The sequence below is a fragment of the Choloepus didactylus genome, chromosome 4 (assembly GCF_015220235.1).
Source record: "Choloepus didactylus isolate mChoDid1 chromosome 4, mChoDid1.pri, whole genome shotgun sequence".
Lineage (NCBI taxonomy): Eukaryota > Metazoa > Chordata > Mammalia > Pilosa > Megalonychidae > Choloepus > Choloepus didactylus.
The window spans coordinates 186,935,954-187,224,311 of NC_051310.1; the positions used below are offsets into that span (position 1 = coordinate 186,935,954).

Consider the following 288,358-nt stretch of genomic DNA (forward strand, 5'->3'; position numbering starts at 1 on the left):
ACCAATATTGAGAACCAACTGAAAAAACAATATTGACACTTCCAGTGTTATCTTCCAAACCAAGAGCCAGAAAGACAGTTCAGATGTAAAGTTATGAGACTTTCATAGTCTTATACACTGTGAAGGTCACAGCACAAAAGTTGATAGCACACAATTGGATACTGAGAAGTGAGGAATGAATATTATTTGGCCTATGCAACTTCCACTCTTTGCTCCCCAAATTTCTACCTCTCCTAATAACAGGGAATCCTGTTTTAAACCAAGTTCTGTAAGTTGAAGGTTAAGATCAGATTTCCTGCTACCTCCTACTATATGGCTACCTCAAGACCATAACTTTTTGAAGCAGCACAGCATATTAAGTCAAATAACAGTGTCAGTTTTGCGCACCATAGGTAATATGTAGATTTTTGGTTTCTCAGAACCCAAACGAGAGTGTGTATCTGGATGGGGTAGATTCAACTTTCAATATTCAAAACAATTTAAAAACAGAGGCTCCTAACCCAATCAAGATGGTGGAATGAGACACTTCAGGACTCTATCTCCCCATAGAAGCCATGAACAAACAGCTACAATTGGCAAAACATCCTTCTCGAGGCTCTAGAAAATAGCTAAAGGACTGCAGAAACAGGGCAAATGCCAAATCAAGAAACAGGCTACTTAAAAGTGGCAGGGTCTTGTGGTGCCCTGGCTGTCCTCTCCCTCACCCTTCACAAGCTCGGCGCAGAGCTTGCCCACACTCCTAGTGAGGATTCCTGGTTCCAGTCTGGATGGAGCTGATGACCCCTGTGCACATACTGGGAAATGTATGTCTGACTCAATCTGTTTGGTGGTGGCCTGAAGGACTTGGCATCCCAGAACCTGCCCTGTGTGTAAAAGGCAGTTCACAGGGTTATCTTATAGAATCCTAAGGGAGAGCAGTCAAGTCATGCTGCCTGTAGGACATGCAGTGTAGTGCCTGGACTGTGAAGAAACTGTTTCCTAGGGAAGAGGGAACATTTGTAACTGAGTAAATGGAGTAATTACCAGGGCCACACATACACCACAGAAAGGAGCAGGGAGGCCCCTACACTTTGGCCTGGAGGTATTCTCTAAACTTGTTGTATAGAGAAGCCCTGAAGGAGAGCACTCACCCAGGTTAGACTGGGAAAGGTTTTATTTTCCTTCTATTTTTTGTTTTGTTTTGTTTTTTGGTTAGCTCTTGGCAATCAAGAAAAACTCTGTCATAACACTAGCTGGATACAAGCATAAGGCCCAGTCAACTGAGAGTCTAAATTCTAGTGATAACACCCTAAAATATAAAAATATCCAAGCTTCAACAAAAATTATAAAACATACAAAGAAATAGGAAGAAATGGTCCAAGCAAAGAAGAAGACCAAAGCATTAGAAACCATCAAAGAGGAGGACCAGACCTGGAACATATCAGACAAAGACTTTTTTTTAAAATGGCTCTAAATATACTTAAAGAGCTAAAGGAAAACATGGACAAAGAACTAAAGGAAATCAAGAAAATGACAGATGAACACAAAAAAGAATATCAATAGAGTGATGGAAATTATGAAAGGAACCAAACAGAACTGAGATCACAGCAACAAAAATAAAAAGTTTCTTAAACGGGTTTGACAGAAGATGGGAACGAGCAGAAGAAAGAATCAGTGAACTTGATTATAACAATTGAAATCATTCAGTCTGAGGAGCAGAAAGAAAAATGAAGAAAAGTGAACAGAGCCTGAGGAACCTGTAGGGCACTATAAAGTGCATCAGTTAATGCACTGTGGTAATCCCAGAAGGAGAAGAATGACAGAAAGGGCAGAGAGAATATTCAAAGAAATAATGATTGGGAAAGCTTTCCAAATTTAATGAAAGGAATGAATATACACATCCAAGACACTCAATGGACACCAACCTTCAAACAGGATAAACCCAAATAGATCCATGCCACAGCAAATTTGAATCACAACGCGAAAGATAAAGATAATTCTGAAAGCCCTAAGACAGCAGCAACATGTCATACATGAGCAAGGCTATTCAAGATTAAGTGTTGATTTCTAACTGGAAACCATGGAAGCAAGAAGGCAGTGGTATGACATTTTTAAAGTGCTGAAAGAAAAAAAAAAATGCCAAACAAGAATTCCATGTTTGGCATAACTGTCTTTAAAAAGTGAGAGAGATTTTCCTGTGAGACCCACTGGAGGAGGCACCCACATTTTTGGGACGACTTGGGCCATGTCCACATTATACTGGTGGGATCCCCTGCAAGATGATTCAAGTGAGGCCCCATTGCTTTTCTGGTTGTGATTGAAAACACAGAGGAAGACAATTGTCAGCTGAGCTTTTGACAATACAGCCAATGGACATCAGGTCTGCAAGTCAGATGTATCTTCCAAATTGGATCAAGGAGAGAAACTGTGGAAAGAAGGAATTGGATTTTTCCAAAGCCATAATTCAGGCAGGGAAAGTGGTCTTAAAAAACAAGAAATGTTATCCATGCAACATGTCTGCAGGAAAGCACATCTACAATCATGTAATAGAAGCAGAATTCTCATACTCAAAACAATGGCATTGTATGTAGTGAATTTCCAGAAGATTTTACTCACAGTTCCAGAGTGGCTCAACATACGTTACACAATAGAAAGAAATCATACTATCGGAATCTCTTTGGAAAAGCCCTCAGTGACCAGCCATCTTTTAATCAACCAAAGCATTTTCACACTAGAAGTGAATATGTGAATGTCATCTATTGGTAAACCCTTTGTACAATGCTCTGGCCTTACACATTACAATGGAACTCACATTGGAGAGAAACTGTATGAATATCATTTATGTGGGAAAGCCTCTACTCAATATGCTGTCCTCAGAGAACATGAGAGAACTCACACTGGAGAGAAATCTTATTAATATCAGCTATGTGGGAAAGTCTTCAGTCATTACTCTAACCTTAGAAGACATGAGAGGACTCACACTGGAGAGAAATATAATTTTTAGCCTTAGTGTACATGAGAGAACTCACAATGTTTAGTAATCCTATGAATGCCATTAATGTGGGAAAGTACTCACCCATTATTCAAAACATTTTGAATATAGAAGAGAATCCAGCCCTTGAATGATCCTTTAAGGATACTAGAGAACTCACACACTGAAGAAACACTGATTCTAATCAATCTGATAGAGCTTTTAGTCATCCTGACTACTTCTTCAAGTAAGCCAATTCATACAGGAGAGAATCAATATCAACATCACTTTCATAGCAAAGCCTTTAGTAAGATCTGTTGATATACAATGTGAGAGAACTCATGAAACAAATTTAATGAAAGTGACAGGCCTTTACCAGAGGATGAAGCCCCTTGAGGAAGTGCCAGATAATTCAGGCTGGAGATGTTATTCATAAAAAATCACATAAAATCCTTTATTCATACAGCAAGACTTGTAGGGCAAGTGAGAATTCACACTGTATAAAACTTATAGGTGTCATGAATGAAGGCATGTCTTCAGTGACCACTCATTCCTTTAGCATTAATATTCTTATGCTGAGAAAACAGCAATCTTAAAATCAATTTAGAAGCATCTGCAGCTTGATTTCTCGTCAGAAAACTCATAATGGGAAATGAAATACTTTATATGGACACTTTAGCACAAAATTCAGCAGAGTCAAGATTTTGAACAAGACTATTGAAATTATGCAGAATAACAATGTAGAAGTGTGAAGTGACATTAGTATACTGGATAATGAATTTTATAAGAAGTAATATGAAGTGAGATTAATTCAATAGATCAATATTGCACATATGTAAGCAACAAATGTTGCTGAAAATCTAATATGTTGGACAAATTCTAGTTTTCTTTTTATGTAGTTCTAAACACAAAGATTTGAATCAATCAGAAAATAACTTTGAATGATAGTACAAACATTTAGATCACAAAATTATAATTCCTAACTATTATTATTATAATATATGTTCATGACAAGGATGAACACAAACATGGATAGATAAAAGCACTTTAGAAGTAGGGTCTTATGATACATAAATAATCTTCTTTTAAATTACCATTAATGTGGTCATCAAAATTTAGAAAGGAATTAAAAACAAAACTATTTAAATAACACAAATCATGCCATGGAGACTTATGGGTTCATTGGCCAGAAAATTCCACAGAATCCAGAATCTGTCTGTGTGTGTTATTCCATACATTAGTATTTTATTGCAAAAAGGCTTTTGCCAACAGTAACAACAAAAAGAAAGTACATTGTAGGCACAGAGAATGTTCAATTTTCTGAATACCAATGTTCAGTGTCCAATTTTCAGGAGTAAGTCATCTGGACCACTTACAATTTGGAATTGCGGCCTTTCTGTTAATCTCACTGCAGCCCACCCATGGTGAATGCACTCCAGTGACAAAATAGAACAGTACAGTATATTGAGCTGGAATTTTGCATTTGTGGCCTAAATGAGAATCTCCCTGATCCTCCACACCCCCAAAGTTCAATATTTCCCAACAGACATTCCAGTGCCTCATTTTCCTTACACTGCACTTTTCAGTGCCCAAATACCTTTAGGTGAAATTACCACCCAGTAAGTTGTTCTTCCTGATGGCCTTTCTGTAGATTTTATTTGAGTTGTCTATTCCAGTATCCTCCCATCCCATCACTGTAGGGTGGGTGTGTTGGTTTGGATATATTATGTCCCCCAAAATGCCATAATCTTTGATGCAGTCTTGTATGGGCAGGAAATGTATTGGTGTTGATTGGGTTGGAGACTTTTGATTGGATGTTTCCGTGGAGATGTGAACACCTAACTGTGGGCAAGATCTTTCACTGGATAATTTCCATAGAGTTGTGGCCCCGCCCATTCATTATGGGCCTTGATTAGATTACTGGAACACTATATAAGCTCAGACAGAAGGAGCAAGCTTGGTACAGCCAAGAGGGACACTTTGAAGAATGAACAGAACCTGAGAGAGGAGCTGCAGATGAGAGACAGTTTGAAGACGGCCTTTTGCTCCAGAGAAGCTAAGAGAGGACAAACACCCCAAGAGCAACTGAGAGTGACATTTTGGAAAGAAGCTGAAGCCTAGTGAGGAATGTCCTGGGAGAAAGCCAGTTTGAAACCAGAACTCCAGAGCAGATGCCAGCCATGTGCATTTCCAGCTAACAGAGGTCTTCCGGACACCATTGGCCATCCTCCAGAGGAGGTACCCGATTGTTGATGCATTACCTTGGACACTTTACGGCCTTAAGACTGTAACTATGTAACCAAATAAACCTCCTTTATAAAAGCCAATCCAATTCTGGTGTTTTGCAAAAAGGCAGCATTAGCAAACTGGAACATTGGGAGTGTGCTTATTGTTGGGTCACTTGTGCTTTAGATGAGGTAGCTAAAATTTTTTTTTTCTGTCTACAAGAGACTCTATTTATTTTTATTAGGGTATTGGCAAGGATATCTTTATTATTTAATATAAAATATATTTCAAATGTATTTGATGATTAAGTGATGATATGACCTTCAATAAAACAGACATCAGGGCTGTTTTTTCCCTCCAATACTTAAGTTAATGTATGATAATCTGTTTTTGTCTTAAAGTAAGATTACCTTTCAAGTAGTATAATACTTGTCTTCCTGGGATCTTTGGCAGTATAGTAAATGTAGTTATCAGCTAGTATAATTGTTTCCTTTTGTATTTAAATTATTTGAGGTAGAGGATTCTATCTGGACTTTCAGTCTCTTCAACTTAGTTTTGACCAGTGTGGTTACCCAGTGGTTTTTTTTTTTTTTTAACTTTAGTTATTGAAAAATTAAAAAAAAACAAGCAAACAAACAAAAAAAACACACATAACATTTCAAACAAAGCAAAGCAAAGGATTAAGAAAAACAAATAACGTAAGATAACTACTTTGCTTCCAATATGTTCCTACCGTACCCCAAGAAAATTAACAAACCATAACCAAACAATGGAATAAGAAAAACAAATAATCTAAAATAACTACATAGGCACCTAGATTTGATTGGGGTCTAGTTGAATATTTGAACACAGCTACAACAGTGGTTCCCACAGCCACATTATGCTTGAAAATTGCTGCCCCATATCCATAGTGTCTACAAAGTTTTTTTGTCTATGACCAAACTCATCTCCTTTGAGTTTTGAGGTTTCCTCCATGAAAAAAGCCATACCATCAGTAGGAATATCTTTTGTTATCCATTGTATTGATTTCTCTACAGAGACCTGGGATTTGTGCCACTTGAGCAACTGTATCTAAGAAAGCTATGGAGGTTTTTATCTCCCCTTACCCCATCCACCTTAATGGGGACATAGGACTTCTGATCCCTTGTGGGGACCCAGAGTCCTTAACTCCATCCTTATACATTTTTTTTCAGATTTAACAAATGATTATGGCTACTGTACAGTGTACAACAGAGTAAAAGACAAACAAAGAAACAGGAAATGATGGTCCATTCACAGGAAGAGGATAAAAATCCAGAAAACAACAACAAAGAAGACCAGAATGTGGAATACTGAAGAAAGACTTTTAAAAAATGCTCTTCAAAATGCTCAAGAAGATGAAGGAAAATACATGGAAAGAGCTAAAGGATACCAGGAAGACAATAGATGAGCACTATGAGAGTCTTAGTAAAGAGACAGAAATTTTAAAAAGGGACCAAACAGAACTACTGGAATTGAAGGTCACAAGAACTGAAGTGAAAAATTCCCAGGAGAGCTTCAAGAGCAGATTGGAACAGGCAGAAGAAAGAATCAGTGATCAAGAAGACAAGACACTTAAAATTAGCCAAGCTGAGGAACAGAAAGAAAAAAGTATTATAAAAAGCAGAAATATCCTAATACACCTCTGAGAGGACATCAAGCTTACCAGTATATGCATTATGGGAGTTTCAGAAAGAGAAGAAAGAGAGAAAGGGGCAGAAGGAATATTCAAAGAAATAATGACAGAAAACATCCCAAACTTAGCAGAAGTTGTGAATATGCACATCCAAGAAGCCCAGAGAACATCAAAAGGATAAACACAAAGAAAAATACATCCTGTCATATATTGATCAAGCTACCAAGGAAAGAGTTCTAAAAGCTGCAAGAGAAAAGCAACGTGTTATTGTTAGGGAGTTCCACTTAGATTGAGTGCCAGTTTCTCATCAGAAACCATGGGGGCAAGAAGGAAGTTCATTGAAATACTTAAAGTGCTGAAAGAAATCAAAGCCAACCAAGACTTTAATATGCGGTGAGACACATTTTCAAAAATGAGGGAGATGAAGACATTCCCAGATAAACAAAGCCTAAGGGAATCATTACCATTGAACCTGCCCTACAAGCAATGCTAAACGGAGTTCTTCAGACTGAAAGGAAGTGACACCTGTATTCGGAACACTAGACAGTGGTTCAAAGGAGAATAAAGAAGTAAAGACTTCTGGTAAAATTAAGAATATGGGTAATTATAAATGCCAGTATTATATTATATTCTTTGTATGTAACTCCACTTCTTACTTCCTACAGGTGCTAAAATGCAAATGCATAAAAAGTAATGAAAGATCTATGGCTTTGGACACACAATATACAAAGATGTAAGTAATAACAAGTACAAAAAAAGGTGGAGAAATGGAGGGGTGTAGGAAAGGAGTATGTGTATGCTATTGAAGTCAAGTTGGTCTCAAACCAAATATGACTGTTCTATATTTAGGATGTTAAATTTTAACCTATGGTAAACACAAGGGAAATATAGGAAAAATATATCCAGATAGAAAAAAGGCACTCAATGTTATACAAATAAATCAAATAAATATAAAAGTAAGGATTAACAGAAGAATTGAGGGACAAAAAAAGGTATAAATAGTAAAATGGCAGAAGACAGTCCTCCATAATCAGTAGTGACTTTAAATGTAAATGGTTTAAACTCTCCAGTCAAAAGGCAGAGTTTGGCAAAATGGATAAAAAGCATGACCCAACTATACGCTTTCTGCAAGAGACTCACGTTAAATTCACAGACACAAGTAGGTTGAAAGTGAAATGGAAAAAAAAAATAATACATATCATGCAAGTAGTAACAAAAAGAGAACTGGGGTCACTATACTGATAACAGATAAAATAGACTTTAAGTCAAAAACAGTTTTGAGAGAAAAAGTCATTATGAACTGATAAAAGGATCAATTCAACAAGAAGATATAACACATACATATATATGCACTAACAGCAGAGCAATAAAATATATGAAGCATATACTTTACAGAGTTGAAGGGATAAACTGATGACTCTACATTAATAGCAGGAGAATTTAATACACCATTTTCACTAATGGATACAACATCTAGTCAGAAAATGAAAAAGGAAATTCAAGACTAGAACAATACTTTAAACTAACTAGACCTAACAAACATATATAGAACACTTCAAGTTCACCCAGCAACAACAGTATACACATTCTTCTCAAGTGCACATGGATCATTCTCCAGGATAGACTATAAGTTAGGTCACAAAACAATCTAAAAAATTTCAAAACTGTTGAAATCATTCAATGTATCTTCTCCAACCACAATGGAATGAAGCTAGAAATCAATAACACAGGGAGAAATGGAAAATACACAAATACATGGAAAATAAACAACATTCTTAACCAATGAGTTAAAAGAGGAAATCACAAGGAAAATTAGGAAATATCTTGCAGTGACTGAAAATGAAAGTACAACATACCAGAATTTATGGAATGCAGCAAAGGCCAGTTCAGAGGGAAATTTATAGCTGTAAATGCACACATTAAAAAAAAAAAAAAGAAAGACTTCAAATCAGAGACCTAACCTCAAAACTGGAAGAACTAGAAAAAGAAGAGTAAACTAAACCCAAAGAGAGCAGAAGGAAGGAAATAACAAAACTAGAGCAGAGATAAATGAAATAGAGAACAAAGAAAACAATAGTGAGAATCAATAGAACTAAGAGTTGGTTCTTTGAAAAGATCAATAAGATTGACAGACCTTTAGATAGACCGATGAAATAAAAGATAGAACATACAAATAACAAAAGTAAGAAATGAAAAGAGGGACATTACAATGATCCCACAGATATAAAGAAGATCATAAGAGGATACTATGATCATCTGTACACCAATAAATTAAGACAACCTAGATTAAATCAACAAATTCCTAGAAACACATGAATAACCTACAATTTCTTGAAATAGAAGACTTCAACGAGCCAATCACAAGAAAAGAGATTGAATTAATCATCAAAAACCTTCCAACAAAGAAAAGCCCAGGACCAGATGGCTTCACAGGGGAATTATACAAATCATTCCAGGAAGAATTAATACCAACCCTGCTCAAACTCTTCCAAAAAAATTGAAGAGGAGGGAACACTACCTAATGCATTCTATGAAGTTAACATCACTGTAATACCAATGCAAGATAAAGATACTAAAAGAAAAGAAAATTACAGACCAATCTCTCTAATGAATATAGATGCAAAAATCCTCAGGAAAATACTTGCAAATTGAATCCAACAGCACATAAAAGAATTATACATCATGATCAAATGGGTTTTATTCCAGGTATGCAAGGTTGGTTCAACATAAGAAAATCAATTAATGTAATACACCACATTAACAAAGAGAAAAAACACATGATCACTGTGGTGTATACATACAACAGAATATTGAACTGCTACAAGAAGGAATGAAGCTGTGAGGTGAATGGACATTGAGGACAGTATGTTGAGTGAAATAAATTAGGAATGGAATGAAAAACATTATAATGCCTCACTAATATGGACTAACTATGATGTGCAAACTCTGAGAAATGAATCTGACAGCAAGGGTTATCAGGGGAAGGCTTATTGTAAAGGTTCCTAGATTGTAAGCTCTTACAGCAGTTACATCTATTCCTGAGTTGTAATCAATGGCTGTTTCTAAATTCTGAGATGCTGAGCTCTTTGTGTACCATCTGGTCAGTCCCTGAAACTTTGGATATCTGTGTGACACCTAAGACTCAGAGCCAGAGTCTAGCGGCTATGAATGTCAGCATTACCCCATACAGCAAATGTTAAAAAGTCTGAAAAAGAAATCAGACTTCAGTTAGAGACATGAGTGAAATAGACTTGGTTAGGACTAAGGTAAATCAGACTAAAGCGTAAAGGATGATATTGACAGTGTTTTAAAACTTCAACTTCTGTGTGAGACCAAAGGAAGAGATGTTTATTAGGTGCAAAATCTATATTTTTATTTTTTGTAACACACTATTTAATTTAACTTGTATGATTGGTTTACTCAAACAACATAATTACATGGAAACTTGAACAGGGAATGAAATCTGGTTGGTTTGTAAAGGTTAGTGTGAAGACTTGATATATTCCAGAGTAATCTGGCCAGAGAATAAAAATGTATTTGCAAAGCCCCCTTGAGGGACTGGCAGAGAATGTGGAAATATTAATCTTCCTCACCTGGGGAATTACTGATATCCCACAAGCTTTGAGGACTACCAATTTAGAAGGCCAAGACCTCAATCTTGGGGCTTGCCCTTATGATGTTTATTACTGCCAAGGAGAGGCTAAGCCTACTTAAAATTGTGCCTAAGTCACCCCCAGAGAACCTCTTTTGTTGCTCAGATGTGGCCTCTCTCTCTAAGCCAACTCTGCCCTCCCCTCTACGTGGGACATGACTCCCAGGGGTGTAAATCTCCTTGGAAATGTGGACATGATTGATGGGAATGAGTTTGGCCCTGGCATCATAGGATTGCAAGAGCCTTCTTGGACCAAAGGGAGGAAGAGAAATAAAACAAAAATTTCAGTGGCTGAGAGATTTCAAAGAGTCAAGATGTCATTCTGGAGGCTATACTTATGCATTATATAGATATCTCATTTTAGTTTTTAGTGTATTGGAATAGCTAGAAGGAAATACTGAAACTGTTGAACTGCAACCCAGTAGCCTTGATTCTTGAAGATGATTGTATAACTACATAGTTTACACTATGTCCAAACCAAGGCATATACATGAGTATACCTTCACTGGAGAAAGGTCATTGTCATCTGGAAAACCTCTGTCAATTTGGAAGGCACATGGCTGGTATCTGCTTGCTCCCAGGTTGCATTTCAAAATGGTACTCTCCAAAATGTCTCTGCATCAGCTTCTTGGGGCAAACTCTGGGCTAGTATCTCCAAAGCAACAGCAAAATTCTGCTTTCAATGGCCATCTCCAAAATGTTTGTCTCAGCTGCAGCAGAACTGAGGCTCCTTCTGTCTGAGCTTTTATAGGTCTCTGGTAAACTAATCAGACCCATGCTGAATGGGTGGGGCCACATCTCCATGGAAATAATCTAATCAAAGGTATTACCCACAGTTAGGTGGGTCACATCTCCATGGAAATAACCTAATCCAAAGATACCAACCTAATCAACACTAACACGTCTGCCCCCACAAGAATGCATTAAAGAACATGGTGTTTTGGGGGACATAATACATTCAAACTGGCACAGAGAGTATGGGATGTTTTGGGTGTTCTTTTTTACTTTAATTTTTATTATTCTTTGTGTGTGTGTGGCAATGAAAATGTTCAAAAATTCATTGTGGTGATGAATGCACAACTATATAATGGTACTGTGAACAACTGATTGTATACTGTGATGACTGTATGGTTTATGAATATATATCAATAAAATTGAATTAAAAAACCACAAGATCATATCAGCTGATGCACATAAAGCATTAAACCAGATCCAGCATCCTTTTGAATAAAAGCACTTTGAAAGATAGGAATAGAAGAAAACTTTCTCAACATGATAATGGGCATATATGAAAAACCCAGAGCTAACATTGTACTCAATAGTGAAAGACTGAAAGCTTTCCCTTTAAGATCAGGAACAAGACAAGGATGACCACTGTCACCACTCTTATTCAACATCATGCTGGAAGTTCTAGCTAGAGCAATTAGGCAAGAAAAAGAAATAAAAGTCATCCAAATAGGAGAGTAAAAGTAAAACTTTCACTATTTGTGGATGACATGATCCTCTATTTAGAAAGTCCAAAAAAATCTATGAGAAAACTATGAGGACTAATACACAAGTTCAGTGAAGTGTCAGGTTTTCTCAACACACAAAAATCTTTAGTATTTTTGTATGCTAATAATGGGCAATCTCAGGAGGAAATCAGAATAAAATTCAATTTATAATAGCAATTAGAAAAATCAAATACCTAGGAATGAATTTACCCAAAGATGTAAAGGACCTGTATTCAGAAAACTACAAAGCATTGTTAACAGAAATCAAAGAAGACATAAATAAGTGGAAACACATTCTGTGCTCATGGACTGGAAGATTACATATAGTTGTCAATTCCACCCAAATTGATTTACAGATTCAATGTAATTCCAATCACAATTCCAATGGCCTACTTTGAAGAAATGGAAAAGCAAATCATCAAATTTATTTGGAAGGGTAAGAGGCCCCAAATAGCCAAAAACATCTTGAAAAAGAACAATGTTGGAGGACTCACACTGCCTGACTTTAAAGCATATTGCAAAGTGACAGTGGATAAAACGGCATGGTACTGGCATAAAGACAGGCACATTGATCAATGGAACCAAACTGAGAGTTCATAAATAGACCCACACATTTATGGCCAATTGATTTCTGACAAGGCTGCCAAGTACACACAACTGGAACAGAAGAGTTTCTTCAACAAATGTTGCTGGGAGAACTGGATATCCATACTCAAAAGAATGAAAGAGGGCCTCATTTCACACCTTATACAAAAATTAACTCAAAATGGATCAAAGACCTAAAATAAGTGACAGGACCATAAAAATCCTAGAAGAAAACGTAGAGAAGCATCTTCAAGAACTTGTGGTAGGCAAAGGTTTCTTAGAATTTACACCCAAAGCACTAGTAACAAAAGAAAAAATAGATAAATGGGACTGCCTCAAAATTGAATACTTTCGTGTATCAAAGGCATTTGTCAACAAGGTGAAAAGGCAGCCTATTCAATGGGAGAAAATATTTGGAAATCACATATACAATAAAGGTGTAATATCAAGAATATATAAAATATCTTATAACTCAACAACAAAGACAAACACAATTTAAAAATGGGCAAAACTAGCAGGAAGAGGCAGCATGATGAACCACAGAGCTTCTTTACCTGATTTAGTGACTATTCTGATGCAGGTACAAATGAGTTAGGAGAGGTCATCAAAGATGACATTTGGCCAAATCCATTACAGTACTCTTTGGTTCCTGATATGGATAACGAAGAAAGGGAAGGAGAGGAAGATGAAGATGATGATTATGATAAAGATTAGAAGATATTGAAGAAGGGGATGAGGATGAGTGGGAAGAAGATGAAGATGATGATGAGGGAAAGGAAGGAGAGGGGGTTGAAGGAGAAGATGACTAATAGAACACTGATGTATTCCAACCTTCCCTTTTAAATTTTCTGCAGTCCCTGGAAGCAAGTTGCAGTCTTTTTTCCCCCTTTTGTGTTCAGTTGCCCTGTTTTTGAGGTCTCTTTCCTCTCCTTTACACCATGGTTCTCAACTTATTTTGGGGGCAAGACTTTGTGCAGAATATAGTGGGAAAAGAACCTTTACCCATCTCTGTTCCAAATTCATTTTTATTCCTTCCTGTCTCAAAAAAAAAAAAAACAAAAAAAAAAAACTTTATGGAATTAACACACCACCATGCTCTATGGGAAAAAAGAAAAACCTTCTGTTCCCTTTGCTCTGCTGAAAGCTGGAGGGTGCTAGGCCCCTGTGTAGTAGTGCATAGATTTCTAGTTTTTTTCCTCCTTTCTCTGCATATTGGCTCAGAGATTAGACTATGTCTCTATGTGAATATGGACAGCTAGCATTTACCAACTAGCATCTGTCTACTTTCTCTTGTTTAAAAGAAGAAAAATAAACTTTAAAATTGACATAGAAGGTCAGCAAAGGGTGGGTTTGAGATGTTTGAGTGCGTTAAGTGGGCATTTTGACAATAAGGCTTCTCTTTTGGCATGTTTAATTGTGATGTTTAATGGACATCTTTGCAGTTTAAGATGACACTTTTAAAGTAAAATTCTCTCCTAATGATGACTTGAGCCCTGCCTGCCACTGGATGGGAGAATCAGCAGAACCTGTAGGATCTTACTTGGAATTTACATTCTCTATTGTAATTTTGTTCCTGTTTATTTTAAAATTTTCCTTTTGTTTCACTGGAAAGATGATGCTCAGATTTAAACATTAACAGTGTAAAAGTTGTTTTGTTTCAGTAATGTGTACAAAAAAAAGGGGGCAAAAGACTTGAATAGACATTTTCCAAAGAGGAAATGCAAATGGCTAAAAAGCACTTGAAAAGATACTCATCATCACTAGCTGTTCCGGTTTGCTAATGCTGTCTTTTTGTAAAACACCAGAAATGGATTGGCTTTTATAAAAGGGGGTTTACTCAGTTGCACAGTTACAGTCTTAAGGTCATAAAGTGTCCAAGGTAATGCATCAACAATTGGGTACCTTCACTGGAGGATGGCCAAGGTGTCCAGAAAACCTCTGTTAGCTGGGAAGGCACATGGCTGGTGTCTGCTTGCTCCCAGGTTGTATTTCAAAATGGTGTCCTCCAAAATGTCTGCATCAGCTTCCAACAGCCGTCTTCAAAATGTCTGTCTCAGCTATAGCTCCTCTCTCAGCTCCTGTGCATTCTTCAAAGTGTCCCTCTTGGTTGTAGCAAGCTTGCTCCCTGTGTCTGAGCTTATATAGTGCTCTAATAAACTAATCAAGGCCCACACTGAATGGGTGGGGTCACACCTCCATGGAAATTATACAACCAGAGCTATCACCCACAGTTGAGTGGTGCGCACCTCCATGAAAACAACTTAATCCAAAGGTTCCAACTTAATCAACATTAATATGTCTGCCCCCACAAGACTGCATCAAAGACATGGCTTTTTCTGGGGGATATAATATATACAAACTGGTATATTCCACCTCCTGGACCCCAGAAAAACATGATCTTTCCATGTACAAAATATATTCATCCCATCACAGTATCACAGAAACTTAAATCATTTCAGTAACAATAGTTAAGTACAGGGTCCCATCAAAATCAATTAAGGCATGGTCGGTCCTAAGGCATAATTCTCCTTTGGCTGTGGATCTGTGAAACTTAGAACAAGTTATGTGCTTCCAATATACAAAGGAGGGACAGCCATAGGATAAACATTCCCATTGCCATAAGGAGAAACTGAAAGGAAAACAGGGTTAATAGGAGCAAAACAGTTCCTAAAACCCACAGGGCAAACTCCATTAGATTTCAAAGTTTGAGAGTCATTTACAGAATGACATTGCATCCTTGGGGCTTGAGAGAGTGGCTTTCCCACACTTTCCAAGGGCCTATGTGTCAGCTCTTTTCTCTCCAAATGCTGGGGTGAGTGCTCCAACACATCCACACAATGGGGAGACCACCTTCTTGGCCCCACCCTCCTCGAACATCGGGGTGCCACCCAGACTCTGCCTCTCCGGGGCAAAGGCTCTCCCCTCTCCGAACAGTGGGGTGATGGCCAGGCTTTCCCCCAACACCCCCTGGGAATGTGCTCCACCCTCTCTGGGGCCTGGGGTGAGAGCACCTTCCTGAACATCAAGGTGGAAGGCCCACCCTAAACCTCCAGGGCAAACTCACCCTTTCCATGCATGTGGGCTACTCCACTCTCCCAGCATGAGACCTCTTGACTCCACCAGACCTCAACCTTCATGGCTCTGTCTTTGAAGAAATTTTTCCTTCAATATGTTCCTCGTCTGTCTCCTCCAGTCCAGACCAGCAAAAGCACTGTCTGTAATGATCTCGCAAAAATTTTGTTGGCTTTGCATGAAGCACACAGGGGTCTAAGCTGTCAGACAATAGGAGTTTCCACAAATCCTTTCTGGATTACTCTACCTCCAATGCTGGCTTGTATTGAAATGGCAGCTGGGTTCCATATTTGGTTAAATCCTCATGTTGGGCTGTAGCTTCTGGGGTTCCACCCCCTGGACCCAGAATTTTCCAAACCATCAGTTTCTGGTTTCTTTGAACCCAAGAGTTCAGTTATAAGTTTATCTCCCTCCACTCACATTTTACTATAAGTTTCAAGGAGAAGCCATGCTATATCCACAACTTTTAATTTCAAAATCTAATCAGGCAAGTATGCCAGCTCGTCGCTCTCAAATTTTTCCTTCCGCCTCACACCGGGACTCAATTTTCCCAAATTCTCTGCCACTTTAAAACAAGGATCACCTTTCTTGCAGTTCACAACAACACATTCATCATTTCTGCTCAAGACCTCATCAGAAGTATCTTTAGAGTCCATATTTCTACCAACAATCTCTTCAAAGCAATCTAGGCCTTTTCTATCAAGCTCCTAACAATTCTTCCAGAATCTTCCCCTTATCCATTTAAAAAGCTGCTCTAACATGTTTGGTATTTGCAAACTCAGCAGCACCCCACTTCTGGTACCAAAATCTGTTCCGATTTGCTAATGCTGCCTTTTTGCAAAACACCTGAAATGATTGGCTTTTATAAAAGGGGGGTTATTTGGTTACACAGTTACAGTTTTAAGGCCATAAAGTTTCCAAGGTAATGATCAACAATCGGGTACCTTCAGTGGAGGATGGCCAACGGTGTCTGAAAAACCTCTGTTAGCTGGGAAGGCATGTGACTGGTGTCTGCTTGCTCCCAGGTTGCATTTCAAAATGGTGTTCTCCAAAATGTCTGCATCAGCTTCCAACGGCCATCTTCAAAATTTCTGTCTCAGCTATAGTTCCTCTCTCAGCTCCTGTGCGTTCTTCGAAGTGTCCCTCTTGGTTGTAGCAAGCTTGTTCCTTCTGTCTGGGCTTGTATAGTGCTCTAGTAAACTAATCAAGGGCCACGCTGAATGGGCGGGGTCACACCTCCATAGAAATTATACAACCAGAGTTATCACCCACAGTTGGGTGGGGTGCACCTCCATAGAAACAACCTAATCCAAATGTTCCAACTTAATCAACACTAATATGTCTGCCCCCACAAGATTGCATCAATGAACATAGCTTTTTCTGGGGGACATAATATAAACAAATCAGTAGACTAGCTATGAGAGAAATGTGACTCAAAAGAGATATTATTTCATACCTACTAGAATGGCCACTATTAAACAAACAGAAAACTACAAGTCTTGTTATGGATGTGGAGAAATAGGACCAATTATTTACTGTTGGTGGGAATATAAAAGTGCAGCCACCATGGGGGACAGTTTGGCAGTTCCTCAGGAAGCTAAGTATAGAACTGCCATATGACCTGGTGATCATGCTACCACATATATACTCAGAAAAACTGAAAGCAGAGATGCATATATTTGCATACAATGTTTATAGCAGCATTATTCACAATTGCCAAAAGATGGAAACAATCCAAGTGTCCATCAACCAATGAAAGGATAAACAAAATGGGGTATATACATGTTATTATTATTATTATTATATTATTCAGCAGTAAGAAGGACTGACATCCTGAAGCACGCGACAACATGTATGAACCACGAGGGCATTATGTTGAGTGAAATAAGTCAGACACTAAAGGACAAATATTGTATGATTTCACTAATATGAACTAAAAATAATAAGTAAACTCATAGAGTTAAAATCTAGAATTATGAGGAGAGAATGAGGGTAGAGAATGGGGAGTGGAAACAATGTGTGCAGAATTTTTAAATAGGTTGAATTTAAATGTTTGGAAATGGATAACGCTGATGATAGCGTATTATAGTGAGTGTAGTTAACAGCACTGAATTATGTGTGTGATTGTGGTTGAAAGGGGAAGTTAAGAGTTGTGTAGTCACTAGAAGGAAAGCCAGAGGATAAAACATGGGACTGTATAACACAGTGAAACCTGGGGTGGACAATGACTGAGATTAATAGTACAAATATAAAAATGTCCTTTCATGAACCAAAGGAAATATACATTACTATTACAAGGAGTTAGTAATAGAGTGGTATTTGGGGGAAAATGCATCTAATGCAAACTATGGACTATAGTTAACACTAATATTTTAATATATTTTCATCAACAGTAAGAAATGCACCATACCAATGCTAAGGGCCAATAATGGGGGTTAGAGGAGGATGAGGGGTATGGGAATTTTCTTTTTGAGAAATGAAAATGTTCTAAAATTGAATTGTGATGATGGATGCACAACTCTGTGGTTATATTGTGAACCACTGATTGTATACTTTGAATGGATTGCATGGTGTGTGAATACGTCTCAATAAAACTGCTTTAAAAATTATATAGAATAGTAAGGGGCCCTGGATAGCCAAAATCATCTTGAAAATGAAGAATGAAGTTAGAGGACTCACGGTAATCAAAACAGCATGTTACTGGCAAAAGGACAGACATATAGACAAATGGAATAGAATTCAGAGCTCAGAAATTAACTCACATTTATGGTCAACTGATTTTTGACAATGTAGCAAAGAGCACTCAGTTGGGAAAGAATAGTCTCTCTAACACATAGTGCTAGGAAAACTGGATCTACAATTGCTAAAGAAATAAGGAGGCCCCCACCTCACATCTTATATAAAAATCAACTCAAAATGGATCAAAGACCTAAATATAAGAGTCAGAACTATCAAACTCCTAGAAGAAAATGTAGGGAAGCAGCTTCAAGACCTCATATTATGCAATGGTTTAAGACTTTTGCCCAAAGCACAACCAAAAAAGAAAAAAAAAAAAAAATTAGATAAATGCTACTTCATGAAAATTTAAAATTTTGTGCCTCAAAGGACTTGGTCATGAAAGTAAATGACAACCTACAAAATGGGAAAAATATTTGGAAACCAAATATCTCATAAGGTTTAATATCCAGAATAAAGAAATCCTTCAACTCAGCAATAAAAATACAAACAACCCAGTTAAAAAATGGGTCAAAAACTTGAATAGACATTTCTCCAAAGAAGATATACAAACATCCAAAAAGCACAGGAAAAGATGCTTAATGCATTAGCCACCAGGGAAATGCAAATCAAAACCACAATGAGATACCATTTCACACTCACTACTATGACTATAAATAAAACAATGGAAAATTACAAGTGTTGGAGAGGATGCACAGAAATGGTAGCAATGTAAAATGATGCCACCACTATGGAATACAATTTGGCAGTTTCTCAGAAAGTAAAGCCTAGAATTACAGTATCACCCAGCAATCCCCCTATTAGCTATTTGCCCCAAAGAATTGAAAGCAGGGACTCGGACAGATATTTGGACACCAATGTTCATAGCAACATTATTCACAATTGCCAAAAGATGGAAGCAACCCAAGTGTCCATCAACCTATGAACACATGAACAAAATGTGGTATATCCATACAATAGAATATTTCTCAGCCATAAATAGCAATGAAGTTCTGAAACATGTCAGCATAGATGAACCCTGAAGGCATCATTTTGAGTGAAATAAGCCAGACACAAAAGCACAAGTATTGTATGTTCTCACTGATGTGAAATAATTAGAATAAACAAACTCATAGAGTCAGAATCTAGAATATAGGTTAACAGGGGACAGGGTGGGATAGGGAACGGGAAGTTAATCCTTAAGATATACCAAGTTCCTATTTGGAACAATGGAAATGTTTTGATAATGGACAGTGGTGACGGTAGCACAACATTGTGAAAGAAAATATTGGCACTGAAATGTATATTTGAATGTGGTTAAAAGGGGGAAATGTTAGGTTGCATATACGGTAGTAGAATAAATTTTTAAAAAATCCATGGAACTACACTGCACAGTGAAACCTAAAACATGGACTATAGTTAATAAAACATTTATAGAAATGTACTTTTATTAATTGTAAGAAATGAAACACACCAAGGCAAGGTGGTAATAATAGGGTGATTATTTGGGAATCCTATATTTTATGCACTATTGTACTGTAAATTCACAACTTCTCTAATAAAAATCTTTAAAAATTCTTAGGCCTACTCTAAGTTGCCAGCATAATCTCAATTCAGTTATTAAAAGGGTCCAGTGTATGTAAAAAATATATAAGGAGAAATCAGTGGTTTTAGACTCATAATTTATAAACAAGTTAATTTGTGGAAAGAACTACATAAAGGTGGGGGGAGGGAGGGAAGAACAGTTTGCATATATTATTGAAGTTAAACTGGTGTCAAATCAAACGAGATTGTTATAAATTTAGGATGTTAAATTTAAACTACTTGGTAACTACAAAGAAAATATTGAAGAACACACAAGCTCATAGGGGCAAGGGCCAGAGGAAATGCGAACTTAATGCATAATGAGTGTAGGTTTCTGTCTGGGAAGATGGGAAAGTTCTAGTAATGGAAAGTGGTGAGGGTACTTCTATATTGGAATGTGATTAATCCAATTGAATTGTATGCTTGGGAGTAGTTGGAATGGGAAAGTTTATCTTGTATATATGTTCCCATAAACAAAACAAAACAAAACAAAACAAAACAAAACGACTAAAGAGACAATGACAATTAAATGCACTATATGATCCTGGATAGGATCTATCAACAAAGGAGAAAAAAGGTACATGATTGAGACATATGAAAAAAACTGAATATGGACTGTAAGCTTTCTATCAAATGTTAAATTTCTTACTTGTGACAACTGCACTTAAGGTGGTTACATAAACGAACATCCTTGTTATTAGGAAATGTACATGGCAGTATTAAGTTTTTAGGGACATGATGTATACAATCTACACTCAAATATTCAGAAAATGGATTGATCAATGGATGGATGGACAGGAAGGAAGGGAGAGAGGGAAGGGGAGGGAGTGAAGAAGGAAACAGCTAATGTGGCAAAATGTTAAAATTCATGGATCTGGGAATCAGGCGGCAGGGGATGGGGTATGCTGGAGTTCTATGCATGTGGTTTATATTATTTTTGTAACTATCTGGAAGTTTGAAAGTATTTTAAAGCAAAAAGTTTAAAAAAAAAAAAAAACAACAAAATAGAGGGGCTCTTCTAAGAGCCTGGGAAGGTATTAACATAATCCAAAAGCCATTTAAAAAAACTGTTCATTCCACTCCATGTCATCTATCACTATCCGATTTGGCTTTGGTATATTTTTGCATTAAATGTAAAGTGTCAATACTTAAGTTCAAAGTAATAAAATAATTACTTCTAAAATGTGTTATTACATTTGAGATTCATTTCCTAAATCTGTTACTAAGCCTAAAAACAGTACCAAAAAATGAGAACTTACCCTGAAATACTTTTTGCACAGTCAACTCGAAAGACTAGTTTACACTGACAAAACTAGGGAAATAGTAATTACATATAGTTTGTATAATAAACAAAATGTAAACACAAAATATTTCAATACATGAATTCAACATTAGGCACCCAAAATATATCCATTGCACATTTCTAGAAAATATATCTCTAAAATTTAATGAGAAACTATGACTATAATTTTCATTCTAAATTATAAATATTTCAACATAGAAATGTATTTTTGTCCAACATTTTAATTTCAGAGATAATTTGCAGGCTGATATTGTAGAGAACAATTTTATATATTGGACTTTTTGGTAATTCAATGGAAGGGTATGACGGTAATAATATGAAAGAAAAAATTGTTAATATGGCAGAAGTATAAGTTTGAGGAATATAGAGATAAATATAATGTGCAATTTCTGTATAAGCAGTAATACTGAAAATAAGAGCAAAGATACCAGATTTTCAACAATTTTGCATCTTGAGACCAACTCTGAAGAATGGAGTGAGTCAAATTGAGGGGTGTCTATAAGTCAAATTACCAGGTTACCATCCCATTTTATTACTTATGAAAATAACTTCAGAAGCACTCTTACATGGTAAAATGTAACATGTCCTAAAAGTTAATATACTGCTTTTCAATATTCTAAAATCTGTATTATAAATAAACCTCCATTTTAAACACTTTAAAATGTGGGGTGTGTGTGTGCACGTGTGTGTATACAAATTGGACAAACTAACTTAGGGATTGCAAAGAGGCAGTAGAAGGCCTTTTATTCTTTTCAAATAAAGCTGAGAAAAGGTTACAATGATGCCTAACAATACCAGGTAAAGGGCAGGAGTTAAATGTTTAATACCATATCAGAGTTTGCCTATTTTATAATTTTTGACCAGGTGTGCTGGCCACTGAATTATTTAAGGAGAAGCTTAAGAGTTTTAAAATGACTTGAGAAAATATTATTCTTTTTGAAAGTTGATGTGTAGGGTGTGTGTGTGTGTGTGTGTGTGTGTGTGTGTAAAGAGAGAGAGAAAAGAGACAGCTAGAGAGAGAGATGATTTGAAATTTGTATAATCTTTCCAGTAAAGAGTACACACTGTGATAAAATCTTTTATAATTGTATTCATTTTCAGAAAGAATATCTGTTCTGCATCTTATAAAGAAATTGGCTTAAAAATATAAATTTAATCTACCCTTGTTAATATCTAATTTCCATATATCCCATGCCAAATAATCACTCTAAAAAAGTATTTGTTTCAAATTTTATCTTCAAAATAAAGCCTCAAATTTGGGGTAGGGGGGTGTAAAACTCATAACTGGATTAAAATGTTTAAATACATTAAATACATAGAGCATATAACAACTTAATTGCTACTGATCCACTGATGTTTATCTTCTGTTTCTTCTGTTTGAACTCTTTGTTCCTCTCGGTGATTAGCTGCAGTCCAAAATGTTATTTTTTTGAGTACTTGTTGTAGAAGTTTAGGAGGTAATAAAGATATCTGACTTTCTAAAATGATAGCATTTTTACCAATGCAGTCAAGGCATGACCTATAAAGGAAACATAACAATTATTAGTTTTGAATGACATGCTCTATTTATAAATTAATATTCTTTAAAATGAAAATAAAATCTTTATAAATATTTTCTATGATAATGTACCTCCTTTGTATCATTTGTAACATGATAGGATTTTTTTTTCAGAGCAGCACAATAATTGTTTATTTTTATAGCGTAAGAGACTGTATTGACCAAAATGAGATGGAAATAGAAAATTCAACTTACTATTTACAATGTTCTTTAAGTAAAAAAGATTCAAACTTAATTTCAAAGGAGATTAGTCTGTAGCAGACCCTTTTTCAAGTATCTTTCTAGTCCAATAACCATTTACCCTTCTCTGGGAACATTCTTCTCTATCGCCCCGATGAAGCCCCAGACAACCATTTTTTTATATCACGTGACTGGTCCTCTCCATCTTCCTGTATAAACGAAGGCACTGGGGTGCACATGGGATTTAAGCTTACCCAGAGGGAGCAAGTCTGAAGACAGAAATCGAGCAGTAGTTCAGAGGAAACCACAGGAGACCCCTTGGGTTCCTACCCTCTGGGGGCCTTGGTGTTTACTTTTTTCATTCCACTAGCAGGCAGTATGTTTCAAAATAAAATCCTAGCACTGCGCAGCGCGTTTCACTCCAGCAGCGGGCCCCACGTCTCTCCCGCCCTTCCGAGAGCTCGCCCCGAGCCCTGGGGACTGAGTCCTCGAGGAAGCAGCGAGCGCTATGCTTGCGCGCCTGGCGACCTTGGCAGGACCCCCAGATGTTCACACCATCCGCGCAGTCGGTATGTTGAGGACAGCCTGCTGCAGGCCTTCCTGAGTTGGTGCGGAAAGGCCAAGGACCGTCCCTTGAAAACCTCCCACACAAGAGCCTTGATATTAACACACATTTGCTGACTGCATATTGACTCCTTGAATGACCTGGGGCTTCAGCTGTTGAAGATGGTAGACTTGGTAACCTCGGCCCCTGAATGACCATGTGGAGCATCCCCCCATCTCCAGCTGGATTTTATATTAATTGAAAGAAAGGAAGATCACCATGGAGAACTGAATTAGCATCCTGGAAAATCAAAGGGAAGAAATATCTTGACGCATAGAGCAAAACTAAAGAGATGGTAAGTGGAAAAGGATAAGTAGCAAAGAGGACAGATCCTAAAACCCTGACGTGAATAGCAGGAGCAGCAGAAAGAGTAAGTTGAACCAATGGAGGATGGACAGCTATTGTACTAACAATAGGAATAAAATTTCCCCGGACTGAAGAAAACCTGAGTCTGAAGTTTAAAAAGAATTAACCACGTTTTAGTCTTTTTTGATAGGGAAAAGTATATGCCTTGGCATGTCATAGTACAATTAAAGAACTCTAAGGACAAAGAAAAATCATAAAAGCGTCTAGGCAGAAAGAATTACGAAAGAGTCAAACTTGCCCTGGACTTCTCATTTGACATAGCTGATCATTGAAATCTCCTTGAAAATTCGTTCACTTGGCTCTTGGTCACTGTTCTATCTTGGTGTCCCTCTTTATCAATTTTTAACGGATCTTTATGTACTCTGGATGTAAATACACATATATACATTTGATCTTCTAATAATCTAATCCATAGAAATAAAAGCACCAGAATATAATGATGTGTGTATAAGGATGTTTATATTGACAAAAACATATGGTAAATGACTGCAGTACTTGTTATCAGGGAAATGGTCAAACAAATTATGGGATATAGTGACGTATTATACAAATCATTAAAAAGGACAAGTAAGAGCTAAACAAGTTGATTTGATAATACTATGGGAAAAAATCAAGATTCAGAGAATTGTCTAACATGTTCACAGCTGAATATACCTCTTTATATATATTAGGTTGGTATATATGTAAAACTAGAAGATAAACTCAAATAGCCCAGGGACTTTACCTATTGTTCATCACTCTTCTGCTAATGTTGTGAAGAGTTCTATAACCATGGAGAAAAAATTCAGAAAGGGAGATACTAGATTGATGGTTTTCTATGTGTGTAGGGTTACATGTGAAGGGGCCAAGAGAAAAAAAGACCAACCCAAGAAGCACATATATCATCCCATTCATATATTTGTTTAGAAATATGTGTATGTATGGTTAAAAGAATTTTTCAAAGGTTATCAATTCAAAACTTTCATGAAAATTTTGCACTCTACTTCATTATGTAGTTATGGTTTTACATATTTCTGTTGATTTTAATTCACAAGAATTTTTCAGTAAAATATTTTAAAATAATAAAAAAATAAAATTCCAGTTTTATCTTAAATTAGCATGAAGAAAAAAGTTTTATAACTTAAAACCAAAAGACACTTAAGAATCACATAGGAAGAATAACCAAGGCAACATTAGTAAGCCAGGGGAAACTCTCCAGATGGAGGACCAAAGGGAGTACTTGAGGGCCTCAACAAATTAAATAACAAAAATATTACAGATAAAGGAACCACACCTACAAAGCCCTAGAAGTAACAAATAAGATTACAGAAACTGCAATTCAGTGGTTCAAGTATGGCCGGAAGGTAGAGTGTGAGAGTGGTGCATGGGAAGAAATGAGCTAGAGAGATACGAAGAAGTCTTGAACATCATGTTAAGGAATCTGGATTTTGTCTAAGGGCAGTGGGAGTCAGCAAGAAATGATTAGATCTGTATTTTAAAAAGATCACTCTGCTTTAACATATGACTAATTCACCTCAAGAGAAGAAAACAGAAACAGAAACATCTAATAAGTATACGAAAAGACCTTTACTCTTTCCAGTAAAGAAAAGTACATTAAGGCAAGATGCCACTATTTATTTATAAGAGCCACAATGATTAAAAAAAAGATGATGCCCAGTATTAGCCAAGGTTTACAGAAAGGGTCACTCTCATACACACTACTGTAGGGAGTGTAAATTTGTGCAACAGCACTAGATGGCAAAATGATAATATGTATCAAAATACAGTATATGCATATGCTTTTTCTTTAGGTGAAATTCACATACATAAATTAACCATTTTAAAACAACTGAGTGGCATTTAATGCATTGACAATTCTGTGCAAACACTACCTGTATATAGTTCCAAAACATTTTAATCACACCAAAAGGAAGTTCTGTACCCATTAAGCAGTTGCTGCCACTCTTCTTCCCCAACCCAAGGCAAACATCAATCTGTATTCTGTTTCTATGGATTTATCTATTCTGAATATTTCATGTAAATAGCATCATACAATATGTGATCTTTTGTGTCTGGCTGCTTTTTCTTGGCATAATATTTTTGAGGTTCATCCATGTTGTAGCATGTATTGGTACTTCATTAATTTTATGGCTGAATAATATTCCATTGTATGTTGTTCCAGTTTGCTAATGCTGCCATTAAGCAAGATACCAGAAATGGATTGGCTTTTATAAAGGGGGTTTATTTGGTTAAAAAGTTACAGTCTTAAGGCCATAAAGTGTTCAAGGAAAGGGGGTACCTTCACTGAAGGATGGACAATGGTGTCTGGAAAGCTTCTGTTAGATGGGAAGGCATGTGGCTGGTGTCTGCTCCGGAGTTCTGGTTTCAAAATGGCTTTCTCTTGGGATGTTCCTCTCTAGACTTCAGCTTCTCCCTAAAATGTCACGCTCACTTGTTCTTGGGGTGTTAGTTCTCTCTTAGCATCTCTGGAGCAAAAGTCTGCTTTCAAAGGCTGTCTCAAAAATGTCTCTGTAAGCTGCAGCTCCTCTTTCAGCTTCCATGCATTCTTCAAAGTGTCCCTTTTGGCTGTAGCAAGCTAGCTCCTTCTGTCTGAGCTTATATAGTGCCCCCGTAAACTAATCAAGGCCCATGCTGAATGGGCGGGGCCACACTCCATGGAAATTATCCAGTGAAAGACCTCATCCACAGTTGAGCAATCACATCTCCATGGAAACATCCAATCAAAAGTCTCCAACCCAATCAACACCAATAAGTTTCCTGCCCACACAAGACTGCATCAAAGATAATGGCATTTTGGGGGACATAGTACATCCAAACCAGCACATATGGATATATGATATTTAGTTTATCCATTTACCTGTTGATGGACACTAATACCGCTTCTACCTTTTGACTATTTAAATAATGGTGCTATGAACATTGTTGTAAAAGAATCTGTTTGAACTCTGCTATCAGGTCTTTTGGTTATATACCTAGAAGTGGGACTGCTAAGCCATATGGTAATTCTATGTTTAACTTTTTGAGGAACCACCAAACTGTTCTCTACAGTGACTGTACCATTTTGCATTCCCACCAACAATATATGAGGGTTCCCATTTCTCTGCAGCTGTGTCAACACTTGTTATTTTCCATTTTAAAAATAATAGCCATTCCATGCTAGTGAGTATGAAATTGTACCTCATTGTGGCTTTGATTTGCATTCCTCTAATGATTAATGATGTTGAGCATCTTTTCATGCACTTATTGGCTATTTCTGTATCTTTCTGGAGAAATGTCTGTTCAAGTTCTTTGTGCAAATGCCATCCATTACGGCTGAATAATATTCCATTCTATGTATATACCATGTTTTGCTTGTCCATTCATCAGTTGATGGATACTTGGGTTGCTTCTGTCTTTTGGCTACTGTGAATAACACCACTATGAACATCGATGTGCAAATATCTGTTCAAGTCCCTGCTTTCAACTCTTTTGAGTATATTCTTAGAAGTGGGATTGCTTGGTCATAAGGTAATTCTATATTTAACTTTTTGAGGAACCACTAAACTGTCTACCATAGTAGCTGCACCATTTTACGTTCCAACCAATATGAATGAATGTTCCCATTTCTCCCTTCTCCACATCCTATCCAACACTTTTTACTTTGTTTTGTTTTTTATAATAGTAGTCAATATAGAGGGTATGAAATGGTATTTCACTGTGGTTTTGTTGTTATTTTTTTGTTCTTGGTTTTTAAAAAAAATTTGTTTTCCATTGTGGTTTCGATTTCAATTTCCTTAATGGCTAACAATGTTGAGCATCTTTTCATTTGCTTTTTGATCATTTGTGTTTCTTCCTTGGAGAAATGTCTATTCAGGTCCTTTGGCCATTTTTAACAGGGTTGTTTGTATTCTTGTTGTTGCGCTGTAGGATTTCTTTAAATATCCTGGATGCCCTTTTTAAAAGTTAGGTTGTTTGTCTTTTTGGTGTTGAGTTGTAAGGGTTCTTTTTATTTTTATTTTTATTTTTTTTGAAATAAATTCAAAGTTACAGGAACACTTGCAAAAACAATACTAACCCCATATGCAGAATTCCATCATACCCTGACCCCCCTCCCCCGATAGCTCAATCCACCAACTTTATTTTTTTTCTTTATCTTCATTTTATTGAGATATATTCACATACCACGCAGTCATACAAAACAAATCATACATTCGATTGTTCACAGTACCATTACATAGTTGTACATTCATCACCTAAATAAATCCCTGACACCTTCATTAGCACACACACACAAATAACAATAGTAATAATTAAAGTGAAAAAGAGCAATTGAAGTAAAAAAGAACCCTGCGTACCTTTGTCTGTTTGTTTGTTTGTTTCCTTCCTCTATTTTTTTACTCATCCATTCATAAACTAGACAAAGTGGAGTGTGGTCCTTGTGGCTTTCCCAATCCCATTGTCACCCCTCATAAGCTACATTATTATACAATTGTCTTCAAGATTCATGGGTTCTGGTTTGTAGTCTGATAGTTTCAGGTATCCACCACCAGCTACCCCAATTCTTTAGAACCTAAAAAGGGTTGTCTAAATTGTGTGTAAGAGTGCCCACCAGAGTGACCTCTCGGCTCCTTTTGGAATCTCTCTGCCACTGAAGCTTATTTCATTTCCTTTCACATCCCACTTTTGGTCAAGAAGATGTTCTCCGTCCCACGATGCCAGGTCTATATTCCTCCCCGGGATCATATTCCACGTTGCCAGGGAGATTCACTCCCCTGGGTGTCTGATCCCATGTAGGGGGGAGGGCAGTGATTTCACCTTTCAAGTTGGCTTAGCTAGAGAGGGCCACATCTGAGCAACAAAGAGGCATTCAGGAGGAGGCTCTTAGGCACAATTATAGGGAGGCCTAGCCTCTCCTTTGCAGCAACCGTCTTCCCAAGGGTAAAACCTATGGTAGAGGGCTCAACCCATCAAACCACCAGTCCCCTATGTCTGTGGTCATGTTAGCAACCATCGAGGTGGGGTAGGCCAATACCCCTGCATTCTCCACAGGCTCCTCAAGGGGGCACTACATATTTTTTTCCTTGTTTTTTCTTTTTTTTTTTTTTTTTTTTAACTTTTTTAAATCAACGGTATGGAAAAAAAAAATTATAAAAAAAGAAAAAAAAAAAACATACAATAAAAGAACATTTCAAAGAGACCATAACAAGGGAGTAAGAAAAAGACAACTAACCTAAGATAACAGCTTTACTTCCAACCTGTTCCTACTTTACCCCAAGAAAGTTACCTAATATAGCAACATTTCTGTGAACTTGTTCCTACTATATCCATCAGAAATTAACAGACCATAGTCATTCCTGGGCATCCCCAGAACATTAAATAGCTTATCTGTTCTTCTTGGATTATTGTTCCACCTTCCTTAATTGCTCTCTATTGCTAGTTCCCCTGCATTCTACATTATAAACCATTTGTTTTACATTTTTCAAAGTTCACATTAGTGGTAGCATATAATATTTCTCTTTTTGTGCCTGGCTTATTTCGCTCAGCATTATGTCTTCAAGGTTCATCCATGTTGTCATATGTTTCACGAGATCGTTCCTTCTTCCTGCCGTGTAGTATTCCATCGTGTGTAAATACCACATTTTATTTATCCGCTCATCTGTTGAAGGACATTTGGGTTGTTTCCATCTCTTGGCAATTGTGAATAATGCTGCTATGAACATTGCCGTGCAGATATCTGTTCGTGTCACTGCTTTCCGATCTTCCGGGTATATACCGAGAAGTGCAATCGCTGGATCGAATGGTAACTCTATATCTAGTTTTCTAAGGAACTGCCAGACTGACTTCCAGAGTGGCTGAACCATTATACAGTCCCACCAACAATGAATAAGAGTTCCAATTTCTCCACATCCCCTCAAGCATTTGTAGTTTCCTGTTTGTTTAATGGCAGCCATTCTAATCGGTGTTAGATGGTATCTCACTGTGGTCTTAATTTGCATCTCTCTAATAGATAGTGAAGCTGAACACTTTTTCATGTGTTTCTTGGCCATTTGTATTTCCTCTTCAGAGAACTGTCTTTTCATATCTTTTGCCCATTTTATAATTGGGCTGTCTGTACTATTGTCATTGAGTTGTAGGATTTCTTTATATATGCAAGATATCAGTCTTTTGTCAGATACATGGTTTCCAAAAATTTTTTCCCATTGAGTTGGCTGCCTCTTTACCTTTTTGAGAAATTCCTTTGAGGTGCAGAAACTTCTAAGCTTGAGGAGTTCCCATTCATCTATTTTTTCTTTTGTTCCTTGTGCTTTGGGTGTAAAGTCTAGGAAGTGGCCGCCTAACACAAGGTCTTGAAAATGTTTTCCTACATTATCTTCTAGGAGTTTTATGGTACTTTCTTTTACATTGAGATCTTTGATCCATTTTGAGTTAATTTTTGTGTACGGTGTGAGGTAGGGGTGCTCTTTCATTCTTTTGGATATGGATATCCAACTCTCCCAGCCCCATTTGTTGAAAAGACCATTATGACTCAGTTCAGTGACTTTGGGGGCGTTATCAAAGATCAGTTGACCATAGATCTGAGGGTCTATCTCCGAATTCTCAATTCGATTCCATTGATCTATATGTCTATCTTTGTGCCAGTACCATGCTGTTTTGACAACTGTGACTTTATAATAAGCTTCAAAGTCAGGGAGTGTAAGTCCTCCCACTTCATTTTTCTTTTTTAGAGTGTCTTTAGCAATTCGAGGCATCTTCCCTTTCCAAATAAATTTGATAACTAGCTTTTCCAAGTCTGCAAAGTAGGTTGTTGGAATTTTGATTGGGATTGCATTGAATCTGTAGATGAGTTTGGGTAGAATTGACATCTTAATGATGTTTAGCCTTCCTATCCAAGAACATGGAATATTTTTCCATCTTTTAAGGTCCCCTTCTATTTCTTTTAGTAGAGTTATGTAGTTTTCTTTGTATAGGTCTTTTACATCTTTGGTTAAGTTTATTCCTAGGTACTTGATTTTTTTAGTTGCTATTGAAAATGGTATCTTTTTCTTGAGTGTCTCTTCAGTTTGTTCATTTCTAGCATATAGAAACATTACTGACTTATGTGCATTAATCTTGTATCCCGCTACTTTGCCAAAATTGGTTATTAGCTCTAGTAGCTGTATCGTCGATTCCTCAGGGTTTTCCAGATATAAGATCATATCATCTGCGAACAATGACAGTTTTACTTCTTCTTTTCCAATTTGGATGCCTTTTATTTCTTTGTCTTGTCGGATTGCCCTGGCTAGCACTTCCAGCACAATGTTGAATAACAGTGGTGACAGTGGGCATCCTTGTCTTGTTCCTGATCTTAGAGGGAAGGCATTCATTTCAGTCTCTCACCATTGAGTACTATGCTGGCTGTGGGTTTTTCATATATGCTCTTTATCATATTGAGGAAGTTTCCCTCAATTCCTACCTTTTCAAGTGTTTTTATCAAAAACGGATGTTGGATTTTGTCAAATGTTTTTTCAGCATCTATTGAGATGATCATTTGATTTTTCCGTTTCGAATTTTTAATGTGTTGTAATACATTGATTGATTTTCTTATGTCGAACTATCCTTGCATGCCTGGAATGAACCCCACTTGGTCATGGTGTATGATTTTCTTAATGTGTCTTTGGATTCGATTTGCAAGTATTTTGTTGAGGATTTTTGCATCTATATTCATTAGGGAGATTGGCCGGTAGTTTTCCTTTTTTGTAGCATCTTTGCCTGGTTTTGGTATTAGATTGATGTTAGCTTCATAAAATGAGTTAGGTAGTGTTCCATTTTCTTCAATGTTTTGAAAGAGTTTGAGTAAGATTGGTGTCAGTTCTTTCTGGAAAGTTTGGTAGAATTCCCCTGTGAAGCCATCTGGCCCTGGGCATTTATTTGTGGGAAGATTTTTGATGACTGATTGGATCTCTTTGCTTGTGATGGGTTGATTGAGGTCTTCTATTTCTTCTCTGGTCAGTCTAGGTTGTTCATATGTTTTCAGGAAATTGTCCATTTCCTCTACATTATCCAGTTTGTTGCCATACAGTTGTTGATAATATCCTCTTATAATTTTTTTAATTTCTTCAGGATCTGCAGTTATGTCACCTTTTTCATTCATTATTTTCTTTATATGGGTCTTCTCTCTTTTCGATTTTGTCAGTCTAGCTAGGGGCTTGTCAATCTTGTTGATCTTCTCAAAGAACCAACTTTTGGTGATATTTATCCTCTATTGTTTTTTTTGTTCTCTATGTCATTTATTTCTGCTTTAATCCTTGTTATTTCTTTTCTTCTACTTGGTTTAGGATTGGTTTGCTGTTCATTTCCTAGCTTCTTCAGTTGATCCATTAGTTCTTTGATTTTGGCTCTTTCTTCCTTTTTAATATATGCATTTAGTGCTATAAATTTCCCCCTCAGTACTGGTTTTGCTGCATCCCATAGGTTTTGGTATGTTGTGTTCTCATTTTCATTCATCTCTATATATTTAGCAATTTCTCTTGCTATTTCTTCTTTAACTCACTGATTGTTTAAGAGTGTGTTGTTTAACCTCCAGGTCTTTGTGAATTTTCTAAGTCTCTGATGGTTATTGACTTCTAATTGTATGCCATTGTGGTCAGAGAATGTGCTTTGAATAATTTCAATCTTTTTAAATTTATTGAGGCTTGTTTTATGTCCCAGCATATGATCTATTCTGGAGAAACTTCCGTGAGCACTAGAAAAGTGTGTATATCCTGGTGATTTGGGATGTAATGTTCTGTATATGTCTGTTAAATCTAATTCATTTATCAGATTGTTTAGGTTTTCAATTTCCTCATTGGTCTTCTGTCTGGTTGATCTATCTATAGGAGAGAGTGATGTGGTGAAGTCTCTCACAATTATTGTGGAAACATCAATTGCTTCCTTTAGTTTTGCCAGTGTTTCTCCCATGTATTTTGTGGCACCTTGATTGGGTGCATAGACATTTATGATTGTTATTTCTTCTTGTTGAATTGCCCCTTTTATTAGTACGTAGTGGCCTTCTTTGTCTCTCAAAACATCCCTGCATTTAAAGTCTATTTTATCTGAGATTAATATTGCTACACCTGCTTTCTTTTGGCTGTAGCTTGCATGAAATATTTTTTTCCATCCTTTCAATTTCTTTGTGTCCCTGTGTCTAAGATGAGTCTCTTGTATGCAACATATTGATGGTTCATTTTTTTGATCCATTCTGTGAATCTATATCTTTTAATTGGGGAGTTTAATCCATTTACATTCAATGTTATAACCGTGAAGGCATTTCTTGAATCAGCCATCTTATCCTTTGGTTTATGTTTGTCATATATATTTTCCCCCTCTATTAATATCCTTTATTGTACCCATACCGAATCTCTTTAGTACTGAACCTTTCTCCAAGTCTCTCTGTCCTGTCTTTGTTTCTCTGTCTGTAGGGCTCCCTTTAGTATCTCCAGTAGGGCAGGTCTCTTGTTAGCAAATTCTCTCAGCATTTGTTTGTCTGGGAAAAAATTAAGCTCTCCCTCAAATTTGAAATAAAGTATTCTTGGTTGGAAATTTTTCTCACTCAGAATTGTAAATATATTGTGCCACTGCCTTCTTGCCTCCATGGTGGCTGCTGAGTAGTCACTACTTAGTCTTATGCTGTTTCCTTTGCATGTGGTGAATTGCTTTTCTCTTGCTGCTTTCAGAACTTGCTCCTTCTCTTCTGTGTTTGACAGTGTGATCAGAATATGTCTCGGAGTGAGTTTATTTGGATTTATTCTATTTGGAGTTCGCTGAGCCATTATGATTTGTGTATTTATGTTGTTTAGAAGATTTGGGAAGTTTTCCCCAACAATTTCTTTGAATAGTCTTCCTAGACCTTTACCCTTTTCTTCCCCTTCTGGAACACCAATGAGTCTTATATTCGGACGTTTTATATTATCTATCATATTCCTGATAGATTTTTTCAATTTTTTTCCCCATTCATTCTTTTATGCTTTCATTTTCCATTCTGTCATCTTCCAGGTCACTGATTCGTTGTTCAACTTTCTCTAGTCTTGTACTATGAATGTCCAGAATCTTTTTAATTTGGTCAACAGTTTCTTTAATTTCCATAAGATCATCTATTTTTTTATTTAGTCTTGCAATGTCTTCTTTATGCTCTTCTAGGGTCTTCTTGATATCCTTTGTATCCCGTACTATGGTCTCATTGTTCATCTTTAGTTCTTTGAGTAGCTGCTCTAGGTGCTGTGTCTCCTCTGATCTTTTGATTTGGGTGCTTGGGCTTGGGTTATCCATATCGTCTGGTTTTTTCATATGCTTTATAATTTTCTGTTGTTTTTGGCCTCTTGGCATTTGCTGAACTTGATAGGGTTCTTTTAGGATTTGTAGACCAACTGAAGTCCTTATCTCTAATTTATCAGATCTACAGCTTCGTGGAGTACACTTTCTCTAACTAACCAGCAGGTGGTGTCCACGAGCCACCTGTTCTCCACAAAACCAGTTCTCCCCTGCTTTGCCTTTGTGGTGAGTCGGGGAGTGAGTCCTGTGGGGTCCAATTGGTGTACCAAGCTTGCGTGTGCAGTTGGTGTTGCCCGCCCTGTATATGGGCGTGTTTCTGGGCAGTCAGGGAGATGGGGTGGCTCTAACAATCAAATCTCCCTGGTGATCCTGGAGTATTAAAGCTGCTGCAATAGTCTAATCCTTCAGTTCAGTCCTGCCACAGTTCGTCTCTGCCACTGACCCACAAGTCCTTGGTATTGGTGTATGGCTCCAGAGACTTGCGAGTGGGTCCCTCTTCCAGGCCGTGCACCCCCTGGTCCTCTGTTGAGGGATGACTGTGCTATGTCACAGGTGAGTGCTGTCCCTCCAGGGTGGTTCTGGGCTGCTGGGCTCTGTAGGGAGGCTCCCAGTCTGCTGAAATGATGGCTGAATGGGGCTTTGTTAATTCACACTGCTCCACCTTCCCAACTCTGGGACAATCAACTGAGGTTGCAGGGAAGGCTAATGTCCACGCCCACTTTTGTGGTGTGTGCCTGTTATTTGCAGCACTTCCGTCACACTGGGTTGTCTGGGGCAGCTGTGCGCTATGGGGCTGGCGATGGGCAAGAGTGTTTCCTGTCCACCAGGATGATGGCTGTGAGCAGACACCCCCCTTTCCTTGGGAAGTTGTGGTATTTAGTGAATTTTCTCAGCCACTGGATTATTGCCTTTTGTCTCAGAGCTCTCTTAGTTCTGCTCTTGTCTTGACCTGCCCAAACTGCAAGTCTTTGAAGCTTTCTGTATTGGGCTTCTTAGAGTAATTGTTTTAGAAAAAGAAAAAAGGATTAAAAAAAAAAGGGGGGGGGCCCTCCTCACAGATCTAAAGGGTTATTGAAATGCTAAGAGACAAAGCAATTAGGGCCATTAAGGATAGGTCCACAGGGCAGAAAGATCAGCTTTTCTTCGGGATTTGCATATGAGCCTCAGGGCCTGAGCTCTGCCCTTCCCCTTTCTATGTTCACCAGAACTCCAAAAATCCTCCGCTTTTATTTTGGAGTTTTTCGTGTTGTTTTTTTTCTATGCCTGTCTCCTCTCTGCTGGGCTGGCTGCTCTCAAATTCTCTGGTGTCTGGTCTCAGTCTATCTATTGGTGGAGTTTGGATCAGTAGAATGAGTTTCCAATAAGGGCTGCCACTGCAGTTCTCCTTTCTCCTTCCCGGAGCTGACAGCCCCTCCTCCCACGGGACTGAGCCTGGCAGGGAGAGGTGCGGGTCCCCTGGCCACAAAAACTTACAGATTTCGCTGATCTCAGCATTTCCACGTTTACATGAGTGTTGTATGAAGTATGCCCAAAGTCAGATTGCTCTGTGGTGTCCAGTCTACGCAGTTCCTGGCTTTCTACCTGCTTTCCTGGAGGAGTAACTAAAATATACAGCTGACCAGTCCGCCATCTTGCCCCGCCTCCTCAATCCACCAACTTTAACATGCTGTCACATCGCTATTTCTTTCCTTCCCTATCTATCATCCATCATCTATTGCTCTGTCTTCTGAACATATGAGAGTTAGCTGCACACATCCTTGAACATACACTGTAATCCACGTATACACTTCCCATGAACAAGAACATTCTTTTATGCAATCCCATTAAGTGCAGCTAAGAAGTACAAGAGATTCAACTATGATACAAAGCTTACATTCTATATTTCCTTTACCTTATGTCTGAAGTGTGTCCCATTGAGCCACCTGTTGTCTATCCTCCAATCCCATCCAAGTTCATCCTTGGCATTCAATTGTCATCTATTTAGACTGTCTTTTTTTTTTTTTCAGTTGTGGGAACATATATACAGCCTAAATCTTCCCATTCCACCCCCTCCCTAGCATTCCATTAGTGGGATTAATCACATTTAGAATGTTGTAATGCTCTTTCCCACCACCCATTACTAGAAATTTCCCTTCACCTCAAACACTAATTTCTTAACTCCCCATTGCCCCTTCCCCCATTTCTCTTAACCAAAACTCTGCATTTCATCTCTATGGTTATATTCTCTGATAATTTCTTTGTGTTTACTGTGGGGCTTAAAATTAACCTCTTAAATCCATATCAATCTTGTTTTTCTTTGATACCAACTTAACTTCAATAGGACACATAAACTATGTTCCTATACTCCTTCATTCCCCCACCTTTATATAGTTGTCTAAAATTACATATTTTACATTTGCGTTCAAAACCACTGATTTGTCATTAGAGTTTGTGTATTTTATATCATGCAGGAAGTAAATAGTGGAGTTACAGCTCAAAAATTATTGACTTTTATTTGTATTCCATTGTGGTTGGAGAATGTGCTTTGAGTATATTCGATTTTTTTTTTTTAAATTTCTTGAGGCTTGTTTTATGTCCCAGCTTATGGTCCCTGCTGGAGAAAGATCCATGATCACTAGAGAAAAATGAGTGTCCTGGTGATCTGGGATGTAAGGTACTATATATGTCTGTTAAAATTCTCTATATCTCTTTCTCCTTTGTTTCTCTGTTGGTAGGGGTCCCTTTAGAATCTGAAGTAGGGCAGGTCTTTTATTGGCAAAGTCTCTCAACATTTATTTGCCTGTGAAAAATTTAAGCTCTCCCTCAAATTTGAAGGAGAGTTTTGCTGGATAAAGTATTCTTGGTTGGAAATTTTTCTCTCTCAGAATTTTAAATATGTCATGCCACTGCTTTCTCGCCTCCATGGTGGCTGCTGAGTAGTCACTACTTAGTCTTATGTTGTTTCCTTTTATGTGGTGAATTGCTTTTCTCTTGCTGCTTTCAGAACTTGCTCCTTCTCTTCAGTATTTGAGAGTCTGATCAGAATATGTCTCGGAGTGGGTTTATTTGGATTTATTCTATTTGAAGTTCGCTGGGCATTTATGCTTTGTGTATTTATATTGTGTAGTAGGTTGGGGAAGTTTTCCCCAACAATTTCTTTGAATACTCTTTCTAGACCTTTACTCTTCTCTTCCCCTTCTGGGACACCAATGAGTCTTAAGTTTGGACATTTTATTTTATCTATCGTATCCCTGCAATCCATTTCGATTTTTTTGATTTTTTTCTCCATTCTTTCTTTTGTTCTTTCATTTTCTGTTATGTGGCCTTCTAGGACACTGAGATGTTGTTCAGCTTCCTCTAGGCTTGTATTGTGAATATCCAGAGTCTTTTTAATTTGGCCAACAGTTTCTTTCATTTCCATAAGATCTTCTATTTTTTTATTTACTCTTGCAATGTCTTCTTTATGCTCTTCTAGGGTCTTATGTCGCTTATATCCTGGGCCATGGTCTTCTTGATGTCCTTTAAATCCTTTGCTATGTTTTCGTTCCTCGATTGTAGTTCTTTGATTAATTGTGCGAGGTACTGTGTCTCTTCTGATATCTTCATTTGTGTGTCTGGAGTTGGATTCTCCATATCGTCTGGTTTTATCATATGCATTAAGATTTTCTGTTGTTTTTGGCCTCTTGTGATTTGCTTTGCTTGATAGGGTTCTTTCAAGTTGTAAAAAAAAATACCTATCTAATTTTTCAGAAATACAGTTTGGTGGCGTACACTTCCTCTAACTAACCAGCAGATGGTGTCTGTGAGTCACCTATACCCCTCAAGTCCGTTCTCCACCTTGTCCCTGCGGTGTGTGGGGAAATGATTCTTGTGGGGTTCACTTGGAGAACTCAGTTTGGGTGTGTTGCTGGAGCTGTCCGCCCTGAATGTGGGGCGTGTGTACGGGAGGCCAGGGAGGAAGGACAGCTTTAATATTCAAATCCCCCAGGTTCCTGGAGATTCAAGGCCACCGCAAGAGTCTAAGCCTTCATTTCATTTCCACCCCAGACCCTCTCTCTCGCTGTCCCACAAACCACTGGACTTGGCGTAGTGTCCCTGGGTTCTCTGAGCAGGTCCCCCCACCCAGCTGCGATCCTCCAGGACCTCTGCTGAGGGAATGCCATGCTACATCACCAGTGTGGGCCGTCCCTCAAGGGAAGCCCCGGGCTGCCGGGCCATGCCAGGGCGCTTTCAGCCTGATGCAAAAATGGCTAAACTGGGCATCTCAACACCCCCCTCCTTGCACAGTTCCTCCTTCCCAGCTCCGGGACAACTGGCGGGGCTCTGGGCTGTGGGCACGGCCCCTGGCAGGAGTTTATCCAGCCCTCCGGGGAGCCAGCTGCTAGCCGTAGGGTTTCTTTCTGCTTCCAGCTCTCCCCTCCATTCCCCCCAGCCCTGAGGGTATCTGCAGCGGGCTATCTTCCAGGCCAGACACTGAGAGGCCAGCCCAGCACCCTCTTGGTGTGTTTTACTGCGTGGTTCCCACTATCGCAGCTGTAGCCGCTCCTGGGTTTTTCCCTTTTTTTTTTTTTAAAAAGAGCCAGTCGGTCTCCAAATGCCAAACCCTGGCTTCCCCAGACCACCGCATGGCTGTGGGTCTTCCAGCCAGCTTACTCACTCATTTCAGAATGCAGACTCCCGGTTTCACCAAGTATACGGCCCCTGGGAACTAGCAGACCTCGTTCAGCTGGCGCTTCTCTGTAACTGATATTCTGGGTCACTTTCTGGTTTTTATCTAGTGTTTTTCGTGGAGGTGTTTTTTTTCCCTGTCTCACCTAGCCGACATCTTCCCAGCCTGTAAGAGTTCTTTATATACTCTAGATACTAGACTCTTGTCAAATACATGATTTGCAAATATTTTCTCCAAATGTAGGTTGTTTTTTCATTTTTTAAATAATTTTCTTTGAAGCACAAAAGTTTTTAATTTTTATGAAATCCAATTTATCTATTTTTTCTTTTGTTGCTCGAGCTTTTAGATTCATATCTAAGACTCAACTGCCAAATACAAGGTCCTTAAGATTTTCCCCCATGTTTTCTTCTAAGAATTTTATAGTTTTAGCTCTTCTATTTTGGTCTTTGATCTATTTTGAGTTAATTTTTATATATGGTGTGATGCACAGACCCAACTTCTTTTTGCATTTGGATGTCTAGTTTTCCCAGCAACATTTGTTGAAGAGACTACTCTTTCCCCATTGAGTTGCATCTTGGCCACAGATGTATGGGTTTATTTCTGGACTCTTAATTCTATTCCATTGGTCTATATGTCTATCCTTAGGCCAGTACCATACACTTTTTTTCCCACCTCTTTTATTCCTTTAACATCTTAACAAAACAAAACAAAAAGATTTCCTAAAGTTTAAATAAAACCTTTGAAAAAATATTCAGTTTCACATTTACATTATCACTTGAGTATAGGTTCCAGTATCACACAAACATTGCTATGTTATAAACACAGTGGAGAGAGGCATGATGTAAATCACTGTCTCTTTGAAGCAAAGGGTAAGGGACATGTCCTCTTATTCCAACTATCTTTGTTACTTGTTATTCTAACACATAAACTGTTAGGCACCTGAGAGGTTTCAAGACTTTACAGAACATGAACTCCAACACCTTCTATTTTGTTTGATCTTATTATTTCTACAACACACTGCATTTTAAATCTCTTTACAACTTCATAAACAATTAAGCTACTTCTGTCATTATTCTAAATTATCAAAATATTAACCTCATGAACTGTCAATGTGTACACAGATCTAAAAACCATAAAACTGTTTAGTTAACTTGTACAGGATATATATTTAAAGCCAGGAAATTCCCTATTGCTTCCAGAGCTACCTAAATTCTATTTAAAGAGAGGTGACAATACTTCCATTTTCATGCTCTGGACTTTTTTCTTTTTTCTTTTTTTTTAGTGTATTAAAAATGACTGACAATAATTAGTATTTTATCAATTAATCAAGAAACCTAAGATGCAAAATTCTAAATTACGGTTTTATTTGTATTTTTAAATACATAGGAAAAAGAAAAAAAATACACAGGAATTTCCGCATAGGCCCATGATCAACCTTATTTTCAATGCACATCGCTTCAATTTTGATGATGTGGTTTTTCTGACAAGTTCTTTTACAAGCTGAACACCAAAACGGGGAAACTCTTGTGTATTTCCAACTGGCTCTGATACCAGTGATGTATACTGCTTACTTTCTAATGATGATGGATAACTTTTATCTGCCTTTTATCAGTTGAACAGTTTTCTGACCATAATGATAGTAACTGTAAGCTGATGCAGCTGTGGTGAAAGCTGTAAAACACCAAAGTATCTGAAGATTAATGCTGTCAGCGTAATTGAAAACTGGAGCAGCATTAACTGGACTGCTGTGTTTACCTTGCTGATGAATACTGGTTTTTAACCTAGTGATGGCATAGCAAGAATTGAAATATTTAGCAAGTGTTCCCGGTGTTAGAGGAGTTCTACATCTGATATAAACAAACAAACAAACAAACAAAAAACCGGCAGCAATCAACATTACATCTCTTGAAATGATCAAGAGATGAAACTGGAATAAGATCTGCATAGGTCAAGCTAACATACAGATACTGGAAACATTTTAAGAGCAAGTGGATCAAGAGAGCTTCTCAAAGCTGATTTCTGATTGGCCCAGTTTTGAGCAATAAATCCATCCAACAAATCAGTTAGTACAGCTAAAGCAAACACTCTTAGTGCAATGCTAAAATCTTCAACAATCAAATAGCTCCAAACTGCGTCCAACCCAATTCTCGTCATAGACAACATATTTGGGATTGGCCATGGGTTTCCATACATGCTGGCAGTGCTCGATTGGCCCCCACCTGTTGCTTGAGGCGCCCCTTATGGTAGCGGGCCCGGGCCGCCTTCCTGGCCCGAAAGCAGTGCCCTCGCAAGCCAGCCCCAAGCAACCGCAGGCCGAGGGCAGGCGAGCGCGGACAAGTGCAGCCATCAGCTATCCCCGAGAAAATCCAAGCTGCCCAGGCAGCAGGGCACAGACAGGTCCTGCAGCTGAGCAACGAAGGTGTGCCTCTCGCCTGGCCGCGTCCCTAGTGCCCGGCAGCGCCCCGGGATGCAGGCACGGAGAATTCAGCAGCCCTTGTTCCAGCAATCGCTTCTCCATCAAGTTCCGGCAATTCGAGGGAACCTCGGCCACCGCCACCTCCATACTCCCACGCTCTTGATTACTGTCACTTGGTAGTAAGTTTTGAAATTGGGAGTGTGAGTCTTCCAACTTGCTCCTTCTGGATTGTTTGGCTATTTGGGGCTCCCTGCAATTCTATATGAATTTGAGGCTTGGCTTTTCCATTTCTGCAAAAGGCCACTGGAATCTTGATGGGGACTAAATTGAATCTGTAGATTGCTTTGGGTAGTGTATTAGAATTCTCCAGAGAAACAGAACTGATAGGAATATATATATATGTGTGTGTGTGTAAACATTAAGAGATTTATTATAGGAATTGGCTCACATGACCATGGAAATTTGCAAGTCTGAATTCTATAGGGCACACTGCAAACTGGAAACTCCAGTGAAGGAGATCTATTCTCTAGGAGAAGCTGGCTAGCTGAATACAAGACAGAAATTCTTTCTAACTTCTGAAATCCTCAGTTCCTCACTTTAAGACCTCCAACTGACTGGATGAAGAGACTCCCCTCATTGCCAAAGATAACTTCCTTTGTTGATCATAGATGCAATTAGACAAAGATACAATCAACTGGCAAATGATGTAAATCCATCTACGAAATACCCTCAGAGCAACAATCAGGCTAATGCTGGCTTGATCAAACAAGTGGATACATAACCTTGACAAGCTGATACATGAATTAACCATCACAAGTTAAAATATTAGAACTTCCAATCAAAGAGCACGGGATGGCTTTCCATTTATTTAGTCTCTTTGATCTCTTTCACCAATGCTTTATAGTTTTCAGTGGATACATCTTTCACCTCCTTGGTTAAATTTACTCCTAGGTATTTTATTCTTTTAGATGGAGTATATGTTTGATGCATCAATATCCCCTGTAGGAATTTATCATGAGGAGAAATGAAGTTTTCCTAAGGTATATACAAGAATATTTTGTACATAATATTATAATAGCCCAAAATTATAGATATCCTAAATATCTATCAATACAGTAGTAAACAAATTGTATGTACATAAGATGGGACACAATATAACTATTACAAAAATAAGCATAGCTCTATTACACTGAAAGAGTATATATTTATGCTGAAAGATATCTATAATATGAGTTTTTAAAAGCAGATTATAAAACAGCATGCATAATTTGATGTACAATTACTGAATCATTATATAGATATTCCTTTTTACTTTCTGGTATATTAGAGAAAACAGGGGAATACCTGAAACCTGAATTGTAATCCAGCTGCCTTCATCTCTGATATGATAGTATAGCCTTTATCTTGTGCCCTTGTGATTGTAAAAACCTTGTGACTAACTTTCACTTGCACACATTTATCCAATTTTTCAACTTCCAAGTCTTATGATTACTAAAGACAGCCCCTGGTGTTTATTAATGAAGGGTCTTGGGTCAGCCCAGAACTAACTCACCCCAAGTCCAAAGTTATCTTGATAACCGAAGCTGGATCTAACCAAAATGGGCCTGCCTATCATGCATGGTACCTTAGACTTTAACTTACAAGTTACCTATACCTCATTATAATACTAAAAATCACGCCCATCATATTAAGGCCGCCATTTTCTTACATATGTTCTGTGACTAAGCATGTAATCAATCTGTGCATGCTCAATAATTAGGTCACTTCTAATTACATTATCTGGGGCCACTGTACTCATTATCCTAAAACCTGCCCATCTTTTGATGCCATAAAACTATCGTAATTACTGCAGATTGGGGAGCCAAATTTGGAACCTATAGGCACCTTAAAAAGCTAAAAAGAAAAAGTTTCCAGTTCCAAGTCCGAACATCTGACTGAGTGAGGGGGTCATCAAGGTAACAGTGGATTGGGAAGTCAGTATGGTGGTTTGAGTCCCCTGGTCCTTGGTTTGAGGCCCTGGGTCCTGCTTCAGAATGACCCCACTTGCTCTGACCTCTACACCTTTCTGTTTCCTGGGTACCATTCTGTATTGAGGTTCAAGGCCTTGACCTGTGTTTGTCTTTATGGGCTAGAAGGCCATGAACTATGTTTCTCTGTACAGGGTTCAAGGCCCCACTCTGAGTTTGTTGGGTATACTCCTGGAAATAAGTAATACAATAATTCATTGGTATTTAATGAAATTAAGTATGCCTGTTTGTTAACTGGTGTGTTATTTAGGTATAGTAAGTGTTTAATGCCTGTTTAATGGTTAATCAGTGTGTTCAGTCTAGTTATTAACTGGTGTGTTACTTAAATATATAGTATTAAGTGTTTAAATTTGTTAGTTGGTGTGTTACTACATTTATATTGTTCAAGTGTTCCTAATTGGTTACTGATTATGGAAATTCCTTAAAATGGGAAACTTTGGACTGTATTTTGAAAAATTGGAAAGATTTTAGTTATATGCCTATGAAAAAAAATTTTGTTTCTGTAATACAATCTGGCTTCCATATGATTTAAATCAGGAGGGAAATCATCTGAGAATGGCTCTATGGAAAAGAACACTGTGTTACAGTTACAGTTCTGCAAGGGCAGAAATGGGGTAAGATGATGTATGTTCAATCCTTTATTTATCTCTCCCAGCAATCAATGTAGATGACAAAATGTAAAATTTTACCTGAAAAGATTAGTGGAGAAATGAAAAATGTCCTCCCTGACTCAAATCTGGAGGATCTAATAGAACCTTTATTAACTCCTTCATCTGTTCCACCTGCACCCTGTAACCAAGAGGCCAATAGATCAGGAAAGGAGGAAGCTTCCCTCCTTCCTTTCCCTCCTCCTCTATATCCTTTTTTATCAGAGGTAAAAGACCCTGAGGTATAAATGGTCTCCCCCTCTCATACCAGCCAGTGTACTCAGTTTGGCCAGGGCTGCTCTTTAAAACCAGCAGCAGAGCCACTGGCATAACTTCTATCCCTCCTGCAAGTGCCTAGATGAGTAGACAAACAAGGAAGCCAAAGAGGATTTATAATATTCAAGCACACCAGAAAAAGATGAAAAAGTAGGGTTCAATTGAGTTTTATATCTCTATGTTTGGTTTTTTTGGTCTAACTTTCTATTTGTGTCTGTGAAATGTATATTTTCCTACCTCTGTATGGTAATACCAAATTGGCCAACAAAAATTCTTAAAACATCTCTATTCGAATTGCTTAAAAATAAATAAGTGCTTTTATAAGATAAATTAGTACCTCTGGAGTCCAGAGGGGAGAAAAAGAAAAAAATTCTATGTACCAAAGTACAAGGCCTTAGTTTTTATAATTACTGTAAACAAACATTGACATTAGAAAGAAACCACCCTATGAAATTTTCTGAAGGCAAAGACACAGCTTTACATGAAATAGATATAATAACTGGAAACAATTAAAAGAAGGGCATAGGAAGTCTTATCAACACTAAGCCCTCCTTAGGGATCTTAAATCCCACCACCCTCATTTAAAACTTTTAAAACAAGGCCTCATTCTTTCTGTCTCACCTTTCCCTGCCCCCAGAGCCTAACCAGCTAGGGCAGCTATGGAGGAAGGATTGGATGTGGAAAGATGGGGGAAGGTGGGCTTGGTTTAGAATTCTTTCTACAGGGCCTAGAGATTAGGAATGGTAGGCCCAGAGGAAATGTTGTGGAATAGGACATGTTCTGAGAGAATTCCCCAATAAAATTTTTTTTTTCCAATAATACCTTTGCAACGGTAACCATAGTAAAATCATTATTAAAATATAAACAGCCTTGGGATAGGAGTAATTGAATAAGATCTAACTGCTGAGTTTCAGTAAGTAAAATAAAATGTCCTTGAGAGCTATGAAAAAGTTTCCCTGGATTTTTGCTTGGGGCAATTAAAACAATTGCAGCATATTTTCCAGAGCTTGATTATCAATGTGCTTTTAAGGTTGTTCATAATTTTAGGATATTATGAAAACAAAGAGATTTTTTTAAACTCCAATAGAAAGAATAAAAAAGCAAATACAGCTAAAAAAATGCAGTGGCAAAATCTAGTCCTATTCCTCTTTTTATGGTGACTTTTTGAATCACACAAACACAATTTTGCTCTACTTAGGTGTATTCTCCCTGAATTTATATAGGCTTACTACTAGAATGGGTTAGCATTATATCTATGAGATCTTTATCATGGTAAAAAAAAAAAAAAAGTAAGTTTTGTGTTTAATGAAATTGAATTATTATTTTGACAAACTTAATTTTAAAAATAATTATGTCCAAAGATATTTAAAGACAGTGTCAAAGATCTTTTTGGTAACTTAAAGTATGCAGGTATGTAAAATATACAAGATGTGCTTTGTTAAAGAAGTGTATAGTTTTATCCTCGAAAATGTATAGGACAAAGCCTGAATGAATATAGAAAGTTGTAGAAGGTTTATGAAGGTGAATTTTATTGTACTCAATGCTGACTAAAACTTGATATGCCTGTCTAAGGGAGTATGGTTTGTCCTAAAGTAAAATGGCTAATCTGAATATGTAAGACAAGACCTGAATGAATATGGAAAGTTGTAGGTTTATGAAAGAGAATACTGTCTGTCATGGTCAATGCTGACCAAAAATTTGATAGGCCCGTTTATAATATTTTTTTAAAAGAGGCTTTTGTCAAACCATGTATTCATACAAAACTGGAGCTTAGTTTTCTCTCTGTTAAAATAATGCAGATTATTGGTATGTTCTTAATGAAAGGTTATAAAGTTTTTCATAACCATCTGAGTATTTCATCTAGACATGAAGATTCTATGTCATATCAGAATAATATCCTTGTTGATGTTTATGTTGACCTTATCATCCTTTATTTCAGAAGACAAGTCTTCTCACTTTTAAAGGAAAACTCTGGCAAAAGACTTTTCTTTTACCTTGTAACAGCGAGGTGCTAAAATAGTTTAACATATTACATAGGAAGTGTTTTGGAAGTATTATAATAATTAAAAGTGATTTTTTATCCTTTTGTTAGCTAAATTTTTATAGGAGAAATGTTATTCATATATTTAGATATTGTATAAAATTCCTAAAGACTTGATGTTCTCACTGTCCATGTTGTATCCTGACACTGATCTGCCTGACGTTAGACAACAGTATGATGTTGTTAGTCATGGTTTTAGTTATCCTTAGACAAGGGTTACAGACCATGGTAACAACCAAATTTACTTGTCAGTTACACTACTTTGCTCTAATGCTTCTGTAAAAGTGCACACAGTCAGCTAAAAGTCAAACAAAAAGGGATTTTAAAAGAGAAGCAAGGCAAGTATATAAATTATGCTCATCCTGTTAGTTAACATAACCTTGGTAAATGTATAAAGTTGAGTCAGGAAAAAATTTTTCTATGGGTTGTGGTTGATAACCCCAATATAAGTCAACTGTCAAATGTTTTTATTTCTGAAAATAGCTTTATTTAGAAAATGCTTATAAGAAAATTAGGGTCTAGACTGTAAGCTCTTACAGCAGTCATATTTATTCCTGAGCTTTAACTGTTACTTCTAAATTTTAAGATGTTTTGCCCTTTGTGTATAATTTTGTAGTTTCCTAGAACATTGGGTATCTGTGTGACAACTGAGACTCAGAGTTATGAGTTCTTCAGCTCTGAAAGCCAGCAATACTCCATGTAGAAGCTGTTAAAGAAGCTGAAAAAGAGCTCAGACTTCAAATAGAGATGTGAATGAAGCTGATCTGCTTAAGACTAAGGTAAATCAGAATACAGGGTAAAAGATGATACCGTCTGTATTTTAAAACTTTAACTTGTATATGAGACCAAAAGGAGGGATGTTTATTTTGTCCAAAATTTAAATTTTCTGTAGCACACTATCTAATGTAGTCTTTCTGGTCAGTTTATTTAAACAACCTCACTCAGCTTTATTTGACATGGAACCTAATAAAATTTAGATATTCTCTACAGGTTAATGTAATACTCTGATGCATTTCAGAGTATTTGGGGCAGAAAATGAAAAAGTATTTGCAAAGTCCCTTGAGGGACTGGAGAAAAAAACAAGGAACTATTAAACTTCCCCACCTAGAGAATTTCTGCTATTCTCTTAAGCAATAGGAGCTCCCAATTTAATAAGCCAAGCCCTCAATCTTGAGCCTTGCCCTTATGAAACTTATTTCTGTAATGGCAACATTAAACCTACTAAGAGTCACCCCCAGAAAACCTCTGTTGTTACTCAGATGTGGTCTCTCTCTAAGCCAAACTCTGCAAATAAACTCACTACCTTCCCTGCTACATAGGGCATAACTTCCAGGGGTGTAAGTCTCCCTGGCAACATGGGACATGACTCCCAACGATGAGATGGCCCTGGCATCATGGGACTGGTTGACCAAAAGGGCAAAATAAATAAAACAAAGTAAAGTTTCAGTGGCTAAGGAATTTTAAATAGAATTGAGAGGTTATTCTGGAGGTTACTCTTATGAAAGTTTCAGCTAGATAATACAAAATGCCACCCCAAACAACAGTGTTCCTGAAAACCCTAAAGAATACCCTGGGTTCTACCTAAGACTCTATAAAAGTTTTACTTAGTATGTTTATTTTTCAGAGACTTATAGGCTCCAGACTATTCCTACATTATTTAAGTCCTGAAACCCAGAGGTACTGGGCTCTCTGAGAACAATTAGTTTCATTCCTCTACCCCATAATGATGACACCCCTTTTCTCAGCTTGAAGAAGTCAGGATGGTTGTCACCCAGATATCCCTCAAGATTGAGGAATGGACAAAAATAAATGGGAGGAAATGTAACTGAGAAATTAAAAATTAACAAATGACTATGATTACTGAATCATATAGATGTTTTTCTTTCTATATTGTAGAATAGGCAGAAGTTAATACTTGTTACTGAAACTCAACTAGTCTCACCCTGTTTATACTGAAGAATTGTAATGGTTGTTGTGGACTGGTCTCAGCCCTGTTTACAGTTGCTATTGTAATGGTTATTCTAGCCTAGTGTCAGTCCTGTTTATACTTTTCTAATGCTTATTCTAGCCTAATCTTAGCCCTTTATATACTTATTCTTGTAATGGTTATTATACCCTAGTCTCAGCCTTGTGTATACTTACTATTGTAATGGTAACAACTCCATCCCCCCTTGTTTGTATCCATAAAAACCCTAAACTCCTTAGACTCAGAGAGACAGACTTTTGGTCCAGTAGGCCATCTGCTCTCCTGCTTTGCAAGTAGCATTAAATGCTTTCTGTCTTTGAAACTCAAGTGTCATGGATTGGATATTGTATGTATCGGGCAGACAACCCAGTGCTTTTATCTGGTATCATTACCATTTTATAATAAAAGGATACACATAAGATTCCAAAGGAAGAGATGCATAGGGCAAGGTCTAGGAGGGTCTCAAATGAAAGCTTCCACGTCCTCTCCACGTGGGGTCAGAACGCATCAACCTCCTGGCACAATGTGGTCATTATCAATCATGGAAGGTCATCAGGGGTTCCTGTTCTGAGTTTATATTGGGTCTCATTACAGGAGTATGATTTAAAAAATCAGTGGTCACATGGTTAAATTCAATCTTCAGCCACCCTCTCTTCCAGAGGTCTGGGAAGTGGGATGACATGAAATGGCTTAAAGCTCCAAACCCCCTAATCACATGGTTGGTCTTTCTGGTGTAGCCACCCCCCACCCTAAGGCTACAGTGTGGCTGTCCCTCCCTGTAACTATCCAGTATGCTTCTGTGCCCACCATGAAGACCAAAAGACCCTCCTATCACAGAAAATTCCAAAGATTTAGATGTTGCTTCCCCTGGAGCTGGGGACAAAGACTAGCCTTGTTTTTCATTATACCATAGATGGTCAGGATCCCTCAAGTTCATTAAACCATAAAAGGTCTTTGAGAAGAGGAACTGTGCTCTATTCATCTTTGTTTTCTCCGCTGTCTCAACATGGTAAATGCTAAATATCTTCTGAATTAAAATTTATAAATAAAATATAATTTTATAATAAAATATAATAAAACTAGCTGCAATTTGGGCAATTTGGGCAACTGGTTGTGGGGAACATATCTCACACAATAAATGCTATTAAAGTCCTGCAGTATTCAAGTTTTGATATATCAAAACTTAGTCAGCATCAAAACAGAATGCACCCAACAATGGTTCATAGAAAGAAGCCCCTAGTCGCAGCCCCTTCCTGTCATTTGTCCTTTCACTTCCTCTCATTTCTGTATGAATTCATTTTTTTATAATCTCTATTTTGTGCTAATTGTATTTTTCCCCCAATACCACCCTATTTTTAACACCTTGCAAGAATGACATTCATTTGTTCTCCCCCATGTAAAAACATTTGTACATTTTACCACAATTGTTGAGCACTCTAGGTTTCACTGAGTTATACAGTCTGAGTCTTCATGTTTCCTCTTTCCATCTGGTGCCCCACATGCTCCTAACCTTTCTCTTTCAACTATACTCACAGTCATCTTTGTTTAGTGTATTTACATTGCTGTGCTACCATCACCTAAAACTGTGTTCCAAGCTTTTCATTCCTGTCTTTTCCTATCTGTCTGTAGTGCTCCCTTTAGCATTTCCTGGAGAGCAGGTATCTTGTTCAAAAACTCTCTCATTGTCTGTTTGTCAGAGAATATTTTAAACTCTCCCTCGTATTTGAAGGAAAGTCTTGCCGGATATAGGATTCTTGGTTGGTGGTTTTTCTCTTTCAGTATCTTAAATATATCACACCACTTCCTTCTTGCCTCCATGGTTTCTACTGAGAAATCCGCACATAGTCTTATCAAGCTTCCTTTGTATGTGATGGATCAGTTTTCTCTTGCTGCTTTCAGGATTCTCTCTGTGTTTGATGTTTGACAATCTGATTATTAAGTGTCTTGGCATAGGCCTATTTGGATCTATTCTGTTTGAGGTATGCTGCCCTTCTTGGATTCGTAATTTTATGTCTTTCATAAGAGATGGGAAATTTTCATTATTTCCTCTATTATTGCTTCTGCCCCTTTTCTCTTCTCTTCTCCTTCTGGAACACCCATGACATGTACATTCATGCATTTCATGTTGTCAATCAAATCCCTGAGCTGTTGCTCATATTTTTCCATTCTTTTCCCGACCTGTTCTTTTGTGTGTAGGATTTCATGTGTCTTGTTCTCCAGTTCCTGAGTGTTTTCTTCTGCCTCTTGAGATCTGCTATTTTATGTCTCTATTGTGTCTTTCATCTCTTGTGTTGTGCCGTTCATTTCCATAGATTCTGCCAGTTGTTTTTTCAAACTTTCAATTTCTACCTTATGTTTGTCCAGTGTTTTCATTATATACTTCATCTCTTTTGCCATATCTTCCCTAAACTTTTTAAATTGATATAACATTTGTTGTTTCAATTCCTGCATCTCAGTTGAAGTGTAAGTTTGTTCCCTTGACTGGGCCATAACTTCATTTTTCTTGGTGTAGATTGTAGTTTTCTGTTGTCTAGGCATCTGATTTCCTTGGTTACCCCAATCAGGTTTTTCCAGACCAGAATGGGCTCAGATCTCAGAAGGGGGAAATATTCAATATCAGGTTTCCCTGAGGGTGTGTCTTAGAAGATTGACACACCTCATGAGGCCTCAAGGCTTTTCCTAACCTGCCTAGTAGGTAGCATATGTCAGCCTGTCGCTCCTGACTGGTGTAAGGAGGTGTGGCCCACTTAGTTTCTGTTTTGTCTGTTTTACCCCAGGTTCTGGGGTCTGGTTCTGAATGGGAGGCAGGTAGAATGGCTGGGCACCACCTCCTTCCTCTTAAGGAAGATACACCCCTCGGGAGTGATCATCAGCATTTAAATTGGATTTTTGTCTCTCTGACTCTGCTATCTCCACCCTTGTCTGGGTCAGAGTGCTAGGAACTGAAAATGGCTGCAGCTTTCTCCACTGAGTTGCCCAGCTTGAGAGAGAGAAAAAGGAACAGAAAGCCCCACTTCAGGGCCAGTCCATGGCCCCCCCTCCCAGCTTCATCCACCAGCCAGAGATAGTACCTGGTCCTCTGGGTTCCACCTCCTGGGACAGCGAAGTCCTCCAGCTCTTTAAGGCCAGTTATCATTAAAAGCCTCTGCCTGCTTATTGGGGATTTGTAGTTTGTATTGAGCAGTCCACATTTGTTAATTAAAACCTCAGGTGGAGCTGGACTGAGGTATATTCACTTGTTCAGAGAGTACTGCTTTCTACTACAGCAAGGTTTTGCAGTTCGGGCTGCTGTGGGGGAAGGGGGCTTCTGGCTCATTTCTGTGGTTTTTACCTACAGATTTTATACTGCAATCTCAGGCATTCCTTCCAATTTAGGTTGGTGCATGATGTGTGGACAGTCATGTTTGTCCCCCAGTAATCACTCCAGGTCATTTACTATTTGTTCCTGGCTGTTTATTAGTTTTTCCAGAGGGACTAACTTCCACTCCTCTCTATGCCGCCATCTTCTTCCATCTCTCTGAGACTAATTTTAATTCCACCCTTGCCCAGGACAGTGCTGAAGCAGGAGCTTTGATAGGTTACTGAAAACCAAAAATATAAACAGTCGGAGAAAGAAAAGAAGAAGAAAAAACCCTTTTCAGCACTGGATCCCAGCTCCCTGGAATGTTCCCATTTCCCCACATCCTCTCTAACATTTGTAATTTTCCATTTTTTAATAGTAGTCATTCTAGTGAGTATAAAATGGTAACTAATTGCAGTTTTGATTTGCATTTCCCTAATAGCTAGTGATGTTGAACATCTTCTCCTGTGATTTTTGGCTAGTTGTATATCTTCTTTGGAGAAATGTCTATTCAAGTCTTTTGCTCATTTTAAAAATGAGTTGTTGCAGGGGTATTCGCCTACCCCACCTCCATGGTTGCTAACATGACCACAGACATAGGGGACTGGTGGTTTGATGGGTTGAGCCCTCTACCATAAGTTTTACCCTTGGGAAGACGGTTGCTGCAAAGGAGAGGCTAGGCCTCCCTATATTTGTGCCTAAGAGTCTCCTCCTGAATGCCTCTTTGTTGCTCAGATGTGGCCCTCTCTCTCTGGCTAAGCCAACTTGAATGAAATCACTGCCCTCCCCCCTATGTGGGATCAGACACCCAGGGGAGTGAATCTCCCTGGCAACGTGGAATATGACTCCCGGGGAGGAATGTAGACCTGGCATCGTGGGACGGAGAACATCTTCTTGACCAAAAGGGGGATGTGAAAGGAAATGAAATAAGCTTCAGTGGCAGAGAGATTCCAAAACGAGCCGAGAGGTCACTCTGGTGGGCACTCTTACGCACACTTTAGACAACCCTTTTTAGGTTCTAAAGAATTGGGGTAGCTGGTGGTGGATACCTGAAACTATCAAACTACAACCCAGAACCCATGAATCTCGAAGACAGTTGTATAAAAATGTAGCTTATGAGGGGTGTCAATGGGATTGGGAAAGCCATAAGGACCACACTCCACTTTGTCTAGTTTATGGATGGATGAGTAGAAAAATAGGGGAAGGAAACAAACAGACAAAGGTACCCAGTGTTCTTTTTTACTTCAATTGCTCTTTTTCACTCTAATTATTATTCTTGTTATTTTTGTGTGTGTGCTAATGAAGGTGTCAGGGATTGATTTAGGTGATGAATGTACAACTATGTAATGGTACTGTGAACAATCGAAAGTACGATTTGTTTTGTATGACTGCGTGGTATGTGAATGTATCTCAATTTAAAAAAAAATTTCAATTAAAAAAAAAAAATAACCATCTAACCAAAAAAAAAAAAAAAATGAGTTGTTGGTCTTTTTATTGTTGAGTTGTGGGATTTATTTATATATTATGGATATTAAACTTGAATCAGATACGTTGCTTCCAAATATTTTCTTCCATCGAATAGGTTGCCTTTTACTTTCATGATAAAGTCCTTTGATGGCAAAAATTTTTATTTTGATGAGGTTACATTTATCTATTTTTTTCTTGTTGTTTGTGCTTTGGGTGTAAGGTCTAAAAAAATCATTGCCTAATACAAGATCCTGAAGACGATTCCCTAAATTTTCTTCTAGGAGTTTTATAATTCTGGCTGTTATATTTAAGTATTTGAAAATTTTTAAATTAATTTTTGTATTATGGTGTGAGATAGGGGTCTGCTATCATTATTCTGCATATGGATATCCAGTTCTGCTGGCAACATTTGTTGAAGAGTATTCTTTCTCCATGGAGTGGATGTGGTATCCTTGTCAAAAACCAATTGGCCATTTGTTTATATTTTTCTAGGAAGTTATCTGTTTCATGCAAGTTGTCTAGTTTATTAGCATATAGTTGCTCACAGTATCTTCTCATTATCTCCTTTTTTTCCGCAGGGTCAGTAGTTATGTCTCCTTTCCCATTTCTGATTGCATTTATTTGCATTCTCTCTCTTTCTCTCTTTCTCTTTCTCTCTCTCTCTCTCTCTCTCTCTCTCTCTCTCTCTCTCTCTCTCTCTCTCTCTCTCTCTCTCTCTCTCTCTCTCTCTCTCTCTCTCATTAGCCTTGCTAGGGATCCATCAATTTTGTTGATTTTCTCAAAAAAACAGCTTCTGGTTTTATTGATTCTCTCTATTGTTTCCTGTTCTCAGTTTCATTTATTTCCTTCTTTCTGTTTGCTTTGAGGTTAGTTTGCTGTTCTTTCTCTAGTTCTTCCAGTGGACAGTTAATTCCTCAGTTTTTGCTCTCACTTCTCTTTTAATATAGGCATTTAGGGTAATAAATTTCCCTCTCAGCATTGCCTTTGCTGCATCCCATAGGTTTTGACATGTTGTGTTTTCACTGTCATTTGCCTCGAGGTATTTACTAATTTCTCTTGCAATTTCTTCCTTTACCCACTGGTTTTCTAAGAGTGTGTTGTTTAGTCTCCATATATTTGTGAATTTTACAATCTTCTGCCTGTTATTTATTTACAACTTCATTCCATTATGATCTGAGAAAGTGTTTTTTATAATATCAGTATTTTTAAATTTCTTGAGACTTGCTTTGTGACCCAACATGTGGTCTATCCTAGAGAATGTTCCATGAGCACTTCAGAAAAATGTGTATCCTGCTGTTGTGGGGTGTAGTGTTCTATAAATGTCTGTCAAGTCTAGTTCATTTATCGTACAATTCAACATCTCTGTTTCCTTATTGATCCTCTGTCTAGATGTTCTATCCATTGATGAGAGTGTTGTATTGAAGTCTCCAACTATTATTGTAGAGTTATCTACTTCTCCTTTCAGTGTTCTCAGTGTTTGCCTCATGAATTTGGGGGTACTCTGGCTTGGTGCATAAATATTTATGATTCTTATGTTTCCTTGATAAATTGACCCTTTTATTAATACATAGTGTCTTTCTTTGTCTCTTTTAATGGTTTTACTTTTGAAGTCCGATTTGATATTAACATAGAGTTTTTCTGGTTGCTGTCTGCATGAAATATCTTTTTCCAACTTTTCACTTTCAGCCTATTTTTGTCCTTGTGTCTAAAGTGAGTTTCTTGTAGACAGCAATATAGATGGGTCCTGTTTTTTTAATCCATGCTGCCAGTCTGTGTCTGTTTACTGGGGAGTTTAATCCATTAACATTTAGTGTTATTACTGTAAGGGCAGTACTTTCTTCTATCATTTTGTCTTTTGGATTTTATATGTCATGTATTATTTTTTCCTCTCTCTCTTTTTACCCTTCCTGATAATCTTCATTTCTACACTCTTCTCCAACATTTGTTGAGATGGCCTCAACAAACCAATCAAAGTAAAGAGATTGAGTCAGACATCAGAAAGCTCCCAAAAAAGAAAAGCCCAGGACCAGATGGCTTCACATGTGAATTCTACCAAGCATTCAAGAAAGAATTAATACTAATCCTGCTCAAATTCTTCAAAAACATTGAAGAGGAAGGAAAGCTACTCAACTCATTCTGTGAAGCCAACATCACCATTACACCAAAATCAGACAAAGATACTACAAAAAAAGAAAACTATGACCAATCTCTTTAATGAATATAGATGTAAAAATCCTCAACAAAATACTCGCAATTCAAATCCAGCACATAATTAAAAGAATTATACACCACGACCAGGTGGGGTTTATTCCAGGTATGCAAGACTGGTTCAACACAAGAAAATCAATTCATGTAATATGCCACATCAATAAATCAAAGCAGAAGAATGACATGATCTTCTTGATCAATGCAGAAAAGGCATTTGAAAAAATTCAAGATCCTTTCTTGATGAAAACACTTCAAAGGATAGGAATAGAAGGGAATTTTCTCAATATGATAAAGGCAATATATGAAAAACCCACAGCTAATATCATACTTAATGGGGAGAGGCTGAAAACTTTCCCTCTAAGATCAGGAACAAGACAGGGATGCCCACTGTCACCACTGTTTTTCAACATTGTGCTGGAAGTTCTAGCTAGAGCAATTAGGAAGGGAAAAGAAATAAAAGGCATCCAAATTGGAGAGGAAGAAGTAAAGCTTACACTGTTTGCAGATGACATGATTCTATATGTAGAAAATCCAGAAAAATTTACAGCAAAGATTTTAGAGCTTATTAATGAATACAGCAAAGTGGCAGGCTATAAGATCAACATGAAAAAATCTGTAGTGTTCTTATACACAAGTAATGTGCAACAAGAGGAAGAAATAAAAAAAAATTCCATTTACAATAGCAACCAAAAGAATCAAGTATTTAGGAATAAACTTAACGAAGGCCACAAAAGACCTATACAAACAAAACTACAAGCAACTCTGAAAGAAATCAAACAGGACCTGAAAAAATGGAGGAACATACCATGTGCATGGATTGGAAGACTAAATATAATTAAGATGTCAACTCCACCTAAACTGATTTATAGATTCAATGTAATACCAATTAAAATCCCAACAAGTTACTTTGCAGAAATAGAAAAGTCAATAACCAGATTTATTTGGAAGGGCAAGGTACCCCAAATAGCCAAAAATATCTTGAGACAGAGGAATGAAGTGGGAGGTCTCACACTACCTGACTTTGAAGCATATTACAAAGTTACAGTGCATAAGGATAGAGATACCGACCAATGGAATCAAATTGAGTGTTCAGAAATACTCTCGCATCTACAGACAACTCATCTTTGATGAGGCAGTCAAGCCAGAGCAACTGGGACAGAGCAGCCTCTTCAATAAATGGTGTTTGAAGAACTGGCTATCCATTTCCAAAAGAATTAAAGAGGACCCCCCATCTCACACTTCATACAAAAATTAACTCAAAATGGATCAAAGACCTAAACATGAGCACTAAGAACATAAGACTCTTAGAAGAAAATGTAGAGCAATTTCTTAAAGATCTTGTTAACAGGAGGTGGTTTCCTAGACCTTACAGCCAAAGTGTAGGCAACCAAAGAATAAATAGACAAATGGTATCTCCTCAAAATCACTTTTGTAAATCAAAGGACTCCATTAGAAAAGTAAAAAGGCAGCCTACACAATGGGAGACAATATTTGGAAACCATGTATCAGATAAGGGTTTAATATCTGGAATATGTAAAGCAACCCTACAACTCAACAGAAATACAAACAACCCAATTTAAAAATGGGCAAAAGATGGACAGACAATTTTCTGAAGAGGAAGTACAAATGGCTCAAAAACATATGAAAAAATGCTCAACTTCACTGGCTATTAGGGAAATGCACATCAAAACCACAATGAAATATTATCTCACACCCACCACAATGGCTTTTACTCCCCTCCCCCCAAAATAAAACAGAAAATTACAAGTGCTGGAGAGGTTGTGGAGAAAGAGGCACACTTATTCATTGGTGGGAATGTAGAATGGTGCAACCACTCTGGAAGGCAGTGTGAAGGTTCCTTAGGAAGCTAAGTATAGATTTGCCATATGACCCAGCTATCCCATTGCTAAGTATATACTCAAAGGAACTGAAAGTTAAGACACAAATGGACATTTGTAACCCAATGCTTATTATGGCATTATTCACCATTGCCAAGAGATAGACACAGCCCAAATGTCCATCAATGGACGAGTGGATAAACAAACTGGGGTATATACACATGATGGAATATTATGCAGCTGTAAGACAGAACAAAGACATGGAACATATAGTAATGTGGATGAACCTTGAGAACATTATGTTGAGCAAAGTTAGCCAGAAACAAAAGGACAAATACTGTGCTGTCTCACTAATATGAACTAATATTAATGAGCAAACTTTGAGAGTTAAAAGCTGATAACATAGACTAACAAGAGATAGAAGAGGGTAAAGATTGGGCATTTGATGCTGAAGGACTACAGCATGTTCAGCAGGATTGACTGTATAGATTCAGAAATAGATAGCATAATCCTGTATGATGGTGGCACAATATTGTAAGTACACTGAACAAAGATGTCTGTGAGTAAAGCTGAAAGAGGTGGGATAGGGGAATGTATGACACCAGAGGTAAAGATAAATAATAAAGACTGGGACTGTATAACTTGGCAAAAACTGGATTGGCCAACGACTGTTACTAACTGTACAAATATAAAAACGTTTTACATGAGGGACAACGAATGTCAACCATGTAGAGTGTTGAAAAAAGGATAGTATTTGGGAAATAACATAACCAAAGCAAACTGGAGTCTATGGTCAACAGTAACATTGTAATATGCTTCCATTAAATGTAACAAAGGCAAAAAACCAAAGCTAAATGTGTGAGAGGGAGATGTAAGGGAGGGATATGGGATTCTTAGTAGTGGTGTTTCCTGTCCTTACTATTATATTGTATGACATTTTCTTTCTATTATCTTTTTTATTATTCGTTAAAAAAAAACACACCACCACCTTTTTGTAGTACTCAGTATGTTCAAGTGCTCACTGTGGTGATAAATGTACAACTATATGATGATAGCATGAACAACTGACTGTACACTGTGGATAATTGCATGGTATATGAATATATATAAAGTTGTAGGAAAAAATATAAATAGGGGTAAACATGCTGGAGAAAACATGCAGAGAGGGTTGAACATATTTACTGTTGGTTATGAGGCAGAATGTATAGCCTTTCTGGAAGACAGTGGGGTGGTTCCACAAGAAACTAAGTATGTGGGTGCCGTAAGGTCCTGCAACCTCATTAGGGGGCATTTACTTGGAGGATCTGAGAGCAGGGACATGAATGGACATTTGCACAATGATGTTTATGGAGAGAGTGTATATGATCTGCAATGGGTGGAGGTGGCCTAAGGGTACATTGACTGAGGAACAGAATGGTGAACTGTTGTGTATGCATACAAGAAAATATTGAGCAAGTACAAGGAGGAGTGAAGCTGTGAGACATGCAACGAGGTGAATGGAACCTGTAGACAGCATTTTGAGTGAAGTATGCCAGAAACAAAGGCAAACACTATAATGCCTCACCAATATAGACTAACTACAATGTGTAAACTCAGAATTGAATCTTAGAGCACAGCCTAACAGGGAAACAATTATTGTAATGGTCCCTAGATTTTAACCTCTACAGAAGTCAACACTATTCCTGAACTGTAATGGCTATCTCCAAACTCTGGGATGCTGATCCCTTTATGTATAACCTGACTGGTCTCTGGAACACTGGGTATCTGTGTGACACCTGAAACTCAGAGCTAGAGCTTGGCAGATATGAATGTCAGTATCAACGCATTACAGCAACTGTAAAAAAAAAAAAAAAAAAAAAAAAAGCTGACAAAGAGCCCAGACTTCAATTAGCGATATGAATGAATGATTCAGACCTGGTTAACACTAGGGCAAACAGGGCCAAAGGATAAAGGCTGAAACTGACTGTGTGTTAAAAACTTCACCTTCCATGTGAGACCAAGGGAAGAGATGTTTATTTGGTGCAGGATCTATATTTTTTAAACAATTAGCACTTTTATAGTCAGTTTATTTGAACACCACAATTGCATGGAACTTTGAATAGGAAGTGAGATGTGGTGGGTTTGTATACATTAGATTAATATAGCAACATATCCCAAAGCAATCTGAGCAGAAAATAAAAATATACATGCAAGGCTCCCCTGAGGAGCTGGGGGAAAATGTGGAAGTGTTGGACTTCCTCACCTGGATTGTTGCTGATGTTCTCACAAACATTGAAGACTGACGGCTTGGTATGCTGAGCCCTCTATCTTGGGGCCTGCCTTTACGAAGCTAGATACTGCAAAGGAGAGGCTAAACCTGATTATAATTGTGCCTAAGAGTCTCCCCCTGAGGGCCTCTTAGTTGCTCAGATATGGCCCTCTCTCTCTCTAGCTAAGCCACCTTGGCAGGTGAACACACTGGCCTCCCCCCTACAAGGGACCTGACTCCCAGGGGTGGAAATCTCCCTGGCAATGCAGGATACGACTCCCCGGGATGAGTATGAACCCAGCATTGTGGGATTGAGAACATCTTCTTGACCAAAAGGGGGATACAAGATGAAATGAAGGGAAGCTTCAGTGGCTGAGAGATTTCAAATGCAGTTGAGAGGTCACTCTAGTGGACATTCTTATGCATTATATAGATAACCCCCTTTAGTCTTTAATGTATTGGAATAGCTAGAAGTAAATACCTGAAACTATCAAACTTCAACCCAGTAGCCTTGACTCTTGAAGACAATTGTATAACAATGTAGCTTACAAGGGGTGACAGTGTGACTGTGAAAACCTTGTGGATTGCATCCCTTTATCCAGTGTATGGATGGATGAGTAGAAAAATGAGGACAAAAACTAAATGAAAAATAGGGTGTGATGGGGGGTGATTTGGGAGTTTTTACTTTTATTTTTTATTCTTATTCTGATTTTTTCTGGTATAAGGAAAATGTGCAAAAGTAAATTGGGGTGATGAATGCATAACTATATGATGGAACTGTGAACAACTGATTGTACACCATGGATGATTGTATGGTATGTGAATATATCTCAATAAAACTGAATTTAATTAAAAAAATCAATTGGCCATAAATGTAAGGGCTGATTTCTGATCTCTCAATTCAGTTCCATTGGTCTATATGTCCGCCTTGTGCCAGTACCATGATGTTTTGATTTCTATGGCTTTGCAATAAGTTTTAAGATCAGGAAGTATGAGTCCCTCAACTTCTTCTTTTTTAAGATGCCTTTGGCTATTGGGCACCTTAACTTCCATATAAATTTGGTGATTGGCATTTGCATGTCTGCAAAGAAGGCTGTTCAAATTTTGATTTGGGATTATGTTGAGTCTGTAAATCACTTTAGGTAGTGTGCTAGTTTGAATCTATTATGTACTCCCTAAAAAGCCATGTTCTTTCATGCAATCTTGTGAAAGCAGACCTATTGTGGGTTGGACCTTTTGATTAGATTATTTCCAGGGAGATGTGACCCCGCCCATTCAGGATGGGTCTTGATTAGTTTACTGGAGTCCTTAAAAGAGCAGAGAGCTGACAGAAACCCACATGCTTGGAGATGCAGACAGAAAGAGGTTTGGAGATGCTAAGCTAAGAGATGAATCCCACAGTTTGCCTCAGAGAAGCTAAGAGAGGACACCCAGATGCTTAGAGAGAAACACCTTGGAAGAATTCTCTATTCAGTAAGACCAAAGTCTGGTCGCCCTTGTTGCTGGTTTCTGGATTTCTGTTACTTTGTATGGGCCGTCATTTCCTGTTTTTTTGTTTGTTTGTTTGTCTTATAATCTTTTGTTGCACACTGTACATTTTAAAGTGTTAAGTCTGAGATTTAGTCCCTGGGCTGTCCGTTAAGTTTTTAACAAGCTAGTGATATGAAAAAAAATTTTTTTGAATGCCAGGAGATAATCAAAACAAACAAACCAAAGCAAAAAGCACCTTTCACTCTCTTTGCAAATTGGCTCCTGCTTTAGCTGGTAGTTTCTTTCAGAGCTTAGTCCTCCAATCAAGCCATCAGCCTAAAGCAAATATGCAGGGCCTCACTAGAGGCCCCAGGAATTACAGTCCACAGGAATTTAAGTGGTGCCCCCTCTATTCCTTTTGGATGTTTTTTTTTTTTTTTTTTTTTTTTGAGTGACTTGCTATAGTCCTTTGCCCCAGGCCATTTCAACTTAATTGTTTCTCAGGATGACCCAGCTCTCTGCAAAGTATTTCTCTGCCCTCAGGACAAATTCTGGGAAGGCAAGTCGGAGACATGTTCCCCAGCTCAGTCTCTCAGACTCCACCTGACAGATTGGTACTGACATACATGCATCCCAGTATGCACACAGAAGCCACTCTGCTCCCTCTGGAACAGGAAGAAGGAACCACATGGGAGTGCAAGGTGGCCTCTCACTGTTGTGGAGGGGATGGGAAAAGAGCCAGCAAGGGTGCCAGGACTTTCTTCTGTGGCTTTTGAAGCTGCAGTTTTCTTAATTCAGTACTTGCCTAGTTAATGCAGCCCATAAACTTGTTTTGAGGAAGATTATTGTGTTTAAGATTCCTCTGCTGCCTTTGCCCCAAAGGGGTCAGAACAATGGTTGCCCTGGGGTGGGGGCAGGGGCCTGAGGTAGCAGCAGTCTTTAGTAGCTGATTAAAGGTAGAGATCTGTGATAAGACCTGGCTTCCCCACATCCCTGCATCCCTGGAGTTTGGAGGTCTAGTCATTTATGTCCCACCCTGATGGAGCAAGCTGAGTCAGGAGCCAGGGCTCCAGAACCCACTGCTGCTGGCCACGAGGCTGGGGGAAGGGGAAAGGTAGCCACTGCAGGGAGGGTGAAACTCACCGGTCTTTATTGCAATTTACCAGCCTCTTCCTCTCACCCTTTCCTAGATGCTGCACAGTGTTCACCCAGTCTTCAGGAGATTCAAAGAGGTTGGTTCAGATAGTTCCTGCCAGTTTAATAGTTGTTTTGATATAGGGTCTGATTCCTGGAGCTTCGTACTCTGCCTCTTCTTTTTCACACTTTTTCTCATAACAGACTCCACATCCTTTTAAATCTGGCATTTCCTTACTCCTTCGACTCGTCCTGGTTTTCTGGGAAAATCCACCTCCACTAATTTTTCCTTCATTTTCTTGAGTACCCAACAGCTTCTTCCCTTTAACCTAAAAACAGACTCACTCCTCCCTTGTTCTTGGGGTTCCTCTTCAGTTGTCATCCCAGCTTCCATCTTCACCTTACTAACAACTTCCTAGTATTGCCGAACTCTATAGCACTTTTCAATTATTGATATTCTGTGAATTCTCTGCAGTAGTATCTCTGTTTTCAGTTCTCATCTCTTAGTTTTGTGTTACAATTACTCCTGGTTCACCTTCAAATTCTCTGGTCACTTCCTTGTTGGCTCCTTTTCTTCTATCTCCACCTCAAATATTAGCTTCCTCCCCACTCTTGAAATTTCCTGGGCAGAGTTAACCCATACTTATTCCCCAGTGTTTCTTAAATCTTCATGTCTAGCCCAGATCTCTCTCCAAATATTTAACCATTTAATGGATAGCTCCACTAGAAGATCCATAAGCCCTTCATGCTCAACATATCCAAAACAAAACTAAATTCACCATTTCTATCCCATCTCGCCTTCAAACCTGCTGCCTTCTCCATATCTCCCCCCAATCATTAATTCTTCACTATCCTTTCTCTTGGTGTCCATTTAACTATCAAATCCATTCTACCTCATAAATAGCTCCAACTCCCTCCCTTCTCTGGCCCCACCAGCACTTTCTATAGATCAGACCTTCACTTCTTGACTGACCATTGCAATAGTCTCCTTACCAACTTTCCTGTGCTTAGTCACATATCCCTCCCATCTCTCAATACTGTTACCATAGGAATTTTCAAACTTGCAATCTGATCTCATTCCCCTGCTCCAAATTTCAATGACTTCTGATCTCCTAAAAGAAAATGTAAACTTCTTCACATGGATACAAAGAATCTAGACGAAAAGACTTCTCATTTCTTGTACAACCTCATCTCTTGCAACTCCTCACCTCATAAATGTTTCAGGAATACTCAAGAAGTTACAGTTTCTAGAACACACCATGCTCTTCTATATGTCTTTTTACTAACACCCTTGCCTTCTATGTTTCCAGCAAATTCTTGGCTTAACGCTTCCTCTTCTGTAAAGGCTTTCCTAATCTTTGCTACCTTAACCACGTGAACTGAAGGTCTTCTTCTCCAGTATTCTCATGAACTTTGTATATGCTCCCCTTAAAGCAATTTTCTTTCTCCATTATAGTTGCTTGAAAACCTACCTCCTATATCATAGCAATTTAAAGGGAAAGCAATCAGCTGGATTAACCCAATCAGCTGAAGACTTCTAAGCAAGACAGAGGACCCTCATTTCTTCTTCAGCTAGCCAGTGAAGCATTTCCTGAGGAGTTCGTTGAACACTTTCTTTGGAATTGCCAGTTCGCTGCCTGAGGAGTTCATCAAACACTTTCACTGGAGTTGCCAGTTTGCTGCCTGCCGTATGGAATTTGGACCCATGCATCCCCACAGTTGCATGAGACACTTTTATAAAATCTTATATTTAGATACCTCTTGTTGATTCTGTTTCCCTAGAAAATCCTAATACAACTTGGTACTGGGAGTGGTTTTTGAGAAACAGAATCTTAAAATGGGCTTTTACAATTGGTTTTCTACTCTGATTAGATTCAAAGGCACTAAAGACTCCATTTCCAATAATCAAGATGACACTGGCAACCCATGGTGTAAGTTGGCAATGGAGATACACAAAATACCAGTTTGATTTTCCTAATCATACTCTTCTACGAAGCAAGGCTCTGGGTGATGGTGTTTCTGACACCTTAACAGAGTTTTGCAGAGTTAAGAGGTATAATGATGTTGGCTGGTTGCTCTTAGATAAAGTTATAAGAGAAAGGGACAAGCTACAGGCTTCAAATTTGAAACTTAAGTGCTGTATGACAAATGTAAAGATTGCTATGTGTGCCCTGAAAGAAAATCATATTTCCTGTGGCCACAGACTTGAGATTTCTGAAAACCAGACCCAGAGTCTCACTGTGCACGTAGCAGATTTACAACATAAACTAAAATCTCAACCTCTCAGGGTGTCTGCTGTTAAAGTAAAGGCATTGATTGGAAAAGAATGGGATCCTGAAAGTCGGGATGGGGACATATGGATTGATAATAATGGCAGTGAAGACACTGGAACCCTGGATTCTGCTGAGTCTTTGTTAGATATACCTGTAGTGGTCTGTGCTGAGGAGACAGCCACCCCACCTCCAGACTGCATGAGGAGACAGCTACCCAACCTCCAACCTCCTTTGAGAAAACAGCTTCCCGACCTCCAGTCTGCCCTGAGGAGCATGCCATCCAACCACCACCTAAAGAGATTAACCCTTCAGTGCCTGCTAAACCTGTAATCAGCTCCCCTCAAGAAGCAGCCCTGACTCTTCTGTCTGGAGAGATTAATCTTGTTTCATGAGATGAAACTTCCATGGAATGTCCTGAGGTATATGGCTTAAGGGATACTTCTAATTCTTTTCATGACCCACCCCCACCACTAGTCTTTGCTTCAAGACCTATAACTAGACTAAAGTCCCAACAGGCCCTGTAGGCTGAGGTACAAAGTGTAACCCATGAGGAAGTACACTACACTCCAAAAGAAATGTATGAGTTTTCTAACTTATAGAGACAAAAATCAGGGGAATATGCATGGGAATAGAAATTAAGGGTGTGTGATAATGGAATGAATATCAAGTTGGATTAAGCTGAATTTATTGATATGGGCACATGAAGCAGAGATTCTGCATCAATGTTGTAGCTCAAGGGGTTACAAAGGGTATTAATAGTTTCCGTGGTTTGCTGAAACATGGATCTAAAGGTGGCCGACATTACCTGAAGTTGAAATGCCAGAACTGCCCTCATATAATGCAGAGGAGGGGATTCAAAAGCTTAGAGAGATTGGAATGTTAGAGTGGATTTATCATGGAAGACCTGCTCTCACACCCTTGGAATGTCCAGAGGACACACCTTTTACTAGGACTGTGAGGAATAAATTTGTGAGACTAGCTCCATCATCCCTGAAGAGCTCTGTAGTTGCCGTTCTCTGTAGGTCAGATATTACTGCGGGAACTGCTGTCATTGAGCTGGAATCCATAAACACAATGGGGATAATTGGATACTGAGTCAGCAAAAGCCACATGGCAGAAGTTAATCATCAAAGACAAGGTGGGCATGGTTACCATAATGGAAAACAGGCTCAAGGCAGCAAAATAATCTGACTCACAGAGACTTATGGCATTGGCTAGTAGATTACAGAGTACCTAGCAGTAAAATAGATGGGCAGTCTACTAAATTCTTATTTGAGCTGTATAAGCAGAAGAATTCTAAATCAAGTGAGCAAAAGTCAACCTTGAATTAAAAAAACAGAGAGTCACGGCCCTTTAATCAATTCCCAGACTTGAGACAGTTTACAGATCCAGAGCCCCTACGAGGGGAAGTCTGGGTACCCTTGGGGAAGGAACTTATTACACTGCCAAAAATTTATACTCTTAATCTTCCTCCCAGCCTTCCCCAGGGGGACCTATGGCCTTTTACCAGGTTAACTGTGCATTGGGGAAAAGGAAATGATCAGATATTTTGGGGATTAGACACTGGTTAAGAAGGGTCATTAATTCCAGGAAACTCAGAGTTGGGGCTTATGGAGGTCAGGTGATCAATAAAGTTTTAGCTTAGGTCCATGTCACAGTGGGGCCAGTGGGTCCCCAGACCCATTCTGTGGTTAGTTCTCCAGTTCCAGAATGCCTAATTGGAATAGACATACTCAGCAACTGGCAGAATCCTCATACTGGTTCCCTGATTTGTGGAGTAAGGGCTATTATGGTGGGAAAGGCCAAGTGGAAGCTGCTAGAATTGCCCCTGCCCAGAAAAATAGCAAACCAGAAGCATTACTGGATTCCTGGAGGGACTGCAGAGATTAATGCCATTCTTAAGAACTTGAAGGATGCAGGGGTGGTGGTTCCCACCACATAGGCATTCAACTCTCCTATTTGGCCTGTGCAAAGAACAGATGGGTCTTGGAGGATGACAGTGGATTATCATAAGCTTAACCAGGTGATGACTGCAATTGCAGCTGCTGTTCCAGATGTGGGATCATTGTTTGAGCAAATCAACACATTCCCTGGTACCTGGTATGCAGCTATTGATCTGGCAAGTGCTTTTCTCTCAATTGCTGTTAGTAAGGACCACCAGAAACAGTTTGCACTCAGCTAGCATGGCCAGCAGTATACATTCACTGTGCTACCTCAGGAATATATCAATTCTCCAGCCCTATGTCATAACATTGTCCACAGGGATCTTGATCATTTCTCCCTCCCACAAGACATCACACTGTTCCATTATATTGATGATATCACGTTGACGGGACCTAGGGAGCAAGAAATCTACTCTAGATTTGTTGGTAAGGTATTTGTGTGTCAGAGGACAGGAGATAAATCCAATAAAAATACAGGGGCCTTCCACCTCAGTAAAATTTCTAGGTGTCCAGTGGTGTAGGGCATGTCAAGATATCCCTTCCACAGTGAAGGATAAGCTGTTGCATCCGGCCCCTCCTACAACCAAAAAAGAGGCATAATGCTTAGTTGACCTCTTTGGATTTTGGAGACAACATATTCTTCATTTGGGTGTGCTACTCTGGCCCATTTACCAAGTGACCAGAAAAGCTTCTAGTTTTGAATGAGGACTGGAAGAAGATGAGGCTCTGCAACAGGCCCAGGCTGCTGTGCAAGCTGCTCTGCCACTTGTACTATATGATCCAGCTGACCCAATAGTGCTGGAAGTGTCAGTGGCAAATAGAGATACTGTTTGGAGCCACTGGCAGGCTCCTACAGGAGAATCACAACACAGGCTGTTTGGATTTTGAAGCAAAGCCTTACTATCCTTTGCAGATAACTACTCTCCATTTAAGAAACAGCTTTTGACCTGCTATCGGGCCTTAGTAGAGACAGAACGCTTAACCATGGGCCACCAAGTTACCATGAAACCTGGGTTACCTATCATGAGCTTGGTGTTGTCCGACCTGCCAAGCCATAAAGTTGGGCATGCACAGCAGCACTCTGTCATAAAATGGAAATGGTATATATGAGATAGAGCTTGAGCAGGTCCTGAAGGCACAAGTAAATTACATGAGGAAGTGGTCCAAATGCCCATGGCCCCCTCTCTTGCCACAGTACCTTCTCTTTCCCAGCCCACAGCTATGGCATCTTGGGGAATTCCTTACAATCAGTTGAATGAAGAAGAGAAAACTCGGGCCTGGTTTACAGATGGTTCTGCACAATATGCATGCACCATCTGAAAGTGGACAGCTGCAGCACTGCAGCCCCTTTCTGGGATGTCCCTGAAGGACAGTGGTGAGAGGAAATCCTCCCAGTGGGTGGAACTTTGAGTAGTGCATCTGGTTGTTCACTTTGCTTGGAAGGAGAACTGGCCAGAGGTGTGTCTGTATACTGATTCAGGGTCTGTTGCTAATGGTTTGGCTGGATGATCAGGGACTTGGAAGGAAAATAATTGGAAAATTGGTGACAAAGAAATCTGGGGAACAGGTATGTGGATAGACCTTTCTGAGTGGAAAAAAACATTAAGATATTTGTGTCTCATGTGAATTCTCACCAGAGGGTGACTTCAGCAGAAGATTTTAATCAAGTGGATAAGATGACCTGTTCACTGGATACCAATCAGCCTCTTTCCCTTGCCACTCCTGTCCTTGCCCAATGGGCTCATGAACAAAGCGGTCATGGTGGTAGGGATGGAGGTTATGCATGGGCTCAGCAACACCGATTTCCACTCACCAAGGCCAACCAGGTCACAGCCACGGCTGATTGCCCAATCTGCCAGCAGCAGAGACCCACACTCAGTCCCCGATATGGCACCATTCTCTGAGGTGATCAGCCTGCTACCTGGTGGCAGGTTGATTACATTGGACCACTTCTATCATGGAAGGGGCAGTGATTTGTTCCTACTGGAATAGACACACACTCCAGATATGGGTTTGCCTTCCCTGCATGAAATGCTTCTGCCAAAACTACCATCTGTGGATTTACAGAATGCCTTACCCACTGGCATGGTATTCCACACAGCACTGCTTCTGACCAAGGAACCCACTTCATTGCAAATTAACTGAGGGAATGGGCACATGCTCATAGAAGTCTCTGGTCTTACCATGTTTCCCATCATCAAGAGGCAGCTGGTTTGACAGAATGGTGGAATGGCCTATTGAACATTTAATTACGGTGCCAACTAGGTGGCATATACCTTGCAGGGCTGGGGCAGTGTTCTCCAGGAGGCTGTGTATGCTCTAAATCAGTATCCACTCTGTGATGCTGTTTCTCCCATAGCCAGGATTCACAGGTCCAGGAATCAAGGGGTGGATACAGGAGTGGCACCACTCACTATCACTTCTAGTGATCCACTTGGAAAATTTTTGCTTCCTGTCCTTGCAAGCTTAAGCTCTGCTGGCCTACAAGTCTTTGTTCCAAAAGAAGGCGTGCTTCCACCAGGAAATATAATAATTCCAGTGAACTGAAAGTTAAGACTGCCACCTGGCCACTTTGGGCTTCATATGCCTCTGAATCAACAGGCAAGGAAGGGAATTACTGTACTGGCTGGGGTGACTGATCCTATCAACAGGAAATAGCACTGCAACTACACAATGGAGGTAAAGAAGAGTTTTCCTGGAATACAGGAGATCCCCTAGGGTGTCTCTTAGTACTATCAAGCCCTGTGATTAAAGTCAATGGAAAACTGCAACAACCCAATCCAGGTAGGACTACCAATGGGCAAGAAACTTCAGGAATGAAGGTTTGGGTCACCCCACCAGGCAGCTGAAGTGATTTCTGGGGGTAAAAGGAACATGGAATTGGTATTGGAAGAAGGTAGTGATAAATATGAACTACAGCCACATGACCAGTTACAGAAACGAGGACAACGATGGCATGAATATTTCCTCCTTGTTTTGTTATGAGTATGTTTGTATCTGTCTTTAAAGCAAATATCTTTGTTTTCTTTTCTATCTTGTCTCCTTATCATATAACATTAGCTGTATTGTTCATTTTTCAGTATTTAACTTAAAGAAAATCAATTTTAAGAGTTAACGTCACCCAAGAACTTGCACCCTATTCTGGAGAGATTTGGTGCAGTTCCGGGTGTATGTAGGACAGCAGAGTATTGTTAGATGAAATATATACCCGTTCTTGTTCTCTACTTAGAGATAAAGTATGGTTTAAGGCAATGTATATAACTGCCAAGTTGACAAGGGGTGGACTGTGATGGTTAGGTTCATGTGTCAACTTGGCCAGGTAATAGTACCCAGGTGTCTGGTCAAGCAAGCACTGGCCTAACCGTTACTGCAAGGACATTTGTGGCTGGTTAATAAACCAGAAGGCTGGTTATTAAATCATCAGTCAATTGGCTGCAGCTGTGACTGATTACATCCATGAAGGGCATATCTTCCACAATGAGAGAATGCAATCAGCTGTATTTAATCCAATCAGTTGAAGACTTTTAAGCAAGACAGATAGAAGACCTTCACTTCTTCTTTGGCTAGCCAGTGAAGCATTTCCTGAGGAGTTCATCAAACATGTTCATTGGAATTGCCAGTTCGCTGCCTGAGGAGTTCATCAAACACCTTCATTGGAGTTGCCAGTTTGCTGCCTGCCCTATGGAATTTGGACTCATGTATCCCCACAGTTGCATGAGACACTTTTAGAAAATCTTATATTTAGATAACTCTTGTTGATTCTGTTTCCCTAAAGAACCCTAACTAATACAAGGGTTGAGGCACAGGCATCAATATGCTTTGAAGCTCCTCATGGGATTCTACTGTCCAGACAAGTTTGGGGACCAATGCACTATGAGAAGGAACACTTAAGAAAAACCTCAAGAAGGTCCATCTGGGAGAACCTAAGATGGTGGCTAGGTGAGACAGGGCAAAAAAATACCGCTGTGAAAAATATTAGATAAAAACCAGAAAGTGACCCAGAACGCTAGTTTCAGTGATGCACCAGCTGGACAAGGTCTGCTAAAACCACAGGGACCGTGCACTTGGTGAAACTGGGAGTCTGCATTCTGAAATGAGTGAATAAGCCGGCTGAAAGTCCTGCAGCCACGCTGCAGTGTGGGGAAACCAGGGGTTGGCGTTTGGAGACAGACTAGTTCTTTTTAAAAAAAAAAACAAAACACCCAGGAGTGGCTGCAGTTATGACGGTGAGAACTGCGCAGTGAAGCACGGCAGGAGCGGGCTGTGCCAACCTCTCGGTGTCTGGCATGGAGGATAGACTGCTGCTGATTCCCTCAGGGCCAGGGGGGCAGAGGGGAGCCAAAACAAGAAACCACACTGCTTATAGCTGGCTCCCCGGTGGGCTGGAGACACTCCTGACCGGGGCCATACCCACAGCTCAGAGCCGTGCCAGGAAACCCAATGTGACGGGGAGTGTATTCCACGCCACTGCGCACATGCCACAATACTGGCCATGGACAGTGGCCTTGGGTGCATACACAGCTAGTTGACCTGGAGCTGGGAAGGTGGAGCCGTGCGAAAATGGGGGGGGGTCGAGATGCCCCATTCAGCCATTTTTGCATCAGGCTGGGAGCGCCCCTGCACGGCCCAGTGGCCCGGGGCTTCCCTTGAGGGACAGCGCACACTTGTGACGTAGCACAGCCTTCCCTCAGAAGAGGTCCTGAAAGATCACTGCTGAGAAGGGGTGCCTGCTCAGAAAACCCAGGGATGCTACGTCAATGCCGGGGACTTGTGGGTCAGCAGCAGAGAAAATCTGGGGCAAAACTGAAATGAAGGCTTAGACTCTTACAACAGCCTTGAATCTCTGGGAACACCTGGGAGGTTTGATTATTAAAGCTGCCCTGCCTCCTTAACCACCCAGACACATGCCTCACATTCAGGGCGGACAGCAACAACAATACACCCAAACTGAGTTCACCAATTGAACCCCACAAGAATCATTTCCCCACACACCACAAAGACAAAGTTGAGGAGAACTGACTTGAGTGTAATAGGTGACTTGCAGACGCCATCTGCTGGTTAGTTAGAGAAAGTGTACGCCACCAGTTGTAAATCTGAAAAATTAGATTGGTATTTTTTTACAACTTGAAAGAACTCTTTCAAGCAAAGCAAATGCCAAGATGCCAAAAACAACAGAAAATCTTAAAGCATATGATAAAACCAGATGATATGGAGAACTCAATCCCAAACACCCAAATCAAAACACCAGAAGAGACACAGTACTTGGCACAATTAATCAAAGACTACAATCAAAGAATAAGAGCATGACACAGGATATAAAGGACATGAAGAAGAACATGGCATAGGATATAAAGGACACAAAGAAGACCCTAAAAGAGCATAAAGAAGACATTGCAAGAGTAAATAAAAAAATAGAAGATCTTATGGAAATAAAAGAAACTGTTGACCAAATTAAACAGACTCTGGATACTCATAATACAAGATTAGAGGAAGTTGAACAACGACTCAGTGTCCTAAAGGACCACAGAACAGAAAATGAAAGAACAAAAGAAAGAATGGAGAAAAAAATCGAAAAAATCAAAATGGATCTCAGGGATATGACAGATAAAATAAAACATCCAAATTTAAGACTCATTGGTGTCCCAGAAGGGGAAGAGAAGGGTAAAGGTCTAGAAAGTGTATTCAAAGAAATTGTTGGGGAAAACTTCCCCAACCTTCTACACAATATAAATACACAAAGCATAAATGTCCAGCGAACTCCAAATAGAATAAATCCAAATAAACCCACTCCGAGACATATTATGATCAGACTGTCAAATACTGAAGGGAAGGAGCAAGTTCTGAAAGCAGCAAGAGAAAAGCAATTCACCACATACAAAGGAGACAACATAAGATTAAGTAGTGACTACTCAGCAGACACCATGGAGGTGAGAAAGCAGTGGCATGACATATTTAAAATTCTGAGAGAGAAAAATTTCCAACCAAGAATACTTTATCCAGCAAAACTCTCCTTCAAATTTGAGGGAGAGCTTAAATTTTTCACAGACAAACAAATGCTGAGAGAGTTTGCCAATAAAAGACCTGCCCTACTTCAGATACTAAAGGGAGCCCTACCGACAGAGAAACAAAGAAAGGAGAGAGAGAGATAGAGAATTTTAACAGACATATACAGAACCTTACATCCCAAATCACCAGGACACCCATCTTTCTCTAGTGATCACAGATCTTTCTCTACAACAGACCATATGCTGGGACATAAAACAAGCCTCTATAAATTAAAAAAAAAAAAAAAACAATTGAATATATTCAAAGCACATTCTCTGATCACAATGGAATACAAACAGAAGTCAGTAATTTTTTATTTGTAACTCCACTATTTACTTCCTACATGATATAAAATACACAGACTCTAATGACAAATCAGTGGTTATGGACTCAATGTAAAATATGTAATTTTTGACAAGAACCATGTAAGGGTGGGGGAAGGGAGGAGTATAGGAACATAGTTTATGGGTCCTACTGAAGCTAAATTGGTAATAAAGAAAAACAAGATTGTTATGGATTTAAGAGGTTAATTTTAAGCCCCACAGTAAACACAAAGAAATTATCAGAGAATATTACCATAGAGATGAAAAGTAGAGTATGGGTTACGAGAAGTGGGGGAAGGGGCAATGGGGAATTAAGAAATGAGTGTAGGGTTGCTGTTTGAGGCGAAGGGAAATTTCTAGTAATGGATGGTGCAAAGGTGATAGCATTACAACATTCTAAATGTGATTAATCCCACTAATGGAATGCTAGGGAGGGGGTGGAATGGAAGACTTAGGCTGTATATATGTTTCCAAAATTGGGAAAAAAAAAAAAGTCTAAATGGATGACAATTGAATGCCAAGGATGATCCTGGATGGGATCTGAGGATGGAGGATAGGAGGCTCAAAGGGACACAGTTGAGACATAAGGGAAAAAAAAAAGGAAATATAGAATGTAAGCTTTCTATCAGTGTTGAATTTCTTGAACTTCTTAGCTGCGCTTAATGGGATTGCATAAAACTTGTTCATGGGAATTGTATAAGTGAATTATAGTGTTTGTTCAAGGATGTATGCAGCTTGCTCTCATATGTTCAGAAGACAGAGCAATAGATGACAGATGATAGATAGGGAGGGAGGGATGGAGGGAGGGAAAGAGAAATGGCAGTGTGACAGCACGTTAAAGTTGGCGGATCGGGGTATCAGGGGAGGGGGGTCAGGGTATGCTGGAGTTCTGATTATGGGGTTTGTATTGTTTTTGCAACTGTTCATATAACTTTGAATTTATTTCAAAATAAAATTTAAAAAAAGAAGGTCCAGTTTGAGCACCTCCAGTGGTTTTCAAGTGGTGCAAAAATGTAGAACATCTGGAAGTTACAGTATAGTCCTTGAAATACAGCATGTCATACCTCCTCCCCCAACTTGTCCTCATCAATGTTATTCTCACTGCATGGAATACTCCTACTTGTTCACTGCCAACTTCTACTTGGTTCAAATAGTTCCTCCCAATTATCACAGGCAGAAAATAGAGGGTTCTTCCACAATCCTCCCATTAAGCACTGTATAAAATATATTTCTTTTAGAGCAAGAATATTTGAGCTAAGACACTATAAGTTACACCACCAAGAAATTCTACCACATTCAATGCATATATATGTATGTCTATTATTAGATTCATTCTGATTTCAGAAAATTTAAAATGTGAAAAAAGCAAGGCTTAGAATCAAGGAAACACAGTATGTTCAGTATTATTATATGAACCAAATGCAATTTTATTAATAAAAATGTGACTTTTTTAATTTTAAAAAAATCATACTGATGTATGGTTCGCCATTATAAATATTATATTCTTAGGAAGATGTAAATATTTTCTGGAATTCAAGTAATAAACTACATGGAAAATATTATAATTCTTCCCCCAAAAATAAAGGAAGAAATTATTACACATTAATTGCATAGATATGTAGACATATGAATTTGCTTACCTGAGTAGTGAATAAGGCTGTGTTTTAAAGATCAATAGATCATTACAGTGACCCTAATGAACATAAAAAAAGATAGAATATGAAAGACTTATTCAGGATTTTTGATAAAATGACAATACATTAATAATTGAATGTTTTTTATTTTATAAATTTAAAAGAAATTATGTAAAGCAGCAAATAAATCTCTTAACTATTCATACACACACAAACATACAAGAAACACACATAAGTGCTTTGGCTAAACTTTGGGTACTTGGTGACCAAATGTTTAGTCAACTGTAGACCAAATAACTACAAATTTAAAAATCAGAAATATGTTTTTTTCTTAGAACAATGAGTTCAAAAAGATGGCAGTAGTGGCTTTCAAACTTTTTTGTTTTTTAAGCAGCATTTTTTCTTTCACATATCTCTAATTTTTAAATCTCTCCTTTATCCTGCCTTCCTTTTCCAGGTGCTCCCTGTATTCCCTCGGAACTTTTAATTTGAAAATCACAGATTTTTTTTTCATGCCTTTGCTTGGCAGCTGACAAGTCTCTTAAAACATTAATTATATGCACTTTGATTTCCAATAAATTGAAATTTAAAAAATATGTAACTTAGAAATACAGGAAATGTAATCTATAATGTGATCCTCACAGTTCTTCCCAATATCTGGTCTGAAAGATTTTTTGAATAATGATTCCCTTATCTAAAAGTTCATGCTGTAGTAGAGTCAGCAGAAAATTTCCCTAATCCTTTCAAACAGTTCTTCAGAATTTCATAATTTCTTACTTTAATAATAAACTTTGTATCCTGAACAAAAATTTATAGTCTCAAGAAAGAGAAGCCAACCCAAAAAATTTGCAGTTAATTAAATGCAAACTTGCTGTTTTAAGCTTTTCTTGATACACTGAATACACAGTCAAATACAGTCCTAAAACTTCTGATATACATAACTGATAATGTTTCCATTGGAGGCCCCAAAACTACAAAATAGACCAAATTCTTTAGAGAGAAGCCACCTTATTTCAGGGTTTGCCACACTGGAGATAAGTGTGCCTGAAGAGATGAATGGGAGATGGTGTCTCTTGGTCAGACTATAGTTCATTATCTCCCAGCCCTATCATCTTAGAGTCTTTCCTGCTCTTCCAAGTGTCCTATGAAAACCAGTGCAAATAAACCTGAACACTTGTCCCCTTGTATACAGGGTATGCGGGTTGTTACCTTGCTCTGAATTTCCCAAGCTGCTAGGAGTAAAAGAACACTACTCTCCAAATGCTACTCATTCATCCCTTTAAATTTATTTTTATTGGATTTTAAAGTTAGAATGCTTTAAACTCAAGTGTAAAATAACTAGGTGATATAGTGGCAAAAGAGGTTTAAAATCAAAAGAAAATATACTTTTAAAATGTCAACAAAATAGTTTCCTTTAGAGGGGAGAAGCTAGTGGGTGAGATTCAGAAGGAATACACAGGTAGCTTCAACAGTATTGGTGGTGTTCTAGTTCTTAAATTGGGCAGCAAGTTTCATGGGTATTTGTTTAATTATTATGCTTAGTAATTTATATAAAATATTTTTATGTATCAAGTATTGTGTATAAATATTTTAATTCAATAAAATTATAAACACCCATACTATGGATAGGTTTAAAGAGAAAAGGAAAAGAAGAAAAGAGGAGTGAATTCTTTAAAAGCTCTTAATAATTTGGCTAATGGAATTAATAGACTTATTTTGATTTGTAAATCCAAAATATGCTAAAATGCTTCATAAAAGTCACATTTTCTGAATGTTAATCTTCATGCTCATCCATACTTTACAATTTAGAATCACAACAGTCTTGTTGAATAGTCATTTAGTTTAAATAACACAATTACTCGAATGAAATATTTAGATATAATATATTCTTACTGTATCCAAAGAAAGTAAATCATCTTTGCTCCCACCAAATACCATTATTTCATTTTCTTTTCCCAAACAGGCTGTGTGCCATAACCTATGATTGACAATTATAAACAGAGTGAAATACTTCAAAGAAAAAATGTACATTACATTTAAATCAATTCTAAATAGTACACTCTAAAATTTAATCTATTTCAAAGAGGCATTATTCAACTTGAACCTTTGGCATATCCTTAAACAGTTAGATTTTAAAAATTCCTCTAGGGTTCACTGAATTATATTGCTTCAGTTAAGATGATACCCAAAAGCTCTTTCTATTACAACCCCTCTCAACCTTCTTCTAATCTCATAGATATTATTACTGCAATATTTCTGTTTAAAAAGGAACTAATAAGCTTACTGCTGAAACAGGCCCCTTTCCTAATTTTATACTACTATCTGCAACGTGACAGATCTCATGATTTTTTATTCTTTTCTTTCCTACTCTCTGTTCCCCATCACCTGACAAATCCAATATGGCACTCCTTTTACATTTTTATGGTCACACTACTCACGACCCTGGGTACAGAATACCATCATAAATTCCTACTTTTTCTATCTCTAATTTCTCCCAGCTACTTACAGCCAACACATAATATTTTTCAAATATTGTTTTTGACCATGAAATTTCCCGATCAGAAAGCATCTGTGCTACCATGAACCTCCTTTCCTAATATAATATTCATGATCAACAGCTATTCTTTTTTCTCACAAATCTTAATTCTTGCCTCTTCACAAATGAACATTCAACTTTAGTCAAGTTTACTTGCTTCCCCTAAGAGGAAAGCTTGTATCTATCTGTAGGTTTCTGCTCACCCTGTTTCTTAAGTTTAGAATGATAATTCTTTCAGGTCCTTAAAAAGAAGCTCAACCCCCTGCGCCCCACCCCAGGAAGTGTTCCAATACCCAGTCAAACTGGCTTTGATAGAGCATCTCTGCTCAGCACCCCTTTACCATTTATGTATTCAATTTACACTCTCCTAATTTACATTTGAAGATAAACTACTCCCTATAATACTTTAATTGTTTGATGTGTGTGTCTTCTAGCTCCCTTGAGGTCAGAAATTGCCAAAGTGGTAAGCTGGAACAAGCTTACTAGCTAGCTGAAGCCGATATATTTTATCTCTTCCCAACTCTATGTTCAGTGATACCACATTGATAATTGGCAATTTGAAATTGGCCGTGGTAGGAAAATTAACACCTTGGAAATAAAAAACGCTACAAATTAGGGCTTTTTTTTTTTTTTTGAAAGCAGGTTGTTAACTGTTTACCAACACACCATGGAACCACTGGAACTTAAGTAATAACATTTTATGCTTCCCTTTAAAAATGTCTAAAATGGTGTTCTGTACCCAGTAGGCCCTCAAAAGTTTTGAGTAACAAAAGCAAACATAAAATACCAACATAATTTATTTAGTGATTAAATATACAAATTCTTTCATAAAAGAGTAGAGCATCTAATGTTCTTTTAGAAATGGTCTGATAACTCATATCCACCTCCAATTTCACATTATTTACCAAGAATAGTTTTATGCTTTTAAAAATCTCAATATTTCAGGAGGCTCTTACTCTTAGAAAAAAAGTACATGCAGAATTTCTCAATATTAGAGGATAAATTAAGAGTTTTACAAAGTCATTGCTTTGACTCTGAGAGTACTTTGATAACTTTTCTTAATAGACCAAATTTCTGAAGCAACAGATGTCCAAAACAATTATACATATCACTTATTTTATCACCACATGACGTTTTTTAGTACATTAATCCTTTTTATTTAATTTTCACAAGTGCAAACAGTGAGTGGGATTATTTACCATTTATTAAACCAAATTTACTTTCTTCAAACAATCATGTACACATTCAATGGCAAACACACTTGGGACCCAGGATAGAACTGAGTCATTAGAGATTTTGTTTGGGAAATACTCTGCCCAATTCTCCAACTCATATGTTAGAATATAAATTGTTACACATGTTCAGTGAGAACCCAGATTATGTTGTAAGGTTGGGGATAGGGATTGGAAGAGGGATTGGGAAAAGGAGATAGAATGAAAAGAATGCTGTCATTTATGGGAAGGATTAGCTCAACTTCCTGGAGAGAAGGCTATGTGTAATTTGGCAATACTCAGGATTCAAGAGTATGTAAGGCTCTATATACTAATATTTTATCAGACATCTTTTACAGACACATAAAAAAAGGTCCTTGCTGACAACCATCTGTACGGGTTGTCAGATATGGCTTTAGATGGCTTTTCAACCAATAATAGATTTTAAGATGAGTTCTGGAAAAGAAAGTGCTACACTAAAACAGTGGTTCACAACCAGAGATAATTTTGCATCCAATGGGGCATTTGACAATATCTGAGCCATTTTTGGTTGTCACAAGTTGGGGGAGAGGTGTTACTAGCATCTAATGGGTAAAGGCTACAGATGCTGTTAAACATCCAACAATGCACAGGATACCCCCAACAACAAAGAATTATTTGGTCCAAAAATGTCAACAGTGCTGACATTGAGAAAATATGCTGTAGAGTTATGAGAATTGGGCAGGTTATATTTCAAATGATAACTTGGAAAAGTTTACACAAAATGCATTTAGATGTTAACTAAATTCTCACTTTCATTTAAAAAATTAGTATATATAACACATATGTTCTCCTTACACTAAACTGTATCCCACCTGTTCTCCTCCTCACCTCATACCTGAAGATAGATCTGCCTCTGTTTTATCTGTCTTAGGGAAACTCTTGCCTGGACTTCATCTTCGAAGAACACTGGAAAGCCTTTCCTGCCTCGATTTTGGTGACATCTAGCTTGCAACCTGATGTTTTTTCTATAGACTGACAGTTTATGTCCTCTCACAGCTGCTCTAAACTTATCACCTAAACATTCTAATAAAGCATATTATTTACATGACATATCAGGTGAATTAAAAGAAATCTCTTTACATAAATCTTCTAACCAGTAAATTATTGATAATAATTATGTTGCTATAATTACACATTAAGGGTTGAAATACAGAATAGGAACAATTTAAAAATAAAACATTTTTACAACCACTATCATCTATAATTAATGCATTTATACAATCAAAGAATTGGAAGAGAACTAAGAGCTTATCTAGTCCAACTCATTAATTTTACAAATGAAGAACTTGACGCTCAGCTTCTTTAAGTGACTTTCCCAGAGTCACAAAGCTACGTAGTAGGAGAACAAGGACTAGAACTCTGGGCTCTCATATCTTAGAATAAAAGTCTTTAAATTAAAAACATATATATGTATTTCAGAAAATCCAGAACTGTTAAAATAATACATTCTGACAAACTTTTACACATGAAAATGTAATAATCATATATGTAATTATCAAGACTCAATGTGTTTTTCATATTAATATACATATTAACATAGCTATTAATATAGATATATAGCCTAAATATTTTCAACCTGTTTTTTCAAGTAAGCTACTTAATGGCTATTTATTAAATAACAAAAATACATATCTTAAATCAACTTTACACTAGTATAAAGAAACTGCAATTAAAAAAATCTGAAATACATGGCCCAAAAAAGAACAAAATCTATTACTGACTATAATGATTATAATGATTTGAATTTCCTAAGCAGGTATCTTTATTATACTATTCAATCAAATTCAGAAAAGTAAGAATTACAGTACTAATATGGCTTTCTTCATAGTCTAATAATATATTGTTTCTATAATTTTTATCCTATAATATACCACAAAAGGCTAATACTTTCTTTAAAAAATACACACATTAATGAATAGATTATGTTAAAAAAATAATTTGCCATCTACCGAATCATCATGAAAGCAAATTTCCTCAATAAATTGCCTGAAATGATTCCAATTAATTACTTGAAGTGCTTGAAATAACTACAACTAAAGCCAACCCCACTCTTGTCTAATTATTGAAAATACTAACATTATACTAAACTTTAAATTATTTTAGCCTTTTAAAATTTATCAGAAAATCATGCATTTATCTAAAATAATAACATTGTCAAATATGCACATATGTGTGAAAAATGGATTGATCATTTCTAAAAATCATATAATTAAAATAATAACTAAATCTACTTTTATGTAATATCCAGCTTATTTGTAAGATATCCTTCTTGATGGTTTATGGTTTTAATGGCAAACACTATAAATTTAAATTTTAAATATAAATAAAATATTCTTTATTAAAAATTCTTAACTATTTTACTATTTGTCAACTTCTAGACCTACCTGGGTCTTGTCTTAGGTAAATGTGTAAGTTGTTTCCAACAATTTGTTATGACATTGTGAATCCAACCATCACCTGCAATATTATGACAGTTCAGAAATTAAGATTAGGTCTTTAGGATCAAAGTTTAACTTTTTCTAAATTTACCATGCTACATCTATACTACTAACTTTTGTATGTGTGCATATTTCATCATAAAAATTTTCAAATATAAACAAAAGTAGAGTGAACAAGAAAATTAACTCTCACATATCCCAGATTCAACAACTATCAAGATTTTGCCACACATTCTCCATTTTATCGCCTATGTTAATCTTGTTGTGGAATTATCCAAAAGCAAATTTTAGATCTCTTATCATTTCTCCCATACATATTTCATTATGCAGTGTTAAAAAAAAAACTGGACTTTTTTTTTTTTAACATGACCACAGTTGCCATTATCACAGTCAACAAAATTACAAATAATTCCTTTTTATCATCTAATACCCATACAAATACATGTTAAGTTGAATATATAAGGGAGGAAACTGATCAGACTAAGAGTTAGGAAATGTAATTTACCATAGGTCAATGACCAAACAGCCAATAAGAATTAAAGGCTAGACCCTCATAAAGATATGATGTTAAGCAACCCTTGATGAAATGTACTTATTCTGATTTTTGGTAAGTCTTCAAGTATCTTTTAATTAAAATATCACACAAATTGGAGAAGTATCTGTAAGAATAGCTAATTTTTTCCCCTACTAGGAACTGCTGTTTTCTCCAGTCAGAAGAACCTCTGGAGTTTGGTTGGTTGTTTGGCGGCCAGCAGACTGCCAGATGCAGTTGATGCGCAATAAATTTTCTTCAAAAATAAACAATTGTTTAAGATGTTATATTCAAAATTACATAAACGTAATTAATTGCATAAAAGGTTTCATAGTGAAAACATCTCTAGTCATAAAAAACTTCTGAGTTAAGATAATACAAAACATTCAACAGGTCAAACAAAGAAGTCGATATTCTTGGTCATTTGTCTATCTTGATGCCACAGTTTCACTGCTGGAAGAAAAACTGCAGTACAAAACTCCAGTCATTGGGATCAGCAGTGGCAACAGTTTAAACATTCTAGCTAAGCACTTTCCCTTTATAGTTTTGGAGCAAAAAAAAGAAGCAACTGGCCTTCCCACCTTATGTTTCCAGAGCTTTCTGGAAAAGGCTGCTCTTCTAAGCCCCATCTCAGCCTACAAGTATAAGTATCTGGATAAAAAAAATCAAGAGGACACAGAATCACAGAATATGAAAGCTGAAAGGGACTTTAATTCACCTAGGTTCAATCACCCTTCCTTTTCTCTATAACCAGGAAACAGAAAAACACAGAGAGCCAAGGGTACAAAAGCAAAGACATCTTCTACTTCTAATTCTTAATGTGAGCATGTATTTGGAGAGAAATGCAAACAATAAGATCAGAAAAAAAAGGAAGACACTTTACATACCAAATATAAGCAAGAAAAAAGAATGATATAACTATAGGCTAAACTTTAACTGACTTACTTAATGGAATATTTTCTGCACTTAGTCCACCAAATAGGAAAAGCTTATCATCAGCTATTGGGGTTAAAGTATGCCATGACCGATGTTTTGGGTTTTCTCCATTAACAGGAATCCTATGGCAAGGTAAAAAATAGAAAAATCAAGACACTGTGTTAGTCAAAATAAAACGTGTTTGATCATCTCAGATTATAAAGGGAAAAAATGCCCTCAGCACTTTAAAAAACGTTGATTTCATCAATCCCTTTTAAATTCAAATATGAAAAAATTCTTAAATACTTAGAAGAATTTAAACAATTTCTTTCCCCCCTGTATGACCCCAGATTACAGAATGAAAATAAAAATGTCAAACTCCCAGTTAATTCACAATGCATCTTCAGCAACATTCTTGTTGATTAGTCAACATCCTTCCTCTGGTTTTTCAACATAATTATTTTCAGGACTATAACTTTTTACTGTTCTTTCATGATTAATTTTGTGTTTTCAGCCAATTTTCCCAAAGTAATTATGTTCTTTTTTTTTAACTTTGGTCTACTTGTAGAATTTCTCACAGCATTATCTTCCCCTGAAGATGTTATCTACCCAAACTTCAAAAAAAGTGTGCAAGCCATTCCAGATCCAGTATAAACCTCTAAAGGTTTCAAAGAAGTACTATCCTGTTCTTAAAACATAAAAAAGAAATACAAACATTAGCACGTTAGAAGCATAAAAGTTTAATTCAGGAGGTGGGAAGACACATGGACCATTTGTGGAAGAGGTAATTTATTTTTTCCAAAATGGAAACACGTTTATGGTTTTGGTTGATTATGGGAGACAGTTTAGTTAGAAACACATTAACAACCACAAAAATATTTTTAAAAAGGAGATTTCTCCTATAATCCTATCCCCAAGCAATAAGAAATAATAATTTGGTATATCTTTCCAGATTTTACTGCATATATAAACATTTTATGAAAAATACATAAATGAGATCATATATTCTGTTCTGTAACTTTTTTCACACAACTGGTATGTTCTAGAATATTTCCATGGAGTATAGTTTCCTTTAACAATGGAAGCATGGCAGCCCGTTACGCAAATGTACCATGATTAAAACAGTCCCCACTGATGGACATGAGAGTTAGTCTCAATTGTTTGTTTTTATAAATAATGTTGCAATAAACATCTGTGTTTGTGTGTGCATATACATGTGCGGACACATGCACACAAACACGTTTGTCCAATTATTGTCTTAGGAGAAATTCTGAATTAAAGTAGCAGTTCCCCTTTGAATTTTAAGCATATTGCTAGACTAACTTCCAGAAAATTGCACCAATTTACACTCTCACTAAAAGTGCTCTGACATCCTAGCACACCCTGGTCATTATCATTAATTTATCTAAGTGAAAACTATTACTTTTATTTCCACTTCTTTGATAATGTGTGATGTTGGCATCTTTTTTTAAAATTTTTTTGCCTATTTGCATTTCTTCCATGAATTGCCTGTTCATATTCTTTGTCTACTTTTCTACTGAATTACTTATCTTTTTCGTAATGATTTTCAGAGTTCTTGTGGATTTTAACCCTCTCTGTCAAAAATTGTAGAATTGTAGAACTACTACTTCCAGTTTGCTTTTTGTTTGTATTTTCCAGTTTTCTTTTTAAATATTACTTGTATATTTAATTTTTAAGTGGTCTTATCAATCTGTCTTGTCACTTACGAATTTTGGAAATATATCATGTTTAGAAAAGATTTTTCTATGCCAAAATTTTAAAGATAGTCTGCTACATTTTCTTCTGGCACTTCCATGGTTTTATTTTAATAGTATCTATACTCTAGAATAATATATAACCTTTGCTTCCTTCTCAATACATGAATAGCTGAATTGATAACTCAACATGTTTATTCTATTGTCAAATATACACTATGAGCCACAAATAAAATCTTTTACCTGCTCCATTATCTCATTCAACCTCTCCTTCATTTTTTCTACTGACCAGTCCTTAAAGAATATTTAGAACTTTTTCATAATCAGTGAATACCAGTACTTTTATCTAATCAATTTTCAACTACTACTAGAACTCTTATGTTTCATAGTTTGGTTTAAAAACAGGCTCTGTACTTAAATCTGTATATTCTCTGCTAAGACATATAATCTGGGAGAAAAAAAATTACCATTTCAATTTCAGAGAGTTAAATTTGGATCATGGCCTAAAACACACATACACAGAGAAACGCCTATAGCTTAAAATATACTTAGATTTCAAACTTACCTTCCAGACCAAGTCCAGGTATCTAAGTTTAGATAGTGCAAATCATTCATCCTAGTTTGCTAAAATAGAAGGGTGTTAAATAGGTCAGTGTTTTACATCTTTCATGAGCTAAAATTTTGGTTTAAAAATAAGTTCAGATTTAAAATGGACTATCTACCTAACATCAGAGGTTTATATATTGAGAAACAAAATTAAGCATTAATAAAATTAACATAAAGCCACTAAATTCACGTGTGAAAGGGAAAAGGAAGAAAGGATTTTTAACCTAACAGGTCTTAGATGATAAGAAATTAAGCTTTTCTGATAATGCACAGAAGTGAAGGCTTAGCCTCCTTAAAATATAATTTATAATAATCTGTGGTTGCTCCTGTCTGTCTGTTTGGGGAGGAGATAAATAAAAGTTACCATTGAATGCTACTTCTATCTCTAGCTTTTTGAATGTTCAATTGGTCCACAATATCAGATGATACATTTTTATAAGTACCAGATATAAAAATACCTTTTCCACTGAAAAAAATACTAACCAAAACACGTCCGCCAAAGATATAGCCCTTATTTCCAAGAACTGCACATGTATGCGCGGCTCGTGGCTGTGGTGGAACTCCACCCTGCAAGCAGATCAGAACAAAATAGAATGAAAAGACTTGAAACATCTATAATAAAGTCATATTCCTATAATCAGTAGGAGAAATACTTGACTGCTAAGTTACTTTTATCTATGTAATTCAATTAAAAACCCTAAGGCAAAAATTTCAGTGTAACTAGTACTAATTATGGTCAAATACAACTCTTCAAGAATGAAATTTATTCTCCCCCATCTTTGCTTTTTAAGTGTTTTGTTTAAATGCTGGCACATTTTGGCAAAGTAAGACTTCATGCAAATTTTAGCTTGAAAGATTTAAAAATTCAAATTAAAAAAAGTCTCTCTCTCTCTGTTTCCCTGTCACATCCACACATCCACACCCACACACATGGTTAACATTATGAGTGAGCAAGGTACTGTGTGATGATCTCAGAGAAGATAAAAACATTAAATCTGTGCCCCAAAACTTGGTGCTTCGAATTCCACCATAATAATTTTAGTCTTGACTTAAGCCAGACAGTGGCTTGCTGAATTCTTACTAAAGAGTTAGTTAAACTCTTACTAAAACCCTTAACCTTACTGATAACACTTCTCTGTACTAGTTCTTTGAAAAAATCTAGCAGATCTTTGATTCAGAGAAGTTTTTAATTGGTGGGAAAAGAAAGGTATAATCGATAGATGAATGGATAGGATTTGAAGGAATACTCTTCTGCATAATTTCCATATGTTCTGAGTGAGTGCTGATGTGTATGTATTTCATTCTAATTTCTGAAAAAAAAAAAACAATGTTTTCTGCTCTTTGACTACGCGAAAGTGGGCATAGGAAATTTAAGCTCTACATCTACTACCATAATTTCCTCAACATTTCAGGATAACTGTGCTGAGGTCTTCATGGTAAGAAATAATCATGATATTACCTATGGAACACTTAAATAAATTAGAATCGTTTCAATAAAACAATTTTTGTTACTACCCCATCCCTAATCTAAAAGTTTGGAAAAATTCTGCCTACCATACATACCACACTTATTATGAAACAAATATCTAATTTTTCCTTTTTTTACTTATCAAATACAAAGCTTCTGAATAAACTGAGTTAATATAATTCCAAACAAAAACAAAGAAATTACATTTTCATTAGCCCGTGTGCCTAACTGTACAAATAATGCACAATGTTTATTAGGCTTTTTGAAATACTGAAAATAATCAAAGAGCCCTATTATTACTGTTGCTCCTATCTGGGCAAGAACCCCATGTAGGAAAACAGTCAACCCTATGATTTTACAGAGGAAACACTGAATGTCTTATCTAAAACATACAGCTCTTTTAAGGTACAATTAGAAGGCAAACCCAGTTTTCTCAACTTCAACACCTGTCTACCACACTGCCTTGCCTTTGGATGCAGATATTTGGGAATAATGAAGTAACTGAAGGGCATCTCTGAAAAATAAAGAGAATGGATTCCAGCTGCAATCACGTCAGAAAAACTTTCACATAAGCAACACAGAATTTATTTAAAGGTATCATTAGGGAAATTACAGTGAAAATATTGTTAAATACTAACTAAAATAGTGTCATGTGCCTGTAAAGCTGTTAGAACCAAAGAAGGGAAGAAATGTATTAAAGTAAGGAGAGAGAAAATGAGGCAGGGAAAGACCTAAAGTCCAAAGAACTGATTAGAAACTACTTCAGCTCCTTTATTCTCAGGGGCACATTCTAAAAATATGCCTTCAAAAGCCCTAGATCCTTGTTCATTCTCTAAAGATGTAGAGGGTTAAAGGGACTGAAAGACCAGGACTAGTTTCAGAAGATGCAGTCTTAATATTTCTCTTCACCTGCTAGCTGACACGAAATTATTTTACCAGAAGTAAAATCCTTTTATTTTATTAATAAAAGACACAAATCTTAAAGTTCAAATGCTGGTTGAAGAAGATTCAATGACTGATATAATATAGATGAATGAAATTTGATAAATTCTAAAATTAGAAATGGGGTGAAGAAAGAGAAGAGCACTGGAAACCTGAAATTCACTGCCTGGAAAAAGAGGAAGCTGAGAAGGGTCAACCTTTATAATACTTACTATTTTGCACAGAGCCTCCCATCACTGCCCTCACAGAAGACGGACTGCAAAAAATGTTAGTCATTTATGCATTATTAATATACAGTGTATTCTGCCTGCTCAGCATTCCATTCTGTGCAGTTTTGGTGAGCTTATGAATCACAATACTCTGCCTCTCTAAGGATGGGCTTGTGACTCTGGCCTGCCAGTTGGCCTGTGGCAACAGGGATTGATGTAAGGAGTGGGCATATGCCCAACAAGAGCCAGAGTTCTTTTCTAGGACAATATATAGACATTGAGAGAATGCAGCATCAATAGAAAGAACTGTTCGTGTAGCCAGGGCTTAATAAATCAGCTGATCTGCAGTAGAACAGAAGGAAGCCAGGCACCTGCAGGCAAAGAGAGATGGAAACTATTGGGATGGTAGTGAGTAACTTGCTCTAGTTTCTGAGGCCCTGGTCCCTGCAGTGCTTCCTTCCACTATGTGAGTCACTCCGATATGTTTTCCAGCTGTCAAATTTCATCTTTGCTTAAAATAATTAGAATTTCTGTTTGGTCACTAGAAAAATCCTGACAATATATTTCTGTCATGCTTATAACTGCATGTAGCTCTGATTTCAAGGGTTTGTAAAGCATGAGATTTTTTAAATCATGGACTTTTGTTATAAAAGAACTTTTGAAAAAAAGGTTTCATTAAATCAGAGTATGACACTTGTGGATAAAAAATGATGATGGCACCTTTTGAAAAGATCTGTTCTAGAAAACCTTAGCTTATCTGAAAAAAAAGATGTGATTTTTAAAAAAACAGCATTGATAGCAGTATTCAAGAGAGCTACTATGTATGTGACTCAAACCAATTACTAAAATTCGCATGCTAGTAAAAAAAAATAATTTTTTAAAATATCAAATAATATAAAGCTAACTTTCTATAATACTCACTTTAATTTCTGGTTGAAACCAAGTCCATGTCTTTGTGTCAAATACATGGACGTCATTATGCCATCCCCAGAATATCTGCTCTTCCTAAAACAGAAATTATTTAAATATTTAAAAGCTCTTATAATTGTACACTATTATTATATTTTAGTTACATATTTACTGGTGAAATAATAAACACCTTTACACTTAACAGAATTAAGTGTTACCATAATCATAAAGCTGATGCATGTACCAGTACTTCATAAAGTGTGGTCTTCAGATCAGTAGTAAATCAGCTGGTGACTTTTCTTCTCAAAGTAATCATTTGGAATGAGTAAGAATTTTGTGCATTGACCATCTCCCAATTTCTTCAAGGATTGTCCTCTTCAAATTGCAGAGGACGTAATATTTCACTGTGAAACCTGTTTGCCTTAAGAACATGCCTAGAACTCCTAATCTTTGCTATAATAAGCTTTAGGGGGCCATAGTACTTTTCTCCAAAAAGTTCTACTCACTTCTCCTTCATCAATCAATTTCTCTTTATAGTCCAAACTTCTGCTCCCTCATTTTTTTTATCTTTTAAGAAATAAAACTGTCAGCAAGGCAGAGATTTAGCAGTTATACTGTACTTAGCATCTTCTAGTTTACTGAAATCCCTTATCAGTACTCTAACTTATCTGTGTGCCAATTTTGTTTTATGTCAGAAATACATCACTTATTTTTGTCAAGACTTGTCAAACAAGTCAAGTAAACTAAGCAATTTAGTTTAGAAACTAAACCAAAAAAAAATCTACTTTCACTCCAGAAACTTCAGGGCATGTTCATTTACTTAATTCACCATACTAAGGAGAAGAAAAAGTGAGTGATTTTACCAATGAGTTAAAAATAGTTTAGATACAATTAAGATAAGTTACATTCCCTGAAAACCATCAGTAATTGTGCCAGTTTGAATGTATTATGTCCCCCCAAACGCCATTATCTTTGATGTAATCTTGTGTGGGCAGATGTATCAGTTTTGATTAGATTGTGATTCTTTGAGTGTTTCCATGCAGATGCGACCCACCCAACTGTGGATGATGACTATGATTAGATATTTCCATGGAGGCATGGCCCCACCAATTCAGGGCCTTGATCAGTGGAGCCATATAAATGGGCTGACAAACAGAAGGAACTCAGTGCAGCTGGGAGTGACATTTTAAAGAGGAGCTACAGCCAAGAGGGACACTTTGAAGAAAGCACAGGAGCTGCAAATGAGAGTATGAAGACAGCCATTGAAAGCAGACTCTTGCTCTGGAGAAGCTAAGTGAGGACAAATATCTCAAGTGCAACTAAGAGTGACATTTTTGAGGAACTGCAGCCTAGAGAGGAACGTCCTGGGAGAAAGCCATTTTGAAACCAGAACTTTGGAGCAGACGCCAGCCACGTGCCTTCCCAGATAACAGAGGTTTTCCAGACACCATTGGCCATCCTCCAGTGAAGGTACCTGATTGCTGACGTGTTATGTTGGACACTTTATGGCCTTAAGACTGTAACTGTGTAACGAAATAACCCCCTATTATAAAAGCCAATTCATTTCTGGTGTTTTGCATTCCAGCAGCATTAGCAAACTGGAACAGTAATACTTTAAATTACAAAGATTTAAAACTATTTCATTGTAAAAACTCAAACACTATGTAGAAATATGAAGAATTTTTTAAATGCCCATATGCAAAGAGATACAATAAATGGTACATATATATTTACATTAGTAATATATAATATTAATATATACTATAGAAAATAAAACTGAAAAGAGTTACTTGGCATCTTAGTGATGGGATTGCTAGTTTTAAAAATATTTCATTTTTGAAATTCATTACTTCATTCATTAATAATGGTTTATTCTCTATCCAGTAAGAATACGTAGGAAAGTTAATATCACTACCAACTCATTCAGAGAGTGAGACAGGCCAATCCGAGCAATGAATAGTTATAGTGGACATATTCAGAAGAAGGTATATGTAGGTAATAGCCCTTATGGCTAAATATGAACAAAACTTTTCTGAGTTGTCCCAATGTTTCTTTTGTCTCCCTAATAGAAGCAACTATAAGTGATCACTGATGAAAAGAGATTACTCTGCCAGTAGCCATGATGGCTAACATTTCCAACTAGATAAAAATCTAAAAGAGAAGAAACACAATTTTTATGCTATCACTTATGGCAAATTGGTCTCATTATGTCTAAGTACTTGAAGGCTATAAATAGAAAGACTGGTCTCATTATGTCTAAGTACTTGAAGGCTATAAATTAGAGAAAAATAGAAAGACTGGTCTCATTATGTCTAAGTACTTGAAGGCTATAAATTAGAGAAAATGTAAACAGTGATTTGCTCTTACCCAAGATGCATCATGAACATCAAAACAATCTTGGAGTTCACTGTGTCTCCTACACCCATAACCACCAAAATATATTAACCTGAAAAACAAAAATGAAACACTTTAGGAGGTCTGCTTCCAGTTCATTTGTAAAAAGTTGCAATAAATCATTTCTCTCACTCTAACAACCCAAACAAGCCAGAGAACTACAAAATCATACTTTAAAAAAACATCAAAGAGTTGAGGGAATAAAGAAATCTAAACGAACTAAATTCAAGAAAATGATGAGTCTTCAATAGGAGAGCAGAGACCTACGGCTGCTTTCATCTGTGGTGAAATAGCAGTAAGAAGAAGATTCTGCATAGAGTTTGTAAAAAGAAGCCATCTGAATTTTTAACAGTCATTTGTAGGCTGACACAGAAAATTAGAATTTTAAGGAGTCTGATCACAAAGAAAGTTTAACCCACTCAATAATTTGACAGTCCTCAATGAGTGCTGAGGTTTAGTCACCAAAGTGAGGAGGAGAGGAGGAGTGCTCAGGAACCCCTCCTTGAGAAAATCTGAGCTTTCAACTACCAAGGTTTGGGATCAGGGCAGGAGAGCTAAAAGAAACACCTCAAAGGCATGCAAAGCTTTCATAGAGTGCAGAGCTCTCCAAGGGTAGAGGAGGAGGTGAAAGGCTGAAAGGTACAGAAAGCATGAGGTGGGATTTAAGAGCAAAGAGAGCTCGTGGGTGACACAAAAACCTGGTGATCAAGCTATAAAACAGGGAAAGATCTCTTAACTTTCTGAGAGGTAATAACTCGGCTGTGAAGAACAGCTGAAAATTTCTAGTTCATCTTCAATGCTTACAATGAATCCCTACAGAAGGAAAATATTGATCCTGCATCAAAACATTTGAAGCCAAAGGTAAACCAAATCAAACAAAACTTCAGAAAAGCCCAAACCCGGATCAATTATGCATCAAACTGATTCAACTCTCAATATAGTGGCCTGAAAAGAAGAAGAAGGGAAGGACACTTCCCTTCCTGGAGAGAAATATAATTTACCCTAATGTTTGCTGTTCTTATATATACAATGTCAGGAATAAAATAATTACAAAACACACAAATTGGAAAAAAGAATGTGACACATGATCAAGAGAAGAAAGTCAATATAAGCAGACCCAGAGATTGCCCAGATATTGGAATTATCAGACAGGGGCATTAAAACACCTATGATAAAAACACTAGTGGAAAAAAGGTAGACAACATGCAAGAAGAAATGAGGAAATTCAGGAGAGACGTGGAAACATGAAAAAGAACTAAATGAACAAACTAAAAAGGAAAAATAGGATAGGAATAAAGAACTCATTAGAAAGGATTAAAAGCAACTGGGGCACAGCAATGAAAATGATGGATCAATTGGTCAATAAAAAATATACACAGAAGAAAAAAGAAGCAGCAAATCCAATTCCATGGGACAATATCAAATGGTCTAACATGCATGTAATAGTGGTCCCAGAAGGAAAGGATAAAAAGAAATGTGTAGAAGAAATATTTGATAATGGCTAAGAACTTTCCAAAAGTAATGAAAGAAATCAACCCACCAATCCAAGAAGTTTAACACATTCCAAGCAGGATAAAAACAAAGAAAACTACATACAGGCACATTTTAATAAAATCATTGAAAACCAAAAACAAACAGATAAAGGTAAAGCCAGGAAAAAAAGATATATCATATACGAGGGAAGAAAAATACAAATGATGGTAAACTTCTCAGAAAAATGAAGGTCAAAAGGCAATGGAATAAAATCTTTATACTGCTGAGAAAAAAAAAAACAACTGCCAACCCAAATTTCTACATCCAGTGAAAATATGCCCCAAAAGTGAAGGCAAAATGATGCCTAGGAAATGAAAGAGGCCCATGTTAGAACTTTTGTCAAGTGGTCCACAAACCCAAACTGATCTCTAATCACTCATGCACCCTTGCAAAAATCAGGCCATTTTCAATACTAACCTCATCTGACTCCCTTGTAGAAGATGATCCCATTTGGCTCCATAGATAAAAGCTACCTGAAGCAAAAAGAAAACAAAACAAAACAAACAAAAAAACCTGAACTGCCATAAGGCAGGGTGTACCCCAGGACTGAAAGCTATAGGGAAAAGGTGGTACTGAGTAAGAGAGAGCAGTTGAGAAAATCATAGTTGCTGGGGAAGAAAATTTACAGAAAAACAAACAGAAAAGCCCAGGATTCCAAAAGAAGGAACAGAAGAAAGGAAATCTACTAAAGGTCAAACAGTTGCACATAATAGGGCAAACTTAAAAGATGCACTACATGTCCAGGGCAAGAAACAGGTGCAGCAAATCTGAGAAAATCTGAAAGTTAAACATAGATGGTTCTAAAGGTTCAGAATAAAACTGGACCAAGCATTGAAGAAGAGCCTTAACACACAGTCACTCTACAATAAAACCCTAGTCTAGAGGGAGAAACTGATTTTCAAAGTTAGCACATCAAAATAATCAAATGCCCAGAAAAATCACAAGCCATATTAAAAAATAGAAAGATATGGTTCATTCAAGGGAACCCATTAAAACTTCAGAGGAAACACAGAATTTGGAACAACTAATCAAAGAAGTTTAGACAAATCTTCTAAATCAATTCAAGGAGGTGAAGGAAAACATGTATAGAAATAAACTGAATATGGATACAGAGCTAAAGGATATTAAGAAGACAAGGTGTGAACAAAAAGAAGAAATAAAAAGCTTAAAAAGGAGCATACAGATGTGGCCCTCTCTTTTTGGCTAAGCCACCTTGGCAGGTGATCTCACTGCCCTCCCTACTACATGGGACCTGACTCCCAGGGGTATAAATCTCCATGGCAATGCAGGATATGACTCCCTGGGGATGAATCTGGACCTGGCATTGTGGGATTGAGAACATCTTCTTGACCAAAATGGGGGTGCAAAATGAAATGAAATAAAGCTTCAGTGGCTGAGAGATTTCAAATGGAGTCAAGAGGTCACTCTGGTGGGCACTCTTACATACTATATAGATAACACTTTATAGGTTTTAATGTACCAGAATAGCTAAAAGTAAATACCTGAAACTATCAAACTCCAACCCAGTAGCCTTGACTCTTGAAGACAATTGTATAACAATGTAGCTTACAAGGGATGACAGAGTAATTGTGAAAACCCTGTGAATCGCACTTCCTTTATCCAGCGTATGGATGGAAGAGTAGATAAATGGGGACAAAAACTAAATGAAAAATAGGGTGGGATGGGAGAATGATTTGGGTGTTCTTTTTTACTTGCATTTTTAATTCTTATTCTTATTCTTTCTGGTGTAAGGAAAATGTTCAGAAATAGATTGGGGTGATGAATGCACAACTATAGGATGGTACTGTGAACAGCTGATTGTACACCATGGATGACTGTATAGTACGTGAATATATCTCAGTAAAACTGAATTTTAAAAAAAGGAGCATAACAAAACATATGGGGATGAAAAATACAATAAAGGAGATTAAAAATACACTAGAAGTATATAACAGAAGATTTAAACAGGCATAAGAAAGAACTAGCAAACTAGAAGAGAGGACATTTGAAATCACACAGTTGTAAGAACAGATAGAGAAAACAGAAAGAAATGATCAGAGCCTAAGGGACCTTTGTGACAGCATGAAACATACCTTATATGCATCACAGGAGTCCCAGAAAGAAATGAGAAGGGAAAGGGGGTAGAAAGAATATTTGAGGAAATAGCAGCTGAAAATGCCCCAACTCTTATGAAAGACATAAATATACATGTCCAAGAAGTGCAACAGACTCCAAAAAGGATAAACCCTAGCAGATCTACTCCAAGATACATATGAAGCAGTATGTCAAATGCCAAGGATAAAGAGAGAATTCTGAAAGCAGCAAGAGAAAAATGATTTGTCACATACAAAGGACCCTCAGTAAGACTAACAGCCAATTTCTCATCAGACACCATGGAGGTGAGAAGGCAGTGGTACGATATTTAACATACTGAAAGAGAGAAACTGCCAGCCCAAAATTCTTCATCTGGCAAAACTGTCTTTCAAAACTAAGGGAGAGTTTAAAATATTCACAGATAAACAAAAGCAGAGTTAGTCACCAAAAGGCCTACCCTACAAGAAATGCCAAAGGGAGTTCTTCAGGTTGAAAGGAAAGGACAGGAGAGAGTAACCTGGAGCAGTATGACAAGGGTTTAATATCAGAATTTGTAAAGAAATCTAACAACTCAACAACAAAAAGACAAATAACAAAATCAAAAACTGGGCTAAACAGATATCCCTGATGATTGAGAGAATGATCAAATAAGAGGGAAGAGGTATAATTGAGAAATCAAGATTTGACAAATAATTATGACTACTGACTCATTACATAGATATTTCTTTTTAGTTTTTAGTGTATCAGAATAGCCAGAAGGAAATACCTGAAATTGTTGAACTGTAATCCAGCAGACTTGATCTTTGATAATGATTGTATAACTATACAGCTTTTATCATGTGACCATGTGATTAGAAAAACCCTGTGACTGACACTCCCTTTATCCAGTATATGGGTAGATGAGTAATAAAATAAAGACACACATGAAAATAATAATAATAAGAGGTCATGAGTACGGAGAAAAATATCCCTATGTAAACTATGGACAGTGGTAATAGCACTCCTTTGAAAATCTTCATCAACTGGAACAAATGTAACTACTGTTAAAAAATAGATTTACAGAAAAAGTGCTATCAATTGTAACAAATCTTCAACACCGATGCAAGTGTTGGTGGTAGGGTGGTATATGGAAATCCTGTATTTTTTGCATGATTGTTCTGTAAACCGAAAACTTCTCTAATAAAAAATTAAAAAAAACAACAAAGGTAATAAATACTCGAAACTCATCCCTTCCTAATTATCTTACTACATTTTACTATTGTCTATGCTTTGAGGTCATTTAGACCTATTGCTATCTGTATTATGTAAATTACCACATTCATCATTCATGGTTGAATTGCAATCACAGGTTGGCTGTGGGTACAAGAATTTGGCAAAATCAATGAAAGTAATCTGTGAGAATCAGTTGACTACATGGAATTTAAAATAAAGAGTACTGCATATTTTATTATTATTTAAAAAAAACTGGGGAAGTAAGAAATTAGCCAGGGAGAGGCGGGGCAAGATGGCAGACTGGTGAGCTGTAAGTTTTAGTTACTCCTCCAGGAAAGTAGGTAAAAAGCCAGGAACTGCGTGGACTGGACACCACAGAGCAATCTGTCTTTGGGCATACTTCATACAACACTCATGAAAACGTGGAACTCCTGAGATCAGCGAAATCTAAGCCCAATACAGAAAGCTTCAAAGAACTGCAATTTGGACACGTCAAGTCAAGAGCAGAACTAAGAGAGCTCTGAGACAAAAGGCAGTAATCCAGTGGCTGAGAAAATTCACTAAACAACACAACTTCCCAAGAAAAGGGGGGTGTCCGCTCACAGCCACCATCCTGGTGGACAGGAAACACTCCTGCCCATCGCCAGCCCCATAGCCCAGAGCTGCCCCAGACAACCCAGTGGGACGGAAGTGCTTCAAATAACAGGCACACACCACAAAACTGGGCGTGGACATTAGCCTTCCCTGCAACCTCAGCTGAATGTCCCAGAGCTGGGAAGGTGGAGCAGTGTGAATTAACAAAGCCCCATTCAGCCATCATTTGAGCAGACTGGGAGCCTCCCTACACAGCCCAGCAGCCCAGAACTGCCCTGGGGGGACGGCACTCATCTGTGACATAGCACAGTCATCCCTCAACAGAGGACCCGGGGTGCACAGCCTGGAAGAGGGGCCCACTTGCAAGTCTCAGGAGACATACGCCAATACCAAGGACTTGTGGGTCAGTGGCAGAGACAAACTGTGGCAGGACTGAACTGAAGGATTAGACTATTGCAGCAGCTTTAAAACTCTAGGATCATCAGGGAGATTTGATTGTTAGGGCCACCCCCCCTCCCCGACTGCCCAGAAACACGCCCCACATACAGGGCAGGCAACACCAACTACACACGCAAGCTTGGTACACCAGTTGGGCCCCACAAGACTCACTCCCCCACTCACCAAAAAGGCAAAGCAGGGGAGAACTGGCTTGTGGAGAACAGGTGGCTCGTGGACGCCACCTGCTGGTTAGTTAGAGAAAGTGTACTCCACGAAGCTGTAGATCTGATAAATTAGAGATAAGGACTTCAACAGGTCTACAAACACTAAAAGAACCCTATCAAGTTCAGCAAATGCCACGAGGCCAAAAACAACAGAAAATTATAAAGCATATGAAAAAACCAGACGATATGGATAACCCAAGCCCAAGCACCCAAATCAAAAGACCAGAAGAGACACAGCACCTAGAGCAGCTACTCAAAGAACTAAAGATGAACAATGAGACCATAGTACGGGATATGAAGGAAATCAAGAAGACCCTAGAAGAGCATAAAGAAGACATTGCAAGACTAAATAAAAAAATGGATGATCTTATGGAAATTAAAGAAACTGTTGACCAAATTAAAAAGATTCTGGACACTCATAGTACAAGACTAGAGGAAGTTGAACAACGAATCAGTGACCTCGAAGATGACAGAATGGAAAATGAAAGCATAAAAGAAAGAATGGGGAAAAAAATTGAAAAACTCGAAATGGACCTCAGGGATATGATAGATAATATGAAACGTCCGAATATAAGACTCATTGGTGTCCCAGAAGGGGAAGAAAAGGGTAAAGGTCTAGGAAGAGTATTCAAAGAAATTGTTGGGGAAAACTTCCCAAATCTTCTAAACAACATAAATACACAAATCATAAATGCTCAGCGAACTCCAAATAGAATAAATCTAAAAAAACCCACTCCGAGACATATTCTGATCACACTGTCAAACATAGAAGAGAAGGAGCAAGTTCTGAAAGCAGCAAGAGAAAAGCAATTCACCACATACAAAGGAAACAGCATAAGACTAAGTAGTGACTACTCAGCAGCCACCATGGAGGCAAGAAGGCAGTGGCACGATATATTTAAAATTCTGAGTGAGAGGAATTTCCAGCCAAGAATACTTTATCCAGCAAAGCTCTCCTTCAAATTTGAGGGAGAGCTTAAATTTTTCACAGACAAAGAAATGCTGAGAGAATTTGCTAACAAGAGACCTGCCGTACTGGAGATACTAAAGGGAGCCCTACAGACAGAGAAACAAAGACAGGACAGAGAGACTTGGAGAAAGGTTCAGTACTAAAGAGATTCGGTATGGGTACAATAAAGGATATTAATAGAGAGAGGGAAAAATATGGCAAACATAAACCAAAGGATAAGATGGCCGATTCAAGAAATGCCTTCACAGTTTTAACGTTGAATGTAAATGGATTAAACTCCCCAATTAAAAGATATAGATTCGCAGAATGGATCAAAAAAAATGAACCATCAATATGTTGCATACAAGAGACTCATCTTAAACACAGGGACACAAAGAAACTGAAAGTGAAAGGATGGAAAAAAATATTTCATGCAAGCTACAGCCAAAAGAAAGCTGGAGTAGCAATATTAATCTCAGATAAAATAGACTTCAAATGCAGGGATGTTTTGAGAGACAAAGAAGGCCACTACATACTAATAAAAGGGGCAATTCAACAAGAAGAAATAACAATCGTAAATGTCTATGCACCCAATGAAGGTGCCACAAAATACATGAGAGAAACACTGGCAAAACTAAAGGAAGCAATTGATGTTTCCACAATAATTGTGGGAGACTTCAACACATCACTCTCTCCTATAGATAGATCAACCAGAAAGAAGACCAATAAGGAAATTGAAAACCTAAACAATCTGATAAATGAATTAGATTTAACAGACATCTACAGGACATTACATCCCAAATCACCAGGATACACATACTTTTCTAGTGCTCACGGAACTTTCTCCAGAATAGATCACATGCTGGGACATAAAACAAGCCTCAATAAATTTAAAAAGATTGAAATTATTCAAAGCACATTCTCTGACCACAATGGAATACAATTAGAAGTCAATAACCATCAGAGACTTAGAAAATTCACAAATACCTGGAGGTTAAACAACACACTCCTAAACAATCAGTGGGTTAAAGAAGAAATAGCAAGAGAAATTGCTAAATATATAGAGACGAATGAAAATGAGAACACAACATACCAAAACCTATGGGATGCAGCAAAAGCAGTGCTAAGGGGGAAATTTATAGCACTAAACGCATATATTAAAAAGGAAGAAAGAGCCAAAATCAAAGAACTAATGGATCAACTGAAGAAGCTAGAAAATGAACAGCACACCAATCCTAAACCAAGTACAAGAAAAGAAATAACAAGGATTAAAGCAGAAATAAATGACATAGAGAACAAAAAAACAATAGAGAGGATAAATATCACCAAAAGTTGGTTCTTTGAGAAGATCAACAAGATTGACAAGCCCCTAGCTAGACTGACAAAATCGAAAAGAGAGAAGACCCATATAAACAAAATAATGAATGAAAAAGGTGACATAACTGCAGATCCTGAAGAAATTAAAAACATTATAAGAGGATATTATGAACAACTGTATGGCAACAAACTGGATAATGTAGAAGAAATGGACAATTTCCTGGAAACATATGAACAACCTAGACTGACTAGAGAAGAAATAGAAGACCTCAACCAACCCATCACAAGCAAAGAGATCCAATCAGTCATCAAAAATCTTCCCACAAATAAATGCCCAGGGCCAGATGGCTTCACAGGGGAATTCTACCAAACTTTCCAGAAAGAACTGACACCAATCTTACTCAAACTCTTTCAAAACATTGTAAAAAATGGAACACTACCTAACTCATTTTATGAAGCTAACATCAATCTAATACCAAAACCAGGCAAAGATGCTACAAAAAAGGAAAAATACCGGCCAATCTCCCTAATGAATATAGATGCAAAAATCCTCAACAAAATACTTGCAAATCGAATCCAAAGACACATTAAAAAAATCATACACCATGACCAAGTGGGGTTCATTCCAGGCATGCAAGGATGGTTCAACATAAGAAAAACAATCAATGTATTACAACACATTAAAAACTCGAAAGGGAAAAATCAATTGATCATCTCAATAGATGCTGAAAAAGCATTTGACAAAATCCAACATCCCTTTTTGATAAAAACACTTCAAAAGGTAGGAATTGAAGGAAACTTCCTCAACATGATAAAGAGCATATATGAAAAACCCACAGCCAGCATAGTACTCAATGGTGAGAGACTGAAAGCCTTCCCTCTAAGATCAGGAACAAGACAAGGATGCCCGCTGTCACCACTGTTATTCAACATTGTGCTGGAAGTGCTAGCCAGGGCAATCCGGCAAGACAAAGAAATAAAAGGCATCCAAATTGGAAAAGAAGAAGTAAAACTGTCATTGTTTGCAGATGATATGATCTTATATCTAGAAAACCCTGAGAAATCAACGATACACCTACTAGAGCTAATAAACAAATTTAGCAAAGTAGCGGGATACAAGATTAATGCACATAAGTCAGTAATGTTTCTATATGCTAGAAATGAACAAACTGAAGAGACACTCAAGAAAAAGATACCATTTTCAATAGCAACTAAAAAAATCAAGTACCTAGGAATAAACTTAACCAAAGATGTAAAAGACCTATACAAAGAAAACTACATAACTCTACTAAAAGAAATAGAAGGGGACCTTAAAAGATGGAAAAATATTCCATGTTCATGGATAGGAAGGCTAAATGTCATTAAGATGTCAATTCTACCCAAACTCATCTACAGATTCAATGCAATCCCAATCAAAATTCCAACAACCTACTTTGCAGACTTGGAAAAGCTAGTTATCAAATTTATTTGGAAAGGGAAGATGCCTCGAATTGCTAAAGACACTCTAAAAAAGAAAAACGAAGTGGGAGGACTTACACTCCCTGACTTTGAAGCTTATTATAAAGCCACAGTTGCCAAAACAGCATGGTACTGGCACAAAGATAGACATATAGATCAATGGAATCGAATTGAGAATTCAGAGATAGACCCTCAGATCTATGGCCGACTGATCTTTGATAAGGCCCCCAAAGTCACCGAACTGAGCCATAATGGTCTTTTCAACAAATGGGGCTGGGAGAGTTGGATATCCATATCCAAAAGAATGAAGGAGGACCCCTACCTCACCCCCTACACAAAAATTAACTCAAAATGGACCAAAGATCTCAATATAAAAGAAAGTACCATAAAACTCCTGGAAGATAATGTAGGAAAACATCTTCAAGACCTTGTATTAGGAGGCCACTTCCTAGACTTTACACCCAAAGCACAAGCAACAAAAGAGAAAACAGATAAATGGGAACTCCTCAAGCTTAGAAGTTTCTGCACCTCAAAGGAATTTCTCAAAAAGGTAAAGAGGCAGCCAACTCAATGGGAAAAAATTTTTGGAAACCATGTATCTGACAAAAGACTGATATCTTGCATATACAAAGAAATCCTACAACTCAATGACAATAGTACAGACAGCCCAATTATAAAATGGGCAAAAGATATGAAAAGACAGTTCTCTGAAGAGGAAATACAAATGGCCAAGAAACACATGAAAAAATGTTCAGCTTCACTAGCTATTAGAGAGATGCAAATTAAGACCACAATGAGATACCATCTAACACCGGTTAGAATGGCTGCCATTAAACAAACAGGAAACTACAAATGCTGGAGGGGATGTGGAGAGGTTGGAACTCTTATTCATTGTTGGTGGGACTGTATAATGGTTCAGCCACTCTGGAAGTCAGTCTGGCAGTTCCTTAGAAAACTAGATATAGAGCTACCATTCGATCCAGCGATTGCACTTCTCGGTATATACCCGGAAGATCGGAAAGCAGTGACACGAACAGATATCTGCACGCCAATGTTCATAGCAGCGTTATTCACAATTGCCAAGAGATGGAAACAACCCAAATGTCCTTCAACAGATGAGTGGATAAATAAAATGTGGTATATACACACGATGGAATACTACGCAGCAGTAAGAAGGAACGATCTGGTGAAACATATGACAACATGGATGAACCTTGAAGACATAATGCTGAGCGAAATAAGCCAGGCACAAAAAGAGAAATATTATATGCTACCACTAATGTGAACTTTGAAAAATGTAAAACAAATGGTTTATAATGTAGAATGTAGGGGAACTAGCAGTAGAGAGCAATTAAGGAAGGGGGAACAATAATCCAAGAAGAACAGATAAGCTATTTAACGTTCTGGGGATGCCCAGAAATGACTATGGTCTGTTAATTTCTGATGGATGTAGTAGGAACAAGTTCACTGAAATGTTGCTATATTATGTAACTTTCTTGGGGTAAAGTAGGAACATGTTGGAAGTTAAGCAGTTATCTTAGGTTAGTTGTCTTTTTCTTACTCCCTTGTTATGGTCTCTTTGAAATGTTCTTTTATTGTATTTTGTTTTCTTTTTAACTTTTTTTTTCATACAGTTGATTTAAAAAAGAAGGGAAAGTTAAAAAAAAAAAAAAAGAAAAAAGACAAACAAGGAAAAAAAAAAAAAGATGTAGTGCCCCCTTGAGGAGCCTGTGGAGAATGCAGGGGTATTCGCCTACCCCACCTCCATGGTTGCTAACATGACCACAGACATAGGGGACTGGTGGTTTGATGGGTTGAGCCCTCTACCATAAGTTTTACCCTTGGGAAGATGGTTGCTGCAAAGGAGAGGCTAGGCCTCCCTGTATTTGTGCCTAAGAGTCTCCTCCTGAATGCCTCTTTGTTGCTCAGATGTGGCCCTCTCTCTCTTGCTAAGCCAACTTGAAAGGTGAAATCACTGCCCTCCCCCCTACGTGGGATCAGACACCCAGGGAAGTGAATCTCCCTGGCAACGTGGAATATGACTCCCAGGGAGGAATGTAGACCCGGCATCGTGGGATGGAGAACATCTTCTTGACCAAAAGGGGGATGTGAAAGGAAATGAAATAAGCTTCAGTGGCAGAGAGATTCCAAAACGAGCCGAGAGATCACTCTGGTGGGCACTCTTACGCACACTTTAGACAACCTTTTTTAGGTTCTAAAGAATTGGGGTAGCTGGTGGTGGATACCTGAAACTATTAAACTACAACCCAGAACCCATGAATCTCGAAGACAGTTGTATAAAAATGTAGCTTATGAGGGGTGACAATGGGATTGGGAATGCCATAAGGACCAAACTCCACTTTGTCTAGTTTATGGATGGATGTGTAGAAAAGTAGGGGAAGGAAACAAACAGACAAAGGTACCCAGTGTTCTTTTTTACTTCAATTGCTCTTTTTCACTCTAATTATTATTCTTGTTATTTTTGTGTGTGTGCTAATGAAGGTGTCAGGGATTGATTTAGGTGATGAATGTACAACTATGTAATGGTACTGTAAACAATCGAAAGTACAATTTGTTTTGTATGACTGCGTGGTATGTGAATATATCTCAATAAAATGATGATTAAAAAAAAAAAAACTTGGCCAAAGTCTTTTATAAACATTTCTCCAAAGAAGATATATAAGTAGATAAAAAACAAATGAAAAGATGTTCAACATAATTAGCTATTAAGAAAACTGAAATAAAAACCACAAGATAGCATTTCACACTCACTACAAAGGCTATTGTTTTAAAAAATGAAAAATAAGAGTTGGAGAGGATATGGACAAATAGGAACATTTGTTCATTGATGTCTGGAATTTAAAACAGTATAACAACTTTGGAAGACAGTTTGGTGGTTCCTCAGAAAGTACAGAATTACCATATGACCTGGCAATTCCACTTCTAGGAATACACCCTTAAGAACTGAAAGGATGGACTTGGACAGATATTTGCACACCAATGTTCATAGCAGTATTATTCCCAATTGCCAAAAGATGGAAGCAACCCAAATGTCTATCAACAATGAATGGATAACAAAATGTGGTATAAACAAAGAATGGAATATTATTCAGCTGTGAAAAGAAATGAAGTTCTGATATATGCAGCAACATGGATGAACTTTGAAGACATCATGTTAAGGAAAATAAGTCACACACAAAAGGACAAATATTGTATTATCTTATTAATATGAGAAAAAGAGAAAAAGCAAATTCACAGAATTAGAAACTAGAATACAGGTTATTAGGGGCCTGGGCAAGGGGGTATAGAATGGAGAATTAATGCCTAATTGGTACAGAATTTCTGGTTGGGGTGACAGAAGAGTATTGGTAATGGAGGATAGTGATGGTAGCACAATATTAAGAATGCATTAACACTATCTAAATGTGGTTAAAAGGGGGTAATTTTAAGTGTATATTTGTTCCTAAAATAAAAATAAAAAAAAAAAAACACTCTCTAGCAGTGGAGACAATGAAACTTATTCTTGTAGCAATGTAACATGCTATAATAAAATATAAATGGATTATCATGAGGGCAAAGAAGCAGAGATTGTCAGAGTGAATAAAAAAGCAAGGCCAACTATACACAATGTATAAGAAATACAATTTTATTATAAGAACATAGGTGGAAAGTATCAAAATTGAAAAATACATACTATGCAAAGACCAAGCAAAATAAATTTGGTGTGGCTATAATAATATCAAACATTTAGGCTTCATGACAGAGTATTATTGGAGATAATATTTCATAACAACAAAAGGATGAATTCATCAAGAAACATAATAATCCTAAATGTGTATGCAACTAATAATAAAGCTTCAAAATACACAAAACAGAAACTGACAGAAACTAAAGAGAGAATAGAAAATCCACAATCATAGTTGAAAATTTTAAAACCTCTCTTAGTAACTTATAAAACAACTAGAAAAAATTACAGTAAAGACTCAGATGATTTGAACAACACTATTAACCAACTTGACCTAATATATGTATAGAACATAACACCAAACAGCTGCAGGCTGTATTCATTTCAACTGCATAAGGAATAATCACTAGGATAGACCATATGCAGAGCCGTAAAACAAGGCTTAATAAACACCAAAGGATGGAAACAAAACAATGCATGATGTTAGGTTAGAAACCAGTAACAAGAATTTTTAAACCCCTAAATGTTTGGAAATTAAGTGGTGCACTTCAGAAGAGTTATGGGGCAAAAAGAAGTTACAAGGAGCATTACAAAATATTTGAAATTGAAGAATGAAACTACATGTAAAATATTATAGGATTAAAGAAATGTAGTGCTTACAGAAAAATTTATAGATTTAATGCATCCATTACAAATGAAGAAAGATATAAAATCAATGACCTAAGTTCTCACTGAAAAGACAGAAAAAGTAAAGCAAATTAAATCCAAAGTAAGTAGGGAAAAGGAAATGATAAAATTAAAAGCAGATATCAATGAAATAGAAAACAAACAATAGAGACAGTCAACAAAATCAAAGTTGTTTTTTGAAAAGATTAATAAATTCACACTCTTACCAAGGCTGATCAAGAGAGAGAGAGAGAGGGAAGAAGGGAGGGACTAAAAAAAAAAAAAAGGAATCAAGGGAGGATATATAGAGAGAGACTAACAGAGAGAGAGAGAGAGGCATAAATCAAAAATTACCAACATGAGGAATGAAGAGACCTCAATATAGATTCCAAAGTCATTAAATGGAAGTAAAGAGATATTATGAATAAATTTGTCAATTGTACTGGTTTGTATATATTATGTCCCCCAGAAAAAGACATGTTCTTTGATGTAATCTTGTGTGGGCAGACTTATCAATGTTAATTAGATTGTAATTCGTTGAGTGTTTCCATGGAGATTCACCCTGCCCAACTGTGAATGATGACTCTGATTGGCTAATTTTCATGGAAGTGTTAACCCACCCATTTAGGGTGGCTCTAAATTAAATCACTGGAGCCATATAAATGAGCTGACAAAAAGAAAGGACTCAGTGCAGCTGTGAGTGACATTTTGAAGTGCAGCTGAGAGTGACATTTTGAAGACGAGCTACAGCCAAGAGGGACACTTTGAAGAACGCACAGGAGCTGCAGATGAGAAACAGTTTGAAGATGGCCTCAGAAAGCAGACTCTTGCTCCAGAGAAGCTGAGAGAGGACAAATGCCCCAAGAGCAACTGAGAGTGATATTTTGAAGAGGAGCTGCGGCCTAGAGAGTAATGTCCTGGGAGAAAGCCATTTTGAAACCAGCACTTGGAGCAGATGGCCAGCTACATGCCTTTCCAGCTAACAGAGGTTTTCCGGACGCCATTGGCCATCCTCCAGTGAACATACCTGATTGTTGATGTGTTACCTTGGACACTTTATGGCCTTAAGACTGTAACTGTGTAACCAAATAAACCCCCTTTATAAAAGCCAGTCCATTTCTGGTGTTTTGCATCCTGGCAGCATCAGCAAACTAGAACATCAATAAATTCAAAATTTTGAATTAAGGGACAAATTCCTTTCAATTTTTTAAAAAACACAAATTACCAAAACTAATACAAGAAAAATAGAAGATAAAAATTTCCTCATACATATTAAACATATGGAATTTATAATAAAAATCATCCCACAAAGAAAGCTCCAAGTTCATATGGCTTAACTAGTGAAACAATATCAGTTTTATATGAAATCAGATGGAAAACAGAAGAGGAGGCAACAATTCCCAACTTGTTTTATGAGGCCAACATAACACTAATACCAAAACTTGGCAAAGATATTATAAGAAAATTATAGACAAATATCCATTAGGAACACCAGATTCAACAGTCATCAAACCCATCAATGAATAAAAAGGATAACACATCAGCCCAAGTGCAATTATCCCAGGAGTTCAAGGTTGCTTAATATTTAAAAACCAATGTAATATATTACATTAACAGAACAAAAGGGGAAAATGGTAAGATCATCAAAATCGATGTAGAAAAGAATTTGAAAAAATTCAACAATCTGATTAAAAACTCTTAGCAAAATAAGAATAGAAGGCAACTTCCTAAATCTGAAAAAGAGAATCTGAAAAACCTTCAACTAACATTATACTTCATAGTGAAACATCATACCATTCCCCCTCAAAAGCAGGAAAAAGCCAAGGATTTCATTCTTATTACTCCTATTCAACATTGTAATAATGGCTCTAGCCAATGTGGTAAGGCAAAAAAGAATAAATATTGGAAGATAAGAAGTAAAACTGTCTTTATTTAGTCAGGGTGAATATTTATGTAGAAAACCTCGTGGAAGCTACAAAAAACCATAAGTACGATAAGTTAATTGAACTACACTACATGATACAACATCAGCATACAAAAGTATTTTTATTTCTATATTCTAGCAATCCACAATTAGAAAATGAAATTTTAAAAATACTATTTACAAAAGTATCAGAGAACTTCAAATAAGAATACATTTAACAAAATACGTACAATACCTCTACATTGAAACTAACAAAAATAAAATTGAAGACCTAACAAATGCAGAACTATACCATATTCATGGACTGAAAGACTCAGTATAATTAGGATGCTCTTTCTAAATTGATAAATTGATTCACTGCATCTTATGAAAACTCCAGTAGACTACTTTGAAGAAATTTATGAGGAAATGCAAACAATATAGAAAACCCACAATAAATATGGTAAGGAAGAATAAAGTTGGGGGCTTTAAACTATCTGATTTCAAGACATATATAAAGCCACAGTAATCAACTGTGTGGGGTTGGTGTAAGGCACTGTTGACCTTTTAGGCCAGATAATTCTTTCTTATAGGGAACTGTTTAATGCATTGCAGAATGTCTAGGAGCGTCCCTGCCCTCTACCCACTAGATAACAGTAACATGTCCCCTGCTGTGACAACCACAAATGTCTGCAGGCATTGCCAAATGTTGCATTGGGGGCAAAAATCTCCCCTGTTTGAGAACCACTGGTATAAGGACAGACAATTACATTAATGAAACAGAATAGAGCCAATAAATAGAATCATACACATAGACTGAACTGATTTCAACCAAGGTTTTGTTGGGTCTATATAATGGAAAAGAAAAATCTTCCAAGCAAAAGTTGCTGGAACAATTAAATATCCAAACAGAAAAGAGTGAGCTGTGACATTTATCTCATTCAGAACACTAAAATTACACTGAGCTAGATCATAGATTTCAGGGCAATACTATGCATAGTATAAACTATGAATAATTGTATGCCAATCAATAAGATAACCTAGATGAAATGACAACTTCCTAAAATCACAAATATTACAAAAACCCACTCAAGAAAAAATAGAAAACCTGAACAGACCTATAACAAGTAAAGATGGTAAATCAGTGTGGGAGCCCTGGGCCCAGAGCCTTCCCCAAGGGCCTTGAAGACCGTGCACACAGCACCTTGCGTGACTTAGGTCGGTTAAGGTTTGACCTACTCTCCTTGTAGGATCAGGCCTCCAGTGCTAAATGTAATCTATAGCTTACCTCTTCCCTGAAACTCCCTGAGATACTATTACCTACAAGATAACCTATAATTCTCCCCTCTTCCCTGTTGACTACAATTGATCCTTCCCTATGTCACAAGACCTCCATTCCCACACTGCACCTCCTCCCCAGCCTACACACATGAGCTCTGAATTCAGCTGACTTCCATTTCCTTCTAAGTAAGCCCTGAATAAAAGCTCTTTCTGCAGAACATGCCTGGTGTCTTCTTTAGTCCTTTGTCTGCAAAAGCCCCATTGTGCCATGAAAATCAGTTATCAAAAACCTCCCAAGAAAAAAAGCCCAGGACAAAATGGCTTCACTGGTGAATTCTATCTACCAAATATTTAAAAAGAGTTATCACTCATCCTTCTTGAACTCTTCCAAAAAGAGAAGAGGAGGTAACAATTCCTAACTCATTCTATGACACCAGTTTTACTCTGATATCAAAGATAGACAAAGACACTACAAGAAAAGAACACTACAGGCTAAGATTCCTTGTGAATATAGATATATAAATCCTCAACAAAATACTAGAAATTCAAATCCAACAAAATATAAAAAGCATTATACAACATGAACAGTTGTTTTTTATTCCCAGCATGAAAGGGTGGTTCAACACAGAAAAGTCAATTAATGTAGAGGTGTGGAATTTCGTTACTCCCCTAGGGCAGGTGGTAAACAGCCAGGACCTGTATGGAACAGCCATTTCAGGGATGTCTGTGACCGGTCATACATCATAAACCAATCTGGAATAGGCAGAATGGCTGAGAGCACAATGAAAACTGTAACTTTCCCTGGTCATGGGGCTGGCACCCCTCCCCCCAGGCACAGCAGACTGTCTTGCAGCTGGTACCCTGAGGGAAAAAGAAACAATCTCTGCTGGAGTGAGGAGAGGGACTCAACACAGTCCTGATTGCAGAATTAATTAACAAGCTTGGAGTGCTGAATAAGAGCTCCAAGCACACATAAACAGAGATCAGGCATGAAAGAAACCAACCAGGAGCAATAAGTCTGGCAGAGAGTAGACAGGGCTAACAACAATAGCAAAAACAAAACAAAAACAAACAAACAAAAAAAAACAACAGAATTTTGGAGTTGGAGGTGTTCAGAATACTGGAAAAGGGCCAGGCTCCAAGAAAAAGGAGCTGGGATCTGGTGCTGAAAAGGGCTTTTTTTTCCTTCTTTTCTTCCTCTCTGACTGTTTATATTTTTGGTTTTCAATAGTCCATCAAAGCTCCTGCTTCAGCATTGTCCCGGGCAAGGGCAGAATTAAAATTAGTCTCAGAGAGACGGAAGAAGCCGGCAGCATAGTGAGGAGTGGCAGTTAGTCCGCCTGGAAAAACTAATAAACAACCAGGAACAACTAGTAATGATCTGGAGTGATTGCTGGGGGACAAACATGACTGTCCACACATGGTGCACCAAGCTGGATTGGAATCTGTGAGTAGAAACTACGGACTGGAGCCAGGAGCCCCCTTCCCCCATGGCAGCCCGAATTGCAAAGCCTCAGTGACAGAGAGGAGCACTCCCCAAACAAGTTGAGCTCCAACTGGGGTTTTAATTGGGAAATGTGGACTATTCAATGCAAGCTACAAAGCCCCAACAAGCAGACAGAGGCTTTTAGTGATGACCGACCTTGAAGAGCCAGAAGACTTCTCTGTCTTGGGAGGGGGAGCCCAGAGGGCCAGGTGCTATCTCTGGCCAATGGGTGAAACTGGGGTCCATGGACTGGCTTTGAAAGGGGGCTTTCTGTCCTTTTTCCTCTCTCTCAACCTGAGCAGCTCAGTGGAGAAAGCCTCTTGCCATTTTTAGTTCACAGCACTCTGCAGTGGAGAAAGCCTCAGCCATTTTCAGTTCACAGCACTCTGACCCAGACAAGGGTGGAGATAGCAGAGTCAGAGAGACAAAGAACCTATTTAAATGCAGATGAAATCTCCCTACGGAGTGTATCTTCCCTAAGCGGAAGGAGGTGGTGCCCAGCTCTACTACCTACCTTCCATTCAGAACCCGACTCCAGAGCCTGGGGGAAAACAGCCAAAACAGAAACTAAGCAGGCCACACCTCCTTACACCAGTCAGGAGCAACAGGCTGACAGGTGCCACCTGTTGAGGTTAGGAAAAGCACAGCAGCTTGAGGCCTTACAGGGTGTGTCAATCTTCTAAGACACACCCTCAGGGAAACCTGATACTGAATATTGCCCCCTTCTGGGATCTGAGCCTGTTCTGGTTTGGAGAAAACCTGATTGGGGTAACCGAGGAAACCAGATGCCTAGACAACAGAAAACTACAATCTACACTAAGAAAAATGAAGTTATGGCCCAGTCAAAGGAACAAACTTACACTTCAACTGAGATACAGGAATTGAAACAATGCTAAATGAATTTAAAAAGTTTATGTAAGATACGGCAAAAGAGAGGAAGCGTATAAAGAAAACATTGGGTGTACATAAGGTAGAAATTGAAAGTTTGAAAGAACTACTAGCAGGATCTATGGAAATGAAAGACACAACACAAGAGAAGAAAGACACAATGGAGACATACAATAGTAGATTTCAAGAGGCAGAAGAAAATACTCAGGAACTGGAGAACAAGACATCTAAAATCCTACACACAAAAGAACAGATAGGCAAATGAATGGAAAAATATGAGCAACATCTCAGGGAATTGAATGACAATATGAAACGCATGAATGTATGTGTCATGGGTGTTCCAGAAGGAGAAGAGAACGGAAAAGGGACAAAAGCAATAACAGAGGAAATAATCAATGAAAATTTTTGATCTCCCATGAGACACAAAATTACAGATCCAAGAAGCATAACACACCCCAAACAGAATAGCTCTGAATAGGCCTATGCAAAGACACCTAATAATCAGATTATCAAACATCAAAGATAAAGAGAGAATCCTGAAAACAGTAAGAGAAGAGCGATCCATCTCATACAAAGGAAGCTTGATAAGACTATGTGTGGATTTCTCGGCAGAAACCATGGAGGCAAGAAGGAAATAGTGTGATATATTTAAGATACTGAAAGAGAAAAACTACCAACCAAGAATCCTATATCCAGCAAAACTGTCCTTCAAATTTGAGGGAGAGCTTAAAATATTCTCTGACAAACAATGAGAGAGTTTGTGAACTAGATACCTGCACTACAGGAAATACTAAAGGGAGCACTACAGACAGATAGGAAAAGACAGGAGGGAGAGGTATGGAACACAGTTTTGGGTGATGGTAGTACAGCAATGTAAGTACACTGAACAAAGATGACTGTATGGTTGAAAGAGGAAGGTTAGGAGCATGTGGGACACCAGAAGGAAAGACAAACAATAAAGAATGGGACTGTGTAACTCAGTGAAACCTACAGTGCTCTACAATTGTGATAAAATGTACAAATATGTTTTTTCATGAGGGAGAATAAATGCATCTCAACCTTGCAAGATGTTAAAAATAGGGAGGTATTGGGGGAAAAATATAATCAATGCAAACTAGAGACTATAATTAACAGAAACACTGTATAATTCTTCCTTTAATGTAACAAAGGCAATATACAAAGCTAAATGCATATAAGAGAGGGGCATAAGGGAGGGGTATGGGACTCTTGGCATTGGTGATGCTGTCTGAGTCTTTCTCTACTTTAGTTTAATGCTATCTTTCCTTTTGTTACTTCGTAGCTGTCGTGTTTTTTTTCTTTTTTTCTCTTTCTTTTTTCTTTTTCTTTATGTCTCTCTACCTTCTTTGACTCTTCCTCCTTCTTTGTGGAAGAAATGGAAATGTCCTTATATAGATAGTGGTGATGGTGGTGAATACATAAACACGTGGCTATACAGGGAACCATCCATTTTTTACTTAAGACAGAATGTAGGGTGTGTGAACAAAACTGTCTTAAAAAACAATGGGCTGATGAAGAAACCTTCAGGGCACTCTATTGAGTGAAATAAGTCAGACACACAAGGATAAATATTGCAGGGTCTCACTGATACGAACTAATCATAACATGTAAACTCACAGACATGAAATATAAGTTACCAGGATACAGAACAAGGCTAAAGAATGGGGAGTGGCTGCTTATTACGAGCAGAATGTTCAACTAGGTTGAACTTAAATGTTTGGAAATGGACAGAGATAAAGGTAGCATTTTGTGAGATAACTAACAGTGCTGAATGGTGTGTGAATGTGGTGGAAAGGGTAAGCTCAGAGTCATGTATGTCATCAGAAGGAAAGCTGGAGGTTAAAAGATGGGAATGTATAAAGCAGTGAATCTTGTGATGGGCAACGTCCATGATTAACTGTACAAGTATTAGAAATCTGTTTCATGAACCAGAACAAATGCATGACACTATAACTAGAAGTTAATAATAGAAGGGTATATAGGGAAAAATATACCTATCACAAACTATGTACTACAGTTAGTAATATTTTAACATTCTTTCATCAACAGTAACAAATGCACTATAAATACTATGAGTCAATAATGGAGGGGGGATGGTTAGGGGTATGGGAGGATTTGAGTTTCCTTTTTTTGTCTTCATTTCTTTTCTGGATTAATGAAAATGCTCTAAAATTTGGAAAAAAAATTTTAATTGTGGTGATGGATACACAGCTGTATGATGATACCGGGGGCAACTGATTGTACACTTTGGATCTCTGGACAATTGTATGGTATGTGAACAATCTCAATTGAAAAAAAAAAAAGAAAAGAAAAAAAATTAGTCTCAGAGTAACTATTCATGTGAAAGATAATTGCCTAAAGTGCTTATCTTAAATAGTCTATACTGGGATTGAAAAATATGGGGGCTGTGAAAAGGCCTTGGAGAGGGAGTTCTTCAAAAAAAAAAAAAAAGCTATTCTAAGTAGCTCATTACAGAAAGCCTCAGATATTTTCAATTGGCCACTGGCCTAGGCTATGGTGAAGCTAAGATAGGTCCGAGAGATAAAGAAATGAGTCTGGGGGGGGGGGGACAATTCCCTAAAGGGCATAACTTCCCCAAGGTAAGGGGCAGGTGGGGCCCAACTCAAGTAGTGGCCCTGCCTCAGAGAACTCAGACCCCAGGGACGGGAAAACAGAAACCAACTTGAGTCAGCCACACCCTGGGCAGGAACAGGATCTGCAGAGAATTAAAGGCACTTGATGCTGAAGAAGTATAGAATGTTCAACAGGATTGATTGTACAGATCCAGAAATAGTTAACATAACATTGTGTGATGTTAGCACAATTTGTAAGTACACTGAACAAAGGTGTTTGTGAGTAAAACTGAAAAAGGAGGGCTAGGGGCATGTATGATACCAAAAGGAAAAACAGACAAAGCGGGAGGACTTAAACTTCCAGACTTTGAAGGCTACCATAAAGCTACAGTGGTCAAAACAGCATGGTATTGGAATAAAGACAGACATATTGATCAATGGAATCGAATCAAGAGTTTAGAAACAGACCCACAGATATATGGTTAACTGATTTTTCATAAGGCCCCCAAATCCACAGAACTGGGAAAGAATAGTCTCTTTAACAAATGGGGCTGGGAGAACTGGACAGCCATAACCAAAAGAATGAAAGAGAACCCCTACCTCACACCCTATACAAAAATTAACTCAAAGTGGATGAAAGACCTCATTATAAGAGACAGCAAAATAAAACTATTAGAAGATAATATAGGAAAACACCTTCAGGACCTAGTAATAGGAGATAGCTTCTTAGACCTTACACCTAAAGCACAAGCAACAAAAGAAAAAAATAGACAAATGGGAACTCCTCAAAATCAAAAGCTACTGTGCCTCAGAAAACTTTGTCAAGAATACCTTATTCTTTCTGGTGTAAGGAAAATGTTCAAAAATATATTGGGGTGATGAATGCATAACTATATGTTGGTATTGTGAACAGTTGATTGTACACCATAGATGAAAGTATGGTATGTGAATATATCTCAATAAAACTGAATTTAATTAAAAAAAAAAAAAACCTTTGTCAAAAAGGTTAAGAGGCAGCCAACTCAATGGGAGAAAATATTTGGAAACCATATGTCTGATAAGAGACTGATATCCTGCATATATAATGAAATCCTACAACTCAACAACAATAGTTCAAACAGTCCAATTATAAAATGGGCAAAAGACATGAAAAAGTACTTTTCTGAAGAGGAAATACAAATGGCTAAAAAACACATGAAAAAATGTTCAACTTCACTAGTGATTAGGGAAATGCAAATCAAAACTACAATGATATACTACCCCACACCAATAATAATGACTGCCTTTAAACAAACAGGAAACAATAAATGCTGGAGAGGACGTGGAGAAATTGGAACTCTCATTCATTGCTGGTGGGAATGTATAATGGTACAGCTGCTGTGGAGACAGTTTCGCAGTTTCCCAGAAAACTTGATATTGAATTATCCCTCAATCCGGCAATTCCACTTCATTAGCAAGTTCCAGCTTGCTAATGCTGCCTTATGCAAAATACCAGAAACGGATTGGCTTTTATAAAAGGGGGTTTATTTGGCTACACAATTACAGTCTTAAGGACATAAAGTATCCAAGGTAATGCATCAACAATAGGGTACCTTCACTGAAGGGTGGCCTTTGGCATCCAGAAAACCTCAGTTAGCTTGGAAGGCATGTGGCTGGCATCCGCTTGCTCCCAGGTTGCATTTCAAAACAGCATTCTCCAAAGTGTTGCTCTTGTGACGTTTTGTTTTCTCTTAGCTTCTTCAGAGCAAAAGTCTGCTTTCAACGGCCATCTTCAAAATGTTTGTCTTAGCTGTAGCTCACATCAGGGGTCTGTAACTCCAAGCATGTCTAAGCATCAGTGGCAGCAAGCTCCTTCTGTCTGAGCTCTTATATAGGGCTCTAGTAAACTATCCAAGGCCCATGCTGAATGGGCGGGGCCACATCTCTATGGAAATTATCTAATCAAAGTTATCATCTACATTTGGGTGGGTCACATCTCCATGGAAACAACCTAATCCAAAGGTTCCAACTTAATCAACACTAATATATCTGCCCCCATCATCTTTGAAGCCACTGCATCAAAGAATGTGGCTTTTTCTGGGGGACATAATATAAACAAACCGGTACATCAGTATATACCCAGAAGATTTGAAAGCAATGACACCAACAGACATTTGCACACTGATCTTCACAGCAGCATTGTTCACAATTGCCAAATGCTGGAAACAATCTAAGTATCCTTTAACAGACCAGTGGATAAACAAAATGTTATATACACATAAGACGGAATACTATGCAGCTGTAAGAAGGAACAAGGTCCTGAAACATACGGCAACATGGATGAACCTTGAAAATATAATGCTGAGTGAAATAAGCCAGACAGAAAGGAGGGATATTGCATGTCACCACTTCTATGAACTCTCTGAACAATGTAAAATCAATGTCTTATAATGTAAAATATTGGGGACCTAGTGATAGACAGAAGCTAGTGAGGAGGAATGATAATCTAGTATGTTCATATTTATTAATGATGGGGAATGGGATGGGATGGGATGGGATGACAATTGTTTGTTAATGGGATTATAAGCATTAGAGCTTTATTGAAGGTGAATAGGATTGAAAGGAGTTGTTTAAAGGCATGTATCCCACAGATCAGCACCATAAATATAGATAGGTGCTGGCATGATATACTTCTAAGGTATGACACTAGAGAGTCAAAAACAGAAGTGTATATAGGAATAATCCACCTAGGGACTGTAATTAATAGGAATACCATACTAGTACCACACAAATATTAAAGACAAATAATTAAGGGCTGACAAGAGTTATGAGGTGTTTTGGGGTCATGAGAATTGTTTTAAAGTTTTAAAATAAAGAAAAAGAAGAAAAATTGGAAGGGAAATCAGGAAATATCTCGAGATGAATGAAAATGAGAACACAACATATCAAGACTCATGTAATGCTATGGAAGCAGTTTTCAGAGGGAAATTTATAGCCCTAAATACTTACATTGAAAAGTAGAAAAAACTAAATAGAAAGACCTACTGCATACTGTGTGAGGAACTAGAAAAAGTACAGCAAACTAACCAAAAAACAAGCATAAAGAAATAAATAACAAAGATTAGAGCAAAAATAAATGAAATTGAGAATTAAAAAACAGTAAAGAGAATTAAGAAAACCAAACGTTGGTTCTTTGAAACGATCAATAAAATTAATAAACCTTTAGCTAGATTGAAAAAGAAAAATAGAAGATGCAGATAAATAAAATCAGGAATGAGCAGGAAGGGGGGCATTACTAAATGACACCATAGAAATAAAAAGGATGATAAGAGAATATTATGAACAACTGTATGCCAATGAATTAGACAACCTAGATGAAATGGACAAATTCCTAGAAACACACAGCCTACCTTGACTCTAGAAGAAATAGAGGATGTCAACAGACCAATTACAAGTAAAGACATTGAAACAGTTATTAAAATATCCTAACAAAGAAAAGCAGAGAACCAGATGGCTTCACAAAGGAATTCGACCAATCATGCCAAGAAGAATTACTACCAATGCTGTTCAAACTCTTCCAAAAAATTGAAGAGGAGGGAACATCACCTAACTAATTCTTTGAGGCTAATATCACATTAATACTAAAGCCACATAAAAATACTACAAGAAAATATTACAGACAAATTTCTCTTATGAATATAGATGCAGAAATTCTCAACATAATATTCACAAATCAAATCCAACAGCACATCAAAAGAATTATATACCATGATTGAGTGGGTTTTATCCCAGGTATGCAAGAAGAGCTCGACATAAGAAAACCCATTCATGTAATATACCACATGAACAAAATGAAGGGAAAAAAAATATGATCTTAGTGGATGCAGCAAAGGCATTTGACAAGATCCACCATCTTTTCTTGATAAAAACAATTAGAAAAACAGTAGTAGAAGGAACTTTCCTTAACATGATAAAGGGCATCTACGAAAATCCCACAGCCCATAAACTATTCAATGGGGAAAGACTGAAAGCTTTCTCTCTCAGATCTGGAACAAGACAAGGTGCCCACTGTCACCATTATAATTCAACATTATACTAGAAGTTCTAACCTGAGCAATTAGGCAAGAACAATAAATAAAAGATCCAAATTGGAAAGGAAGAAGTAAAACTTTCACCATTTTCAGATGACATGCTCCTATGTATAGAAAGTACCAAAAAAACTGATGACAAATCTAATAGAGCTAATAAATGAAATCAGCAAAGTGGCAGGGTACAAGATCAACATGCCAAAATCTGTAGTGTTTCTACACACTAATAATGAGCCAGGTGAGGAGGAAATCAAGAAAAGTATTCCATTTACAACAGCATCTAAAAGAATCGGATATCTAAGAATAAATCTGACCAAGAATGTAAAGGACTTGTACACAGAAAACTACAAAACATGGCTTAAAGAAATCAAAGATCTGAAAACAAGGAAGGACACTTCCATGTTCATGGAATGGAAGATTAAATATCATTAAGATGTCAATTCTACCCAAAATGACTTGAAGATTCAACACAATCCCAATCAAAATTCCAGCAGTGTACTTTGTAGAAATAGAAAAGTCCATAACTGAATTTATTTGCAAGGATAAAGGGCCCCAAATAGTGAAAAAACATCTTTAAAAAGAAGAACAATGTTGGAGGCCTCACATTTCCTGGCTTTAAAGCATATTGCAAAGCTAAAGTGGACATAATGGCACGATACTGACACAAAGTTAGATATATTAACTAATGGAACTGAATTGAGAGCTCAAAAACAGACCTTTACATATATGGCCAATTGATTTTTGATAAGGCTGCCAAGTCCACAATTTGAGAAAGAATAGTCTCTTCAACAATGGTGCTGGTAGAACTGGATATCCATATACAAAAGAATTATAGCTGACCCCTATCTCACACCATATACAAAAACTAACTTGAAATTGATCAAATACCAAAATATAACAGCCAGGATTATAAAACTTCTAGAAGAAAATTTAGGGAAGCATTTTGAGGATCTTATGTTAGGCAATTGCTTCTTAGAATATACCCAAAGCATAAGAAAAGAAAAAAATAGGCAAATGGGGTCTCCTCAAGGTTAAAAATTTTTACGCATCAAAGGACCTAGTCATGAAAGTGAAAAGATAACCTACTCAATGGGAGAAAATATTTGGAAATCACATATCTGACAAGGTTTTAATATTCAGAATATACAACTCAACAAGAAAAAGACAAACAACACAATTTAAAAATGGGCAAAAGACTTGAATAGACATTTCTCCAAAGAGGATATACAAATGGCTAAATAACACATGAAAAGATACCCAACATCACTAGCTATTAGGGAAATGCATATCACACCACAATGAGATATAATTTCACACCCACTAAAATGGCTACTATTAAAAAAAACAAAATTTCAAGTGTTGGAGAAGATGTAGAGAAATGGGAATACATATTCATTTCTGGTGGCAATTTATAATGATGAAGCTGCTGTGGAAGATGGTTGGCAGCTCCTCAGGAGGCTATATATAGAATAAGACCCAGCAATCCCACTACTCAGTATTTATCCAGAAGAACTGAAAGCAGGGACTCAAGCAGATATTTGCATACCAATGTTCATAGCAGCATTATTCACAATTGCCAAAAGATGGAAGCAACCCAAGTGTCCATCAACCAATGAATGGATAAACAAAATGTGGTACATACCTACGATGGAATATTATTCAGTAGTAAAGAGAAATGAAATCCTGAAGCATACAACAACATGGACAAACCTTGAGGACATTATAGTGAGTGATATACGGCAGATACAAAAGGACTAATATTGCCTGATCTCACTGATATGAACTAATTATAATCAAACTCACAGAGCTAGAATCTAGAATATAGGTTACCAGGGGATAGATTCAAGGTAGAGAATGGGGAGCCAATGCTTAATTTGTACAGAATCTCCATTTAGGTTGATTGTAAAGGCTTGGAAATGGATGGTGGTGATGGTAGCACATTATTCTGAGTGCAGTCAAAAGTGCCGAATTATTTATGTGAATATGGTTGAAAGGGGAAGTTTTGGGTCAAGTATGCTACTAGGATGTAAGTTTGAAGATAAAACATGGAAGTATAAAAAGAAAAAAGGGATATACAACTGGATTTTTTTCTGGAATGCAAGGGCAGTTCAATATACGAAAATCAATGAATGTAATACACCATATTTATAGAATGAAGAAACAAAAAAACAAATAATTGATGCCGAAAAACTATTTGACAAAATCCAAGAGGTTTCATAGTAAAAATGCTCAAGAAACTAGGATTAAAGAGAATTTCCAACAGGATAAAGGACATTTATGAAAAACCCACAGCTAACATCATATTCAAACCTTAAAGAATGAAAGCTTTTCCCTTACGATCAGGAACAAGAGAACTATGCTTGCTTTCTCCAATTCTCTTCAACAAAACATTGGAAGTCCCAGCCACAGCAATTAGGAAAGAAAAAGAAATAAAAGCCTTCAAATTTGAAAGGAAGAACTAAATTTATTTTGTTCACATATGACATTATCTTATATGTAGAAAACCCCAAAGAATCCACAGAAAAACTTAAGAGCTAATAAGTGAATTCAGCATAATTGTAGGATAGAAAATCAACACATTAAAAAAAGTTGTAATTCTATACATTAGCAATGAACAATTTGAAAAGGAAAGCAAGAAAACAATTCCATTTTAATAGTGTCAAAATGAATAAAACACGTAATAAATTTAACATAAGAGGCAAAAGACTTGTACACAGAAAACTATAAAACATTGCTGAAAGAAATTAAATAAGACCTAAATAAATGGAAATATGTCCCATGCTCATGAATTGGAAGACTTAAATATTGTTAAGATGATAATATACTGAAAGCAAGTTACAGATTCAAACAAATCTCTATCAAAATCCCAGGGACTTTTTTTCAGAAATAGAAAAACGTACCCAAAATTCATCCAGAATTTCAAGGGATCCCAAATAGCCAAAACAATCTTGAAAAGAAAAAAAAATGAAAAACAAAAAACAAAGTTGGAGGACACATACTTCCTGATTTCATAGCTTGCTACAAAGCTACAGTAAGTGAAATAGTGTGGTACTGGTTTAAGGAAAAACATATAAACCAATGGAATATAATACAGCATCTGCAAATAAACTCTCACATATATGGTCCATTGATTTCTTTTATACTTTATCAAAAAATTAAAAAAAAAAACATTACAAACAGAACAAAAAGAATAAGAAAAACAAATAACCTAAAATAACTATATTGCTTTCAACATGTTCCTACCATACCCCAAGAAAATTAACATACCACAGTCATTCCTGAGCATTCCCATATCATTAAGATTACTCTCCATACTTTATCTGTTTTTATGAGATTATCATTTCCCTTTCTCTAGTTGCTGTCTATCTCTAGGTCTCCTACATTCTACAATATAAAATACTTATTTCACAGAGTTCACATAAGTGGTAATGTACATCTTTCTGTCCCTGGCTTATTTCACTCAGCATTATGTCCTCAAGCTTCATCCATGTTGTCATATGTTTCATGACCTTGTTCCTTCTTATTGCCATGTAGTATTCCATCGTATGTATATACCACATTTTGTTTACCCACTCATCTGTTGAAGGACATTTGGATTGTTTCCATCTCTTGGCAATTGTGGATAATGATGCTATTAACATCAGTGTGCAAGTATCAGTTCGTGTCATGGCTTTCAGATCTGGGTATATACTGAGAAGTGAAACTGATGGTTCGTATGGTAACTTGATATTTAGCTTTCTAAGGAACTGCCAGGCTGTCTTCCAGAGTGGCTGTACCATTATACAGTCCCACTAGCAACGAATAAAAGTTCAAATTTCTCCACATCCTCTCCAGCATTTGTAGCTTCCTGTTTCTTTAATGGCAGCCATTCTAATTGGTGTGAGGTGGTATCTCATTGTAGTCTTAACTTGCATCTCCCTAATAGCTAGTGAAGAGAAACATTTTTTCACATGTTTTTTAGCCATTTGCATTTCTTCTTCAGAGAAATGTCTTTTCATATCTTTCGCCCATTCAATAACTGGGTTGTTTGTACTACCCCCGTTTAATTGTAGGATTTCTTGATATATGCAAGATATCAGTCTTTTATCAGACACACAGTTTCCAAATTTTTTTTCCTACTGGATTGGCTGCCTCTTCACGTTTTTGAGAAATTCCTTTGAGATACAGAAGATTTTCATCTTGAGGAGGTCCCATTTGTCTATTTTTTCTTTCATTGCTTGTGCTTTGGGTGTAAGGTCTAAGACACGACCTTCTAATACAAGGTCTTTAAGATGTTTCCCCACATTATCTTCTAGGAGTTTTATGGTGCTGTCTCTTACATTGAGTTCTTGGATCAACTTTGAGTTAATTTTTGTATAGGGTTTGAGGTAGGGGTCCTCTTTCATTCTTTTGGATATGGATATCCAGTTCTCCCAGCCCCATTTGTTGAAGAGACTGTTATGTCCCAGTTCAGTGGATTTGACGGCCTTATCAAACATCAGTCGACCATAGATCTGAGGGTCTATTTCGGAATTCTCGATTTGATTCCATTTGTCAATAAGTCTATCTTTGTGCCAATACCACACTGTTTTGACTACTGTGGCTTTATGGTAAGTGTCAAACTCACGAAGTTTTAAGAACTCCCACTTCATATTTCTTCTTAAGAATGTGTTCAGCAGTTCAAGGCATCTTTTCCTTCTAAATAAATTTGATAACTAGCTTTTCCAAGTCTGCAAAGTAGGTTGTTGGAACTTTGATTGGAATTACATTTAATCTGTAGATGAGTTTGGGTAGAATTGACATCTTAATGAATTTAGCCTTCCTATTTTTCCATCTTTTTAGATCCCCTTCTATTTCTTTTAGTAAAGTTATGTAATTTTCAACATATACATCCTTGGTTAAGTTAATTCTTAGGTACAAATTTTTTTAAGTTGCTATTGAGAATGGAATCTTTTCCTTGAGTGTCTCTTCAGTTAGGTCATTTCTAGTGTATAAGGAACATTACTGACTTAGGTGCATTAATCACGTATCCCGTGTCTATTAGTTAGGGTTCTCTAGGGAAACAGAATCAGCAAGAGCTATCCATAAATATAAGATTATAAAAGTGTCTCATGCAACTGTGGGTATGCACGAGTCCAAATTCTGTAAGGCAGGCAGCAAACTGGCAACTCCAATGAAGATGTCCCATGAACTCCTCAGGCAGTGAACTAGCAACTTCAATGAACGTGTTCAATGAACTCCTCAGGAAATGAACTGGCAACTTCAATGAATTCCTCAGGAAATGCTTCGCTGGTCAGCTAAAGAAGAAGTGAAGGTCCTCTATCTGTCTTGCTTAAAAGTCTCCAACTGATTGGATTAAATCCAGCTGACTGCAGTCTCTCATTGTGGAAGACATGCCCTTTGTTGATGTCATCAATCACAGCTGCAGCCAAATGACTAATGATTTAACAAACCAGCCTCTGGTTTATTAAGCAGCCGCAAACATCCTTGCAATAACATTTAGGCCAGTGCTTGCTTGACCAGGTACCTGGGTACCATCACCTGGCCAAGCTGACACATGAACCTAACCATCACACCGCTACTTCGTTGAATTTGTTAGCTCAAGTAGCTCTGTCATTGATTTCTCAGGTCTTCCAAAAATAAGATCATATCATCTGCAGATAATGACAGTTTTACTTCTTCCTTTCCAATTTTGATGCCCTTAATTTCTTTGTCTTGCCAGATTGCTCTGGCTAGCACTTCTAGCACAATGATGAATAATAGTGGTGACAGCAGGCATCCTTTGTCTCATTCCTGATCTTAGAGGGAAGGCTTTCAGGCTCTTGCCATTGAATAGTATGCTGGCTGTGGGTTTTGATATATGCCTTTTACCATACTGAGGAAGTTTCCTTCAATTTCTACCTTTTGAAGTGTTTTTATCAAAAAAAGGATGCTGGATTTTGTTGAATGCTTTTTCAGCATCTATTGAGATGATCACTTTATTTTTCCCTTTTGATTTGTTAACGTGTTGCATTACATTGATTGCTTTTCTTATGTTGAACCATTCTTGCATGCTTGGAATGAACCCCACTTGGTCATGGTGTATGATTTTTTTAATGTGTCTTTGGATTCAATTTGCAAGTATTTTGTTGAGAATTTTTGCATCTATATTCATGAGGGAGACTGACCTGCAGTTTTCCTTTCTTGCAGCATCTTTACCTGGTTTTGGTATTAGAGTGATGTTCGCTTCATAAAATGAGTTAGGTAGTGTTCCACTTTCTTCAATTTTTTGAAAGAGTTTAAGTAAGACTGGTGTCAATTATTTTTGGAAAGTTTGGTAGAATTCCCCTGGGAAGCCATCTGGCCCTGGGTTTTTATTTATGGGAAGCTTTTTGATGACTGATGGTATCTCTTTGCTTGTGATCGGTTTGTTGAGGTCTTCTATTTCTTCTCTGGTCAGTCTAGGTTGTTCATGTGTTTCCAGTAAATTGTCCATTTCCACTAAGTTATCTAGTTTGTTGGAATACAGTTGTTCATAGTACCCTCATGATTTCTTTAATTTCTTCTGGATCCGCAGTAATGGCCCCTCTCTCATTTATTATTCTGTTTATTTGGGTCTTCTCTCTTTTTGATTTCTTCAGTCTAGCTAAGGGCTTGTCAATTTTGCTGATCTTCTCAAAGAACCAACTTTTGGTTTTATTTATTCTATTGTTTTTGTTGTTGTTCTCTATATCATTTATTTTTGCTTTAATCCTTGTTATTTCCTTTCTTCTACTTGGTTTAGGATTAGTTTGCTGTTCATTTTCTAGCTTCTGCAGTTTTTCCATTAGTTCTTTGATTTTAGCTCTTTCTTCCTTTTTAATGTATGCATTTAGAACTATGAAGTTCCCCCTCCATACCGCCTTCACTCCATAAGTTTTAATATGTTGTGTTTTCATTTTCATACATATCTAGATATTTAGCAATTTCTCTTGCAATTTCATCTTTAACCCACTGATTGTTTAGGAGTGTGCTGTTTAACCTCCAGATATTTGTGAATGTTCTAGATCTTTGATGATTATTAACTTCTAGTTGTATTCCATTGTGATCAGGGAATGTGCTTTGAATGATTTCAATCTAATTAAATTTATTGAGGCTTGTTTTATGCCCCAGCCTATGATCTGTCCTGGAGAAAGTTCCATGAGCACTAGAGAAGAATTTGTATCCTGGTGATTTTGGATGTAATGCTCCATGTATGTCAAGTTAAATCCATTCATCACATTGTTTAGTCTTTCAATTTTCTTATTGGTCCTCTGAATGATCTACCTACAGGAGAGAGTAATCCATTGAAGTCTCCCATGATTTTTGTGGAAACATCTATTGCTTCCTTCAGTTTTGTCAATGTTTGTCTCATGTACTTTGGGACACCTTGATTGGGTGCATAAACATTTATGATTGTTATTTCTTCTTGTTGAATTGCCCCTTTTATTAGTATATTGTATCCTTCTTTGTCTCTTATGACATCCTTGCATTTGAAGTCTATTTTATCTGAGATTAATATTGCTACCTGTTCTGGTTTGCTAATGCTGCCATTATGCAAAATACCAGATATGGGTTGGCTTTCATAAAGGAGGTTTATTTGGTTACAAAGTTACAATCTTAAGGTCACAAAGTGTCCAAGGTAAGGCATCAACAGGATATCTTCACTGAAGGATGGCCATTGGCATTGGGAAAACCTCTGTTAGCTCGGAATGCACATGACTGGCATCTGCTAGCTCCCAAGTTGCGTTTCAAAATGGCATTCTCCAAAATGTTGCTCTTGGGGCCTTCTGTCCTCTTTTAGCTTCTCTGGAGCAAACTCTGGGCTAGTGTAAGTCTGCTTTCAATAGCCATCTCCAAAATGTCTCTCTCAGTTGCTCCCCAAAATGTCACTCACCACTGCTCTCAGTTCCTTCTGTTTGTCAGCTCTTTTATATGGCTCCAGTGATTTAATTCAGACCCATCCTGAATGGGTGGGGTAATACCTCCATGGAAATTATCCAATCAAAGTTCTTGCCCACAGTTGATTGAGTCACATCTCCATGGAAATAATCAAAAGGTTCCAACCTAATCAACACTAATACATCTGCCCCTACAAGATTGCATTAAAGAATATGGCTTTTGGCTGGACATAATATATCCAAACTAGCACACTACCTCTGCTTTCTTTTGGCTGTAGCTTGCATGGAATAATTTTGTCTATCCTTTCACTTTCAATTTCTTTGTGTTTCTGTATCTAAGATGAATCTCTTGTAAGCAATATATTGATGGTTCATATTTTTTAATTCATTCTGCCAATCTATGTCTTTTAATTGGGGAGTTTAATTCATTCACATTCAATGTTATTACTGTGAAGGCAGTTCTTGAATCAGCCATTATATCCTTTGGTTTTTATTTGTCACATTTTTTTCCTCTCTATTTCCTTTAAGGTACCCTTATGAAAGCTCTTCAGTTCTGTGCCCTTCTCTAGACCTCTCTCACCTTTCTTTTGTCTCAGCTGGTAGGGTTCCCTTTGGTATTTCATGTAGAGCAGGTCTCTTGCTGACAAATTCTCTCAGCATTTCTTTGTCTGTGAAATTTTTAAGTTCTCCCTCAAATCTGAAGGAGAGCTTTGCTGGATAAAGAATTCTTGGTGGGCAATTTTTTCTTTGAGAATTTTAAATATATCATACCACTGCCTTCTTGCCTCCATGGTGGCCACTGAGTAGTCACTACTTAGTCTTATGTTGTTTCCTTTCTATGTGGTGAATTGCTTCTCTCTTGCTGCTTTCAGAACTTTCTTCTTTCAACATTTGATAGTCTGATCAAAATATGTTGTTCTGGTTTGCTAATGCTGCTGTTATGCAAAATACCAGAAATGGACTGGCTTTTATAAAGGGGGGTTATTTGGTCACACAGTTACAGTTCTTAAGGCCATAAAGTGTCCAAGGTAAGGCATCAACAATCGGGTACCTTCACTGGAGGATGGCCAATGGTGTCTGGAAAACTTCTGTTATCTGGGAAGGGACATAGCTGGCATCTTCTGGCTCCCAGGTTGCATTTCAAAATGGGTCCCCCAAAATGTCTCTAGGATTAGCTTCTCAGGGCAAACTCTGTGCTAGTATCACCAAAGCATTAGCAAAAGTCTGCTTTCAATGGCCAGCTCCAAAATGTCCATCTTGGCTGCAGCTGCTCTCCAAAATGTCACTTTCAGTTGCTCTCCGAAATGTCCCTCTTAGCTGCTCTGAGATCCTTCTGTCTGTGAACTCCTTTATAGGACTCCAGTAATCTAATTAACACCCACCCCAAATGGGCAGGGTAACACCTCCATGGAAATTATCCAATCAAATGTTTCACTCACAGTTGATTGAGTCACATCTCCATGGAAACACTCAACGAATTCCAATCTAATCAACACTAATACATTTGCCCCCCACAAGACTGCATCAAAGAACATGGGGTTTGGGGGGAACCTAATACATCCAACTGGCACATATGTTTTGAGTGGGTATTCTGGTTTGCTAATGCTGCCATTTTTCAAAACACCAGAAATGGATAGGCTTTTATGAAGGGGATTTATCTGGTTACAAAGTTACAGTCTGAAGTCCATGAAAATATCCAAATGAAGGCATCAACTCAAGTTACATTCACTGAAGGAAGGCCAACAGCATCCAGAAAACCTCTGTTAGCTGGGAAGGCACGTGGCTGGCGTCTGCTAATCCCAGGTTGTGTTCTAGCTCCACTCTCAGCTCCTGTGTGTTCTTCAAAGTGTATCTCTTGGCTGTAGCTCCTCTTCAAAATGTCACTCTCAGTTGCTCTGAGGTCCTTCTGTCTGTGAACTCCTTTATACGAGTACAGTGATCCAATTAACACCCACCCTGAATGGGTGGGGTAATGTCTCCATGGAAATTATCCAATCAAATGTTTCACTCACAGTTGACTGAGTCACATCTCCATGGAAACAATCAAAGAATTCCAATTTAATCAACACTAATACATCCGCCCCCATAAGACTGCATTAAAGAACATGCTGTTTGGGGGTATGTAATACATCCAAACTGGCACAGTGGGTTTATTTGGATTTATTCTATTTGGAGTTCATTGGGCATCTATGATTTGTGCATTTATGTCATTTAGAAGGGTTGGGAAGTTTTCCCCAACAATGTCTCTGAAGAGTCTTCCTAGCCCTGTAGTCTTCTCTTCCCCTTCCAGAATGCCAATTATTCTTATATTTGTGTGCTTTATGTTGTCTATCATTTCCCTGAGATCTACTTCAAATTTTTCCATTTTTTTCACCATTTGTTCTTTTGTGCTTTCACCTTCCATCACAGTATCTTTGAGTTCACTAATTCTTTCCTCTACCTCTTCAAATATGGTCTTTTGTGACTCAAAATCTTTTTAATTTGATCAACAGACTTTTATTTCCATAAGATCTGCTATTTTTTTATTTACTCTTGCAAATTCTTCTTTATGCTCTTTTAGGGTCTTCTTCATTTCCTTTATATTCTGACCCATGATATTGGTGTTGGTGAGTACTTTTTTGCCTAATTGCTTCAAATTCTGTGTCTTGTCTGGCTTTTTAACTTGGGCATTTGGATTATCCACATCTTCTGATTTCTCCACATGCATTATAATTTTCTGTTGTTTTTGGCATCTTGGCATTTGCTTATTTTGATAGGGTTCTTTTAGGATTGCAGATTTATTTGAACACTTATCTATAATTTGACAGAGGTACAGCTTGGTGGAGTGCACTTTCCCTGAGCCTTCAGCAGATGGCACTCCTGAGCTACCTCTTACCCTCCAGCCAGTTCTCCCCAGCTTTGGCTATGCACTAAGTAGGGGTCCAAACCATGTGGAAGTCCTATCAGTGCACCAATTTTCCATGTGCAGTGGGGACCACAAGCCCTGTGGGTGGGGGGCATGCTCTATGCAGTTTGGCAGGGAGAGCTGCTTCAGGACACAGTGATCCCAGCCCTTCCTGGGGCTACAGGTGATGTACCCTAGGACTGCAGACCTGCACGTGTCCCCCTCCAGCTCAAATGACCCGCAGTTCCTCTCTGAGGGGTGCCCATGGGTCCCTGTGATCGGGGGAGGGTTCCTGGCACTTCCGTGTGGCACCCCTGCCTCTAGGCTGTGCACACCATGGGCTCCTGTGGAGGAAGGGTGGATGCCATCGCAAGTCTGCCGAATCCCAAATTCACTTAAGGAGGCTTTTGGCTGCAGTGCTGTGCAGGAGTGTCTCCTAGCCAGCTGTAAAGATGGCTACACAGGGTGTAGAGAGCTACCTCCTTCTGCTCTTCTCTGGCTGCTGCAATGGCCTGTCCCTGGCACAGGGAGTTCTTGGCTGCAGGTCTGCTCATCCACGGCTCAGGTCCCTGCTCCTTGGTGGCTTCCCAGTGGCTTTCCAGGATGAACTCACCCCTTGTCTGCAGCACAGCTTGGCTCCCTGGCGGCTTCCTGGGGCAAATTCACTGGCTTGTCTGTGGTGTGTCTCAGATCCCCACTCCCCGCGAGCCTTTGCAGGGTCTTTCTCCAGTCTATATCCTCCTCTAGAGTTTCAGTCAATTCAGAATTGTCCTTTCTTTCATTGAATCTCTGGAGAGAAGACTTCAGTAGCTGTTTACGCCATGTTGATGACGTCACTCCCAGGCCATTGATTTTTAACAAAGGTGCAAAGACTATTCAACAGGGAAAGGACAGTTTTTTCAAAAAACAGTGCTGGGAAAACTAGATATCCACATGCAGAACAATGAAGTTGGACCCTTACCCTACACCATAAATAAAAATTAACTCAAAATGGACCAAAGACCTAAATTTAAGAGCTAAAACTAAACCTCTTAAAAGAAAACATAATAGGGAAAACCTTCATGACTTTGAATTTGGTATTGATTTCTTACATATAACAAAAGCATGACCAACAAAAGAAAAAAATAGATGTCTTTTGTGCACTGATGACATTATCAAGAAAATAAAAAGAAATCCTACAAAATGGGAGAAAATAATTGCAAAGCATTTATCTGAAAAGTGCTTAATATACAGCATAACTCAACAATAGCAAAAAACAATCTAATTTAAAAATGGGCAAAAGAATTGAATAGACAGTTCTCCAAAGTTGAGAGAAAAATTGCCGATAAGCACATGAAAAGATGTTGACTATCTTTAGTCATTAGGGAAATGCAAATAAAAACCACAATGAGGTACTGCTTCACATGTATTAGGATGGCTATTATTAAAAAAAAACAGAATATAGCAAGTGTTAATAAGGATTTGGAGAAACTGGAACTCTTGTACATTGCTGGTGGTAATGTAAATAGAGCACCTGCTGTGGAAAACAGTTTGGGGGTTCCTAAAAGAGTTAAAACATAGAATTACTATCTGACCAAGCAATTCCACAGTGTATACTCAGAAGAACTGAAAACAGGTATTCAAATAAAAACATCTACCCAAATGTTCATAGTGGCATTATTCACAATAGCCAAAAGGTGGAAACAAACCAAATGTCCACTGACTGATGAATGGATAAACAAAACGTGGTATATGCATACAACAGAATATTACTCTGCCCAAAAAAAAAGACTGAAATACTGATACATGCTACAATGTAGATGAACCTCTGAAACATTATGCTAACTGAAAGAACACAGCAGGAAAAGGTGACATACTATGTTTTCTATTCCTATGATTTATTCAAAAAAGGTAAACACACAGAGACAGAAAGCAAATTAGTGGTTGCCAGGGGCTGAGGGTAGTGGCAAATAGGGAATAACTGGTTAATGAGTACGGAGTTTTCTTTTGGGGTGATGAAAATATTTTGGAAATAGACAGAAGCAATAGAACAACAATTGGAATGTATTAAATGCCACTGAAATGTACATCTAAAATGGTTAATTTTATGTAATGTGACTTTTACCTCAAAAAAGTTTTTAAACAGAATGAAGCACTGATACATGCTACAACATGGATGAACACAAACAATGTTGAATGAATGAAGGCAGACAGAAAAGGTCACATATTGTATGATTCCCTTTATATGACATATTCAGAATAATGTAAATACATAGAACTGAAAGCAGATTAGTGGTTTCTCTTGGGATAATGGGTAGTGACTGCTAATGAGTACGGGGTTTCCCTTTGGGATAATGAAAATGTAGTTTTTCTGTATGTGTTATACTTAACAATATGATACATTTTATTTTATAATACACAATAGAAAGATTTTTTTAACTTAAAAAATAAATCAGTTGAGAGCTCAGCAATCAACCCTCACAAAGACCACTTAAATGGGAAAGAACAGTCTCTTCGACAAATGGGGCTGGGAAAACTAGAGCTCCCTCTGCTGAAAAAAAAAAAAAAAAGAGGAGAAGGACGACCCCTACACCTTATACCACATACAAAAATCAACTCCAAATGGATCAAAGACCTAAATATAAGAGCCAGACCATCAAACTCCTAGAAGAAAACTTAGGGACCTCGTGTTAGACAATGGTTTCTTACACTTTATACCCGAAGTACAAGCAACAAAAGAAAAAATATATAAATGGGACCTCATCAAAAGTAAAGCCTTTTGGGCCTCAGAACCCTTTATCATGAAAGTAAAATGGCAACCTACACAATGGGAGAAAATATTTGGAAACCATATATCTTTGATAAGGGTTAATATCCAGAATACATATAAAAGAAATCCTTCAACTTAACAACAAAAAGACAAACAGCCCAATTAAAAATGGGTTAAAGACTTGAATAGATCAGTCTCCAATAAAGATATACAAATGGCCAGAAAGTACATGAAAAGAGGCTCAACCTCATTAACCATCAGGGAAATGCAAATCAATACCACATTGAGAGATACCATTTCACATTCATTAGAATGGCTGCTATTTTAAAAACACAAAATAACAAGTGTTGGACAGGATCTGGAGAAATAGAACACTCATTCACTGCTGGTGGCAATGTAAAATGGTTCAACCTCAGAAAGCTAACTATAGAACTACCATATGACCCAGCAATCCCACTACTGGGTATATAACCAGAAGAATTAAAAGCAGGGTCTCGAATAGATATTTGCACACCAATGTTCATAGTAGCATTACTCACAGTTGCCAAAAGATGTAAGCAACCCAAGTGTCCTTCAATCAATGAATGGATAAATAAAATGTGGTATAAACACACAATCGAATATTATTCAGCCATAAAAAGGAATGAAGTCCTGATACACGCAACACCGTGGATAAACCTTGAAGACATCATGTTAAGTGAAATAAGCCAGACAGAAAAGGATAAAGATTGTATGATTCCACTGAATTGAAACAATTAGAATAAACAAACTCATAGAGTCAGAATCTAGAATATAGGTTACCAGAGGATGGGATGGGGATAGGGAATGGGAAGCTAAGGCTTAAAGCATACAGAGTTCCTATTTGGAATGATGGAAATGTTTTGGTAATAGAGGGTGGTAGCACTGAAACATATATCTGAATAAGATTAAAAGGGGAAATGTTAGATTGTATATATGGTAACAATAAAATTAAAAAAAAATCCATGGAACTACACTACACAAATAGTGAACCCTAAGTTAAACCATGGAATTTAATTAATAGTACAATAATTAAACTGTGCTATCATCAATTGAAACAAATGTTCCAAACCAATGAAACGGTGGTGTTGGAGTGATGTATGGGAATACTGTATTTTAGCATGATTGTTCTGTAAACCCAGAACTTCTCAAATAAAGAAAAAAAAATGTATTGGGGAACATTTTCTGATTTCATATGCTCTAGAACCGCTGGTAAAATTTTAGCATATCTGTGCCAGTGTGAATGTATTATGCCCCCCAAAACTCCATTATCTTTGATGTAATCTTATGTGGGCAGAGGTATCAGTGTTGATTAGATGTGATTCTTTGAGTGTTTCCATGGAGACGCACCCCACCCAACTGTGGGTGATGACTCTGATTGGATGGTTTCCATGGAGGTGTTACCTCACCCATTCAGGGTAGGTCTAAATTAAATCACTGGAGCCATATAAATGAGCTGACAAACAGAAGGAACTCAGTGCAGCTGAGAGTGACATTTTGAAGAGGAGCTACAGCCAAGAGGGACACTTTGAAGAATGTACAGAAGCTGAAAAAGTAGCTGCAAATGAGAGACAGTTTAAAAACGGCCATTGAAGGCAGACTCTTGCTCCGAGAAGCTAAGAGAGGACAAACACCCCAAGAGCAACTAAGAGTGACACTTTTGAGGAACTGCAGCCTAGAGAGGAACGTCCTAGGAGAAAGTCATTTTGAAACCAGAACTTTGGAGTAGACGCCAGCCACGTGCCTTCCCAGCTAACAGAGGTTTTCCGGACGCCATTGGCCATCCTCCAGTGAAGGTACCCGACTGCTGATGTGTTACCTTGGACACTTTATGGCCTTAAGACTGTAAATGTGTAACCAAATAAACCCTCTTTTATAAAAGCCAATTCATTTCTGGTGTTTTGCATTCTGGCAGCATTAGCAAACTATGACAATATCTGAATGTTGAATAAATGTGAGAAATTGGCTTTTAAAACAATATAAGACAGATACCACTTCTCGCTTATTAGTTGACAAGAATCTAAGTTTGCCAACACACTCTTTTGGCAAGGCTGTGCAGAAATAAGCACTCCATTACCAAAAATGAAAAATGGTGCAACTTCGATGGAGAGAATTTAGCAAACCAATTTAGGAATGACTGTTATAAGGAACAAAATAAATTAATAAAAGTGGTTATTTGTGTACTGGATGGGGGATAGGGACAAAGTGAATGGGGAAAAGGGTGGGAGCTAAACCTTTCACTGTATATATTTTAATATTGTTTTGATTTTTAAACCATGTAGATGTAATAACTCTTAAGAATATTAAATTAAACAATGAATGAATTAAAAAAAACAAATATTTGCCTCTACAGTGTCCATATTTATGACATAGCTCTTATCTAGGGTGCAGAAGTGCCATTACTATACTCAAAAAAAAAAAAAGTTTAGAAGTACATTTTGAAAAATTTCATACTTTCAAATTTTCTCCATTTTGGAAAGAAGCTATAATCCTTACTTAAATGCAGTTAATGAGATGACAATCTTGCTGTATTACCTGTCTTTATATACCCAGCAGGAAAGTTTATCACGTGGTGTAGGTGGTTGTCCTTCAAAGCTGGTGATTTTTTCCCAAATGTATGTTCCATCTCTTGTTCTCAAATTAACAAAATAAAGCTTTCAAAAGAGGAAAAAGATAAGGAATTTGAAAATTTGCAGACAAGGAATTTGAAAATTAAATCTATTATCAGAGAGATTTGTGGCCAAAAATTAACATTTTTTCTTTTTTGATCAGTAAATATTTTAATGTAAAATTAATGAAAATTAGCCTCTGTTTTTGAAGCAAAAAATGATAAGGAAAACATACTAAAATGGACCTTTTACCATCAAGCTCTTGATCTGTGGATATCAACTGAATATGTAGAAATTTCTGAAGCAGAAAGACATGGAGGAAGAGAAGTGCAAGATTGCTGCATTTTCATTTTACCTTCAAAAACTTATAATCATTAATTTAAGATTTTCTACTTCTTTTTTTGAATATTTGCAAACTCGTCAAATGAAGTGACACATTAAATGTTGCATTTTACTTCACTTCTGAATTAAAAAATGTATTACTCGATTGCTGTATCCTTTGTCATCATATCCTCCAAAAATATACAGCTTTCCATTAATGCAAGCGCCACAACTTCCTGACATTGATGTAGGGAGCTCTCCTTCCATTAGGTGCATTGTCCTACAGCAAAAACAATATGGAATCCATAACTTACCAGAAAGTAAATTAAAACATCAATCAATATTATCAGTACTTTTTTCAGTGAAAATTTAATTAAAATGTAATGATACGCCAATACGGTAAAACTTTAAGAAGATCCATGGTAAAGACTTTTCAACCTGCTGAGAAAACATTTCAAAATTTTCACATGTCACCAAAAACGGGAATTAGTAAAATAAAACAAAGTCCCGTGACAGCCTTGGTCTTGAGAGGAATGGTTAAGGACAAAGAAAGAAGAAGGGGAAGAGTAGGAGAAAGAGCAGCAAACCACAGAGAATAAAGCACTGAAAGAGAAGGAAAGAGATACTTAATAAATGCTGCAGTATGTTCAAGATATTGTCTTAAATTACCTGTAGTCTATGAAAACATTTATAACAAATATTAAGATTGGACAATTTTAAATTACTTACCACAACCCACTATCAATATCATAGGTCCAAATTTCATCATTAGGCAAATATACTTCATTGTCTTCAATAGACTAAAAATATAAAGTATATAAAAATATGTTTATCAATTACATAGTAACAATTACACAGATCCTCAGGACAGGAACACTGCAATTAAAATAGTACAAAACATAAAATCATAAACAGACTCAAGGTTTTTTTTTCAATATAAAATTAGATCAAAAGAGAAGAAAGGGTAGACTTTCCTAAGAGAAAGTGGGCAAGCAATAAATGTTATACAAAATAGCAAAAATACGATTTTGAAGAAAACATTTCTGGGCAGTTAAATCTTTTAAAAGGGATTTCAAGTGAGGGAAAACAGCAAAAGAATAGTATTTACAGCATAAAATAAAGTCAAGAAGAAAAGGAATTTCAAAAAAGGGCAATATATTTTGGGTGAAAGGAAGGGATTAAAGAAAGATATTTTTAAAAGACGTTAATTAAGATAACTGTATCAGATACCTTTGATTCACTGGATATATTTTTTGAGTGCATACTATGTGCCAAGCATAGTGTTAGGTGCTACATAAATACTATATGCTACATGAATTTAAGGATCAAGATAAATTTAACTAGTCAAAGTGTCAGCTTGGAATTTGAATAACCTGTAAAGATGATGACATAAATAGAATAGACCATTCTGACATTTGTAATAAAAAGAGAAATAATAATAGTATAACAATGCTACTTATGTTACTACTTGTTTTAATTTAGAAAATTTAGGAGTTATATCTCTAAGAATAACTAGGGATTTCCAATAGCAGTTTAAGAATTTCTAAGACTTGCATGATGCATAAATGATAAATATGTTAAGAAGATTTAGCTAGTTTTCTTGTTGCTATTAGTTAAATTTTAAAAATGAGTATCTGTCAAATGTTTGTTTCACACACACACACAGAAAACCAATTTATTAATTTCAGGGATGCTACCACTCATGTCTGAGTGAGGAAGCCAAATTAGATGGCTAAGCAGACAAATAATTATAAAAAGGGGAGTTAAGTATATAATTCTAAGTTTTAATGGCATCTTGCTCATTCCTTTAGCTTCACGTATCCACCTGTATGATAGAAATAATATGAAAATGAATTCTTTCACTATTCTCCTTAAGTGAAAAGCTTAGATTATCCTACTGTTCTTAGGATAATCTAAAATTCTTATGATTCTGAACTATATGAAATCTGCTATCCTCCAAGGCTCATATTGCCTTTCACTCATTATGCTCTAGTTTTCCTTCAGTTCCTAAATCTCTCCAAGTTCCTTGTTAGCAATAAGGCCTCATACACACTTTTCTCTCTTCTTGTAATACTCTACTAGAATTTTCTTGTATAATTCCTTATTCTTTGGGAATCAGTTTAAATGTTACTTCTCTAATTCCCCAGAGTAGGTTAAGGGATTAAGGTCCCATATTAAATGTTATCATACAGCCCTACACTTCCCCTTTGAAACCATTTGACTGTATTACCCCTTACCTCCAATACGCACTAAACTGTAAGGTTCAATGATTGTAGGGATCATGTCTATCTTGTTTATAAGTTATGCCTCTGGAGCCTATAGCAGTACCTGGCATGTAAAAGGCAAATAGAATATTTGTTGAATGAGTAAACAGCAAGTGACTGCATAGTATACTGACTTCCATCATGACTGCATGAGGTGCTGAGCAGCCTGTTTTCCAGGCTGATGAAAATTATTTAAAAATAACCATGTAAAGCTTCTGGAAATGGTCATAGGGGAATACAACAAATGAAAAATCATCTATTCAAGAACATCCTCAAAAATTCAGTAAGAAAGTGAGACTCTGTGATTTCTGAACCAAGACTGTTTCCTTCCTCCCACCCTCCCAGCTTAGAGAGGTGGAAATACCACTCCAGACTGGTGTAGCCAAAAAACACAGGTCTCCCTTTCCCTGCAGCTCTCAGGGGAGGGCTTTCCTCCTGGGATAAGCAGGATGTCATCATTTCTCAGCCTGCCTCTATGGAGCTCCCTTCTCCCACCCAGCCTTCACTCATGGAATGGTGGCTCTACATTATGTGTGGTGCTACTGAGAATATTGGGAACCCAGTAATCCTTGCCCTGGATTGTAAGGCAGTGGTTCCACTCTAGCAAGCTGAGAAGACCTTGGGCTACTACTACTAACCCTCCACAGAGGCCTCATCTACTAAAGTGAGGATATCACTCAAAGAGAAGCTTGCCATCATCCCCACCTAAACTCCAGAGCCTGCCTCAGAGATTTTGCCTGGGTGTAGGAGGGTACAGGCTGTAAAATAAATAACTCTTAATCTCTTCCCAAAGAAACTGACCTCATTTGCAACAGACCTTGGAGAAATTGAAGCCTGAGGACACTTTCTGAAACAGTGGAGGATGTGGTAGGGGAGCAATTGGGAGCAAATTTGTGGATTCAGTGAAGACACAGACTAAACTGTAGGCCAGCAAGTTTACAGGAGAGAGCCAGGGAAGGAGATGCTGGGAGGAGCCCCATAGGGTCAGAATAAATATCAAACACTCATATCCAGAACTGTTCCTTCAAACTGAATTTGATTAGTGTGTAGAGCAATTTATTCCCAGGAGCAGTGTTAAAAAAAAATAGGGTAATAGCCAGCAATGAGTGAAGCTTAACAACTGCTTGTGGTTAGAAAAAAAAGGAAAGAGAGCCCTCTTATCCTAGGGTTACTGTGGACATACCCAAAACTGTACCTCCCTGAGCAGCAACATCAGAGGATTTCCACTGGGTGGAAGGGTGGGGATAGGAAGTAAACTTCATTAAAATCATCCATCCAGTCACTAAAGAAATAAATAAGCAAATAATGATAACAAGCCTGAGGGAGTGAGAAGGATCCAATATTCACAATTACTGCAACATATTATCTAAAATGTCCAGTTTTCAATAAAAAATTATGAGGGATGCAAAGAGATGGGAAAAGTATTACCCATAAACAAGAAAAAAAAGCAGACAACAGAAACTGCCTGTGAGAACAAACAGATAATGGATTTAACAGGAGAAGACTTCAAAGTAGCCATCAAAATATATTCAAAGAACTGAAGGAAACCATGATTAAAGAAGTAAAGGAAGGTATGGTAACAATGATGTATTACATAGAGAATATCAATAAAGAGATAGACAATAAGAAAGAATTAAATGGAAATTCTAGAGTTGAAAAGTACAATAATGGAACTGAGAAATTCACTAGAGGGATTCAATAGCAGATTTTAACTGGTAGAAGATAGAATTAGCAAACTGGAAGATAGATTGATAGAGATAATGCAATACAAAGAACATAGAGAAAAAAGAATGAAGTAAAATGAACAGAGTCTTAGGGAAATATTGGACACTGTTAAGTACACCAACATATGCACAATGGAAGTACCAAAAGCGAGGAGAGACGACAGAAAGCAGCAGAAAAATTATTTGAAAAAATAACAGCTGAAAACTTTCAAAATTTATTGAAAAGCATTAATCTACACATCTAAAAAGCTCAGTTAACCCAAGGAAATCCACAAGCAAATATAGCACAGTAAAACTGCTGAAAGTCAAAGACCAGGAGAAAATCTTAAACTGGCTGCATACTCACCTCAAACTGATAATAAAAAGACCTTCTCACTAGTCTTTCAAAGAGGTATGCAAAAAACAAATGAAGCACAGCACTGAAAAGCTTAGACCTAGTTTTCTCTATATCTTCTCCATATCTCAGAGACTTCACTTCTAAATTATTCTAAATTATCCCTACATCATCAAGTTTTCCCTCTCTACTGGATCATTCCAACTGATATCCACACTTGCCTTGCTATCACTCTTCTTTAAAATAAACTCTCCCTTGGCTCCTTCTCCTCTCATGTCTCTGCTCCCTTCACAATATAACTGTTCTAGTGAGTTAACTATATATTGGATGCCTCCATTGATTTACCTCTCATTCTTTCATCAAACCAGTATAATCCAGCCTCTGATTATTCCACTGAAACTTCTGTTGTCAAGGTCACTCTAAAAGGAGAATTAAGGAACTGATATCAGAATGTAGCACAGAGAAACAGAAAATATGGCAATACAGTTAAGAGACAAAGAGAGTGAGAAGAACTAAGTCTAATCAGAATTATATTAGGGCATAATTACATTAGGACATAATAGAGGAAGAGGCAATATTTAAAGATACAAATGCTGAGAGTTTTGCAAAATTGTTAGAAGTCATCAAACTTCAGATCTAGAAAGTTCTAACAAGTTACAAGCAGGATAAATAAATAGAAATTCATACTGAGACACATCATACTAAATTGCAGAATATCAGTGAAAAACAGATTTTACTAAAAACTGCCAGTACCCTCTTGAGAGGCAGGGGGTACTTTGCAGATGTAACTGGGTTGGGATCTTGGGATGGAGAGATTGTCCTGGATTGTCCAGTAAGCCTAATGTGATCCCAGGATACATGAGGGAGGAAGGCAAGAAGGTCCAAGTCAGAAAAGGTGATAAGACAACAAAAGCTGAGAGAACGAGAGGGAGGTTTAACAATGGAGGCAGAGATTAGAGTGATGTCATTGCTGGCTTTGAAGATGTAGAGGAGCATGAGCCAGAATGCGTGTGGTGAGTGTGTGTGTGTGTGTGTGTGTGTGTCCTCTAGAGGCTGGAAAGGGTAGGGAAGCAGATTCTTCCCTACACCCTCCAGAAGGACTGAAGTCCTGGCAACCCAGTTTTAGACTTTTGAACTCCAGATAATAAATTTGTGTTATTTTAAGCCACTAAGTTTGTGGCAATTTTTTACAGTTGTAGTAGATAACTACTATACCATGATTGCTCTATTTGTATGCCACTTAGATATTAATTACCTAATATTTTTTGTTTGAATTGACTGTACTTCTTTTAGTCAAACTAAGATTGCATCCTAGGCTTTAATAGCTGTGAAAACATGGTTTTCTGGCTGTGTACATATTTTTGCCAAAGCACATTAAAATAAATATATGATAAAAAAAAATAGCCAGAGAAAAAACAGATGACTTTCAAACAAATAGCAATTACATTAATAGTTAAATTCTCATTAGCAACAACAGAAGACTGAATAACAATAGCCAATGTGCAATGTGCTTAAAGAAAAAAGCTGTCAATCTATTTTATAGCTTAAAATGTATTTTAAGAACCAAGGTAAAATAAATACATTTTCAGACAAACAAAAACTGAGACAGTTGGCCAATAACAGGCTCTCACTTAAGGGCCATAAAGAAAAATGATCCAAACAGGAGATCTGAAATGCAAAAAGGAATGGTATGAAAAGACATTGGTAAATATGTGGGTAATTTTAAACATAAAAAGGAGTTAAAAGTTTTTGATGAAGGGGAAAAACAGAACAGGACTAACCAGGAAAAGGGATGATCAGACCTAAACCTTTCTAATGTGTTCGAAGGTTATGGAAAGAAATTAAATTATTAACTTTGAACTTTGTTAAGTATTCACATTGAAATAACTGGGGTAGCCTCTAGAGGACCATAAATAGAATATACAATTTCTAAACAAGCAAAGAGAAAAAATGGAAAAAGAATAGAAAAATATCCTCAAACAATCTAAAACAAGATGAGAAAGTTAAATAATAAGGAAGAGGAGGAGAGAGGGGCAAATACAAAATATATAAGCTGGAAGAAGTATATTAGAATTACTTAACACACAAACTACTTAAACTGATTCTGAAGAAATAGAAGATCTCAAGAAACCAATTACCAGTAAAGAAATTGAGTCAGGAATCAAAAACCTCCCAACAAAGAAAGCCCAGAACCAGATGGCTTCACAGGGCAACTTTACCAATCATTCTAAGAAGAATTAACAACAATCCTACTGAAACTCTCCCAAAAAACTGAAGGGGAGGTAAAATTTCCTAATTCTTTCTATGAGACCAACATCTCTTTCATATCAAGACCAGATAAAGATACCAAAAGAAAAGAAAATTCAGACCAATATCTCCTATGAATATAGATGCAAAAGTCCTCAACAGAATTCCAGCAAACCTAATCTAACAGCACATTAAAAGAATTATACACCATTATCAAGTGGAATTTATCCCAGGTATGCAAGGGTGGTTCAACTTCAGAAAATCAATTAATGTAATACACCACATTAACAGAATGAAGGAAAAAAAAAAAAAACACGATCATCTCAACTGACGCAAAAAAGGCATTGGCAAAATCCAGCACCTCTTCATAATAAAAACACTTAGAAAACTAGGAGTAGAAGGAACCCTCCTCAACATGATAAAGAGCATATATATATAAATATATACACACACACACACACAGACATATATACATATACATATATATATGTTTAAAAACAACAACAACAAAAAACAGCTAACATCATAATTAATATGGAAAGACTGAAAGCTTTCCTTCCAAGATCTGGAACAAGACAAGGGTGCCCACTGTCACCGCTGTTATTCAACATTGTAATGGAAAGTTCTCGCCAGAGCAAATAGGCAAGAAAAAGAAATAAAAGGTATCCAAATTGGAAAGAAAGAAGTAAAACTCCCTATTTTCAGATCACAAGATCCTATAAGCAGAAAATCCTTAAAAACCTACACAAAACTCCTAGAGCTAATAAATGAATTCAGCAAAGTGGCAGGCTACAAGACCAACAGCCCAAAATCAGTAGTGTTTCTACACTCAGGCAATGAACAATGGGAACAAGAAATCAAGGAAAAATTCCATTATCATAGCAACTAAAAAAATTAAATATCTAGGAATAAATCTAACCGACGTCGTAAAGGACTTATATATAGAAAACTACAAAACATTGCTAAAAGAAATCAGACCTAGAAAAATGGCATTCCATTTTCATGGATTCAAAAACTAAATATTGTTAAGAAGTCAATTCTACCCAAAGTGATTTACAGATTCAATACCATCCCAATCAAAATTCTAATAACCTTCTTTGCAGAAATAGAAACCAATCATCAAATTTATATGGAAGTATAAGGGGCCCCAAATAGCCAGAGCCATTTTGAAAAATAACAAAGTTGGAGAACTCGCACTTCCAGATCTTAAAACTTAATATAAACCCACAGAAATCATGTTGCTGGCACAAGGACATACATACAGACCAATGGAATCATACTAAGAGTTTAGAAATCAACCCTCACATTTATGACTCATTTTTTTTTTTTTTGGTATGATTTGTTTGGTATGATTTGGTTTTAGTGTGGCATAATTTCAACTTGCTTATTCATTTACATGATATAAACACATTTTGGATTTGTGGTAGATGGCATTGTTAACCCCAATTCTTTACCCCTTCCTTCATTCACCCCTGTGTCACAGATTTTAGGATCCTTCCATAAAGGCAAAATATATTTTCAAGGCCAACTGATTGTTGAAAGGGGGTAAAGACCACTCAGTTGGGAAAGAACAATCTCTTCAACAAACTGTACTGGGAAAACCAGATAAAAATTTGCAAAAGAATGAAAGTGAACACCATATACAAAAATCAACTCAAAATGGATCAAAGACCTAAATAGAAGTACTAGAAGTATAAAACTCTTAGAAGAAAACATAGGGAAGCATCTTCAGGACCTTATATTAGGCAATGGTTTCTTAGACTTTACAAGTAATAGAAGAAGAAATAGATAAATGAGACCTATTTTAGTTTCCTTGGCTGCTCAAGTAAATACTGTTCAATGAGTCAGCTTAAACAATGCAAATTTATTAGCTCATGGTTTTGAAGGCTAGGAAAATGTCCAAATCAAGGCATCATCAAAGTGATGCTTTCTCCCCAAAGATTGTGGTGTTCTTGGGATGAATGCTTGTGATCCAAGGTCCTGGGGTCCTCTGTCACAGGCCATGCACATGGTGGTCTCTCCTGGACTGTCCCTTCTTTTCCAGATTCTGTTGCTGTTCACCTTCTAGCTGCTCCCTCTGTGACTTTCTCTCTCATTCTGAATTTCATTCCATTTACAAAGGACAGGACTACAGTAATAGGATTAAGACCCATCCTGGTTGAGGTGGGCCACATCTTAACTGAAGTAACCTTATCAAATAGTTCTACTTACAATGTAGTCACACCCACAGGAATGGATTAAGTTTAAGAGCATGTTTTTTGGGGGTATATACAACTCCAAACCACCACAGGTCCTCATCAAAATTAAAAACCCTTGTGCCTCAAAGGAATTTATCATGAAAGTAAAATGACAACCTATACAATGGAAGAAAATATTTGGAAACCATTATCTGATAAAGGATTAATATCTAGAATATGTAAAGAAATCACAATATTGGTAATGTAATTAACAGCACTGTATTAAATATTTGAATGTATTTAAATGGCAAAATATTAGGCTGTATATGTGTTCCCGGAATAAAAATGTTTAAAAAAAACAGACTATACAACACAGAGAACTCTAATGTAAACTATGGATTGTAGCTAGCAGTACAACTATAATAATATTCTTTCATCAATCATAACAAATGTACCACACTAATGAAAGTTGTTAATAATAGGGGAGGTCATTGGGGACTCTGTATTTTCTTCATGATCCATCTGTAAGCTTACAACTTCTCTAATAAAAAATATACTTAAAAAAGAAACACACACAAAAGGTTGGTTCTTTGAAAAAAATCAATAAAATTAACCAACCTTTAGTTAGACTGACAAAGAAAAAAAAAGACACAAATAATGAAAATCAGCAAGGAAAATAGTGATATCACTACTGATCTTACAGAAATGTAAAGGATTATAAAAGAATATTATGATCAGTTGTATGCCAACAAACTAGGTAATCTAGAAGAAATGGAAAAATTTCTAAAAATACACTAAGTACCCAAATTGACTCAAGAAAAAATTGAAAACCTCAACAACCTATATAACTAGTACAGAGATTTAATCAATAATCTAATAAGCTAAAGCCTTCCACCAAAGAAAAAGTCCAGGGCCAGACTGCTTCATGGATGAGTTCTACCGAGCATTTAAAGAAGAATTCATAATAATCCCTCTCAAACCCTTCCAAAGAATTCGAAAGTAGAGAACACTTCCTACTTCATTCATAAGGCCTGCATTACTCGTATACCAAACCCTTGTAGGGACATTAGAAGAAGAGAATATTACAGACTTATTTCCCTTATGCATATAGATGCAAAAATTCTTAACAAAATACTAGCAAAGAGAATCTAACAGCATATTAAAAAGATTATTCACCATCATCAAGAGGTATTTATCCTAGGAATGCAAGGGTAGTTCAATACTTGGAAATCAATCAAATACACTACATAAAAATTATGAAGGGACAAACCATATGATTATCTCAATAGACACAGAAAATGGATTTGACAAATCTAGCACCCTTTCTTGATAAAACAAAACACTCAGAAAAGCAGGAACAAGAGGGAATTTTCTCAATACAGTAAAGGTCATTTATTAAAATCCTACAGCTTACATCATGTTCAATGGTAAAAAGATTTTAAGCTTTCCCCCTGAGATTAAGAACAAGACAAGGATGTTTGCTTTCACCACTGCTATTGATATTTTACAGGAAAATAAGATTTTAAGAAATTAATATTAAGTAGCTCACAGAATCATCAGAGAGGCAGAACCAGGCAATCATTGCAATGAGAAAGGTCTGAAACCATTCCAAGAATGGGTCTGGTGAGATAACTGCTGTAGTCACTGGTGAGTACCACACTGGAACTTGTAACACCATCTTTTACGCCAGGTAGCTTGTTCTTCCCACAAATTCTATTGCAGGCTAAGAAAGAGTTCTCTGCAGGTCCTGAATATTTACATCTTTCCTACTGAGTCCCAAACCAGTAAAGATTCATCTATCTGAAAGAGTCCAGGCCACAAGTGAAATTGGAAAAGTGAACCTGTGATTCAGATTGTTATTGGGCACCAACTATAAGCTACACCCCATTCTAGACACTAGGGATACAACAGGGAACAACAAAAAAAAATCCCTATCTTTACAGAAGTTAGATTCTATAGGGGTGGGAGGAAAGAGGGTAACCAAACAATGAAAATTAATACCTCAACAAAACTTACTCACAGGGAATACCAAAAATAGAAGTAGCAATTTCTGATTATGGGCATCTAAAAAGAGTGATAAATGTCTCCACATGACATACATGTTCTACGTAACCATCTGTGAATACATAAAATGGAACTATTAAGTTAAAGAGAACAAATGCTTGAGGATTTTTATACACATAGCTAAATTTCCCCTCAAAAAGGTTAAGCAAAATTGTACTACCATTTCCAGTTGAGTAATTCATTTCCCCATGCTCTTCCCAAAAATCGTTTTCAATCTTTGCAAACTGAGAAGAAAAACCGCATTGTTATTTTAAGCTTGGTTCCTTTGATTTGCATTATATTTGTATTTCTTTTGCAAATTGTGTGTGCATATCCATTGGTCATTTTTCAATGAGGATATTAATCTTTATTTTTTATAGGACCTTTGCCTATCATCTATGTTGTAAACATTCTCCCTATTTTGTCACTTGTCTTCCCATTTTATTTATGGTATTTAAATAATCAGTTATATATATATATATATTTTTAAAAGCTTGATCTGCCATTTTTTTCCTTTAGTTTTTCCAACTCAGTTTTCCTTTCCCTAATCAAGATTTTACTGCTGTCTCTTGTATTTTTTTCCAATGCTGTCAAGCTTAATTTTTCTATATTTAACTCTAAAATCCTAAGGCTCTAAAATTATTTTCCTCCAACTATCCCCCAGGACCATTTTTCAAATAAAACATTTTTTTCCAGATTTGAAATGCCATCTTTAATATACAAGATGGTGTTAAAATGCTTGGCTTTTTCTGTTTCTGTAATTTCTTCTCCATTGTGATACTTCTACTTGCATGAGGCCCACTGATTTAATTATCATAGTAGTATGACATGTTTTATATTTGACACTGTAAGCTTCCCACCCTCATTCTTTTTAAACATTTTCTAAATTGGCCCCCTTTCCCTTTAAGTTCATATTCATAACAGAAATATGTAATCATATTTAAGTAAATATTTTCTATAAAGAAAATTTCACAATAAAATGTATAAATATCAATTGTATTACAGAAATAAAAGTGTTCATTCACATGATTAAGGCCATTAGAGGATAGCATATCATCTGGGAAACATACTGAGACACTGCCTTTCCTCCTAAATCTGGGAAAACTACTCATAGCTTTCAAATGTTCCTACTACCTGTATGGAAGTTAGTATGAACTTCTGTAATGTGGAAAGCATATGAAAGAACTAGCAGCAAAAGAACATTCTGGCACCAATTAGAATTTACCACTTTTTTTTTTTTTTTTTTGGCATTGCCAGTCTTACCTTTAAAGGCAGGGCTATTTTCAGATACTAAGACCTGTAGAATATGTTCAACAATAGAGTAATAATTAATTTAGATAGATATTTGTGGGTCATTCAAATTTTAGGATATAAAATGTTTGTCAATTTTAAGACGTATTGAGTTAATGGGAAAAATTGTGATTGAACATACACTCGTCATCAATTATTAACTACTGGAATATCTCCAGATTCCCCGGCCTTTTAGTTATCTTCTGTTGAGAAGGATCTGAATAAGACAACTGTTGGAAAGATTCTACTTTTTTTCATAATACACCAAGTCTTCTCTTTTACCCCCCTTTCCTTCTGCTTATGCGTTTCCCATTGCTTAACTGACGATGATCCCCAGAATGTAAAAGGTGTAGACAGGATTTAAACCTGTGTTGCACTTTCCCAGAGGGGAGGAAAGGAGTGTTTTTATAGCACCTCTACTCAAAGGATCAACAAGTAGCAGGAAAACAAGCATTCTATTCAATGACTGCTACTTGAAGAACTGGAATCCTGTCAGTTACACAATTTTCAAGATTAGAATGAGATGTAAAAAATTCAGACACTTCGTTTCTATCTACCGTCACCAGATATGAGATATTACAGGCTACTAATTTTAAGTGAATTTTTTTCTTGACCTTTTACAATATTAAGAATTAATATGTTTGACCCCTTTACATCTTCAAGTGGCAGATCTTGAAAACTATAAAAATATTTTTTTCTGTATGCAATCATAATCTTAGCAAGACATCTTTTTTTGTTAAGAACAAATGGTGGAAATGTTAAGAAAGCATAATCATCTAACTGACGTTACTTTATCATATAAACAAATAAGCCTTTGGAAATCCAACATACCGAAGTTGGAATGTGCTGCCCTTGAAGTCAAATGGCCATTAAGTTATTTACTCTCATTCCATGTCCTTATCCTCATTTTATAAGAATAATACCTATCTTACACATTAGTCTTATTGTAAGGATTATATAAGATTAGGGATATGAGAGCTTCTAGCACATGCCAGGTATAGTAGGCACTCAAAGACTAGTTGTTAATTTTCCCATCTTGTTTACTGTACCAAATTAGAGACAAACAAAACAGTGTAAAACAGTAACTTGGGTTTGAGGATTATTTAACACAGATAGTATGTACTTTATTTCAGTGCGTGATTCACACAATCATATTAATTACAGGTCTGTCAAACAATGGTACACCGACAGCCAGAAGATCTAGGTTCTACTTCCACTAGAACTTTCAGATGGCTCATTTGTTTTCATCTATGAACTAAAGAGGATGGCGTAGATATTTTTTGAACTATTTTCCAGCTTTAGAATCCTATGATTTTACAAACAAAACAAAACAAAACACACTCAAATCCCCACTGTAATGAAAACTCAAGAAAAAACATTGTAATTACTCATTAGTAAAGGAAAACAGCTTAAAAATATATAAACGCTTCAATGGATTTCGATCTTTTATTTCTAACAACGCCATGGGACTAACGAAAGTATACACAAAATAAGACGTCACAGCGTGCTTGGTGTGATTAAGCCTGCGCCAGAGACAGAAGATGACAAATCGCGCAATAACTGACTTTGTACTGAGGTAGGGGTGAGGGAGTAAGAAGGGCCCGGGAACCTGGGTTTGAAGGCTTTAATTGTGGAAGCAACAGCTGGACCCTGTCAAGCCCTAGCTCTGCTAGGAGAGAGGCCGACCGCGGACCGGCGGGACTCCAACAGTGCATGGCGCCCCCCACCCGAGTCCCGAACCGGCCCTTGTCTCTGGAGGGCGGGTGTGGGCGGACGTCGACTCAGGCTCCCGGCGCGAGTCCGCCCCTTCCCGCCTCTTCCCCTTACCACGTAGCCCCCCCACACGTAGAGGAAGTTTCCGTCCACCACGGCGCAGTGGCCGCTTCGCTCCTCGGCCACGCAGAAGAGCTGCGAGTCCGCCATTCGCGCAGCCTGTGGACCCAGCCGCTCGGTGTGTGATAACCCCTTTCCACAGAGCGGCCTTTCCTCTGCCCCCGATTTCTCCACGCACGAACGGAACGCGTCGAGGGTCTAGATTGGTAGGAAGGCGGAAACGGTGCGTCTACGCCGCTCTGCAGCCTGCTCCGGAAACTGAGCCGAGGATGGCGTTGCTAGTGGAGGGATGCTTTGGATTTTAGTAATGAGGGAGGTGCCTTGGCTTCTTCACAGGCGTGCTACTCCAGTATTTCTTCTCACTTAGGATTGTGGAATTTTTTTGTTTGTTCTTGGCAGTTCAAACTAAGTCTATCTTATTCATTGGATAAACGGATTTTTGGTCATGGAGTTGGTATGGTGTAACAAAAATAAATGCTTATTGATGGTTTGCCTTATCTATTTAAGCCCAGCAGAAATAGTTTTAAACAAGAATATAGCGTGTGTGTGTATTTTTTTAAATTAGGAATTAGCAGTTAATTTCCGAAAATGGATGCCATTAAAGTATGGCCTGCCGGCCAAATCTGGCCTACTGCCTGTTTTTGTAAGCACACAAGCAAAGAACGGTTTTTCCGTTTTTCAATGGTTGGAAAAAAAGCAAAAGAAGAATGATAATTTTTGACACGTGAATATAAGAATTCAAATTTCAGTGACTATAAATAAAGTTTTATTGGAACACAGCCGAGCTAATTCTTTTATATATTATGTATGGCTGCTTTAATACTAGGAGTAGGCAGTGCTCAGTAGCTGTGACAGAGACCATATCGTCCACACTGCCTAAAATACCTACTATTTGGCCCTCCACAAGAAAATTTCACCACCCGCATTCTAAAACACTGTGATTGAAGTAAAACTTGGGCCAGGATGGAAGATAACTCCAGAAAAGTCTGTAAGTGCTTATTCAGAGTTACTCTTCTCAGAGGTTGTGGCTGACTGCTACTCAGAACAAATTAAATGATTACTTTATTAGTATGCCTTTATTAAGTACCTGCTTTTTGTATATAGTTGTCGCTGAGGCTCTATTAAAAAGTCCTTGAGGGAATCAAGTACTGTTGACTCCCCAGAGCCTAGTACCAAGTACATAATAGATGGTAAATAAATGTTTGACTAGATGATTGAATAAACAAAGTGAATTTTAAGATGAAAAAGACATAGTTCTATCACACAGGTCTCAGAATCCAGTCCAAGAGAAAGATATAAACTAATAAATGAAGTGTGGCGTGATAAATAGTTTAGTAGAGATGGGACAAAGTACAGCAGAAAAGAAGAAAAAATGTGATCTATTGGGGAAGGTGCACACAAAGGGAAATGCTTTAAGTTTTTCTTACAAATTATATAAATAGAAAATAGTTCAAGATGACTTCAGAATGCTTGTATGGAGCATTAAGTGTGGAGTTGGAGAACCAATCCTGCAGCCTTATTTGTCATGCTAAGGAATCTATAAAGGCAAAGGGATTTTCAGTAGGGGAGTAAATTAACTAAATTGACTATTATATTTACTTTGGATTGGAGGGGTGATAAAAAGAAAAACTTCTCGTGCAATTTAGGATCTCATAACTTTATTGAGTGATTCACGAATCAGTATACATCCCATTCAAAAAGTAGAAGGAAGCTCCGCCAAAGGGGTGGAAAGGGGAATCTCATATAGTGGAAGCAAGTGAGGAAATGTTCTGATTGGCTAACATTGTTTTCCTTTTACATGGAAGAAGAAGGTTCTTACAAAGCGGGGAACAGATATCATTGATTAGTCTGGTATGTTTGTCCAATCTGGTTACCTATCTCTACTGGACTGAAGCTACTTTCATCACCATTTTCTAGAAAACCCCTGCAGGTCAATTCATTTTATCTTCTGGACAAGCCCTTCTTGGAAAGGGGTCTTCTCCCCACAATGCCCAATGCAGGCAGCCATTTTATTTTACTTAAAGGGGAAGTCAGGACTTAAGCACATGGCACAGCTCTGTAACAAAGTAGGTGCTCAGTAAATGATAGTAGTGGTAGTAGTTGTTCTTGATACATTTTATCCAGATATCCACTGATTGTTCCTGGGGCAGTTCTAAACTTCTCTCCGAGGTTTCTGTATATAGGATTAGAATTAATTGTTTCTTTAATGGTTAAACTCATTGGTGAAACCACCTAGACCTAGTGTTTTTATTGTGGAAAGATTTTGTAACCACCAGATTTAATTTTAAAAATAAAAACAGGATTAATCAAATTTATTTCTTTTTGAGCCAGTTTTGGTGTGTAATTCATTTTTCCATTAATGTGCCCATTTCATAAATTTATAAACTTACTGGTATAAAGTTTATTCTTCTCTCTTTTTTTGTTTACTCTAGTATCTATAGATGCTTGTCACTTTTGAGCATAATATTGTTTATTTGGCATTCTCTCCTTATTTCTTGCTCAATTTTGCCAGAAGTTGGTTGCTTTTATTAATCTTTTTGAAGAATCAGCCTTTGGCTTTGGTTCCTCTCTGTTGTAAGCTTACTTTGTACTTCATTACTTTCTGCTCTAAATTTTATCATCTCCTTCTCTTTTTTTTTTCCTTTTGAGTTAATTTTATTCATTGTTTAACTTATCATTAAAAATCTCTAATTAGGAGGGGGCAAGATGGCAGCATAGAGAGGAGTGGAATTTCGTTAGTTCCCTGGAACAACTAATGAACAACCGAGAACAACTAGTAAATAATTTGGAATACCTGCTGGGGGACAACCATGACTGTCCACACATCATACACCAACCTGGATCAGGAGGAATGCCTGAGATTGCAGCATAAAATCTTAAGTAAAAACTGTGGAACTGTGCCAGGAGCCCCATCCCCCAACTGCAGGCTTAGTTGCAAAACTTCATGGTGGTAGAGAGCAGTACTCTTGCAGCAAGCGAATATAGCTCAACTGAGCTCCAGCTGGGGTTTTAATTAACAAATGTGGACTACTGAATACAAGCTACAAACCCCCAACAAGCAGACAGAGGCTTTTAGTGATCACTGGCCTTAAAGAACCAGAAGACACATTTGTCCCAGGAGGGGGAGCACAGAAGACCAGGTGTTACCTTTGGCCCGTGAGTGAAACTAGGAGGCTGTGTACTGGCTCTAAAAGGGGACTTTCTCTCCGTTTATCTCTCTCTCAACCTGAGGGGCTCAGAGGAGAAAGCTGCAGCCATTTTCAGTGCACGGCGCTCTGACCCAGACAGGGGTAGAGATAACAGAGTCAGAGAGACTATTCAAATGCAGATGATAAATCCCAAGGGGGTGTATTTTCTCTAAGAGTAAGGAGGTAGGGCCCAGCTTCCCCTTCAGAACCAGACCCCAGAGCCTGGGGGAAAACAGCCAAAACAGACACTGAAGGGACCACATCTCCTTACACCAGTCGGGAGCAACAGGCTGACAGGCGCCACCTGCGGGGCAGGTTAGGAAAAGCACAGTGACTGGAGACCTCACAGAAAAGTCTGTAATTCTTCTAAGATACAACCTGAATATACCCCTATTCTGAGACCTGAATCCGTTCTGGTCTGGGAAAATCTGACTGGGGTAACCAAGGAAACCAGATGCCAAGACAACAGAAAACTTCAATCAATACTAGTTAAAATGAAGCTATGGCCCAGTCAAAGGAACAAACTTACACCTCAATCAAGATACAGTTGAGATATTGTTTCACTTTAATGAAACAAACTATTAAAGATTTTCAAAGAAATATGCTAAACCAAATCAACAAGGTCAGGAAAGATACAACAAAAAAGATGAAGGCTATAAAGAAAACACTGGGTGAACATAAAGTAGAAATTGAAAGTTTGAAAATCCAAGTGGCAGAATTTATGGAAATGAAAGGCACAACACAAGAGATGAAAGACACAATGGGAACATGAAACAGATCTCAAGAGGCAGAAGAAAACACTCAGGAACTGAAGATCAAGGCACCTAAAGGCCTACACACAAAAGAACAGATAGGGAAAAGAATGGAAAAATATGAGCAATGTCTCAGGGAATTGAATGAAAAAATGAAGCGCATAATGTACTTGTCATGGGTTTCCCAGAAGGAGAAGAGAAGGGAAAAGGGGCAGAAGCAATAATAGAGGAAATAATCAATGAAAATTTCCCATCTCTTGTGAAAGACATCAAATTAAGATCCAAGAAGCACAGCATACCCCAAACAGAATAAATCTGAATAGGCCTATGCCAAGACACTCAATAATCAGATTATCAAATGTCAAAGACAAAGAGAGAATCCTGAAAACAGCAAGAGAAAAGCAATCCATCACATACAAAGGAAGCTTGGAAAGACTATGTGCAGATTTCTCAGTAGAAACCATGGAGGCAAGAAGGAAGTGGTGTGATATATTTAAGATACTGAAAGAGAAAAACTGCCAACCAAGAATCCTATATCTGGCAAAACTGTCCTTCAAATATGAGGGAGAGTTTAAAATATTCTCTGACAAACAGACAATGAGAGAGTTTGTGAACAAGATACCTGTGCTACAGGAAATACTAAAAGGAGCACTACAGACAAATAGGAAAAGACAGGAGTGAGAGGCTTGGAACACAATTTTGGGAGATGGTAGCACAGCAATGTAAGTACGCTGAACAAAGATGACTGTGAATATGGTTGAAAGAGGTTAGGAGCATGTGGGACACCAGAAGAGGAAAGATAAAGACTGGGACTGTAAAACCAGTGAAACCTAGAGTGCTCAACAATTGTGAGCAAATTGTGTACAAATATGTTTTTACATGAGGGAGAACAAATGAATGACAACCTTGCAAGATGTTAAAAATACAGTGGTATTGGGGAAAAAAATACAATCAATGCAAACTAGAAAAATAATCTCTTATTCATCTTAATTCTTATCAATCTTATCATTCAGACTTATGAGCCTGGATACTCATAACCTAGTGAAGGTCATGCCAAAATCTTGTAATCTTTGAAAACTTAATCTTTAAAATCTTTTTAATCTTTGTTTAACTATTTATGTTGAATGTTTACCTCATTAATTTTCAACCTTCATTCATTTCTAATATAAATCTTAGCATTATTCATTTTTGTCTGGATATCATACTGCTTATTGCATTCCATAGGTTTTGATACATGGTAATTTTATTATTCAGTTCTAAATATTTTTCAGCTTTCATGATGATTTCTTCACTGACTCATAAATTATTTAGAAGTGTAATGGTTTGAAGCTGTTATGTGCCCCAGAAAAGGCATGTTCTTTTAATCCATTCCTATGGGTGTAGAACTATTGTTAGTGGGACCTTTTGATTAGTTTATTTCAGTTGAGATGTGACTTTCAATAAGGTGGATCTTAATCCTCTTACTGGAGTCTTTTATAAAAGGATAAAGGACCCTGGAAAAGGCCCCAGAGAAGCTCAAAGAAGTCCCAGAGAAGTTTAGAGGAAAAGCTACAGAAGGAGAAGCCAGAAGCTGAAACAATGAAACCCAGGAGAAAAGTTCTAGTGGATGCCAGTCACATGCATTGCCATGTGACAGAGAAGTCTAGATATCATTTGATGATGCCTTGATCAGGACATTTTTCATGGCCTAAGAACTGTAAGCTTGTAAGTTAATAAATCCCCATTGTAAAAGCCAACCCATTTCATCAGCTTTAGCAAACTAAAACAAGAAGTATATTTCTTACTTTCTAAATATTTTGGGGTTTTTTTCTAGTTATCTTTTGGTTATTGATTACTAATTTAGTAAGGGCCTGCAATTAACAAAAGCACTATTTTTGTGTTCTAAAAATATTTTTAATTTACTGTGATACTAGGAAGGTAATTATGTTAGTTAGGAAATCCAGATTACAGTGATATTCTTTCAGCATACTACTGATATAATTCTCCTGTCTTATAGCTTCCAATGTTTGTTGTATAGTCAGGTATCAGTCTGTCACTCCTTTGGAAATAATGTACTTTTTTTCTCTGGCTAATTTTAAAAACTTCTCTTATCCTTGGTATTCTATAGTTTCATTGTGATGTGTCTGAATGAGGCTTTCTTCTTATTTATCCTGCTTGGAATTTGTTGGGATTCCTGAATATATGGATTAGTGCCTATCATTAGTTCTGGAAATTGTTGTTGTTTAACTTTTATTAAGAACATTTCCAAACTCAGACAAGTTAGATAGTATCCCCCCCACACACCAAAATCACCCATTTCAACAATTATCAATATTTGGCCATACTTGTTTTATTTTCCCCAACTTACTTGGGAGTGTATACTAGAATACTTTAGAGCAAATTTCAGATATTATATCATTTAAATCCTAAATTCTTAAACATGCATCTCAAAAAAAGAGAACTTTTTCTAACTGCAACGTATTTTTATACACTTAACAAAAATATATATAATAGTTTACATGATATAAAATAATGATTCCCTAATATCATTCAATATTCAGTCCATTGTTCAATTTCCTTGATTGTCTCAAAAATGTCTTTTTTTTACAGCTGGTTTGTCCAATCATTGTATTGGCTGTTATAACTCTTAAAAGTCTTTTTACGTCTCATTTAATCTAGAATAGTTTTTCTCCCTTTTTATGCTGTTGATTAAAGGGGTTAGTCTTCCTATTTTTCTATAGAATGTTCCCCTCTGGATTTGTCTGACTGCTTCCTAAAGGTATCATTTAACTTGTGCCTGCATCCTCCACATTTCTTTTAGATTGGATGTTATATCTAAGAGCTTTATTATATTCTGATTCAAGAATACTTTTTTTCAAGAATACTTCATTTTGCATCACATTAGAAGACACAAATCTAGTTGTTCTTTTATTTTATGCATGTCTTTATTTTGTTACTCATCTACCCATACACTGGATAAAGGGGGTGTCAGTCCCAAGGTTTTTACAATCACATGGTCACAAGATAAAAGCTATGTAGTTATAAATCATTAACAAAGATCAAGGCTACTGGATTACAGTTCAACATTATCAGGAATTTCCTCTGGCTTCTCTAATACACTAGAAACTAAAAAGAAATATCTAAATAATGTGTCATTAGTCATAATCATTTGTTAAATCCTAAATTCTCTGTTACAATTCCTTCCTCTCATTTGATCATTCTCTCTATCTTCAGGGATATCTGGACAACGACCATTTTAACTTCTTCATGCTGAAAAGGAGTGTTGACATTGTGGGGGAGAGGGAATGGTACCTCTGGGTTTGAGGGCTTATCTGGCATAGGAACAATCTGGAGGCTTTAAGTTTCTGAGAAAATAAACTTAATAAGTAAAACTTTTATAGCGTCTTAGAGCCCAGGATTCTAGTTGCTCTTTTAGTGGTGCTTTCCATTGTTTCATTCTGACAAAAAAAAAAAAAAATACATAGACTGAAATATTTCCCCCTTTTCTTACACAAAAGGAAGCATATTGTGCACATGGTTCTATAACTTACTGTTTTCACTTAACAACATAGCATTCCATAACACTGTATAGCGAACTTCCTCCATCCTTTTTGCAGCTGTATAGTACTCCACTGAGCAGTGTTGTAGTTTATTCAACTAATTCCTTATTGAGGGACCTATCAGTTCTTTCCAGTTTTTTTTTTTTTTTCCTATTACAAGTAATGATGCTGTAATGAATAAGTTTTTGCAAATGTCATTTGTATTTTGCTTGTGTATCTTTTGGACTAGAGTCCTAGAAGTGACATTGCTGGATCAAAGGAGAGATATATATGCAATTTTGCTAGATGTTATTGAATTTCCTTTAATGGGGATTTGTGTGTATATGTGTGAGTTGAAATTCTTTTCATTAGAGCAGCTGTAGGTTTACAGAAAAGTGCAGAGAGTACTGATTTTGTTATGAAGCAAGGGCTTGCTGCCTGAGGCACACAGGGGCCAATACTATAACATCAGTATTTTAAGAAAAGAGTTTTATTGCAAGGTTTACTAACAAGGAGATGAAAGCCAAGGCTCAAATCTGTCTCCACAATCTGAGAATTAAGAGAAATTTTATGGGAATGGGAAGTGAGAGGTGGGGGCAGAAGTGGGGAGGTTTCACTTGGCATAGTCCGGTTGGTTAATTATAGTTGTCCATATGTGGTAGAGTGGATTTTAGCTGCTGTTATAGCTTGGAAGGATTTGTTTTTCACAACTTTTGAGCCTGTTAAAATATTCATATATGGGCTCATTGAGTTTTAAAATACATTGTTGGATTTTTTCTCCACTCAGTAATTTTGGGAAAATTTCAGATACGACCTTATGACCTTATGACGTTCCTTAACTAGCTTACATGCTTCAGTAGCTCTTCATTTTGAAAAGTTATTTAAGGGATTTTTCCAATTAATTTTGTCTATCTAGATTTTAGCATGACCTTCACTAGGTTATGAGTATCCAGGCTCATAAGTCTGAATGTTAAGATTGAATCCTTTTGCAAAAACCTTGGAGTCTTCAATAGGATTCTGGAAATCTGATCAATATAGAATGGGAATTAGGCTAAGCTAGAACATAGAGGAGGAAGACAAGAGGAGTTTAAAGAAAGGTTATAACTGTCAGAGTCAGGAGTTCCAGATAATTTTTCAAGCTTGATAATGCACTTGTGTTTTTAAAACATTTAGATTTAATTCTCCAAATGCTCTTTTTGCACTGTAACTATTAGAAGTTCAGTTTCCTTAGTTTCTGGGACCTTAGGAGTATTAATTTATATATAAGCACTTGTTTATCTTTAAGCAATTTGAATAGAGCTCTTATGAGAATTTTTTATTTGTTAATTTGGTATTACCATCCAGAGGTAGAAAAATGTACATCAAACAAACAGACAGACACAAAAAGAAAGCCTATAACTCCAATTTTAAATTTTTAGCCATGAGTCACACACAAAAGCAGCATAACAGAAATATAGAACTCATTAGTTTGAACCATAATTTTGCACTTTTTTCTGTAAATTCTTATTCTGATACAAAGACATAAAAAAAATTGAACGTATGGGATTTTGTTCCATTTTTCTTCCTTTTTACAATATAAATCTAATTGTAGGATAGTATTATAATTTTTTTTTTTAAATCTGGCTAGGTACTTAATTCAAAACATGCTTTTACCTATTTTATTAATCAGAATTGTTCTGAAGTCAATACTGACAATTTATACCTATTAAAAGATGTTACTCAACATCAAATATTTTAATATTTCTACAACATAGATGAAGTTAAGTGAAACTACCAATCACAAGTTTTATAAACAATGATATTTACAGCCACAATTCCACAGATGTGGTAAGTAAACCAATGGCTAACCTTTAATAAAATACAAGAATTTCCATCATGCATAGTTTACAGGATCTTTAAGTGGTGGTCTCTTTAGAGACTGTATGTTCAAGAAAGAGTCAACAAACAAACGTTGGCAAGTCTTCACACAAATGCTTAATTAGTTTGTGGTTATTTAATCACCTTAATAATACAATATATTTATATTTTAACTGGAAGTGGAATAAACATTGCATGAGAAATGCAACCCTATCAAATTCATTAGTAATAACTTTTATGCCCTCCAAGCAGTAAGAACCATTACTCTTGAACTTCAAGCATTTTATTTTCTTTTGGGGCATAGCTTCTATCATGGTATTATAGGAATCAAAGAATACAAACAACAAAAAAATATTTTTTTCTTAAGGACCACTTCCATTTCTTAATTGAGATATAATCAAATCAATGAAACTGCACAATTTCCACATAAAAATACATGTTAGTAAAATAATTCTTCCAAGTAGTGCTGCACTCAAGCTACAACTCTACCCCAACTGTTGTAATCATTATGAACAGGAATTTTCCAAGATGCAGCAGCACTAGATTGGGCTGTTGCTACCTACCAAGAAAAAAAAAATTGCCCACAAATACATGAATCGGGTCATAGTTGCAATTTTTAAAGAATCTTTAGACAAACCAGATTTGTTAGAAGGTCAGTAGAAAAATTAATGTTGGAGTTGTACTATCACTACCATGAACTATCACATATTCAGAGGTCAAACATTCTTGGTAAAAGAACATAGAAGAAGGTTCTGAACTGTAAATTCAGCAAAACTCTTTTATGTACAGAAACCTAAATATCTTCAAGACTGGTTTCTTACAAGTATTAAAAACCCATCCTTGGTCTCAGATGCATTCCAGCTAGACGAAGTGTTCAGGAACCCCATAGAATAAGAAACATGAACCACATTTGTGCACTCTTAGCTCTTATTCTTAGGTTTAATAATGTTTTATTAGTACATATTCTGGCCCCAGCATTTTTTTACTCCAAAGTTTTCATACTTAGGAAATTATATAGTTGAGTGGGATTAGAGAAGATTTGCTTGCTTTTGAAGCCGTGTGAAGGTTTTCATCATTGAAAAGTTATATAAAAGGGAATAAACCTTCACACGGCTTCAAAAGCAAGCAAATCTTCTCTAATCCCACTCAACTATATAATTTCCTAAGTATGAAAACTTTCCATCATTGAAAAGTTCTCTGGTGACCAGAAACATAAAAGCTCCACAAGGTACAGGACAATGGATCTCTTTTCAAGTTGCATAAGATTTAAATGTGGCTAGTGAGATCCAACTAGCCCCAGCCCCTTAATTTCATTTTATTAAAGTTGATAATTTTAAAAAGTAAAAAAAGGAAGGTAAACCTAAATTCCCAATAAAATACAAAGAAAAATATCTGTACACACAATAAAATACATCCTTAACTCAAATTAAGGGCATAATATACTTGGCAGCACAACAATTTCTTTATTATATTTCTTAACTGTAGCTGTTTGATTCAGAAATTGGAGACTGTCTTTGCATTAAGTTGTGATTCCCTTCTCTTTCCCCAGGTTAGGAAGTTTTAAAAAGGCTTAATTTATACTAGTTATCAAATTAAATTTTCATTTACATGTAATTTAAGTGTTTATAAAGTATCCAATATTGTAGCTTACAATGTATATGACTTTGAAAACAAAATGACACTTTTAACATAACCTTTTGTTCTGTAAAAATATTCTACATACATGCATATCATCAAAACAGTCTTTTTTGTTTGGGATATTTCCTATGCACATTAACTAAACATTGTCACAATTATATATCAATATTTCTAATGTTAAGATAACTGGGTGCCACCTAGTGTTTAATTTCTGCAACTACTAACCTTATAAATTCAAATTTGCTTTTAAAACCCAGGTTCTAAAAACTGCATTTTGGAAACGCTTTTTTGTTGATGTTTATGGTGGCAACACAAGATCATGAAGAGAATGTATGTGATATAAAAATCAGTATAAAAATAGCCACATGATACTTAAATATGAAAAACAGATCTCCTCATTTTGACTTCATATAGAGATTTCTGCCCCCTTTAAATTATATCAAAATCTCAAGAGAACTTCTAGGAAACTGGAATATAGAGAAAGATTCTGTACATTCAATAGACTAGTCAAAACGAGAGCTTAATCATAATCCACAATGAGTGTAGAGCAAATGTAGGAAAGGCAGTAATGCATTTTTCTTCCTTTTTTAAACAGATGTTGTAGGTCTTTTACCCATAAGCTCCATAATATCAAAAGAACAAAATGGGTTTAGCATTTTACTTAAGATAATTCATCATTATTATCAGTTTTTAAAGAAACACAAATACCTTAAAAACAAACCAGTCAGTCTGCTTTAACAAATTGCTCTCATGCTAATGAAGTTTTAATCTTAAGGAGTCAAAATCCAAAATGTAGAACAATCCTCAGAAAAACTGGAATGTAAAATGTTGAGTTCAATTTAGATATCATCAATGTCTTCATCATCATCTCCAATGTCATCAACTGGATTTCATCACCATCACCAGGACCAAAAGTATCTGTTTCATTGATTTTAGCATGCTCTGGAAGCTTGCCATATGTCTTCAGACTTCTAGCTTCATCTGTGTTGTATTTTAAAATTGCATCAGCTTTGTTATCCTGATAGTCTCATAGACCAACCAATATAATGTCTGAGGTATTTATCCAAACCTTTCTTCTCAATTTCCTTCTGATGTGACACAACCTCTTTACACCATCAAAATACATTGCTTCTAATCGTCCATTGCCCAACATTTTGATTACCTGAGCATATTCTTGTCCATCCTCTTTGAACACCAGCTCTCTGTTTTCAGATTCATTTTCATTCTTACCTCTACGTCTATTTTTACCTCCGTTACCTTTATTCTTAGGCATGGCGGTAATGGCGGCCTCTCCGAGTCCTTTTTGGGTGCAGCGGCGGCAGCAGCTCCTCCGAGAGGGGCAAAGGGTGACGCGTGAGTGAGCACGGGACCAAGCAGACTTGAGAGGCCGGGTCGCGTGCCCCGGTGAGCCTCACGGCCGAGCTCTTCCCAGATCCGCTTGCTACCACTCTTGGCGGCGGCAAAATCAGTATTATGATTTATAGATCCATATTCAGGCCAGTGTTTCCCTGGTTCTAATTTATCTTGGGGCCATGTTACCAAAAAATCATCTTTTTCCTTTTCATTGGCTCATAGCTGAAATTGATCAATTTTGTAAAATACATCCTCAAGGACTGCAGTCAGGTATACTACTAACGTAGTTATAATTTCTTACAAAGACATCCCAAACTTTCCAATTTGAGTAGCTCTGCAGCTAAATTCTCTTAGATTGTCCTTAATCTTGGGATTCTAATCCAACTAAAGATCCTTTCTGCTCCCAGAAGGGGACTAACCCCAAAGGACAGGACTTATCCAAAAGGGTGGGACTATAACCCACAAAAGATCTTCTCTGCTCCTGGAAGGGGACTCTAACCCCAAAGGGCAGGACTTATCCCAAAGAGTGCAATTCTAACAGACAAGCATTGGACAAGAGAATAGGTGCTCATATGAGCTTACTCACCGAAAAGATGCTCATTCCCAGAACTATTTCTTTCCTCAAAATAAAAATAGCACCAAGGGCCTGAAGTGCTGGGCCAGAGAGGAGGGGACCCCAAACGTCAAGCCTCTAGACAAACCGGTATAGGTGACCACTTAGGGTTGGTTGTGGGAGCCCACTCTCCACCGGGGCTGCAGCACCTTGGGCAGGCAGTCCCAAGACCATAAGTCGCTTCAGGGTCGCCAAAATTTTGTTACTAAGCAAGGGCTCACTGCCTGACGGGCACAGAAGCCAATATTATGACATCGGGATCTAGAGGAAAGAAAGTTTTATTGCAAGGTTGACTAGCAAGTAGACAAGAGGCAAGGTTCAAATCTTTCTCCCTGATCTGAGAGTTAAGGGAGATTGGGAATGGGAGGTGAGTGGTAGGGAGTTTCACTAGGCATAGTCCAATTGGTTAGTTATAGAGTTGTCCATATGTGCTACAGTAGATTTTAGGCCAGATCTTCCTTATTGAAGGACCTGTTGCCTTTGATTTACTTCCAATGTATCCCTGTCTTCATAATCTTGGTTCTAAGGGAGATGACCTTTGTTCCTGGTGTCTCAAAGGTTGTCTGAAGGACAAGAGTCTGTTTTCTGTGCATGCTCATGTTAAATAACATGTGGTTAAGGTAAACAAGCTCAGAAGAAAACATTACAAGAACAGAGGACATCCCCATAAACCACTTTTGGTTTGCCCACGGTATCAACTTCCCATATGCCACCACCACAGTTTTCCCTATTAACATTTTGCATTAATGTGGTAACTTTGTTACAATTGATGGAACAATAATATTATAATTGTATTATTATCTATAGTCCATAATTGACATTAGGGTTCACTTTTTGTGCTTTACAGTTCTACAGGTTTTAAAAATTTTTTATTCTGGTAACATCTATACAACCTAAATCTTCCCGTTTCCACCACTTTCTAGTATACTCTTCAGTGGTGTTGATTTGCAGTGTAATGAAAAACTTGGCTGGTTTTTGTCCTCACTTCCTGGGAAAGCAACCTCTGAATCTTTGGAATTTCCCATAATAGGAGAGTTCTTTGTTCTTCACAGTAGGTTCAGGACCATACCTGGTAGGTCACATGTTAACAAGAATACAGGGAGGGGCCAACCACACTTGCGATTTTAGGGAGCAGCTGGGAGGAGAGGGAAGCTGAAGCTTGAGTTCAACCACTTGGGCACTGATTCTATCACTCATTCTTTCTCCCTAGCTCATTGATGCATTTTAAATCTTGATCTGAAATTTTTAGTGCGTTTAGAGGGAGAGTTGTTCAGGATATATAGTCTGCCATATTGCCAGAAATAGAAGTCCAGGTATCATTTTAAATATCAATTTTTCTCCTTTTTATTTATAATAAATATCAGACACCCTTCACCTAGATAATTCCTATTTATCCTTCAGGTCTCAGTTTAAACATCACTTTCTCAAGAGATCTTGTCTGTCTAGGTTAGGTCCACTTGTTACATGCTCTCATAGCATCATGATAGACTTCTTGGGCTGTAGTTACATTTGTTATCTTCCCTGTTTGTTTATAAGCTCTATATTTCTTGTTATTTCTTATTCAGTGATATAAATATAGCATCAGGCATAATACCTCCCTAATATTAAGGGCTTGCCTAATCCCCTGGACTATCTTCTAGTTTACCCAACTAGAGAAGATGAAATTCTGAATGAAAGGCTAACTATAGATATGAAGATGATGGATGAATATGAATGTGCCAGTTTGTATGTATTATGTGCCCCCAAACACCATGTTCTTTGATGTAGTCTTGTGGGGACAGATGTATTAATGTTGATTAGGTTGGAATCCTTTGAGTGTTTCCAAGGAGATGTGACTCAATCAACTGTGGGCAAGAAATTTGATTGGATAATTTCCTTGGAGGTGTTACCCCACCCACTCAGGGTGGGTCTTAATTGAATCACTGGAGTCCTATAAAAGTGTTCACAGACAGATGGAGGTGCTGCAGCCAAGAGAGACACTTTGAAGAATGCACAGGAACTGAGAGTGGAGCTGGAACACAACTTGGGATCAGCAAATGCCAGCCACGTACCTTCCTAGCTAATACAGGTTTTCCAGATGCCAGTAGCCTTCCTTTGGTGAAGGTATACTTGTGCTGATGCCTTCATTTGGACATTTTCATAACCTTCAGACTGTAACTTTGTAACCAAATAAACCCTCTTTATAAAAGCCAATACATTTCTGTTATTTTGCATAATGGGCAGCATTAGCAAACCAGAACAATGAGACAGAATCAACAAAATGTAAAACAGTGGTTCTTACCTGGGGGTATGTGGAACTGCATGAAGAGGCTTCAGTGGGTTCTCAGACCTTCTAAACCTATAAATAAATTTTATACATGTGTGCTTTTTGTTGGCTTGTCTTTTGTTTTGCAGAGATGATCCATAGCTTTTATCTAATTTTCAAAGAGGAGAAGATCAATAGCTTTTATTAGATTTGTCTTGAGGGGCAAGAGAGTAGATGAAGTCAAGGTGACTCCAATTTTTTTTTATTGGGCTCTGGAAAGACAGTGGTTCTATTCTTAGCCTAGAAAAATACTGACTTTGGTTTGGGACTTATTGCTTTTGAGATGCCTCTGTAACATATATGTGGAGATGTCCAGGAGTTAGCTAGGTATATAGGTCTGGAGCTTATTAACACTATGGTTTAGAGATGTTGGAATCATCATTGTACAGATGAGTTTGTGAGCACCCTGGGCATGGATAAGATTTTCCAAGGAGAATTGGTTGAGTGTGAAGGCTAGAGGGCCTTGAGAATGTCAATATTTAAGGGAAAGAAATAAGAAAGGGAGATGAGAAGAAGCAACCAGAGAGATGGACAACCAGGAGAATGCAGTGCCATGGAAGAAAGGAAAGAGACTATTTCAATAATGGTCAACAGGATCAGAGACTTTGGAAAGATCAAGTAAGATGAGGACTGAGAAGCTACCATTGGACTTGGCAATTAAAAGGTCATTGATGAGTAAATACCTGAAGCTATCAACCTACAACCCAGAACCCTTGAATCTTGAAGACGATTGTGTAAAAAGTAGCTTATGAGGGGTAACAATGTGATTGGAAAAGCCATGTGGATCACACTCCCCTTTGTCCTGTGTATGGACAGATGAGTAGAAAAATAGGGACAAAAAAAAAAAAGGTCATTGATGAAAGAACAGTGACATACCAGTTTACTCGCACTAGAATGACTAAAATGACTAAGAATACCAAATATGAGCAAGTATATAGAGAAAGGAAACTCTCATACATTACAAATGTGAGTAAAAATGGGAAAATGTTTGGCAGCTTCTTATACTGTACATGTAAATATAACAAGGAAGGGATATATATACCATATGACCCAGAAATTTTACTCCTAAGAATTTAATCAAGAAAATTTAGATACATATACACAAAATGATTTGTACAAATAATAGCCAAAACCTGGAACCACCCCAAATTTCCATTAATAGGTAAATGGATAAGCAAATCCATTATATATACATACTGTATATATAATGAAACGCTGCTATGAAATAAAAAGGAACAAATCTGATATATGTAGCAACATGGATGAATCCAATACATGTTAATGAAAGCCAGATACAAAAAACTACATGCTATATGATTTCATTTAAATGAAGTTCAAGATAGACAAAGTTAGCAGAAAAGTGGTTGCTTGGGGTGAGGAGGGGGGTTTGATGGAAAGGAGTACAAGGGAACATTCTAGAGGATAAAAATGTTCTATATTTTGATTGAGTTGGTGATAACATTGTGTATACATTTGTCAACACTCATTTAACTGCATACTTAAGATATATGTATTTTATATGTAAATTATATCTCAATAAAATTTTTATATATTAATAAGCCTCACTGTCATTTTCTTATTAGTAGTAATGTTTATATTGTATTTTTGAAATGGAGTACTTGTCGTCCTGGACCTTAAAGTCTAGTAAGGGACATAGACTGGCAAACAGTTACCGTACTGTGTATAAGTGTCATAATAGCAAAAATTCATGGCACCTTGGGGCTACTTAGGAGGGCCACTAACTCAGATTTGGGGGAGACAAGGAAGGCTTCTGAGAGGAAATAAGGTGGCTAAGAACTGAAGGATTGTGGAAGTTTTTCAACAAATGTACAGAAAAATGGAAATGTTCCTGGCAAAAGGAACAGGAAGAGAAGAGACAGATGAACTGCTCACTTTATCCTAATGTGACATTATAAGATTTATGTTTTAGTAACTTTATTCTGATGACAGAGGATAAGATTAGAGGCAAAGAGACCAGAGAGCAGTTTTGTTACTGCAGACTGAAGAGCATGGTGTCCTGAGTGAGCCTGTGGCCATGGACATAGACAGAGGTAGGCAGGTTTGAGAGGTACTTAAAAAGTAGAACCAAAGGGACTTGGTAGTTGATTGGTTTGGGGGGATGAAGGAGAGGGAGTCAAGGATGCCATGTAGGTTACTAGCCTGGTCACTGGGTGGAAAGTGGATCAAGCTCTTCACTAGAGTAGCAAGCATGGGAGAAGGAGAAGAAAGAGGAAATTTGGGGCATACTGAGTTACATTTGGAGCCTGAGAGGGATAGGCCTAGTGATATGAAGTCTACCTCATAGGGAATGCTGTATATGTCATATTGCATTTTAACAGGAAAATAATGCCAAGCCAAGTTGTCTCACTATTTGTGATGCTAAATCTGATACTTGGTTAAGGTGGTAACTTCTGAATACTCCACTGTAAAAGTAAGTTTCCTGGAGGAACTAGAGAAAGAACAGCAAATTAACCCCAAAACAAACAGAAGGAAAGAAATAACAAGCATTAGAGCAGAAATAAATGAAATTGAGAACAGGAAAACAATAGTGAGAATCAACAAAACCAGAAGTTGGTTCTTCGAGAAAATCAACAAAATTGATGGACCCCTAGCTAGGCTAACAGAAAAAAGAAAAAAAAAAAAAAAAAAAAAAGAAAGGAAAAAAAGAAAGAAAAAAAAAAAAAGGAAAAAGAGCGAGAGAGACAGAGAGACAGAGCAGCTGCAAATAAATGCATTCAGAAATGGGAAAGGAGACACACCTACTGACCCTGCAGAAATAAAGGAGATAATGAGAAGATACTATGAGCAACTATTTGCTAATAAACTAGACAACTTACACGAAATGGACATCTTCCTAGAAAAGGGTAAACAAAGAAACATTGACTCAAGAGTAAACAAAGAAACATTGACTCAAGAAGAAATAGATGATCTCACCAAACCAATTATGGGTAAAGAGATTGAGTCAGTCATCAAAAAGCTCCCAAAAAAGAAAAGTACAGGACCAGATGGCTTCACATGTGAATTCTACCAGGCATTCAAGAAAGAATTAATACCAATCCTGCTCAAACTCTTCAAAAAAAACTGAAGAGGCAGAAAAGCTACCCACTCATTCTAGGAAGCCAGCATCACCCTAATACCAAAATCAGACAAAGATACTACAAAAAAAGAAAATTATAGACCAATCTCTTTAATGAATATAGATGCAAAAATCCTCAGCAAAATATTTGTGAATTGAATCCAGCAGCACATTAAAAGAGTTATACACCATGTCCAGGTGGGGTTTATTCCAGGTATGCAAGGCTGGTTCAACACAAGAAAATCAATTAATGTAATATACCACATCAATAAATCAAAGCAGAAGAACCACATGATCATCTTGATCAGTGCAGAAAAGACATTTGACAAAATTCAACATCCTTTCTTGATGAAAACACTTCAAAGGACAGGAATAGAAGAGAATTTTCTCAATATGATATATGAGAAACCCACAGCTAACATTGTACTCAATGGGGAGAGACTGAAAGCTTTCCCTCTAAGATCAGAACAAGACAGGGATGCCCACTGTCACCATTGTTATTCAACATTGTGTTGGAAGTTCTAGCTAGAGCAATTAGGCAAGAAAAATAAATAAAAGGCAACCAAATTGGAGAGGAAGAAGTAAAACGTTCACTCTTTGCAGATGACATGATTCTATATGTAGAAAATCCAGGAAAATCTACAGCAAAGCTATTAGAACTAATCAATGAATACAGCAAAGTGGCAGGCTACAAGATCAACATGAAAAATCTGTAGTGTTCTTATACACAAGTAATGTGCAACAAGAGGAAGAAATAAAAAAAAAAATTCCATTTACAATAGCAACAAAAAGAATCCAGTATTTAGGAACAAACTTAACGAAGGCCACAAAAGACCTATACAAAGAAAACTACAAGAAACTGCTGAAAGAAATCAAACAGGACCTTAAAAAAATGGAAGAACATACTGTGTTCATGGACTGGAAGAGTAAATATAACTAAGATGTCAATTCTACCTGAACTGGTTTATAGATTCAATGCAATACCAATTTAAAATCCCAACAATTTACTTTGCAGAAATAGAAAAACCAATAACCAAATTTATTTGGAAGGGCAAGGTGCCCTGAATAGCCAAAATTATCTTGAGAAAGAGGAACGAAGTGGGAGGTCTCACACTACCTGACTTTGAAGCATATTACAAAGCTACAGTGCTCAAAACAGCATGATACTGGCATAAGGATAGACATATTGACCAATGGAATTGAATTGAGGGTTCAGAAATAAACCCTCACATCTACAGACAACTGATTTTTGATAAGGCAGTCAAGCCAAAGCAACTGGGACAGAGCAGCCTGCTCAATAAATGGTGTTTGGGGAACTGGATATCCATTTCCAAAAGAATGAAAGAGGACCCCTATCTCACACTTTATACAAAAATTAACTCAAAATGGATCAAAGACCTAAACATTAGTGCTAAGACCATAAGACTCATAGAAGAAAATGTAGGGCAATTTCTTAAAGATCTTGTGATAGGAGGTAGTTTCCTAGATCTTTACACCCAAAGTGCGAGCAACTAAAGAACAGACAAATGGGATCTCCTCAAAATTAAACACTTTTATACATCAAAGTACTTTGTCAGAAGGCAGCCTAAACAATGGGAGACAATATTTGGAAACCACCTATCAGATAAGGGTTTAATATCCCGAATATATAAATCTATCCTACAACTCAACAACAGAAAGACAAACAATCGAATTAAAAAATGGGCAAAAGACATGGACAGACACTTTTCTGAAGAGGAAATACAAATGGCTCAAAAACAGATGAAAAAATGCTCAACTTCACTGGCTATTAGGGAAATGAAAATCAAAACCACAATGAGATATCATCTCACACCTACCAGAATGGCCATTATCCAAAAAACAGAAAATTACAAGTGCTGGAGAGGATGTGGAGAAAGAGGCACACTTATTCACTGTTGGTGGGAATGTAGAATGGTACAACCACTCTGGAAGACAGTGTGGCAGTTCCTTAGGAAGCTAAGTATAGATTTACCATATGACCCAGCTATTCCATTTCTAGGTACATACTCAGAGGAACTGAAAGTTAAGACACAAATGGATATTTGTAAACCAATGTTTATTGCAGCATTATTCACAGTAGCCAAGAGATGGGAACAGTCCAAATGTCCATAAGTGGATAAACAAACTGTGGTACATACACATGATGGAATATTACGCAGCTGGAAGACAGAACAAAGACACGGAATACATAATAACATGGATGAACCTTGAGGACATTATGTGAGCAAAGTTAGCCAGAAACAAAAGGACAAATACTGTATGGTCTCACTAATATTAACTAACATTAATGAGCAAACATTGAGAGTTAAAAGCTGATAGAAAGAGGGTAGAGATTGGGCATTTGATGCTGAAGAACTACAGAATGTTCAGCAGGATTAATTGTATAGATCCAGAAACAGATAGCATAATACTGTGTGATGGTAGCTGTGCCAGTATGGATGTGTTGTGTCCCCCCAAATGCCATTATCTTTGATGTAATCTTGTGTGGGCAGACCTATCAGTGTTAATTAGATTGTAATTCTTTGAGTGTTTCCATGGAGATGTGCCCCACCCAACTGTGGGTGATTACTCTGATTGGATAATTTCCATGGAGGTGTTGGCCCACCCATTCAGGGTGGATCTGAATTAAATTACTAGAGCACTGTATAAGATCAGACAGAAGGAGCAAGCTGCTACAGCCAAGAGAGACACTTTGAAGAAAGCATAGCAGCTGCAGATGAGAGACAGTTTGAAGACGGCCGTTGAAAGTAGATTCTTGCTCCGGAAAAGCTAAGAAAGGACAAATACCCCAAGTGCAACTAAGAGTGACATTTTTGAGGAACTGCAGCCTAGAGAGGAACATCCTGGGAGAAAGCCATTTTGAAATCAGAACTTTGGAGCAGACGCCAGCCACATGCCTTCCCGGCTAACAGAGGTTTTCCAGACACCACTGGCCATCCTCCAGTGGAGGTACCCAGTTGCTGATGTGTTACCTTGGACACTTTATGGCCTTAAGACTGTAACTGTGCAACCAAATAAACCCTCTTTTATAAAAGCCAATCCATCTCTGGTGTTTTGCATTCCAGCAGCATTAGCAAACTAGAACAGTAGCACAATGTTATAAGTACACTGAACAAAGATGTCCATGAGTAAAGCTGAAAGAGGTGGGCTAGAAGCATGTACGACACCTAAGGTAAAGATAGAAGATAAAGATTGGGATTGTTTAACTTAGCAAAACTGGAATGGTCAATGATTGTGACTAAATGTAAAAGTATAAAACTGTTCTTGCATGTGGGAGAAAAATGAATGCCAACCATGCAAAGTGTTGGAAAGGGGGTAGTAGTGGGGAAAAAATATAATCAAAGCAAGCTGGAGTCTATGGTCAACAGTAATGTTGTAATATGCTTCCATTAAATGTAACAAAATCAATATACCAAAGTTAAATGAGTATGAGCAGGGGATATAAGGAAGGGATATGGGATTCTTGGTAGTGGTGTTGTTGTCTGACCCTACTATTACATTGTATTGTATGACATTTTATTTTCCTTTTAAAATCTTTTTTATTGTTTGTTAAAAAAAAAAAAAGAACTTTTTTTTGTAGTAGTCAGTACGTTCAAGTGCTGACTATGGTGATAAATGCAAACTGTATGATGATACCGTGAACAACTGATTGTATACTGTGGATAATTATGTGGTATGTGAATATACTTCTATAAAACTGTGTGGAAAATTATAAACAGGGATACAAGTGCTGGAGAAAACATGGAGAGAGGGATGTATGTATTTACTATCAGTTAGGAGGCAGAATGGTATAGCCTTTCTGGAGGACAGTGGGGTGGTTCCACAGGAAGCTAAGCAGGTGGGTGCCATGAGGTCCTGCAACCTCATTTACTTGGAGGATCTGAGAGCAGGGCCATGAATGGACATTTCCACACTGGTGTTTATGGAAAGAGTACACATGATTTGCAATGGATGGAGGTGGCTTAAGGGCACAACGACTGAGGAACAGAATGGTGAACTGTTGTGTGTGCATACAAGGAAATATTGAGCTACTGAGAGAAGGAGTGAAGCTGTGAGACACGCAATGGGGTGAATGGAACCTGTAGACAGTATTTTGAGTGAACTATGCTGGAAACAAAGGCAAACACTATAATGCCTCACCAGTATGGACTAACGACAGTGTTTAAACTCAGAATTGAACCTTAGAGCACAGCTTATCAGGGGAATGCTTATTGTAACAGACCCTAGATTGTAAGTTCTGATAGCAGTCACATCTGTTCCTGAATTGTAATGGGTATCTCCAGATTCTGAGATGCTGATCCCTTTGTGTGTAACCTGATCGATCCCTGGAACTTTGCATATCTGCATGACACCTGAAACTCAGAGCTAGAACTCGGCAGATATGAATGTCAGTATTAGCACATATAGCAACTGCTAAAAAAGCTGAAAAAGAATCCAGACTTCAACTAGAGATATGAATGAAGTAGATGTGGTTAAGACTAGGGCAAATTGGGCCAAAGGGTAAAGGACAAAACTGACTGCATTTTAAAACTTCAAAGTCCATGTGAGACCAAGGGAAGAGATGTTTAGTTGGTGCAAGATCTATATTCCCAAAACAATTTAACTCACACAGTTCTTTCAAATACCATAATTACATGGAAATTTTCATAGGAAGTGATACCTGGTAGGTTTGCATAGGTTAGTGTGAAATAGTGACACATCCCAAAGCAATCTGGACAGAGAATAAACATATATATGCAGGGCCTCCCTGAGGAGCTGGGGGAAAATGCAGAGGTGTTGGGCTTCCTCACCTGGATTGTTGCTGATGTTCTCACATTGAGGACTGGTGGTTTGATGTGCCAAGCCCTCTATCTCCGGACTTTCCCTTATGAAGCTCTTCACTGCAAAGAGGCTAAATCTGCTTATAATTTGTGCCTAAGAGTCTACCCCTGAGTATCTCTTTGTTGTTCAGATGTGGCCCTCTCTCTCTAGGTAAGCCAACTCTGCAGGTGAACTCACTGCCCTCCCCCCTACGTGGGATGTGACTCCTAGGAGTGTAAATCTCCCTGGCAACACAGGATATGACTCCGGGCAATGAATCTGGACCCAACACCCTGGGATTGAGAATGTCTTCTTGACCAAAGGGGGATGTGAAATAAAATAAAGTTTCAGTGGCTGAGAGATTCTAAATGGAGATGAGAGTCACTCTGGTGGGCATTCCTATGCACTATACAGATAACCCTTTTTAGGTTTTAATGCATTGGAATAGCTAGAATATCTGAAACTATCAATATGCAACCCAGTAGCCTTGACTCTTGAAGATGATTGTATAGCAATGTAGCTTACAAGCGGTGACAGTGTGATTATTAAAGCCCTGTGGATCGCACCCCCTTTATCCAGCGTATGGATGGATGAGTAGAAAAATGGGGACAAAAACTAAATTAAAAATAGGGTGGGGAGAGGATGATTTGGGTGTTCATTTTACTTTTATTTTTTATTCTTATTTTTACTTTTTCTGGTACAAGGAAAATGTTCAAAAAATAGATTGGGGTGATGAATGCACAACTATATGATGGTACTGTGAACAGTTGATTGTACACCATGGAAGATTGTATGATATGTGAATATATCTCAATAAAACTGAGTTTAAATAAAAAGTAAGTTTCCCCCTTTATAATTTGCCAGTAATCTGTAAATTGAGACCATGCAAATATGCTGTTCCCTAAAACACTTTCACCTAATGGTTTTGGCATTTTATATCCCTATCCCCTCTACTTTCCCACCTATAGGTAACCATTTATATTAGTTTCTTGTTTATCCTTCTAGTGGTTAAGCAAATGTGTGTATATATTATTTCCCCTCCTTTCTTTACATAAAAATTAAAAATTTCTTTGCATTTTTTGACCTTAGAATATATCTCACTAATGATATATAGAGACCTATGTTCAAAAATCACTTGAAGTATTTTCTCTTGTGATGTTATTACCAATTTACAATACAATTAGGTACATTGGTTTCAGTACGTTTTCAATTTTAATTTAACTTTTTTTAAAATTTGCTTTTCTGTTTTGAACATGTAAAACATACACACGGGTAAAAATTATAAAGAAAGGTCTCACTTCCATCTATCTTCTCCACCTCCCACTTTCCCCTTTACAGGTAACCATTTTTATTAGTTGCTAATTTACCCTTCCACTGTTTTTTTTTGTTGTTTTTTTTTAATGCAGAACCAAGTAATATGTGTGTCTGTGTGAGTGTGTGTATTCTCATTTTCCCTCTTTTCCTACAATTTCCTCTTTTTACTTACCATATAGTCTGGAGGTGACTGCATATCAGTACATAGAAACTGTTCTCACGTTTTATAAGAAAGTGCAGCCCTAAAGAGTTTATTCAACTCATTAGAAAAAGCATTTTGAAGAGAAGCAGATTAACAGTCCACTTACTGGAGTTAGACGAACCAAATCGTGGCTCCACCTCCTATTGGACTTGTCATCTTGGGCAAGCCCTTAACCATCTCTGAGCCTCAGTCTTCTCATCTAACACGATGCGGAAAAAAAAATAGCCCACCGCTCATTCAACTGTTAATTAAAACATTTAAAGTACTTATGATGGTGCATGACACATAGAAAGCCCTCAATTTAAATTAAAAGCAGGGTGGGTGGGAGTTAATGGTGATTTGTAACAACCTTGAATGAATTTCAGCAGAAACCGATTAAAGACACGGTATTTCCAGGGAGTACCAAGGGCCCGAGTGAAGTAGACAGCATGAACACACAGCCCGAGCCCGTCTCTCCCTTCCGCTCGCAGGCACCGTGCCATTCCCAGCAGATCTCATGGCTCCCTAAAAAGGCGGGATCCTCGGTCTGGGATGAGACCGAACGGAATTCCGGAAGGTCGAGGGCAGCGATGAGAGCGCTGAGTGGCTCAATGATGCTCCTGGGATAAAGGATGCACATTTCCAACCACACACCAGGGAAGGAAGCCATCACCTTTCCCCCTCCGAGCAACAGAAGAGGGCAGGACGAGTCCTCTTTCACCGGACGAAGTACCAGGCTGCAGCCAGCCAGGCCGGAGGAGCCTGGGGAGCCATGACAGAGACAAGGCGGAGCATGTCAGGGGCAGGGCTGAGGCGGGACTCGGCCGGAGCGGGGCCGGGAGCCGGGCGGGGCCGGGGCGGAGCCACGGCCGTGGCGCCAAAACACAAACATGGCGCCAGAACGAGTGCGGAGCCGAGCGCTCTCAGCATTCAAGCTGCGCGGCTTGCTGCTCCGGGGGTAAGTCGACCTGAGTGCGCAGGCCGTGAGGCGGGAGGGCAAAGCCCGGGCCAGGCTGCTAAGCAGGGTAGTGGGACGTGCAGCAGCGGCTCCTCGCCCGGGCGCCCAGAGGGGCTTGGCCTTAAATAACAGAGATCCTTAAAAAGTTCTTCGTAGCGAGACCGAGCTGGCGGGATCTTAAGTCGGCGACGCCTTCTTACGTATCCCCTACTCAGGCGTTTAGTCGGAATGTTTCCCTTAGGCGGAGCGGCGAGACTCTGCTCCTGCACGTGACAAACTGGGCTACGGAGATTAATATCCGTTTATTAGCAGCGCGACTTTGGCACCTCTCAGTTTCCGAAAGCCTCAGCCTCTGCAAAATGCTAATGCTAACAACGCTATTTCACGGAGTTACTGTGACATCAAACGAGAGACTTGGGAAAGCCCATATGCATGTCAGTAGTTGCTAACTTGCATTATTGCAGAAATTGTGGGACCCCCTCTCCCCCCAATTTTGAATCAGGTATTATTTCCTGGAGAGGTTTTAGGCCTGTTCCTAAGTCACCTTCTGGATCTTTTTAATTTTCTTTCTTTTAAGATTTTTTTTTTAACTTCCTTTACACCAAGAGTCAAGTTTCCTAGCCTGTTTTTAAGGAGCTATAGAAAGAGTTCTTTCCAAGATTTCTCTCGTCTTTGTTGCTTTTCAGAATAAGTATTTTACACATATTGAAATACCTGCTGGACTGGATACACATTTTTGTACCAAGTTTTGATTACTGTTGTACTTGTAGCTTTTTGTTTGTTTGTTTATCTTTGAAATTGTGAGTCTGGAGAACTTGATTTTGATTTTTTGGGGGTGTAGTAATATGTAAGGGCAAGTGATATTCTCTGGAAGAAAATAATGGAGTTTGTTTAACTAACCTTGGACATTTTGAAAATATGAGCAATTGATCAATTAACTTTTTTTTTCCACTTAGAATTTGACCTAAAATTGAGCTGTCTTTCATTAATTGATTCAGTCAGAAATACCCAAAAATCTGTTAGATGCAAAGCACTGGCCTAGGACAAGGGCATATAAGAAAAGAATAGGACATTGTGGAACTTGGTGGTGGGGGGGGGGTGGAGAGGTTTTCAGATAGTGTATTAGTTATCTCTTGTTGCATGACAAGTTATCCCAAAAGCAGAGGCTTTAAAATGACACACATTTATTATCTCACAGTTGCTGTGAGCCAGGAATCCAGGCGTAACCTAGCTGGGTCCTCAGCTTCACTGTCTCTCACAAGACTGCAATCAAGATGGGCCACAGTCATCTCAAATTACAGCCACTCAGAATCCAAGCTCCTTCAGTAGTTGGCAGGATTCAATTCCTCCTGAATTGTTCACCTAAGTCTCATTTCCTTGCTGGCTGTTGACTGGAGGCCACCCTCGGTTTGTTGCCATGTGGGCCTCTTCAACATGGCAGTTTGCTTCATCATACCAGCAAGAGAGTATCTACTGGCAAGATGGAAGTCATAGTCTTTTGTAGTCTAATCAAGGAATTGACATCTCTACTATGAAAAATTCTATTTTTAAAGTCATCACACAGTAAAATATTGTCATTTTTGCTATATTCTGTTAGCTAGAGGCAGGTCACTGGATTCAGCCAACATTCAAGGGCAGGGGTTACACAAGCATGTGAATACTAGAAGGCAAGGATCATTTGATGCCATCCAAGAAGTTTGCCTACTGTGGATAGTAAACAGCTAATTCACAATTATTTAATTTCAATTGTGAAAAGGATCCCTGGAAAGAAGTGCTATGAAAGTGTATGACAAGGTGCATAACCTTCATTGAAGAAATGGTTTGAGCTGAGTGTTAAAAGATGAACAAGACTTAACTAGGGGAAGAGAATAGTGGGAAGAAATGGCTGTATGAAGACCCTGAGGTGGTGAAAGCACTAGGAAGACCAGAAGCACTGGATGAGCCTAATGAGATTTAGGAGGGGCGGGATCCTGCATGGCTTTGCAGGCGTTGGTCTATCCTGGGAGCTGTCGCAAGATTCACCCCAAATGTGTGTGATTTTAGGAACTCAGTCATCAAATATTTATGGACCACCTTCGGTGTGCTTTTCTATTGGATCTGCAAAGGATGCCACAATCCCAGTTCACAAGGAGCCTCATCTATAATAAATTGGAGAGATGTGGCATGCATATATGAAACAATAAGCATCCCAACATGTAGAACAATTAGTGTGATGATTATAACAATATGATTGACGTGAAGTGTAAAGTTGAATGCTAAAAGTACAGAATGGCATGTAATTAGCAAATTGTTTTAAGTAGACAGTGTTCATTCATTTTAAGCATTTATTGGTATTTAAATCAGAAATTTATGTGACTTTAGTATGGGTTGCTTCCATGACTATATTCTATACAAATGTCAAAGTTTTTTTCTAGCCTCTTTTTTTTTCTGATTTTACAATGGAAAACCATGATGGATTAGCATTCAATTAGCTGGAATTTATTTTAAGCAAATGCATTATCAAATTAATAATAATTGAGTGTCATGTTCAGGATATGGTGCCTGACATTGAGGCGGATGGGTTTCTGCCCTATGTGTAAGGTAATAAATAATGCAAGGCTAACATGATGTGTCAGATTTAAGGTATATGTAAGTGTGATTTTAACAATTTCAGAAAGAAAGTGAGATTGCATCAGGTAGAACTAATCTAGAAATGCTTCTTAGAGGATGTGATTTGGGGTTTTAAGAACGTTATGTCAGCAGAATATAGAGGAAAGAACTTATTCAGAAAGTGCAGGAAAGGTGCTTCTGAGGAGTAGTGAAGGGGTCTTAATTTCAATACCAGGATGTTGAATGTTTGCCAGTTTTTGGCATAAAACTTTTGGCCTTGATTACCCATGACCCACCTCATCTTTTCTTTCCTTTTTTTTTTTTTTCCTTTATCAGTGAAGCCATTAAGTATCTCACAGATGCTCTTCAATCTATCAGTGAACTGGAGCTAGAAGATGCACTGGAAAAGATCATCGATGCTGTTGAAAAGCAACCTTGTAAGTGAAATTTTCTGATAACTCTTAAATTGTTAATATAGTTCTGAATTCTGAATTAGATCTATAGATTATATAGTAGATGGGGGTTTAGTAATAAAATGTCCCAGTGTTATGATCCAAATGCATGGCAGCACTTTTTCCCAAGGAATAATAACCTTTAGTTTAGTTGGAACCTCTGGATATTTCTCAGGGATACTTTTACAGTTCCTCACCCCTATTATAGCCATCCTTCCTGCACTTGATTTCTGGTTTTGATTTGATCATTTCGAGGCACTTTTGTCTCATCTGAGTACTTATGACTATTACTATGGCTTAGGTTAGGTAATCCTATAAGTTTGGAGAAAAAAAGTGAGCAAGTAAGCAGGGCTAACTCTCTCTTCTTGCTTCAGTCTTTTTGTTAACACACACTTAACCTTACACCACAAGTGCTGACCTACAAAGGAGAAATGTTCTTCTGGAAAAAAATGTCCTAGGTGTCTAGTGCACTGAAGGATAGATGTGGGTGTGGGTTGCTCTTTTATGTTCTATAGATGGTATTTTCTTTGATGATATAGGAAGAAACATATTCCATAATACAGGAGAAGCTGCCATTATATCTCATTTTATCTTTTAAAGACAGAATTGTAAATATTCCTTTGCTTAAAAAGGTTCTATTACAGTTGAAAATTTAGAAAATGAAGCTAGCCCTTATTGTAAATTAATGTAAAATGACTCATGGTATTTTTCCTGAGACTATACCAAAGTAGTTAAGGGTGCCTACTCTGGAATCAGGCTCTCTGTAGAGAGCTGTGTTTTGGGGCAATTTATTTAACTTTTTCAAAGTTGTACTTTCCCCGTCTGTAAGATATGGGCATATTAATGTCAATCTGATATGACATGTCTTTAATGACATGATGCTTATAAAGAATTGAGGAGACTGTCACACTTTAAGTAAGTGCTTAATAAATGGTAGTTGTTACTGTTATTATTCCTACAATCATGCCTGTTGAAACAGAGCAGTCGTGATAAAAAGTTATACTAATGTAACCTTGAAATGGTGTTGTCTCCAGATAATAAAATTAGAATCTTACAGCTAAAATAGAAATTTAAGGGATTTGACTGTTACAGATGTGTTTGAGTGTGGAAAATTAAGGTATTTGAGGTATGGCTCTTGTTTTTATTCTGACCTAGCACTTTTTTCCTCCTAAAAACTACATATTTAGAATTTCAGGGTTAGTGTTTACAGATTATTTTTAGGAAAAAAGCCATCTGCAAAAAGAACTAATTTTTATGCCTGTTTTTAAAATTTGACTTAAATTCTCTTTTCAGTGTCATCAAACATGATTGAACGATCTGTAGTGGAAGCAGCAGTCCAGGAATGCGGTCAGTCAGTAGATGAAACTATGTATGTGGATAAAATTAACATTTCTCCCCATTGAAGGTGTTATTGAGTACTTATTTTTTTATCATTTTCTTGGGGAAATAATTAGTGATGAACATTTCTACAAGGGAATTATTGTTATTAAATAACATATTTTTATTATTTTTTTCCTAGGAATTTATATTATAGTGTTGTTTGTGCCACACCAATTTTTGCCACATGCCCAATTGAACTGACTTTATATTCTGTATGATATGAATCAATTGAATTGAATATTCAAAAGTTTAATTTACTTTTGCTCTTAGGAACACGCTAACCTTAGAGAAGTTCAGCAATTTAACTCAGGTCACATAGTGAACGGCAAATGAGGATAGATTCTCAGTTTTATGTATATTTCCTCTATCTCATACCATTAAAGCTTAGGAATTTATATAGCAATAACTCTTCTGGGTTTTATTTCCCTGAGTGTCCCTCTTTCCTTTTCTTCTTTGAATATGATACTTCTTCCCAAATTCATAGGGATTATCTGGGAGGAAAACATCTGAGAAAATGGACAGAGAGCGAGTTTTAGCTTTAACAGTTCTTTCCTAATTGGGAAAATGGAGATGAAGGAAAGTAGCTATTAGCCTTATTTTGGTTAGTAGTCTTAATTTTTTCCTTGTCACAACTTACTAGAACTGTTAAAAAAAATAGAGAAATTTAGGAATTTTAATTTTATCCTTGAGAATTCCTTATTAAAGATACTGCAGCACAGTGACATGCCCCTAAAGTCATCAACAGAAATTCAGAATGATCGTACCAAAGTTTAGGGATTACGGTCCTAACTGAGGTAAACATTAAAGTTAGCCCTTGTTTCTGTCAAGCTGTTTATAAACTACAGCCAGCCAATGTAGAGGTCCAGTAGGGACTGAATAGGGAAAAATCTTCACAACTTCATTTGTCGGAAGTAATTATATCGTAACACGAGAGAGGTTCTCATTTTATTGATGAAGAAATGGCATGACAAGTTAAATAACTTGGCAAGATTGATCCACTAGAAAATAGTGGAGCTATGCCTGGAATCCAGGTTTTCTTCAGCCCATTGATTCTCTGCTACTCTATACTTGTTGCCACTACCAGGGTAGCATGATCCTTTTTTAATCATTTTCAGCTTGGGAGAAAAACAGATATAATTTTAGGATAGATGTTTTTTTTCCTAGGTTGGAATATTTGTGCAGTAATGCTGTGAATTATTTTTTTAATGTAGTTCAAATATAGTTACGTTATTAAAAGTTGTCTGAAATTAAATTATTTTGTTGATTTTTCCTTTTGTAATATTATGAGTCTCAAGTATATGACCAGAATTTTGTGGGTGTTTTTTTTTTCTATTATACAATTTTTCCTGGGACACTTTTGCATGAAATTTTGGATTTAAAAAATTGTTGGAAATGACTTATATCATTTAATAAGATTGTAGGTTATAAAAAATTGATATATATTGAGAGAGGTTTATTTAAAGTAATGGAAATAATTGTTCTTTTTAAACAGTTGACATTCTAAATCAGAAGATTAAGAATTCTTAATTTACAAATCTTTTGCCTGAGAGTATTGGAAATGATTTCTTTTCTCTTGAAAGGAAAATGCACAAGCTGAAATTTTACTCCTGTATATGTTTTTTGATACTTTTTTTTTTTTTTTTTAGTTAGAGAAGTTGTGAGTTTACAGAAAAATCATGCATAAAATACAGGATTTCCATACACCACCCCACCACCAACACTTGCATTGGTGTGGAAAACTTGTTACAATTGATGATAGACTTTTTTGTAATTCTATTATTTTTTAACAGTGGTTACATTTGTTACAATTAATGGAAGATTAAAGTAGTATTGTTAACTATTGTCCACAGTTTATGTAGGGCTATTTTTTCTTCATGTTCCCAACCTATTATTTATTATTTTTATTCTTGGATGTCTTTATGAGTCATCTACCCATACACTGGATAAAGGGGTGTCAGTCACAGGGTTTTTACAATCACAGGGTCACAAGATAAAAGCTGTATAGTTATACAATCATTATCAAAGATCAAGGCTACTGAATTACAGTTCGACATTATCAGGTATTTCCTTCTGGCTAATACAGTAGAAAGTAAAAAGAAATATCTATATAATGAGTCAGTAGTCATAATGATGTGTTAATTTCTCACTTTTCCATTACAACTCCTCCCTCTCCGTTGATCATTCCCTCAACCTTCAGGGATATCTAGGCAATGACCATTTTAACTTCATGCTGAAGAAAAAGAAGCATCAACATTATGGGGTAGAACAGTGAAATTGGTTGATGTTCTTGGAGAGAATCAGGGCTTATCTGGCATGGGAACAACCTGGAGGTTTAAGTTTCTTAAAAAATGAACTTAATAGGTAAAGCTTTTATATAGTTTTAGATAGAGCCCAGGTATTCTTTAGATATTTCAGGAATACTGTTGGTTGTCTCCCATATTTTTTGACACTGAAAGAAATTGTGTATATGACCTGAGAAAATGTGAAAAGTTATGTGTGATGTAAAATTATAATTCAAATTATTATGCTCACCCAGAGTACTTGTGATTTAGTAAATCAGGTCTTTGTTTTTGTGGAATCTTTTTCAGAGAACAGATTTTCAATATCATAGGAGCATTTGATATTCCACGCTTTGTGTACAATTCAGAAAGAAAAAAATTTCTTCCGTGAGTATACTGCCTATTAATTTTAAGTTAATTTTGGATGTACCTTTGGCAGGGGCTTACCTCTGTGTATTGATAGCCATAAATAGCATTTCTTTCTTCTAGTATATTAATGACCAACCACCCTGAACCAAATTTATTTGGAACAGCAAGAGATAAAGCGGAGCTGTTTCGTGAGCGATATACCATTTTGCACCAGGTAAGTTGGGAAAACATAGACACAGTTTCAGCTTAGATAAGGTTCAGGGATAATTAAAGGATGGAATTTTGTAGTCCAAAGTTCCTCATTCAACAGGCAGTTATGGGACTTTCTGTGTTTCAGATTATTTATGCGATACAGAGGTGAAAAGATATTTTCCTCTTAATAATAGTGATGATAAAAATAGTAGCTAATGTTTATTAGATGCTTTTGATATGCCAGGCACTGTGCTTAGCACTTTACACACATTATTTACCTTGTTTAATTTTCACATTAATATTTGTATAAACTATTATTATCCTCATTTTACAGACTAGAAAACTTTGCTCAAAGATCTTCTAGGTACAGCCAGGATTTGAATCCAATCTATCTGACTTTGGGGCCCAAGCCTTGTCCACTACACTATACTGCCATCAAGTAGTTTAAACTTACAGTCAAGGAAGTTAAAGCCATTTGTAAAAATACAAAGTATAATTTTATATAAATCTAAAAAATATAAAATTTGATAAGTGCTATAAAAGAGATACAAACAGATTGGATTCAATGGGAAAATCAGGGAAGACTTTGAGGGAATGATGGCATTTGACATGGGCCTTTATTACTTTGATCTTGTGGAAATGGGGAAAACATGGAGATAATAGCATGAATAAAGGTGCACAAAAGAAAAAAATGGACTTTGTGCAAGAAAAGATGGGTAATCAGTCTACATTATGTAGAGTGTTGGGCTCCTGAGGAGGAGGGATATATTTAGAAAGGCAGGTTGGGGTCAAATTGTGGGAGTGCCCTGGGTGCCACTTTTGGGAAATGGGACTCTGTTCTCTTGGTGGTGGTGGTAGCCCTAGAATACCAGAGAGACTCAGTCAGAGCCGGGTTTTGTTTTGTTTTGTTTTATAATGAACTTCAACTTATGTACATAACAATGATAACTTTTAAAGTATGATTCAACAAGTAGTTAGAGAACAAATTTCAAAGAATGTCCTGGGTCATGGTTCTACAACTTCAGCTATTTCCATTAGTGTAAAATATAACATACATACTGAGAGAAAGAGGGATGATAGCAAGAAAAGGGAAAAAATATAGTATTTGGGGGGCAGGCCAGATGGTATCATATGACAAAAGTACAAGAAAGAGAGAGGGTGATAAGCGGTAGTAAGCACTGAAGAAAGGCTGAGGAGAATGAGGACTGAGGATGCCTAGTCTCTCCTCCTTCCATTGCCTACATATTGCCAGATGAATCTTCCTGAAGTGTCATGGATTAAATCATGCACCCCACAAAGACAGGCTGAAGTTCTAACCCCTGGTCCTGCGGGTTTGAACCCATTTGTAAATAGGACCTTTGAAGATGTTATTAGTTAAGGTGAAGCTAAACTGAATCAGGGTGGGCCTTAATCTAGTATGACTGAAGTCCTTACAAGCAGTGAAATAAAGAGTAGGAGACAGAAGGAGATGGGTGGCCATGTGATGGAGGCACAGATTGAGTTATGGATTGCTAGCAGGCTACCACCTAAGCACTACAGACTTTGGAGAAAACATGATTCTGCTGACACCTTGATTTTGGACTTCTAGTCTCCAAAACTGTGAGACAATAAATTCCGGTTGTAGTAATTGATTTGTGGTATTTGTTTCAGCAGCTCTGGCAAACTGAGACATGAAATGTAGCTCTGATCATGTCATGGTTTTGTACAGAAGTTTCTCAAGGAAGTTTACTGCCTATTGAATTAAATTTAAATTATTCTTGTTAACATTTGAGATTTCTACCACACCTTTTTGGCCTAATCTCTGCTTTTACTCTAGTCAAGCTCTGCTGGAACCAAAACTGAAATTTGGAGCTATTGTTTCCATTACTTCCACTTCTGCTGTCATTTTGCTTATACCATTCATTCTCTGGACTGCTATTCCCTCTTATCTCCACTGTTGAAATGCTACTTACTCTGAAAGGCCCTTTGCACATTCCTTCTTGATCTCCAGTTGGATGCAATCTGTTCCTGCTTTAAACCCACTGACCACTCAAGTTGTCTTCCTTGTCACTGGACCTGGTTGTGACTTGCATTTCGGGTGCTTCTCGCTCTTACCAGACTGCAAACCTGTTCTTTGTGTTTTCTGCCACATTTGGCACAGTGCCTTTCACAGAGATGCTTGGTAAAGACCTCATTCCTTTTTTCATTTTTTTTTTAATTATGTTTTCAAGTTTCCTGTATTTTTTAGATATGTCACTTAACCTCTCTGAGCCTCATTTTTCTCAATTGTAAAATTAAAATATTGAATTTCAGCCCATTCTTCATATTTTCATTGCATTTCTCTTCCTGGGAACTAATCTGATTTTATTATTTTACTTGAAAATCTTCCTTGTTTTCCACTGTCTGCAAGATAAACTTCTTGACTTGGCATACAAAGTCTGTATTGTCTGGGCTCTTTTAGTTGGTGGTTACAGAAACTCACTAAACTGACTAAAACAGAAAAAATAATTTATTGGTTTGTATTACCAAGAAGTCTGGAGGTCACTGGTTTCAAGTATGACTGGATCCAGGTGCTTAACTAATCATGAGGCATTTGCCTTTTTCCGTTTCCCAGCAATTTTAAAAAAATTAATTTTACTTTCAAACAGGTTCTCCCTTTGGGGTGACAGATGACCACCAGTAGCTTTAACAAACCCCTTGGAATGAGTTCCTCTTTTCTAATAGTTCTAGGAAGTCCTGATTATGTCTATTACATGTTCATCCTTGAACCAGTGACTTTCATTTGCTAGGCCTTGGTCACCTGTCTATAGAAGGGAGACAGGCACTGAGAGTGGGGGAGAGATGATTCCCCAAATAGATACTCCAGCTAATCTCTCATTTCATCTGCCATTGGGCCTCATGCACCTTATGAGCCAACAGTACTAAATAGTGCTAAACTTCTCACTGCTTCCCATATGCTCTTTTTTTTTTTTTTTTTTTCATTTTTATTGAGATTGTTCAGATACCATACAATTATCCAGAGATCCAAAGTGTACAATCACTTGCCCCTGGGTACCCTCATACAGCTGTGCATCCATCACACTTAATTTTTGTTCAATTTTTAGAAACTTTTCATTACTCCAGACAAGAAATAAAGTGAAAGATGAAAAAAGAAAAAAAGGAAACTCTAAACCTCCCCTATCCCTAACCAAACCCCTTCAATTGTTGACTCCTAGTATTGATATAGTACGTTTGTTACTGTTTATGAAAAAATGTTGAAATACTACTAACTGTAGTATATAGTTTGTAATAGGTATATAGTTCTTCCCTATATGCCCCTCTATTATTAACTTATAATTGTATTGTCATACATTTGTTCCGGTTCATGAAGTGATTTCTAGTATTTGTACAGTTGATCATGGACATTGCCCACCATAGGATTCAGTTTTATACATTTCCATCTTTTGACCTCCAACTTTCCTTCTGGTGACATATATGACTCTGAGCTTCCCCTTTCCACCTCATTCGCACACCATTTGGTGCTGTTAGTTATTCTCACATCTTGCTACCAACACCCCTGTTCATTTCCAAACATTTAAGTTCATCCTAATTGAACATTCTGCTCATACTAAGCAAGAGCATCTACATTTCTTCCACGAGGCAGGAGGGAGAGTCAAAGAAGGTAGAGAGGCAAAAGAAAGAGGAAACAAAAAAATGACAGCTAGGAAGCAGCAAAAGGAAAAATAACCTTAAATCAAAGTAGAATAAAGAATCAGACAACACCACCAATGTCAAGTGTCTAACATGCCTCCCCTATCCCCCCCCCTTATCTGCATTCACCTTGGTATATCACCTTTGTTACATTAAAGGAAGCATAATACAATGATTCTATTAGTTACAGTCTCTAGTTTATGCTGATTGGATCCCTCCCCCAATGCCTCCCCATTTTTAACACCTTGCAAGGTTGACATTTGCTTGTTCTCCCTCATAAAAGAACATATTTGTACATTTTATCACAATTGTTGAATACTCTAGATTTCACCAAGTTACACAGTCCCAGTTGTTATCTTTCCTCCTTTCTTGTGGTGTCTCACATGCTCCCCATCTTCCTCTCTCAACCGTATTCATAGTTACTTTTGTTCAGTGTACTTACATTGTTGTGCTACCATCTCCCAAAATTGTGTTCCAAACCACACACTCCTGTCTTCTATCACCCTGTAGTGCTTCCTTTAGTATTTTCTGTAGGGCAGGTGTCTTGTTCACAAAGTCTCTCATTGTCTGTTTGTCAGAAAATATTTTGAGCTCTCCCTCGTATTTGAAGGACAGCTTTGCTGGATACAGGATTCTTGGTTGGTGGTTTTTCTCTTTCAATATCTTAAATATATCACACCACTTCCTCTTGCCTCCATGGTTTCTGCTGAGAGATCTGCACAAAGTCTTATTAAGCTTCCTTTGTATGTAATGGATCACTTTTCTCTTGCTGCTTTCAGGATTCTCTCTTTGTCTTTGACATTTGATAATCTGATTATTAAGTGTCTTGGCGTAGGCCTATTCAGATCTCTTCTGTTTGGAGTACGCTGCGCTTCTTGGATCTGTAATTTTATGTCTTTCATAAGAGATGGGAAATTTTCATTAATTATTTCCTCTATTATTGCTTCTGCCCCCTTTCTCTTCTCTTCTCCTTCTGGGACACCAATGATACGTACATTATTGTACTTTGTTTCATCCTTGATTTCCCGGAGACGTTGCTCATATTTTTTCATTCTTTTCTCCATCTGCTCCTTTGCGTGTAGGCTTTCAGGTATTTTGTTCTCCAGTTCCTGAGTGTTTTCTTCTGCCTCTTGAGATCTGCTGTTGTATGTTTCCATTGTGTCTTTCATCTCTTGTGTTGTGCCTTTCATTTCCATAGATTCTACTAGTAGGTTTTTTGAACTTTTGATTTCTGCCGTATACATGTCCAGTGCTTCCTTTACAGCCTCTATCTCTTTTGCAATATCTTCTCTAAACTTTTTGAATTGATTTAGCATTAGTTGTTTAAATTCCTGTATCTCTGTTGAAGTGTACGTTTGTTCCTTTGACTGGGCCATAACTTTGTTTTTCTTAGTGTAGGTTGTAATTTTCTGTTGTCTAGGCATGGTTTCCTTGGTTATCCAAATCAGGTTTTCCCAGACCAAAACAGGCTCAGGTCCCAGAGGGAAGAAATATTCAGTATCTGGTTTCCCTGTGGGTGTGTCTTAGAAAATTGCTCCACCCTTTGATGCCTCGGGTCACTGTGCTTTTCTGCCCAGCAGGTGGCGCCTGTTAGCCTGTAATTCTTGACTGGTGTGAGGAGGTGTGGCCGTGTTCCCCCAGGCTCTGGGGTCTGGTTCTGAATGGAAAGGGCCCCACCCCTTTCCTCCTAGAGAAGACAGACCCCTCAGGTGGAGGTCATTAGCATTTCAATGGTCTCGCTCTCTGCTTGTGGTGTCTCCACCCTTCCCAGAGTCACAGCCCTGGAAACTGAAAATGGCTGGGGCTTTCTCCACTGAGCCAAAAAAGAAACAGATAGTCCCCTTCAGACCCAGTCCAAGGCAACCCTCCGGCTCTCCCAGGTCAGTCGTCACCCAAAGCCTCTGTCTGTTTTTTGGGGCTGCGTACCTGTAGTGAGCAGTTCACACTCACTAGTTAAAACCGCAATTGGAGCTCAGCTGAGCTATATTCGCTTGCTGGGAGAGAGCTTCTCTGTGGCACCACGAGGCTTTGCAGCTCGGGCTATGGGGGAGGGGGTTTCACGACTTGGTTCCACAGGTTTTACTTACAGATTTTATGCTGTGTTCTCGGGCATTCCTCCCAATTCAGGTTGGTATATGATGAATGGATGGTCTCGTTTGTCCCCCCGCAATTATTCTGGATTATTTACTAGTTGTTTCTGGTTTTTTGTAGTTGTTCCAGGGGGACTACTTAGCTTCCACTCCTCTATGCCGCCATCTTGCCCAAGTCCCAATCCCCATATGCTCTTTTACTCTTGTGACTCTTTTGACACACCGCTTCCTTGGCCTGAAATGTCTTGTCTCACCCTCCTTTTGTTTCTGACTAGGGAAAGTCATTTGTCATTTAGGATCTGGTTAGAAGGCCCTTTCTGCCCAGGGAACAGTCAGCCCTCACAGTACTGTGTTGTTTTGTGCCCTGTTGACATCTCTTTCACTAGCCTCTGTGTTCTGAGCACTTGGTTTATTGTCTTCATATCCACATTCCAAGGTTTGCTGCTGCCAGGCACACAGTAGACCTTGTTATTTCTTTTTAAATCCTCTTTTTTTTTTTTTTACTTTTAAAAATTATATTTGTAAGTATTTGTATATTGTTAATTATAGGGATTTTCAAATTTGTTAAGAATAAATAGTAATAGTTGCTTAATGATAGTGTTTCATCAGAATACTCTTTTAATGAATTTTAGGTTTAAATGTCTGTTTTAGTAATGCATGTGAATCTTTTTTTTTATAGAGGACCCACAGGCATGAATTATTCACTCCTCCAGTGATAGGTTCTCACCCTGATGAAAGTGGAAGCAAATTCCAGGTTAGAATGTTTTCCTGGTTGTTTGGGGGTGAATGGGAGGGGTGAGTTATAGAAGTTTAGTATTTTTTGCCTAGTTCTAATTTATTGAATTTTATGTGAAAATAAACTACATGTAACTGTTTAACTAGCTAACTGACCTGGCTGCCTGCCCAGTGTTGATAAAATCTATGCCTAGTGTCCTGGGTCCTTAAAATCTCTAATAGAAGCTGCTACTACCTTCCTTGAGGTGGGCCCCTGACCATGGTGGCCACCAAGACAATCCCTAGTCCCCATAGTACACTGGCTTTTTGACCAGCTTCTCAACTTCTTAACTCAACCCTTCTTGCCCTTAGTCATGCTCCAAAATACTGGTTCTTGCACAGCCCATCCCTCTAGTTAACACCATACCCTTGTTCAACTAAAATGTGCTATACCAGTTGGATTGAAAACTTTACTTAAGGCAGTAAGGAAACAACAGTTATAGAATGAGTTGGGAGAGCACAGACACCACAGGGTTGTTGGGGGCCTTAGGAGCAGAACAGAGGAGAAGGTTTTCTGTTGATAAAAAGATAAAAGTGTGTGTTTCCACTTTTTTTTTTTTTAAAGGCTTAAAATGTATTTTAATAAGTTGATGCTGCATTAGTTCTCCATTTCTCAGAAAAACTCCAAATTTAAGGTATCAGAGACAAATTAAACATGGTACACCAATAAAAAATACACAGCATAACTACCTGTTCTAGTTTGCTAATGCTGCAGAACGCAAAACACCAGAGATGGATAGGCTTTTATAAAATGGGGGTTTATTTTGCTACACAGTTACAGTCTTAAGGCCACAAAGCGTCCAAGGTAACACATCAGCAATCGAGTACCTTCATCGGACGATGGCCAATGGCGTCCGGAAAACCTCTGCTAGCTAGGAAGGCAGCTGGCGTCCGCTCTAAAGCTCTGGCCTCAAAATGGCTTTCTCCCAGGACGTTCCTCTCTAGCAAGCTTGCTCCTCTTCCAAACATCACTCACAGCTGCACTCAGAGTTCTCTCTCTCTGAGTCAGCTCATTTATATGGCTCCACTGATCAAGGCCCACCCTGAATGGGCGGGGCCATGCCTCCATGGGAACATCTCATCAAAATCATCACCCACAGCTGGGTGGGGCACATTCCAAGCAAATCTAACCAGCACCAAAACATCTCCTCACAAGACCACAAAGATAATGGCATTTGGGGGACACAATACATTCAAACCGGCACACTACCTAAGATAGGCAAGGCTAAGAGCTACTCTCAGACCTTCAGCATACAGCAACCCTGTTCCCATGATTGTACTAAGCCTATCAAGAAAAGCTGTGAACAGCAACATCATAGACATAAAAAACGTCATTCCTGGGCGGCAGTCCTCACCCAGGAAAAAGATGGATGCAAGTTAACACAAGATATTTTTAAAGATATACTAAAATGGAAACCTATGAGAAAACTTCTTTAGGACATGAAAGGGTAATATATGGGATATAACAGAACTGTATGTGTGCTGTCTGCGATCTCTATGGACATTTTCCTGAATTCTGACCTGGCAGTAAATGGAATAATGGGGCTAAGATCACTGGGTGACATTTGGTTTTTGTGATATATGTGGCAGTGTCTCAGGTTGGGGGACAGGGGATGTAAGAATAAGAAATCAAACAGAACAGGATGGACAAAGACTGGAATGATCAAGATTAATGGGACTCTAACTGGATGCATTTTTGCCATGGTTGCCCCCAGGCCCTCAACATCAATAACATTTGAGACTTCAGGAATGTACCACACAGAACTGATTTGTTAAATAATATACCACACTGAACTGATCTGTTAAATACCACCCTCCATCCCTTGCCCTGGGTCTCCCTAGAGTAGTACAGAAAGGGAAAACCTAACTATTGGGAGGAATCCCTAACACTCTTCCAGGGTAGGATTCTGGCTAGTCCAAAAAGGGTACTTCTTTTCAGGGTTTTGGGAAACTAGACACTGCAACTTTATTATTAGTATTGGCGACATTTGTTTGGAGTGAATTCAACTCCAGGAGCTGCACGGTTGAATGCAGGAGGGGTTCCACCAATTGCCCCAATTCCTTCCATTGTAGCAGCTTGGCCAAAGCATTCAGTTGTTGGTGGGGTCAATCCCAAGGTTCCATCTGCCATCATAGTGGCTGGTCCTGGAGGAGCTGGAGCACCTCTTGTTTGTGCCCATATGTACTTCCACTTTTATGCTTTAATGCTTTGCAAAACAATTACCAGATGGCACTGTTACTTTTGCTCCAGCAACACACCTAATCATTATCTATCTGTGGCTCAATCCATCTGTGACTCTGGGTATCTCCAGAACCCTTCTTGGGGATAGTTTCTAGCTACTTCTTTGTAGTTCTCACCATTTCCATGAGGCTCAGATAGGTTCTGAAGTAGCCCAGCCTCTTCTGGTGTTCACTGAATTCTCCACCATGTTAGATCAGAATTCATTATGATGAGTAAGTAGTCTGATAGAAACTAAAACAATACTAGATTGTGTTCAAATTGGGGCAGTTTGATAGAAGCACATGGGGAGAAAACTTTTATAGTACCTAACCATATCTGCATTTAACTTTTATTAGAGTATAAATTGTATTAAGTTTTGGGAATTGACATTACCTATATTTCCCTACCAAATATTATCTATATGTCTTCTTATGTTTTCTCTTATATGTTAGGTTTCCCATGGTAACTCAGGTGCCCATAACCTGGAATCATTTTTTCTCCTCTCTTTGCCTTGGCCAAAGTTCGACAGTAACTTGAAGACTGAGCTAAACAATTTATTGTTGTTTTCAACCTTCGCAAACTGTTTAACTCTGTATTTTTGATAGTACCTTCCCCATTGAAACTACATATACACTACCTGTTTGTCTCCCAAATCCAAAGAGGCCAACTAGGCATTGTGCCTTTTTTTTTTGGTTGAAGGAGGAGCCAGATACAACAGCTTATCCTTTACCTTAGAAGGGATATCTTGACATTCCCCACACGACTGGTTGCTTAGAAATTTCACTGAGGTGGAAAGCCCCTGAATTTTTGTTGGATTTATGTCCTATCCTCTGACATGCAAATGTCTTACTAGTAAGTCTGAGGTAGTTGCTCATCTTGTGCACTAGGTCCAGTCAACATGATATCATCAATGTAATGAACCAATATGATGTCTTGTGGGAGGGAGAGATGATCAAGGTCCCCACAGACTAGATTATGACATAGGGCAGGAGAGTTGATATACGCCTAATGTAGGTCAGTGAAGGTGTATTGCTGGCCCTGCCAGCTGAAAGCAAACTGTTTCCAGGTCTTTACCAACAGCAATTAAGAAAAAAACATTTGCCAGGTCAGTAGCTACATACCAAGTTCTAGGGGATGTGTTGTATTTTTGTGCCTTTATTTCTTCTTATCTATATTTTTTATCTTTTCCATAGTAAACATGAATTACTTGTAATAAAAATATACATGGTAAAGATAACTTTGGTAATTTCTATTAAAGTGAAAAATTATATATCCTTTTATCTAGCAATTCTGGTTCTGTTTATGGAATTTGTAGAGGTTTGTCTAATATGCAAGTGGGCCAAGAGAGGTGCACAGAAATATTAAACATTATTCTTTTTTTAATTGTGGTAACATATATACAACATAAGATTTCCTATTTTAAGCACTCTTAAGCATATAATTCCATGGCATTAATTACATTCACAATGTTGAACTACTATCAACTATCCATTACAAAAACTTTTCTATCACTCCAAACATAAACTATGTACCCATTAAACATTAACTCCCCATTCCCCCTTCTGCTTCCCCTAGTAGCCTCTAATATAGTATAGGTTACCAGGAGTTGTGGGGGTTAGGGAATGGGAAGTCAAGACTTAAAATGTACAGGGTCCCTATTTGGAATGATGGAAGTGTTTTGATAATGGAGGGTAGTGATAGTAGCACAACATTGTGAATGTTAATAGTACTGAAATATATATCTGAATATGTTTAAAAGGGGGAATGTATATATGGTAACAATAAAAATTTTTAAAAAATCCATGGAACTACACTATACAGTGAACCCTACATTAAAACATGGACTATAGTCAGTAATACAATTATAAAAATGTGTTTTCGTCAATTGTAACAAATGTTGCATACCAATGCAAGGTGGTGGTGGTGGAGTAGTATATGGGTATCCTGTATTTTTTGCATGATTGTTCTGTAAACCCACAACTTTTCTAATAAGGAAAAAAAAAATTATTTTGTTTTATTTTAGCTTAAGACAATAGAAACCTTATTGGGTAGTACAACCAAAATTGGAGATGTGATTGTTCTTGGAATGATAACCCAGTTAAAAGAGGTAAGTTAGTGCTTGCTTTGGCAGTACATATACTAAAAGAGGTAAGTTAAACTTAAAAGGCATCAAATTTTTATTTCAGCATTTGGATTGATGCAATGCCAGTTATATATAGCATTTCTACAGAGAGTACTTCAACTTATTCTTTCATTTAGGACTCTTACTCTGTTCACCAAACCACCTTTTCCACTGGGTTCTGTCTCCTGAGTAGACATTAGGAAGGAGTATTTATACTGATGATGATTTTGCATAGCCAGCCTAAAATTAGTCCCCGAGTGACCTCTAATTGTACCAAGAGTACTGGGTTTCTGAATAAGCAAAACTGCGGAAGAAATACTCGTTCCTTGGAGACTGTTGACTCTTGTTAGCTGAAGGCACTGGTGAGGCCCTCCTGGTGGCAGCTAGTGTCTTTGGCATCACTTGATCTGCAGAGTCAATCACCAAGGTACCTATAAGGATTCTGAGTCTCAATCAAATGATTAGCTTGAGGTACCAGACTAGTAAATGGAAAAGCAGGACTTGTCTGATTTTTAAAAATCCATTCTTCCCTATACTATATGCTATTGTCAGAACTGTATGTTAGTTATTTTGTCATCGTATTCATTTTTCACATAAGTATGGATATTTTTCTTTTAATTTCTTTAGGGAAAATTTTTTCTGGAAGATCCTACTGGAACAGTACAACTGGATCTTAGTAAAGCTATATCCTTCTCCTTATTTTGTTACTCTGTGTTAAATGAGTTGGGGAAATTGAGTATATCATTCTCAGATTTACCTATTTAAGTTCCCAGTGTAATATGCATATGGCAGCGGCATAGGAATATAGAGAACATAATCCTAAACAGAGATAAAAAGAACTTTACTTCCCTCTTATTTGAGAATTCAGACAAATCACTGAGTTTTTAACATGCTAAGAATATTCTGTGCTAGCAGTATAACTAGGCTGCATCTTGGAATTAAACATGGGGACATTTAAACCTAAAATTTTTAAAGCTGTCTATTCGTAGTTTCAAATGGTAAATCTTTGAATTTATTTTTAGAAGTCCTCTTGGGTGCAAAATGTATGTTCACATTATCACTGCTTCATGAATAGAGTTAGAATGAGAATCACTTTCCTCAACTGTTGTATACCAGTTCCATAGTGGTTTATATACAGAAGCGTGCTTTGTCTTAGCAGAAGGTAAGTCAGTATACTTTTTTACTGTCTTCCTCATCATTCTGCACTAAAACCATTTCTAGATTGGTTAAAATATGTTAATGTGATATAATTCAGGAGAACATTCATCATGAGAGCACATTTTTGATAACATAAAATAACTTTTAGACTGCTAATGGGCACAGGGTTTCTTTTTAGGGTGATGAAAATGTTCTGAAATTAGCTAGTGGTTATCATTGTACAACTTTGTGAATATACTAAAAACCATTGAATTGTACATTTTCAAAGGGTGAATTTTATGATATGTTATGTATCTCAATAAAGTTGTGTCCGGCGCCTTCTCACTCGGTCCCGCGCGTCCTGTCCTCGGCCGGCAAGGAGAACAGAGGGAAAGAGGGAGAGACACAGACAAACTGACACTTGAGGCACACAATAGCAGTGAATGCAAGCCTTTTACTGGAGCCAGGAAGAAAACTTTCTCTGTTACATATTCCACACGAGGCCCTATACCCCGCGGGAGAACAACCTCTATGCGGCCGTCAGGCACGGCTCCCTGTGGGCTGTCTCCCCGAGGCTAGCCCGGGTAATTTCTTATATACAACAGTTACAACCAATGTGCTGGCACTACGTAAGCGTGTACAATAGGCTAGCAGCAACCGCTGCCTCATGCGTCATATGCGGAAGCAGGATACGGGCGCCATCTTGGCTCAAACGATGGGCGGGGGCTACTCTAGAGCAGGTCGCGGCGTGTCCACTAGGCCTTAACCCGGAAAGCGGCTCCCCACATCTCCCCCTTTTTTATATATTTCAACCCAGTGTCTCCATTGATGAGTGTACTCCCGTGGGCCTGAGTGACCCACTACATGTTTTGGTGCTTTGGGGAGTCTGGACTAGGCCCCTGCCATTTTACGGCGGAACCTCTGGCACCGACCAGAATGCTTACCTCATATAGAGACCGGAGAGCCCGTGAGCTGGAAACAACGTGACTCTCCCTACAGTACTTCGCCTCGTAACTGGGGAAAGACGATTGGGGCAGGAGAGTGGCAACCAGCGTCAAAGGCGTCACTAGGCGTCTCTGTGCAATGGCCAGAGTCCAGTCTGGCCACAACTGGGACTCCGCCTAAGAGACTCACCTGAGACAAAAATTAAGACTGCTGGAGTTATATGTTATATCCGGGATACGGCCATGGACTTTGCCGCGAACCTGGCCCCAGAGCGCCCCACCCCGAGTGGCCGGGACGGGGATCGATCAGTATAGAAGCTACTGTCAGGAGTACTACAGGTTGAAGACATAGCCATCATAGTGGTAACGCGCAGTTGCTGCTGTGCTTGAAACAAGCGTTCTAACAGGCATTTGACGATTACTAAACCCACCAACAACCCTATAGCGAGGAGAACCCAAGTGGTCAGATTGGGCCATGAAAACCAGGAGGTAACTCGGTTCCACAGGTCAGTTACCAAACTGGCAAGGTTGAACTTAACGGGGGTCAACTTAACGGTCCCAATCTTGTCCAGGCTGACGTCCACCTGCTGGGTAAGATTGGTAAAAGTTGGCAGATAAGTATTTTTAAGCCAGTCAGAGACTTTGTGGGTGTTAGCAGTTACATTGGCCCTGACCGGAGTGACGCAAAGTCTGAAAAGGATCCATCGGGTGTCACACAGTTGCTCGACTGTTTTCCAGAGCCCATCTATCTCCTGTCCAAGTTCCTGTATTTCATTTTGCATTTTCTGGATCGCTTGCGAATTCAACTCTAACATTAGATTGTGGGCGTGCAACGCGTCCCGGGTGGCATTGGCTAAAGTGTTGACTGTTTCCATCGTCAGGGCGATCTGCTCCGTTGTCCAGGCTTGAAGCACCACATTCCCCACTGCTGGGACGAACACTGAAGCGACGATGCCGCCGAGGTTCCACAGCCAGCTTTTGACACTTCTTGGTTTCCTGTTAAGGGAGGGATTAAAAGGTCCAGAAAACGGAAAGTTTTCCGTTGACACAACCTGGGTAATAGGGCCTACCCAATCAGTGGTGTTGACCGGGACCCAAACATAGCTGGGACGGTAGGTTAGGATGGCGTAGGGAGGGAATCCGTTCCAGCATTCAGACAGGGTACAGGGGACGCTGGAACAGTTAAAGGTAGGCTCTGTAGAGAGTAGAAAGGCGAAGGGAGGGAGCACACAAACCTGCCTGTGCAAAGGGAAGGAACAATTCTTATCAGCATATGTTCCCTCTGCACCCGAAAAGGAACAATTGGCAGTGGTAGAGTCACCCGTCGCGTCGGTTGACGTGTTGGTAAGGGTACCATTCAATAGCATGAAATAGCGCAGGTCCAGACATGCCCCCAGGGGGTTGCAGGCCAAATGCTGAGCGAAGGTTTGGATACGGGAGGCTATGGGGTCGATTAGCGGTTCTCGACATTGGTTTACGGTACCCCACGCCGATGCCTCAGTATAGTTTCGGATCTTGCTTATTGCTGTGAAATTACGTATGTGAGGGCGCACGGACCAGAGCCACCAGTCCTCACTTAAGAGGAACGGGTGCCTCACGGGCATACAGCTGTGCCAAGAGAAGTCCCCCAGAGTGGTTTTCCTGTGCAGATCATGCGCGCAAGGGGAGAAAGGAGGCTGCGGGGCATCAGGATCTCGAGAGCAGTTAAGGACTGTTGGTCTAAACCCAGAAAACTTGAGGCATCTTTTCGTCTCATTTTTGTTAAGCAACCCCTCACAATCCTGTTGATAGCCAGCCGAGGTATTAAGAAATTCTAGCAAGACTCCAAAAGTCACCTGAGTGCAATGGGTATCACAGGCAGTACTTGTGCTGTTTGCGCAGGAACAATTAGCTATAGAGCGATTAGCAAATGAAAGGATCAGCGTATCATCGGTTAGAGGAAAGGTCTCGTTGAAGGTTATGGAGGAAACATTGGCAGGCAAAGGTAGATGATGGAGGCTAAGAGTTAAATTAGGAGTGAAGAACTGAGGAGAGGTGGGGGACCCCGCAGAAAAGGGAGCTAGCGTCGGGGGATGGTGCCAGAGGCCCCAGAGGAACTGATCTTCTCCCTGAACCACTGCAACACTGCTGAGAAAGAGAAAACAAATCAGGAGGGTATTTATAGGGGAATAGGGGTTGGGATCACCGGTCCTCCCCCTGGACGACGGGGAGGCGGTCAGGATCATTCTCATCATCTTGCTGGTCATCTTGCTGGTCGTCACCAGCGTTGAAGGTTGGGTCTCTTGTGTCATGTTGGGGGTTCCCCAATTGGTCAGGCTGCAGCTTCTCAGCGCTCTCGGGCGTTGATACGGTTCTCACCAATCTCTCCGGAACCCACACCGGTTGACGTCCTGGTTCCTGTGGGAAGACACAAACAGAGCCTCTGGCCCAGCTGAGCACGGGGTCAGGGCCTTGCCACTGTCCTGACAGGACATCCTTCCATCGGACTAGACCTCTATGTGGAGGACTCGGGGAGGTGTGCTGAAGGGCAGGTGTCATGCCCTGTGAATTTTCATTTAAGAAATTGTACGTGAATAAGGCTACAGACAGTTGAGCCTTTGGGGATAGGCCGTGACCTATCCCCTCTTTCTGTTTTTTGAGCAAGTCTTTCAGAGACCTGTGTGCTCTTTCAATGATACCTTGTCCTTGAGGGTTGTAAGGGATTCCATGCTTCAATTGTACTCCCATATTATCACAAAATTTTTGGAAAGTTTTACTGGTATAAGCAGGTCCGTTATCTGTCTTTAACATTTTTGGCTTGCCCCACGCTGCCCAAGCGGCAAGGCAGTGTGCAATGACTTGGTGGACTTTTTCTCCTGTCTCAGCAGAGGCAAATAATATTTGAGAACATGTGTCTACTGACACATGCAGGTATTTGATTTTTCCGTACTCTGAATGATGAGTGACATCCATTTGCCAAATGTCTCCTGGGACGAGACCTCTAGGGTTAACTCCCACAGATGGGATATGCTGTTGAGTAACACAATTTCCACAAGCTCGGACTATGTCTCTAGCGGCCGCTCGCGGTATACTAAACCGCTTAGCCAGGGTACCTGCATTGATATGAAATTTGGCGTGGAACTCTCGGGCTTGCTGATATGGTGTCAGCACGGGGAAGACGTGTGGCTGTCGAGTGGCCACATCTACTATGTGATTTCCTTGGGCCACGGGACCAGGTAGGCCTGTATGGGCCCTAATGTGAGTTGTGTAAAAGGGATGTTGCCTAGTACGAATCGTCTTTTGCAGCTCGAGAAAGAATGTGCTTACAGTGGAGGAGCATTTTATAATGCCCACAGTTTCTAGGATTTGTAGAGAATTTACGACATAAAGGGAATCAGAGACAATATTCAGGGGGCCAGGAAACTCTCTCAGGACTGTAATAGTAACCTGCAATTCAACCCACTGCGGTTTTTGTGGTTGAAAAAACACTGTTTTGGGAGTGTCCCCTTCCACACAATACGCCCCTGTACCGGAGCTGGAGCCATCCGTGTACACGGTGAGGGCGTTCGCTAGTGGCCTAGACGAAGTCACTTTGGGAAAGATTACCGGATGTTGGGTGACAAACTGTAAGAGGGGGTCTTTGGGATATTGGTTATTAATACATCCCGAAAAGGTGCATCGGAGAACAGCCCATTGATCTATGCATCCGGTAAGCACCTCAATTTGTGGGAGAGAGTAGGGTACTCTAAGGTTTTTTGGTGGTTGGCCAAGGTGTTGGATGGCCTTCTTGATGGCCTCCAGGGCCAGATCTGCAACTGCGGTAGGGTAATGCTCTAAGATCTTTTTTGGAGAAACTCCGGGGTGGATCCAGAGTAATGGCCCCTGTTGCCACAGCACCGCCGTGGGCTGTGACACCGTCGGCAGCAGGCAAGCTTCGAAAGGCTTATCAGGGTTTATTCTTTTTAACGTGGCACTACTGAGTGCCTGTTCTACTTGGCATAGTGCTTGTCTCGCTTCAGGGGTGAAGGACCGGGGCGAAGCTAAGTCCGGATCCCCTTTAAGCAAGTCAAACAAGGGTCTTAATTCGGCATTGGGTAACTTCAGATATGGGCGAACCCAATTTATGTCTCCCATGAGTTTTTGTAAGTCATTGAGGGTGTTCAGTTTATCTAACCTGAGAGACACCTTTTGGGGGGAGACTTGAGTAGACGTAAGTTTTGCTCCCAGGAAGGTGACAATCTCGGTCATCTGGATCTTCTCTGGGGCTATTTCAAGATTGACCTCTCTAAGTGTAAGAACCAAATGTGATAGTGCAGCGTTAAGGAGATCTGGGCTTTCATGAGTCAGCAAGATATCATCCATGTAATGAAGGATCCTTACTTTGGGGAATTGCTGCCGGGTATCGGCCAACTGTGCAGCGACATACAACTGACACATGGTAGGGCTGTTGGTCATGCCCTGGGGCAGGACCGTCCACTCAAAGCGGTGACAGGGCTCCTCTTGGTTTAGAGAGGGCACAGTAAAAGCAAATTTTTGGGTATCCTCTGTGTGAAGTGGGATAGAAAAGAAACAGTCTTTGATATCTAGGATGATAACAGGCCAACGCTCTGGCAGGGCCGAAAGGAGGGGCAACCCCATCTGAACGGGCCCTAAAGGCTCCATGCAATTATTGATGGCTCTTAAATCGTGCAGCAACCTCCATTTGCCTGATTTTTTCTTTATGACAAAAATAGGGGTGTTCCAAGGTGATGTGGAGGGAATGAGGTGGCCCTCTCTTAGCTGATCTGACACCAGAGTGTGTAATGCGGAGAGCTTTTCCCGTGATAAGGGCCACTGAGGCACCCAAACCGTATGATTTAGGGCAGAGAGGTTTTCAACCATGTTCAGGGTATAAGGGGCATTGGGGCCGTACTGATGGACGGCCTGCCTTAGCTCCTTCAAAAGTTTGTAATCATATGCTTCATATTGGTTGTTGCCTTGATGGTTAATAATAACCGGGTACATTTCTGGGGATGGTTCTGGCTTAAGTGGTTGGTACCCACCTAGTATACCGAAAGGCCTAAAGGTGAAAGAGGGGACCCATTTCCAGAAATGCCTCCTTCCACATTCTGATGATATGGGGTCTAGGGGGCCTGAGTATTCAGGTGGGGGATACGGCTGTGGATGCCCCTCCCCCGGCCCGCCTGCAAGGGGTTCCGGGTCCCGCAAAGGCGGACCATCGTGATTATCGGATTCGGGCACTAGTGGGAGCTCTCGGTAAGGGCCTTTGGCGGAACCGCTCAACCAGCCCACCGGAAGCCGCGGCGTTTTTTGCTACGCGGCGACAGGCGCCGGCGGGGCGGAAGGCCGCATGGGTGGGGCGGGAGGCTCCTCCCAATCAATTAATGGAGGCGCTTCCGCTCCCTCACCGTCAACGCTATCCGATTCTGAGGCAGAGGTGTCCGAGCTACCACCACTCAACTCTGGCTGCTTGCCTTTATGGGAGCCGGCCGCAGATGACACCGACTGGGTTTCCTGGAGAGCGTGCCGTACCTCTTGCAAGGCAGAGGACGGACTTAGGCCTGTAGCCGACTCCAGTTCAAGGACCGCTTGGACGGTCTCCCATATAGGGACTAGAACTGGATCCAGACAAACGCCCGTCTGCCGCGCCCGGTCTATATCGTGACCAAGCTTCAGCCAAGAGGGCAGACTGAGGCTGCCGGTGGAGGGAAACCAAGGGGCAAAAGTTTCAACATCATCGAGAAACCTCTGTAGGGAGCTTTTCTTAACTGAGATACCCCTCTGCTTCAGGAGGGTTTTTAAAGGAGCCAACAAAGGTGAACTTCCAGACTGCCCCATGCTTGCAGTCGGCACTGTACTTTAACCACTCGGAGAGCTCTTCCGAGTCCCCGGGACCGCCTGAGAACCCACGGGCCCTGACTCTCACGTAAAAGAAACACTCACCTTCTCGCGCTGATCAGGCGCGGGAAGTCCGCTGCAATGAAAAAGGAGCGAGGCGAAAGGTTCCCCGTACGGGCCACCACTTGTCCGGCGCCTTCTCACTCGGTCCCGCGCGTCCTGTCCTCGGCCGGCAAGGAGAACAGAGGGAAAGAGGGAGAGACACAGACAAACTGACACTTGAGGCACACAATAGCAGTGAATGCAAGCCTTTTACTGGAGCCAGGAAGAAAACTTTCTCTGTTACATATTCCACACGAGGCCCTATACCCCGCGGGAGAACAACCTCTATGCGGCCGTCAGGCACGGCTCCCTGTGGGCTGTCTCCCCGAGGCTAGCCCGGGTAATTTCTTATATACAACAGTTACAACCAATGTGCTGGCACTACGTAAGCGTGTACAATAGGCTAGCAGCAACCGCTGCCTCATGCGTCATATGCGGAAGCAGGATACGGGCGCCATCTTGGCTCAAACGATGGGCGGGGGCTACTCTAGAGCAGGTCGCGGCGTGTCCACTAGGCCTTAACCCGGAAAGCGGCTCCCCACAAAGTTGTATTTTAAAACTTGCAAATTTTTCATAGGATTATAAACTAAAACATTTCCTAATTTGTATACCTCTGTACTCCAACATGTATTGTGAAATTAAATGGTGAAAAGTTAACTTCTGAATCTGTTATTTCTATTTTCATGAACTTTTTTTTACAGAATTGAGAATATCTATGGCTCTGATGTTATATAGCTCAGTAGGACTGGCAACTTCTGTAGTTCATATACAGGGGATGAGACTATAGTCTAGCATTAATGCTTTGTGTTCCCTAGTTTTATCCTTTAAACAAAAAGAATTGGACAAATGAAAGTGATATGACTTATGTTTTTTTCAGGTTGGTTTGAAGATCAAGTGTTTCATGTCAATGCCTTTGGATTTCCACCCACTGAACCCTCTAGTACTACTAGGTATAAAAATGATTGATTTAACTCTATAGGAATTTTTTAGTACTACCAGTAGTGAATGTAAGATAGTGTATCTTATCTCAATTATTACAAGACTTTAGGCTTTGTATCAAAATGGAAAGAGAAATAGAAAATGAGAGTTGGAAATCTGGATTTTCTATATAACTGGAATCTAGTATAAAGACCCTAGATTAGCTGCAGTACCATCTCTGTGCTTCAGCTTTAACGGGAAAAGATTTCCAGTTTCCCTGTCCAGTGGTGATGAACTCCCTCAGCTTTTGTTTATCTGGGAATGTCAGTTCTCTCTCGTTTTTGAAAGACAGTTTTGCTAGATAACTGAGTGGCAGTTTTTTGCTTTCAGCACTTTAAATATATTCTCCCACTGCCTTCTTGCCTCCATGGTTGCGATGAAAACTCAGCAGTTAATCTTATTGAGGCTCCCTTGTACGTGACAGTCCTCTCATGTGGCTTTCAGAATTCTCTCTCTCTTTTGCATTTGATGGTTTGATCATAATATGCTGTGATGTGAGCCTATTTGGGTTTATCCTGTTTGGAGTTTGATGATCATCTTGGATGTGTATATTCATCCCTTTTGTTAAATTTGGAAATATTTCAGCCATTATTTCTTTAAATATTCTCTCTGCCCTTTTCTGTCTTTCTTCTCCTTCTGGAACTCCCACAGTGCTTATATTGGCATGCTGGATGTTTTCCTATAGGTTCCTCAGGCTCTGTTCACTTTTCTTCTTGCTTCTTGCTTCTTTCTGCTCCTCTGAATGATTTCAATAGTTTTAATCGAGTTCCCTGATTGTTTCTTCTGCCAGCTCCAATCTGCTATTGTACCCCTCTAGACAATTTTTAATTCCTATTACTGTGGTCTTCAGATGTTTGGTTCCTTCTGATAATTTCCATCTCTATTGATATTCTGTTTGTATTCTTCTATCATTTTTCTGTTTTCCTTTAGTTTTTTGTTCATACTTCCCCTTAGCAATTTGAGCATATGTAGGACCACTTTTTAAGTCTTTATCTGGTATGTCCCAGGTCTAGTGCTTGTCATTGATGGTTTCTAGTGCTTTAATTTTCTGCTTTGCCTGGACTATCATTTCCTGTTTCTTTGTATGTTTTGTAATCTTTTGTTGAACCCTGGACATTTTGATATTTTAATGTATTATCACAGGAATTTAGACTCTGAGGCTTCTATTCCTTACCCTTATATCTAGCTATAGAGCTTTTCTTGAATGCCAGAAACTAACCAAAGAAAAAAAAAGGAAGGAAAAGAAAATCCTGTTCCCAATCTTTGCAGATTGACCTCCGTGAGTGCTCTCCTTTAGGATTAGCTATATAATGATATAATTATCTTGGTCATGCCCTAGGAATTTTACATCCTTTATACCTTTACAAATGTCCCCTCTTCCCTAGGAGACAGATTCTTCAAGGTCTTGGGCACTGTACTGTATGTCATACAGCCAGTAATCCCTTGCCTCAAGCAGCACAACTTGACTGCTCTCCTACAGCATTGTTTATAATGTTCTGTGAACTAACTGCCTGTTACATGAAGGGCAGGTTCTGGGACCGTGAGTCTCAGACCACCAACAGACAGATTGGGCCAGACATACATGCTCCCAGTTATGCACAAGGGTTACTCTACTCTTTCCAGAACTGTGACCAGGGATCTACACTGGGAATGTGGGCTGGCTCCAAGCTGATGTAGGGTCAGGAAGGGAAAGACAGGTCACCATGAGATCCTACTGGTTCCAATAGCCTTTTTCTTGATTCATTGCTTATCTAATACTGAAATACTTGAACTGTTTTTTTCTGGAGCTTTGAGAAAGATGTTTCTCCCAGTTCTTCCTGTTTGTTCAAGGCTTGTGTGTGGGGACATAGCCCTGAAGTGTGTTACTCTGTTGAACAGGACAGGGCAAGCCATCTCACTTTTAAGTGAGTGCTTTTAGTGCTAATTTGTGGCTTTTTACAACATGTATTCCAGGTTTTCTCTGGAATATATTTAGAGCAAAATTGCTGTTGTCTTGATGTTTTAGTTTCCTACAAGCTTCAAAATTACTACTTTGGAATGAGAGGTATAATCAAAGTGGTTGACCATGAGTGTTGACATTCATTTCATTTTAGCCAAGAGATCGTTATTTTTCAAATATTTTTCCATTTTCTCTAAATTCAACTGTTTTCTGTGTGCTTAGTTAAACCAAGGGACTAGTATGAGAGTTAATAAAATACATTAAAATAAAATAATCAGTTTATTCCTATTAGGGTTATAAATTATTTCCCTCTTAAATACCTTCAAACTGAAATTCAGAGGGCTGTAGTCTAGTGGTAGGGAATAGCTTCAACACATATTTTATTGTGTTCTTTTTACATGTAAACTACTATTTTAGGGATACAAATAAGTACATAAAGTTCTACAACATATTCCTATCCAAAAAGGATTTACATGGGCTCAGTGTCTTTCCCTCCATTGCAGTTTCTAGACTTGCTGGGGCTTCACTGGCATCTTGCTAAATATTTCACTGGTACAGGACATGTGACTTGTATTTTCTGAGCTCATGGTGTTGTATTCTTAGAATTCCTAGAATTTTCCTTTGTTTTCTAATTCTACAGCTTAGAAAAATAGGTACTGTCAGGTCCTCTTGCTTCCATCCTTGCCACATGTATACCATGATACAAGAAGAGATGTTACTAAGGCTTTTCTGAGCTCTAACTTTTCAAGATTCAGTTTAATAGGTGTTTCTTTTTTTGATGTTCTGGTTTGTTTGGGTATATGCTTAATTAAAATCCTCTTACAATTATATCATCTTATCACATTTGTCTGAAAACTGCAAGATCATACCATTGAAAATGCTAAGTCAGTTGGTGGGAACAATAAATAGTTACTATTTCTGAGGGCTCACAATGTGCCAAGCACTGTGCTCCCAGGGCTTTCTGTACATTATCTCCTTCCAGTAATTCTGTGTGGTAGGTCTCAGTCTAGCCACCTTGCAATTGAGGAGACTTGGGTACAGAGGTGTTAAGTAACTTGTCCAAAGTTATAAGCTTTTAGTAGCAGGAATGTGTTTTGACCCCACGGTTTTTGACTCCAGTCATTATGCTGCTTTGAAAAAGTAGTTCTTGAGTTATTTAAAAAAATGTTTTTTTCTTATGAATATAGTATCTAATTGTAAAAAAAAAAAAAATTAGAAAAAATATAAAGGCACTGTTTTAGTTTCCTAGGCTGCTCAAAGTAATGCCATAAAATGGTTCAGCTTAAACATTGGGAATTTATTCACTTTTTTATGGTTAGAGTTTGGGAAAATGTCCAAATCAAAGCATCATCAAGTCGATGCTTTCTTCCTGAAGATTGGCTGCCAGCGATCATTGGCTTCTCTGTGATGTGGCAAGGCACATGGCGTTGTTTGCTGGTCTTTCCTGTCTCTTCTGGGTTTTGTTGCTTTCACCTTCTTGCTTCCGTGGCTCTCTGTCTCTCTCTATATATTCATTCCGTTTGTAAAGGGCTCCAGTAAGAGGATTAAGACCCATCCTGAAAGAAGTGGGTCACACCTTAACTGAAATAGTCTCATCCCAAGATCCTATTTACAATGGATCCACACCCACAAGAATGGATTAAATTTAGGAACATGTTTTCCTGGGGTACATACAGCTTCAAACCACAGGCACAAAGAAAAGGTGAATCACCTCTAATTCCAACAAACATAGAGAAAAACTGTTACTACTTTAGTGGTTTATATATATTATATATATAACACATTTATTATATATTTATATATGATCTCTTTTTGTATATGAACACATGGGACTATATGTTATTTTTTTGGACATAACCTGCTTTTTCATTTAATAATATGCAGTCAACATTTTGCATTATCATGCAGTACTGTTTATTGCATGATTTGTGACTTTCATTCCGCAAATATATTTTGAGCTTATGTTATATTGGTAAGCCCAGTGCCAGGTGCTAGGTGGAGGAGACACGCTGAACAATAACCCAACTAATTAGCTGATTACAAATTTGATATGTTCTACAAAGGAGAAATGCAGGGTGCAACAAGAGTGTATAATGGGAAAACTTAACCTCTTTTGGGATCCTCAGGGGAGGCTTCTCTGGAGTAGTTTAAGATGGGAACTGCAAGGCAGCAGCTGGTATGGAGTGGGCGAGGACTGTGGAGGCTGGGAGTGCATAGATTACCCCATTTTCCCACTGTCCCTTGTTGAAAAGCTTTAAGGTTCCTTCCAAATTTTCACAATTCTGTTACGTAGGCTTGTTTTTGTATACATCCTTAGGGCATATTTCTATAAGTGGAACTGCTTAGTGAAGTGGTTAGCACATTTTGGAGGCTTCTGTTAGAGTGTTCAAAATGAGTACCCATTTTCTCCTACTTTAAACTATATAGGAAATTATGATTTAATCTTTGCTTTAGTTGGTTTCAAAAGGCACAGATATAGCCTATTATTTAAATATTTTATTTACTTTATTGCTCTCTGCTTCATTTCAGAACACTTAAAAAGCAACTTGTTTGCTTTTTAAATGCTACAAATAATACATTTTCATGAAACGATTTACATTGGTGGGAAAATGACCTCATTAAAGAAGCTGAACTTGTAAAATTATTAGAAAAATATCTCTAATAGATTATAGAAGATAATAATTATGCTATAATTACCTAGGGCATACTATGGAAATACTAATTTTTTTGGAGGGCCTTCTAATACATCTGTGAAATCTTCTGCAAAACTAAAACAATTAGAAGATGAGAACAAAGATGCAATGTTTGTGTTTATATCTGATGTTTGGTTGGACCAAGTAGAAGTATTGGAAAAACTTCACACAATGTTTTCTGGTAGGTGTTATTTTCTTCTATTTCTTTTATTCTGAGGGTTCATATCTTAAAACTAAATTCTTAAAAAAAAAATCTTTTTGAGTTTTGTTTTGTTTATCCTATATGATAACTTTTCATCTGCACCTTATGGAAAAAATGAAGTCCAGTATATGAAAGGTATTGAGATCTATTTAATAAGAAATGTTTCTATGTATATATAAACTCAATTCTTAAAAATTGTATCTTTTTGGGTATTCCATTTTTGTCAAGACAGTGATTCAGCAGTAAGCTATTTTAAATAATATTAAAAGACCTATTTTTTTACATTTGAAAAATAACTATAGGTATGTATCGGTATGTGTGCATATAAATGTGTATTTGAGTTCATATATACATGGTCCTAAGTCTAGTATAAGATACCAGGTAAGCGTATGATCTTTGGAGTCTGACAGAAGTGGTTTTAAATCCCAACCTAAAACCTTAAGCAGATTATTTAATACCTCTAAGCCATAGCTTAGATATTATGAGGATTAATTAAGCCATTGCAGGGCCTAGCACCTAATAAGTGCTCAATAAAAGGATGCTTTTGTTACTAGTAAATTTAATAATAAATTATTATTAAAACAATATGTTTTTATTATCAAAAAGTAATGGTTCATGGGTTATTAATCTTATTTCTAGACAAGAAAAGTGATGTTCATTTATTCTTGTATTCTTTCAGGTTATTCACCAGCACCTCCCACCTGCTTTATCCTGTGTGGTAATTTTTCATCTGCACCATATGGAAGAAATCAAGTCCAGTCTTTGAAAGGTATTGAAATCTATTTAATAAGAAGTGTTTCTATGTATATATACATATAAGCTAAATTGATATAAAATATTTTCCTATTTTAATTTTATTCAAAGTTGTAGAGTTGTATCTAATCAAATATAATTTGACTTTTATATTCATATATACACATTAAATTTACTATCTCTTTAAAATTTTAGATTCCCTAAAAACTTTGGCAGATATAATATGTGAATACCCAAATATTCACCAAAGGTAATGATCTCTACTGCTTTATTTTTTATTTATAGTTTTGTTAAAAAAATTAATCCTAAGTTTTATGTCAGTGGTAAATAAAACTAATGGAAGACAAAGTTGAGAAAATTAATAGAGCTAAGAGATTATCTTCACATCATGATATGTATGTTACACTGTGAAAGAGATTTATAGTGAAAAATATTAAAAGGAAGAGTAATAGTATCAACCGTATTTTGAATTTCTTGGTGACTTTAAGCATCTAGGGATGCACTATTTAATATGGTAGTTACTAGCCATATTTGTCTCTTTTAATTTAAAGTTAAATCAATTAAAATGAATAGGATTCAATCCCTCAGTCATACTAGCCACAGTTCAAGGATTCAGCTGCATGTGGCTAGTAGCTACTGTGTCAGACAGGGCAGATGTAGAACATTTTTTATCATTGCAGAAACTTCTATTGGACAGCTCTAGTCTAGAAACTTTTAGTATTTCATTTATTAAAATGCATGAGATTTTAAATTTAAGTAATTCATGATTCAGTTAAAGACAATAATGTGTTTTTAGACTACTGGATATCATTGCAATAATTTATTAATGAATTATATTGATTATGCATACAGTAGTCGTTTTGTATTTGTACCCGGACCAGAGGATCCCGGGTTTGGTTCCATCCTGCCAAGGTAATTTTTATTTAAATTTTTGTAACAATAAAGAAAATCTTGAAAAGTTGTATATATTCCATCACATAAATTGTTTTTGTAGGCCTCCACTTGCTGAAAGCATCACTAATGAATTCAGACAAAGAGTACCATTTTCAGTTTTTACTACTAATCCTTGCAGGTAAGTATGAGTATTCTTTGTTAAACAGTTTTTTCCCTATCTTTTAAAAATTAACTCGATTCTTGGAATTTTTCTCTGGACTTTGATTATTATGAATAAATATAAGAAAAAAATTTCTTTTTATTTTAGGTTTCTCAAAACTTTGAAAATATTTTAACTATATTTAAATAATTCACTAATAGTGAATTTAGGAACATGAATAATAGATGAAGATGTTGTAATAGTCTCATTGTACATCTGTTAAGAAAAATTACAATGGAAGAATGACAAGATTACATATACACTGTATGTGCTGCTTACTGTAATCATAGACTCTTGCTGTGGGAATCCCCCAAGATTCAGTCCTTGGTTCCCTTCTCTTTTCTGCCTACACTTGCTCCCTTGGTGACGTTATCCAGTCCTGTGACTTTAAATGCCAAATATATATTGATAACTCCTGCATTTGTTATCTCCAGCTCAGATCTCTTTCCCAAAGTGCAGACAGATTTTATGCAGTTGCTTACTCACCATCTCCATTTGGATATCTAGTAGACAACTTAGAACTGAACTCCTGATCTCTTCCTGCCCTCCCGAGCCTGTTGTATCTGCAGCCTTCACAGCCTTAGTTCCCTTTATCTTTTCAGTTGCTCAGGCCAAAAACCCTGGGGTTTCTCTTTCCATCAAAACTTCAGAAAGTCCTGGTGTCTTAAAATAAATCCAGAATCCAGCCACTTCTTTACACCTGCAATTCTACCACCCCCTACCATGTTCTCTAGCCTGGATTACTGAAATAGCTGACTGCTTGGTCTCCAGCTTCTAACTCTGCTCCTCTGTAGTCTCTTGTTAACACAGCATCACAGAGAGACTTTAAAACATAAGGCCTATCATGTTCCCCTTACTGATGCTGAAAGAAGAGAACCTCATGCATCAGTATAAGTGCAGATCCTCACAATGGTCATCAAAGCCCTGCATGTTCTGGCCCCCCATTACCTCTCTGATTTCCTCTCCTCCTACTTCTTCCCAGTTACCTCAGGAATACCAGCCTCCTTTCTATTCCTCAAACACACCAAGCATGCTCATCTTAGAGTCTTTGCTAGATCTGTTCCCTCTGCCTGCACTGTTCTTCCCCTGTGTATCTATTTGACTAACTCCCTCACTTCCTTGAAGTCTGTGCTCAAATCATATGAGCCCTACCTGTCCTGATCACCCTATTGAATACTTGAGTCTTCCAGAGCCTCACTCGCCACATATGATCCCACTTAATTATCTTGTAACATAGCATGTAATTATTTGTTTATTTTCTCCACCCTCTGGCCCCCATTAGAATCTAAACTGCTTGGGGGCTGGGATCTTTTTGTTTCATTCAGTAATACCTTCAACAGAGCATATATTAAGAGCTCAATAAATAATTGTCAAATGAGCTCAATAAATAATTGTCAAATGAGTGGATGAATAGGTAGATTCTGGTTGAATTTTTGCTGTGGTGAATAGTGGCAAGTGGGGATGACATTGTATAATAAGGCATTTTGCCTTTAATATTATTTCCCATCTTTCGCTGACGAATACAAATTCAACTATTGGTATCCTTTCAGAATTCAATATTGTACACAAGAAATTATTGTTTTTCGTGAAGACTTAGTGAATAAAATGTGCAGAAACTGTGTCCGTTTTCCTAGTAGCAATTTGGATATTCCTAATCATGTAAGTTAAGATTCTTCTTTATTAAACTGTGTTACATGTTGCATTATATAAAATTTATGAAGCCACTTAATATTTTGCCTTTTGTAATGTTTGCATTTCAAAACAATTGTACATAATTTTGTCCTATAAATTCAGTTGTTATTTCTCAACTCTTCTGCAGAAGCATTTCCTATTGGGATGAGCAGGAAATTTCTTTGAAACTTCCTTTTTCCTGCAAAGCTTATATATCTTACATTGAGTTTCAAAAACTATGTATTTAATAAAATACCTATATTTGTCATGTTTATTACATAGTTCATATATGTCCTCAGAAGGATGTGCAGTGTTTATCTTGTAGTTTTGACATTCCCTGACATACATTCCCTGGTTACAAGTAAACCCCCCTCAGTTCTGTATGGAAATAGATCATACAGAACGTTTTTATTATTTGTTTTATAATATTTTAAAGTTTATGTCGGCTATATATTCTTGGTTTTATTCAAATTGTGAAATTATGCTTAAATTAACAGAGTAAGTAAATGAACTTATTATATAGCCCTAAATACAACTGAGTCAATATGACTATTTGGGGGAGTAACTTTTATCATAGTGATAATAAATGAAAGCTCATTGATTTTTCCTAAAATATAGGAAAATTAATTTTATTTTATATCAGCCATCAGTGATTCCCAAAGCTTTGTGATTCAGAGCTTTCAAAATTGTTTCTCTAATTTTTCTAGGTGCTTTTGGTAATTAATACTTATTTGTTAGATATTTTAACTTTCACAAAGTTTTTTTTTTTTTGTTTCTTTCTTTTGTAGTTTACAAAGACTATTTTATCCCAAGGACATCTGACTCCTCTACCCCTTTATGTCTGCCCAGTGTATTGGGCATATGACTATGCTTTGAGAGTGTATCCTGTGCCTGATCTACTTGTCATTGCAGACAAATACGATCCTTTCACTATGACCAATACTGAATGCCTCTGCATAAACCCTGTAAGAATGTAGTTAATATTATATAGTCTATATTTTTCATGTCTTTAAATTTAATATATATTTAATCAAATTACTGTTGGAGTAAAAATAGAGTACTAATAAAGCATTGAGTTTGTTTGGTATATACAAAAGGTAAGTTCTTAAACATAGACTTTCAGTGTAGTGAAGACTGGAAAGTGAAAAGTAAAGTGATCTTTGTTATTTGAAGAAACACACCAGTTTATATATCCAATTAAGTATTTTACCTTTTAAAGTTACTTACCTTTGGATTCCTCTCTAAGCATTGCTTTCAGAGCCTTTATTCCATTCTCTTTAAACGTATTAGTGGGATTTGTCCTTTGAGGATGATTTTGATTTTAGAAATTTCCCTAGTCCAAGCCCGATGAATGAGGCAATTTTCATTGGGATACATTTTATTATTTCATTTTTATGCAGAATCTTGAAGTTGCTTCAGAATTTCTGTAGATGTGTGATTGACTTTTTGAACTTGGGGAATTAATACCACGTAAAAATTGTGTCAAACAAAATATTATATTCACTACAGATTTCTAATCATCAGGCTTCCTTGATTCTTGTGAATTTTAGACTTTAATCCTATCTTTAACCTGGGTCATTTCTAGAAACATCATGCTTTATTGGTTACTACTTTCCTCAAATATATTATTTCTTCTTCCTCTAAGAATTTCTTAACCATGGCACTGTTGACAATTTGGGTCAGGTAATTCTTTCTTGTGGAGACTGTTCTGTGCTATATAGGATACTTACCAGCATCCTTGGTCTCTACCCACTAGATCCCAGTAGCACCTCCCCCACCCCACCCCCACAGTTGTGACAACCAAAAATGTCTCCAGACATTGCCAGATGCCCCGGGGAGGGGGGGGGGTTGCAAAATTGTCACCAGTTGGAAACCTCTGCTCTACAAGATGAACATGGTTAACTAATTTGGCTTCACTGCTTGAAATTTGTGAACCAATTTTTGTATAATCTTATTCACAGTCAAATAATCTTTTACAATGTGGTCATTTATTTAACTTTTTGGCCATTCTCATAGTTGTTGCTTTATTTAATTACACAATATTTCTGAATTTTTCCACTTTTTCATCCTGTGTGTAAACAACCACCTCCTACATTGTCTTTTTTCCCTTATCTTTACCTCTTGGGCAAGCCCCAAACTTGCTGTTAACATTGCTTCATCCCTATAAGCTTCTTCTTGATACTGGTTTACATTAATGTCTGCCATGGGTCAGGCATTGAGGTTGGCACTGGGACACAAAGACGGAAAAAGCAGTCTCTCATGCTGGAAGTAAAGTAGTTATTTTAGGTTAAAAAGAAAAAAAAAAGCAGTCTCTACTCAAGAGTTTAGTAGTGGACAATTAATTGTATCTGTGATTACTGCTTAGCTTTGGGATACATTCTTGGGTCATCAAACCCAGATTTTGGTTGTGGGCAGGGACAGGAGAGACTTTTTGAACATGTTTGATGCATATGTAGCATCACATAGTACTGGTTATTTCTAACACTACAGAGTCACTAAGTATTTTTAGACACATCTGTTAGCATAAAACTGTCTAGCTAACTTGAAAGACTTGTTTCAGATGGAGATATATAAAGATATTGCAGAAATGTCTCATTACTTTTTAGTCACATCTTGTAACCCTATTTTTAAGTCATGACTAAGGAATTAGATTTTTAAAATAGGAATTATTTTATGAAAGTTGAGTATTCACTTACAGGATTTTTCTCTCCAAAGGGCTCCTTTCCAAGAAGTGGATTTTCATTCAAAGTTTTTTATCCTTCTAATAAGACAGTAGAAGATAGGTAAGTGTGTTTCCAGAAACAGTTAAGAGGGGCCTTTTCCTGGTATTATATTGCTAAAAATCAGATGTTCTGTACATGCATTATTGAGAGTTTTAAAAATGCCTGCAGTGGCCCATTGGAAATGTTCTAAGCTGCACTTATTGTGGTCATGCTGTGTGACACAGAATTGTAGGTACTTTGTGGCATGTTTGTTGTGTTGAAATAGATCAACAGTTTTCCAAGGGAAATCTCAGACCAGTGGTAGAGTGGGCTAGTTCTCTTACAGACTAAACTCCTGGTAGTACACCATTGAGGATTCTTTTCAGTGCTGGATCTCATACCCCCAAATCAAAACAAATTGATGTATATTTTTTCAGAGAACAGAAAACATTTTCAAGATATAGTGAAATAATTTGGTCTTCCTACTACTTAGTTTTTCCTAAGAAATCTTTTGTTAGAATATTTGTAAATTCGTATTTTGGAGTTAATCATAGAAATATAGTTAAAGCAGATGAGGTTAACCCTGTTTCAACATGTACTGTCACATAAAGCTGTTTTATTTAAAAACAAGTATTGGTGATGTAGTGGGAAATACACATTCTCATACATTTTTGGCTGGATTGAAAATCACATGGAGGGCAATTTGATAAGATTTATTAGGACCTAAAATATACCAGCAATTCCATTTCTAGGAATTTATCCTACTTGGGCTTATACATAAAAGTAGGTACAAGTGTTTTTATTGCAGTTTTTATAATAGCAAAAGATAGGAAATGGTTTAAATGTATATTCATTTAAACATGTGTATTTATTCAGAACCTTTCTAATTTATTTAAATTTCAAAGCCAGAAAGGAAATCATTGGTTAAATAAATTATATATAAATATAATGTATTTACCACTAATTGAAAAAAGGTGTGGACTAGTGTGCATAGTATTTTACCTTGTGTGTATGTGTTTTTAAAAGATATACCTATGTATAGCATGCTTATATGTGATTAGACTTTCTTCATAAGAATACATAAGTTCTGATTTGTTTTCACTGTGTACTTTTAAATTTTGAACAGAGTGCATGTATTAGTCTTTTAAAATTACTTAATTAAAAATAAAAATTAAGAAATGTATAGTAATTTAGGTTTCCAAAATGCTTAATTTTTTTTTTATTTTTAAAATTTTCAGCAAACTTCAAGGCTTTTGAGATTCTTAAAGACCGTGTGAAGAAAACAAAGTTCATCAGTTTTCTGCTTAATTTTATATTTTATGTAATTTTGGTATTAAGTTACAATAAAATTATATAAGCATTATAAACTTCTTACCTTTATATCTCATGAAATTTTAATATTCAGTCACAATAAGTATGGTACACTTTAGAAAGTTTTATAGGAAATATATTTCCTGTATACTCTTAAGAAAAATGTGCAGATATGTATAAAGATAAAATGTATTATACATTTGCACTTAAAAATTAAAGTTTATCTCCATAGCAGTCATACTATGTTCATTTTAAGGAAAACACAGTTTTTCAAAAGTTTCTGAATCAATGTTTTAGCCTAACCTAGGTTTTAGCACCATAAGATCTCTTAACAATATATTCAGTACTTCTCAAATTGCTTAAATTTCAAAGCCACAGAATTTTTTCTAATGAGAGTTGCAAGCCTTCGCTTCAGGTTATTAGTATGAAGTTTATTACATGATCACCCGAAGCTTTTAATATTGGAAAGTTAAAACACACATTCCCCATAGTTTTTACGCTTAAAAGACATAGTGTTTATTTTGAAGCATCATGTTTTGCTGTTTCATGTTTAATCACTCAACACTTCTCCTTATTTATCATTTAGTTTATGGAGTTGATGGAAAGAGAGTGCAGAAATGAATCTGAATGACAAAAATTTGTTAGAGGTACGAAAGGTGTTATGTAAAAACTTACAAAGAGCCTGGTGTGAAAGACATTTGGGGAAGTGATTCTAATAGAAAATGAAAACGACATAGTGACGGGAAAAGTCCCCAGGGGAATTTAAAGTGAATGCAGTGTTAAGTGAATTGGTATTAAGGAAAAAGTGGCAATTTGAGTTGTGGTCTGAGGATTGAAAATTTGGGGAGAATGTTAGAAGGGGTCTGGTATTAGAAGAGCAGGGTTTTAAGAATAGCCTGGAAAAATTGAAGTTTAATGATAAAAATCAAGGGATAAGTTTAAAGCCACTAGATTGCTTGGAAAAAATTACAATTTGGGTCTTGAAAATGGTAGTGAAATAGACACACAGGGTTGTTGGTCCTGTATAGTTACAAGAACTGTAGAGCTGAATATGAAAGATGGGTAGAAAGTTCTAAGTGCAAGTTGGATCCAAGGTGTCCCTGCATTCACTCATTCATTTAGCAAATAATTGCTTCTATAATTAAAGGCATTCTGAAATAGTTTCAGGAATACAGTTAATGATTAGACTATAGGGTGCATTTAGGGGTTCGACAATGTGAAGTGAAATGAAGCAAGGCAGTTAACTAAGAGCAGTTCTGGCAATAAGTTTTAGAATAAGATACTTCTATACTGAAAACTAAAAAATACTGCTGAAATTAAAGAAAACCTAAATAAAGGTCTCCATTTAAATTGGAAAACTTAATATTATTTACAGATTCAATGCAATCCTGATAAAAATTCCAACAGCCACAGGGCAAGCGCTGAATTGAGAAAAAGGCTGTGTAAAAGTGGTGGGATCTCAGGGCAGCCAGGCTAGCCCCTTCCCTATTCCACACCAGCTACCCTTGGAGTCAGCCCACACACCCAGCACTGATCCCTGGTCCTGGTTCTGGAAGAAGCAGAGTAACCCATGTATGTTTGGTCCAATCTGTCTGGTGGTGGCCTGAGGCCTGGGAGACTTGGTATCCCATAACTTGCCTTGTATGTAAAAGACAGTTCACATAGCTCCCCCAAAGAACACAGTGGGAGAACAGTCAAGTTGTGCTGCCTGAAGCAAGGGATTACTGGCTGTAGGACATACAACTCAGTGCCTGGGACCATGAAGAGTCTGTTTCCCAGGGAAGAAGGGACATTCGTAAAGGTGTAAAGGGTGTAAAATTCCTAAGGCATGTCCAAGATAAGAGGCACATGCTGAAAGGATCAAGGAAGCCCCTACACTTTGGCCAGAAGCAACTCTAAACTCAATTATATGGCTGAACCTTGAAGGAGAGCATTCACAGAGGTCAATCTGCAAAGACTGGGAAAGGAGTTTTCCTTCCTTCCTTTTTTTTGTTAGTTTCTGGAATTCAAGGTAAGCTGTGTCATAACACTAGCTGGAAACAAGTGTGTAAGGAACAGAAGTCTCAGAGTCTGAATTCCAGTGATAAGACATTAAAATATCAAAATGACCAGGTTTCAACAAAAGATTACAAAACATACAAAGAAACAGGAAGCAATGGCCCAGACAAAGTGGAAAATTAAAGCACTGAAAACTTTCAATGACAAGGACTAGACCTGGGACATATCAGACAAAGACTTCAAAAAGATGGTCCTACATATGTTCAAATTACTAAGGGAAAGTACTAAAGAGAATCAGGAAAATGATCGATGAATACAAACAGAAGATCAGTAGAGATGGAAATTATCAAAAAGAACCAAACATCTGAAGACCACAGTAATAGGAATTAAAAATTTCCTAGAGGGGTACAACAGCAGATTGGAACTGGCAGAAGAAAGAATCAGAGAACTTGACTATGACAATTGAAATCATTCCATTTGAGGAGCAGAAAGAAGAAAGAAAAGTGAACAGAGCCTGAGGAACCTATAGGAAACCATCAAGTATACTAATGTAAGCACCGTGGGAATCCCAGAAGAAGAAAAAAGGGGTAGAGAGAGAGAATAGTCAAAGAAATAATGGCTGAAATCTTTCCAAATTTAACGAAAAGCATGAATATCCACATCCAAGATGCTCAACAAACTCCAAATAGGATAAACCCAAATAGACCCATACCACAGCATATTATACTCAAACTGTCAAATGCAAAAGATAAAGAGAATTCTGAAAGCCACACAAGAGAAGCAATGTGTCACATACAAGGGGGCCTCAGTAAGATTAAGTGCTGATTTCTCATTGGAAACCATGGAGGCAAGAAGGCAGTGGGAGCAAAAAACTACCAAGAATTCTGTATCTGGCAAAACTTTCAAAAATGAGAGAGAATTATGACATTCCTAAATAAAAGTTGAGGGAATTCATCCCCACTACACTGGCCCTACAGGAGATACTAGAGAATTCTTCAGTTTGAAAGGATAGGACAATAAACAGTAGATTGAAGGCACATGTAGAAATAAAGATTTCTGGTCAGGGTAACAACATGGGTAAATATAAATGCCATTATTATTGTATTTTTGCAAAAAAAAAAAGTAACAAATCAGTGGTTTTAGGTTCACAATGTATAAACATGTACTTTGTAACAAGAACTACATTAAAGTTCTAGTAATGGAAAGTGGTGATAGTACTACAAAGTTGTAAATGTGATTAATCCCATTGAATGGTATGCTTGGGAAAGTCTATCTTGTATTCATGTTCCTGCAATTAAAAAGAAAAAAATAAATAGCAACTAAAGAGACAATGACAATTAAATGCAATACATGATCCTGGAAGGGATCTAGCAAAGGAGGACAAAAAACTCAAAGGGACATTTTTGGGACACATGGAAAAATTGGAATATAAACTGTAAGCTTTATATTAAATTTCTTGAACTTGATAACTGCACTTAAGGTGTTTACATAAGTGAATATCTTTGTTCTTAGGAAATGTACATGGCAGTAATAAGTGTTCAAGGAATGTGTATAAAACCTACAGTCGTGTACCAATCAAAATGGATTGATAGATGGACAGAAAGGATGATGTGGCAAAATGATAAAATTGGTGAATTTTAGTTTCTGTCGGAGTCTGGGTATAATTTGGAGTGCTCTGTCTGAGGTTTGTATTATTTTTGTAACTGCTCTGTAAGCTTGAAAGTACTTCAAAATAACAAGTTTTTTAAAAATTCCAAGTCTTTTTTTTTTTTTTTTGCAGAAACGGGAAAGCCAATCATCAAATTCATATGGAATTAATTGCAAGGGACCCTGTATAGCTAAAAACATCTTGAAAAATTAAAAAGTTGGAGGACTCACACTTCTTGATATTGAAACTTATTACAAAAGCTTTAGTAATCAAAATAGTATGGTACTAGCATAAGGACAGATATATAGACCAATGGAATTGAGAATTCAGAAACAAAACCACACTTCTAGGCTTCTGCTCTTCAGAAGAAAAGTTACATATATGGATAATGGCCTTTGTCCTAGTTTGCTAATGCTGCAGAATGCAAAACACCAGAGATGGATAGGCTTTTATAAAATGGGGGTTTATTTGGCTATACAGTTACAGTCTTAAGGCCACAAAACGTCCAAGGTAACACATCAGTAATCGGGTACCTTCACTGGAGACGGCCAATGGCGTCCGGAAAACCTCTCTTAGCTGGGAAGGCACATGGCTGGCGTCTGCTCCAAAGTTCTGGTTTCAAAATGGCTTCTCCCAGGACATTCCCCTCTAGCAAACTTGCTCCTCTTCAAATAACATCACTCACAGCTGCACTGCGTTTCCTCTCCTTGAGCCAGCTCATTTATATGGCTCCACTGATCAAGGCCCACCCCGAATGGGTGGGGCCACGCCTCCATGGAAATATCCCATCAGTTATCATCTACAGTTGGGTGGGGCACATCTCGAAGCAAACAACCTAATTCAAACATTCCAACTTAATCCCCACTATTCTGTCTGCCCCACAAGATTGCATCAAAGAATATGGCTTTTTCTGGGGGACATAATACATTCAAACCGGCACAGCCTTAATACTTACAAACCCTCTCTACCAAAAGGCCATCCACATTTTTACAAAGATAGCCTTTCCCGAATTGTATGAATTTTAGGCAAGAGATCATTTTTTGGGGGGAAGGGGACTTTTCCACACTCCACATTGTCTTTTCCCAAAAAGCCTCTTATAGGAAAGGGAATGTCACATGGTAAGAAATTTAGTAAGGTAGATGGCATTTACCCTCCTTAAGGAATCTAATGAAAGTTAAAGACACTCTAACCAGAGAAATCTATATAGATGAGACTGTCCCTATAAATAATTTCACATATAATTTCAGAGGATTCAGGAAAATACCAAACATGGTGAAAATTAAAATGATGTCAAGGCAATTTCACATGGAATGTTGGGGAGAAGTGTATCACAGGGACTCACTAAAGTGATACTTAAATTCTTGAAATTCAAGAGTCTGTTGTGCAAAGGCTGCACAGTAAAGAATGAGTGCTCTGTTGCGGAGGGTGAAATATGATCCAGGGGGAGAAAAATAGGTAGCAAGTATGGTGAAGGTTAAGGATTATTCTAGTTTGCTAATGCTGCAGGAATGCAAAACACCAGAAATGGCTTGGCTTTTATAAAGGGGGTTTATTTGGTTACACAGTTATAGTCTTAAGGCCATAAAATGTCCAAGGTAACACATCATCAATTGGGTACCTTCGTTGGAGGATGGCCAATGGCATCCGGAAAGCCTCTGTTAGCTGGGAAGGCATGTACTGGCATCTGCTCTGGAGTTCTGGTTTCAAAGTGGCTTTCTCCCAGGGCGTTCCTCCCTAGACTTCAGATCCTCAAAAATGTCACTCTTAGTTGCTCTTAGGACTTTTGTCCTCTCTTAGCCTTTCCAGAGCAAAAGTCTGCTTTCAAAGGCCATTTCCAACATATCTCTGTAAACTGAAGCTCCTCTCTCAGCTCCTGTGCATTCTTCAAAGTGTCCCTCTGGGCTGTAGCAAGCCCTCTCCTTGTGTCTGAGCTCATATAGTGCTCCAGTAAACTAATCAAAGCCCATGCTGAATGGGTGGGGCCACACCTCCATGGAAATTATCCAGTCAGTTATCACCCATAGTTGGGTGGGGCACATTTCCTTGGAAACAACCTAATCCAAACATTCCAACTTAATCCCCACTAATATGTCTGCCCCCACAAGATTGCATCAAAGAACATGGCTTTTTCTGGGGGACATAATATATACAAACAGGTACAAGGATCATGTCATGAAGGGTGCTGTAGATGTGTAAGGAATTTGGATACGAAGCTACCAGATTTTCAGCAGGGAGTGATATAAACTGATTTGGTTTTGAAAGATCACTGTTACGGTGCCCGCGAGTTAAAGTACGAGACAGGCAAACAGAATTTAAAGAGCCTTTTATTAGCCAGCTAGCAGGCAGCTGTTGTCTCTCACTCCACGCAGGGAGTTCAGCAAGCAGCCCCCACCTGTGTGCGCTGGTGCCTTATATAGGCAGAAACTGCATCCTAGAAACGCAAGCAAGCAAGCTGTTCTAACAGAAGCAGAGTTGGCAGTTTAGCTCTTGATCACAGAAAACAATTACACAAAGAGTTTCACTTGGAACTGGAGCAGTTATTGATCATACAAGACAACTTCACAAAAACAATTTCACAAAAAGTTTCACTTGGAGCTGGAGCAGCTATTGATTATAAAAGGGTTACAAAAAGTTTCACTTCGACCTAGAGCAGTTATTATTAAAAGAGTTACGCTTGGCTGATGCGTGCAACCGCAGCTTTGCCTCCCCGAGACAGTAAAGTTTTGCTTCCTTTAACTGGTACAGGCCCAGCCTCACTCCCCCCTCCCCATGGCCTAATGCCATTTACACAACACTGTTGCTTTTCAGATGTTTTAGGATTAAGGGAAGGGGACCCCACTTCATTCCCCACTGGTTTTTAGGGAGAATCAAATCATTGTTTCTTCTGAGGATAGGTGTTGATATTGAGATTGCAAAACCATGAGTTTACTAAGGATTTTAAAGTTTGGGTTTCCTGTGACAAGTGCTGCAGTTTTTACTGCAGCTGCTCCGGCTACTTTAAGCTCAAGGAGTACTGGCACCAATACTTGACTCGACTCGTTGGAGGCTAGTTAGCCCGAGGTGTTTTCTACCTCCTTCGCCAGAGTAGTATAGAGGCACAAGAATTAGCATAAGGAGAAGTAGATAGGGGGAATTGAGGGGACTGGAAACAAGTTTTTTTGTCTTTGAAAGTTACCTAAAGTCTTGATACATACAGGCGCAATTTTTAGTAGGAGCTTTTGGTCTTTTATTCTCTGTGACCCTTAACAGACGGTTTACATTTTTTTATGGGGCTATAGTTTTACAGCCCTAATTGTAATTATTTTTTCCCACATGCTGCTGAGGTACTTTCTTGTGGACAGATATAGTGCTGATTATCTTATAGTCCCTGTTCCAAGTTCAGGTTTTTACAGCTAAAGCCTTGCAATTTTGCACGTCCCCCACCTAGGTACGTATTGACTGCTTTCGGTAAATTCTAGCTTATTCCAAAGAGTCAACCGTAGGGGTTCCTGTTCTCGCAGTGTTAGGTTTCAGGTGGTGGGCGCAGATGGTGCAGTGGTTGTTTCTGGAGTTATACTGCAAGGCCTGTAAGGACTTGAGAAGTTTAGAGTTAGTTAAAAGGGCGAGCTGTTCCTCCCCTATTTGGGGGAGAAGTGGGGGTGGCCTGCTGAACATGGCTTTATATGGGGTAATACCTTTTACATAAGGAGTGCATTTAGCTTTGAACAAGGCAAACGGAAGGAGGCTCACCCAGTTTCCGCCAGTCTCTATTTTTAGTTTGGTGAGGGTGTCTTTAAGCATCCGATTCATTCTTTCTACCTGCCCTGAGCTTTGCGGTTTGTAAATGCAGTGTAACTTTCATTCAATTTCTAATGCTCTTGCCAAATTTTGAGTAATTTGAGCTATAAAAGCCGGACTATTGTCAGACCCCATGGCTATCGGTAGGCTAAACCGAGGGATAATTTCGGCTAATACTTTCTTAGCTACTACCTGAGCTGACTTTGACCGAGTTGGGTAGGTTTTAACCCATTCTGAGAAGGTGTCCACCAGCACAAGTAAGTACTTGTATTCCCCTGGTCCAGGAGGCAGTTCCGTGAAGTTTATTTCCCATTGCTCTCCTGGGAGTTGACTTCTTAGGCGGTGACCAGGGGCAGCAGGGGTACTTACATGACTTAAGTTGACTTGAGCGCAGACGTGACATTTTTTGCTTACCTTCTTTGGTACCTGAAAAAGCTTAGGTATGTAAAAGTCAGTTTTTAGCAGTTTAGCTAATTTTTCCTTTCCAAGTGTGTACTTTGATGCATTTGGAAAATTAAGTCTTTTTCCAGTGCTTTTGGTAGGAGGATTCTGGAGTAGCTGAATATTAGGGTAGTTTTTAGTACCCGGGGTGGTAGGAGGGGCAAAACTTGAAGAGGCCCCACTGGTTTTAGGGCTGCTTTTTGGCCGTCTGGTTGGCAAAAGCATTTTTCTTGGCTTCGGGCATTTTTTTTTAGAGGTTAGGAGATCACGTTCTTGGTAGATGGTTTCATGCACATGTGCGGTGGCAAACGCATACTGGCTGCCTGTGTAGACAGTTAGGCCAGCCTGCCACAACCGGATTGAGGCGCTTTGAAAAATAGGCTACGACCCAACCCATCTTCATGGCCCCAAGCACTGTGTTAACACTCCTTTTGCTGCCCTTTGTGCCTCGGCTACATGCAGCTAGAACGGCTTTTTGGGAGTGTTAAGGCTGGGGCCTGAGTGCATGGCCTTTTTTAGAGTCTGAAAGGCTCCCTCCTCCTTACAGAACACACATTGGTTTTGGCCTAGAGGGGGCCCTCTTCATCCTTCTTTTTTCACTGGACAGTCTATTACCTCCTCCCGACTTTTCTTTGAATTTCTGGTTTCTTTCTTGGTTTTTATTCCACGCCTGGTTTTCACTTATGGCAAGTAGGACCTTTGCCATTTTTGTTTAAGTTTTTGGAACTTTTCTTATTATTGAAGACTTGTTGAGCAACCCCCCACCAACTCGCTTAGTACTTTTCCTTCAAAGCCTTCTAATTTTTGTAACTTTTTCCTTATTTTTGGGGCTGCCTGGGTGACAAAAGCAATATTAATTGCTCGCCTGTTTTCTGGCGCCTCCGGATCTACAGGGGTATATAACTGGTAAGCTACCTGGAGGCGCTCTAGAAAAGCGGCAGGGGACTCTGGTCCTCTGAATTACCTTAGTTACTTTGGACATATTTGTAGGCCTCCACGCTGCTGCATGGAGAGCCCCCATTAGAGTCTGGCGGTACCGTTCGAGAGCCTCCTTACCTTAATTTATGTTAGGGTCCCACCGGGGTCGGGTGAAAAGAAAAACAGTTTCAAGGCAGTCTGCTTCTGTGGTAGGTAGATTGTCTGGCCCCACGACTAGTTTCCATCCCTGGGCACGGATTCTCTTCCTCTTCTGACGTGAAAAGGCTTTGCAGAAGTTGTTGACAGTTGTCCCATGTGGGCTGATGGGTAAAGAAAATGGACTCTAACAAAAAGATTAGTCCTTGGGGGTTTTGACCCTCTTGTATTCCCAGCACCTAAAACAGTAGGTGCTCAATAAATATATAAAGTATATTGTCTGGGTTTTTGTTCAGAATAAATACCAAAAGTTTTAGCTGGAGCAGGGTTGGATGGAGAGACCAGAAACTAAATTCTGGGTCCCTCCTTGAGGAGGGGGTTAGCAGCAGGGACCCCTGCCCAGCCCGGTGAGGTAGAGCAGCCGGGCCCCAGCATTAGGGGCCTGAACGAATAAAGGACTGAGTCTCTCCCCGAGGGGCATGGCGCCTCAGGCCTGGCTTCAGGTGGGCCGCGGCGCCAGGAGTTTGGAGGGGGGGGGGGCACATGTAAAATACAGTAAGAACACTGGGTCAGAGTTTTATTTAATGAACCTCTGTGATAATCCTTCACTGGAAGGAGAGTACTCCTTTCACACAAAGTCAAGGGATGAGGATCTGATTCAAAAAGAATTTTGTTGGATTACTTATTCCAACATATTTGAATTTGAATGCAGCTTGCTAGGTTCACCATTAGTAATATTGCACAATTACTTTATGTCATTTAAGAACCATGGAAGAGCAATTTTATGGATTTCTAAACATGACATAAAAACATGACTGCATACTTACTATTTATTGCACATTTCACTTCCTTGATAGAGTAAAAAAATTCCAAGTTGATGGATTTTATAAAGTAGATGGCAACTTAACATTTTACTGTATTTTACATTCACTTTGCTAAACAAAAGCCTTTAAACAGGCCACAAAACACTGCAACAACACATTTACTTCCTAATAAAACAAACCTTTTTAATAACATTGAAGTAAAATGGTTTCATTTTTGCATTAAATGATATACCATGAACTTCTGCAATATAAAACCACTTTAAAAATGAGTATTAAAAGATATTTACAAACTTCGGAGTGGGAACAAGGGGTCCTCCTGAACTTAGGGTAGGGGGGGAACCTGAACTATTTCTGGTAAGGGCCCCGCGCTAGGGGCAGAGGGTTCTATGGAATAAGGTGGGGGCCATGATAAGGGGGGACTATCTTGTGGGGGGTCGAGGACTGGGGGCCTATTGAGTGGCCCTTTAGAATGAGCACATCTTGCTTTTTGGATGGTTTAGGTGTTGAACAATTTTAGTCCCAGGGAGCCGAGTGGCAGCCCGCGCCTCCCTGCCCTCAGGTGGCCTGCCTCGCCCCCTGCCCAGGGAAGTGGCCTCTGGCCCCCAGCAGGGTTCCCATGAGGACATGCAGTACTTGTACCATTATGGTGCCTCAGACATAGACAGGTGGGCTCCAGCGGGACAGCTGTCACCTGGCGGGTCAGCTCCAGCACAGCTCAGTCACAGGGACGAGCGTGAGGCTTACCGTGCCCCATGGGGAGCCCCTGCTCCCACTCCCACCTCCTGGCTGAATGCAGAGAAGCCACTTGTCTTCACTAACCTCCCCCCACCCCAACCTCGGCCTTTCCATGTGGCTGTTTCTGATGCCCAAATATGCTGTTCAGTGGGGCTCTGGCCGACACTCCCCAATAGTGACTCAGGATTCTCTGAGGTCAGAGGCTGCAAGACGAAAAGCAAGTGGTGTCACTAAGAAAAGATGAGCCACTCTTTAAGCACCAAGCCAGCAGTCAACACCACCTCCCAGGGGGCTGGCATGTCTCCAGGATCTGGGAACACACTGGCTCCTGGACACCCCTGGATGTACAAGCAGACAGATGTCCTGTGACCCATGATGGAACAGAAATACCAAAAACAAAGGATGTTGGGGACCACTCCCTGGCTCGCATACTTAGGGACCCGTCTCTGCTCTCTCCAGTCAGTGTCCAGCTGGAGACTGCTGATCATCGACAAATAATTCACTGGTGGCCTGTTTCACAGGGGAAAGCTTGTGCCCTGGCCAGAGGCAGGTCCTGGCACCTGCTCACCACTTCAGTGCTTGTTTCCCAGAGCTCAAACCATGGGGATAGGCTTGCCCACCTGGCCCGGCAGCAGGAAGGCAACACCCGAGTCTGTAGCCACGCGTCGCTGCCTGCAGACAAAGGGCCTGTTCACCCCCACCCCAGCCCTCCTGGAGCCTGTGGACAGCAATATGCAGAAAAATGATTAAGCCATTTGGGGCGGTCAGCGAGGATGCCAATCCAGGTTTCAATATAGGGAATCTGATCCAGGTGTCTTGCACTCCCGTAAATGACTCTTCGAACCTGAAAGGTAATTAGCAAATTTAGAGTGCCCTCGGGGGGGGGGGGGCAATTAGAATCTGGAAAGGTTGGCCATTTGAATTTGTAAAGGGTCCGGAGAGTTCCTGGGTTAACAGTGGCTCCCAACCCTGCAGCTTGTTGCTGGATGTCCTGGAAATTTTTTAAGAAACACTGCAACGGAGAGCAAGCGAAAGCAGACAGACACTGACCCATTGCAGGATTGACAGTTGACAAAACAGAAACAGAACAGAACAAAGACACTAACAACAAAACACAAAACAGAGACTAACCAAAACCTGAACCTGATGCCACCGGCCACCGTCGTGGTCCGAGGCCGGGTCTCGGAGTTATGGCTGCGTCCAGCCCTCCTAAAGACCCTAAAAGGGTACCCCACCAGACCAGATTAGAGATCTCTTACCATTGTGGGCCCACATCCAGACGGCTCCAGAGGCGGATTTTTGAATTTCGAGGCTTGACCACTCGGTTCTCCGCCGGGGCTGAGGAACGTCTCTCAGCGCGCGCCCCCTGGGGGAGGGCCGGTAGTCAGACCTTTGTCTCAACCTATGACCCTCAGCAAATGCTGAGATATCTCGCTGGGGCCTCCAAATGTTACGGTGCCCGCGAGTTAAAGTACGAGACAGCCAAACAGAATTTAAAGAGCCTTTTATTAGCCAGCTAGCAGGCGGCTGTTGTCTCTCACTCCACGCAGGGAGTTCAGCAAGCAGCCCCCACCTGTGTGCGCTGGTGCCTTATATAGGCAGAAACTGTATCCTAGAAACGCAAGCAAGCAAGCTGTTCTAACAGAAGCAGAGTTGGCAGTTTAGCTCTTGATCACAGAAAACAATTACACAAAGAGTTTCACTTGGAACTGGAGCAGTTATTGATCATACAAGACAACTTCACAAAAACAATTTCACAAAAAGTTTCACTTGGAGCTGGAGCAGCTATTGATTATAAAAGGGTTACAAAAAGTTTCACTTCGACCTAGAGCAGTTATTATTAAAAGAGTTACGCTTGGCTGATGCGTGCAACCGCAGCTTTGCCTCCCCGAGACAGTAAAGTTTTGCTTCCTTTAACTGGTACAGGTCCAGCCTCACTCCCCCCTCCCCATGGCCTAATGCCATTTACACAACACTGTTGCTTTTCAGATGTTTTAGGATTAAGGGAAGGGGACCCCACTTCAATCACTAAGGCTATTTTGTGAACAGACTATAAGACTGCAAGAGTTGAAGAAGAGGCTGTGATGGGGCTGACTGTGGCTTTGACCAGAAATGGGAAGAAGTGGGTGTATTTGGGGTGTGTAGGAAGACACAGTAGGACTTGCTAACTGAATGGCTGTGTAGGTTGCACGAGAGAGGAGTCAAGGATTACACGGAGATTTTAAGCTTTCAGCTGTATGAGCTGTACTCTTTGCTGAGACTGGGGGAATAACAGGTCTGAGACAGGAAAATCAAGATTTCTATTTTGATAGCTGACTATCAAATATCTGGGTGGAGGTAGCTAGTGGGTAGTGGGGGTGAGTCTAGAGATCAGTGGTCAGGTGGGACTGCAGATGTCATTTGGAGTCCTAGTTTCACCCCACACTGAGATCCATGAGGGCCAAGTTTTTTTTACAAGTATATATATTTTTTTAACTTTTTAGTTGAAGTATATGGAATACACATTAAAGTCCCCATACTGTCAGTGTATAGCTCAATGAATTTTCACAAACTTCTTTTCCATGTAACCAATACCAAGATTAAGAGAAAGAATGTTACCCCCACCCCAGAGGTTCCCTCCTGCTCCTTCCATTCACAATAACCCTTGCACAAGGGGAATCACTACCCTGAATTCTTAAGAGTGAGATTTACTTTGCCAAGTTTTGTCTATCATATAATAGAATCAAATGGTATGTATTATTTTGCACTTGGTTTTTATTCAACATTATGTTAGTAATATTCATCCACATTGTTGCTGTGTAATAGTTCTTTATATCCATATACAGCATTTATTTATCCATTCTACTACTAATGGGGACTTGGATAGTTTCCAGCTTTTGTGTAACATGATTAGTGCTGTTATAAATATACAAATTCTAAGCATATGTATATGTTCTGTTGGGTATATATCCAGGAGAACTTCTCAGACATAATACAACAGATCAAATGCTGGGGTCTCTGCCCCACGTGCATAACAGCATAACAGCCAATCTAGGACACCAGGGTTTCAAAGAGAGAAAGAATTTATTGCAGGGTGAGGCAAGGAGGACAGATATGATCTAAAGGCCTAAAATCTGTCTCCCAGAGTCTAAGGAGTTTATGGTTTTTACGGATTCAAACATGGGGAGGTGGATTTGTTACCATTAAAATAATAAGTATAAACAACTACAATTTACAAATGTAAAGGAGTGGATGAAGTTAGAACTAAGGTAGAGTAAGTTCTGGGTTGACTCAAGTTCTTTCATTAACATTAAGGGGTTGTCTTTGTGATGATAAGACTCTAAAGTTACAAAACAGGATAAGAGGAGCCAGTCAGGAGGTTCTCACAATTTGCAATTCAGTGGGTTTCAGTAATTTCAGGTATTTCCTTTTAGCTAGTCTTCAATATACTAGAAAGTAAGTAAAAGGCATCTATATAATAGTTCAGTCATCATCATTATTTATTAAATCTTAATTTCTAAGTTACAATAACATATGCACTAATGTTCAACAGTAATTTTTCAAAGTAATTGTTCCGGTTTACATTCCTAGTGTACGAGAGTGCTAGTTGCTTCACATTCTTTAGAGCACAGGGATTTTGTTTTGTTCCAGGGCTCAGAACAGTTCCTGGTATATAGGTGTACTGAGTGTGCAATAAACATTGAAAGAATGAATCTGAACATAAATGCATTTAAAGCTACGGGCTTGGATAAGATCATCTTAGAAAAGATATGGTTAGATAAGAAGGCTGATGAACAAGCTTTGTGTGGTGCCAACATTTAGAGAACTAGCCGAAGGGAAAATAAAAGGGAAAGAAAATGGAAGCTCATGGAGTCCTGTAAAACAAGAGAAAAATGTGCTTCAAGAACAAGGCAGTCAACTGTTTTGAATGCTGTCAAGAGGTCATTAAGATGAGGTTTAGAGGCTTGGGAAAGGAGAGGAATCAAGAGTTCTGTTTTTGGATATTTTAAGCCCAAAAGGCTTATCAAGTGGCCTATGGAGGGTCTGATGCCAGAGAAGGAAAATCTGGAAAGTGTCTTTTCATTGCGGTAACACCAACATCTACTGTATTAAATATTGCAAAGAATTTAAAAAAAAATGAAAACAAAAAAATGACCACTGGATTTAACCACTACCAATCGATATATACCTACCTCAGTGAACAAATAAACTTTTCTAGCATCACTTTGAATGGCTATACAGAATTCCATTGTATGGCTCTACCAAAATTGGCTCAATCAATGCCAGTGTTGAATTCCTGCATTCTTCACCAACCTTTAGAATAATGTTGCTATAAGCATGCTATGGTCTTTGTACCCAAACTTAATTACTCCCTTAAACTGGGAACAGCTGGGTCAAAAAGTATGCACATTTTAAAGACTTTTGCTACGAACTGTTCAACTGCTTCAAGAAAAGTTTTACTAAATATTACTCCCATCCCAAGGAAACACTATAATTTTCTTAAAGTATCTTTGCCATTTTGGTAGGTGATATGTGATATCTTATTTGCATTTTTATTACTAACAAAGTTAAAGTTTTGTATGTTCATAGGTCTTTGTAATTTATTTATGACTAGCTTGTTCACATCTTTCACCTCAAATGAGTTTTTACAGTGCAAATGGAAAGGAGAAAAATAAAGAGTGAAATGTTGCTTTAGCAATGTGGAAAAAACAGATGAATATACGTTTGAATTGCAGCTTGTGAATACACTGACTGTGTGACCTTAAACGTCTCAGGTCCTATTTTCTTGCTGTGAAAAGGTCTGTACTTACAGGGTTGTGAGCACTGAATGAGATAACTTACATAATACGGGAAATTATGATCATTATTATGATACATAGCTATTCTGCAGAAGTAACTGCACCATAGCACAGAAACCTAAAAAAACGCATAAGGTAGTTGGTTGGTTCGAAAAAACAGGCTGTTTCTGTCATTTCTACTACCCCACCCGGCTTCCTACCCTCTTCCCGGGTGTTGGTGGTGTCACTATGGCAACGTGCACGCGCAGACCAAGGGCTTGGATTCTCAGGCCGTTACGGACCGCAGCTGCCTCATTCTCCTTACACCTGGGACTCCGTGCTGCGAGGCACCCCCACCCCCACCCCGGGCTTGGATTTATCCTTCTTGGCCCTAGGGTAAGGGGCTACGGGACAGTATGGCCAAGCCGGGTGCTTCCTCGCCGCTGGAGGACTTGGACCTGAGCGGAGACGAGGTACAGCGGCTCACCACCGCCTTCCAAGATCCGGAGTTTCGGCGGATATTCTCCGAGTACGCCAAGGAGATCACAGACCCCGAAAACAGGCGGCGCTATGAGGCGGAGGTCACTGCCTTGGAGCGAGAGCGGGGAGTGGAGGTGCGGTTTGTGCACCCGGAGCCTGGCCACGTGCTGCGCACCAGCCTAGACGGGACGCGGCGTTGCTTCCTCAACGTCTGTAGCAATGCGTTGGTGGGCGCGCCCAGCAGCCGGCCTGGCTCCGGGAGCGCGGCGCACGGCCACCAATGGTCCCTCCCCTATAGCCTGGCGCCAGGCCGTGAGTACGCGGGGCGCCATGGCACCCGCTACACGGTGTACGACGTAGTCTTCCACCCCGAGGCACTCGAGCTAGCCAGACACCACGAGCGCTTCCGCCAAATGCTGAACGCCACGGCCCTGGAGGCTGTGGAGAAGCAGTTCGGCGTGAAACTGGACGGCAGGAATGCCAAGACCCTGAAGATCAAGTACAAGGGGATCCCGGAGGCCGCCGTACTCCGTACGCCCCTCCCCGGGGGCGCCCCGGTCCGGCCCGAAGGGGAGCCGGAGGGCCTTCTCCCGGATTTCCCCTACCCGTACCAGTACCCGGCGACTACCGGGAACACTGCGGTCCCGCAGGCCCAGGCGCCCTCCCCTCCGAAGGCGGCCCCGCAGCCCGCTCCCACCGAGCCTCGCTACAGTGTGGTGCAGCGCCACCACGTGGACCTGCAGGATTACCGCTGCTCCCGGGACTCAGCCCCGAGCCCTGTGCCCAGCGAGCTAGTGGTCACCATAGAGCTGCCGCTGCTGCGCTCGGCGGAACAGGCGGCGCTAGAGGTGACGGAAAAATTGCTGTGCCTCGACTCAAGGAAACCCGATTACCGACTTCGGCTCTCGCTTCCGTACGCAGTGGATGACAGGCGCGGCAAGGCGCAGTTCAACAAGGCCCGGCGCCAACTGGTGATCACACTTCCCGTGGTGCGACTTCCAGCGCACCGGAAGACGGCAGCAGCGCCGGAAGAGTCCGCGGACGGGTCCGGAACTGACGGCACGTTCTGCGCTTCTGTTCGCAACAAGGAGGCGGGCCCTGCAGGGGGGCGCGCGGGTGGCGGAGGCTCGGATCCTGGCGAAGCTGGGATTACAGAGGCCGGAATCGCCACTCTGGATTCCTCCGAGGTGGCATCCCCGCTGGCCGGCGCCGGAGAGGAGCTAGTTCCCGAGCCGGAGAAGCAGGACTTCGGCGGGCACGGGTGGTCACCGCTGGGCATCGCGGAGCAGCCGCCTCCCGAAGCAGGGAGCTTATCTGGGAAGGTTGGCGGAGATTCTTTGTGTACTTCAGCTGGGGAACTTGACCCGGGGTCTTCTGCAGCAAGGGCCGGTGAGCGCGGAGATCTTAGTGTGGAGGCACGCTTGGACCCGGAAGCCAGAGGCAAGGAGCCATGTGACGGAGCCATGGCTAGACCTAGAACAGAGATTGGGGAACCTTTATGTCCTCCTTTGCAGTGTAATCAGAATGAAGAATCTCTGACTCTTATAATTCAAGTGCCTCGGATCCAGCCGCAAAGTCTGCAGGGGGATTTGAGCCCTCTTCGGTACAAATTGTGCTTCTCCACACAGGACTTAGTTTACTATTCCTTCTTTTTGCAATTTGCTCCAGAGAATAAATTGAGTGTCAGAGAACCCGTGATTAGCATTTCTTCAAACAATGCAGTGATAGACCTGTGCAAGTCTCCAGAAAGCCATGGAATTTGGAGAGAATGGTATTATGGTTTAAACAACGATTCTTTGGAGGTAACAGTTCTTTCTGGAGTTTTACATTTGAAATGTTCCATCCTATGTTCAAAATTTATTACAAGCATCCTCTTAACTTATTCTAAACAAAACACTTTCCATTATAATGTCTCTTGTAATGGCTTGAAATTGATAGTAATTGAAATTGATGAAAGATGCCAGTGTATGTAAAACGTTCCCACAGAATTTTGAAGAAAAGGAACTTCCACGCATCTCCTCTGGTGAATGGGTTTCAAATCTTCAAAGTTGCCTCTAATGCAACAGTTGTTTTCCTGGGGTCTACTGATTTCTAAGAAGGACATGAATGGATTCCCAGGGATCCGTGAACTTCCGAAATTGTATGTAAAAAATTGAGGGTGCTTTCTTCTGGGGAGAAGAGCTTTAACTTTCATCATGTTCTCAAAAGTGTTTGTGACCCAAATAAGTTTGAGAACTCCTCCCTAATGGCTATCTTTTAAGTTGATGAATCATTTTTTCAAGCTTAAGAAAATAAATAATTTACTTCCAGAGACTGTAAGTTAGTCTGTGCCACACAGTTCTTAGTGGGAAAATGAATTCAGAACCTGTTGTGACGCAAATCCCATGCCTTTCCCACCCTGTGGTACTGCTGAGTTTTAGTCACTGAGTGGATAGGATTGTCCCTTGGTGGGCACTATAGTGCACTGAAATTACCACTTTTCTGTCTGTTGTAATCATGGTTGGGTCCCTTCTATCTAACACAATGCCTGGCATTTAACAAAGTGTGATATAAGTGCATGTTGAACTAAACAGCAGGTAAACCAGCTGCACATCTTCTGGCAAATACTCTAAAGCTGGACTGAGTGTTACCTAGTTTACTTAGGATATAATTTTGAGGAATAATTTAATATGTGCTTTTGTAGTCTGCTATACTTTTAAGATTATTGAAGTTCCTGCATTTCAGATTCACTACTCCAGTATATTATTGGCAAATAACCAAAAAAAAACTTACTTAAAATCTGAAGTTCTAAAGAACTCTTTGAACTCAAATTTGTGATTTTGATAGAGTTATGTATCAATGTTACATGTAACTTTTTTTTTAGTTCTTTTAACATATTCAAGTGTCAGATTCCCAGAAACAATACTAGTTACGCAGATTATATATTAAAAACTAAATTCTTGACCTTGGTCTTTAACCTGTCAGAAATTTTCAATAGTTTTTCTAGAAGTTTGCTAATTAAGTTACATTTAGATTTTACAAGTCGACCATCTTTGGTGAGAAGTGGTTAATTTGAAACCCCTAAAAACAAAATAAATAGAATTATGTAAGGTATTTTGTGTGAATATGATGAGATTGAATATCTGTTTATGTCATTAGAAGGGCGAAATTTAGGAAAGGGCAGTCATTTTCCTGTAATTGTTTTAATAGTTGTAAAAATAATTCACAGTGTTTGTGGGAAGAAAACTTTATGGGCAAGCAGTTAAGAGAATTCTAAACAATATATTTTCATCTGATTTCCTAGTATGCTAACATTTTAGCAAAGCAGATAGACCAAAATGGTATTAAGATAACTTTTATATTTTTGAAGGCTGGAATAAATAATTACTTCATTAACCATCACATTTGCTAAGGCTGATGGAACTATGATGTCCATTTCTTTTGCTTTATATTATACTGGACCAGGCTGTAATTATTAAAGTAAATTTAAAAAAAAAAATCACAAGTGTTGTGGGTGAGTAGATAAATGATTTTATTATTATATGCATTATAGGAAAATGACTATAATGTAGAGACTGATTTGTGTCTGTTGATGTCAGAATTGTTACTTTCCGCATAAACATATATATGCCTTAAATATTTACTGAGAATTTTCCTAGAACTTAGGACCACTGAGTTCAATATCTTTTATAGTAAAAGGAGTCATTAAATGAAAAGGCACAATCCTTTGTATTTTAGTCATAATCATTTCATTATAAATACTGTTTTTCCTTGGGCTAACGAAAGATTAAAATACTTGATGTATGTTAGCAGTCAGGCAAGGATCATTGCGTAAGTCTTTTCCAGAGACAAAAACTTTAGAAATGCTTTTGATGGGGGGGTGTCTCTATAACACAAGTGTTATTCTGGATTTTCAAGTAATAGCAAAGCAAATTATTACAAATGTAAACATTTGTTTTTTGTTCCCACAGTTCATTTTTGTTTGGTAGATGGTCACAAGTTTAAATACTGTAAAGCTTCCAAAACCAATAAAAAATCAAACAACTCCTTACCTGGGCTATTCTCTAGGATCATAGTATATTCCCACTAAAGAATTATTTTGAGGTCCAAACCATATGAAAGCATAGTATCTATAAAGTTGGGTAAAAATACAGTCTAGAATGTGCAATGTGGGTACCCTTAGCAACTATAAATCTAATGAAAAGTATCAAGTCTGTACTTTTCCCTTTTCAGTTTAATCTGATGAAAATGAAATCTGGTTTTTTTCTTAGAAACAATGATGGTAACCAGCCTTTATTCTTAATAGTAGATTTCATATATGTAAGGCAGAGAAAAGATACACATCTTCCATTTTTAGTTTTATATTAGTATGGCCTAACTTTTACTTCCTCTTATAATGCTATAATTTTTAGTTACACCAGGATTGTGGGATCAGTTATTTTAGGATTCAAAGTTTCAAGGCACTGATCTCAGTGATGGAGAGAATGTTAGAACTGGGAAGAAGCCTTGAAATTATCCTAGTCCAGCTGGCTCATCGTGTAGAAAAGGAACCTGACACCTGGATTTGCCCAATATCCTTGAGCTTTTTTGGGTCATAAACCCCTTTGAAAATTTTATGAAAGCTGTAGAATAACTCTGTATCCACATAAGTGCTCTATGTACACCCAACATTTTTCATATAGTTTTTTGTGGTTAATGGACCCCCTGCTTTATAAATTGCAGGGCTAGCTCTCTCAAGAAAGGGAATACAGTAAGAAAAATAAAGAACAATTTATGAGTATTATTTTCCCAAAAATATAAAGAATTTTGAAGAAACTCACATTCTTCTATGATACAATAAATAACCAAAATGATTAAAAAAAATTAACTGGGAATTTGACTAATTTAGCATTTGCCATTCAAAGAACAGATGAATAAAACTGGGCAATTTGGTTCCCTTGGGATATCTTGCCACAAACTTAATAAAGTGTATTCACTAGCAGCTGAATAATGAAATAGCAGACATGTATTAAATTCTCATAGATGGGAACTTGAAACTTGTATCTGATTTTTTTTTTTTTTCATATTTGGACCAAATAATGAGCTTTGTTTATTTTGTAATTATGAAATATTTTAATATGAAAGTGGAGGTGAAAATACTTTTATTACAGGCAACAATGAACTGATTTTATGAATTAAGTAATTTTAAATATGGTTTTTCTTCCCATACCCTAACTGTATACCTATAGTCATTTGACATGAGTATGAACAAATTTCTTTGTATTTGGGATTCTGGTGAAAGAGTGATTTTTACATTTCCTAATAGTAGTTTGGAAATCTTTCCATGTCAGTGTTGTGAAATCTACCTCATTCTTGTAAATACGCCATACTAGAGTCACACTGGAGAATCTCAATAATTAAAGAGAATACATTTCTTTTAAATAAAATATTATAGTTGGCTCTTACCTGGCTAAGAATTAAAAAGCAAACTCTTCACCCAAAATTTGAATAGATTCTGTCATGTATATTTCTTAGCTGACTCATTAGGAAATGTTCTAAAACTGAATTAGATTTTATAGCTGGAACTGCATTTATAGCTTTAGAGGTAATGTTATTCTTATGAAATATTAAGAGGAAAGAAAAATATCTGTAGTATTATTTGGGAGAGAAAATATACCTCAGATTTAATAGAGAACTAGAGAAGGAATCAAGACTTGCCTTTTAGGTTTTTTCCCTATGTATATATGTATGTCCTCTTGCTATTTTTACCATTCTCTATAATACTTGGTTTTCCTTTGTAGGGACAGCATGGGAATAACATTAAAATAAACATTTTAAAAAAGTGTAACCATGAACTTAGGAGCCTTAAATTTTCTTTCTGTAGCTTCTTTTAGGTATGTCTGTGTTAAATATGACCCATAAGGCAGAATGTTTTTTCCCTTTTTATTTTAGGAAAGGTTGTTTGTTAATGAAGAAAATGTGAATGGATTTCTAGATGAGGTCCTGAGCCCTCCATTCAAACACACAATCCCCCTAACCCCACCATTAATTGAAGTTCTTCAGGTTACTGATAATAAGATTCGAATTCATGCAAAGGTAAGGGTTTTGGTAGGTTTTATAGAAGAGTAACTTAGCACAGTTTAAAGCCTAATGAATAACTTAATTCTTGATTTCTTGATGTCATAATTTTAAACAAAATGAAAATACAAGTCGTTTTTGACTCATACCATGGAAAATATGTCATACAGTTTGTTCATTTTTTCTAGTTGAAACTTAAGTTTGGTCATTTTTATATTCAATATTGGAACATGAAGAATAATTTAGTAACTGTAGCACAATTCATTAATTATGAATTGGGATGGGGAGGGGTGGCACTAAATAATTATAGAAGTTCAAGAAATTGAAGAATGCTTTGTAAATAAAAATGATTATTATTAGATCAGTTCATAAAGGGCTTTGTAGGCCATGTTGAAAAGCTTGGATTATTTTATCCTGAAGAAGGTGAGGAGTCTTTGAAAGGAGTTAGGCAGAGAATTAATGCTAGATTTACACTGTTAAAAAGTGACTTTTATATATGGAACTAGAATAAAATTTTTTTAAAAGTCCATGGAACTATAAAACACAGTGAACTCTAAATTTAACCATAGACTATAGTTAATAGTACAATTATATAATGGTGCTTACATTAATTGTAACAAATGTATCACACCAATGCAACGTGTTAATAATAGGGTGGTATATGGGAATTCTGTTCTGTAAACACACAACTTCTCTATTAAAAAAAGAAAAAGTGACTTTGGCAGCATTTGGAGGATGGCTTTAAGGGGAGAGACTTGAAGCATATATCTGCCTGTCTGTTAGGGTTATTCCCTCACAACTGATTTCCAGAGGATGCTACAATTTAATTTCCTGTTTGTTTCAAAGAACCACTAACTTCTTGTTTCTTCTGACACAGATGCAAGAATATAACTATGATAAGCTTCATAAAAAGGAAGAAAGAATCAATGGAAGAAGTAATCTGAATGAAAAAGAAAATAAAGAACATCTTACCACCACTACAACTGATGTTGTACAAAAACATATACTGGGAAATGCCAGACCTTCTGAATTTGTAATAGATAAAGCACTAGAAACATACAGTTGTGGTTCAGTTGCATGCTTGCAACAAGAGTCTCTTGACAATTCTCAAGTGCTATTTGGAAAATCTCAGCAACCTAAGTCAACAGTGAAACCTGAGTTTATAAAAGAAAAAAGTGCTTACTCAAATGAGGAAAAACAGAATTTAAAAGAAAAAACATTAACTGAAAAGAAAGAATTAGATGATCACCTATCTTCATTACTGAACACAACTACAGTTCACAATCTATCTGCTTTTGAAAGCATAAAAGAAACTAATATGCAGGATGGTAGTGTGCAGATTATTAAAGATCATGTGACTCAGTGTGCATTCAGTTTTCAGAATCCTTTGCTATATGACCTGGATTAATTCTTTATAATTTTGGAATTAAAAGGTTAACAGTAAACTGTTGGGGCCTAAAGTAGATTCTATAAACTATCATCTTAAAAGCTGTTTAGGGAAATATAAAATTAAAATTTGCAAATTTTATTCTCATTGGGGAATTTGGAGTTGTTTCTTTTACCCCTCTAGAGAAGTTAAACAAATTTTCCTTAATTATGGCGATAGGTTTTGTGATTCTGTGTTTTTTCTAATGGAAAGTTAAACATTTATTTTAATTCAATCTGTATAAACTTATATGTTGGTTTTTTTTTTGTTTGTTACATTAATAAAGTTTCAAAATATTCACTAAGCTGTAGTGCCTGTTACAAAATAAAAATTCTTGAGAATGCAACTAATTACAAATATAAGGGGGAGAGGGGAGAGGTAGAATCTCAAAATTATTTGTTTTTAAGTCTCAACAGGATATATTTATGCATGAAATTGAGCTGCTTAAGAGGGGAAAGAACTTTACTAACCAATATTAAGGATCTAAACAATTACAATATGAATACATCTAGTGGAATTTAGTATTTTTCTTCAAATGTGTATTTCACCCGTCTTGTGTCTGTCAGATAAACTATACATATGTTAGAGGTTAAATTTAGTACAGAATTTGAATATTCAGTATTTAAAGAATTTCTTCCAAGTTACTATTGCAGTTTTAAAAGGTCTTTGGTTTTTATAGAATATGTTTAAGAATTTTAGAATACAATTTAAAAATCTGACAGTTTGCTCCCATGGGAAAATTTTCTTCATTATATTATGAAAAAAAAAAAAAAAAAAAAAAAAAGCCAGTGTTTTCTAATCAATTTCTTTATAATACCTAAAAGGGAATCCAATAACTTATCTAACAGTGGTTAAGTAATTAGTTTTGTGGAATTATAATTTTGTATGGCCAGGAGAAAATTCTAATATTTTTTCTAACAAAGATTTACAAAACGGCATGAAAGAAAATGTACAAGGGAAAATATTTGTTGATCTAATCGCTCACCCCGAGGCCATGAACTTGATCTGCTTCAGAAACAGCTAATTCAGACCTCTGGCTTTAGCTCAGTCCAGGAAATTACCTAATTTCTCTACTCTTTTAACTGAGGTTGTCAGATCAGAGCACCAAAAACTGGTACAAAGCCTGGCAATTCTTTCTGATTTACATTTATAATCCCCAGATATAATCTGGAAGCAGATGAGCCTGTGAGGATAATGTGAAGGTAGCTCATAAAGCAAGAGAACTATTTGCCTCACTTTGGTCAGCCATATGCATTTTTCCGCCACAAGATTAATTTCAAGTTAATGCAATAATTTTGAGGCTGTCCATTTAATAATTTTCTTAGGTTTATATGACTACACAGAAATTAGTCTTTTATGAGTAACTTTTTGGTTGAATGCAATTACTATATATATTTTTAAAGGATACTTCTATAAACTTGTACATTAGGTATGGAGTAAACGTTAAGCCTGTTTGCTATTATTTCCTGTACGTCCTTTAAAAATATTTGTTAAAACTGGCACTAGAAGATGTTTCACTTTGGTGTGAGTAACCTTCATCATTTCTGGCTTTCAAAAACAATTTAGTGCTGGAGAAAACATGAAAAAAAAAAAGCTGTATTTCCCTTACACAGCAGCTTTTTATTGTTCATTATCTATGCTTGGCTAATTTGAAAGCCAAACTTTTTCTTCCAAAGGGAATGCACTGTTATGAGCTGGGTTTTCTTTATTTAAATTCAATTATACAATGTACAGACACTAAATATTGAGATGTAATGTTAACTTTCAAAATTTCCAGAATACCTTTATTTAATTTTGGTGTAAAGAGTAAATAAAATTTATTCTGCAAAATGATTAGGAATCTTTTTATTCAAAAATGAGTATTTTATTTTGGCAGCACTAAAAGAAAAAAACAAATCCATTGTATTTCTACATTGAAGTGGAAACCATGTTTAAACTTTCTTATCAAATACATTCCAAAAGAAAGTGTGTTCTATGAAGGTTCCAAAGCACAGGCAAATCTTAACACAACAGTAAAGGAAACTGTAATACTGAAAATGATTATTCTGACAGGGTGTTTAACAAACATAACTTTCAAATTATAAAACCAGTGAAGCAATGCCTTCGAAAAAACTGTGTCAAGAGTGAAACTGGGCTTGCTCCATTAACACTCTTAATTTCCTTGTAATACTTTTTACTGCTGTGATAATTTTAAATAAATTTTGCTGTATTTAAAATAAGTTTTGAAAGTGGAAAAGTGTACAAAGTTCCAGATAAAAAGATAGATGCAATTTAATCGTTTCCTGTCCTCTCTCATCAATTAACAATGATACCTTTAGCAGATAAAGGTTGAGCTTTAAAGTGCAAGCCCCTAAAATGAAAACTTGTTTTAAATCTTGATCAGATATAATTGGAAAAGATTACTATATTTGGACATCTTATACAAGATTTTTGTTTTTTTGTATTAAAGCAGAAACCAGTTCTAAACCCTTCAATTGTACATCCTGTGTGGACAAATATCAAAAACAGAAGACTGTCACTTTTGCTTTTGTAATTGTGATTTTTCACTGCAGCCTTCTATAACTTTTACAGAGTTCATGATCCCTAATATCTCCCCACCCTCCATTTTTCCTAGGTGGGGAAGCAGCTTCCATAGTAAATTTCTCACTAATCATTAGAGTTTCTGGAAACATGTACTGTTTATTATTGTTTAAGAGTGACTCAATTTGGACACTCTGGGCGGATGGTCTACAGATTTTTTTATGGTGCATACCACAGTCCCCAGCATGAAAAATCCTAGGAACTCGAGGAACCAGCACTTTCCAGAATTTTGGAAGACAAGATACAGTCAAATATTGAAGAGTCCAGTCCCAGTTATAATCATCATAAGTACAGAAAGTCTCTGTGCACTCAATCAGCTTCTGATATGCATCCCGGGTCAACGCTAGACCCATATTGTGCTCTGTGGATTTCCAAGTTTTCACATCTACCTTGTCAGCAATGCCATAGAAACTGGGACTGGTAATATATGTCCCCAGGGAGAGAACATCACACTCAGGACACTCTTGCTGCTTCAATTTCCACATCTTTTTGAAGACATGGTAAAAATCTGGAGCTAAGTAGTGATCCTCCTCTAAGAAAAGTATAAGGCCAGCATAGTCTTGAAGAATTTTAACCCTCTCCCATACAAAATGCAGCTTCCACCACCAGTGGTGCTTGGTTTGCGAGAACTTGGCCTCTCTATAATGGCCGAAGGAGTCGGGATACTCGGCGTTAATGCACCCCATCTTCAAAGCTGCATTTTTCTCCAGGTCTCTGGGGCAATCTCTGGGGTCACTGCCCGGAAACTCGTTAGGGTACAACTGAATGCTGAAAGGAAAGAATACCTGCAGAACTGGACAGAAATCCACCCCGGCGATCAGCTGATTGATCTCTGTCGACCAGAAATCGTGGCTAAAGATGATGAGGACGTTGTCAATGTCCTGGGCTTTTCGAAGTGAGTCCAGGAGCAATCTGAGGTATTCAGGCCGGTTATGCACCTGGACGACCAGCACCAGTTCCCGGGGGGCCCAGGAGCCGGCCTTATCTACATTTCTCAGCGTCTGGTCAAAGTTCAGCTGATAGACTAGAGACCGGTACCGCAGCGTCAGGTTGTCCGCCTCCGGCTGCGGGGCAGCCGGGACGAGCGGAGCCGCCGACTCGTTGGAGACCCTACGGATGCCTCGCGCGGGCTCGGCGTCCTGCAGCAACGGCGGGACGAGGGCCTCGTTCTTTCGTTGTCGCCCATTGCTGCTCCACAGAACGAAGCCGCAGGCGGCCACCACGAGCGTCAGGATCAGTACTTTCCGTTTGTAGACGCGGAACCTCATGGTCTCCAGAGCCGAGAACGAGGGCGGGAGAGCGGGAGGGCGCGGAAAGGAGCAAGGTGCTTCTGCACGAAAGGGGCGGGCGGGCGGGCGGCGGCCGTTGCCTCGGCCTGTAGCATTCGGAGCTGGCCCCCGCGGCTGCCCTCGCTAACACATCCCGGGCCCCGGGGGTCCTGGCGCCCTAAGGCTCTCAGTTCCCCTGCGTCTCTCGGGGTCTACACATCCTTGTTTGGCAGCTGCAGCTCGGGCAGTAGCTTTGCAGCGAGGAGCCCCAGCTCGGTGTCGCCTCGGTCCTTTCCATTCAGCACCACGGTTCCCGGAAGAAGCCCCGCCGCGGCCACACCACACCCCAAATTCGTTACCTGCTCCTCCAGCGGCCAGGTGTCGTTTGTGCTCTCATCCTTACGCGGGTCCCGGACCGACAGGACCCAGGGACGCAGTTTTGCCCTAGGACAGCAGCTACCGTTCTGACAACCGGCGACTGGCTGTCGGAGTTCCGAGGCCCTCCGGCCCACACCCCTTCGTCCTGCCCCCTGGGCGGTTGGTTGGCGCTTCCCAGACACGTCCCGAGACGCCTGGCCTACGTTGCCTGCTGCCTATTGGTTCGCACTACTGTCGCTCAGGTTCAGTTCCTACTTCCGCTTCTTTCCTGCCTTTCCGGTTAGGCGCGGGCAGAAAGAAGTGAGGAACGTGGACGCCAAGTTTACCGGTAAGCAAAGAACGAGACTGTAGCCCTTCTGAGACGAGCATTCATTGCTCAGAATCCCTGGATGGATTAGACGCTTGTAAGACAGGGAAGGCAAGACCCGCTGCCTTGACTTGGTTGAGTTCAAGAATAAGCTTCTCCTTTTAGGAAAGGGACCTGCGCGTGGCAGCTGCTGGTTGGTGAGGGACGCAGACCTGTTAAGGACACGTCAGCCTCAGGGATGCTGATGAGTACCGTGCTGAGGGGAAAAGTGAAACCAGGCTGATAAGGTTCCCGGAAAAGAAATGGGGCGGGCTGAGGCAATAGGTAATACTTGGTGCACTGAATCAGTCCTACCTAAAAGCTAGTGTAACCAAGAAATTAAGAATTGACAGATTAGATGACCGAGTCATTATATAGACGCCTTCTTTCTAGTATATTGTAGAATAGCCAAAAGGAAATAACTGAAAGCCACCCAGATGCCTTGATCTTTGATTGTGATTGTGTAACTAATAAAATTAGCTTATCTGGTAATTGTAAAAACCTCATGACTGGCGCCTGTTTGTACCTAACCTTATCGTGTTTTATAGCTTTAGAGCCTTATCATCACAAAAACAACCCCCAAGTTTAATAATGAAGGAACTTGAGTCAGCAGAAAACTAACCGTTGACTACAGTGTTTATACTTGATATTGTAGTGATTATTTTTGCTCAGTTCTAGCTCAGTTCTGCCATAGTTCATATGGTTTATACCTGTTATTGTAGTGGTAACAACTCCACCGCTTCTTGTTTGAATCCATAAAAACCGTAAACTCTTTAGACTCCTGGAGACAGATTTTGGGTCCATGGGCCGTCTTTTCTCCCTGCTTTACATAGCAGTAAACTCGTTCTCCTTTTGAAACCCTGGTGTCATAGATTGGCTGTTAATGCGCATCTGGCAGAGAACTCTGTGTATTTGATCTGTAGCACTAGGAAATGGAGGAAGGAACCCCCGGGGTAGAGTTGAAAACTCTCTTGGCCCTCTCTTTCTGATAAAGAAAATTAGATAACCGGTACTAGGCTTTTTCTTTTTTTGGAAAGCCATAGTAAATTAAGCCCTAAGGGATTAATTACTGAGCATCCCAGTGCTGCTGCTCTTGCTATTTTTAAATGAATCTCATTCTATAAAGTCTTCTCTAATTATTTAAACTAAGCATTCCAAAACGTTTGTATGTGCGTTTACTCATGGCAAAGGAGTGTTTTGTGGATTTTTACATTACTGGACCATGTAGCATTCTCCGTATTTTCCTATAAATATTTATTTGTATAGCACTCTCACTTTTCGAGATGTTTAACCTCTACTATTTTATTTGAAATATTTTACTACAGTTTTCACGGGGTAGACAACTCGACAGCCAAGATGGTCAATGTACCTAAAACCCGAAGGACTTTCTGTAAGAAGTGTGGCAAGCATCAGCCTCACAAAGTGACCCAGTATAAGAAGGGCAAGGATTCCCTGTATGCCCAGGGAAAGAGGCGCTATGATCGGAAGCAGAGTGGCTATGGAGGGCAGACGAAACCAATTTTCCGGAAGAAGGCTAAAACCACAAAGAAGATTGTGCTGAGGCTTGAATGTGTGGAGCCTAACTGCAGATCAAAGAGGATGCTGGCCATTAAGAGATGCAAGCATTTTGAATTGGGAGGAGATAAGAAGAGAAAGGGCCAAGTGATCCAGTTCTAAGCTTCGTGGGTTTCCTCCCTTTTAATTTTGAGGGGGAAATATTGAAACTACAGAAACATTACCTGTAGGAAAATAAAGTTATATTCTTACTTCATGCCTTTTGTGTTTTTAAGATAGGATTGCATGCTTAATATTCTGAATTAAGAAAATAACAATAAATCATTCGGACATGAACTGAAGTTTATTCTCTTCTCAAATTCACACCATTTATATTAAGTTTCATAAGAATTGGAGTTTTGTGTTTGTGTAAAAAGAAGACAAGGGTCTTGCCCCAAACTTTATAACCAGGTAAATCACATACAGGGAAAATCTTACTTCTGTTTTTTAGTCAATTTCAAACTTGGATGGATTCATAATCATGAGTGATAAGCAGCTGGGAAGGGATCAGATTTTGAAAATATGAAATAAGGATAAACCTGGCCTGTGTATAGCAGACTAACTGGGGGCAAAGGACCCAAGTTAGGTGTTAAGAGTTGAATTTTTACAATTGTGCTAACAGGAATCACTAGCTGCATATAGCTGTTTAAATTAAAATTAAAGCTTCTGTTCTTCAGTTATACTAGCCACAGTTCAGTGTTCAACAGCCGTAGTAGCTAGAGGCTTCCCTATTGGATAGTGTAGCTATAGAACATATCCATCACAGAAAGTTCTTTTGGACAGCACTGTTTTAGACTGGTCTTGAATATGAGGCAATTCAAAATTGACTTCAGCTACAAAAGTTCTGAAGGTTCACTACCTTCAGAAGTGAAAAAAATCATGAGTCCATGACAGCATAAACTTGTTTTTTGAACTTCTTTGACTGTACACAAGGAAATATTCAAATGTTGGAGACATCTTAGTAGGGAGGGTTGAGGTAAGCAGTAGGACTGAAAATGGAGACTCAGAATGAGAAGAAAGGAACTGAACCTAGTAATTTTGAAAGGCAAGAAAGAAAAAGAAGTCGGGTTATCAAAATGACAGGAAAAATAAGCTGGGAAAGGTATAGGTTAGAAGAAGTGGACAAGAAATTCTGTTTTCATTTGTTGACTAAAACATTTACATACATGTAGATGAGTTAAAAGAATGCAAAAAGGGCAAAGGGCTAGAGTAACATCTGTTGTAGCACTTATTGCATATGATGGATAGTTGTTTTTCTAATATGTAAAAATCACATGCCAAAATCAATTTTAAAAATATACCACAAAACATTTTTAAAGAACCATGTTTTAATGAAGTGGTTTCGTAATATTTATGGATAATCCTCACCAATTTGTGAGCTTAGAAATTCCTAAAATATTTCAATTAATTAAAGAATTCTTGGCGTTACAGACAAGAAGTAACTTAATTTTAGAAGGCAGTAGAAAGCCTAAGCTTGAAATCGGAGCTGGTCTCATGTACCTCCCTCCGAGGGTGATTTGTGAGGATTACATAAAAATACTGTATATAAAAATAAAAGCACCTAGAAAAAGTAGGTACCAGATAAAACGTAGTTTTTTAAAATTTAAGGCTCATTTGCATTATATGTATATACTTTTAAATGAAAAACATCTAGGAAGAATACAGAAGTCTTACTGGAAAAATTTGATCACTAGCAATAGAAATTCAAATTCACCCAAAGAATTAATCCTCTCATCTCTCAGAGGGTCATCTCTGAGTAGAAACTGTTTTGGATATATATGAATGAAGTTTTAATAAAAATATAACATTTTAAACTAATCAGGAATGTTTAAATTTTCAGAAAAGAAAAAAAAAAAAGTCTCCAAAGACAAACTATTTTAGGCAAAGAAGGCAGTAGTTCCTATGTCATAAGAAATAATCTTATATAGACCACTCCCTACTTCCAAACCCAAAACAGAAATGATACTGTACTAACACTGGAGAGGCTCTTCTCCACCAACTTTTACTCTTACCTCTCCCTTGTTCCCAGAAACTCTTACGAGACTATTGTAGTCATCCAGTGGACAGGATGATTTAAACTAGGACATTGGGAATGACTGAAAAGGGAACCATTCTAGTGATTCTAATTTCCTATATTCTTTCAAGTTGGTCCCAATATTCTCTGCCCAGGTTCAAATCTTCGTCATCCTTTAGTCGGTCTATTGCCATCAACTTTTAAATCTTTTAAATTAAAAATCTTAAACATATTCAGAGATAGTAATAGAGACCAAAAAAAAAAAAAAAAAAAAAAAAAAGCTAAAACACCAACCCTCAAATCATAGAGAGAGTAAAAAGTGGTATGCTTCAACACTGGTATGTAGTTTCATACTAAAAAAATTTTCACTATAATTTAGAGCCTGTTAGTCCTCTGAAGTATACCGTCTGCATACAAAATTCAATTTAATTAAAATTTAAGAAGTTGACAAAATTCTTATGACCACAGTGACTGGGATCAATATCTGTTTAACATTAAAAGATAACCCCACAGAAAAATCAAATGATCATCTCAATAGATGCTGAAAAAGCATTCGACAAAATCCAACATCCCTTTTTGATAAAAACACTTCAAAAGGTGGGAATTGAAGGAAACTTCCTCAATATGATAAAGAGCATATATGAAAAACCCACAGCCAGCATAGTACTCAATGGTGAGAGACTGAAAGCCTTACCTCTAAGATCAGGAACAAGACAAGGATGCCCGCTATCACCTCTGTTATTCAACATTGTGCTGGAAATGCTAGCCAGGGCAATCCAGCAAGACAAAGAAATAAAAGGCATCCAAATTGGAAAAGAAGAAGTAAAACTGTCATTGTTTGCAGATGATATGATCTTATATCTGGAAAACCCCGAGAAATCGACGATGCAGCTACTAGAGCTAATAAACAAATTTAGCAAAGTAGCGGGATACAAGATTAATGCACATAAGTCAGTAATGTTTCTATATGCTAGAAATGAACAAACTGAAGAGACACTCAAGAAAAAGATACCTTTTTCAATAGCAACTAAAAAAAATCAAGTACCTAGGAATAAACTTAACCAAAGAGGTAAAAGACCTATACAAAGAAAACTACGTAACTCTATTAAAAGAAATCGAAGGGGGCCTTAAAAGATGGAAAAATATTCCATGTTCATGGATAGGAAGGCTAAATGTCATTAAGATGTCAATTCTACCCAAACTCATCTACAGATTCAATGCAATCGCAATCAAAATTCCAACAACCTACTTTGCAGACTTGGAAAAGCTAGTTATCAAATTTATTTGGAAAGGAAAGATGCCTTGAATTGCTAGACACTCTAAAAAAGAAAAACAAAGTGGGAGGACTTACACTCCCTGAGTTTGAAGCTTATTATAAAGCCACAGTAGTCAAAACAGCATGGTACTGGCACAAAGATAGACATATAGATCAATGGAATCGAATTGAGAATTCGGAGATAGACCCCCCAGATCTATGGCCAACTGATCTTTGATAAGGCCCCCAAAATCACTGAACTGGGTCATAATGGTCTTTTCAACAAATGGGGCTGGGAGTTGGATATCCATATCCAAAAGAAGGAAAGAGGACCCCTACCTCACACCCTACACAAAAATTAACTCAAAATGGACCAAAGATCTCAATATAAAAGAAAGTACCATAAAACTCCTAGAAGATAATGTAGGAAAACATCTTCAAGACCTTGTATTAGGCGGCCACTTCCTAGACTTTACACCCAAAGCACAAGCAACAAAAGAGAAAATAGATAAATGGGAACTCCTCAAGCTTAGAAGTTTCTGCACCTCAAAGGAATTTCTCAAAAAGGTAAAGAGGCAGCCAACTCAATGGGAAAAAATTTTTGGAAACCATGTATCTGACAAAAGACTGATATCTTGCATATACAAAGAAATCCTACAACTCAATGACAATAGTACAGACAGCCCAATTATAAAATGGGCAAAAGATATGAAAAGACAGTTCTCTGAAGAGGAAATACAAATGGCCAAGAAACACATGAAAAAAATGTTCAGCTTCACTAGCTATTAGAGAGATGCAAATTAAGACCACAATGAGATACCATCTAACACCGGTTAGAATGGCTGCCATTAAACAAACAGGAAACTACAAACGCTGGAGGGGATGTGGAGAAATTGGAACTCTTATTCATTGTTGGTGGGACTCTATAATGGTTCAGCCACTCTGGAAGTCAGTCTGGCAGTTCCTTAGAAAACTAGATATAAAGATACCCTTCGATCCAGTGATTGCACTTCTCGGTATATAAACGAAAGATCGGAAAGCAGTGACACGAACAGATATCTGCATGCCAATGGTCATAGCAGCATTATTCACAATTGCCAAGAGATGGAAACAACCCAAATGTCCTTCAACAGATGAGTGGATAAATAAAATGTGGTATATACATACGATGGAATACTACATGGCAGTAAGAAGGAATGATGTTGTGAAACATATGACAACATGGATGAACCTTGAAGACATAATGCTGAGCGAAGTAAGCCAGGCACAAAAAGACAAATATTATATGCGACCACTAATGTGAACTTTGAAAAATGTAAAACAAATGGTTTATAATGTAGAATGTAGGGGAACTAGCGATAGAGAGCAATTAAGGAAGGGGGAACAATAATCCAAGAACAGATAAACTATCATGGGTAAATTTAACGTTCTGGGAATGCCCAGGAATGACTATGGTCTGTTAATTTCTGATGGGTATACTAGGAACAAGTTCACAGAAATGTTGCTATATTAGGTTACTTTCTAGGAGTAGAGTAGGAACATGTTGGAAGTAAAGTAGTTAGCTTAGGTTAGTTGTCTTTTTCTTACTCCCTTGTTATGGTCTCTTTGAAATGTTCTTTTATTGTATGTTTTCTTTAAGTTTTTTTTTTAATGTTTTTTATTTTTCATACAGTTGATTTAGAAAAAGAAAAGAAGTTTAAGAAAAAAAAGCAAGGAAAAAAATATGCAGAGCCCCCTTGAGGAGCTGGTGGAGAATGCAGGGGTATTGGACTTCCCTACCTCGATGGTTGCTAATGTGCTCACAGACATAGAGGACTGGTGTTTTGATGGGTTGAGCCCTCTACCACAGGACTTGCCCTTGGGAAGACTGTTGCTGCAAAGGAGAAGCTAGGCCTCCCTATAGTTGTGCCTAAGAACCTCCTCCCCAATGCCTCTTTGTTGGTCCTATGTGGCCCTCTCTCTCTAGCTAAGCCAACTTGGCAGGTGAAATCAGCTCCCCCTCCCCCCCCGACGTGGGATCAGACACCCAGGGTAGTGAATCTCCCTGGCAACGTGGAATATGACTCCCGGGGAGGAATGTAGACCCGGCATCGTGGGATGGAGAACATCTTCTTGACCAAAAGGGGGATGTGAAAGGAAATGAAATAAGCTTCAGTGGCAGAGAGATTCCAAAAGGAGCCAAGAGGTCACTCTGGTAGGCATGGTAATGAAGGTGTCCGGGATTGATTTTGGTGATGAATGTACAACTATGTAATGGTACTGTGAACAACTGAATGTACGATTTGTTTTGTATGACTGCGTGGTATGTGAATATATCTCAATAAAATGAATTTAAAAAAAAAAAGATAACCCCACAAACCATCCTGGAAACTCTAGGCTGAAACCAACACAAATGCAATAAACCAATAAAAAGTTAACCCCACAATAAAATTAAATTGGGTTTTAATGAAATCAAAGGTTTAGAATCAAATGATTTAAAAAGCTGGAACAACACATATTCCTCCCTTCAAGCAAGTATACAAAAAGCTTCCCTTTCTCCAATTTGACACCGAAATCATAAATGAATAGCAAACTGATTTGCAATTATATGAAATTTCTTTTTGTGGCATCACCTATTACTTTAACATATCAGAGTTATTTACGTAACAGGTTAAAGAACAGAAGTAAGAGATTATAGGTGCTTCAGTACCACCCATGTTATCTACTAGGACCACAGTGTGAGCAACAGAGTGTAGATTCATGGTAGTAGTTCCTTGGATGAAACAGCTTAGACAGAATCTTCCACAAACACAGGTTTTTGCAGTATCCAAATCTTGGCACAGATGGAAAGGAATGATATGAGAGCCATATGGAATCCTATTGGAAAAAATGTTTGAAAATATGTTACAAGATTCAGAGCTTGATGTATTATGACAAATATTACTATACTGAATTATAACATGGAAAAATAAAATTACTTTTACTTAAGTGACCCAGTATATTGTTTTATCTTCCCAATCAGTAAGAATGGAAAAAATACACTAAAAATAGCATTTTACATACTGTGGATATAAGCAAGTCTGTACCACTTCAAAAAGTATCTTTCAGCCAGCCACTTAATAGCATAACCCAATGAATAGAACGAAGAGTCATCTGTTCTTTAAACAATCATATTTATGAACAGGGTAACATAATAATTTAAATGTACAGCTCTGTTACAGAATTCTGATAATTTGAAGGTAGTGCCTAATTTTTACTTGGTAATGGATGAATTATTGAGTTCTACTTGCAAAGAAACATTTAAGTAATTCCATGCACTCTCCTAGGCAGCAGTTGTTCAAAGGGAATTTTAAACTGTGCAAAACAAACCTGAAACACATGTTGACTGGGTTGTTAGTGTTCCTTTAGCGGTTGAGTAAATAAGGCTAACCTCACTTTGCTTAAGTAATTTTATTTTGCTTAAAACCCTTCAATGGTTCCCAATAGGGCAAACTCTGCCATTGTCTACAAGACACTAAGAGGTCATCTGTTTAGACTGCCAGCCTACTATGCACCTCCACACCAGACTATGCCAGGGGCACTTTGTCTCCTACACATTTTCTATTTTTTGCTGTTTTATTCAGTCCTAGCATAGCCTGGCACATAATAGGCACTGTTATTTTTCAACAAATAAATAAACCTACTCTCATAATTTAAACTAGAGTTTAAAATCCTGTCAGAAAAGTCTGAAAAGATACGTATCAAACCAAAAATAGTGGTTGCCTCTAGTAAGGGATGAGAAATTGACCTGGTTTGTAATTTTTTTATTTTTTACAAAAAAATGTATTAATTTATTGCTCGTATGATACTTTTTAAAAAGCCTGTCAGGAAATATCTACAAAATTTTTACAATTAATCTTTTTAGGCTATTTTTTAATTGTCTTTGTAAACCAGGAACAGGTAAAAACTTTATTTTCTATGTAATATAATTTAAATTGCCATACATTTTCCTAATAGACCATAACTTTATGTTGTAACCAGTAGTTAGGACTATTTACAACGTAAACAGCACAATGCTAAATAATTCAGCACTACAAGCTATTTTTCTGCTGAATTGTGCCTTTCCTATTATTCGTAGCACATATTTTTCCTTTCAATTTTGCACCTTTCTCTGTTGTACTTCAGTCTGTTTTTACCTAATCATTTAGCCATTTGTCACAGTCTTTTCAAAGCCTTGAGAAATGTTTAGAATATTTCTCATTTGGACAAAACTTTCAAATTTGAATAAATACAATATTTATTGAGACCTGTTATGAGTCAGGCACTGTTATAGGCACGTACGTGTATTATCATTTAACAGGTTAAGAGTCACTGCCTTAAACCAGCAATTCTCAAAGTGTGGTTCCCTGACCAGCATCGGCATCATCTGGGAACTTGGAAATGCAATTTCTTTGACACCACTCCAAACTCAGCAAATCAGAAACTCTGAGAGTAGGATCCAGTAATCTGTTGTAATTACTTTTAAAGGTACTTTTAGACCTTTAGTACTCAAAATGTAGTACATGGACTAGTAACCTCAGTCTAACCTGGAAGCTTATTAGAAATAAAGAATCTCCACCCCAGACCTCTGAAAAGAATCTGCTAACAAGACTCCCACATGGTTTGAAAGCACATTAAAGTGTGAGAAGCACTGGCAGTAAGGCAGTTTTTCTCAATCCTAGTTAGCTGCACATTAGAATCTCCTGGTAAGGTTAAAAATAAATAAATAAATAAAAAGCAGGGCCCACCCCCAAAGATTCTGACTGATTTTCCTTGAGTGGGAACTAATCATCAGAATTTTTAAAAACTCAAGTGATTCTAAATGTGAAGTTAAGTTTGAAAACCACAACTTTAGTAAAAGTTCTTACCTTGGTTACCTTGGGGATGGCAGGGAGAGAGTACTGGATTGGTTTTCAGTGGGGTATTATCCATGATCATTAGCCATTATTCCAATGGCATTTTTAAGTCATGCAAAATTCTATGTGTGTATTTATGTGTACCTTATTATGTGTCCCTTAACTTTTGTTAGTTTTTTTTAAGAGCTCCCCCCACCCCCAGTTAAGACCTCCTCTTTGAAATATCTTGCTATCATTTTGTAAGCACACAATAATTTGATCCACATCTTATTTTTCACTCCTATATGAAAGAAGCATGAACAAAATTTATAAGTTCAGTGTCTCATGAAATCAACTAAATTTACTGTTCAAAGACAAGGCAAAGGAAACCAACAAATGATGAGTCTACTATATGCCAAATTTGGCAATCTTTAGCTCATTTATCCTCATAGCATCTCTGTAAAGTGGATATTGTCTGTTTCACAGATGAGAAAATTAAACCACAGAGGTTAAATAACTTGCTAAAGTCTTAAAATACCATAAGAAGAGACGCCAAGCATCAAGCCCAAGTCTGACTCCAAAGCCCACATTCTTTCTACTATGCCAGTAGAATGCAATGAAATCACCTAGAGGGTTCATCAAACTATAGACAGCTGGGCCCCAACCCCATAGTTTCTAACTCAGTAGGTCGGGGACAGAGTCCAAGAACTTGTATCTTTAACAAGTTCATTCACTGAAATATTTATTGAATGCCTAGTATATGTCAGGAGCAGGGGATACCACATTTTAGACCCTAGGGGAACAAAACAAAGTCCATGCCCTTATGGATCCTTTTATTCTAGTGGGGAAAACTGACAATAAACAACTGTTAAACAAATATATATTATATAATGCCAGGTAATAAGTCCTATGATAAAAAATATAACATTTAAGGACTCACTGTTGTTTTAAGGCAGTGATTCTCAACTTGAGAATGCATTAGAATCACAATGGGGGACAAAACTTTAGAAAGAGTGGTCTGTTAAGGCCTTTCTGAGGTGACACGTGGACAGAAAATTCAATGAAAAAGGGAGCTATGAGACATTCTGAAGGAAAAGCATTCTGAGAGATAAGGAACAGCAAATGTAGAAAGGGGTCAGATTGTGCACTACATTTTATGACTACTAAAGTCTTACCTGTTATATAATATGGTTCGTGCAGAAGATTCCAATAAAGTTAATGGTGCTTGCAGCATTATAATTGGGAGGACCTCTGGTTGTTCAAAAGTATTTCCAAAAAGATCCAAGTACTCAAGAGACAAATTTTTAAATTCACTAGGCAAAAAAGGAAGCTTATTTCGAGCTGCTGACAAAAAACGCAGGTTTTTCAGTTGTCCTATCTTGAAAGGAAATCGAATCAATTCATTATCATCAAGTTTCAAATCTGTAAGTTCTCGGAGCTGGCAAAACTGCACAGGGAGTGCCTTAATTTTGTTCTTGCTGAGATCCAAACTCTGAAGTGACTTCTGGAGTGTAGACTGACACAAGGCCACATTAAATGACTCCAAGTGATTGTCATTAAGATTAAGTTCTTGAAGGTGGATAAGATCTCCAATTGTAGCTGGAAGCTTTTTTATATGATTGTGACTCAAGTCTAATTTCTTAAGGTTTTTTAAGCAAAGCATACGCATATCAACCCGGGAAAGCCCACAATAAGAAGTCTGAAGATGTTCCAGAGAATATGGAAAGTTCTTGCTTAGAGGATAGTCCTTTTTGGATGTGATAACCATTTTAGTTTTAAATTTTTCAAATTCTGAAGTCTTTACTGGTGTGAGGGTTGAAAGTGGTGCCTCAACATCACAACCTTGGTGAGCCAGTCTCACAGCTGAAAGGAAACCCTTTAAACTACTGGAATTGGCCTGAATAAATGAAAGTAAGTTGTGCAATTATAAATTTCATTTTAGATACTGCATGAATGCTAGTTCTTCCCATAACAAATTCCATAAAGACTTACGGAGTACTTCAAAGTGATAATCATTTATTGAAAATGGCTGTAAAAAATAAATTGTAGTATTTTGACTAAACTTCAGTATAGTTACTTAAACATTTTTGAAAAAAATTGTGTTGACTGATACATTCTATATAAGACTGTTCAAAGGAGGAACCAACTTTAGTGTACAAGACAAGAAGACATTAAAGGATTCTATATAAGATTTGAATTCAGCTTGAACTGACCCAAATCTTCACTGTCTCAGCAATAGGCCATGCATGCTGTGCACCACAAAATGCCCAGGGACTGGAGGGTGCCACTCACAAAGACTATGTAAAGCAGTGGCCCTATCTGAAAGCCACCTCTTGGCAATGTCAACATTACTGAGCACCTGCTACATACGAAATACTATGCTAGGCTAAAGTATACAAAGGAGAAAGGCAGAAGGACATTCCTTCAAGGAATATATAGAGAGTTAAGGTATATATATGAACAATAGTCTCTAGAATGAGTTGAATGTCAAATTAGAGGTTCTAACAAAGTGCTAGAAATCATCAAAGGCAAAAGAGAATACTTCCAGCTAGGCAGAAATCACTTATTAGAGAAAGCAGCATATGAACTGTCATAAAAAACATTAGCTAATACTTGTAGGACATTTTATAGTTTTCTAAATTTTCTATGTGAAGGATGAGTAAGCTTTCAACAAGTATGAGAAATTAAATACTGGTCCTATTTAGTTGGAATGTGGGAGCTTTGTAGAGGAATAAAAGATTGCAAACATAGGATGGGACTAGATTGTGGATGAGCTCAGATATAAAGGTAAGGAGGACAGAATGATCAGGTAGGCTGTGGGAAATCCTTGAGGAATTTCGAGCATGAGTTACATGACAAGAGTTAAATATTATTTTGGCAATGGTGTACACAGTGAACGAGAGTAGGGAAAGTTTAGAGACCTGGGTCAAGTAGGTCAATTAAGAATTCCTGCTTCCAAACTTGCATGTCACTCACAATAAAGGTTGAAGGTATGGAAATGGAAGTCAGGTAGAGCCTAAAACAGCCAGAGGAATGGGATAAAGTCTTTACACTGGTGTAGAAAAAAGGCTACCAGGGACAAGAGATAAAAGAGTGGTTGATAACACTGAAGGTAAACCAGGATAGTGCCCTATCACAGATGCCAAGAAAGAAAAAAGTTTTATTGAGAAAGGGGTGGTTATTGGTGTCAAATTCTACAGAGATCGAAAAGGATGAGAACTAATGGCAATGAGACTGGCTAGCAGAAGGAGATCACTGAGCTTTGAGGTAGTATTTTGAATAAACCAGTGAAAGTAAAGATCAAAAGAGATATAAGGAGGTGGATGCAATGGATGTAGCCTTGTCTTTCCAGAAATTTGTCTACTTTATTTTATAATTGGTAAGACCTGAGCATATTTTTATGTAAAAGGAAGAAATTAATGGAAGAATATGTTGAAGACCAAGAGCAAATGAAAAACCATGAGAACAAGGTAGATGTAGCATAAAATGATCCCATTCAATCCAAATTCCTTAAATAGTTATAAAACTTTTAATGTTTGCAAGTACTTTGCATTATCCTTAAAGCACAGTTGAAAAAGACATTGCTCCTATCCTTTAGGAAGGAGAGAGAAGGGCAGATGGCACAAAAACACCAATTTTTCAAATTTTTGTTTTTTAAAGGATTACAGTAAATATAAGAAAATACAAAAGAGATGGTTCTAACTGCCTTTTAACTGTTTATTATACCAAACTTAGATTTGTTAACTGTGGTTTGCTGGCAAAATGTAGACTTGTGCCACTTACTTTACAGAGTTTCAAAATCTAACAACACTCTAAGACTCCACCTTGGGAAGAGAAGCAAACCCAGCAGTTTCCCTCCCATCCTGGGCAGCCTTACTAGAGCAGACCCTGCCCCTTTGGAAGGCACATGAGCATACCTGTTCTGGGAAACTGCCTCTTCTGCCATCATCTCTTTAAACACCTGCAAAAGCCCATCCCTACTTGGCTATGGGCAAAATCAGTATGTTCAAACAACCTTCTTCATAGAAATTACAGTCAAGCAATCTAACCATTAATGTTTTTAATACCATACCTTACTTAAATAGATATCCACAGGAGGTTCCTTTAACCGAACAGTGGCTTTCCCTTCATCCACAAATTTGGTGAAGAATTGCTCAATGTTCTCCTTTAGCTGCTTAAAAAACAATGGGGGGGGGGGGGACAAAAGTACGTATTGTTATACAATAACATTTATTACAACATGCCAGTCAATTGCTAGGCTCTGGTTTGACTTTTAGTTCTTAACTCCAGTATTTTATTGTTTTAAGTTCTAAAGTTTTTTGTTTGCTTTTCTTTTTTAGCAGCTGGGTAGTTTCATTCCCCATCTAGCTTATGGTGGTTGTTATGGGTCTGTATGTCTAATAACTCTCCTTTTCTGGCAACAAAATCCCCTGGGTTTTGGGGGAATGCTCCTTTCCTTGTTTCAACCATTGGCTCTAGTAGGAGTTGCCAATAGTAGTTACTTTGCCTTCATAACCTCAGTTAATTAGTCTGGGGTGGGCATATCTCCCACTAGATTATAAACTCCGAGAGCAGAGAATTTATCTCCTTTATTCACTACCGTATCCCCCCGAGTTAGAACAGTGACTAGCACATAGAAGGTGCTAAAAATTTTTTGTTTAATGATTGATGTTGCCAATGCTTTGGGCTTCAATTCAGCAACTATTTATTGAGAAGCCACTATGTACCAGGTACCATGATAGGAGCTTGGACACAGTGGTGAATAAGACTGACATGGTAACGGTACTCACAGAATTCACAATCTGAATTGAAAGTTTAGGAGATATTAGGCAAGTGAAGATACTGGAAAAGGGAGAGGAGAAGAGCCTTACAGTAAAGAGGGAACAATTGTATGCAAAGCCTTGAAGACAAGAGAGAGCTTGGCAGTTCAGTTCAGTATGGCTAAAAGGTCCAGTGAAAGAAAGGTGGGTGAGTCTGGTGAGATAGATTAAGACTAGATGATCAAAGATACTGTAAACCATGGTCAAAATTTTGGATTTTTTCCTAAGAACAATGAAATACACTGAAGGATTTTAAGCTAGGGAACATGATTAGATCTGCATTTTTTAAAGTTCACTTTAATTGCAGTGTAAAGATAAACCTTGGGGAAAAGGAGGATGGGATGGTAGAGGTAGGAAGATCCCTTAAGAGTAGCCAAGCAAGGGATGATGGTAGCTTAGACTATAGTTGGGATGGAAGGAAGTACACAGATTTGAAAGTTATTTAGAATCAAAAGGATTTGATGATATATTGGATGTAGGGAGGCAAGGGTTTTGAGGTTTCTGGATGAACTTAATGAGTTGCAGAACACTGTCAGAAAAGCAGGCATATGGGTGACAAGGAAAATTAAATTTTAGGCATTTTGAGTTTGGAAAGCTGCAACACATACAGGTGAAGATCTTTGACGGGTAGGTAGCAGATTCAGATCTGAAGTTAAGGGAGAGGACTGGCTGAAGATACAGATTTGAGAGTCATGGATGGTGACTGAAATCCTGGGGCAGAAAAGTAGCGGGTGTAAAAAGAGCCCCAAAGCACTTCCCACATTTAACACTAATACTTACTCTACAAGGCCCAGGTCCAATACCAACTTAATTCACTCAACAAATGTTTACTGAGGACCTACTATGTACTGTACCCTGTGGCACTGCCACTTCAACAAATCTTTCTCAAATTTCTCTAATCCGAATTCATCTCATTTTTGATACTCTACTAATAGAAAGTAAATAAATCAGGTGTGTATTTACCATAGCAACTAGCAATGTAAACTGCACATAAGTCTTCAACTAGTGTAACAATGACTTTTTAAATACAACCTTAAAACTGTAAGCAAGCAGGAAATTGTAAATTAACCTTAAAATGTAACCTAAAGCAACTTTTAAATGTAATCTTAAAATGGGATTACAGGGGGTGAAAACCTTTGGTTTCACAAAAGAGCAAGATGTAAAGTCTGCAACAACATGTAAATGTAAAGTTTGGACCTTTCACAGGTGTCACCTGGTTCCTAAAGGAAATGGGAAATGGCTAGATTGCTGGGGTTCTCCAAACCTCTGATACATGCTAAGTAAAATGATTAACTCTCTTTGTCTCTAATGGGTTTAGCCAATTAAAGAATCATTTCGGGGAGATTGCCTCCAAACCTCCCAGATACAGATAAGCCTTTCCTCTATCATTCTTGTTGCATGTTAATTAAATGATTAACTCTCTTTGTCTCCTATCAGTATACAAACTAATTGAAGAAACACTTAGGAGAGGCCGATTTGTGAAAGCCCCCCCCCCCCCCCCCCCCCCCCCCCCCGTCCTCCCTCCAGTGTAAATAAACCCTTTTTTCAGACTCACCCTGGTTGGGTGTGACTTCTATTGGCCACAAAGAGCAAGGAACCAAGATTTGGAAAATGCCACCTTCTCTAGCAGTTTACATTAAATTTTGGTTAAGATTTCCACCAGCAATTGACTGTTAGTGTAAGAGAAGTTTTAAGAAGGGGAAGATCATGACAAGCATTTTAAAAGAGGCAGTACCTGAGCTGGTCATGAAAGAGACAAGTTTTGGGGAAGGCAATGGGAGAAAAAAAAGGAAGACCGATTCTAGTTACATGTTTGCTTCTGTCATTTAATTTTCTAATCTAAAGAATGCTGGGTGAATTTTAAAATCCTTTCAATCCAAAAAAATTTATATGAATTTGTTCCATGAACAGGGGTAAATCTTTAGGTGTTCAACTACTTGCATAAAAGGTGGCTCTGAATGACAGTAACACTACCTTTCCCAGCTATAAGTATTTACTGCCAAGTATAACACTGTATGGGAAACAAGACCTGAAATTGTCTAAAACCTGGTCAAGAGTCAATGCAAGGGTGGGTGAAAAACTGCCCCCTTAGCTTTTTTTACAGTGAACACAAAGGCATCCCAGTAATTTTCACAAAATAACAGCACCTGGTACATAGAGGAAAAGGGAAATTCTGAACTTTAAAAATTCTATTTCAGTTTCCAACTACTTCTAGAAACAGTTTACTACTGTCATGCAGATACGAAAAAGGTCTGGATCTACAAAACTGAATCAATCATTTTTAAAAGGTGATGCAATAACCAACAACTTTACTGGGTGAATCTGGCCTAGCAACCATCCATCATTCCTTAAAAGTCCCTTGTTTTTTGTTTTTTTTTTAAAAAAAGTCCTGTATGCTTTTTCTGTAAACCTGCAACTTCTCTAATAAACAAGCTAGTGAAAATACGGTGGGGGAAAGATAATTTAGTGGACAAAATTGCAATTATTTTACTGTTACCCCTAACTGGATTGCTGCTTAGTCTGCAGTTTAGTTTCAGGCAGGCGAAAATTTCAGAGGCTTTAAAAGGGCGGAGTTACTATCTATTACTAAACAGCAACACTGCAAATTAGCCTAGAAAGACGGAGTCGTAGAAATGGGCAATGAAAATAATCAAGCTTTCCACTTTCGGGTGCGTAGGGGTAGCCCAGGACCCCGAGAACGGGGAGGTGGTTATGGCTCAGGAGCCCCCAAAGCGAACACCAACCGCGGGAACTGCCGGGCGCGCGACGAAGGTCGCGGGCCGACTCCCCTGGCAGGGCCTGCCGCCCCACGCACCTCATAGCGGGTCCCACGCTTGTCCTTCAGGGTGGAGATGAGCAGGCAAGCGGGTCGCGGGCCGCCCGTTTCGACCCCCACCCGCGGCCGCGGCTGACTCCTGGGCGTCTGCTGACAGAGGCTCAGCACCGCCCGGACCCCTCTGCCTCGGTTTCTCAGTCCCAAGGCCGGCAACTGCCGACAGATCACCTCCACCTCGCAGTGCAACTTCATCTTGCCCGAGTAGGTGCAACTGAGCCCACTACTCCTCTTTGAAACTTCCTCCTTCCCGCCACGCCGCGCCGCGGCCGGGGACCTCGAGCGCGCGGGCTGCCCGCGGATCCGCCTGCCTGCTCGGTGTGCTAACATTTCCGGCTTTCTTTAGTACAAAGGCTCTACGAGTCCCGCGGAGGGAACAGCGTCTCCGCACCCCTACAGGGCGGTGTTTTGACTGTATCTGCTGAGCCACAGTGCGCGCCCACCCGCCGCCTGAAGACCCGGCTCGTGCCGCACAAAACCGGCGCTCGGCGAAGGCAACGTCCTGTCCCGGGAGCGCGTGCTGAGTGCGGTGTGGTTGTTATTGTTTAGGGCGGATTCCTGTAGTTTCCGCTGTTGACACTTAATGTGCTTCAGCACGCGTTGTCTCCCCAGGTTTCCCGAGGGAAAGCAGGCGCCCCTCTGTGTTATAGGAAAAGGCTCTTTACTTACATAGCTTCGGCCATTAGAGTTGCCCGATAAGCCAACGAAGGCGCGAGGTTTTCTGGCGCGTACAGTCTAGGGTGTTGATTTTCATTTTGTTTTGTTTTGGTGGCTCCCGTCATTCCGGAGCCAACACTTGTCACCTCAGAGCGGAACTTGATATGACCATACTTGACTAGGCAGTTCCTTTTGGACAAATTTTTACTTTGCAACCGCGGGTTGGGTAGATGGAGTGACTGGCTAAATTTCATCTGAGACTTGGAAAGATGTCCTAGACCCCATAAGTCCTACGGACTCGTTATTCCAGTTATTAACGAAGAGCCAGATCTGGTGAGGCGAAGGAGGCGCCTTGAGCAAATATTTTAAGGTAATGACTCTTAAAGTTGTAGTCTTGCCTCCTTAAATTTTGCCTTCTAGGCTCTTCCCTCGCTTCACCCTGCTTCCGGACTTGTCTTAAACATTTTCATTTAGTCTGAGTTGTACTTTCGTAATTGTGAGATGGCGTTCAGAAATAGCGATTTTCAATTCAACTGTGACAATGATTTATCCATAAATGAGCGTCCCTGCTTCCAACATGTTGAACCCAGAGTGATATCTGTTTCTTCTCCTTCTGAAAAACGTAATTGGTTCATGAAACCCTGTGATTTAAGATAATTTTTTTCTTCTATTAAATATTCTTTTATATATATCAATTAGAGCATGAAAACACTACTACATTTAGCAACAGTTAATCTCATGGCTAAACTAAACATCACCCTAGAATTTTCAAAGACTATGAGACTATAGGAGAGTTGCTTATTTTTGTTCCTTGAGTGGATAATAATAGAAATAATATAGAAAATAATAAAATATCAGTCTAGAGCATTACATTAAATATACTTTGAACTTCTAGGTATAGTTGGGAGCTAGGAAAATCTTAAATGTGGTATTTTTCATAAGAGGAACAACCATTGTAATTTTAATTAAATAGAATAAAAATGCATAAAAATTAAGAATATATATAAAAACTGCCTCAACCCATTATTTGGTGTTTCTTAGGTTGTTGAGACATAGATTCAGTAATACAATGTAAAATAATCTAAATACATATGAAAGTTACATAACCATTCTATGTTCAGCAAAGGTGTGTAATGCCACAAATATATTTTATACTCCTAAATGCCAGATTCTCAAAAGACCTGTGAGTATAAAACAGTTTAAAATTGAAAATATTTAAATGTGATAATCTTTGACTGAAAATAAACGTGTCATTTGTCAAACTTGCAAATTAGACTGGGTCCTGTCCTCTTGCATACTTTATCAACCTTTATCAAATCCTCGATTCTTTCAGTTTCATTCAATATCAGTCTATAACACTCCTGACTAACATTTACAGTTTTTCTTCCACCCTCCTGACTTGGCATCACTGAGAACTAAAACCTGACTTCCCAGATCCTTATTGGGACTGTAGGTTGCTTTGTAGTTGGCTTTCCCCCAGGATCTGAAGAAGCACTGCAAGCTAAAGCCTGATGACTTGATTATATACCTTGAAGTAATCACTGCAGCAGACCTTGCATGGGCTGGATTTCTCTTTGGACAAGTCACTGACTGAGACACTAATGAAGTCTGGCATCCCTCTTTCAACCGATGGTTGAGCTGATTTTTCAAGAGCAATGACAAGTCTTCAGTGAATTTCTTAGACCCTACTTCACCTCACTCAAATCTATGATCCCACTGAGTTGTTCAGCAATGAATGAATATCATTCACCTTGAACAAAAAGAGGGGATTGACAGTGTTGAATTTTACCTGAAACCTGTGATCCTGGAACTTCTCCTTAGCTTGCTAAACATTAAAGAAGTTTCTTAAAACCCTGACCTCCCATTATTAAAAGGCTATTACTCCTTTTCTCCTCCATTCTTATATCCCATCCAGTGTCATGTATTACAGTTTCATGTCTTTTTAGTTTATCTTTTTTTTTTAATTTGTGGAAACATATACAACATAAAATTTCCCACCCCAACTCATCCCAAGCATACCATTCAGTGGGATTGATCACACAGTGTTGCAGTACCTCCACTACCATCTATTACTAGAACTTTCTCTTTACCCCAAATAGAAACCCTACACTCATTTTGCATTAACTCCCCATTATCCCTACTCATCCCCATCCCACCCCTCAACCTGTAATCTGCTTAATAGCTCTATGACTATGAGTTTGCATATTTTTTGATATTTTCTTTGTGGTTACCATGGGACTTAAATTTAACATCCTAAATCTAAAATAATCTTGTTTGCTTTGATACCAATTTAACTTCAATAGCAAACATAAACTATGTTTCTATATCCCTATGTCCCCCTCTTTTTTGTGGTGATTGTCACTAATTACACATTCATATATTATAGGCCCCAAATCATTGATTTATTATTACATTTTGTGCACTTACCTTTTAGATCCTGTAGGAAGTAGAAAGAGGAGTTACAAATCAAAGATACTGTTCTAGTTTGCTAATGCTGCCAGAATGCAAAACACCAGAGATGGATTGGCTTTTATAAAAGGAGGTTTATTTGGTTACAAAGTTACAGTCTAAAGTCCGTAAAGTGTCCAAAGTAACGCATCAACAATTGGGCACCTTTACTGGAGGATGGCTAATGGCATCTGGAAAACCTCTGTTAGCTGTGAAAGGCACATGGCTGGAGTCTGCTCCAAGTTCTGGTTTCAAAATGACTTTCTCCCAGGACGTTCCTCTCTAGGCTTCAGCTCCTCAAAAATGTCACTCTTATTTGCTCTTGGGGCGTTTGTCCTCTCTTAGCTTCTCCGGAACAAAAGTCTGCTTTCAAAGGCCTTCTCCAAATGTCTCTGTAAGCTGAAGCTCCTCTCTCAGTACCAGTGTGTTCTTCGAAGTGTCCCTCTTGGCTGTAGCTCCTCTTCAAAATGTTACTCTCAGCTGTACTGAGTTCCTTCTGTTTGTCAGCTCATTTACATGGCTCCAGTGATTTAATTTAGACCCATCCTGAATGGGTGGGGTAACACCTCCATGGAGATTATCCAATCAGAGTCATCACCCACAGTTGGGTGGGGCGCATCTCCATGGAAACACTCAAAAGAATTACAATCTAATCAACACTTATAACATCTGCCTACACAAGATTACATCAAAGATAATGGCATTTGGGGGGACATAATATATTCAAACCGGCACAGATACTAGTACTAGCATTTATATTTACCCACCAGAGATCTTTATTTCTTCAAGTAGGTTAGAACTATTGTCTACTGTCCTTTCCTTTCAACCTAGAGAACTCTCTTTAGCAACTCCTATGGGACCAGTCTGGTGGTGATGAACTCCCTCAGCATTTGTTTGTCTGGGGATGTCTTAATCGCTCCCTCATTTTTTCCCTTTTAATGCAATTTTACTGAGATATATTCACACACCAATCCATCTTCTGCCTCATTTTTGAAAGGCAGTTTTGCTAACTCAAGGGCTTTGAACTTTAGTCTGAAAGTTCTGGAAAACCATTGCAAAATATCAAGTAGGTGATAATATTTAAACCCGCTCAGGAAAGGTTACTCTGGTCAATGAAGAGATTACATTGGGGGCGGGGGGGGGCAAGTCTAGAGGCAGAGACATCAGTTAGGAGGATAATGCAATAATATCCCATCCACGCTGCTACCAAATTAAATTTCTAAAGTGAGATCCTATCATGGAATCCTAAACTTTTACAGATAGTTTACAGATATTTTAATTCAGTTCTCTCATTTTACACAATGGAAATGGAGGTCAAGAACAGTAAAAGGATTTGCCCATGGTCTCACAGAACTCAAATCTTAGATGCCACACTTAATTCTTCCTCCAATCTTTCATGGATTTCCACTCTTTGCTATTTAATCAAATACAATTGCCTAAATCCAGGCCCTATTACCTAACTGGACAGATCTCCCCAGGGCAGTCTCTGTGGTTTTCAGTTACCACCTAGCACCTGGTCTCCAGAATTCCCCTTACTTTCTTGGGTTCTCAGCTCTGCATTTAAAAATATATTTCACGTAGCACATTGAGGCATTTACAGCAAGAGGAATTTTAGGTTATCTTGCCCAAAGTATTGCTATAAGTTTACTTACTTAATTCCTCTCTACACCCCTAGATTGCATGCTTCCTGGGAACAGTTTCTTGGTCTCTAATGTTATACCCAAGTCCTAGTGTAGCATTCACATACAGTAGATACTCAATGCATATTTGTAGAAAGAGTGAATGAGTGAACAAATAGCATATACTCATTCATAATATTCATTCATTTAACGAATATTTATGAGACTGCAATGAACTAGAGTAGAACAAATTTACAAATTGTCATGCATTCAGTTAATATTGCTCATATGGGACAAATAGCCATTTAAGGAGAAAAAAAAAGAAGCTGGATTTTCTTCCTTACTCCTCAGGGACAGTGAAATAAATTATAAGACAACCCCACTCCCCTCCATCCCCCAAACTGAAAACTTGTTGGTTTGGACAGGGGAACAAGACATTGGGGAAAGATTTACTTTAAAATATATATTTTATGTATTAATGTTTTGTTTTAAAATACATAGTTAATTAAGCTATTAATATACAGACACACATACACATAAATATTGGGCTTCTTTTTAAGGGCCAATGAAATCATTAAAGACCTAATTCTGACCAGCTTTTAAAGAATTGGATGGGGAAGCTGAAGTGAATGCATCATTTTAATAGCCAAACACACAAACGTGTATCTTAGACCTTGTCCATGGCAAAAACAGATCTTTAAAAGTTAAGTGTAGGTTGGAGCCCTGGTTTCAGGGCCTGAAGAAGCCTCACGGGGGCCGGGTAGTTCTGGTGCCCCAGCCAGCACGAGTGCGTGCGCTGTGCGGGTAGAGGGATCTTGGAGGCCACGGCCGCTGGTGCCTGAGGGAGAGGATGGCGCTCTGGACCACAGTCCCTCAGATGAAGCAGATGAAGTGGAAAGCTCTCCGCGGCTTCCTAAAGCGCGTCTTCCAGGGACAGACGCCTCCGCTTGGCCTGGAGACTAGTGGAGACTTACTGGTATCTGTGAATTGCTTACGATTAGCAGAAGAGTCTAGGAAAAATGCTTGTGAGAATAAAGGTGGAATCGTTAAAAAGGAGCATGTTCTGTCTGCAGCAAAGGTAATTCTAAAGAAGAGCAGAGGTTAGAAGCCAACGAACACATTCATGAAAACTATATGCTGCATTATTTAGGTGGTAATAGTGTGAAAGCAGTTTTTACATATGTTATTTTTGTGGATTATTAAAATATTGGCTAGTTGAGGGATGTGTGTATTTGTATTATTTTTACTGGGATTGAAATATCTCCAGTAAACACATAGGATTATTTAAGCTTTGTTAAGGAATTATGCTTTATTCATTATAAGTGGCCCCTGTTTCACTTTTGTTTCCATTTTGTTGCTATTGCAGATGTTTTCTATATCAAAAATGAAAGCTAGCTATACTGAGTAGCTTAAAGAGATGTAATTCTTAGAATTAAAATTATTTGTAATTAAATTTGGCTGCAATTAGCTACAGAATTAATTTAATCTCTGAAGAAAGAGAGAATGCAGTCAAATCTAGGTGCATTTTAAATATTAATTTTAACTTTTTAGTGACTTCACCTAAGGAATCCAATCTACTTTTATGGTGTGCCAATAGAAATAACAAAATTTCTCAACTGGAAGATTGTAAACATCAGCAAGGTTTTTTCAAAACCTGGCGTTAAAAGTAACTTTTTTTCCTTCCCCAAACCAAAAGATAAAGATTATGGAGCTAGCTGACTTATTTTCTTCAAGCACTTTATTAGCACTTTATTGCATATCATATCCAATAGTTATTATTTTTCAATTTTAATTTTTTAATATTCATAGATTCACATTAAGTTGCAAAGGTAATACAGAGAGTTCCCATGTACCCTACACTATTTCCTCCAATGGTTACATCTTACATGATTAAAGTACAACCTCAAAACCAAGAATTTGACATTGGTACAATGTGTGTGTGTGTGTTTAGTTCTGTGCCATTTTTTTTTTTTAACCATGATAGTCTTTTTATTGAAAAGCAATATAAAATAGCTTTAGGAATAAGAGGAAGATAATATTTTACATTATTTTTTCTGTTATGACTATTTTTTTGCTTTGTACAGGAGTTTACTTCCCCTAACTCTTCTTGCTCTATTGGAAACATTTTACATTAGATTTCTACATTATTGAATATCTGATAAGGTTTAATTTGGAAAAGCTTAGTAAACTGCTAATCTTAGAAGAACAAAGGCATTTCCCTTGCTTTTTAGACCTTTCTTTTTTCTAAACATGCCTATTTATGTAAAATTTGGAAATAAGATCCTGTTTTCTTCCATTCAGTCGGTAGTTCTTTTTGTACCTCTTCTGGTAACTCATAGAAAACTTTAGGATCAATGTGAGAAGGAAAAGAAATTTTCTCCTCTGCAGAATCTTGGTCTTTATTTTCTGTAAGTGCTTCATGATGAGAGCCTGTTGCTATGGGCTGCTTATGGCTATCTATAGTGCGATTTTGGCGGGAAAGTTGCTCACTTTGCAAATTGGAAATGAATGGAAAACAGACACAGAAGGGTTTGTATTTGTAAAATGGAACCCTTGAGATTCTTTAGGTCCTTGACTTATTCATTCATCTTTTCCTCCACTGTCTAAATAATGTGGATGATCCTTGTGGCTAGACAGATAAGAGGATCTACTGCTATTTAAGCCTGATGTTCCCGGTTCACAGTGAGATACAAGAATACCTGTTTGTTATTGGGTAAATGGTCTCTAGGATTTGATTTGCATCTGTTTTTTTTTTAGGAAAGAAAGATAATACTCCCCTGCAGGCATGTAATGGACAACTCAAACTTCCTTTCCCTTGAAATTTTTCTCTAGATTTTCCAGAAAGGATTTCTTCTTGAGTATCTACTGGAAGCTGCTTAAAGACTTCTTGGTCAATACCCTCCAGAAGTGAATGGAGTAAGAATTCATTAATGTCTTTTTCTTTAGAAAGATTTGTAGTATCCAGTGGAGACTCCCCAGTTCTTGGACTTTCAATTCTTCCACTTGGTAGAAAATCCCAGTTTGTTTCTTTGTCTTTTGAATAATCTTCCATATGAGTGTCTTTCATTTTATAACTGCGCTTGCTGGAGCATGAAGTTGTTGATAATGATGGTGTTAAATAATAATCAATAGGTTCTTTCTTAGCAGTATTAAGTGCTTTAAGATTGCAGAAACACACACTTAGAAGGGTAAGGTGAAATGGCATCTTCACATTCACCATATTTTGAAAAAGCTTCATAGGTATTTCAACCATTGGGGTCATCACATCATGATTCCCTGTCCCTAACTTCTGAATCACATGGGATGGAATAGGGCACTGACGACTCTCATGACTATAGTGCTCCTCAGATGAACACCTATGGATTATTAATCTTATAGTATAGGGCTTTCTTCCATCTTGGCATACTCTGTTCAAAAGACTAGCAAGTAGTTCTTCAATCTTTTTTTTAGCTTTGAATTCTGATGAACACTTTTTAAATGAATCTTCTGCACTAAAGGACTCTTGGTGCTTAATTTGAACCATTTAGTTCACTTTTATATTAACTCTTTATCTTCAAGTTATTGTATTCCACTAGAAAGTGCACTCAGGTGGTCTGAGGGTGTTACTACATGCGGTCGCAGTTGATTCGTCTGGGGGGGGGGGTGGCGGCCGGTTGCTAAATCCTAGGCTCCCAGGATTGCTCGGAGGGTACCGGCGGCGGGGGCTCTTTCCCGGAGGCGAGGGCGAGGCGGGGGACTTGGCCAGGTCCCCGGCGGGGTGGCGTGCAAAGTATGGAGGGCGGTGAGAAAGGAACAGGCGGGACACGGTTCTTTTAGGGTGAAGAAGCCAAGAGAGTTTATTAGGGGAGAGTACAAGCTTATATCGGGCGTTTAGAGGGCGGGGTAGCTGTAGAGGTTAAAGGCTTGGATTGGTTCTGAGAGGGCGCGGAGGTTGATTGAAAAGGGGCGAGAGTTGCTCCGGTAACGGTGTCTGGCAACAATGTATGTGCACTGGTGGTAATGGGAGTTGCACTGGCAACGGGGAGTGTCCGGGCAAGATAAGGGGGTGGGGAAAAGGCGGTTCCCTCCGGCAAGCCTCCCCTAACAGTGTTATTTTGGGTGAGGAAATGGGGCCTGCCTCCGGCCTCACTTTCCCAGGCCCGGGGGGCTGCGGAGGGCGCTGTCGCCCGTGCCCACCACCCTCCCCAGGGGCTGATCAGGTCCCCCAGCCCAGGCCCGCCAAGTTGAAGCACGTAATCAGTGTCCCGCATTTCCCCCTTCTTTTCTAATTAAAGGAAGAAGCTTACCGGAGAGGCCCGCTAAGGGATGAGGGAAGGGGGAGGCCGGGGAGGGGAAAAAGGGGTTGACGGTGGCTCAGCGAGGCTGGAGCTCGGCGTTGGTGTGGCGCCCGGGCGCTCGACAGGGGCCTTGCTGCTTGCGGGATGGACGAGGGTGGGGGGTTTAAAGTTGGAGGTTCAGAGAAGCTGGAGCTCGAGGTTGGTGCGACGTTCAGGCGATCGAGAAGGGCCTCGCGGTCGGCGGGTTGACCGGTGGCGGTGAGGTCGCGGAGGGTTGGTTGTCATCTCGGAGTAGGGAGCGTCAGAGGTGGCGAGTTGCTGGTACTGGACTTGCACGAACGAGGAGAAAATAGCATCCGTTTGTTTCCTTACAAGCTGGACAATTCTGCGGATAATGCAGGGTCCTAAGGTGAGAGCTAGAATAATCATTAGTAGGGGGCCGAGGAGAGGGAGGAGGTAAGGGAGGAGGGGTGTAAAGATGTGGGACCAATAGCTGGTGGCTTCACGGTCTCTTTTGCGTTGTTCCAGTTCCTCTCGGACCTTCTTTAGGCTGTCCTCGGCGAGACCTGTGGAATTGGCATATACATAGCACTCTTCTCCTAGGGCGGCGCAAAGGCCTCCTTCTTTGAGGAGGAGAAGGTCGAGACCTCGGCGGTTTTGGAGCACTACCTCAGAGAGGGAATTGACAGAATTTTTAAGATGGGAAATAGCGTCTTGTAGGTGACGAATGTCCTCGTCAACAGCCGCCTGGAGGTGAGTTAGGGCGGAGCCTTGACTGGCTAATGCAGCGATTCCGGTGCCAGCGCCTGCAAGACCTAGGAGGGAGGCAATCGTGAGGACGGTGATGGGCTCTCGCTTTTGCAGTGGGGCAGAAGCTGCAGTTGTTTCCAGGCGGAGGAAGAAGTCTTCCTCGCTGTGGTATAGGACCCTAGGGATGAGGACAATTAGGAGGCAAGTTTCATTAGTTGTATTGAGGGTTTGCATGTTAAGGCAGGGGGTAAGCCCTGTAGAGGAGCAGAGCCATTGGGAGGAGTTATGAGGAATGAGAAATTTTGCAGAGCTGCTGGGAGATGAGTAGTCGGCGCAAGCTGTGAGGTTGGGAGAGTTACTTGAGCGAGGGCGGATGCACTTTCCTGTAAAGGAGACTGAATGAAAGGTTAGGGGGACGGCAGAGGTATTCCAATTGCATTCCGAGGGGCTGTCCTCTGTGTTTTCTGAAAAGGAGAGGTTGGAGGCAACTGGCTCATACAGGGGGGAGGAAGTGGAGAGGCAAAGCCAACAAGAGGAGGTAAGATTGGGATTGGAGGAATTCACTGAGGTGAAGGCTGCTTGAATAAGGCTGAGGAGGGGAGAAGAGTAGCGAGAGGAGTAGCGAGAGGGGGGTAGAGGAGGTCGGGGCGGTGGGGTTGGCGATGCATTGTTTGCAGCTGAGGTGCGGCTGGTTGGAGCTGAGGTGCGGCTGGAGAGCTGTGGAAAAAGGGGGTTAATGACTTGGTTGGGACCTATGCCAGAGGGTGTTTTTAATGCAGTATTTTGGCCTGGTTGGTTTGCAGCCTCTTTTTTTATGAGAATATGCGTGGGAAGGGGCCACTGCTCCACCCATATAGGTTCCTCAGTATCCCACTGCAGAGGAACGGGCGCTGGAGGTGTTAAACGAGCAGTGGCGCACATTATTGGGGGGGCTGCGTGGTAAGCACTGCCCCAGAGGCGGCGAGGATGTCACGGCCCCATAAAATTTGGTCTATGGTGTGTAGAAATAACGGGCGGAAGGTGCCTGAGTGGCCCTCTTCATCCTCCCACTTAATGGGCCCTATGGCCTGAAGAGAGGTGGAGGTACCAGTGGCTCCCACTACCGAGGGACCATCGAGAACCATGCACATGGTGGCATACTGAGCGGGCATGCAAGAGACTTCTGCCCCTGAATCGAGCGTGCCCGTGTACCATTGCCCCCCTATTCTTAACTTACGAGTAGGCTTCTCTGGAGTGATAGGGACTGTCCAGAGAAGCGTTTTACTGCCGGTGAAGTGATTAGTTTTATTAGAACCGGCCGGCACGCTGCCTCTTAGGGGCGGGGCTGAGGCTTGCCCCGCTTGGAGTTTAAAGCTTGCTCAGCATTTTGGCGCTGATTGACACCAGGGCAGCGGCAGAGGGTTTTGGGGTTATTTTTGCAATCGCGCGCCCAGTGATAGCCATGCTGGCAGCGTGGGCAAGGAGTGGGAGGGGGGCGCCCATTGCGCTGCATGAAAGGCGGGCGGTTGACTTCTGCATTGGGGCACTCCCGGGCAAAATGACCGCTCTGCCCGCACTTAAAACAACCGGTGGTGGCGGCTAAGGTGGCAGTGACAGCGCCAGAGACAGCCTGGGCTAGGGACGCGGCAGCTGGGTCAAAGGCGCTGCAGGCGAGAACCCAGTCATTTAGACTTTTTTCCCGCAAGGGGAGAATGGCTTGCTTACAGGGGGGGTTAGCCCCTTCTAGAATGAGTTCCCGGGTGAGAGCTAGCTGGGCTTGGGGGTTGCTAACTTTTCTAGCGCAGGTTTCTTTGACCCTGGATACGAAGGTGGCGAAAGGTTCGTTTGGCTCCTGGAGGAGCTTGGTAAAGTTGTCAGGTCGACGGGCAGAGCAGTTGGCAAACGCGCGTAAGGCGATGCCTCTGAGGATAGTCCAGAAGGTGGCAGGGACATTAACATAAGCAGACGCATTTAGAAACGCTCCCGTGCCTAGATAGGCTTCGGGGTGATGATAGACTCCAGTGGCTGCGTCTTGCTCACTTTGCTTAGCTGCTTCCGCCTGGAAGTGAGCACGCCAATCAACAAACTGGCCGGGGTTAAGAATGGAACGGGCAAGCGAGGCCCAGTCTTGGGGGAGGCAAAAGTCCATGGCGAGATCCTGCAGTATTTGGGAAGCATATGGGCTACCTAACCCGTCCTCCTTGACGGCCCTGCGAAGCTGCTTAATAGTATCAGAGTCAATGGGATACCAGTCGTACGGTTTCTGTGGTGTGGGGGTAAGGTTAAGAGGAAAGCAGTGAAAAGCACGAGAGAAAGGAGGACGCGCTTGCAGAGGGCTTGGCGCGGGAGTGGGGGTAGGGGGAGCGTTGCCCCAAGGGTTGCCTTGAGGTGTAGAAGGCAGCCAGGGGTTGTTAGTCGGCAGGGTGGGAGGAGCGGCGGCAGCTGCCGGTAGCGGCTCCGAGGGGGAGCTCGCCGGAGGGGGAGGCGGAAGTGGGAGGCCCCAAGCGTCGCAAGACGGTGGCGCGGTGGGAGTGGCTAAGGCATAAGATGGTGGACTAGCTCCGCCCTGTGAAAGGGCGGGGTAAAGCGCTTGCGGTTTCCGGCCCAGCTTAGGGCTGACGTCATCGCCGGAGCACTTCCTCCCCTCGATGGAAGAAGAAGGAGGAGGAGGAAGTTCGCCATCTTGACGAGGCTCAGTGTTATTTTGTTTTTTGGGAGTCACTTCGAGCGCGTTGTTAATCTGCTCGACTAAGGACTCTGTGTCCGAATCGTGGTTTACATTAGTATCGCTGTCTGAATCTGTTGACTGGGTTGATAGGGCCTCCTTGGATTTAATGGGGCCTCGATCAGGGGGGAGGGAGCCTTGAAGGCAGGAGCGGACGGTTATTAAGGTGGGGAGCAAGCCGGGAGGGAAGCGCTTGCTCTCATGTTCCATGGCGTTGGTGACCCGATCAATAAGGCGATCATAAGTAACAGGGTCCCAAAGATGGCAAGTGGTGAGCCATGGGTTAAAGGGCAGCAGGAGATCCCAGTATACTTGCAGCTGCCGGACAGATACCTTACAGCGATGTGTGTCTAGGAGACCAGCCAGAGCACGAACTTGGGGTGCTTGGCGTGCAGATAGACGATTACCCATAGCGGAGTGAGAAAAGAAAAAGGGGGGTTGATTATTGAGTAAAGAAAATGAGGTAAACCATGGTCGCGAGGCCGAAGGAGACGGCGAGAATAGAAGGCAGGAGCCTCTAGTAGCGAGAGCAGTTTGGGAGGGGCGGTCGCAAAGAGGCACACCGCGCGAAACAAAGAAACAAAGACACAAAGGACCACAGCAAAGTAATGGAGGGGAAGAGGGAAAGCTACTGGAGGAAGAGTGTTAGGAGGAATGGGGGGACATAGGAAGAGAAGACGAAAGGTAGTCGGGGGTAAGAGTTAGGTTAACACGGGAAAGGAAGAGCGGCCCGGGCGCGGAGCGGCGTGGGAGAGGCGGCTCCGGACGTGGAGCGGCGAGGGAGAGGTGGCTCCGCGGGGCGGCGAGGGAGAGGCGGCCCTTACTTTGCAGGCGAGGAGAAGGGGAGCTGGAGAGGCGTCCGGGCGAGCGGGTGGTTTTACTGGACCGCTGCGTGGAGAGGACTTTTAATTCCAGGGGCCCCACGTTGGGCGCCAGTTGCGGTCGCAGTTGATTCGTCTGGGGGGGGGGTGGCGGCCGGTTGCTAAATCCTAGGCTCCCAGGATTGCTCGGAGGGTACCGGCGGCGGGGGCTCTTTCCCGGAGGCGAGGGCGAGGCGGGAGACTTGGCCAGGTCCCCGGCAGGGTGGCGTGCAAAGTATGGAGGGCGGCGAGAAAGGAACAGGCAGGACACGGTTCTTTTAGGGTGAAGAAGCCAAGAGAGTTTATTAGGGGAGAGTACAAGCTTATATCGGGCGTTTAGAGGGCGGGGTAGCTGTAGAGGTTAAAGGCTTGGATTGGTTCTGAGAGGGCGCGGAGGTTGATTGAAAAGGGGCGAGAGTTGCTCCGGTAACGGTGTCTGGCAACAATGTATGCGCACTGGTGGTAATGGGAGTTGCACTGGCAACGGGGAGTGTCCGGGCAAGATAAGGGGGTGGGGAAAAGGCGGTTCCCTCCGGCAAGCCTCCCCTAACAGTGTTATTTTGGGTGAGGAAATGGGGCCTGCCTCCGGCCTCACTTTCCCAGGCCCGGGGGGCTGCGGAGGGCGCTGTCGCCCGTGCCCACCACCCTCCCCAGGGGCTGATCAGGTCCCCCAGCCCAGGCCCGCCAAGTTGAAGCACGTAATCAGTGTCCCGCAACTACAGAGTTATCCTCTCCAAAACTGAGCTTCTGGATACGCTGAGCAACTGAAATTCCTAATTCCTTCTCTAATATTTTGGATGAAAAGGTTTGGAGATCATGCACACTACTGATATCTGGTGCTTCATAGACGTTTGGTTATTTTATAGTCAATACACTGGTTGTTACATATGTGACCTGATACAGTGACTGCAGAATGTTCATCACTTTGAAGCTGTTGAAGTCTAAGTAACCATTTTACTCAGATCCACAAAATTTTCATCAAATCCAAGTCTCTCAACAACTGGGCTAAATTCTTCCAATAACTCTGTAACCTTATATGACATCTCTCTGTAATGAGTCAAATCTTCTCCATTAAATAATACCAGCTGTGGACACTTTTCTTTTGCATCTCTGACTTTCATAAGCTCCTTAACTCCAAGTTTCCTGACTTCATAGTTGCAGGTAACCACCAAATATTTCTGCTGAAATCCGAGGGGGGCTGCTGGGCTCCTGAGGCCCGGGCGCACGCAGCAAGCCGCCCGTCGCCCCGACGTTCATGCCCGGAACCGCGTCCTCTTCCTTGTCTCGGCCACCTTCCTCTTCTGGCTCCAACCCCAGCCTCCAGTTCTGTGCCATTTTATCACATGTGTAAGATTATTGTAACCACCACCATAGTCAAGGTACAGAACTGTTCCTTCCCCACAAAGATCTCCCTTATGCTACTCTTTTGTAGTTAAATTTAGTCCCCAACTCCTCCAGCCCGCATCCTTAATGTCTGGCAATCAATGATCCGTTCTCCATCTCTATAATTTTGTCATTTTGAGAATGTTACATAAATGACACCATACAGTATATGAATTTTGAAATTGGCGTTTTCACTCAGCACAATGTCCTTGCCATCCATCTAAGTTTTTGTGTGTATTAATAGTTTGTTCTTTTTAATTACTGAGTATTATCCCATGGTATGGATGTGCTACAGTCTGTGTAGCCATTCGCTTTTTGAAGGTCATTTTAGTTATTACCAGTTTTTGGCTGATGCAAATAAAGCTGCTATGAACAGCCATGTAAAAAATAAAAGTTTAGTGTAAAAGTATGATTCTATTCCTAAAGATTCTAAAATTGAAGGTAACTCAAGACAGATGCTGGTCTTTAAATGATTAATATTCTGGATGTATGATTACAGATGATTTTAAGAATAATGTGAAGAAGAAAATGGGAGACATCTTGAATAATAGTGTCTTAACATGCAAATCATACCAATCTGCTTAAGTTAAAAAATAAGAGCTATACTCTGTACTGTTAGAATGTTTTAAATCTTATAAATGTATTACTTTGATTTTTTTCAGAAAGAAAGTATCAGTTGGGGTTGTCTGGGCAAGGAGATTTTTGCACAATTTTTCTTCTTGTACTTCACTGTATTAAAAAAGAAAAGAAAAGGACCCAATAAGTATTATATTAGGGGGAAAATTTGTTTAAAAAGGAGAAACATTTAAGTCAAATGCCAGAGTACTGGGAACCTGTAAGAAGAGTACAGGACTAAGCTAAAAGCTCTACATAAACCCTGGGTTGGTTAAAATGGATTTAAAAAAAAATAAATTCAGTTTTATTGAGATATATTCACATACCATACAGTCATCCATGGTGTACAATCAACTCTTCATAGTACCATCATATAGTTATGCATTCATCACCCCAATCTATTTTTGAACACCAGAAAGAATAAGAATAAGAATAAAAAATACAAGTAAAAAAGAACACCCAAATCACCCCCCATCCCACCCTATTTTTCATTTAGTTTTTGTCCCCATTTTTCTACTCATCCATCCCTACACTGGATAAAGGGAGTGTGATCCACAAGATTTTCAAAATCACCGTGTCACCCATTGTAAGCTACATTGTTATATGCTCATCTTCAAGAGTCAAGGCTACTGGGTTAGAGTTTGATAGTTTCAGGTATTTACTTCTAGGTATTCCAATATATTAAAACCTGAAAAGGGTTATCTATATAGTGCGTAAGAATGTCCACTAGAGTGACCTCTCAACTCCATTTGGAATCTCTCAGTCAGTGAAACTTTTTCTTTTCATTTTGCAACCCCCTTTTGGTTAAGAAGATGTTCTCAATCCCACAATGCCAGGTCTGGATTCATCTCCCGGAGTCATATCCTGCGTTGCCAGGGAGATTTACACCCCTGGGAGTCAGGTCCCACGTAGGGGGGAGGGCAGTGAGATCACCTGCCGAGGTGGCTTAGCTAGAGAGACAGGGCCACATCTGAGCAACAAAGAGGTACTCAGGGGAAGACTCTTAGGCACAATTATATACTCCTTGGTAGTAACGAGCTTCATAAGGGCAAGCCCCAAGATAGAGGGCTAGGCATACCAAACTGTCAGTCCTCAATGTTTGTGAGAACATCAGCAACAATCCAGGTGAGGAAGTCCAATACTTCCACATTTTCTTCCAGCTCCTCAGAGGGGCCTGCATATATATGTTTATTCTCTGCCCAAATTACTTTGGGATGTGTTGCTATTTCACTCTAACCTATACAAACCTACCATACTTCACTTCCTATTCAAAGTTCCATGTAATTATGTTGTTTGAATAAACTGACTGTAGAAGTTTTATGGTTTACAAAATGTAGATCCTGAACCAAATGAACATCTCTTCCCTTGGTCTCACATGGAAGTTGAAGTTTTAAAACACATATACAGAGGCAGGGCAAGATGGCGGAGTGGTGAGGAGCAGAATTTTGTCTCTTCCCTAGAGCAGCTGGCAATTACCCAAGAACTACATGAAACAGTGTTTTCGGGGTCTCCAGTAACCAGACACACATTGGACACAAGTTTGGAATTGGAGGAAAAGCTGACATTGCAGCGAACATTGTAAGTTCCCCGGACCAGGGGTCTGGCGCCCCTCCCCACCCAGACCTCACAGACTGTCTTGCTGCCGGCCCCCTGAAAGGGGGGAAAAAACACCAAAAAACAGCAATCTGCTGAGGGCAAGAAGGGAGGCTCAACACAGCCTCAACTGCAGAATTAATTAACAAATTAATTAACTAACTTTGGGAGCTGGGGTGCTAAAGAAGGGCTAGACTCCGAGAAGTGGGGGCATGTAAAAGCGGGCACCCATTCCCAGACTCCAAAAAAGCCATTTTTTTCCCCCTACATTTTGTCCCTTCTGGCTTCTCACTGATCCCTTATCTTTTTGCATTTCAATAGCCCCTGGCAGGGGTGGAACTGAAGCAGTTGGAGAGTAATTATCAGACAATAGCCCAAAGCATATCTTTAAATGCTCTATTCTGACACTGACAAAACTTCCAGGCTGGGGAAAGACTTTTAAAAGAGACTCTTTTTTTTTTTTTTTTTTTTCCTTTTTTCTTTTTCTTGATTTCTTTTCTACTTTTTTTTTTTTTTTAAATCTAAAAGTAATGTATGTGGTTATTTTCTATCGGAAAGCCCAGGTGGAGGGACTAGGCTGGGCTTGGGGGAGACAGAGTACCCACAGTGTCTTTGAATTCTGTATTCACTACTGAAGGCCTCCACCCCCATCTTTAATTGGCAACTCAGGCTGACCAAGGAATCTACCTGGAGAGGCCCCAAAGAGGAGAGAGGAGAAAGGAATAGTGCCCCTGAGAGACAACCGGAGTTCTGAGGACTGGGAGAGTGGAGGGAGGTGCAGCTCAACTGGCAGTCCTCCTTCTGGGAATTCAGACCCCAGGGGCTGGAATTCAGATTCCGGCTTCAGTCAGCCACACCCCTGACAGGATCAGAGTCACCAGGAGAACTAAAGGCTCCATACCTCCTTACACTGGTGGGGGAGCTGCGGGCTGGCCAGCACCACCTGCTGGAACAGGAGAGGAAAAGCACCAATTCTAAAGGCCTCATAGGAGGGTCTCATTGTCAGTTAAACTCCATACCCTCCCAATGAGACCTGGGCCTCACTAGACTGGGAAAATCTGACTAGGGTCGACCATATCTGAGGAGACCCACTCACAAAAAGGTTACATAGAGGCAGAGCAAGAAACAGAAAAAACAAGAGGGGAAAAATTCTGATCAACTAAATAGAACCTAAGTTAGAGGTCTAGAATAAGTTGAACTGAATAACAGAGGCCAGAGAACAAAGCCAACCAACAAGAAAACCACTAGGTGAAAGACATAAAACAAGCTCCAAAATAAACTAATCAAGAAAATCAGATGCCTAGACAACTTAAGATAACAAGCCATACCAGGAAACACGAAAACATGGACCAGCCAAAGGAACAAACTAATAGCTCAGCTGAGACACAGGAGTGGAGGCAACTAATGCTAAATAAATTCGATGAAATGAAGGAAGATATAGCAAAAGAGCTGAAGGATATAAAGAAGACACTGGCTGACCATAAAGAAGAATTCATAAACTTAAAAAAACAAATGGCAGAACTCATGGGAATGAAGGCCACAATGGAGGAGATGAAAAACACAATGGAGGGACACAACAGTAGATTTGAACAGGCAGAAGAAAGGATCAGTGAACTGGAAGACAGGTTATTGGAATTCATACACACAAAAGAACAGATGGTGAAAAAAATGGAAAAATATGAGCAAGGTCTTAGGGAGCTGAGTGACAACATGAAACACACAAATATACGTGTTATGGGTGTCCCAGAAGGAGAAGAGAGGGGAAAAGAGGGAAAAAGAGTAATAGAAGACATATTCACTGAAAATTTCCCAACTCTTATAAAAGACAGAAAATTAGAGATTCAAGAAGTACAACGTATCCCAAATAGAATAGATCCCAATAGACCTACTCCAAGACACTTACTGGTCAGATTGTCCAATGTCAAAGACAAAGAGAGGATTCTGAAAGCAGCAAGAGAAAAGCAATCCATCATATACAAGGGAAGGTCAATAAGACTATGTACAGATTTCTCTGCAGAAACCATGGAGGCAAGAAGACAGTGGCATGATATATTTAAGATACTGAAAGAGAAAAACTGCCAACCAAGAATTCTATATCCAGCAAAACTTTCCTTCAAAAATGAGGGAGAGATTAAAACATTTTCAGACAAACAGACACTGAGAGAGTTTGTGAATAAGAGACCGGCACTACAAGAAATACTAAAGGGAGTGCTACAGGCTGACAGGAAAAGACAGGAGAGAGAGAGTTGGAGAAGAGTGCAGAAATGAGGTCAGTTCATCAAGAAAACATAACAGTCATAAATATTTATGCACCAAACCAGAATGCCCCAAAATTCATGAGGCAAACACTGCGGTCACTGAAAGGAGAAATAGATACGTCTACAATAACAGTTGGAGACTTCAATACACCACTCTCATCAATGGATAGAACATCTAGACAGAGGATCACTAAAGAAACAGAGATGTTGAATTGTATGATAAATGAACTAGACTTGACAGACATTTATAGAACACTACATCCAACAACGGCAGGATACACTTTTTTCTCAAGTGCTCATGGAACATTCTCTAGGATAGACCACATATTGGGTCACAAAGCAAGTCTCAACAAATTAAAAAATATTGACATTATACAAAACACTTTCTCAGACCACAATGGAATGAAGTTGGAAATAAATAAAAGGCAGAAGGTCATAAAATTCACAAACATATGGAGGCTAAACAACACCCTCTTAGAAAACCAGTAGGTAAAGGAAGAAATTACAAGAGAAATTAGTAAATACCTCAAGGCAAATGACAATGAAAACACAACTTATCAAAACTTATGGGATGCAGCAAAGGCGGTGCTGAGAGGGAAATTTATTGCCCTAAATGCCTATATTAAAAGAGAAGACAGAGAAAAAATTGAAGAGTTAACTGCTCACCTGGAGGAATTAGAGAAAGAACAGCAAACTAACCCCAAAGCAAGCAGAAGGGAAGAAATAACAAAGATTAGAGCAGAAATAAATGCAATTGAGAACAGGAAAACAATAGAGAGAACCAACAAAACCAGAAGTTGGTTCTTTGAGAAAATCAATAAAATCGATGGACCACTGGCTAGGCTAACAAAAAAAAAAAGAGAGAGCAGATGCAAATAAATGCAATCAGAAATGGGAAAGGAAATATAACTACCGACCCTGCAGAAATTAAGGAGATAATGAGAAGATACTATGAGCAACTATATGCTAATAAACTAGACAACTTAGATGAAATGGACAACTTCCTAGAAAAGCATAAACAACCAACATTAACTCAAGAAGAAATAGATGACCTCAACAAACCAATCACAAGTAAAGAGATTGAGTCAGTCATCAAAAAGCTCCCAAAAAGGAAAAGCCCAGGACCCAGATGGTTTCACATGTGAATTCTACCAAGCATTCAAGAACGAATTAGTACCAATCCTTCAAAAAAATTGAAGAAGAGGAAAAGCTACCTAACTCTTTCTATGAAGCCATCATCACCCTAATACCAAAACCAGGCAAAGATACTACAAAAAAAGAAAATTATAGACCAATTTCTTTAATGAATATAGATGCAAAAATCCTCAACAAAATACTCGCAAATTGAATCCAGCAGCACATTAAAAGAATTATACACCACGACCAGGTGGGATTTATTCCAGGTATGCAAGGCTGGTTCAACACAAGAAAATCAATTAATGTAATACACCACATCAATAAATCAAAGCAGAAGAACCACATGATCATCTCGATTGATGCAGAAAAGGCATTTGACAAAATTCAACATCCTTTCCTGATGAAAACACTTCAAAGGATAGGAATAGAAGGGAACTTTTTCAATATGATAAAGGCAATATATGAAAAACCCACAGCTAACATCACACTCAATGGGGAGAGACTGAAAGCTTTTCCTCTAAGATCAGGAACAAGACAGGGATGCCCACTATCACCATTGTTATTCAACATTGTGCTGGAAGTTCTAGCTAGAGCAATTAGGCAAGAAAAAGAAAAAAAGGCATCCCAATTGGAGAGGAAGAAGTAAAACTTTCACTGTTTGCAGATGACATGATTCTATATGTAGGTAAACCAGAAAAATCTACAGCAAAGTTACTAGAACTAGTTAATGAATACAGCAAAGTGGCAGGCTACAAGATCAACACGCAAAAATCTGTAGTGTTCCTATACACAAGTAATGTACAACAAGAGGAGGAAATCAAGAAAAAAATCCCATTTACAATAGCAACCAAAAGAATCAAGTATTTAGGAATAAACTTAACCAAGGCCACAAAAAACCTTTACATAGAAAACTATAAGAAACTGCTAAAAGAAATTGAATAAGACCTGAAAAAATGGAAGAACATACCATGTTCATGGATTGGAAGACTAAATATAGTTAAGATGGCAATTTTACCTAAACTGATTTACAGATTCAATGCAATACCAATTCAAATCCCAACAACTTACTTTACAGAAATAGAAAAACCAATAACTAAATTTATTTGGAAGGGTAAGGTGCCCCGAATAGCCAAAAATGTCTTGAGAAAGAGGAATGAAGTGGGAGGTCTCACACTACCTGACTTTGAAGCATATTACAAAGCTACAGTGCTCAAAACAGCATGGTACTGGCATAAGGACAGATATACTGATCAATGGAATCGAATTGAGTGTTCAGAAGTAGACCCTTACATCTATGGACAACTGATCTTTGATAAGGAAGTGAAGCCGAAGCAACTGGGAAAGAGCAGCCTGTTCAATAAATGGTGTTTGGAGAACTGGATATCCATTTCCAAAAGAATGAAAGAGGATGTCCATCTCACACCTTATACCAAAATTAACTCCAAGTGGATCAAAGACCTAAACATTAGCACCAAGACCATAAAACTCTTAGAAGAAAATGTAGGGCAATATCTCAAAGATCTTGTGAAAGGAGGTGGTTTCTTAGACCTCACACCCAAGGCACGAGCAACCAGAGAACAAATAGACAAATGGGATCTCCTCAAAATTAAACACTTTTGTACATCAAAGGACTTTGTCAGAAAAGTAAAAAGGCAACCTACACAATGGGAGATGATATTTGGAAACCACATAGCAGATAAGGGTTTAATATCCCGAATATATAAAGGAATCCTGCATCTCAATAACAGAAAGACAAACAATCCAATTAAAAAATGGGCAAAAGACATGAACAGACGTTTTTCTGAAGAGGAAATACAAATGGCTCAAAAGCATATGAAAAAATGCTCAACTTCACTGGCTATTAAGGAAATGCAAATCAAAACCACAATGAGATATCATCTCACACCTACCAGAATGGCCATTATCCAAAAAACAGAAAATGACAAGTGCTGGAGAGGATGTGGAGAAAGAGGCACACTTATACATTGTTGGTGGGAATGTAGAATGGTGCAACCACTCTGGAAGACAGTATGGAGGTTCCTCAGGAAGCTAAATACAGATTTGCCATATGACCCAGCTATTCTATTGCTGGGTATATACTCAGAGGAACTGAAACTTAAGACACAAACAGACATTTGTAAACCAATGTTTATTGCAGCATTATTCACAATTGCCAAGAGATGGAAACAGCCCAAATGTCCATCAAAGGACGAGTGGATAAACAAACTGTGGTATATACACATGATGGAATATTATGCAGCTGTAAGACAGAACAAAGACATGGATCATGTAATAATGTGGATGAACCTTGAGGACATTACGTTGAGTGAAGTTAGCCAGAAACAAAAGGACAGATTCTGTATGGTCTCGCTAATATGAACAGACATTAATGAACAAACTTTGGGAGTTAAAAGCTGACAACACTGGCGACCAGGAGATAGAAAGAGGGCAGAGATCAGCCATTTGATGCTGAAGGACTACAGAATGTTTAGGATTGATTGCATAGATCCAGAAATAGATAGCATAATACTGTGTGATGGTAGCACGGTATTGTAAGTACACTGAACAAAGATGTCTGTGAGTAAAGCTGAAAGAGGTGGGATAGGAGAATGTATGACACCAGAGGTAAAGATAGATGATAAAGACTGGGACTGTATAACGTGGTAAAAACTGGAGTGGCCAATGACTGTTACTAAATATACAAATATTAAACACATATGCACTAATACTGATATTCATATCTGCCAAGCTCTAGCTCTGAGTTTGAGGTGTCACACAGATACCCAATATTCCAGAGACTGATCAGGTTATACACAAAGGGATCAGCATCTCAGAGTTTGGAGATAGCCATTACAATTCAGGAATAGATTTGACTGTTGAAAGAGCTTACAATCTAGGGACCATTACAATAATCGTTCCCCTGATAGGCTGTGCTCTAAGATTCAATTCTGAGTTTACTCATTGTAGTTAGTCCATATTGGTGAGGCATTATAGTGTTTGCCTTTGTTTCTAGCCTACTTCACTCAAAATGCTGTCTACAGGATCCATTCACCTCATTGCGTGTCTCACAGCTTCAGTTCATCTTGTAGTTGCTCAATATTCCATTGTATGTATACACCATGGTTCACCATTCTGTTCCTCAGTCTATGAACCCTTAGGCCACCTCTTCCTATTGCAAATCATGAATATTGCATCCATAAACACCAGTGTATAAATGTCCATTCATGTCTCTGCTCTCAGATCTTCCAAGTACATCCTCCATAATGAGGTCACAGGACCTTATGGCTCCCACATACTTAGCTTCTTGTGGAACCACCACACTGTCCTCCAGGAGGGCTACATCATTCTCCCTCCTCATCAACAGTAAATCGGTACATCCCTCTCTCCATGTTTCCTCCTGCACTTTTATCCCTATTTATATTTTTCCTACAATTATATAGAGATACATTCACATACTATAGAAATATCCACATTGTACAATCAGTTGTTCACAGTATCATCATACAGTTGTACATTTATCACCACAGTCAGCACTTGAACACACTGATAACTACGAAAAAAAGTTTTGTTTTTTTTTTAGCGAATAATAAAAAAGATAGTGAAAAGAGAAATAAAATGTCATATAGTTCAATATAATAGTAAGGACAGACAGCAACACCACTACCAAGAATCTCATATCCCTCCCTTATATACCCCTCTCATACACATTTAGCTTTGGTATATTGCCTTTGTTACATTTAATAGAAGCATATTACAATGTTACTGTTGATCATACACTCTGGTTTGCTTTGATTATGTTTTTTCCCCAATACCATCCCTTTTTCAACACTCTGAATGGATGACATTTATTTGTTCTCCCACATGTAAAAACATTTTTATATTTGTACATTTAGTAACAGTCATTGTCCACTCCAGTTTTTGACAAGTTATACAGTCCCAGTCTTTATCATCTATCTTTACCTCTGGTGCCATACATTTCCCTATCTCTGCTTCTTTCAGCTTTACTCACAGACATCTTTGTTCAGTGTAATTACAATATTATGCTACCATCACACAGTATTATGCTATTTCTGAATCTATACAATTAATCCTGCTGAACATTCTGTAGTCCTTCAGCATCCAATGCCTGATCTCTACCCTCTTTCTAGCTCCTGATAGCCTGTGCTATCAGCTTTACATATCTTATTTTTTCCTCTCTCTCCTTTTACCCTTCCTGATAATCTTCATTTCTACACTATTCTCCAAACCTCTCTCTCCTGTCTTTTTCTATCAGCCTGCAGCACTCCCCTTAGTATTTCTTGTAGCACTGGTCTCTTATTCACAAATTCTCTCAGTGTCTGTTTGTCTGAAAATTTTTAATCTCTCCCTCATTTTTGAAGGACAGTTTTGCCAGATATAGAATTCTTGGTTAGCAGTTTTTCTCTTTCAGTATCTTAAATATATCAAACCACTCTCTTCTCGCTCCATGGTTTCTGTGGAGAAATCTGTACATGGTCTTATTGAGCTTCCCTTGTACGTGATGGATTGCTTTTCCCTTGCTGCTTTCAGAATTCTCTCTTTGTCTTTGACATTGGACAATCTGATCAGTAAGTGTCTTGGAGTAAGTCTACTGGGATCTGTTCTGTTTGGGGTATGCTGTACTTCTTGAATCTGTAATTTTCTGTTTTTCATAAGAGTTGGGAAATTTTCAGTGAATATTTCTTCTATTTTCTTTTTGCCCTTTTCCCCCTCTATTTTCCTTCTGGGATACCCAAAACAAGTATATTCATGTGCTTCATGCTGTCACTCAGCTCCCTAAGACCCTGCTTGTATTTTTCCACTCTTTTCACCATCTATTCTTTTGTGTGTATGAATTCAAATGTCTTATCTTCCAGTTCACTGATCCTTTCTTCTGGCTGTTCAAATCTACTGTTGTATCCCTCCATTGTGTTTTTCATCTCCTCCATTTTGCCCTTCATTCCTATAAGTTCTGCAATTTGTTTTTTCAAGTTTACGAATTCTTCTTTATGGTCATCCAGTGTCTTCTTTATATTCTTCATCTCTTTTGCCATATCTTCCTTCAGCTCATTGAATTGATTTAGGAGATTTGTTTGAACATCTTCAATTAGTTCTTCCCTCAATTCATTGAAGTGATTTAGCATTAGTTGCCTCAATTCCTGTATCTCAGTTGAACTATTTTTTTTTTCCTTTGGCTGGTCCATATTTTTGCGTTTTCTAGTATGGCTCATTATCTTAAGTTATCTAAGCATCTGATTTTCTTGATTAGTGTATGCCGCAGCTCATTTTCACTCTTTTACCTAGGGTTTTCTTGTTGGTTGGCTTTGTTCTCTAACCTTTGGTGTTCAGTTCAACTTATTCTAGACCTCTAACTTTGGTTCTATTTAGTTGATCAGAATTTTTTACCTCTTGTTTTTCTGTTTCTTGCCCTGCCTCTGTGTAGCCTTTTTGTGAGAGGGTCTCCTCAGATATGGTCGACCTCTGTCAGGTTTTCCCATCTAGAGAGGCTCAGGTTTCAGGGGAAGAACATGGAGTTTCCCTGAGAATAAGACCCTCCTGTGAGGTCTCTAGACTTGGTGCTTTTCCTATCCTGTCCAGCAGGTGGAGCTTGCCAGCCTGCAGCTCCCCCACCAGTATAAAAAGGTGCAGTGCCTTTAGTTTTCCTGGTGACTCTGATCCTGTCAGGGCATGGCTGACTGAAGTATGTTTCTGAATGCCAGCCCCTGGGGTCTGAGTTCCCAGAAGGAGGGCTGCCAGTTGAGCTGGACCTCCCTCCACTTTCCCAATCCTAGGAACCCCAGTTGTCTCCCAGGGGCACTATTCCCTCCTCCTCTGTCCTCTTTGGGGCAACTCCAGCTTAATTCCTTGGTCACCCTGAGTTGCCAGTTAAAGATTGGGATGGAGACTTTCTTCAGAAGTGAATCTAGAACTCAAAGAAGTTCTGGGTAGTCTGTCTGCCTGCAAGACTAGCCTAGACCTTCAACTTGGGCTGTCTGATAGAAAATAGCCACATGTTAAATTTTCAAGCCACATACGTTACTTTTAAATAAAACAAACAAAAAAACCAAAAACAAAAACAAAAACAAAAAAAAAAAAAAAGAAGAAGAAAAGAAAAAAGAAACAAAAAGGTGTCCCTTTTTAAAGCCTTTCCCCAGCCTGGAAGTTTTGTCAGTGTCAGAATAGAGTATTAAGATGTCCTTTGGGCTATTATCTGGATAATTACTTTCCAACAGCTTTAATTCTGCCCTTGCTGGGGGCTATTGAAGTGTAAAAAGATAAGAAGTCAGTGTGAAAGAGCAGGGACAAAATGTAGGAAAAACAAACAAACCCAAGTGTTTTTGGAGCCAGGGAATGGGTGCTGTGCCAGCTTTTATGCCTCCCTTCCTGGAACCCAGCCCTTTTCTAGCACCCCCAGCTCCAAAAGTTAATTAATTAATTTGTTAATTAATTCTACAGTTGAGGCTGGGTTGAGCTCCCCCTTCTTGCTCCCAGCAGATTTTTTTTTTTTTTTTTTCCTTTTCCTTTCAGGGAGCCAGCAGCAAGTTAGTCCATGGGGTCTGGGTGGGGAGGGATGCTAGACCCCTGGTCAGAGGAACTTACAAATTTCGCTTCGATCACAGCTTTTCCACGCATTCCAAACTTGTGTATGATGTGTGACTGGTCACTGGAGACCCCGAAAACCCTGTTTCATACAGTTCCTGGGTAATTACCAGCTGCCCTAGAGGAGAGACTAAATTACACCCAAAATGGATTTTTAAAAGCTGTGTTCTTACCTCTTATTGAAAAAGAAATTGATAATCCCATTGGTTGGGGTAGGTGGTGCCACTTTACCTTAAACTAAAAAGTATGACTTTGCAATATCTCTATCAAGAAGAATAACTTTTAGACAAGAATAAACATGAAGAACTACTTGACTGTTAAGTAACTAGCTGCTTTTTGTTTGTCCCTTTTTCTTTTTTTTAATGAATTCACTTTTCTAGGCCCAAAGGTTTATACCACAGAGTATTGACAATATTTATGGAATTGATTGCAGAAACATCGTAATCATTTAAAAATTATGGAGGAGACCAATCGGGAAAGGTCTGAAAGCCATAGATGGGTAAATGTTAGATTATCTTTTTAGAGATAGGCAGGGTTTTGGGAACTACACTTCAGTGATTTTGATATGAATTCCAGGAATGCTGTAGAAGCTTGACATTGGACTTGCCAAATCAGGCTATAATAGAAAATTCCTCTTCAGTCTTATCTGTTACTAGGCCTTTTGTGCATCTTGCATGCTTGTTATGCAAGGTAGTTTGCCTTTGCCATGCCTTTTCCAACTCCACTCGTTGGCTCAAGCTCTTTCTTTGATCAGGTATTCTGTTCCATTAAGTGACATCTTGTAGATATCCCATTTTTCAAGGCCCTCAAGATTTCTCATTGCTCTTTTTGTACTTATGAATACATCCATTATTGAATCCAGAATATTCTCTTACTTAGTTATATATGCATGATATTGAGTCACAAAAGTGGAAATTGGAAGGAAGGGCTCTTTGAGGTAATCCTATTTTTCTCACTAGATTTCCAAATTTTAGGCAGGGAAGAGCTCTAATGTTTAACTGTAACTCCCCCTTAATCTGTAACTCCCCTCCTTTCTTCATGCTGTAACTCAGTGCCGAACTTAATGGTTTTGGAAATGACTACTTCCAAGAAGTACTGTATTTCAGTTCTAATATGACTTTATGTGTAAAAGTTTATTGGATTATTGCACCCTGCAACAGTTCCAGTTAAAGCTTTGATATCATAATCTGTGTTTAATCCAGCCATGTAAAATACTGTCTTAGGTTTATTTTAGAGACATTGTAAATGCCCCTGTGGAGTTCGGACATCTCTTAGCAGAGTGGTAACATGGTATTTGCGTTTCATTATTGCTTTGTTAAGAAATCATCTGGTCAAAGTAACATCACACATTTATTTGTTTCTCATTTTCAATTCAGTTTAAATATCGAACACTCTAGGGTCAAAGAGCCTCGCATCATTTTTCTAGAGTGTAGTAAATGTATGTTTTTGAAGGCATGTGTCAATTTAAAAAATAGCTTTGGAAACCTTTTCTGTTTAACAAAATAGTAACTCCTACTGTTGACTCTCAATTATTACAGTTGATTTTAGGTTGTTTGTTAAGTTTATTCCAGCAGGTGTCAGTGCCGAGTGGAGGCAAAAGCATTTTTTTCCAATTGTAAAATTTGAAATAAAAGAATGTAAAGGTGTCAATCAAGAAAATAAGGATTTCTTGAAGGGTTAAAAGTTCATTTCGTGAGGGTATCAAAAAGACGGGGTCTCGCTATATTGCTCAGGCTGGAGTGCAGTGGCTAGTCACAGGCGCGATCCCACTACTGATCAGCACGGGAGTTTTGACCTGCTCCGTTTCCGACCTGGGCCGGTTCACCCCTCCTTAGGCAACCTGGTGGTCCCCCGCTCCCGGGAGGTCACCATATTGATGCCAAACTTAGTGCGGACGCCCGATCGGCATAGCGCACTACAGCCCAGAACTCCCGGGCTCAAGCGATCCTCCTGCCTCAGCCTCCCGGGTAGCTGGGACTACAGGCGCGCACCACCGCACCCGGCAGCGAGTTGCAGTCCAGATGGTTTCTTGAGCCTACGGACTGCTCGTCCTGTGAATCAGATGTCTCGCCAGGAGAAGACGACTCAAAGCAGAAAGGAAGCTGTTGCCGTTTCAAAACAAAACAAAACAAACAAAACAAAACAAAAGTATAGAGGCAAAGGAGCTGTAAGAAAAAACTGCACAGCTTTACTGCAAATAAGGCATGATAAACCATACAGAATAGGAAAGAAAGAACGAGAGAGAGAGAGAAAGAAAAATTGGAGGTAGATTAGAAAAGACTGGGAGCAGAGATGATTCTAGTCTAAATTGTAAAAGTAAGAGACCTAACTGTACATAAACAATAGGGTACTAAGGTTCTCATGTTGACTCCCAAGGCATTCCCAAAAGAATGCCTAGATATTTTGCCTGACTTAGTCCATGTAAAGCTGCCACATGGAGTGAGACAACACTCAGGTGAATGGTGCTTGTTTAAAAAAATAATGAACTGAAGTACTTTATAGCAAAATTCCTACCTTAGGATCTCTAAACTTATAAGATATGAGCTAGATGTTAAGGTTAACATTGGACAGTGAGCCCATCTCCTAACTCATACTTAGCTTCTGCCTTGTCTGTCAAGGAAAACGGGCATCAAAAGTAAAGGAAAGAACCACCCTTTAATTTTGTAACTTGTAAAAATGTTTATTCATTATAGTGGGTCATTATTTAGGGTTGCTGTTCTATTGGCCATTGTTTTTACTGTAAGCATATTGCCAAGGGATAATTTCAATATTTCAAAGAGAGAAAAGTTACACTTTGCACAATGGAATCTTGATCTTTTACTATTAGTCTAGTAGTTCCTGTTGTTTTAGCTGTCTTATAATAAATTCCACACAATATGCTGATTAATAAATAGTAAAAAAAGGATCCTGGCTTATTTAATATGTACATCTTTGGGGAAAAGAGGGGTTATAATTTTACAATAGTTTTTTATTTTATTTGCTGAAAATGGTTTGCTTTTAACAAGTGGGAAGAAAACTTGTAAAATTCATGTGATTTGGGGCTTTTGAGATATTATCATAATAAACTGCTACTTCTACAAAAAGAAAAAGTAAAGGCAAGAACATATATAAGGAAGAAGGATAGATGAAGAGAAGTGTAAAGATTACCAAGGATCTTCATTTACTACTGAATTTTATCGTTTCTATTTTTTTTTTTTTTTTTTTTTTAGATCATTTCTCTATTTTGAGAAAATCCTGAACTAGGGATACTTGAGGACTTCTGAAAAAGAAATAAGAGGTACTGGAAGGTGGGCAAATAATCTTCTCATTTTCAAGGAAAAGACAAAAGTGAATATCTTAAAGCATAGACAGATGCTATTGATATTTGTCCCAAGCAAAAATGTAATAGAGATCATTAATGGGTGATTTATAGGCGCCTGGAGCTGTGGTTCTCAAACCTTAATGTGCATAACAACTGCTGGGGACCTAATTAAAAGCAAATTCTGGCAACACCTCTGGAGACCAATTCATTCATTGATTTGGCTCAGGGTATCTGCATTTTTAACAAGGCGAGATGAAAGAGGCCCATGGCCACAGTTGGAGGCTCACTGGTATCTAGCAGATAAATTGGTGATGACCTAGATTCATTCAAAACAAGATATTATTTATTAATCTGACTTGGCACACAACTCATGGAAAATGATTTATGAATAGTCTGCCAGAATTATTTTTAGGTTGAGGTAAAATTCACTTAACATAAAACTCACCATTTTAACCATTGTAAAGTGTACAATTCAGTGGCTTTTGGTATATTCACAATGTTGTGCAACTATCTCCATTATCTAAGTTCCATAACATTTTCATCTCAGCTAAAGGAAACCAAGTACCCATTAAGCAATCACATGCCATTTTCTCCTCCACTCAGCCCATGGCAAAAACCAATCTGTCCTCCGTCTCTATGGATTTACCCATTCTGGATATTTCATATAAATGCAGTCATATAATATGTGATTTTTTGGATCTGGCTTCCTTCAATTAGCATAATGTTTTCAAGGTTTGTTCATGTTGTAGCATGTATTAGTACTTCATTACTTTTTTATGGATGAATAATATTCCATTGTGTGGATATACTACATTTGTTTAGCCATTCATCAGATGACAGGCATTTGGGTTGTTTCCATATTTGGCCTATTGTGAATAGCGATCCTATGAACATGCATGTTTTTCTTTGAACATTTGTTTTCAGTTTTTTGGGTGTACCTAGGAGAGGAATTACTGAGCCGTATGTGTATTAGTGAGGTTTCTCTAGGGAAAGAGAACCAACAAAAGATATCTGTAAATATTATGAGATTTTATAAAATTGTCTCACGCAGCTGTGGAAATGGATGAGTTCAAATTCCAAACAGCAGGCTGCAAGTTGGGAACTCGGATGAAGGTTTTCAGTGAATTCCCCAGAGGAAACTGGCTGGCTGAAGTAGAGATGAAAAGTCTCTCTTCTGGTTGCTGAAGTCATCGCTTCTCCTTTTA

At 38.5% G+C, this 288,358-nt stretch overlaps 7 protein-coding genes and 2 pseudogenes across 25 annotated transcripts; 4 read left to right on the forward strand and 5 right to left on the reverse strand.

Moving 5' to 3' along the window:
* Positions 1 to 22,450: 22,450 nt before the first annotated feature.
* On the reverse strand, positions 22,451 to 147,098 carry KLHDC1 (kelch domain containing 1). 8 transcript variants are annotated; one of them, XM_037834945.1, is made up of 14 exons: positions 146,820 to 146,870; positions 136,361 to 136,459; positions 133,643 to 133,713; positions 133,076 to 133,193; positions 132,519 to 132,637; positions 90,043 to 90,121; positions 87,688 to 87,771; positions 84,631 to 84,726; positions 84,107 to 84,165; positions 81,857 to 81,969; positions 80,326 to 80,398; positions 76,046 to 76,130; positions 74,159 to 74,211; positions 22,451 to 22,753 (listed from the first exon to the last, which is right to left on the reverse strand). In XM_037834945.1, the coding sequence occupies exons 2-14, from the start codon at positions 136,388 to 136,390 to the stop codon at positions 22,567 to 22,569; spliced, it is 1,167 nt and encodes a 388-aa protein (XP_037690873.1). In that variant the 5' UTR covers positions 136,391 to 136,459; positions 146,820 to 146,870; the 3' UTR covers positions 22,451 to 22,566. The 8 variants fall into 8 exon arrangements, with proteins under 8 accessions (XP_037690873.1, XP_037690872.1, XP_037690869.1 ...); XM_037834944.1 differs by lacking the exon at positions 146,820 to 146,870 and adding an exon at positions 137,581 to 139,106; XM_037834941.1 differs by lacking the exon at positions 136,361 to 136,459 and having other exon boundaries at positions 146,820 to 147,094.
* An 11,519-nt stretch (positions 147,099 to 158,617) lies between these two features.
* Positions 158,618 to 159,051, reverse strand: LOC119530815 (annotated as a pseudogene).
* A 13,272-nt stretch (positions 159,052 to 172,323) lies between these two features.
* Positions 172,324 to 211,887, forward strand: POLE2 (DNA polymerase epsilon 2, accessory subunit). Of its 6 annotated transcripts, none has more exons than XM_037834950.1 (20): positions 172,337 to 172,399; positions 173,598 to 174,428; positions 175,325 to 175,425; positions 176,734 to 176,809; positions 179,409 to 179,486; positions 179,589 to 179,682; positions 186,099 to 186,173; positions 190,438 to 190,521; positions 191,164 to 191,220; positions 191,650 to 191,698; positions 199,414 to 199,486; positions 204,155 to 204,327; positions 205,028 to 205,117; positions 205,297 to 205,351; positions 205,954 to 206,013; positions 206,096 to 206,173; positions 207,745 to 207,853; positions 208,654 to 208,830; positions 210,581 to 210,648; positions 211,806 to 211,887. In XM_037834950.1, exons 2-20 carry the CDS (start codon positions 174,337 to 174,339, stop codon positions 211,822 to 211,824), a joined length of 1,608 nt encoding a protein of 535 aa, XP_037690878.1. In that variant the 5' UTR covers positions 172,337 to 172,399; positions 173,598 to 174,336; the 3' UTR covers positions 211,825 to 211,887. The 6 variants fall into 6 exon arrangements, with proteins under 6 accessions (XP_037690880.1, XP_037690878.1, XP_037690879.1 ...); XM_037834951.1 differs by having other exon boundaries at positions 176,734 to 176,791; XM_037834953.1 differs by having other exon boundaries at positions 173,598 to 174,674; positions 211,806 to 211,886.
* A 15,500-nt stretch (positions 211,888 to 227,387) lies between these two features.
* On the forward strand, positions 227,388 to 235,378 carry DNAAF2 (dynein axonemal assembly factor 2). 3 transcript variants are annotated; one of them, XM_037834956.1, is made up of 3 exons: positions 227,390 to 229,414; positions 233,523 to 233,666; positions 234,526 to 235,378. In XM_037834956.1, exons 1-3 carry the CDS (start codon positions 227,549 to 227,551, stop codon positions 235,054 to 235,056), a joined length of 2,541 nt encoding a protein of 846 aa, XP_037690884.1. In that variant the 5' UTR covers positions 227,390 to 227,548; the 3' UTR covers positions 235,057 to 235,378. The 3 variants fall into 3 exon arrangements, with proteins under 3 accessions (XP_037690886.1, XP_037690884.1, XP_037690887.1); XM_037834959.1 differs by lacking the exon at positions 227,390 to 229,414 and adding an exon at positions 229,428 to 229,752; XM_037834958.1 differs by lacking the exon at positions 233,523 to 233,666 and having other exon boundaries at positions 227,388 to 229,414.
* Positions 235,379 to 236,904: 1,526 nt separating this feature from the next.
* MGAT2 (alpha-1,6-mannosyl-glycoprotein 2-beta-N-acetylglucosaminyltransferase) lies at positions 236,905 to 239,756 on the reverse strand. Its single transcript, XM_037834960.1, has one exon. The coding sequence runs from the start codon at positions 238,920 to 238,922 to the stop codon at positions 237,618 to 237,620; it is 1,305 nt and encodes a 434-aa protein (XP_037690888.1). The 5' UTR covers positions 238,923 to 239,756; the 3' UTR covers positions 236,905 to 237,617.
* RPL36AL (ribosomal protein L36a like) lies at positions 239,473 to 241,417 on the forward strand. Its single transcript, XM_037834961.1, has 2 exons — positions 239,473 to 239,628; positions 240,972 to 241,417. Exon 2 carries the CDS (start codon positions 241,003 to 241,005, stop codon positions 241,321 to 241,323), a length of 321 nt encoding a protein of 106 aa, XP_037690889.1. The 5' UTR covers positions 239,473 to 239,628; positions 240,972 to 241,002; the 3' UTR covers positions 241,324 to 241,417.
* Positions 241,418 to 246,893: 5,476 nt separating this feature from the next.
* Positions 246,894 to 257,617, reverse strand: LRR1 (leucine rich repeat protein 1). 4 transcript variants are annotated; one of them, XM_037834962.1, is made up of 4 exons: positions 256,937 to 257,609; positions 253,374 to 253,475; positions 250,477 to 251,198; positions 246,894 to 247,325 (listed from the first exon to the last, which is right to left on the reverse strand). In XM_037834962.1, the coding sequence occupies exons 1-4, from the start codon at positions 257,282 to 257,284 to the stop codon at positions 247,085 to 247,087; spliced, it is 1,413 nt and encodes a 470-aa protein (XP_037690890.1). In that variant the 5' UTR covers positions 257,285 to 257,609; the 3' UTR covers positions 246,894 to 247,084. The 4 variants fall into 4 exon arrangements, with proteins under 4 accessions (XP_037690890.1, XP_037690891.1, XP_037690893.1 ...); XM_037834963.1 differs by having other exon boundaries at positions 253,374 to 253,472; positions 256,937 to 257,608; XM_037834965.1 differs by lacking the exon at positions 250,477 to 251,198 and having other exon boundaries at positions 253,374 to 253,472; positions 256,937 to 257,617.
* A 4,911-nt stretch (positions 257,618 to 262,528) lies between these two features.
* Positions 262,529 to 262,783, forward strand: LOC119530816 (centromere protein W-like). 2 transcript variants are annotated; one of them, XM_037831567.1, is made up of 2 exons: positions 262,529 to 262,654; positions 262,686 to 262,760. In XM_037831567.1, exons 1-2 carry the CDS (start codon positions 262,529 to 262,531, stop codon positions 262,758 to 262,760), a joined length of 201 nt encoding a protein of 66 aa, XP_037687495.1. The 2 variants fall into 2 exon arrangements, with proteins under 2 accessions (XP_037687495.1, XP_037687494.1); XM_037831566.1 differs by having other exon boundaries at positions 262,529 to 262,783.
* Positions 262,784 to 263,932: 1,149 nt separating this feature from the next.
* On the reverse strand, positions 263,933 to 265,201 carry LOC119533037 (annotated as a pseudogene).
* Between the last annotated feature and the right edge of the window lie 23,157 nt (positions 265,202 to 288,358).

Excerpts from the sequence above, each read along its gene's own strand:
- KLHDC1 (XM_037834941.1), bottom strand. The coding sequence starts at position 146,915 with ATGGCGGACTCGCAGCTCTTCTGCGTGGCCGAGGAGCGAAGCGGCCAC. Across the intron at positions 84,727-87,687 it reads GGTTTCAACCAGAAATTAAA|ATCTGCTTGCAGGGTGGAGT; the intron begins GTGAGTATTATA and ends TATTTTGTTCTG. Across the intron at positions 76,131-80,325 it reads TTACCTAAGACAAGACCCAG|GTTATGGCACACAGCCTGTT; the intron begins GTAGGTCTAGAA and ends TGTCAATCATAG.
- POLE2 (XM_037834950.1), top strand. The coding sequence starts at position 174,337 with ATGAGCCTAATGAGATTTAGGAGGGGCGGGATCCTGCATGGCTTTGCA. Across the intron at positions 179,683-186,098 it reads GATATACCATTTTGCACCAG|AGGACCCACAGGCATGAATT; the intron begins GTAAGTTGGGAA and ends TTTTTTTTATAG. Across the intron at positions 191,699-199,413 it reads GTGCTTTGTCTTAGCAGAAG|GTTGGTTTGAAGATCAAGTG; the intron begins GTAAGTCAGTAT and ends TGTTTTTTTCAG.
- DNAAF2 (XM_037834956.1), top strand. The coding sequence starts at position 227,549 with ATGGCCAAGCCGGGTGCTTCCTCGCCGCTGGAGGACTTGGACCTGAGC. Across the intron at positions 229,415-233,522 it reads TAAACAACGATTCTTTGGAG|GAAAGGTTGTTTGTTAATGA; the intron begins GTAACAGTTCTT and ends TTTTTATTTTAG. Across the intron at positions 233,667-234,525 it reads AGATTCGAATTCATGCAAAG|ATGCAAGAATATAACTATGA; the intron begins GTAAGGGTTTTG and ends CTTCTGACACAG.
- MGAT2 (XM_037834960.1), bottom strand. The coding sequence starts at position 238,922 with ATGAGGTTCCGCGTCTACAAACGGAAAGTACTGATCCTGACGCTCGTG.
- RPL36AL (XM_037834961.1), top strand. The coding sequence starts at position 241,003 with ATGGTCAATGTACCTAAAACCCGAAGGACTTTCTGTAAGAAGTGTGGC.
- LRR1 (XM_037834962.1), bottom strand. The coding sequence starts at position 257,284 with ATGTTAGCACACCGAGCAGGCAGGCGGATCCGCGGGCAGCCCGCGCGC. Across the intron at positions 253,476-256,936 it reads AGCGTGGGACCCGCTATGAG|CAGCTAAAGGAGAACATTGA; the intron begins GTGCGTGGGGCG and ends TTGTTTTTTAAG. Across the intron at positions 251,199-253,373 it reads TGGATATCTATTTAAGTAAG|GCCAATTCCAGTAGTTTAAA; the intron begins GTATGGTATTAA and ends TCATTTATTCAG.
- LOC119530816 (XM_037831566.1), top strand. The coding sequence starts at position 262,529 with ATGGCGCTCTGGACCACAGTCCCTCAGATGAAGCAGATGAAGTGGAAA.